We start from the raw sequence: 225,559 nt of genomic DNA, 5'->3' as shown, positions 1-225,559 counted from the left end.
TATAAATAAGATCTGATGAGACGAGAAATACGCCAAAAGGTTCACTCACTCACTTATTGCACTTCATTAAAAAATAGTTGTAAACTTTATAATTAGTCATTTAATGTCTTTGCCTAAAGGCTGAAACTCTGTTTATATTCGGGTTAAACTAATTTAAAAAGCATTAAATGGTGGAAAAGGCAATTGGCTTGGATGCAATTTTTTATTTTGTCACAATTATTACCACCAAAGATTCTTCCACTTATCGTGGGTTGGTTTGGGCCGTTCAAAGTGCTTTTTAGTTAAGTGCTCAAGTACAACTGATGGTCAGCAGGTTGCAGATGATCCTCTCAGTGGGGCGATGCAGATTTTTCAAATCCTTTCCTCAAGTCTCAAAAGCAGAGGCTTAAGTAAACTCGCTAAGTGCATCCCACTGAAGGACATCAACCAACCAGAATACTCTTTAACATTACATTAACTTGGTCGCAGGAGAAATTAAAGCTTCACACACATATTGCAGAAGGACTAAATTTAGGGGCTTGTCTCAATCTTGGAATTTGAGGCTGTGGGGCCTTAACGATCAACCCACCAAACAATGAGAGAATCGCATCAAGTAGACATAAGTAAACCCAAACAACACACAAATACAGACACACACACACACACCACTTTCTGAGCAGTTTACAAAAAACAGCACATCTCGTAGAATCCTTATTCTCCACAACATCCCCAGTACCCCTCCTCCTACTGGTTCTCTGAGACCTGGACTACCGTGAACAGTTACCAACCCTGAGGACCAGCCAGCCAGCTGGGCTAAAGGCCAGCTCGTCCGGGTAGTCCTGACCCTCGCCCACACGAAGTAGCAAGGGTCTCCAGGTCACACAAAGAACCTCTGGAATTCCAGCAAGGCCGAATTTGATTTCAGAAGCGAGGCGGGCTCGTTGTTGTTACGCCAAGCTCGTCTTTCGAAGGGAGCTGGAGGGAAATTGCATAGACATCTTGCTACTTGCATGTCTTCACAAACTCTACATTTGGCATAAGGGGGGGACCAAACACAACCATAAAACCAAAAAACATGACAGACAATCTCCACCCTTGTCCAATGTGTCAACATGTAAGAATAAACCCAGGATCATAATATAGGAGGGATGGGCTCGGAGGCCCCGCAGAGCCAGCCTGGAAACCCTCACTTTGTTTGTTGTGGTCTGCAAATGCAATTTGCTTGAGTTAGGGGTGTCATTATAGACCAAAATTACTTTCAGCTTTAACCAGTCAGAGCCGAAAACAAATACGGTGCTCAGTTTAAACTGTCATCATCATCATCTCAGACTCCATTTACACTTCGCTTCATGTGTCTTGGGCAGATCGGAAAGGTGCTGGATCTGAAAATGTGAATGCATCCAAGAAGCATTAAATATGGACTGAAGTCTGGCTGCTCAAACCAGCTCCAGCGTTCTAGCCAGATGTTGAAAAGGTGTAAATGCAAAAGTAATCTTTGCTCCTCCTCAGTGTAACTACGACAGTAAGATATCTATGGATGCTCTCTGCGCCTCCACAGCTCCTGATAGCTGTCATGATTGAAGCTAAAGTCTTGTTTCAATTAGCCGTTGTTCCATTTTTTAGCTAGCAAGCTTGCGTGTGTCTGACCGATGGAGACGCACATATGTGGCTTCAATCCCATCTGCATTTCATCAAGACACTTGACGAGTGTAAATGGGGTCTCGACTCGTCTAAACTGGTCCAGGTTTACGCTCAGTCCTCTTCCGGACGACCTTTTATCAAACACTGAGCTTGAGGGATTTTTCGGCTGGCTCCTGGGAGGCGTCGGGGTGGTGGACAAATGGGGGAATCCACTTTGGACTTTTCCAACTACGATGTGGGTGCGCTGCAGCCACGTGAGCTCACAATCATGTCAAATAATAACCTGCTAACGTTCTGTTCGCCTCTCCCACCTCCCGCTCGACCCGACATAACAACCTCGCCGCCCTCCTGAACTTCAGCTGCTGTGGCTGCTGGCGACACTCACACCGATAGTTTGGAGCGACTGGATCTGATTCCACAGATGAACACACACACACACACACAACTGTAGGCATTCATGTGTAGCGTGTCACACAGTGAGAATATGAGGGGTACGGATCTATCTCTTTGCAAACAAGAAGAGGCACTGGGTTTACGATTAATGTCACGGGGCACTTGATAATGGATCGGCATGCACATGTGAGAGAGTGCACACAAACGTACGAAGCGTTACACATGACTTTCTTCCCTCGAACGTGACAGCGGGATGGAGCGGTTAAATTTACTCTGCTGCGATAAATCTTGAGTGTTGTATGTTTTTGTATTTACATCCTTGGTTATGGCCAAAATAAAACGGAACGAAAATAAAATCAAAACAGAAAACATACAAAAATACATAACATAGTATTGCACCTTGCAGATGGGCAATATATATATTCTCAGTTTTGTTGGTTGTTTGTAACGTCTGTGTGACACCACTATCCTTTCTGCTGGTGTGTGGAAGTTAGGTTGTGGGTGCCGGGCTCAGGTCCAGCCCCCTCCTGTCAGCTACATTCAATACCATAAAACACTCAGCCATTACAAAAGTCTTAATCCCTCAGTCTCTGGGCCATTCACATTTTGAGTTGACTGTCTATAAACTGTGCCTTTTAGCTGGAGAAGTGCTCACATTAGCAGATGATCTCTAATGTCTTTCTCATGTTTGTGTTGCATCTCCCATCATCCGAGGACCAAATCGATAAGATAGAGAGCACAAAAGCTTGAGGGAAGAGTCCTTTTGTAACTTCTACTGATGCGTACACACAAGCACATATTATCTTAACATATACATTTTTTTTAAATCTATATATGCATCTCTGAACTTTCACATGTGCCTGCAGAATATGACTCCTCCCCAGTTCCTTTGAGTTTTGTGTTGTGTGAGGTATGACGAGATTGTTTCAGTTTTTTTTTTTCAGTTTTTTTCCTTTTTTTCTTTTTTTGTGTTTTCGGTTTCTGTTGCATTATTTTTCCTGTTAAGTTTTTATCTCCAAAGTTGTATTTCATAAAAAAGAAACAAAATATAAAAAAGAAATTCCTGTTTTTGTTGGTTGTAAATTCCTCCTGATAAAAGGGGACGGACAGCTGGACAGACACACAGACAAACAGATCAGTTGGCTTATCAACACAAACTATAGATGTGAAAAAGAAGTGAAATATTTTCTATGTTACACTGCACGCATGGTCAAAAAGTGACTACAGCTGTTTTTTTTTCCTTTTTTACACAGAGCAGTTTAAGCATCAAAAAACAAACAGAAAAATAAGAAAACAATGATAAAATGAAAAAAAAAAATCTCCAATCATTTTGTTCAGGAGTCTTTTTTTAAAGTCATCTCTTTTCATTTTGTTTTGTGGATTTATAATCATTTCATATATCTTTTTTCTTAATCTAAATCAGACTCAGAAGGTAAAGCAGCATTATGACCCCTTCTGTCACGCACACATACCCAGTCAGCTCACGAGAACAAAGGACATCAATAGGGTTTTTTCTTTTTCAGTTCTTTTACAAAGATGTGTTGGAATTCCAAACCTGCATCTCTGGAATAAGGGATCTCTTTCTGATCCTCGCCATGTGAAAGTTGGAGGGTATCCGTTTGGAGGGAGCTGAGGGGGGGCGGGGGGCATTTAGGGTGGTCAGCGGGCACGGGAGCGGGGGCTCATACGGGGTTGCTGTAGGAACTGAAGAGGAGACATATTCCTACATCGCCGTCTCCTCGTCCTCCGAGTGTTCGTTAACATCGTCTCTACAGCCGGCCATATCGCCCTCTCTTGCCCATGTCCGTGACGGCGGTGAGGGTCGAGGCCCTCAGCTCTGTGTCTCCTGTCCCACGCTTTCTTCCTCTCTCACATTCTCGCGCTCAAGTCTCTCGTTCCCATCGCTGCTGCTTTGCCGTTCACATTCATCCGGTGGTGCTCCGTAAAGGGCAGTTACGGCCAGCCTTGTCTGACAAGGGAGAGGCCTGGATCCCGTTTGATTTGTCAATGATTCTGGGTCAATCTCGGGGCGTCCCACTCAGCGGTGAGTGGGTGTGATAGCTAGGGTGCTCGGGGAAGAGGAGAGGGGGAGAGAGGGTGATAGTGGAAGGGGAGGCTCTGAATTTGAAATGTCACCGGCTGACTCTGCTACAGGAGGGATGATGAAAAGGAGTACTACAGGGAGAAGGAGTAAGTGCTACACAGCCCTCCGACCGTCCTGTGCAGGGATCTCTCTGCATCCCCGGTCGGGCCGGTTTCAGGTGAGGGACATGTGCTGTTGGTCTAATACTGACACGGGGACAGGTTTGGGACTGAGCCCACTGCGGCTGCCAGCCTCTGTTACACAGAGCAGCCAAAACTTGAAAACTGCCCTGTTCTGCACAGAGCAGCGGGGAAGCTAATTGGTAATCCAACAGGGGGTGGTAGTTAAAGTTGGATGAGTAAGGGGCCGACGAGAGGACTGCTGCAGTAGTGCAAAAAATTCCACTCCAACACCAGCCTGGCTGGGTGGGGGCTGTTATGGTGGTGACGGGGTGTAATTCAGTCAGAGCTAGGCTCCAGAAAGGGCACTGTCACGGGCTAGAGGAGGGCAGGGCAGGCGGTGGATTATGCTTGTGGAGGGGGATCTTCTGGGAGTCAGATCAGACCAAAGGCGGCGTTCCAGTCCCTCTCTCCTCCCTGCATCGCTCTGGATGTTGAAGAAGTGAGGCTTGGCCATCTGTGACGATTACCCACGATGCCTGCCGCACGTTGCTCTGCTTAGGTACTTCTGAGGGGTGCAGATCACCCATCCTGTACAGGTGCCCAGTATGAACTACTGCTTGGCATTGAGTATAAAACTGGTTTTCTGAGTCTTTCTTTTCGTGCATTCTCTTCTCGAGAGAGTGGTGAACCCAGTTAGACTCGGCCTGGCCCCAGAATTGGAATGAACAGAGCGGGCTTTTCTAATCAAATCAACATTCTCGAATGGTCATCTGGCTAGTACGCCACGATATCTGCCATGGATATCCGCAGTGAGATATTACTGCTATAGTGGTGAGCGGTGGTAAAGTGCATGACACTAAAAGAGCTCTTGGATCGCTTCATTTCAGTCGAGAACATTCCACCTTTTTACGTCTAATGCACCGTCCACGCGTGAAAGAAAGCTTATTTCCAACATCCAATGGCAGTCATCATGAGTGTACTGTGGAAGATTGCTATGATGCAGAAGGAAACTGCCCTTTCTGTGCATGCTAATTCAATGGACGTAGCCTCCGCGGGTTTTCACTTACTCTCTGTTATCTGTCCTCTCTCCGCACGCTTAGATGGGCGCAAGCGGGGCTGCACGTCCACACTGTCCTTCGTCTCTTCTGTGAGTCGACGTCTGTTTTGACAGAAACAGGTAAATCCAAATTTCAAAAGATGACACTTGGTCCCATATAACAAAAAGAGATAACCCGAATGTGATGGGTACCATTCCCTGGAGTCGGTGAAACCTTCCATGGGGATGGCTGGCCCTCCTGTCTTCAGTGGTATTTCATTTCAACCAAGTGATAGCACTGAGGGTGGGTGTGTGTGTGTGTGTGTGTGTGTGTGTGTGTGTGTGTTTGTGTGTGTATGCTGTGAGTGTTTTATCTTTCCATGACTACAGGTGTGCACCTATGCAAAAGTTATGCACATTTGTGTGTTAATCTAGACATGCGCCAACTTGAATGGTGTATGTCTGTGTGTAGGCTGTGGGCAGCTGCCCTGTGTCCACAGAGGTGAGGTAGTGCCTGACACCACAGGGGCAGTATGGCTGCCCCAGCCTGGGGGTGTGTCCACTTTGAGGTAAATGGTAGCCGACTTGGCATTTGCCTGCTCTCAGTGATGCCCATGGTAAAAAAAAGGCAAATGTGTATGGAAGCCTGGAGGGGCCACACTGAGCTGAGTCCGTGAGGAGGGGACTCTGAACAAACCCTGCAGGTTAGGGCTGTATATCAGCACTGCTGTGCAGCGCATACAGTAAAATGAGGCATTCACGTTACTTTGAGGTGATGTGTGTTTTCATGTTTATGTGTTTGTGTGTGAGAGAGACATAGATATATATATATATATATATATACTGTATATAGAGAGAGGTGTGTGTGTGTAAGACGAGCTTTGCTGTCTCGTTGGTGGTTGCTGCTATTCAAAACCTCCTCGGCGGCTCCACGTGGGACATTTACTTCTGAGCCCTGGCTCTGAATCTACAGTCCACCTATTAAAATCTAGTTTCTCTCTATCTCTGCTCCTCCCATCTCTCCTCTTTCAAGTAACTCTCTTCCTCGTCTCCCATCGTTCTTTCTTTCCTTTGCAGTAAGTCCTTGGGGAGAGAGGGGCTTAATTGTCATTCATAAGACGGCACACTGCTGGCACAAGCAGCACGGGCAATGACAAGGCAAGTCTGCTCATGTGTTTGTGTTTGTGTCTGTGTGTGTGTGTGTGTGTGTGTGTGTGTGTGCACTGTATGTCACAGGAGCCGGTCCAATGACACAAATGAAGGTAGATATGGAGCTATGGTCTGCATGTTTTCCAAAGGTAGACAACACAATTTCATAAAACTGGAGTAGCCTTGTATAAATATAGCACCGGTTTCACTGGGATCTAAGAAGAAGAAGCTCCAAAAACAGCTGTAACGGCTCAGATTGAGTTGAGGAGTTGATAATGAACTAGGTCTGGTAGCTCTGCTTTACTACAGCCATTATTCACCGGAGCAATGCTAGAAGCATCTGCTGAAATTTCAACGTGCAGTGTTTGCTGATTGTGTGTTCCTGCATGACTGAGAGCATTAATACGTCACTGATGTCCATATTTTCTCAATTACTGCAGTAATTCAGAAGTAATACTGAGAGGTGCTGGCCAGCACGAGAGCTGGAAACATGGGCTTCAAAACGTGTAAATCTGTGACCGCTAAAAAGAACCAGAGAGGGGGAACAGACCCCTGCAAAGAGCGCTGCTCTGAAGAACTGAGGTGGAACAGGCTGTGGCTGTGTGTGTGTGTGTGTGTGTGTGTGTGTGCGTGGTGTGTGTATTGTGTGTATCTGTGTTCGTGTCTTGGCAAATGGCTACAACTCTTACTAGATAAGACATCATGCTTAGACAGAAGGGCCCCCATACGGATTTTTAAAGAGGGGTGAGTAAAAGGAGGAGAAAGAGGTGGAGGAGAGGGTGTTCAAAAAACAAAATCCTCTGTTTGCTCGACTCTCCTGTTGCTGGTGTGTTGTTGCTGTTACCGTTGGTTCCAGTTTTTAAACCACAGACTGTAAATGCGATGTCGGAGGAATGCAGATTCCCGCAGAGAGGACTCTCCCTCCAGCCTTCCCCTAGAAAAATGATGGCCCTTCCCATCTCCCAGTTTGCCCCAACTTCCTCTTCCCTTTGCGTGGTGGCAGCTTCGTTTCACACCTCCTGGTCCTCGAAGACCTCCAGGAAGAGCGGAGGGAAGAGTTCGTTGGGACACTCCACCTTCATGTGAAGGAAGCGGCTGGCGTGGCACGCCCCGATCATACGCAGGTCCGTCACCTTCATCAGGAGCTTCGGCCAGAAGTGGGGAATGTTGTGCTTGCGGTAGTTGATGTAGTGCTCAAACGCCAGCAGGTAGGTCTCCTGGCACTTCTCGATCTTGTCCATGCAGGTCAGTCCAGAGCGGTCTGGTGACAGGAAGGAAGGAGGGAGGGAAATGTAGGAGGACGAGGAAAATGAGCAAAGGACGGAGGGAACGGGGGAAGGAGGAAGAGAGAGGAAGAAGAGAGGAAGAGCATTTGAGAATGAGTGACTGATCATCATCACAGTGTAATTAGGACTAAATGTCAACATCCTGGCAGGAAGCTCAGTGAAGCCTTTCATGTGTTACTACAGACAGCGACCACTGTGGAGCACTGCGCGAGCCCCCACGACAAGCTGGGACACGGCAGCATTTTCTAAATACCAAATATTTCAGTCTATTATCAAATCTGTTCAGCTTTCATCGTTTCTTCATTAACAAATGTTACACGTGTTCTAAATGATTCATTATAGAGGATTTAACACAGATCTGAGATCAGTTTGTGACAGCTGAAACACTATTTCTGATGTTCACACAACAACCTAAAAATCCCTGATGGCACCAGAAAGTGTCACAGCGAAACTCTCGCACGCCTGCTAACAGCCAGTCAGCTAGCTCGTTAGCTCATTTGCTAACAGGAAAATAAGTTCAGGCCGCTTTTTCAAAGGAGGCATTTGTACCATCGACTCTAATAACTGTCAGTTTTTACTTCTGCACAGGCGGTTAAATAACAGTGAAGGGTGCTAAGCTAAAAAGCTACGATAGCTTCCTCCATTTGGACTCAAAGATGATGTTAACTAAAAGTATTGTGTTAAATTACTGAAATGACAAAGATATTATGATTAGTTCATTACAAATCTGACTAGCTATTAAATAGAAATTAATCTTGATTCATTCTTAATTTTTGCACATCTGATCGAGTATTTTTTTCTTATTTTCTAATCGCTGGAGAATTATTACTCTGACTCTTTATCCAGGAAGGATTCTACACGTCTTCTCTTTATTCGCATCACTTCAAAGCACTCAGCACATTATGTGACATGTGTCCTAAAACCAAAATGTGTGAGAGTTTGAACAATGAGCGAACCAGGAATGAAGGCTTTTAATCGCATTTAGTACGAGGTTCAGATTTCCTCCCTTCAACGCTGAATATGAGAGTGGACTTTTATCTCCTCGCCATGATTACATTTTGATTCACAGTATATACTGTGCAAAGCAGGGTAATGAGCAGGAATGTGGACTATGTGGTGGAAGCATGTCGCATGTCGGCTGAAAATTGACATTCACATTGCATTAAGCTCGTTTCCAGTGTCACATGCAGTGCAGAACGAAGGCATCGTGACGCAGCTTTAAGTTTCAGAGAAGGAGTTCTGAAATCAACAAGCACCTGAGCTCATGAGCAGCACGGCCTGCAGCAGCGCCACCTCCGTGTCGTCCAGGTTGAACTGCGCCAGACTCTTGCCCAGATCGAAGATGGCGTCCGACACGACGCCCAGCCCGCCGTTCTTCAGCTGCTCCCGCTTCACGGCCATCTCCCCGCTCAGCGTCAGCGTCTCGCTCTCTGGGTCGTAGCGCATGGCGGCTCGCAGCGACATGATCTCCATGCAGCAGCCCTTCAACAGGATGATCTGGTCTTCACAAGGTAGCTGGTGGAAAGAAAGGGTCTTAGTGTTTAACGCAAGGGTATTTATCTCTTAGCTACTAGCATTTCTTCAGTTTTAGACAAAATTATTGCACATTGTGTCTGATTCTTGTACTCTAATTTTAGTAATTTAACAGAAATCCAATCAAAACGAGCAAATGTTGCTTAAATTTTTGAAAAATCAGTAAAATAAAAACAGTCACAAAGCAAACTTAAGGAATAAATAGATATTAAAATACGCTGAAAACAAAAAAACACTTTTATTTCCGGTAGATTTTGCGTTCCTTAAGCAGCAGTTTGTAATATTAATGTTGACAAGCAGAAAATATTTCCTTCTATCTTATCATTCATGTGGATGTTTAGAGTTTTTAGAGTTTTCTCCGTTCAGGTCGTTTCAGACATAATCATTTTCCACAAAAGCCAAAATGAGACGTGTCCTCAAAACAGCACTCACACGATCCCTCCAGAGAGAAAGAATAACGCTCTTCTATTCATCAACGGAACATCTGCCATTTTCACACTCGACTTTTCCTGAGACGGATGTCTAAAATCAGGCGACTCTGCAGCGTTATGATGACGACTGGGGGCTGAAAATGACGCATTCAACGCTGTATCTTACAGCAAAGACTTGAGATATTCCTCCTCCTTTATTTTTCGGTGAACTTGTCAGCGCTCGCCCGCTTCATCACACTGTAAACACGACTCAGGGAAAAAAAATGTCTCAGTTTTCACATATTTGGAGAAGCAGCTCCTGACGCCAAACCTTAAAAAGATAATTCCACTTTATTACAACCCAGCGGATCAGCTGACTGTTTACTGGAACGTTGGACTTCTGTTTTAGTCGCGCTGCCATATTCGGTAAAAGCAAACGCTGAGAGGGAGGAATCGGAAGCGGAGAGAGGCGCAGAGGAAGTGACAGGAGGGAAACGTGAAAGGAGGCAGACATGTTTTTCCACTGATGAACACAGATTATGACTAATACACGCTGATTTACATGCATATTAGAATCTCTGGGTTGAAACCCGTTTGATTAAACCTACTGACTCTGATGTGCTGAATTAAATCTCACCTTAATGTTAGCTTGTTTCTTGTGTGGCTGCTCTTGACTGCTGAGTGCATTAATTGGCATTCATTGGCTTGATCTGTCTTGTAAATTTGCACCTGGGAGGTATGCTTAATTTTTAGAGGCTTTGTCTCACCGCAGTGAGCAGACCTCATGTAGGCGAAGCTCTGCCTCCACCTCTGTCATCACATTAAAAAGGCTTCTTTCATAATATAATCTATTATTTTGTGACTAACAGATAACACATTAAACAGGACTGATTATCTGCGTCTGGAATACTAAAACTCTGTGTCCTTATCTGCCACTGTTCAGTTTCCTCATCTCTAAAATTAACAGAATATCCAGCAGCAGACGACCCTGCTTTCAAAAGTAAAAAAACAGAAGAGTAATGGATTACAGTTACAACCTTTACTCTCCTGTAACTCATTACAGACACGCAGCTATTCATTCTTTCTAACACACACACACACACACACATACACACACACTGCAGCTGTCCCTCTAGACAGTAACTCAGCACTGTGATAATTAGCCAATCACACAAGGTCTCATTACAAGCAGCACAGACAAAAAACATGATTATATGTTGCTAATTAAGGCGGAGCAGACAGGAGCCGAAGTGCTCCTCTGATTGTCATCACGAACAAAAGCTGCTCCTGGGTTTATTTTCCGAGCCAGACAAACATTGTGAGCAAAGTGTGAACGATCAGCATATTAACCTGCGCCTTGTATTTTTCTATTAAACGACACAAAGACTGAGAGAGACGGAGCGCGTCGTTAGCCTGTAAACAGTGGTCATAACTCAGGCAGACGAACTCACAGACAAATTCACCTCTTAAATCACACATTTGCTCAGCGAACACGCGGCGGCGTCTGCTGCGTGCGGGAGGTCTTTGTCGCTGTCAGACTCCCGCGCTCGCCCTCTGATCCTCCACACCGTTAAGCAGCACTCACCTCGGAGAACATGGGCAGTTTTTTGGCAAAGTCGACGACACGGGTGATGGCAGGAGTGATGATCTTGGTGAACTCGCTGAAGGCCTCCAGGTCCACCTTGTCTCCGTCTGACGTGGGCGCCACCGGGGACTGGCCGATTTTCTCTGGCTACGTGGAGATATAAACACAGGCGGGTGATTAGAGCACAGTTGAACCTCACATTGGACACGAGCAAAGGAGTCAGTCAAATGTCAAGAAAAGCCCAAAACCAACAATGAACTGATAAAAAATATTCTATGAATGCTCCACTGTAGCCCAAAATCTGTTCCTTCATCACAGCTACTACAGTTGATTTTGAGTCAAAGACTGCTGTAAAAACTCACTCACAGCAAATGTGTATTAATCTGCAGCTGAAAATAGTCCCCGACAAATGTGCTCTTTCCTCCTGTTTGAGTTATGTGCGCAAAAAAGTACAGCGCCCACCTGTTTTAGATTACTGAGCCGTTTTAAGCATTAATGTCTTCAGTCGGTGTGTATAAGCTTGGTGCTGAGAGCCACAGCGAGGGATGGAAGATGTAAATTATTCAAGCGCGGACTAACACGTTGGTTTTGGTCTTTTCAGGGGATTTGTTGACAATAAGGAAAATTCGGAGTACTTGCAGCCTTATCATTTAAATAGAACATGAATGTGAATATGCCGTGACAGAAGAGGAGAGCGCCTTTGAGCCGAAACACGAGAAGAAAAAGAGGAGAACAAAGATGTGATGGGGCAATGATGGGGCACAAAAAAATAAGAGAAGATTATAGAGGAATCGATAAGAGTGGTGTCGGGCTTAAAGTAAAATATGGCAGAGGAAACAACAGTTTTAAATGGTTTTAGAGCCTTTTTGCTCCTCTCTACAAAGTGCCCACTTGCCTCAGGAGATAAATTAGAACCAATTACTCAGATAAGGACAGCAGATCGTGCTCTGTGAAGGCAGAGGGACACGTCACCCGACAGACACTGGTAACTCAGAGGAGGACGGCAGCGGGGAAACTGCACATCAGTAATACAGATGTTTACAGAGCTGTGTGAATCGAGGCTGTGACTATGAAAAATACTGTTTCACGCTCGACTGACTAAAGCGAGTGTCAGGGCCAAAGTCATTTATTCAGACTGGGCTTCAACAATAAATGGGATGAGATAAAAGTATTGAAATAATCACCTCCCACAAGGAACCATCCATCATGATCCAGAGGGAGAAGGATTGCATAAATCAGCGTGAACTTAGCCAATCCTCCGCTGAGAGCTGAGCAATTATGGGAGATTTAAATAATGGTAATAATATCTTTGATGGACTGCAACGCTTGTCGTGCGAGAGCCAAAACAAAGCATTGGTTTCACTGGTGGAGGTCAGTGGCATTTTTTATTTCAGAGTTGACGAAATGTCTCTCCGGAGAGACGGCGAGGCTGAACGGACGCCACAAACGCAAGACAAAGGTTCAGATACGTGTCACAGCTGACACTATGACAGAAACAAACCTCCAGCTCAGATCTGCTAGCTGGGTCGCTTTAACCAGTGAAACGTGTTCTCTCTCTTACCCCCAGTGACGCTGAGCCATGAGGGCACGAACTGAAAAACTGCATTGGAAAGAATTTAACGGCAGCATGTCTTCACAGAAGCTCGCCATGATCCACCGGCGTCATCATCAACACAAGCTTTTAGAGGAGCTGCTCAGAAACTGCTCGCAGAGAAGTCTGTGGATTATCTGCATTCATGGGGACAGATGTTGCGGCGAACAAAATTCCACTCGCTTGCATTGAACTGACGTGGCGGCACAGATCTCAGACAGATATCTGAAAACCTGGCCAAGAAAGAACAAAACCATCTGCATGGCAACATACCATGAGGGCCCTGCTGTTTGTAACGTGGCTGAAATGACACTTTAAATACACGATTACAAACCACCCTGAAGAGAGTTCAACCGTTGAAACTACAAGTGCTGCCGGAGCTCTGATGCTTCCACAGTTCACTGACTGCACAGAGAAGGACGGGAACGTGTGATTGTGCTGTGCACGGGTGTAAATCAGGCCTGTGGGGCTTCATATGGACTAATGTGATTTTTCTGCAACTGTTAATGTTTGTTCATTAACTGCATGGCCATCTGGGTGGCACTGAGGGAAAACACTTGGCTGCAGCAGAACCGCAGAGCTGGAGAGGGTTTTGTCTTCGGCGTCCCAAAAGAGGCACAAGATATTTGGACTTTGACATGAATCCTGGTACGCAGTGGGAAACGGCTGAGAGGAGAAAAGGGGGGAGAAACTTTTTACTGCAGTCTCATCAGTTATGTGGTGAGCCTCAACTCTTGACCTTTTATCAGATGGATTAGAGCTGGAAAGTTTGTTCCAGTGGAGCCGGAGAAGAGAAATGAGATCCAATACGTTTTAATCTGGCTGATGGATGGTTTTGCCACGGTGCTGTGAATCGTACGCCTGGTTCATGCTTTATGTGATTAAGACACATTTTTAATTAATAAAGTTACTGTATTTTGGGTGTTTAGCACAAAACATTGTTCAGCAGCTTGTTGTGAGGAAACTACGGTTCTTCCTGTCCCATAACGTACAATGTTCAATACTGTAAAGTGATATCGGGGGATCGACTGAGACGTCTGAACCTCAGCATGCACTGATATTAATCATCTGGAAATAATATGTTCAAACACCCTGCTCAGAACAGTGCACTGAGTGAAAGGTGATCGGATCCCCTCAGAGCTGCAGCTCTGCAGGTAAGCAGCTAAAAAATGCTGATGTTTTCGAACATCTACCTCTGGATGCCTGCGTTCAACCAAAACCACATGTCCCCGTGCAGACAGCTGAGCAGAACGTTTCAAAGCGGCCGGCTGAGCTGTCCAATTCGCCCGATGTCGCCGAGTCCAACAGCAAATGACTTCAGATAAAGTTAATGAGTTCACAACCTACTGAAAACAGGAGATCTGTGTGATTCGAAAGGCTGCCAGCAGGGTTCATGCTTCACTTGGCCTGGAAAACCAAATAAAAGACCTGGAGCGTAAAGTGTGGCCTGACCTTTATGAGCAAGACAGTGGGAACTAATGAATAATTACAAAGCATTCTGCGTATGAGTAAATATGAGTGAATGAACAATTCATACTTGATGATTTGAGGAAATGTATTCCTCTGAGAAAATGTTATGTACATGTGCATATTTTGGATTTTTTTAATCATTCATATTATTTTTAGTATCTATCCATCGCACACAGCGTGCTGTAGTTTCTTATTTTAGAGGCTTGTTGCGTTAAAAACATGCTAATCCCCAAGAATTTTCACGAATTTCTTTAATAAAAAAGGCTCTCGAATGATTAGAGGACAACACGTACACACAGCTGTGTGAACTGAATCTCTTGTAAAAGCTATTTCCAGATGCCTGACCACAGAGTGTGAGAGAGAACACTGTGTGACTGTAACTCAAACAGTGTGTGTGTGTGTGTGTGTGTGTGTGTGTGTGTGTGTGTGTGTGTGTGTGTGTGTGTGTGTGTGTGTGTGTGTGTGTGTAGGCTCGGTTGCACTCGGCCAAATAATACAGTGGGCACGACACAGGAGTGAAGCAGGTTTCAGTGCTGTGCTGCTGTTGGTCTAAACGGAACAAACTGCAGTCGCTGCTGATCAGGTTCGCTCAGTCGTCTCCGGCTGACAGTTTCAACTGGACGCTTGCAGAGAATGTGTCACGTCATGAGACAGAAATAAATGTCCAACCTGATGGTGGAGAGACTCGAGTGTTCTGCCCGCGTCTGAGTCTAATCTATGTATTTAACTGTGATGTTTTACTGTTTGCATGGACAACAGTTGTTGCATTCTCTCAACACTTGCAGTTAAAAAAAATCTTCCTAACTGAGGAAGAGCACGAAGAGCCGCCTTCATCGACTGCACTTATTTTATTAATGAATGTATGCAAATGACCGTTTTTCCTTAACCAGGAGAACCAGCTGAAGTCTGACATATTTAAATCCTTACATCATCCTGTCCGGGGAGAATAATTCGATATGAAAGCATTCTGGCTCGACGGGCTGTTTTCCCCGGCTGCTTCTCTGATGTCTGCCATCTCTCTCGCTCCTCTCCGAATTCGCGGAATTAAGAGTTTATTTCCACCAAACCAGAGTTGGTGGTGCTTGTTGGAACAGCGGACCAAGAGGGTTTTAGAGAGTTTATTTTGTTTCTGTTCAGATTGAATGAAGTGATAAAGTTACTCCTTCTGTAAATGGAGTCTTGTGGCTTTGGCAGGAGTCATTCAGCGCCTGTTTCTGGTTAAATAAAAAGGATCTAACTCTTCGACAACAAGGGATCCTTTCCATGCTGTTGTCATACGCTCCGAATAACAATCTGAGCCTGTCAGTGGCGAAAACAAGCACTTAGTGGAGCAGTTTCAAAAAAATGTTGTCTCCCATTAGTCACTTGGACACAAACACACATGAAGATAGGGTCCATAAAGTCGGGACGCTGAAATCTTCCAGGACACGGTGCAAAGCTCCACACATTTCAGCGGCATTTAAAATGTGATCTGGTCATTAAACGATGTGATTAATGATTTGTAATGGCTCTTAGATATATGCGATATTTTGTGAGACAATGTTAGACTTTGTAGATTAAACTTTGACTGTTCTCCGAGCGTTTTCTTACTTTTAGACTAGTCGACTCGGCTGAGTTAGACTCGCTCAACAACGTTGATCTGAGCAAATTTGAGACACTTTATCTGCATTTCTTTGCTTCTCGGCTCCATCTTTCTTCTCCCCTTTGCCAAAAGACTGCGGTCCTTTGCTTGACTTGATGCTGAGCTTTGCTGTAATCACTGCATCATTCACCAAAGTCACCCTTGACTAAGTAGTCACTTGAGAGCTAAAGTACGGTGTGCGTATGAGGAGCGGTGTCACTGCTGCCCTTTCATAGCTGCCGTCCCCACAGAACTGAAAAGGCTCATCCTGGTCGGCTTAGCATGTAAATTTAGATATTCAGGGTTCGGCGGCTACAGCCTCCAGAGCCCCGTTAGTGGGTGAAGCCTGTGTGAAATAGAACTATTTATCCTCTGAGATAAACCGAGCTCAGGGCTTATACACAGTATTTCAAAGTGGCATGGGTTACTGTGCTAATCAGTGTTTTAAATCCTCTAGAGACGGGCTTCCTACAACTTACTCTAGGTTAAATACAGTAAAACAATATGCTTCTTCATACTAACCCAAGCCTACGCGCTCCAATTTCTAATCCTACATGTGTGTCTCGAGTCATGTGGAAGTGAGGACCGGCGATAATGATCTACTTCACACAAAAACAAACCAGGCTTCAAATTCATCTTTTCTCTTCAAGGAAATTCTTACACTTCTTCTCCGCTTGAAGCTTCATACGTCCTCACCTACGCTATCCCCACATGGCCCCCTTCCCATCACACCGGGCCACATCCTTCTTGTTGCCTAGCAACTCCCTCCACAATACTTGCATTACGCCACAAGTGCTTTCAACCCCTGTCCAGATGAACCCCTACACCCCACCTCCACATTTCTCACATCTAACACCCACCTACACCTCACAGATACTTGCTTTTTAAATGAAGCCCCTCGAGTTGGCCGTGAGCTCTGGTTGAAGGCTGCTGTGAAATTGTTAATGAGTGCTTAAAACTGGGTAAGAGCCTCAGATAATCCCGGGCCAAAGCATGAGGTCAGCATCTGTCTGTGTGAGACAGAGGAGGACCGATACCAGGCAGGGACTCCCTGACAGGGCTGTCCAGGATAAATCTGAACACGAGCAGCAGGAAGACAGTTTGAGAGAGAGAAGCTCTGACTGCCAGCATGCCTGCCAACATGCAGATGAGTGCTCATGACTGAGGATTTGCGCTGGCTGAGATAAGGAGGAAGCTCACAGAAAACAGACGGGAAAAAACAGAGAGAAAGTAAGTGTAGTCACTGAGGGACAGCGAGAGAGGAAACAAAGAACTGAAGACGGCAAAGAGATTAAAGCAAAAAAAAAAAAAGGAGTCGAGGTGTGAATGAAAACTATGAAGGGAATTAGGACTGGTTAAGAGCCCAGAAGGATTAGGATGAATAAACCCCCCAAATGCTGGAGAGAACTGAGGAATAAAGACACAGACAGAGAGAGACAGAAACAGAAAGAGACAGCAGGGAACACAGAGTGATAAAGTCATAAAGAGCTGCTCTGACAGTCGGGCATGTGAGGAATCAGCTCACCCAGATAAAATGAAACTCCATCATTTCTGATTTTAGCACGCGTGTTTGAGTCAGGACGTAATCCATACTGTCCTGCTGTTTAGCTCTGATGGGTTTAAAGCAGAAAAATGGAAGCACAAACACCACAGCAGTTTACAGTTTGAAATGACTCCTGTGCAGGTGCTTGTTGAGTGTTTTCACACTAAAAAATGGGAAAACTGAAAGTCAACTCATCCTGAGTGCTTGAACAAACTGTTACTGCTGTTCTGTAAAACAGGGACATGCAGAATAAACTTCATGCCACGTTTGTTAAATCCTCTCATCTCTTTTTGTCTGTGCGAGCATCTTATTAAACCCCATATTTTTTATAGTTTATATAGCTTATTGCTCAGTGGCACCCTCTAGTGGCCATTATAACTACGAATGGAGGAAAAGAGGAAGTCAAGTGACGAAGTATAAAGAGAAGCAAAGTCGGTGTAGAACTTTCACCCGGCAGACCGTTGTTCGTGTTCAACGCTGTTCAAGAAGCCAAAAGTCAACTCTGACTTCTTTAAACGTACGTTACGTTCTTAACTTACATTATGTACGTGAGTAACTTACGTAAAAAAGTTATGTAACAAAGGTGCTTATTTTAACAGAAACCATTTCCTGAACTAACCTAAACCAACAGCAACTGTTTCACAATGTTAAGCAGTAGTTACTGGATGTAACTCCAGTTCTACGAGTATGTACGCCTTTCACTCGTACTCTCCAGTGGTCATATACATCATTTTGGGAGTAACTGGCAAACGACCTATTCTGTTGTTTACATATGAGGATGTTCTGGTCGTATGTCAAGAACGTAAATGATCACTGAGATTTGTTACAGCTCGGATCTTATTTTCTTAGTTCTGGCGAGGGTTTCTGCCAGGTGTGATAATGTTGTACACGCCAGATTAATAGCCCAGATCTGGGAGTTACAGGATAAGAAACATGCACAGTTGTTTGTACAGAGTTTTCTCATGCAATGAGGAATTCCAACATCATGAAATTTCACATTTTCAATTATTGTTTAACATTTTATGACCCCAAAAAAAGTGGTTTAGATGTCTGGCTAAAATGTTGGAGTGCTCCTTTAAAATTCAACGTTCAAACTAGGACTGCTTTCTGTAGACATGCTGCATTTGATGGGTCATTTTCTGGCTCACTACATCTCTCCACCTCTTCTTACCAGGAATTTGCGCTTCTGTTTCCACTGGGCGCCCTGAGCGTTGGTGTGGCGGTGGGCCTCCGTCACCAGGTGGATCAGGTCCCACTCGTCTCCGGTGGGCTCTGGACGGTTCTGGAGAGTTTTCACCATTTCTTCCTTCTTGCGTCGCTCCCTGTTCTCCTCAATCAGGCGCCGTTTAGCCACCCGCTTTGAGTCATCCAGCACCACTGGGAGGAGATGATGGAAGAGGAGGAAAAAGACCATTAAAAAGAGAGAGCACCAGCGAAAACAAAGCAAACTGATGTCATTAGTTTGCCTGTTGCAGAAAGTTTAATCATAAAGTTTCTATAGTTACCTCACATCATTACCGCTGCACCACCACATCTGAGATGTGTAATTTTAAAATCATCATTCATTAAAAGCAGCAAAAAGCGAGACATATGACTGCATTAAGGTACGTTCTCTTTGTCCTCTATTTTTTCTATCTCCTAGTGTGAGCTCATTTGTCTGTTTGGTGCATAAATACGAAGGTGCAACACTCACAGTCCATGGCCATGCCCACTGCAATGCACTTCTTGAAGCGGCACAGCTGACACTGGTTGCGGGTAATCTTGTCGATGATGCAGCAGCCATCGTACTTACAGGAGTAGGAGGGGTGGAGGTTCTTTTGAATGGTCCTACGGAAGAAACCCTGGAGACACACAGTGAGGGAGAGGTGGATGAATGGATGGTTTGTCGACAAAGGAAAGGAATGCAGAGAGAGGGGGACATATAAAGAAGATAAAAGGGCAAGGTGAAAGTGAGAGGGGGTATGAGAGCAACGACAGGAGACAAAGTGAAAGGAGTGACAAGAAGGAATAAAAAACATGGAGTCTACGGCAGCACAGGGAGACATTTTCTCCAACAGAAACAAGAGTCTTAATCTAAAACTTGTTCTAATTTGGTCTGAACCTGACTGCCATTGTCAGAGCTGTTAGCACCCAAGCATTGTAAATGCATGAAGGCATTAGTGTAGGAGTGAGATGAACAAACTGTGGTTGGAAACAATAAGCCTCAGTCTGACAACTGTAATATGAAATTAAACTTATTATTCTGCTGAGAGAAGAAATCTCTGCATTACTGGCACACATGTATTGATAAGTCAAATTATTAGCATGATGTCTTTAATTGACGGCCCGATCAATCATATGTCAAATGCGTCATTGCCCACTAAGCTTAACCAGAGTCCCTTCAGCGGCGCCTCAGATATCACATGTTACTGAAGAGCAAACATGAGGAGAAGGAACAGAAGCAGGCCGATCACACGGCTGACTGACAGCCAGGAAGACAAAGACAGAGAGCTGACGTGACAGACTGACAGGTTTTCAACAAACATGTCGACGGATCATCTTTGTGTGGTTGTACGTAACGAGTCTGCGACCTTGGGAGGCGTTCGTGCACATGTTGTCACTCACTTTGACTGTTTGAGAGAGAGTGTGTGAGAGTGTGTGTGTGTGTGTGTGTGTGTGTGTGTGTGTGTGTGTGTGTGCAGAAGGCCTCATACCAGGTTTTCTGATATTATGTGTCTAAAATTGGTGTTGTGTATTACTCATGTTGTGAAGACATTTATCTGTTTAGACAGCCACATTGCTTCCTAATGTGGACATAATGCAAAGCCTCATAATGCAAACCACTAAAACTCAGGGTGAAGACTTGGGTAAAGGTTTGGGTTAGGGTGAGGAAATGAATGCATGATGAGGTGTGGTGTGTGTGTGTGTGTGTGTGTGTGTATGTGTGTGTGTGTGTGTGTGTGTGTGTGTGTGTGTGTGTGTGTGTGTGTGTGTGTGTGTGTGTGTGTGTGTGTGTGTGTGCGTGCGAGTACCTTGCAGCCCTCGCAGGTAATGCAGCGGTAGTGGTAACCTGTGGCCTTGTCGCCACACACCACACATGGCTCATCCTTTTCGAGGTAGCTGGGGATGTACCCTGAGAGAGAAGCAGAGGCAAAGTGAGATGACATCATTCCAGATTTCCCTCAAGCCTCCTGCGTCTATTACACCAACACTGACATCCGATCAGTCTCACAGGACAGCTGCTTCGGAACAACAGCACCCAACACCACTGCAGCAGATCTGGAGACAGCTAGAAGAACGAGCTGATGAATAAGAACTCTCTCCGGTCATTTTCAGTGGTTTACGTGACTGTATTCATTTTCTTGGGCCAAGAAGAAGCTTCCAGATAACATGCATTATGTGAATTTTCTGAAGTAGGACAGAAAAAGAGTATATAGTGAGCTTGAGGTGGTTCCCTTTTCTTTGTATCTTGCAGGTGCATGAGGACGTGGGCGCCATGATGCACATTCTTGCTGATGGTTTCGCAATATTCTGCTGAACAACAGTAGGTGGCAGTAATGTGGCAAGAAATGTCATCAGCAGAGGCAGTGAAGAAGACTGCTGGCAAATGCATGATTTCAAATACTCTAAAAATCGGCCCACAAGGAGGAAAATGCTTTCAACACATTTGTCAGACACCGAGGATTCACACAATTTGCTCTGGGTGAGAAACACTGAATGCAAACACAAGTTTTGCTTGTTTACGAGAGAAAGCCAGACGGCACCTTTAAAGCTCCACAGCTCCTACAACTTATACAATAACAGACCATTCAGAAATATTCCTGACATGTAATAAACTCCCACACAAAGGCTCCGTGTGGCATCACTGCTCACAAACATCCATCAGATCAATTTGGTGACAACATTACAAACTGAGTCTTTAACGCTATTATATTTGATTTTACAGTTTCATTTGGTTCAAGTGTACAGGTTACATAGGCTTCAGTGATTTCTCTCTCTCTCTGTGTACTCCTCTTCCTCGCTCTGCAGCCTTTCTTCTGCACTAAACTCGGGAATAGGACGCTCTGTTCTTTTTCCATACTGCCTGCAAGACCAGTGAGACTGAGCGAGGGAGCGCAGAGACACAGGAAATAGCAGATTTCTAGCCATTTCATGTGATATACAGCTCATAAACTGGGAGGGGGAGGAGATGGTACACTGCAAGACACAAATAAATACACAAATGTGGGTATCTGAGTCACACACACACACATGCACACACACACACACAGCTACTGGCAGAGCTTTACACTGCACATACACGCTCTTATGACATATATACTTGTGTGTGTATACCAAGGCGTGGCGAGAGCTGTGACTGGCAGTGTCAGTTGGGCTCTGCCTTTTGGCTTTGTTACAGATTTTAGAGGAGGAGGGGGAGGGCAACAAGAGGATGGTGGGAAAGAGAGAAAAAAAAAAAGGAGGAGAAGGGGAGACGGGAGCGACGGGGCACAAGTGGCATTTTGGCCAAATTGGTTTTCATATACCGTTGAAGAGCTTTCTGCTGATAAGAAAAATCCATTTGGAATCTAAATATTAATTTAGATGGAGAGAAAGAAGCAAAGCGCTCGAGTGAAAACTAGTGTGTAATATGGAGAAGAAAGAAAAGGAGTGAAACTGAATCCTTCAGAGGGGTGAAAAGAAAACAGTGAGACCAGAAGACAACAGGAAAATAATCCAAACTAAACGAGGAGGAGAGGTGGAAAAGGGGGAGAAAGAGGGAGGAGGAGAGAAGCAGGCCAAAGGAAAGATAGGTGGGACATCAGACAGCGATCATATAGGAAAAATGTCAGCTCCAGTGTGTTGGCAGGACAAGCAGCGGCAGCCGGATCTCCGAGCCAGCCTGCTGTGGCTGTGTTTGGAAGCCAAGCCCAAAATCAATAACACTGCAGCTCTCCGCCTTTGGATACCCACCCCTCCCACAACGGGCCCTGCAATACCTCCACCGACAAACCCAGGAAAGGGAAGGAGAGGCCGAGTCAAGATAAATATTTTGTCTTCACATGTTTCCCAACATAACATCTGCCGTTCGCTTTTATCAAAGTGCGTGGGTCAGGGTGGTATGAATCAGGTCCCCGGAGGAGGATTGTTTCTCGAGGTCTTTACATGACAACAGCACGGTGAGGTGACATCTGAGACCGTAAACGCTGAGGACGACATCGGGAGACAAGAAACTATACACTAGTGTTGGAGTTGGATCGGCAGCTGTTATGTAAAATCTCGCGTGCCCACTGCTGCTGTGATTATGACTGAGAACAGACCAGGGCTGAAACTTATGTTCCATTTTCAATCAATCTATGTTTTTCTCATTAATCGATTCATTGCTGAATCGTCACGTTTCCTCATTTTGACTGAACAACAGACCAAATGATAAAGTATTTACAGTACAAATGTGTGAATCCTCACAGTGGAGGAAGTACAAAATAAACAAATTCACTAATTATTTAACCAAAAGCTGACTGTCAATACATGTTTTGCCAATAGGTGGCAGCAGAACAAGCTAAAGCAAAGCATTTAAACTTGTTTAAGCCAATGTTTTAGCAAACAGTTGCCTGTTTAGACAACCAGCAGACACAGCACAACATTAGCGTTCATTAAAATCATGTTTGTGGCCGCCTAACAAATCTAATATTCACTCTCCTTATAACTCTGCCTTGGTCTCCACCAGCTCCTGGTGCCGTTCGACTGAACCACAACAGTAAAAGCTGAGGGCTGCAAAACCAAAACAATGAACTGAACGCTCAAGGAAGAGTCAGGGGATAATTCTCTGTGGGTGTGTCACTTCACATTTCACATTAGCAGTCGATCCACTGTTTACTAAAAACACAGACTGAACAGTTCACTACCTTTTCTATCATCATTTAACATACACCTGTAGTGATTTGAAACACTCTGTGTAGCTTCCTCTCACTTTGTTAAAACAGAATGGGCTCTTTAGATTAAGGAAACTTTCATTCCAGAGCATGTGTGTGTACTAACTGTGGATCATGAGCGGTGAATGTGCCTTAACTCCTTGACTATGGCTCCACATCCGGCTGAGCGTGTTGACAGATCAGGTCGAAAACACTGGCCGATATCAATGCACGTGTTAAACAAACACTCTTCAGTGTCCTGAATCCCTGCTGAAGTGTCCAAAGTCTGTTTGAGGGTCCACCCTCCCGCAGGAAAACACTGACGTCATTACAGTGAAGGTAATTCGATCTCAGACAAGCATGCCCCTCAGGCAGACATATTGTTATACCTTCCCAGTTCAAATGAACCATGGCAGGCAGAGTATGGTACAAGACTCCAGCAGAGATGCAGAGAGGCAGGCAGCAAGCCTGCTGGGAGGGGAAACGTGAAAAGGACGAGCCTGGGAGATATATTCTAAATGCCAAATCAACCGTCCTATAGAATCAGATTTTTGAACTGCTGTTCCTCCCACTTTATCTCTTTCAATCTCTCTCCCTTCTCTTCTTCGCCGGCTTCTTTAAGCTTGGGGGATTTGGAGCTGTCACTCAAACAACATGCTGCGTCCGACAAGAGAGCAGAGGGAGCAGAATGCTTTCGTTTATTGATCACAGACGCCAAGATGTTTTATTTTTTCTCTTTGGAGGTGACAAATCGAAAGCGTAATGTGCACAAGGCAGCCATGAATCATGTACCACCAGCTTCTGTGCAGTCACTCAACTGCCTGCGCTCGCTGTGGTGAGACTGACAGCTACAATTTTCCAAAATGCATCAAACGTAGCTGAACCAAACACTGGGAAAGCGATTTTCAAAATGACTGGTTCCCCTATTCTCCAAAGGACAGGTGTGTTTCTGAAGCGGCTTAAAAACTCAGGTGGAGGCAGAGAGTCTCCTCGACAAAGCACCAGCCATCACGTACTCACCAGTCATACTCTTCACCGAACATTGGCTGTTCTTCCTCTTCCTTTTTGGGCCATTGAGCCACCTGAGAGAGAACAAAGGGGACAAAGAGAAAAGCAGAGAAATAAGTTAAGTATACGCAAACATAAAACACCTTCCTGTATCTGGATCCATCTCAGTCCGAACTGGATCGGCCGGACCACATCTGGAACAGTTCTGGCTCGCAATGTTATCGGATCTCGGCCAGGTGTGAAAGCAGCTTGGCCACGCTTGTGAAAAAAATAAAATAAAATATTGCCCAAAAATTTGAAAGGTCATCTTGTTCCATCTCCTCCTGTTACAGACATACGCTTCTTCTTCTTCTGCAGAGAACAGCAGTTTCCATAAAGCAGCACGGGAGGGGACACGCCATGTTTCCATCAGCGCCAAAATCAAGCTAATGGGAATGCTTATTAATACCAGTAAGTACAAAGGCGCCTGATTAGATGCCATGATACTCTAATTAGGTTAAAAAACAGGAGCATGGTTTGCAGCCACTTTAATTTCTCAGAGAGGAGTAATGGAGCTCCCTGGACCAATGAGCAAAGGCTTACTCATAAGCACTTTGTCAAAGAAGAAGGTTGTATAGTTGCTTTTGGCAGAAAAAGCTCTTTTCTCCGGGGCTCTGGTATACTGAATCCAAGCGGCAGGAAAGCGATTTTCGTGGGAATATAATTAATCCCAAAAAACAACTCTAATTATTAGAGTACACACAGGAAAGGCCCGCAATAGCAGACCAAGCACAAACAATCCGAATCAAGGAAAGCATCACGCATGCTCCACGAGCATGTGCACTGAGAAACACACCTGCAACCACGCTGACACATGTGAAAGGCATGTAAAGCACAGATGGGAACTGGCTGCTCTGAAGGGAATTATGAAAGCGCAGAGATGGAGAGGAGAGAGAGTTAAGTAGAGGGGGAAAAAACATTTCTGAAAAGAGAGTACGGGAGAGAGTCAGTGAGTGCTTCTTGTCAGCGCTGGATGTGTTTAGAATCCCAAGAGTTGAGCTCTCTGCTCTCAGAGAATCCTGATCGCCTGCAGCTCTCCTCCCACACCAGGGCCCTTTAATACCAGCTCCAGGAGAGGGAGCAGGACTCCATTAGCACCATAAATAAAACGCAGCGCCGCTCTGTGAAGATGCACTGCTCAGGCCTATAGGTTACATCTTCTCGGTGAGGCTGTTTAACTGTATGTTCTTTATTATGGGAGGAAGTCATCCATCTCTGCTGCTCGGCCTGATGTCTTACCTTTTGTCTCATTAATGGTTTTCTTGTGGTTGTCTGAATCAGAGCTCTGCAGAAAGCTTTATATATAAATATAAAGCTCTGAACAAGCTGTATAATACATAAAAATCCCATTAAGGCTTTTAGTTTACATGAAATTTAAGTTCTGTGACAGGGTGAAAAATCCTGTAAATCTCTGTCTCAATTCCAAACTCCACCTTTCCGCCCTCTAAATGATAGAATATAAATCCAAACAGAGCCCATTTAAATCTAAGGCGACATATAGAAACCGAATTAAATCAGGTGTACCCTCCAAACACGGACGCTGCCTCTGAAGCTCGCTCTGCTGCGCCTGCCTCTCTTGTCACAGAGAGTTTACTCTACGAGGTGAACGTGGCCGTCGTTCAGTCGATCCATTTCAACTCTGGAAAAACTACGTTTGAAAGCACTTTGGGGGAAAAAGTGAAACTCTGCGCTCCTTCATTTCTGATCTAATCTGCATGATGGGATGCATAACTCGTTTTCCGTACGCATATCTGATTATGTTCTAACTCATCACTTTGGAATATGGAATAACATGTAATATAATAATAATGTAAATAGAGCAGAATTAAATTTGAATGTATGATACAATCTGAATATGATGGATTTTTTCTCCTGAACTTTTGAATCCTGAGATGAAAACTATGTCCTTGGCGGGGTAAATATCGCCTCACTTGGCTTTGTGATGAAGCATTCTTTACCTCCACCTTGTATTATTTTCACATTCAAGGAAAGCTCTCAGTCTGTTATTTGCAGACATGTGCAGACACGACCTGACAGACGGATTTTATGAAAAGTGACGCCTCTGTTCGCCAAGAATGACCAACAACAACTTGTAATCCAGAATATTTTTCTACATTTCACACCAGCGAGCCACATTTGCCCCTCAGAAACAGAATAACTTCACCGCCTCTGAAGCTCAGGACTTGCTGTAATTGAGCGTAAATACCATCTTAAACTGCCAGTCACATTTCACCTTGGCTTCAGTTATGTCTCTGTCTTGTTTTCAGTTATGGTTCCCTTTGTCCTTTTCAGAATACATCAGGTGGTTTAAGAGGGCATTAAATTAAGATTTAAATAACCGGCTGAGTCGAAGCTTGATTTATGGTGATCGCTGTGCCTATAGCAGCTTATTAGAAAAGGGTGTGATGTTCCTGCCGGGGTGGGAGGAGAGTGGAGGACTGTCTCACAGCTGGAGGAGCGAGGATGCTCACCTGGGAGGAGACTCCTCTTGGCATGCAACATCAGCAAAGGTGGCACGGTGCATATTTCACAATGCGCTGGAGCTTTCCGAACGTGGCTGAAGTTTTTGATTAATTTCTGGGGCAAAATGTTACGAGACAGCAGGCTGGGAAAAAGGATTTGAAGGCGTCACAGCAGCAAAAAGACGGGAGGAGTTTTCATTGCCACTGAAATGTAAATGTCACTTCTTCTGCCAGTTGGCTTCCACATCACTCCATACAGCTGCTGGAGGCTACAGCCATCAAATTGTCAGCTATGAGACAGTTCACTCCTCCCATGTGACAGCATGTTGTTACAGATGGAAACACAGTGGAACTGGATAAAAACAGATACTCTTCATCCAGGTCTCTGTCACCCCTTCAACAACGAGGCCTTCTCTGCATGTCTGCGCTGACATCTCGCACCCCAACAAGCCCCTCGTAACCTAAGTTGCCACAACCTGCCACATGTTAATCCTGGTTTTCCCTGGGCTGAGCTGCACGGCGTTCTGTTTTTTCAAGCACATATTTTTCATGAAACAACAGCCAGAGCACCGATACAATAATGAAATGATAATATAAATCAGCTCTCTGAAAGAGCTCCAGCTCTAACCCTCTATTAAGATCCGATCGAGCCCAAAATAGCATTAATGAAAATATTATCAGCCTCGCAGCTAAAAAAAGAGCATAGCACTCCTGGCGGAGCCTCAGAAGTGCTTTTCAGTGCTCGGAGAGCTCTGAGTGGAAATATTTAGAGAGAAACGGTGTCAAGTGTCCCAAAGAAGCACAAGGAAAACAACACAAAAACAAAAGCGCGCAGAAACACAATAAGCGCGATGTTTCAGTGTGAAAGCTTCACGTCTGGTCAGATGAACTGCAGGAGGCGGAGTTTTAATGATCAACCTTTCGCCTCGCAGGACGCTCTGAAGCGCTGCTCTAAACAAACCACAGGGAAATCTGATGTGGGTGCTCATGCAAAGAAGCAGAGCCAGCGAACGCGTGAGCAAACACGAGCACATCGCTTCACGGATAAAAACATTGACTGATTGAATATTTTTTGATGGAATGTGAGTGATTGCAGGTTGGGGCACGATGCCGTGTGGAGGCGAACCACAGAGCGCTTTTCAATTTCCAACTCCTAAACTCTGATGGGATGTGGATTGCAACATACCTCTGAATATGCAAGGTCCCTCACACTGTGCCTCTCAGCAACCTGAGCCAAGCCCACAGAAACAAGCACACTGTACTTTCTCCAGCACACACACACACACACACACACACACACACACACACACACACACACACACACACACACACACACACACACACACACACACACACAACCACACAGAGGATAAAACTTACAACCCTGAACCGAATAAAGTTGGGACGCTGTGTAAAACATGAATAAAAACAAATCAACTGTGTTTAACTTCAGCAGTTTTACGAAGTGTTCTGAGTTCATACAGTCATCTCCTTCATCCAGTCATGTGTTCACAAAGCAGTGAACTTCGCTCCATCCTCTATGAACTTTCCAGGATGCCCCTTTCATGCCCAATCAAGACACTATCAGCTGTCACCGATGAATCTGTTTACCTGTGGAACGATCCAAACAGGTGTTTTTGGAGCGTTCCACATCTTTCCCAGTCTGTGAAACGTGTTGCTGCATCAAATTTAGAATAGCAGATATTTCTAAAAACCAATGAAGCTGATAAACATTAAATATATTGTCTTTGTGCTGTTTTCAGTTGAGTTTATGTCAAGACGGATTAGCAAATGATCACATGCTGTTTTTTTAAGCTTTACGCGACGTGCCAGCTTTCTTGGAATCGGGGCTTTAAGCTAAAGTTTAAGAGCCGCAGTTTGATTCCTGTGAGCCAATAGCTGTGCGGAACATGCACACATGTTGCACAACTAAACGCACACACAGCCCAAAACAAACACAGAGCGGAGAATCTACAAAACAAGCCAAAAGGATGACATGAAAAGGACTTACAGCGCTGACCTGATGACGCAGTGGGACTGTAAAATATGCATGGCAGAGCAGTGCTTCTAGCTGAAGTTGCAGATGTACCTGACTTGCTGCTGCACAGCCCTCATGCGTGGACTAGTCTATCTGTGTTTCTCACTCTCCTACACCCTGATGTCTCTAGCAGTTGTGCTATCTTTAGCCTGCTGACCCACTCAAATATATTCTCCCTCTCCCTCCCTCCCTCTTCTCCAATCTGTGAGACTTTCTTGCTCTGCTGGTAGTACCACCCAGTCTACCCTGATTGGAGGGCAGCCAGCGTCTCCACCTGTGACTTTGACAGCGACTGTGGGGCACGTCAAACAGGTAACTGCCGGCTGTCAGGTGACTGAGACGTATTGATGATCTGAGTACAGCGCCGCTTTCATAAAAGCTAAAGCAGCACACATGACTGCAAAAGATAGCAGAGTGCAAAACAAACCAGCCCCAGTCACAAGAACAGCGTGTCCTCACAGATAATTCCCCTTAAGTTGGCACACTTAAAGGATAAGGTCGGAGTTATTCTTTGGTCTTTCTTGTTGTCAACAAATCCCATGTAAAGGTCAAAACCAACATGCATTAGTCCGTCCTTTTTTAATTCAGTGAGACGAAGCGTAGCAAGTGAGACAAGGCACAACATGATGTATGAGATGATTTGACAAGGTTGGCACAAAGAGGCAAAACACGTATTTAGAACATGCAAACGGCAAAAAGCAGTTAGGATTAGATATGACCTAAAAGTGGCGAAGGTACAGTAGCTGTTACGATGTGAGACGTGTATTAATGAGGACGCAGGGAAGTCTGCTGAGTAGACTTCTAAGTGTGTGTGCAAATGTAGAGAAGCAGCAGGGGGGGCGTGCTTAAAAAAGACTCGAGAAAGAAGGTGGAGGAGAGAGAAAATAAAGAAAAGGAGGTGCTTTTTTAACCATGTGCCATTTTACAATATTTTCTCTGTTTCATCTCTAAACTCTTTATCTTTCAGACCCTTCAGCTCAACTCTCATTGGTTCCTACTCCACAAATAAATAACAAAAAAAACCCTTTTTAAAAAAAGTCAATTAATTCTCACAACAGCTGTAGTTTTCAGCAAATGTCACTCAGCAACAGGAGCAAATCTACTGCGGACTATTTTCAGCGGCGGATTAATCCGCATTGTTGCTGTTGTGTGTGGTAGTGCACGTAGTGCAAAACTACAGTGAGTGTGTTCATGGTAATGAAGGAACATGCCGGCCAGCGCAACAGTGTGGCTCATTGACGTGTTTTAACAGTTTTTAGACGACAATGGAGCTCTGTGGCACAGAGGAAGACCATGTATCAGACACACGCACGCACGCACGCACGCACGCACGCACGCACGCACGCACGCACGCACGCACGCACGTTCGATTCGTCATTGGTTTTGGTCTTCTTACAGGGTTTGAAACTTTCTTCGCAGCACGGGAACCATAAAAGATAAGTGAACTGAAATTGCATACAAATATAAAACACAGAGGTCAGAAAATATGTCTTCTGTTCTTTCAGCCAGTTGTGGACGACTGAGGAGCACCTGCTTTGAAGCGCATGCTCCTTAAACAGACAGGACAACACAAAGACTCTCACAACAGTCCAGACAATTATATCCATAACGCTGTCTGAATGAGACTCCCTGTCCGATGCTTAATGGGCCACAGTAGCCTATTGTTCAGCGTGCATGCTGCAGGCCTACAGCTGTGTCTGTCCTGTCCTATACATCCAGCGCTAATGGACACTTTGTTCCCTCATGTGTCCCGCCACCGTCTAAATTACAGGCTGAGCGAGAGGGGGTTATAGCATGCCACTGAGTGAAAGCAAGACAACTCCCTCTGCTCAAACACACCAGTGTACAGCAACCCACACATAACTAATAATAAACACGGAGCTTGATCCTCAAACGTATGCAGCTCGTTACATCCTGTAGTACGGAGCTCAAAAAAAGATTTTATAGACTAAATTACTACATTTAGCCTGTATTTAGCTCCTCAACTGCGTGCATTTTGCATCCGTACAGTCTATTCTATACTTTTCTAAAATAATCCAGCGATAATCAAACCATATGCACGCCCTCGAGTGAATATTTCATTAAAAACAAATCCCTAAAACTGAACAACCGCTGAATTATTTACAAGTTAGTGCACAAAAGGGAAGAAGGCAACACAGTAACAAGATTAATTTTTAAAAAGACCTCACATTCATGTGCAGAAACACACATAAAAAAAATATTTGTCGTTTTGACAATGCAAATGATGTGAATTATTCAGAAAAGGGCGAGAGAGTTTACAGAGTTGATTTTAGAGAGTTTCTGTTGAATGAAAATGAACGCAGGTCCGCCCAGCTTCGCTCTCTCTCTCTTTAAATGCTGTCACAGCTGTTGAGAGTCCTGCTGGAGAACACTGAAATCACTCTGATTAGCAGAGGTGAGCGCTGGCTGATCACTGACTGGCACCCACACACACAAACGCTGTCAGTTAATGTAAAGATGGCTGCTTCTCTTTCACATGTGTGACACGTTTAACTGGGGATCAGCACATTCACTGAGGTCGCAGAGATCTGACGCAGGTGAAGATCAAACTGTGTGAAGATCATCACAATTTACCTTCCAGCTAATAACGGCATTTAAACCTGCAGGTATTTATGTCACTGTGCTCAAACCAGCAGGTTTAAGTACGCACCAGCACATTAGGGCGGCGCGAGTCCGATTAAAACGATTCATGTGCTGTTTTCTGTTTCACAGCGATGCTCTTGTTCTGTCGTGTTATAAATCCAACTTACTGGATTTATCTACTGGTGCTATTACAGTAACGGTCCTTGGAGTTGCATTTCAGAGGTCTTTTCTAACATTTCATATACCAAAGAAGACTTTCAGATTAAGTTTTTGTCAATGAACAATCGTGTTAAATAATCATGATGTAAGTATTGACTAAATAGAATAAATATAACATATAAAACCATATAACTACAGAATACTCATAGTGATTATGATTATTGTTAGACTCCAGCAGCCTTAGAGCACATACAGTACAGGCACACCCACACATGCCATAGAGAACATATGAAGTAATTACCTTCATTAACTGGCAGACACACCGCTATGTACAGTAACTCCCTTTCTGTTCAACCTGATGGCATTCATTGAGTTTCAAAGCTTGGTATCTAAATCCCCACCAGACAAAGCACCAGTAATGTAATGAGTCATAAAATCCATAGCAAGAGTGCAATTAACAATGTCTTTAAGGCGGGCATGACAGGACATCCCATCCATACGTACTGCAGTGTAGCATGGCGGGGCAGGGAATCTGATCACCACAGACACAAGAGCTGTGGTCGACATTACCATCAGTAAGAAGGAAAACACACAGAGGGTCGAGACAGCAAAGACATTTTAGATAAATACATGGCTTGAAAAAGAACCATAATATCTCCCTTTGTGCCTGGATGCAATGCTTTTTATAGTTCTGTCCCTATTTTTCCTACTTATGTCTGCAGTAGGTTGAGCCTCCTCTCTCTGGAAGCAGAGAAAGGTATGAGTGTGTTCCCTGACGCAGGTACTTGGAGTTATTATGACCCATCTGATGCAATTTATAGCTGAGCGATGCAGCTCAAACCTGTGGTGAATCTGAAAGTCTGATTAGCGCTGATCGCCCGTCTGAAAGGTTAAAAGATGGAAATGGAAGCGGAGAAATAACATTATGTACAAATGCAGCAAGTCATTCAAATCACTTCATGTCATTGGGTTTATCTTCATAGCACCAACAGGACTGCCGCCCCGAGCAGAGCGGAGCACTGTGATCTGATCAAAGATTCCTGGATGCAGCGAACCACGCGCCGCACTATGGCGCAAGCCTTTGCCACTGTTCATGCAACACGGTGCAAGCAGCCTTGCATCAGCTGCAGTGACATGTTAGTGCAAGTGACGCAAACTGCGACGACACATCTGAGTTTGACCTGAACTCCTACAACAATCCACGCATCTTAATGAGCCGAAGAATACGAAGCAAATATGGCATCAAACTTTTGTGGTTTTAGGGAAAACAGAGTGCCCTGAATGAAAATCAGACTGCAAAGGAAAACATTATCTTAATATTTCACTGTCAAAGAATCTGTCATGTTTATGTAAAAGCTGAAAAATCCACATCAAACGATCTTCAGTCCGCAGGTACAGGTGCTCTATTCTCTGCCTGCATGCTGGTAACCATAGCATCTCTTCAAAGAGCCCGACCAGTTCAAAACAACAGCCTGTCAACATGAAGGGAGGGGCAGAAGTTTAATGGAATCCACCGTCATGTCGAACACAGAGCTGCTATCTGACTCGCAACCCGTCCAGTCTGAAGCCTCCAGAGCTTCATTCCTCGTGCTTTTAATTATCCGGGAGGTGCCGAGCGCTGCAGCCAGCACCTGGTGCACGTGTTGCAACATACGCACAATATTTACATCCAAACATGTCAAGTGAAACAGGAAGGCCAGCGCACAGGCTCCTGCATCCATGACCACACCAACTGTCCCCGTCCCCCGGCAGCAGAGCTGTTAATCTCCTGACAGGTGTCTGTGTTAGCTGAGGAATCCATCCAGGCTCCGCTGGATTGACTTTCTTAGCGCGAGCTTGTAATACGGCACATGGAGACACAGAGAGGGGAATCTAATGCCGTGCTCTGGACAGCCAGCGCGTCCCTCCACATGGTCATAGTAACACAGACTCATGCTGCTCCTCCTGTCTACTTCTTCCTCACCCGAAAATAGTAAATACAAAACAAAAACAATCTCACTTCATGTTTTAATCATTTCAGCAGCAAACAGGTCACTTGTCACAGCGGTGTCGGTCGGCTTCTGGTGAAAGGCTGCTCGGACTGTTTACTTCCTCAACAACCTCCTCAGACGCTCAATAAAGATTAAACAAAGTGAGAACACGGTGTGAGTAAACAGAAGCTGCTGTGATCTTCCTACACAAACACTCTAACAGAAATAATGTCGCCTAAAATGATCGCAGACGGCTGGAATACGTTCACATTAAGTTCACATAACCACCATGGATGAGCTGCTTGTTGCCGTGCATATTATACATATATCTTCATAATGTCGTATTAGGAAGTTGTTGTAGATGAATCATAATCTTAATAAACTAACTCTTAATGACTCTAACTGCCAGAATGAGGCAATATGCTACAAGCAAGCACGCTAACAAACAACTGGTTAATGTGAATGTGTGCACCTTATATGAAGTGTGACTGTTTGTGCATGAGCTGAACTCAAAGCCAGAGCAGATTTGTCTTGACTGTTGAGCCCCCTCCCCTTTACCAGAGGCCTATTCCACACAGAGGGCCCCTTCCTCTCGCAACAGCACTATGAGAGAGGCTCCATTCCACTAATATTATGTTTTCATTAATGACAAGGGGCTTAAACAGTGGTGTGTTTGTTTGTGTTCAGCCGGTCTGAAGGCTGTGCTCCTCAAGAAATGCAGGAGGGAGGGGGGGGTGGGGGGTGGGGGGCAAGCGTCGGGGTCAGATGTAGCTATAGGGCTAGTTCTCTGAAAACAATTCAGAAGAGAGGAAGAGAGTGGTGGTGGGGGGGTTTCGTTGTTTAGCTTGTCTGTAAAAATGGCCCAGAGACGTAAAAACAGAGAGCACCATGAGAGATTTAGACGATAAAAGAGACTGAAAAACAAAGATTCCCTGTTGGATGTCCTCAGAAAACCTCCTCCGTACCTAACGACATTACACGATAACAGCAAGCCAACTGTGCCTCATTTCAGGGATATATTCACCTCAGTAAAGGACCAGTCCGTGGATGGCTTTCAATAAGAGGGAGAGAGGAATTTGATTGTGATTTTGATTTGGTCTGCTATGAAAAGAGGAAGAAAACGGCGTCCCACTCACCGTTTCTCTTCTCCCTCTGATGGGTTAGGGTCCTGCTCCTTGGGAACGTGTTCCATTCACCTTAATTCCATCCAGCAGCCAATCATGAGAGACTGAGGCAAGCCCCACCCTCGGATGCACACTTGTCATTCGCCAGTCGGGAGGGGTCAGTCAGTGGAACATGACAGGGTCCCGTCCCTGGAGTTTTGGGAGGAAGGCGGGGGGGACTGGGGGGGGTCTCCAGATGGAGTCGACCCCCTGCGAGGTTGGTGCGGTGCGGCTCGGTGTCAAACTGCAAGGTGTGGACGATGTCGTAGGTCCTGCTGGGCTAAGTCTGCAGGCAGGGGGCCGGGGCTGGAGGTGGATGTCAGTCTCAGGGGTGGGGAGGGTGGAGAGGGATCCAGTCTGGAAGAGAATAAAGGAAACAGTCAGAATACACCACCTCTACAGCTGAGACCATTCCATTACCGGCAGAAAATTAATTGGCAGCTACCTAACAGTTTAGTTACGTCGTTTCTTTCAGGAAAACAGCCAAAAATTCACTGGTTCCAACTCTGAATATTTGCTGGTTTTCTCAGTCCTTTCTGACAGTAAACTGAACATGTCGGGATGAGACACTGGGAGGCTGTAATGAGCGTTTTTTACGGTGTAATTGAGAAAATAATCAGCACATTAATGAAAATCACGACTTGCAGCCTGAACCGCCTCTCTCATCACACAGCAATGCTGCTGCTTCCCTTCATACACCACAAATCTCTTTCATCAGGCATTTATAAAGGTCTCGTCAACAAAAATGAAAGCAAAATAGAACCTAATGAGGTCCAGCATCCTGAAGACCCTCTACACATTGCACCACCTTGCGCTGCGTTCATCCCAGCACACCGGTCGACGCACTTTCTCTGAGCCTTTGTGAGGTTCATCTTTCTTAGCGAGTCAAAGTTTCACATGCTGAGTGTTCAGTTAGATTAAGACGTTTCTGCTTTAGCATCACAGACTCTCATGCTTTTGTCCCTGTGATACAAAGTCTGGCAGCTACCTGTCTGGTAATCTGACAGGTAGCTCCAGATCTGAGACCCAAACCTGACCCGATCCCCGAGTTGTTGCTTTATTTCATCCTTTACTGAGCACTAGCTCGACAGGCTAATTCAAGGAAGATTCCACTGGACATTGTTTATCTACTCACAACACATGACATGCATGGATGCAGACAACTGGCGCAGTAAAGGACAGAAAGAGACATTCCTCACACACCAACTTAAGACTGGATACAATGGCCTGGAAACTCTGTCACCCTAAACTGTGCTGCTACAACCGGATAGTTCCTGGAAAACTGCTTACGGAATGTCACCTCTTATGCAAGGTTAAGCAGCATTACGACGAGCAGCTGAATCTGCATGAAAGGCTGTATGTTTGTGTGTGTGTGTGTGTGCATGTGTGTGTGAGAGTCTGAGTGAGGACTCGAAGGGTCTTGATCCATTAGCCCCTGCCTCCCTCCTCTGTTGTCCAAGGAAGGCTTTATTCCTCCCTCCGCTAATCCCTGGCTCAATGGCTTTCTAATCCGGAACAGTGGGATAGGGCATGAGAATGTCTTTAGACATGACTGATATTATTATTGCTTTTACTGCTAATAGAGAGATTACAGGCCACATTCAAAACAACCTTTCTCTGCAGGCAAATGAGTGTTTCATCACCTACACACACGCTGCAGCAGGAGGAGTCTAATTCCCACCCAAAAACCCTCTGACTGACGCTGATGGCATCTCAGAAAATAATAATCGTCTCAATAAAATTTACCACACCGCGTATTTACAGTGTTTAGACTTTGATTGATGCATTAACAGCTTTCAGACAACAGCTTTGATAGCTGTTAAGGCAATTTTGTAAGCAATCATGACAAACTTTAGCTGGTCAAATGTGAGGATTTGCTGGTTTTCTATGTTTTCTGTCATTATGCAATGAATCTCTTTGCAGTTTAAAGCAAGCTAATTCAAGATTGAGCTCTGAGGCATCCTAATGATGAATTTCTTTTGTTACTTTATATTTTTTTATTTGATCATTTCTAGCAGATTAATGTATAATTAAAATAATCCAAATGTAAAATTAATTGGTTGCAGCCCTACAATTAAACTCTTTTCACTGACAGAACATTTTTGATTCATAAAAGAAACTGCACATGTATTTGAGAACTTGAAAGGTAATTGAACAGAATTCATTGGTTCAGAGGAGTGGAGACCTTAAAGCACTGACACCTGCTTAAATTGCTGAATTTATGATTAAATGGTGCCACTTTCTAGTGACTGAATCTGCAAGTGTAAAAACACGCCGACTGAAATCACACTCAGGTTCATCAAGTGCTGCAACCTTCATAGTGTTGAAAAGCTTTGTATAAGCTTAGAAAGCTTTGCATTTATGCCTCATCAAAAGATTGAGACGAAAAGTGCAACCAAGGGACATCGAGGATGATGAGGGGGTGACCGGCTTTTCACTCATCGCTGCACGTTGTACAACCAACATCAGCCAAGGACCATCTCGGACATCATAAACAGCCATCTCTGAGATCTTATAGCCATTTATTATGTGTCCATTGACAGGAGCTTATTCACTGTAAACAAACACGGTTTCTCAAGCGTGCACTTGAGCACACTCACACATACAATGTGCACACAAACAAGCGGCTGCCGCTGAACGTGGAGCGGTGATGATATTAACCCAGAGGCATACCGTGAATGGACTGCGCTTTATGAACGATCTTCTCTCTATCATATTGACTGATGCTACGAGTGACACTAGCTTCAGTGCTGCTGTTCGTGTTCGTAACACAAACACTTGGTTGTTTCTCACGCTGGGGCAGAGAGGACGGGTGCGAAAAGCGGGCCCATTGTTTGTTTAGCAACTGAAATTAGCTCCAAGTATTAGCAAATAAATGAACTCGTGTCCCACCTCATTTGAAGAAACATGGAAATATTAGCGAGAAAAACATCTTTTACGACCCGGAGGTTGACCTCTTCCTCTTCATTATCTCCCGTGAAAGCAGAAATAGCCGGGCTGTGCGGTCACAACGGGCTGAGGTAGGCCTACATTTCTCTTCCTCACTTTTTGTGTGAGGAAACATAAACCGTCACGATGCCGCAGCTGCTGTGCATATTTTTCCTTTTTTAAAAGAGGCTAAAACAGTTTATGGACATATTTGTGGAAACAGCATCTAAGCTTCAAGCCTCTGTGTGGGTTGTTTCCCGTGGGAGCAGTTTACTGACCTCCGAGGGCCGGCGTTGGTGGGAGACATGCTGTTGGTTTCCGCAATGCGCCACTGACTGGACCGTGTCATAGTCCTGTACAGATGAACGCTGATAACAGGTGTTTCTGAACAGCCTCACATAGTATTGGTTGTGTTCAGTCTCGTTGCAGTATTCAACATTTAGGAAGACCAGACTGTAAAGCTTGTATTCCACACATAAAGTGGAAGCTAGCTGCTTTCCAAGCGGAGGCTAGTTAGCCTAGCTTGCGAACATCAGCGTGGACTCCACCTGCTGGGTCATCAGCAGCTTCTCTAGCTCGTGTTTGCAGCCTTTCTTCAAAGTTGTGGAGAAGAAAAATAACCAGGATGTCAAATCTCATAACAAAGTCATGAAACATGTAACACTGCGTCACATTACTTCCAGAAAAAGAACAAAGCAGTTAAATCTTCTTAGAAAACATCGCTCTTTTCTGAATTACTGTGTCCTTGTATGTACTCATTTGCCTGTGCTCCCGCCCAGGATGTTATGCCCCTATAAATATCCTCTATATCCAAGGTCAGGGCATGAAAACACAGTGGTCTGGGGCATCTGAGTACATAGCATACTTGAGCTGAGGGAAGGCGGTGAGAAAGAGAGGAGATGAAGAGAAAGTAAGACGCACAGAAAGAAAGTGAGATTGAGATAATATGTAGAGCACTTTGTGGAGCGGGACACTGAGGTAAAGCCGATGAAAGGTAAAAGAAAGACTTGATTTAGGTCCCTGTTGGAACGGAGACAAAATAAACTCACTTATCAGAGCTCGAAGACAAATAACAGGAAGAGAACAGGGAGTGTCAAAAGGCAGATTTAGGGCGTTCAGCCTGTTTTGAGCTCCAATGTGCATATATAGATAAATGTCTGAGATTGTACACGTACAGTATCAGCTTCAGATTTATTACAGAGCCATTTATGGTCTGTGCACATCAGTGAGCAATAAAATGTGAACATGCAGCTCACGCTGAGATCCTATAAGGAAATCATGTATAATAACGTGTGATTCCTTCATTTAAATAGGTGATGAACTGCTTTAATGGAATATGCTCTTGGGTAACCTTCCAATGGAGGCTTTTGTTTGATAGCGGAAGGCAGAGGAGCAGACAGGAAATGTGGGACAGAGAGGGATGACATGCAGCAAAGATCCCCGGCTGGATTCAATCGAGCCTTTTCACGGTTCGACTCGTCAAAGCAGAAAAGCACAGGTGGAAACGCTAATGATGCCTGCATTCCATTCAGGTGAGCCCGTACCAGGGCTCCCACATCGTGCATGCTCACTCACTAACACGGCTTACTGGGACACTTAATGGAACGGAGCCATCATTACTGTTAAGATTCACACTTGTGCTTTTCCTACTCTGACAAGTGAAAATGTGTGCAGCTGCAAAAGGGTCTCTGCGAGGACATCCGTGCTGTTACACAGCATGAGCCTGTGTTTCAAACATTAGTCCACTTTATGCTTTAAAGGTGGCCCTGAAAGCATCCAGTTTCCTCATTTGCCACAGGGAGGGCAACAGCACCAAGCAGAATTTAGCCATATTTTAATATAACAAGGATAATGTGACTGGAAAGGCTGTAAGGACCAATCACCAAAGCCAAGGTATCACTCCCACAAATAAGCAGTACAGTATGTTGTGCATTTGCATATAGACAGTTTCAGTTCTTATCAACTTGAATGCACAAATATAAGAGTACAGACACAGAGGAGTATAGACTTTTCTGCATATGCGCTGTAACATTCATCATTTTCAATGTGCAAGACAACATCTGAAAAGCTGCGGCGGCACACTCAAGAACTTGCTCAGAGCAGGAATCAAATTAGTGGTTTGCAATCAAATGTGGACTTGAAAAGTACGACATTTTCTGTGAAAATGCATTCCAACATGTAAGTTCTCAGAGTCTTTACAATAATGTCTCCACACACACGCACCTTGAATCTCTCCCCATCCAAGACAGCTTCCAAATTTTAATTGGGCCTGCAAAAACTGGCATTTTCCCTCGAGCAGGGTTCACCTTTAATTGCACGCTCTGAAATACGGCCTTTAAAATGCATCAAAAGAATAACTAGTGAATGCATGTTGATGCCTGGAGAAGCTCAGAATTAATTAAACATGACCTGCTTTCTTTCTCCTCTGTTCCAGGCCAGAGAGATCGATGTCCCTCTGTTCTTCAGAAAGTGAGGACAAAAAAGAGCTGGGTGAATTCTTTAGTATAAAGCAGGCCACTGTGAAATGTAACTCTGCAATGGGAAGAAATGATTAAGTCCAAGGATGTCTGGATTGTGCTTTGATAGAGAAAAATCACTTGAAAGTATCATCAAAGCAAAAGGGGAACTGAAACAATATTTAGGAACGGAGCTCATGATAGCGAGCTCAATATTTAGGAACTCATGAGGGAAGAGGCGCTTTGATAGTTGGTGAGCTGTAATACTGACACCATTAGCAGAAACAGCATGGGGAGTGAAGAGCACCTATGAAGGGCAGGTTTTCGGATTTGTTGCCTTGGACGTGTGCTGCATAACCGATCCAAAGTTTGGAAGGACTGTTTGAAAACCAACCTGCAAGAGTGACTTCCCCCTTCAAACAGTTCAAGAATCAAATCCAGTTCTGGGCTTAGGAATGTGGGCCAAGTGTGAGTGAGTCACTGCTCCTATACACACAAGAAGGCATCAACATCCCAGTCGAATAACAACTGGGAAACTTTCTAAAGCAGAGCTGCCAAACCAAGCCAGCGCAGATGCCACCCGACAGCCCAAGTCTGTTAATTGGTTTAGTCTGTAATTAAACCCAGATCCACTTGCTGTAGTGTTATACCGTCAATGCAGCGGATTTCTTATCCTTCACGACCAACAGCGCAGTTACACAACCATCACAAGACGGGAACCTTTCCCATCTCGAGCCTCCAGTCCATATGGTGTGAAGAGGAGTTGCTCTCAGTGAGTCTTCACGGGATAAAAAAAAAAAATGAGTGGTTTAAGAAATTTCCATAACAACTGCTATAGCATGAGCCACCCACAAGCGGGCTCAAATCAAACATGATTCATGATCCGGTTCACCAAGACAGATGGAGATGGTACAGTTAATGAGACGAAGCGACACGTTAGCCAGAGCTGACGACAGTTTATCTACGGAAATGTCTGTAAAACAAGATGCACAAAACTTACTTGAGACTTGACTTTATTTGCTAATTGCTTCAGTGCCGAAAGAACGAGAAGAACGCTCAGCTGATTCCCGCCACTTTGGCTCTTTCAGTTCATTTAAGAATCAGTCGCACACTAACTACTGAAAACTTTCAGCTCACTGACCAATTATTTCAATCATCAACTTTAAGGGGGGCAGTCAAGTCCACGAGATGCCTCTCAGGGCTACAACATGCTTCTTGCAGCTGCTGGCGAGTTCCGGCACGCAGCGGATCACATGTCAGCTCAGACGTGTTAATTTCTTTTACACTGAACCACACTTTGCTGCTCTTTTCATTTAAAATACACCAAGAGTTAATCTACAAAACCCACATAAGAATTCGAAAGAGGAAGGAATATTTCTTTCCCCATGAAAGGTATAATGTAACTGCTGCGTTAGTGCATTAGAAGAAAGTGCACGCGTGCTCGGCTGCAGCGAGCAAAGTTCAGCCCCTAAGCTTCTCAGGAGAACCCTTGTTAGAATTCACACCATGACAGCAGACGTAGGGTCAGTGCTCCTGACTCCCAAGGGTGGCCTGAGCAATTAGTGGTTAAGTAATGGAACAGGGCCAGGCCGAGTTGTTGATGTGGTGCACGCAGTCTGATCATGGAAGAAATGGAGGTGGAAGGGGGGAGGTGGGTGTTAGTACCCTCGGGTCGCAAGTACTCAAAGGCAAAGAGATTGTGTTTCATGCTACACCTCTGCTCGCTCCCTCGCCAGGCTAATTACTGTCAGGGGATTATTAATAGGTGGTAGTAGGTCACGGCAAAGCGGCTAAATGCTATCTATACGGCCACTTTTCCTAATGTGACCTTGTGGCTTTGAGTGTGCACAGACGTCTGCATACACAAAAAAATAATGTTCAGCTTACATGTGTATACAAAAGCGGTGAAATCAGCCTTCGTGTTTGTCGGGTGCTGGAGAAAATGACAAACTACTTAGTACCTGCATACATCCATTTATTTATGATGAAGGGAGCAGCAACACCTGACTCAGCAGCGAGCTGCGTCTGCTGCAGGAAACTGCTCAGGAAAGAAGCTCAGACATGGATCTCTGGTTTCAAACGGTTTGAACTTTGACCTACTTCGACACTGAGCCCATGAGCTTCGATCAGCAACGCTCAGCTCGCCTCAAATGTAGATGTCAAACAAGCAAACAACGGTTCCTTCAAATTCTGACACATTCTTCGGCTTGCATGTAACAGCAGGGTGTTTGTTACAACAACACATTTTTTCAAATAGCCCTCCTTTCTCTGTGTGTATCTATAAGCCTTCATATAGCACACACACTAAATCCCTCAGTGTTGCCGAGCTGAAAATGGGAACATAGTGTCCTACCCTGACTCCGCTGGTAACACTGTGTTTCTTATTCTGTTTGCATGCTCGGCATGTGTGTTTGGGTGTGTGTGTATATAGATACGTCTGCACCAGCCAAGGACAAATAGTACATAGTAGGTAGACAATGATTTTGTTGCCATTGCTGTTTCTCTTACTCTTTCAGCCTTATCTGTCCTTTTCATCAATTTTCTTTTCTCGTTTCTCTTTCTTTAACCCTGTTTCTGATCTTTCTGATGTATTTTACGTCATCACTTCTCCAGCTGTCTCCACCTCACAGTTTGGCTCTTGTAAACTCTCTGCTTGCCACTTTCAAAACTAATAATGATAAAGACGATAAGGCTTGTAAAACAAAACCCCTGAGAAAGCTGAAGACGGATCACTTACTTTTTCACCCTGATTAACATCATGCAAAAATTGCTCATGCTACATAAACAATGCAACTATGGATGGGACAGTTTTATTTATTTGCACAGTGAATGAGCAAATGGATGCAGATTTGCGTACTGGGAGACATAAACCTTTCTTTTTTTTAATTATCTAGTGGTTGCACAGCATCTAAATGAGCAGTGCTGATTGGAAAGTTTGATCAGTGTCAGTTGTAGGACAATGGCTGCACCATTTTATGTTCATAATGTGTCAAAAGAACATCTTAAAAGTAGCACTTGTTGGGCTTCATCATAGGAAATGACGTGCATCAACAAAATCAATCAAATGACTACATAAATAGACAAAACAACTCTATAAAGACACAGAGTGAACACAAAAAGATGCAAAGTGACCACAATGACACACAAAACAACAACAAAAAGATGCTAAACAACCACAAAGACACACAAAGCAACTACAAAAAGACGCAAAATGACCATGAAGAGGTGCCAAAAAAAACACAGAGGGACACAAAACGAAGACAGAGAGACACAAAACGACTATCAAAGAATGAAAAAAGACTATAAAGATATAAAAAATAACCACAGAGGGACGGAAAGCAACTACAAAGACACAGAAACGGCCACATACAGACACAAAAGCACTACTCTTTCGGTGAGGGCGTCTTACTCCTGTCTGTGGTAGGAGGGGTCTTTTAGACCTCTGTGCCCAGGGGCCCATTTTCTCATAATCCATCCATGATTGCAGCAAAGCCCAAAGATGTAGAAACAGGACAGCGAGTACAGACTGAGGAAAGCTGACGGATACGTACAGATGAGCTGCTCCGCTTACTAACAGCAGACTGGAACTCTTTCAAAAGCCTCTGTTTGTCCAGAAGAGGCCGTCTGAATGACACTCACACCAGTGTTCACCCAGTGACAGCACGGCGTTCAGACACCGAGCAGGGCCACACAGTTCGGACTTAGCCGCGTTGCTCATCACCAATTGCTGTCTAAGGGGAAAGCCAATGGCACATCTCGGCGGAGCTGACTGGCGCCTGGCACTGATGAGCAGTCAAAGACATAAATCTGCAAATGACATCTGCATACTTGAAGGGCCCTGCAACTAATGGTGCTGCCAGCTTCTCCATCTTCCCTCCCAGCATTACAAAGTCGCTCATTCTGAACGTTTTCTTTTCCCATCACGACAAACAAAATGTAAATGTTAACGAGTAGCATCATGACAGGCTGATATAAACAGATGTTGTGTTCACCCCATTTTTTCCATTTGTGCATTCTTTAATGTTGCATATAAACAATACAAAGGTTCTAGCTAATGATTATATTCATTTTCAGTTAATGTGTCAATTATTTTCTTTCGGTTATTAGATTTAATTTAGCCTTTAAAATGTCTGACACCAGTGAAAAATGGCCATCAGTTCCCAGAGCCCACGGCGACATCTTTAAATTGCTTGTTTTGTTCAACCAGCTGTCCAAAATGGAAATATATTTAGCTTACAACCATAGAAAAGTGGAAACATTTACATCCATACAACCATTAATCAGTTGACAAAATTGCTGCCTATTTGTTTCCTGTTAGTCAATTTAACAATTATTTAACAAATTGTTTTGATACTGGACAGTGTTTCACCATTTGTCCGACCGGAGAACCACATTCAAAGCTCTGTTATTGTGACTGTTTACAGGAATATTTCTGTATTGAAATGCAGAGCTGAATGCTTCTGCCCAGCACAATCTAACACAGATTCATCAGATGGCTGCGATCTGCAGTATGCTACTTTACAGCTATCATTTCTGGATTTTAAAAACCTTTTAAAAAACGATAGCCTAATGCAGACCATAGCAGCAATTTTCACATGCATTAAAGGCGACAGAGAAAAATAAAAGTATGCTGGATTGATTCATAAAGGCCCAGAGACAGTGGGCTGAAGACAGTGGAGTAATACCCCAGAACATTCTGTGACCGGTTTGTGTAATTCCTGAGACTAAACACAAGTTGGTACATTTGTCAGGAGGGGTTAAATGAGGCAATGTATACTTTCAGACCTCTGTACATGGAAAAAGATAACAAACCCTCATGTGCCTGCTTATGGCCAATGTGAGCCAAGGACAAAGATTAAAGTACATCTATAGATAATGTTAACATATTAACTTTTAATCTACTAAGGCAGTGAGCAAAAAGGGGAAAAAAGAAAAACAATCTGCTCTTTCTCTTTCTACCTCTCTCATCCCTCGTCTTCCCACCCTCCTTTGGCAAGGACAAGCTAAGGTGCTGCCAAGAATGTGACTGCATTTGGAAAACAAATCCAGCTCACTTCTCTTTTTTTCACTTCTTCTCTTTTCCCCCACTGGCAGTTTTGCTGGTTTCTTATTCTTCTTCTTAAGGTCGGCCAGTGAACGCCGCAGAGCTCCATAGCTTTAGGTTAGTTTTTTTTAGACCAGTCTGTCTACCTGTGGGTCGCTGCCTCTCCTTCAGCTCCACGTGGATTTTTCAACCTCCGCTAACCCTGAACTCTTCTCACCAAACTCCAGCGAACACAGTCAGATGGCTCTCCCGCCTTGTTTCCTCGTCAGCCCACCTTAAGAAAAACTGCACTCTGTGTGAAAATGTTAGAGGCTGTGTGTGTGCGTGTGCATGTGTGTGTGTGTGTGTGTGTGTGTGTGTGTGTGTGTGTGTGTGCGTGCTTTCCCGATTGTTTTCCTGGAGATGTCCACTTCCCCACACTTGTTCATTTCCTCACAGCTAATGGAAGTGTCTAATTGTAACAAGATAACAAAGGACTATTTTGACTTCTGACTGCTTTGGAGGATAAAAAGTTACAGGGTCTTCCTAAGGAGGGGTTTCTACAGCATAACAACATATATGACATCAACCTCTTTAACAACGCTGGCTGTTTAAAAACAAAAAACAAGTCACACCTAACGGTAACACACGCAGGATCCACGTAAGAGCGAGCTGCTTTAAGCAGAAGATTTAAGTGGTTTAAAGGTCACAGAGTCTCTCAACCTGAAAGGATGCCCGAGCACACGCATGCAAGTTATGCTGCCTCGGAGACTGAATCCCCGTGTGGGCGCAAATGTTTGGAGGCAGCAGCGGCCATGCCACATTTCATTCTGAGAAAGAGGGAAAGGTGCGAGTGTGTGTCAGCCTGTGAAGCTGGTATAATTAGATGGGCTGGCAGAGCAGGGAATTCCACTTTCTGTGTGTGTGTGTGTGTGTGTGTGTGTGTGTGTGTGTGTGTGTGTGTGTGTGTGTGTGTGTGTGTGTGTGTGTATTTGTATTATATTGTTAATATGTGTGTGAGTGTGTACTTGCATGTGCATCCAACATTAGGGAGATTGAGCTGGCGATGCTAACACAACAGGTAAGAGGAAATGTGTGTTTGTGTGTGTGTGTGTGGGCCCTGAGCCTATCCTGCAGCATCACTATGTGTGTATGTGTGTGTGTGTGTGTGTGTGTGTGTGTGTGTGTTTGCTTGCATACGCACACACCTGCATGCATGCACGCACGCGCACACACAGCGACTGCATGGGTAACTTTGTCCAACTGTGCCAGCAATCTGGGCAATCACTGTGCTCTGCCCTCCTCCCTCCCTCCCTGACTTCATCTCCCTGCTGCACCCATACAGGTGCCGTTACCATGCCAACAGCCCGGGGAGAGGTCTCCTTCTCCCAGATTAGGGATGGAGCGACAGGGAAACCCCCGAGACAGGAACCATCGCTGCGTTTCCGACTGAACAAGGAAAAAGATGTAATTGTCGGTTGTCTCGCTACCAAACGTTTGTTTATGTTCTAGAAAAACCCACAAAAACAACTCTGGTGTTTCAAATGATGTCGCTCAGTGAAAAAAAAAAAATAAAAAAAAAATTAGCAGTTAAAAGAAACCATACGACTTTGAGAAGACGTGATATTCATTAATGGACTTCCTGAAAAACAACTTTCATTGACTGTTTCCGCTTTTATTTTAAAACATTTTGTTGCTTTCATCTGACTTTTTCCTGTTTCACATTTTCCTTATGTGTAAACTATTTTCTTCTGTTTTGTTTATCTTACACTTTGCACAAAAAAAACAACTAAATAAACACATCGACGCCCTCGCCGTTATGATGTGCTGACACACATAAGCATTGATTGAATTAAAAGAACATCTAGAATCGGATTCACAGATTCACATCTCCCAAAGCGGTTGTGAAACAGCAGCAATTGTTTGCATGTGTGTGCACGTGCATGTAGTGTTGCTGGCAGACAGCGTTGTGTGTGTGTGTGTGTGTGTGTGTGTGTGTGTGTGTGTGTGTGTGTGTGTTTCAGTGTGTGTCGTGCACTCAGTTTCTCAGTTTACTAACAGGGCTGGGATCCAGGCACCAGCCTCAGCTCAAATAAAACATGCCAGACTCGCGTCAGGCGCATAAACAAGGGCACAAATAAAATGATATAAATAAATATGTGCAAATTTATCAAGAAAAATAGCAAAGCCTCAACAAATTGGGACAGGTTTGTGTTTGAGATGGAGCCAGTCGAGCTCCGCGGGAGAGAAAGACGGCGCCCACAGCTCATCTGGTCTCTTTCCTGAAGCCGCTCTGTGCGTTTCTGTCATAAGGTCTTTATTAGTTGTTGATTATAAAGCTCAGCCAAGGAAACTATGAAACTGTGGACATGGCAGACGGATGTGACTTCAGCACCGGCTGCAGGTGGAGGTCCAGGATCCAGACGGGACCTGTGAGGATTTGTAGCCTCTTTATTAGGCCAGTAAGCATGTGCTGATTGGTGTACAGGCACAAACGTGACCACTGGCGAGAGAAAAAACAGTGAGTTTGAACTTTAAGTTGACCTTTTGATGTCATGCTGTTTAGCTTGTGCTCAGTACGGGGCAAAAGCATCAGCTGTCTGGCCTAGATACAGCAGGTCCAGGCTGTGCAATATACTACATGTGTCTAAACGCTGCCTACCGCATGCATGCACGATGCTAACTGGCCTCCTGTCACCATATATAAGATGACACCCAGTGACAACGCTGCGGCCATTCTGAACATATTTGAGGTCCCAGTACCAGCAGGTAGCTTGTCAAACGAGGACTGAGCTGCGTCAGGCAGTAATTCAGGTCATGTCTGTGCCAGACTCCCTCCCAGTTAAAGAGGACAGATGTACAGATGTATAGTCATGGGAGTACACATCAGGGTCTGGCTGATCCACCAGAGTGCCTCATTTGACCCGAGACTCCAGAGGAGGCATCGCGGGTGTCTATTAGATGTTTAAACAGCATTTTTTTTTCCATATTATTGCAAATGTTTGCAGTTATTTTAACTATTAAATAGAAAATCTGCATCTTCTGTCGTATTTCTCCCTGCCTTATTTGTCAATATTTAACTGAACTGCCAGCCCTGGTTCATATTTTCGCACTGCACTAAAGCCACAAGTAAAACCTTCCTGTATTATTTTAAAAAAAAAAACACTGCGGGACGAGCATGAAAACAGCAGCTTCCGTGCAGCCTTTGTATGGCACAGTCCACATGTCTGTGTTCTGGATTATAAAAACCGCATTAAAATGGTAAAATTGGAATTGCGCCCCAGTTCTTTTGTTGATTAATAGCTGATTTAAAATAACGTCCACCTCCACAGCAGCTAACCCAGACTGCACCACGCGCACGCTGCACTCAAATCCAGGTCTTCCAGTTTGTCAGCACGGTGCATTTAAGCACGGAGGAGAAATATGAAATTAACATTAAGAATCAATTTTTGGAATTCATGAATCTGCTGTGATTTTTAGAGTCTGACGTGACTCAAACTCTTCCTCACACACTCATCCCTGATTACCACGGAGGACGGGACGAACTGTTCCTTTAACTGCTCTTGTACCTTACAGTGTGTGAATGTGGCTAAGATGTTTTTAAGACACATGTGTGCACAAACCTGAAAACACACACACGCACTCCATGTCACCTTTTTCCGTGCACCCCCCCCACAAGCCTTTCCATTCATCTCCACATCTCTGTCACCTCTGTAATGAGCAGTAAAACACATACTGTAAAGAAATCACAGACACACTCACACAAAGGACCGACATGGTCATTTCTTACATGCCGCCCAGGGGTGTAATGAAGCCTACAAGGCCTGGTGAGGCCCCCGGGTGCCCCTGAGCCTCGACTACAACCCCCTCACACTACAATCTCAATCTTTTCCTGGATGACTGGATACAGCAGAATCTATGAAAGAGGAGAAGGTGGGAAAGGAGGAGGGGAGGGGGGTCCTCAAAATGTGGAGCCAACAGGCTGGAAGGTGATTTTCTTGGCAGAGAGTCTGGTTGGGGTACTGAGGACCATGGGCCCCGATCCCCAACGGCTCCCGCCGCAGTGCCTGTGTGGTCCTGGGTCTGATTAGCGCTGAGCTCTCCTCATACACAACAGACACACACAACAAGGTACAGCTGCCCACATGTGAGCGCTAACACAGGCTAGCATTTACAAACCATTTTACACACACACCCGATCAGCACCGTACACGTGCTGCACACATGCGGCGTGTCCGGGGCTGCAAACACACTCCTCACTGTTCAGACACCCACTTGTTATCTGAACAGTGTCAGAGCAGATCAAGAGGAGGAAAGGCAGTTTACACTTTTTCAACTCGTAAACACGAGACGGTGATAAGAAACAGAACACAATGGTAGAGCGGGAAGGAGAGGAGGAGCGGGCGAAAAAGAAGCAGTGGAAGAACGCGTCAAGAGCCAAGCCTGTCAGAGTTTAGAGCTCTCGCTGCAAACATCCCCGAGGAATAAAACGAAGCACTTACTCAATAATCTCATCTTTTCCATTATTTCTCCTTGTTTTCTTTTCGTTCCACACACAGTGATGGAGCACATACAGAATCCGTCCTAAGACAACAGAAGCGGCACTGTGTGTCCGCCACAGAGATGTTTTTCTCTGGAGTGTGTGAGTTCATCTGGAGTTTGCCGCCAGTGTGTATTTCTCTGGCGAACTTGAGGAAATCTGTGTCCATGTGGCAGTCTATACATAACGTGTCCAGGTTGTGTCAGCGATTAAGAGAGAAGCAGTAAAAGGAGCTAGAAATGTGTTTGAGGCTGGATGTCAGGGTGAATTTTCCTCTGCCTAAACATGCCTTTGAACGTTAGCAGGTCTTTGTCGGCATCACAGCTTAAAGTGACGTCTGGAGGGGTATACTCCTGTAGGATGTGTGTTCAGACAGGCTCCGGCTGTCAAGCTCCTCACTGTGAGGCTGATACGGTCGATAATTTATCATCTGTCATCACAGTAAATTACTTAAACGACATGATTTCATAAATTGAATGCGCTGTTTTACACACGGAGACTCGGTGGAGCGAGATGCAGAGAACTCCTCGACTCACTTTCACACGTTTAACACACATTAATTCCTGCGCTCACTATTTTCTTAATTGAGCGTGCAGCCACACGCCTCCAGAGACAAAATGAAATACTACGTGGTGCAAAGGTTGAAGAAACTGAGCCGCGCTGCATCCTCAGACGGAGGGAGGAGGGGCAAAGGGCAGGGCGAGCTGTCAGCGGCCCGTCACCGCCACCTCCGCTTTGTGTTTCTGCCTTGGTGGGTTGGAATCTGCGTAATGACCGAGTAGGCTCTATAAAATAAGCATTGAGGCTATATGGCAGTGTATCTGTGGTTGGTACAGTATTTGTGTGATCACTCAAGATCCACATTAGAACACGTAGAAGTCATGTGAACGGGCATGCTGCGTGTAGGTTTAGAGCATGTACTGTTGGACATGTGGGGCACAAAATACACCATAATGCTCTTATTAAAGATCCCCTGCAGACAGAGGAGGCAGAATAACACTCCTAATAATCAATTTTGCCATTTATGGTTTAGCTATGAAAAATATTTAACAACCAAGTTAAAACATCTTAAAAATCCAGTCCAGAATTTCTGAATAAGTAAAAACTTTTCATGTCAGAAATGTGACTGCTACACACCAGATGCCTTCCTACATAGGTGAGCACTTATGTTTCCCCTCCACGCGGCTCCTACGCTCACGTGTTGAACTCAGATTTAAGGTGAGAGCGGATAATTTCCCCCTTCAGCAGATGAAGGTGAGAACAGGTTTCAGGTGTCAAACGCTGCACATGCATCGCTCTGCACAGCGAAGGTCAAACAGCCAAGCGAAGCAACAATAAGCAAAACACACTTCAGAGCACAGGAGGACTTTAACACAGGAGCGTGTGTGTGTGTGTGTGTGTGTGTGTGTGTGTGTGTGTGTGTTCTCTGGCGCACATGTGTTCATAACTGCCCTCGGTGGGAGTGTCAATCCAGGATTTAACATGACATTCAACAGTCCACCAAGGCCCATTCCCCTTTTCATTACTTTACAGTGAAGGCGAAGTTTGAAAATACTAAAAAGCTTCAATCTGAAAGCCAAACACGACGAGCACCTCCCTGATTCACTGCTGTGATCAGACTGAAGCTACACTGTGGAAACTATGAGTAATGGCATGGATTGTTTATGTTTACACGACAGATTACAGAAAAAAACTGCCTCGGCTTCCTCTTTCTCCCCTCTGGTTGAAATGATTATTACAATAATAAGAATATTTTCCAGTATCAATGATGTATCACAGTATGGCGAGTGCATACAAAAATCAGCCATAATATAATCAAACTGATGAACTCCACATGCATTACGTTGTGTGTGCTAAACAAAAACTTGCTGTAAATTATTAAAGTGACTTCTGTTACTTTTGAAAGAGGAAACAATATGATCTTCCTCCTCCACAATAAAAGTTGAATTCATAAGCAATGAAACTCACCTCTGCCCAGTTCACTATGCTCAGCGGTTAGCCTGCTTTAGCCAGTCTTGGTCTGGTATGACTGGGAGGTTTTGGCGGCTAATGTTAGCAAACTTAATTTAAATGTTGCTGGATAACAGACTTTATGGAAATACTCTGCGACGCTCAGACGTGCCAACATCAAGAGCGATGCTATTACATTATCGTGTTTCGATTAAGTTTTTGTTATTACAGCCTGTTTTGTCATGTCATAAATATCGCTAACAGCACCCGCCTAGCATGTGTCTGACATGTCTGACCATACGAATGTGCAGCTTTTTGTTATTCGTCAGAGAAACTGTTACACTATAGCGATAACAACACTACGAGCATTCATGTGGCTGCCACACGTTATGTTTAGCTGCTTATTTCAGGATCCAAACCGCCCCCGAAATGAACACTAGCCACTTTATGCAGCCGATCCAGCTGTGCCAGCGTCATCAGAAATCGACCTCGCTTCACATGATGCCACAGAGGAAAGGACGTCTCACTGCTCTTTAAACACATTTCCTCTTTTCCTCTGCCTCTGCATGGCTTCACGGAGAAGACACTGAAACGTGGATGCAGCTGGAGACTTTGGACGTACCCACGATGTTTAAGCACTGACAATTATCTTGTCATTGTCAGTTCTGCTCAGCAGAGGTAGATATGTTTGTGAAATCTCAACTGACAGTCAAACTGAAACGTCTGAACAAAGAGCAGGAAAAGGTCATTCAACGTGGATTAATGTGAAAAAGAAATGCTGTAATGTGAAATGTTAACACTGTGCTGGAGATAAAAGAAAAGCTGGTACAAAACTGCAAACACGGCAAATCTCAGGATTGTACTTTAATGAACCTGGACGGTGGATGAAAAGCCTCTCGGACAAATGGAACATTTGTGGGGCTGAGTTACTTCTTGACTGAGTCCTTAATGCCCTCGAAGGGAAGCCGGCGCTGCACATGTGCTGCTCGCCACGAACAAGAACGAGGATGGACTGCAGCGGGACGGTCCTGTTCGACCAGATACAGGACAGCCGTTATGGAACACAGATGGCGGCGAGGCTCTGTCACACTTCACAGAATCTGTGTTCAAAATAGTGCACTATACACAAACATACCTTCAAACGTTCATATCAAACATACATAAAACCGAGCAGGCGCCCACACACGCTTTGAGCACAGACAGACTGGCTGAACACGCCTACGCGTACTGTATGGACGCATGCACACGGGAAGGTCAGAGGGGTTCAGCGAGCGCGAGTTCACTGCTCCACTGCAGGCTGTTTAAGGCCGCTGAAGAATCAAGTGTACCCGGCACACACTCCATCTTTGCCCCTCATACAGAAGAGCTGTTGAGCGCTGTACTATTGTGGCCCGCTGACCCCCGCGAGCTCAAACCCACAGGCTGCAGCGAATCAAAGGGAGGCGAGAGTCAACACAGGTTGGCTAAGTAAGGAACAGAGAGGAGACAAACAAAGAAGACGGAGATAGAGCGTCTGCATGGGCGACTGCACGCTGTGATCTGCATACGTTCGACTTACAGAGCATATGGGTGCACGCAGGCCTACGCACACACTCACAATGGAGGAAGGAATGCTGCCTGTGCTGTCGCAGCCGCACAAGAACACACCTGTCTGGATTAACAGGTGCAAATAATAATTCATCCCCACGCGGCCGTCTCTAGCTGACCGCCTTTTCTCCGTCACACATTTTTCTTCTAAATTTGTTTTTGTCAAACGAACAAGCAGCCACTTTAACTGCACCTCTGAGGAACAGTTCTTAAAGGTTATGAGCGCGGGTTCCAGGCGTATTTACGAGGGGATTGTGTTAGATTTAAGTCAAAAACACTGAGTCGGAAAAAGAAAACACATCAACATCTCCAGCGTGTCCGTAGATCTTTCCCTCGTTTGATTTAAGAGACCCCTGAAACTGCGCTAAACTGCCTTTTTCCACTTTGTGCTGGACTGTCGCATCATAAAAAAAGATTGAGCACCTTTTCCAAGAAACTTAAATAGCTCACATGGGAGGGAACACTCCAGTCAGCTGATTTATTGATTAGTCGATTGAAAACTACTCTAAAAATGATTTAATCATCATTAAAAGTCGTTCATCAAAGGCCTGACTGCAGCTTCTGAAAAGTGAGAACTAACAACTATTGTCTGTTTTATGTGACAGTAAACTGAATGTGTTGGGTTTTGGACTTCTCTGAAGGCTCCAATGAGGAAATCATTAGTTGCAGTGAGTCACTGCAGAGTAAAATTTGCTTTTTCAGGGAGAATAAAGAAGAAACACACTCCGCTGGTGTTTTCCAAACTCGTAAATGTGGAAGCGTGTCGGCTCTTTAAAGGGAAACTGAGGAAATTCTCAAAAGCAGTTTGTCGACACTTCCTCTCGTTCATGCAGGCCATTAAAGGACAAAATGCTTCCACTGTAGGAGAAATCAAGAGGAGGGCATCTTTCAACAAAGACAACAAAAAGAAGTCAGAGCTTCACGTTAACTTCAGACAAACTTCAAACGCTGAGAATGAAGAGTGTGGACGCTGTTCATCATCGCTTTCATTGGAAGCACATTATCAATGAATTTTTAATAGTTAACTGATTAGTAAGAAAATATAATCGTCCACTATTTTGATAATCAGTTCATTGTGTCTGCTGTTTTTCAAGCCAACAAAATCAAATTAACTGTAAGAATTTGCTGCTTTTCTTTGTCATTTCTGATAGTAAATGAAAAGTCTTTGGGTTTTGGACTGTTGGTGGGACACCTGAAGACGAAGGACATTTAACAGACTGAACAGACGATTCATCGTGAAAATAATTAGCAGATTTATCAATAATGAAAATAGATGCAGCCCTTGTTTCAGAGTGCGTATCTGCGTACGTGCACTGAATCTATCTGATCCATAATTACCCAGGATGGTCTGCTGAAATCAAAATCTTCCCGATGGCAACATCATCATGTTACACACAGCCAGCGCTCAAAGGAAAAACATTTACACACATTACAAACATGCCACGCATTACGAACATACCAACAGCAGATTCCCAGGCGTGTTTTACCCAAAGATAGCAGTGCAGAGCGCGGAGCGTGGGGCCGAGTGGAATTCTGCCATTATATACACGCTGCCATTGTCGAAATAATTCCTTCATTTATCAATTTGACCCGACCAAGACATCAAAGACAAACAGGCTGCTGCAACTCAAAGACAGTCAATTAACCACTCTAACTGGCTCTTCTAGGCCACACATTGTGTAATGGCGGATCCGGTATCTAGTGCGCAGCCAGCAGCGGCTCCCACAGCTCTCATTAGTCAAGTGGGACGCAGCCAACACCGGGGCCAACATAAAGACTTAAAAACCTGAGATCAAAAGTGGCCTTTGTTTCTCTGAAATGGTTAACTCATATCTGTGGGAATAAAGCTCAGAAGAGGGCTATTATTCTTCACTGTGTTACAGGAGAACCCAAGTGACATAAATAGTGAATAAGCTCTGCCTAGCCCCATTAAGCCCAGCGGTGGAATGTAGGGCTGCTGGGATCTATAGTCGAGATTTGACTGTGGCCTTTGCACAGCATCACAGACGGAGATATAATGGGTGATGATATGTTGCCATGGGACACTAAGCTACAGACGCGCATGTATGATTTGCTCCACTTAAGCTGAGCGAAGGGTAGCGTTAGATATTTTCCTGCAATGATCTTTGAAACAGAGCAGCAGGAGGAAGACAGACAGCACGGTGCTGAGGAGCCACATGTGTCTGTATCAGCTCCTGAGAGGCATGTGCACACCTAGCACCACCCCGAAAAGGTATGCATTTTCTATTTTGGCATGTTCGTGGCATCTTTACTTTTAGGGATGCACACGCCTGAACAAGCAGATACATCGACATGTTACAGAGTTTTGCTGTGGCTGATCGTGCGCGCTGTGCCCCAGGCCAAATTAAACATTTAGCAAATTAAACAGGATGTTTAAATCTGCCAATGTTCAAACAGCGAAGAAACGGTGATGGAGAAGCAAACCTTAGCTTGCATCGAAGGCATCTTCCTAAAAAATCCTGCGAAAAGTAATTGACTATATACCAATTTGACAGGCGGCTTCACTCTAGAAATCCATTTCTGAGCTGTGCTGCCGCAGCCCAAACAGCTGCTTCAGCATTCAGTGAAGTGACACATGAAAGATAGAGGAGGGACGCTGGCAAAGGACAGAACATCTTGAACATCTTGTGCTGCCATGCATTTAGCAGTGAATGTAAACGTGGCTTCTGATCACGTTGCATTAGTTTGCATGAAGTATCACTTCACAGACCTGGAAAAGCAAGACATTCTGGGTCATCCACTCTGTAACGCAAACAGTCACCTGATGAGTGCTCTGAGAATGTACAGTATGTGTGAGGAGGGGCAGCCTATCAGGACAGCGCCGCGATGGTGGCGTCTGATGGAAAGAGTTACCTGAGGACAGGCTGTTCAGGGGCCTGAGGGTCTACAGCGGATATCACGACTACAGTGTGACGTCATGTTATGCCTTTTATTAGGCAGCTGACAGTTGATAGATGACAGGAAATCACAGTTGGTGCCGTAACCTCTGGACCACCCTCACTTTTCACATTTTCATTTGTGAATATTAGATTTTCAGCCAACCAGGCGGCCGAATATCTAGAAATCTTAAGTTGGAGGCAACAGGGATTGCTGTTTTCTTTCTATGCTTTAATCCAGCTGCCTTGTTTGACTTATTATTTGACAAATAGCCTTTCAGCGTCTTTCAACTCTAAATTAAAAACTACATTCCAGTGCCTTTGTTTCCTCAATCTTTTATTTCTATTGTCAAATTTCCAACAATAAGTTGCTGGTTTTCTATCTATTTTGATTGTTGCTCTAACGTCTTCTTTTGCCTTAAGTAGAGCACATTGAGTTGTCTTTCTCTTTAAATGGTGCTACAAAAACAAAACTCGCCTTGCCTTTATTTTCCTTTTGATTACAGTCTTACACACAGAACAATCTCGCACTACACTGCAGCACTTCTACCATAAAAAGGCAATTTTTAAGAATTTTAAATGATCTACTATATCAGAATCTGCAGCCATTAGAAAAGCCATCAGAGCCCGTATAAAAGGATGCATCAAATAAAACACAAACACAAAGTGGGCTCACGTCTCTTGTTCGGGATCATGCTGCCGCCGTGTCGGTTCAGATGTAAATGCTAAAAGAAGCCATTATCTGCGGCCACAGCCCTCCTCCAACAGCTGCACCCGCGACATACAGGCCGCTTCAGTAGCCTTATCACAGACAGGAGGCCTACGCCAGCTGCCTGGAGCTCATGTGACCATGTCATTAGACTAATGGGCTGTCGATTAATGTTAACATGCCAGCAGAGCTCATATCTGTGAGATCTACAGGTTGGTGCAGAAGCATCAATAATATAATTGACTGCGGGTGGCCTTCTTTCATTTGTCATTGTCCTTTGAGTTTGCCATGACTACACTTGGTGGATAAAATAAGACAACCCAAGGTGGGAACGTGCACCTGTTCTCCTACTCTTGAACAGACCACCTTAAATTTCTGTTTTGTTTCATGCTACTGATTTGATTTACTGATTTACTGATGATCTGACTCTACTGAATCTTTGTGATTGTGTTGTGCTGATGAAGCAGAGCACTGTGCTTGTAAAATTAATGGAAGTCCAATCAGCCTCAGTTGTACTTAGCTAAAAGTTAGCATGCTAACATGCTAAACAGGCCAGATATATAATCCCTCCAATGTGCCCAGTCTAAAGTCTGTCCCAGTTGGGCATGCTGAGAAAAGAGCAGATTTCAGGTGCACAACTGGCTGCTTTCAGCATCAAGGATCAGTGTTTCCAGACTGAATGACTCAACTCTTCACCTTATCTCAAAGGGGAGTCAATCCACCTGTGTAAGACGCTCATTCCAGCTGCTTGTATCTGCGATCTCATTCTTCAGCCGCTACCCAAACCTCCTGAGCACAGTTGAGGTCTGCAGCAAAGATCGATCGACGACTTGAGAGCTTCTCCTTCAGGCACAGCTCCCTCTTCACCACGACAGTCCAGCACAAAGCCCGCATCAAGCCAGCGTCGCATTAATCCTCCTGTCACGCTCTGTTTTACTCGGACTCCTGAGAGATACTGCACTTGAACTTCTTCACTTCTTCAGTGTCCGATAATGTAACTCATTATAAAGTCTCAAACTTTTTCCCTGCATGTGGACACAATCTCCAAATAACAGGGGGTTAAAGCTGCAGAGCAGTCAACTGTTGGGACCGGCTGAGCAAAATGAGCGAGTGCTATCCTCAGCCCCTTTCACACAGAGTTCCCACTCGATTACTGGAATAACCTTTCAGGCACCCACTGGTTTTCACTACTCACGATCAGGAACATTCTGTTTTGCACCTTTTCACAATGACATGGCATGCTGGTGTGAATGGGGCAAGGGACAGTCCAGCAGATGGCAGTAATGCAACACTTATAGATGCCAACCACCACAAAACTCAACAGTAGAAGAAGAAGAAGATGAAGTAACACTGGATGTGTGTGTGTGTGTGTGTGTGTGTGTGTGTGTGTGTGTGTGTGTGTGTGTGTGTGTGTGTGTGTGCGTGTGTGTGCGTGTGCGTGTGCGTGTGCTTGTGCGTGTGTGTGTGCGTGTGCAGCAGAAGATGTCTCTTATTATTTTCTGGAACATGGCAGGCGGACTTCAGGGATAGACTGCGTGTGTCGAAGGGGCTTTGGATATCAGATGAAGGCTTCCCAAACCTCTGTTTGCTTGTCAACTTTATGCCAAAAACTGTACACAGTGGACATGCTGCACCAGTTAAACGCTGTTGAGATGCTTCTGCATGGGTGCAAGAGCTACCTGCTGTGGAAATATCCCCGCTAAGAGGATTGGGAATTCAAACCAGGCATTTTGTGTTGAATAAAATATCACAGCTGGAGGGGCCCTGTGCTGGTTGAATGCTTAGCTCTGCACATGGGTGGTGCTGGTGGTGGTGGTGGGGGGCCTGTGTGTGTGACACAGCTAAGAGGTATTACGCGCACCTTTTGATGTCACTGAGCAAAAGTGTTAGGTAGAAACGGTGCACTATCTGTGTGAATGGCGTGCTTAAGCTTTGCCTCTTTGTGTAGTTCGTCCTCTTTCCAGGTCAAAGGACAGAGCGTGAAAATGTGACAGCAACAGCTGAAGGATGAACAACAACGGCAGGTATGTTCTTCACAGGAGTGGAGCATCAGCACTGGGATTTCATCCTCTGCAAGAACTACAACAACTCAGACAAAATCTAGTTTACCACAGCGAGGTGACAAGCCACACAGGAGCGCTTGTTTTATCTCTGAGCAGTGTGCAGATGTTTGGGGAAAGTGTGAGGTGTGATTCCAACTGATGCTGTCAGACATCTGATAGCCAGTTTGAAGAATAACACCTTTTAAGTCGAGCTGAAGTGGTTTTGACTTTCAGTGAAGTGCATGCAGAGCACCCAGTGCATTTTCACAAGCACGACCTGGATCCGAGCGTAAAAACAGCTGCATGACGCCAGTTATTTTAAAGCAGGGCCGAGTCAACATTAAGTGTGCAAGAATCATGAGGCGAGGCTTGTTTGATTTGTTAAATTTGGGTTACGATGTCTGTGCCAACTTAAATTCACACAGACTGCACAGATATATTTCAATGTCAGGAAAAACATGGCAGAAAGCAGTGTTTTAACATCGCTGCCATTTCCTTCCCGTTTATTAGAAACAACCTTCTCCCTGTTCTGGTCATGACAATCAGTGTCCAGATTAATCAAAGTGAGACCTCAGCCGACCCACAACAGTGTTTCCACACCTCAAACGACCTCTCATTTCTGGAAAACAGTTCTGTTTATATCAACCTTCTGTTTATATCATTTTTCTTTACATAATAGATTAACAGCTATTTGAAACCTTTAAAATAATGACTTCAGTGTCCCGTCGAGCTTGAAGTGTTGCTCTGCTGCTGGCTTGCAACGATGGCCTACAAGTTACAATAACATGAAAATCGAGTTTGTGAGGGAACGTCTTTTTTCATACTGTGGATTTTGGGTGGGTGCATCTACAAATATGAAAACACCCAACGTGGGTACTAAGAAGTTAGAGGCTCATGTCCAAAGTGATGATTTCTCTAAAAGGGGCAGTTTTCAAACAAGTGCTGTACAAAAGTGAATAAGATCAAACAGCTTCCCTTGCAGGATCTGATACCTCTGAATACTCTGTAGCATAGTGAGCTATTGGAAGAAGCTTAAAAAATCAATGGGACTGAGCTACAGATTAAAAAGAAATTTCAAGAGCAGTTGGTAGGAGATGGGCTCTGATGGGCGCACACCAACACACACTCGCACCGACAGTCGTTCTTCAGACGGTGCATCGGGAAACTTGATTGGATTACTTTTAATCATCAGGCGACGCGCGGGCCAGTTGTTTTGGATCGATCGCATTCTGAGTGGAAACAGGCCGCTCGAGAGTTCGAGTGGAAGCGAGGCTCTCGAGGCAAACTCAGCCCGCTTGATTTGCCCCAAAACCGAATGTGACTGCTGTGCTGACACGGCCCTACAAACCAAACCTGGGGGTGAAATGCTGAAGGTTTGAAAGAACTGGTCTGAATGAGCAAGGTGTGACTTCAAGCAAATATGTATAACTGAAGATTGTTTGAGCAAGTAAATGAGGCAGCCCTTTGTCTCCTTCAACTTTTTCTTTTAAAACGTTCTCCTTTATGTTTGCACAACTCCTATTTCACATCCCAAGACTTTCTGAAAGAGTAAAGCATTTAAGTCTCCATGGATATGCAGCGCGAGTGAATAAATGATCGAGAAAGAGTGTGCTGAATAATTATTAATGAACTGCCAGGAGCAACATGACATATTTAGCTTATTTCCCTTTTAGATTAAAATCCAGTACCTGCAGTGGCAGCTGGTCCAGAATCGTTTTAAACAACAAGCTGAGTGATTGAGTGGATGTCATGAAAACCACTCCAATTATAAATCAACACAATCTGCCATGGTTTTGCTGCCTGCCATAGAAATGTTTTCTGTGGAAAGTTTTTATTGGGGAGTTTTTATCTTTGCTGTGTAATTGGCCTATAAAGCAAACGTGTGGTCTTTGAAGTTTGAGTCGGGGCTTTGAATGCTGCACCCCTACAGGGATGTTATTTACTGAGCGTTTGAACATCTATGCATTATTTGTGGAGCTGATATAATGATGGCAGAACCCTCTTGGTGCCTCTGTTGGCTAAGCAATGAACCATAACCCATTACTAGTATTAATACAGAGATTTAAAGGAAAAGTCAATAAACTGTGACTTTATGTAACTGACAAACAGCACCACAGATGAAACTGTTCAACTGCAATGTATTTACGAAGCCAAAATCCTGTATACACTCTAATCCCCTGAACAAAGAATATTTAGGACACCAGAGGATATACTAAGATTCCACATTAGGCACATTCTCCACGGCTGCCATGATGTGCGTAAAAAACATCTGGCAACAAGAGCTGATCAACATAAAAATTTTAACATCACTGTTCAGTATCACAAGCACCAAATCTACAAGTTGCAAGGTTGTGTGCAATCCTGCAAATCGATGCATCACGGCTGCTACGAATCATAACACAACACTTTTTATTATTCATTTCAGCCCCAAAAAGCCCCGAAAACAAGAAGACGATTCAGACCCAAGTGTGGTGACTCATAATCACGGGCCCCCGAGGCCTCTCTGCGACTAAACAAGCAGTCTAAATAGATAACCTAGATAGCACGCCGCATCCCCTCATCTGTCATGCTCAAACACACACCGTACACCATCACGCGAGGTAACACAGGAGACAGACTGGCTACAAGGGCTTCACTGCCGTTCACTAACAGAGCCAGACGTGCATGGCCGATGTCAGATGGGAAACATTAAAATAACATGGGACCTTAGGGGACCGGGAAAGAGGATTGGAGCCATCCTGCTTCCCTTCGCTAACGGTCCCTCAGCACTGGTGAAAGGAACACGTGTGTGTCCCCTCTGTAACCTCTATACGCTGCAACTAATCACATTGTATGTGGCTATATAATTACTCTGCTCATTAGTCAAAACCCCAGGGTTATCTTTATTAACTGCCACGCAGGGTATTTTGGAGAATGAGCACATGTCATTGTTGTGTCTATGTTTAATTAATTGCATTTGAATGGGCGCCGTCCAAGCCTGTTCGCTGCTTGTGAACGTCATAGTCTGTCACCTAATAGCCATGCAGGATAATCAATGTGAGGTCGTTTGCGGACTTGTTGTTGTTGTTTTTTTACAGTTGGAAAAATGTTGTTTATTATAATAAGTGATGCATTAGCTGAGCTCTCCGTGCTCTCTGCCTGCATGTTTCTGTGACCTCTGACAGCATGTGCAAGAATTAAGAAAAAAACAGTATTAGATCACATATTCAGCTTTTAAGAGTTCGCTTTGGACATGTTTCTGTGCACACATGACTTCATGGACATACATGCTACCATACATTTAGGATTATATTGCGAGTTGTTTTGAACACAAAATGTAAACCACCAGGACAAACAGACATCCCTGCACATCATCCCAAAACAAATACCAGCGTTTTTTAAGCAAATATGCTAAATTTCTACAGTTCTGGCTTCTAAAATGTGACTATTTGCTTGTTTTACTGTCTTCTACAATGTGATAATTTACTAAATACCTTTATTAGACTGTTGATTGAAAGACTGGGAATGAATGATGAGCGTTTCTCCCCATTTTCTGAAATATTGAGAACCAAACATATAACCAACTAAACAAATGAGAAGAAGAAAATAATCATTAGCTGCAGCTCTGTACATTTTGTGTGCTGTATTTCGAGCTGTGCTCTGTCCTTGCGAGGCCCCTGACCTGAGGGCTCACAATGTGACTCCCACCTGTCATGTATCTATGTGGAGCTGTAACAGTGCTGAAGGAGGCTCCCATAAAACTGAACGCTCACATAAACATTCCTCACATGCTGCAGATACACACCCTCTCCAGAGCTCCACATATACGACATAAGTGCCGCAACCTAAACACATGTTGGGTGTGTCGGGATAAAAAGCTGAAACTCTGCTCTTTTGTATCAGCAGATTGTCGTTTATCTCACTACTAACACCATAAAGCTGTAGATTTTTATTACATTTTGGAAATAGTTAGATAGTGAAAGTGACCTTTGCTCATGAGACCTGCCCAACAGGATTTTGACAGCAATACAGTGACTGCGATACAGTGCAGCATGTACCAAACTGTAACCAAGAAAAAAGTAATAATCATATGTTTGATACCAGCAGATCTATCTCACAATAGAAAGCACTCACACAGTAATGAATGCTCGACATTTAAGGTCTATTTAATGTTTACTGCTGTTTTTGGTTCACAGTTTTCTGTTAGTATTATCTTTTAGGGAAGTACTTTAGTGTGATACTCTTTATCTCATCTTTTTTCTGCTGTTTTTAAGCCCATGAGAACTTGGTTTCAAGTGTTAAGTATCTATACTTCATCCGGACCGTGTGGGCGTAGTTTCATGTTTGACTGACATAAGCAAACAGCCACACTGTGATCAGACTTTCATACAGGTGCTCCACATAAATCCTGATCTGTGTCCCGCCCACAGAAATACCTCATGAAATAACCAAATCTCTTGGCAGAAAAGAGGTTTTTAAACCCTGATGAAGGCCTAAAAGCTTGTTTTTTTATTGTCTTCTAAACAAACCATACATCTTACAAAGTGTTTTTTCTTGTAAATTTGAGTGCACAGTTTTTTTTCCAATGGCAATATTTTGTCTCAAGTTAATCCTCAGGATTTTCTCCTGAGGCGGTCGGATCACTCAGGATCAGCGAGGCGTCGACCCTTTCACAGCAAGTGAAGGTAATGGAGGATGTGGATTCTGGCTAACCCCACTGGGACTATAACGAACCAGTCATACCAACTAATGCGAGCCTGCTAAGAGACCAACACCGCTCTCTTTGGACTGCCACTGATGTACTGGAAATCAGAGCAGGTATTAACGTTTATGTCTGAAACTGGTCAAGCATCACTGATTTTTCCACTCGGCGCTGCCATGCAGTCGTACACTAAAACACCTGGAAGTTTGGAGGCAGTTAAGCAACACTGACAGTGAGCAGAGACACATCGGTTCTGTTTCTATGTACCAGCTTCAGTTAATTGAACGTCCTGCAGGGCCTGAGGCTGTATGTGTTGATTTACCGCAGCTATTGATCCCAGGTCTGCCTCTCTATTAAACCGTAGACATGCCTGTTATACAGTCTCCTACGAGCGTCCACACACTTACAAATACAAGCATAACAGCACAGACACCAAGAAAATAAAGGGAATTTGGTACAAACACAAACAAGTGAGAGCAGGCAAAAGAAAGAGAATAAGATAGAAGAAGCCTTTTGAGCCAATAAAACAGAGCCTTTAAATCAATTTCCTCTAATCTGGACAGGGCCATCCCAGAGCAGGAAATGCCAGCCCATAAGCTTCTCGAGGGAAAAGCAGCTATTGTGCCTGCACATAGAGCATAAACTGAAGATCTGATTGAATAAAATGGCTCTTTTCTCTGCTGGGGAAGGTGCCCGATCTCCTCTTTCATTCCTTTGTTAGCTGATTCCATCCATCTCTCCTTTTCTTTACCCACACTTCTTCAGACATGAGTCTGCAGCAAATCACACACCTCATTACCGAGAATAAGGTACCTGATTAATACAGTGATCAAATGAGCCTGACAGGTGAGGGAACGGGCATCAGGATTTCCACAACATGCATCATGCTGTATGCGAAACCCAATGTGTGCTGAACAGTAAGAAAGGCTTTGTGCTCCACAATGCAAAGAGCAGAGGAAGAGCATCAATTTAAAACATGCTGGCAAGGGAGCAGTCTGAGGGTTCGGCCATGTCTACATGGAGGAGTGATCGAGGGTCTGCATGTACTCATAGACGTGTTGTCACTAGTGAGATTTTACTCGCCAAACGGAAAATCGATCCACGTTTGGCCCTTGGTGTTAATTTTGGACGCTGTCTGTGTGGACCGGGGGGGTCGATGACTGCCAGCCATCGGGCCAGCCCTTGTCTGAAGATGTGAGGGAGCAGAGGAACAACAGGACAGTTTTACTCTACTTCAGACATCAGCACTTTGTTTAGAGTCAGGGTAACTGGCAGCAAATCAGAAGCCTGTTTGATACGGAGACATTTTTTTTTATCTGGTTTGGGTGGCTGTCGGACCGTATGAGGCCAAGAATAAAGGGGAAAAAGATGCTAAATAATTAAGGTATTACAACATTTTGTCACAAGGTGAAAGAGGATCTTTATTAATTAATCCAACCTGAAGTTCTTCTCCGAAAGCTGGTGCTGATGTCAGCGGTGGCGTCTGTTTGAGGAGGGTGACTTTCACTCACTGTTGCTGAAATCTCTCTGAAACTCATTCCCATGACTTGGACATCACGTTCCCTCCTGCTCATGCTGTTGTTTGGTGATGCTTTTGTTATGCTCTTTCTTCACAATGGAAACGCATCACTGTGCATCACCTGTAGTAACAGTGTGACACTATTTGTGCCAGATGATAATGGCTTATGTCATTTAATCTTCTCTCAGGATAACTGTGTGCGCTGGGGAGACTGTGACGCCTTTTGTGTGTTTGCTGATGTGTGTGTCTGAAGGGAATACGCCTTTATCCTGAGCTGGTCCATTAGCTGACAATGGAAGAGTGTGGGGAGAACATTACCGGAGAGACTGTTCAGCGTGCGACAATGCTCAGCTGTGGAAGGTGAGACATCCTCGCAGATCCGATCCTCTTTCCTTCCTCCTTCTATCCGTCTGCGGTGCATCTATGAGCAAACACTACAGCCCTCTGACGTTATCTCACATTCCTTCCTACGGTGCAGAAGTGTCTATTTCACATTATGTCACTGTATCTGTAAATGAACGAGTCTCGGCTGAACTGTAGAGGTTGCTCTCCTCGCTGAGGAGTAAATTCTCTTCCCCGTTCGTTATCCTTTCGGTTCCCTTGTTGCCGCAACAGCACGTGTTCCAAACCACAACTTCCTGGTGGAGCGGCGAGCCGATTGGCTAAAAGCGGCACATACCCCCGGACACACCCACTCTGAAATGCTCGCTGAGGCTCCTGGCACAAGTTACTGGCCTTTCCTGCCTGGTCAATTAGAGGTTTGCATCTCTGTTATGCGTCTGTACGCCCACCCACACACACACACACACACACACACACACACACACACACACACACACACACACACACACACACACACACACACACACACACACACACACACACACACACACACACACACACACACACACACAAACATCTCCCCATAGACATTAAGAATAATACACACATATGCACACTAGCGCTAGAGTCAGCACATTAGCAAACGTCAGACCAGGCTGTGCTGCGGAGGACAGCTGCCAAGTGTGACTGGCTGTGTCACAACACATCGCTCACACCTACTCACTCTGTTTTTATTCCACTTCTATTTCAGTGATGGGCTTTCTGTAAGGCCGAAAAGTTTCACAGATGTGATATTCACCGCGATAATGTACAGTAGGTCGAGAAAAATAAAGAGCACGAAATTAGAAGATTATTCCTGTGGGTCAAAGAAGTTTTTCTAGTCCTGAACTTGCAGTATTTTCACACTCTCTGCGGCTTTTCCACGAGCCCGCGCTCTCAACCACACACTTAGCCCATAGTAGGAACTTCATCTGTGAGCTTTCCGCACCGCTTAGCCACTGATGTATGACTGTGGAAGACAGATTGAATGACTGTCGACACAGAAAGAAGGAGAGATAGTAAAAGAAGTATTTCCTAATGATCTGCTAAAATTAGAAACCCAACAATCTGGTTTGGAGACACGATCCGGTTTGTTCTGCTTAGCTGTGTTTTATATGGGCTGAAATTAAATTAAGGAAATGTAAAAGTGCAGTTTTATATGATGAGTAAACAGAAGGCTGCAGCAGCACATGGCTAACAGAGGGGGAATTCCAGCCCTGCCCCTTTGGCAGTCAAACAACGTAAGCCTTGGAGTGAAATACAAGAAAAAGGAGTGAACCATATAAAAAATAAATGAACCTGCCCAAAGAAAATCTCTCATAAAGAATAAAAAAAGGTATCAAACGTACATCTTGGCACTCAGAGCCTCTGCCACGTTATTCTGACTCCCAATGGTAAGGAACACAATAGCCAGAGAAGCTGCTAAAGGCTCACTGTGTTTGTTTTCTTTGCGTTTAAGAGTAACTTGATATGGGTTAAAGTTGAAAGCTATAATGCACAGAGCGGATCTCCAGGCCCCGCTGCCAGGTAATGACCCTAATCATAGCGAGCAGGAACAGCTCCAGAGGTGGTAATGCATTTCCCCTGAGCCGGGGAGCATATGGGTGGTAGAACAGCAGAACGCAGCACTATGGCTAACACAGTAGCAAGGCCATCATCGATTATGGTAATTAACAGAGAGGGAGAGCGCCTCACTCTTTCTGCACCGGCGCAGAGGAGAAATGAAGGAGAGAGGCCGGGAAATACAAGAGGGGCAGATGTGACGGGAAAACATGAAAATGTAAATGAAAAGTCAAAGGTGAGAAAGAGATGGAAGGTAAAACAAGATGAGTAGATGGAGAGGTGGGCTGAGGGTGAATAATGGCTTTGAACTGCTAACATCAGCGTGCGGCTATGCTCACAGTGACAATGCTAACACACAGCAGCAGATAGAAAGAGAGCAAACATGTCTACTGGCATGTTCGGTGTTAGCATGTGAACATTAGCAAATTAGCAGGAGAACACACAGTACAGCTGAGGTTGTTGGAAATGCCATCAGTTTTGCAGAACCTTGTAGTGGTACTGCTGGAAAAACTGAAGGATTAACAAAGCTACAATAATTAGTAAGTCATTAGGATATCGTCCGGGGATCATGAACGTCTGTACATAATTTTGTCCGTCTGGGTGAAGTTGAGATATTACAGTGAACAAGTGAAAATTTTAACTTGAAGGTAAAGCTAAAGGGAAAGTCACAGGCTTTTCAAAGTCTTATGGGTTCATCCTCTGGGGATCATCAATGTCTGTACAAACCTTCATGGCGACCCATCCACTGACAGGCCACTGCTTTCCCACAGCGCTAACATGCTAACAAAATTTACATAGTTGGTAACTGCTCAATAATAGCTCGGTTGTTAAAATTCAGAGGGCGAGAGCAGCGCAACAGGATCAAGGTCAAAGCCTAAATACTTCAGGACTTATCTAAATAAAGCGTGTTTAAGCAGCAGCATTTAAATTAAGCGCCTGTAAATGCACAATTTCTGCCCATTCAAAGCCTGAGATTTCATATTTCACCTTCATCATGAAATATTCAGCTTAGTGCAGGGGCTAGCCATTGTCTGGAGTGCCATTTTACCACCTGATACGAATTTAACAAGTCTCAAGGTCACTTATCCATTTTTTTTTTTAGTTTCCAGACCTTGTTTCATTTCAGTAACTCACAAGCTGCCAAGGCTGCTCTGAGGACAGGAGCGAGGAAAAGAGGAGAAACTGAGGAAGAGGAGAGCCAAAGCCCAGTGGCTCGCTGCATACAAGCAGCATCTTGGATAGAGAGAGAGTGTGAGTGTGAGTGTGAGTGTGAGTGTGTGTGTGTGTGTGTGTGTGTGTGTGTGTGTGTGTGTGTGTGTGTGTGTGTGTGTGTGTGTGTGTCATGGTGGTAATTAGCTGATCAAACAGATAGACAGACTGGGGCTGTAGGTGGGGTCTAATAATCCGGGTCATTAGTTATGAGTCTATATGGTTTATGTGTGAATGTTGGATGAATGCGTCTGAGTATGTACAGATTTAGTCTGTGAAATCTGCTGTTAAGCTCCGGCAGCACTGCTGTATTCTCCACTAATCAGCTCTCTATGACTTTTTTTCCCTTAAACTGTCTGTGCTGCTGGAAAAAAAAAAAAAAAAAGCTTTTCCTGACAATAATCTCCCAACTACTCCCGTGGCAGTCAATGACTTCAGAGTGGAGACGAAATCTGGGAAAAAATACAAAGCAGATAAAGACCTCTGTTTCTGCTATGCAAGTATTTAGTATGTCATGCTTTGTCTCACTGTCACAGGGCGGCACTTCATCAGAAAGCAGCAAAAACAAAGAATTGAAAAAGCACAGCTGTAGAGGGGTTCAATGTTTAATGCATCGTGATGGTAGTGCGATCGGATCGGCCTGACCACATCTGGAGGGAGTCTGGCTCGCATTGTGTTTGGATCTTAGCTCGGTGTAAACACAGTCCTTCAACCTGCCGGCAGCCTTACACAACATAACAGACAGATAACTGTTAGCTAACATAAAATAAAGACTTTTGTTCAAATTTAGAGAGCGCACGAGCTAGAAGGCTGGAAGAAACACACCTCCAGTCACTGATTACACGCCTATTCTCTGTCAAAGCACCGAAAGATCGATATTCAGCAGAACTGTCTGAAAAATGAAAGCAAAGCGGGTGTGAAATAAATGACACACAGAGAGAAATGAGCGTGCAACACGTTGCATTCATCTGTGCAGCTGATCTACCGTTAACAGGCCATATAATTTATCTTGTCACAGAGTAGACCACACGCTGGCACAGCAGCACACCAGCACAAACTGACGTGTTTCTTATACAAAGGAATAAGAACGGAAAACCTTCATGTTTCACATTTGTTGATGTTTCTAATGACTGACCCAGTAATCATAACACAAATGCAGCAGGGAAGCAACACCGGCAAGTTATCAGCTCCTCATTATCTTTCCTTCTCCATCATACTAATGTTACATCCTCTTGAATTCAGATTGCAGACATTTAAACAAAACCTCACAAACACTGCCCCGCTGCCAGAAATCAACGCTTCCAACACCACATAGGAAACATAACTCAAGGCGTATCTATATGAACAAATGTTACCCGCCCAGTTCGGAACCAGTAACCGCTGAGTCTCCACCTCCTGCCGTGTCTCAACTTTACAGTGCAGAGAGGAACAACACATTTCCAAGTGTGGACTCCAAGTTCACACTTATCCTTGTGATGTGGGACTGACCAGACGCAGGCCTGCAAACCAAAGCAGGCCCCAACTGCTAGTTAAAGAAACCAGGCTCTAACTTCTATAACTGGCCCAGACCAGGAGTGAAGTTCTGCCACCCACTGTATCCCACTGTGCAGGATAAAAGTCCTCCCAACGTGTTTCATCTGTCCCCTCGCCGCCACGTCCCACTTCCTTCTAATGATATTTACGAGCTGACTGACGGGACAATGGCCAGGCTGCAGTGTGCGTTCACACGCGGCCGTTTGAGTGGCAAAGACCCGCCCTCCACGTGCTCTGATGTCATCAGGACCAGCTGAAAAAATACATGTTGACACATCTGAAAAACTCCTTGCTCCCTGCTTTAATGGAGGGAGAAAAACCTGTAACCTGATTTGGCAGCAAAACAAGGATTTCTTTATGCCAAATGTGAGTTTTTAAACACACGATATTTGTCCCTGACGGTGCAGAAGTCATTTTGGGATAAAATATGGTGTGTGAATATTTACATTCTGTCATACTTGAAATCCTGAGAGATTGCAACTTGTCGAAACACACACACACACACATACACACACACACACACACACACACACACACACACACACACACACACAAGCACATGCACATACACACACTTCAAACACACAGCAAACAGTCACTTTTCTGGGTTCCCTCAGAGCCTGGTGCCCATAATAAGCTGGCAATCTCGCTGAACGCCATCAGTGTGTTTCTGTTTGTGAAGAGGATGAAGGGCACGTGAGGAAGAGCGAGGCGAGCCGACAGATAAGCAGGGAAAGGATGCGGGCGAGTCATTACACTCGACACTGCCACAGCAGGAAAGAGGGAGGGAGGGAGGCTTATTTGTTCCACTTCATTATCTGATGTGATTGCACTCAGAGACATTTCTGATGACGGCTCGAGCCTCTGACCTCAGAGGGATTTTGTATGGAAAAGCAAAACAAATCAAACAATAATTACCGCCCCAGAAATGATCAGCGAGGATCCTGGCAGACAAAGGCTGGTATGTACGATCTTCAGGCACAACGAGGTGGAACACAGCGATACACTGTGTACGCTCCATACTCCGTACACAACAGACCAAAACCAACAATGAGTGTATCCTACTCACAAGTACTGCGTGCATCTTCCTCCTCTGAGCCATACAGCTCCACTGTTGTCCAAAAACCATGAAAAACATATCAATGAGTAACACTGTTGCACTGGATGACATGTTGCTTCATTTCCAAGAACACACACGCTGTTTATTTTGAGTCAATGCTACATACACTGTCCTGCTGCTATAAATACCCTCTGGAGCACCACTACTTACATTCACCACGAAATAGATGGCACAGCCGTTTGAGGAAAAAAAACACAACCTTGCTAAAGAAAAAGTAAGTTCAACTAATATATTGGATTCGATGCCTTTTCAGAGATTTATGTCTTCAGTATGGACCAATGTTCTCAGGGCTGAGTGTCACAGAGAGGTCGGAAAGTACGAGGTGAACTTGGATTGCTGCTTTTGGGATTTGTGGATAATAAAAATATAGAACACAACGAGCATTCCCCTTTAATGGTGGATGAAATACTGTAGCTGTCTCTCATAGGCTTTAGTGCAAAACTCCTGCTTGATGCTGCATATGTCCAGATTTCTTTTGCACATGGTGTAAAAATATAGTTTAGTTTCTTACATTTGTTTGTCTGGGATCATGTACAGTGCATAGCAGCAGTGCAGCGAGCAGCCAGCAAGCACATAAAATGTGGGACCTTGAGCCCAGCTGCATTTACCGTATGTATGTTGACATGACGCCAGAGAGAGGAATGATGCGGCCGTTAGTGGCTCATTAAGCTAACCAGGTCCAGGCGAAAAGACCCAAAAAAAGCATCTGAAAGTGGGGGCAGCACTGGGAGAGCTGACATCTACAAACACAAATCAAAATGCCACAGGAAAATGAATGAGTCTGGTCTTCAACCACCACAAAACTCACTTTTGTATGACAGCGCCAAATGCCCACACTCACTCAAAAACACCAGCAGCAGCAGTGAAGTGCGGCGGTCAGCGGCGGGGTCGGCGCTGTGTACTTTCCACGCTAATGTATTCGATCTCTCGTTCAGCTAACGCCTGTCAGGGTAAGAAAAAAACTGCTCACTTCAGTCACTGTGAGCACGCAGGTCGGCCACACAGAACACACTCTTTCCCCGGCCGGACCCACTCTGTTTGCCAGGAAACCATCCGCTCTGAGCTGCTAGCAAATAGCCCCCGAGCAGTGGGGGAGGCAGTGATCAATGAGCTGTGGGCAGGGCAGCAGCGAGCAGCCAGTTAGCTCAGCTGATAATGCTCCGGCAGAGAGGACAGTTTGAGGCTGATCAAGCCTGATCCCTGTGTGTGTCAATGGTTGTTACAGGACGGAGGACTGACGGTTTTAATGCACAGCAGCAGCACACACTGCGCCGCCGCCGCTGGCATCACACCCCCCCCCCCACTTCTCTGTGTTTATATAGGTTTCTCAGGGGTGTGTGTGAGTGTAAGTCTGAGTCTTTCTGTAACTCATTGTTCATCTTGGCGACGCTATAGATTTTATTTTTAGGCATTTCTATGTTTTTCTTTTAATTTTACATCAAGCTTAAGTCATATGAGGCACGAGTTTAAGTCCAATGTGTGACCTTCATTTTTGCCTGACCCTACTTTTGGTTTGTGGACCCTCAGGATTGCAGGTTAATGTGGACGTACTGTACACTAGTGGATTTTTTTAATTAAAAGCAACAAACAAGCTCTTCCTGCTTTAAGTAATCAGACACTGAAAATCTTTGATAACCAACACATTAATGAGATCAATGAGGGCCTAATATATTTGAGATCACAGTGAAAATAATCCACTATTATTATTTTAACAGGCTGACTTTATTCTGATCACAGAAGCCTTTTTATGTTGGTATTAAGTAAATAAATTATGAATAAAATATGATTTATCATGTGAATGTTTAGGATTATAAAAATGTCTATGATGCTGGTGTGTGTGTGTGTGTGTGTGTGTGTGTGTGTGTGTGTGTGTGTGTGAGAGAGAGAGAGACTCGCCATTACTGCACAAGCTTTCACAGGCATGTGAGTGTTTTGCACAGTCATGTGAAGAAGAGGACAGAGTGGCAGTAACACCATGTGCCGTCCTCTCAACACTTCAGTAACGAGCGAGTGAGATGAGGAAGGAAAGTGAGCGCGAACGTCTCAGCGTGCTCTGACGTTAGCTTCCCCACATGGTCACCTTTTAAAAAAATAATAAAAAACAGAGGAAATATCTGTGGGAGAACCTGGAGAACCAGTGGCAGCCTGCTGTTGGGAAAGTCTTTTTAGTGTGTGAGCAGCGTCTCTGTCGAAGGTGAACTGGATGAGCAAAATTAGAAGAATGTAAGGCTGCTGTCAGGGAGCCTCAGGCGGGCAGATTTCACCTTGAGTGGAGCTCACCTGTCATATTTTTCCACTGAACTTGGCCCTGTAGTCATTAAAGAAGAGTCTGTGCATGTGTGTGCTGAGTGAGCACATCAGTCATTACTACTTTCCTTGGATTAAGAAGACAACAGGTGCGTAGCGTGACCACTTTCAGAGAGAAAGTATGTTCGTTTTTATCATTTCCAAAATCTACACATTTCTACTCTGTGTTAGCGAGACGCTTTTGCACCTGAGGAAATGTTTACTGCGTCTGAAGTTAAACTAGGTAACCAATTCTTCCTTTGGCCCGGAGTCCTCCGCTGTTTTTTAAGGACATGCGTGCTTTCGCGTAAAAGCTTTGTAATAATTACACACACGCTGTGGTGTATATGCGTACACTTGAATTAACTCACCTGTGAAGCCGCAGACAGAAAAGTACACAAGTTCAGGGATTATGTGATGGACTCTGGATATACTGCATTCTTTCCTACACAGCAGTTCAATGTGCACACACAGTCTAAACAGCAGCACAGATAACAAACCAAGTGCCCTAATGCCACACGTCTAACTGCTGACTTCTGGCCGCGGCTGTATCACTGATTTGCTGCACATTTGTAAGGATTATTTGGGTAATTTGCTCCATTGTCAGCGATAGTGCATCTGGCTTTTTATCGGATAAGAAAATAAGAAAGAACAATAGAGATTAAGTGTTATTTCCCAGGAGCAAAGAGGCAGATTCTTATTTTTTCTTCTTTTACTGAAGCGTAAAATGCGTTGTTTTAGTGCTGTGCCGAGCCCCTGGGCTGCATTTCAAAACAGTTACACAACCAAAACAGGTGACAGCAGAAGCCATTTGTGGGAGGATAAATGAATGTGTGAATGATTTCATTTAATGGATGAAAAAAAATCTAAATGTTACAATCACTAACAATAAAGCTGAAGATCGTCGTCCATAAAATCAAACCAGTGCACCATGACGGCACGCGTGAACCACAGATCCTCTCGTGTTCTTGGACACCAACTGGCTCAGAGTCACAAAAATGCAAGCTGACAGACTGTCTCAGTAAACACGATATTAAAATCCAGTGAAAAACATTCAGAAACGGCCTGACAAAGAGCTACAGTTCTGTGGAGAGCATTATGCTAATGCTTTAGGCTGGGTCTGGACGCTGACTGACGCCTAATGTTAGCAAAAGAACTGAATCAGTGAGCAATAACGTAAAAGTTGCTGGATTGTGATGAGGCCCAGGACAAATCAGACGAGGGATTAGTCTTACTTGGGGTGCTATGCTGCCGAATTAATTCAATGGGCTGGATTCAGTGCATCTACAACACTGCCAAGATTAACTTCACTTTGTTTTATATATGTCAAAGGAAAGGATGGATGAAATTTGAGCATACACACAGATTATACATCACTTTATTTTTCCAATTTCGCTGCTGCTGTTGACATGACTGACTCTCAGGCTCCGGCTTCACTGCATGTGCGCAATAAAACATACTATATATACACATGGCTGCGTACAACACGCAGCCATTAAAAATGTGCATGCTACACAGTTTGTACATGTGTGTGTGAGTGTGCGCACTGCAGCAACTATGTCAGCAGTGGTCCTGTAGCACCAGGTGAGATTTATGAGGTGTTAAGAATGCTTGCCTCTAGCGCAGTGATGGGAGACTGATCCCACCTCCTCGCCTGCCTGTGCCCCTGCCTAACACCCCGCCTCGCTGCTAGACGCACACAAAAGTACAAACACACACACGTTCACATGCACACACGGCTGCTTATGCACGCACAGCGTCCTCCCGCGCACACACACGTGCACGTCAACCCTTTGACCTGAAAGTGTGAGTCTAATGTCTGCACCGCCCCCCATCCCCACTCTGAAAGACTCACTTCCTGGAGCTAAACACACCTTCTAAAATATCCCCCTTACCCAGTTCCACCGCTTCCAAGGATTTTCTCTGCCCATTCTGTCTGTCCTTCGTCTGTGGAAAAAAAATCACGCATGTTCTGGCCTTTGTCTTAGCGAGCAGCAGACGCTGTCCAGCGGGGACCGCTGCGATAGAAAAACTTGGCTTGAAAGCGGCTCGAAGGGTCACCGCTGGAGCCGGTGACAACTTGCGGAGCACGTTTCACAGCTTTTACAAGCATCATTAATCACCCACCATTCCTGCTATAATGGGCGACACTGAAGACGCTCTCCTTCCACACAGAAAGTATAGAGTTGCATTTTCTCCCGCAGCTGTAAGTGAGCGAGTAAACACACACATTTTATTTATATTTTGGACGCAGTGCCTGTACCGAGGGATGTCCCGATCAAGTGATCCATGTGACTCCTTAAATTGATGTATGACCCTTATTGTCCATAGTCCGCTGGAGGTTGTACAGTGGTGTTACAGAGTGGAGCTTCTTCCCTCAAAAACAATCTTTGGCTGAGTGCAGACACCACACAAACAGCCAAGTTTAGTTTTGGTCTGCTATCCAGTTACTGCTGGAATTAATGTTAATTAGTGACAGCTGTCGGACACATTTCTCATTTAAACTGGTGAAAGAGACGGTCAGCGCTGTAAAAATGAGAAGCTGCGGCGCTTCTTAGGAAGCACATTTTGTACGCTGCTCTCTGCGAGTATGAGAGATGGACGTTTAAGACGTCAATCAGCAGTGAGAACAAACTCTTTCCCATATGCGGCGTAATGTTCATCCAGCAGCGCTGCAGCAGGCTGAGGTGGACAACACCGGAAAGTACAGTAAAGAACGTATTTTAGCCAACATCGATGCATTAAAATGACCCATAATTTGGATCAGCTTGGGACACCTCAAACTGTTCCATGCTGTCATTATCAAAATAAATGACAGAGCACTTCTTGTACCACTGAATCTGCTATTTGCACATAACTGCTCAAGTACTTATTGGCATCCCAGGCCAAAAATTAGGTTTTTGAGTTTCTTCCATTCACATGCCCCTGAAAGCTCCTTCTTACTTACATACATGTAGGAATTTCAATTTCCCCCTTAAGTCGTCATATCAATAATCCAACAAATCAATGAAATGAGTGACTTATTATATAATGTACAACAATTGTGCCACAAAACTCTTTCCTCAAAGCAACTGTAAGTGCAGTCAGACTCGGTCACTAACTGTTCTTTCTTCATAGGGGTCAGGGGTCAACGCCATGGATGTCAATTATTGACATCAGCATCGTAACCAACAGACAGGCAAATATTTACAATAATAACAGAACCTCTTTCCACGCTGAGGTAGTGGGACACCACCAAATCTGATGGGCACACACTGCATTGTTCTCTTACAGCCACAGCAGCAATCACATAGGCTCACTTCAGCATCCCCAATGTCCAGTTTCCACAAGTAGCACTTCAACCTGTGACCGACACCAGCCCCCTTTGGTCCAGTGTGAGCTCTCTACCATTAAAACCTCTCTCACCAAGCATCTGTCCAAACAACCCTGGGGGTTATTCCGTCTCACTCTGCCTGAGCTGCTATGCATTATCTCCCTCTGCTGCTTCCCTAATGCTGGAAGGACTTAGAGCAGGATTAAACCACAATTATGCGCTTCCCATTCTCTCCAGAGGAGAGGAGAGGAGAGGAGAGGAGAGGAGAGGAGAGGAGAGGAGAGGAGAGGAGAGGAGGATACAGCAGCACCACTGGAGGCACCACTCAAAAAGATGCTTTGTGCAGTCACAGAAACAGAGTTTAAATTGAAGTTTAATTCTTTGAGTTCAACATCAGCATATGGCACTCCATCACCCCCGCCATCACATGGTTATTTCAACTCCCCGTCGTGCAGATTTCCACAGAGAAAAGTCTCTCACTTCAAGCCAGTTTTGTCATTCCTAACCATTAAAACCTTATTGGACATAATGACAAATGAGAGGCAACAGTGTCAAATACGCATCAGCTCAACTAGACAAATGAACAAATACTACAAGACTTTGGTCTGAATGAATGAACATTAAAATGAATGTGAGTGCCTCCTCCTGTTAGCTTCTCCTCCTCTACTGTTTGTAGATTAAAAGTGTAAAATATATATTTATATGCATTGTTGCAAACTGTGTCTGGCTGCTCTTTGGAGCTGATCAGGTAGTGTGCAGTGGGCTCTTAGAGCTAAAAACAGCAGCTTGCTGATCCAAAAATAACACTGAGTGTGATGAGAGGGAACCAAAACAGTCAAGTTGTGGGTCGGACAGCTAAACAAAGAGCTGAAACTCACTATAAAGCTTCGTGAAGCTGCAGATTCAGCTTTCAATTCACTGCAGGTTCATCACGACGAGCTACCACTAGCCACATTCTTTCATTACATACATTGCTATAATAAAAAATATACAGTAGATTATAGTTGCTTTAAGGTGCTGACTATGAATTACAAACCAGGTCCAAGTCCAGCTCGGGACATCATTCTCCCTGATTTCTTGTTATCTCTCTACTCTCACCTCTCCAGGCATAAAATGCTCTAAAATATTAGAAAACAAACCAAAACACCTGCTGACAAAGCATGTGGCCTTCTTTGGTCAAGAAGCTTGTGTGAAGTTTGTATTTTTGCAAGCGCACGGAAATGACTCGAGGTGGCCCAGATGAGCATGTCAACATTTTTATGAACCTGAGCTTCGTTCATCTAAACTGCAACAGCTGGACTATAGACGACACTGTTTCAGGGGAGTAAATCAAACTCAAACTTTAAAGGTTTCAAAATTGGATTTTGGGAAGTGTGGGGAATATGTCGCCCCTTTATCCAGTGGAAATCACACTTGTAGAGTACCTGCAACTCATCAGAGGGAGTCACTGAAGCCTCCTGGTTATAAGCTACAGACCTGTGAGTGTTTGAGATGAGACTACAGACAGAGTGTACGAGCAAACCGCACGTGACGAATGACTGTGCACAATCAGAGCATGAACACCGTAGAGGAGATAAAGATAATGAATGATTACACAAAGAGCACGGACTCCAAACCAGCTGCTTGCAGAGTGTGGGACGTGTAAACACATTTAATAGACATACATGAAGGAAACACATGGGGACATGCGCTGAGCGTAACCTACCAGTCATATTGTGTGTGTGTGCGTGCAGTTAATGATTTCCCCAGGCCTCCTGCGTTGTGTGGTCCGCCTTGTCTCCGCCCTGGAAGAAAGAAAAAGGGGATTGTTAGGGCGGGTGAGCAGCTGAGAAAGAGGGTGGAGGGTAGAGGGAGGAGGAAGGGAGGGAAATAGCATATAGAAAACAAACAAGGCCAAACAGTACAAAGGCCAGCAAGGACACCCACTCCTCCTCCTCCCCCCCATGAAACCCCCCTTTCCCTCAGCCCTCATGCTTCCTTTTCTTTCTCTTTCCTTCATCTTTCCTCTCTATTTCCTCTTAGTTTTAAGACCTTGTTTTTGTTCCCTCTTTCCTTCACTGTTTGGTCTGCCTTTCTCTTCCCTTCAGTCTGTATTCCTCTTCCTCTCCATCCTTTTCTTCCTTCGCTCCTCTCTCCACCCTCTCCCCCTGTGAAAATTTAACTCTGGCCTCAGAAGCCCCGGCCTGTTTACCTCACAGACAGACATGAAAGCCAAACATTTATCTATGGGTCTGCGTCACAGTCATGCTATAATAGGTGCAGAAACATCCTCCTACAGCGAGCATTACTGGTTTGAATGTCAGCTCTGGAACTGGAGACTCTGACTGAGACGTGCTACAGACTTCTGCTACCTTTAGGGTCAAACTTTGATGTTAACTGACCCGTTGTGTCAGATAAGGAGCTAGTGCAGCACTCTTGTGCTAAGCTAGCTGCTAAGAGCAGCCAGTTTTCCACATTGTTACAGAAGTAGTTCAGCTTTTTGGGAAATATACTAATTTGCCTTCTTTCTGAGAGTGAAATAAGGAAAATTATATGTGTGCTGACTGCAACTGGAAAATTGAATACAGCATTATCTAACTGTCCACTCAGTGGTGCCAACAAGAGACAATACAAATGTACTCATTAATTTCAACAGTTTGCAGCTTGAAAACAAGAGCTGACAGAGAGCGGAGTGACGGCTGCGAGGCTTCAGTGACTTGGCATCAGGAGAAAATGTGGAGTTCAGCTTTATGCAAAACAGCAGTGATTCTGTGCCATGATGGTTAACTGAGGGGAAGATATGTCACCATACGTTGTTCTGCTTCAATACGCCTTTTGACATTAGTTCCTACCTGTCAGTTCCTATTAATTGCACAGTGAAAAGCTGACTGTAGCCAAACTAGCTGTACTTTACAACACAGCTATTATCTGCTGAGGATTCTTCCAGACTTCAACTTCATATTAGAAAATGACATGGTAATGACAAAATATGTAAGCATTTATAGGCCATTTATCCTTTTTGGGTTTGTGTCTCAATAAAAGTTCCACATGAGCAGTAATGCCCACAAGCACCAGTAGACAGGCTGGCCACAACAAACTATTTGCTGCTTACCGCATAACAAAGAGAGAGAAAGAAACACAGTTGATGAGAGGAAAAAAGCCATTAATTGTGAGAAAATATGTGAGAAAATCTGTGAAAGTGAGAAAAATGCCTAAACTGGAAAGTGCTTCGACACAGGAAGGGAAGGAGGAAGCTGTTAATGTCTACAGAGTCCCATCGGACAGGAAGCCAGAAGTGATGCATGTGCGTGTGTGAGCATGTGTGTCTGACCTGGATGTGTGGATGTGTTATGAAATTATAAAGTGTCTCATCTGTCTAATACAGGTCGATTATGTACATTAATTCAAATGTCTGTGTGGTGTGGACACGGCTTGGGCGATATGATAGGTGTGACGGTGAGATGACAGAAGTTCATCAACCATCAGAAATGTCTCTGAACTGTTTATCCTGTGGTAGCCACCCACGTACCTCCAGCATGAGGTCATTGCAGGCAATGTTGTAAATCAACGAGCTTTATTGAAATCTTGGATTTCAATATGATTTTGCATCAGTGTGATGACATGACTTAACCTTCCAGGTATTTGACTGATTTGATGTCTTCGTTTATCCAACAAAAACTTAAATTCTGGTGATTTTCTAGATAAGGCAAACACTTCTTTGTCTCAATTTGACAAAAAAAAAATCCTAACTTCCACTTGCTATGTTTTTCAGAGCGCATGCTGTCTGTTGAGGACTACCTCAGGTAGTGGTTGAAATCTCTGGAAGCATGGAGGAGGAGCTTGACTTTTCAGGGATTTTATTCACAAGATTTTCAAAATCAGCAAATCCTGACGGCTTATTTTATTTCCAAACAGCTTCTCTACCATTAAAATCAGAACTCAACACACTAACTTTTTCCCAGAGCTTTCAACTGAGCAGACTCCATCTGCCGAGGAAGACTGCAAGATGTATTTAAATTCTTTCGGGTCAAATGCTGTTTCCGTGGCCAAGAATGAACTCTGCAATCAAGCGTCTTCACAGAGTGCACTATATCCCCACATGTACTGATACCATCATTTCACGTGATGGCATGCGTGGAAAATGTGATGAAAAGATGAGGGTGGGTTGCATTTTACACATGAGGGGAATTCCCCTCTCTCTGAATGCAATCCATTTTCCTGCAGAACTGCTGTAGAGAGGAGAAGGAGGTGAGATGGATGGATGGTTTGATGGATGGAAGTGCAAGATCGGGTTGGACAATATGTTTAAATTTTCCAACCGTCCACTGCCAGCCCAACAAACGCCAATTGGCAATACATTGGAGTAGGTGTTCTTAAATATATTTTCTTTATCAAACAAAAAAATACAACCACAAACCTTTCACGGAGCTAATGCAAGCCTAATTGCCTCATTAAATCATAAAACACACTTCATTCAGCTCAACACAAAATCTAACTCATCGAAAACATCTCTGTTAGTCACGCCACTGTTCACAATCGCCAGCTCTATTTGGTCGAAATAAACCCTTCATTCACAGTTTGAAGTAAATAATAAAGCTTAAACATGCTGTTTAATCGCACTGCCTCTCTCTGGCCTCTTTGTGTTACTGGGTTAGCTCACTGAGCAACAGCTTTCATTCGTTTCAGGCAGACATTAAATTTGCAAAACCAAAATTTGCCAAAAAACCCAACCAGCAATAGACCAAGCTAACTACCAATTAGGATTGGGCAGTAATCCGGTAATAAGGTATCCCGCGGTATCTAAAAATAGCAACGGTATCAGTTTCATTACCGTCATTAAAAAAAAATGCTGCGCATATAGGTCTATAGGGGTCGAACATAATTGTAGCATCGTCATAACAAAAATGAAGTTCACTCCGTTCAATGTATCTGGTTGAATTTTTACTCGAGAAAAAGGTGACAAAAGTGTGGAAAAGTACATGCTGCAAAAAAAGAACCTGAGCAGTTTTACAGGTGTTTAACACAGGTATGTCCAGGCGCTCACGTGGGCGCGTCTGGGCAGAGTACCGTTATCTCGTCCAAGCACACGGAGAAACTCCTCTGCTGAAAACGCTTTTTCAGCCTTTTTTCTGCTTGCTATTGTTCTTAGCTCTCATAACAGGACGAAATGCAAATAAAACAGTAAAATAACACTTTGGGCTGCTCAGCTGAGTCCTCTGTGAGCGCTCGGCTCGTTCATGAGACTGAGCGGTGAAACTAACTGCGTAGTTACGCCAGTCAATAGCTCAGTGACCCAACCACATTCACCGTAGAAACACCAATGACGATCCAGAAGGAAGTAAGCCCAGAGATAGGTTATTGCATGAAGAGCGCTCCCTCCACTGGAGAAACCTCCTCCTCTTTATGTAAACAAGCAGGACCTTTGTGATTGATCTCAAACTAATGCAGAGTCATAGGAGGCAACATGAACAGCATTTTTTCGGGCTGGAATGTAACTTTTGACCACAAAAAAGCAAAGGTGAAACATACTTTATAATTTAGCGAAGTTTTTTTTCTGCTACTCTTTGGCTGCTATGTAGCTCGCCGAGTTTTCGTCGCACAGGGAGACATCTTCGTAATCATCAGACTGTCTGCTTTCATATGATACCGGGCTTTTGTGGTTCGCGTGAAGTGGTGAAATCAGTAGATGCAGTGCCTTTGGCGTGCGCTATTTTCGTGCTTTCGTTACATGCACATATCATTTCGTGGGGTATGAATTAGGTTTCGTTTAGGTGGCAATGCTTGGTAGAGGCTTTTAACTGAGTTTCCCCCCGTCATTCTGGTATGCTACAAGTTAGGATTGGTACTTCTTCGCGTGAGCATTGACCGTCTGAACTGCGCGTATGTCACACTGCCCTGCAAAGTGATTTTTAATTAGTTATGGTAATACCGTATACCCCGGGAAAATGTGGGGGAAGTTTCTACTACCAATAGCCGATTTATTCGTCCAGCTGCCCAACCCTGGTTCAAGAGCTTCTCAACCACACTAGTTTTGCTAATAGATGAGGCCGAAGGTCACACACTGAGTTTCCAGAGGGGATCTCTGAGCTTGTACATGCATTCAGAGAGTGGATTAACAGTGAGGCAGTGAACTGTCTGAGCAGCGTATGGCTATTTGACATGAAAAGTGCATGGAAGGAGTCTGTGCAACAGAGACACCAGATCGAGCCACCGAAGACAGCATGTTAAGATGGGAGGTCAACTATTTAGCCGCTGTGCTGAAGGTCTGTGACAGGGGCCAACTCAGATCTACCCTCCCATACTGCAGGGAAACAGAAGATGATGGATGGCAAAACTGAAGTGAAGACAGCAGTGGGGGTGAATGGGGGCACTGAAGGCTGGGCAGCACAGTATTGAGCTCAGAGCTTGGGCGTCTTTGGAAGCCTTCAAAGTCAAGTCTCTTCATTTTGCTAACCCCTCTGAGCAATGCTATCAGTGCTGCCAGTGCGGCCTTTTCACCATCCTGCCGACATGAATAGCTCCCTTTGTCGCAGTGAAATTCCACTGGCAAGTCTCTAATTAGCTGGAGGGCTCCTCCACTGCAGACCTGCATGAGCAAAAAATGCAGGGCACAAGGAGAGGCAGCTCGGTGCGAAGGGAGCTGGGCAAACAATGCAGGGCCCGAACGGAGATGCAGTCATACGATGCCCTCCTGCTGGAGCTGAAACTAACTGAAGATACGATGTGAGTGCTCTGAGTAGGGGAGGAACCAGAGTTTGTGTGGGAGAATGGGTTTCTCAGTCTCCATGCCATGTTGGTTACAATGCAATCTGATGGTGGTTAACCAGCACTGGGTTGTCCAAAACCAATACGAATCGTCCAGTTGGTATCTATGTTGATTGCTGGGACGTAACTGATGTTCAAATAAGCAACAATTATTCTGCCAGGCAACAGCTGATGATTAGCTCCTGATCAGCTTCTTTAGGTAGAATTTAAAGGGAACACAAATAAAGGTCCGTTCAGCCATGACGAGGAGTATTATTCAGCCTGTTCAGTCTTCTGCAGATATGAAGGAATAAAATAAAACATATGAAGGATAAAAACAACCCTGACGACATCACTGTGATGTCATCAGGGTTATCTCGGGTTAGACTTGAGACTTCAAGCCTTCTTAGGCCCTGTAATAAAAGAGACTGAGCTGGATTATGGGAAATGTAGGATGCAGTGTACTTAAAGCCGACTCGTTCTGAGGACTACATGCCAGGATATCTCAGCCTCTGCTGCTTCGATTTTGACTTTTTTTTTTTTTTTTTTTTAAATCTGTCTTGCTTGAGTCCCAAACTTTATGGACATCCAATACTAAATTGCAGGAGCACGTTGATGGATGTCCTGCGTGTATGATGCATTAGCTTTGTGCAATATAAATGACTTCACAGTTGTCTCGTGTGTTGTGTACTATGTATGAAACTGTCGGCCTTGTGCACATGCTGATTGGTGTCCTGTGTCAAGCTGGATGTCAGCAGTGTTAGTACGGCATGTGATCACATGCTTGTGTGCTATATTTGCACTGACTGGATAGATATCTTATATAATGTATCTAATCTGATCCTGGTGCAATGTCACTTAATACAGGACACTATATGAGGCAGGTCTGAACCATGGATCGTACAGTGCATATGATCAAAAACCTTCATAAGTGATTGCATCTAACTGCGTATTTTTTCTATTTTTATCAGACTCAAACCTACAAAAATATCCTCGCAACAAAATCACCATCATTTGGTGAGTGTATTGCCCAAAAATCACCTGATACTCACATCTGAGGAGGCAGCTACATCAGATGCATCAACATTAAAGTCAGGGCGGAGAAAGATGTAAATAGGCAACTTCCTATTTCCTGTTAACAAAGCGACCACAGGTGCTGCGAGTAAACAATACGAGGTTTTGTGGTTGCAAAGGCTAATGCAAAGTGCAAGGCTGAACCTGAGGTTCTGTGAATAACATGCCTGGGAAGGAACACAACAGCACAGTGAAAAGATAATGTAGATGTAATTAGTCAAGAGAATATTGATCCATGGTTTAATTAAGAAAATGTATTGCTAATCTTTGCTTTGTGATCAAAATGCCCAGCCAAAGAGAGGGAGCATCTTAGCAGGAATATCTAATTATCTGATAGTTCTGAATCAGCCAAGAAATGTTCCAGGAAAAGAGGGACGAGGTGGGGGGTAGGGTGGAGAGGGGGGCTTTGATAAGAACCATCAAAGGCTGAGTCTCATGCTCACCATGACTGATTGTTTGATGACTATCTGACCAAGTTTGCCCTCCAGGTCCCAACACCACCAGTACATCTTGAAAAATTCAAAGAGACACTGTAAAACCTCCTTGTAAATACAGTTTTAGTAATGTGCCTGTAAACTCTGGTTTAAGCAAGTTATAGGATTGTCATTTAAGTGTTTGCAATACTATTTTTCAATCCAACAATGATGACGATCATTAGTTGGTGCAAATCAAGAGTAGGGTTGTTCTGCTTCTTGACACTGCAGCAAAGGCATGGCAGTAATAACCCTCGAGTCTGCTTTAAAGTTCTACATTTCCAAAGAAGTGACTTTGATGCACGCTGCAAGAGGAAAGCTGTTTTGCTTCCCCTGCTTCCTCTAACAAACGCCAAAGTGAAAGCATTACAAATATGCTCTCACCACATACAGTAAAATACCCACGGAGGACTTGAGGAAGTCTAAAACAGAAGCAGAAAAAGTCTTCCCACTTCAGAGGACATTCAACTGAAAACATCTTGAGGGTGAATTCTGTCAGTGGGCCCCAAGTTCACCACTACACCCCCTCTCTGGTGGCAAATGTGGGGCTTTGAACTAGAGGCTGGGAGGGGTGTGGGGAATTCACTGGCCTGTCAAGACTATGAATGATGGTGGATGGAAAAGATCAGATCCTGCCTTCAGGGAGACGATGATGCAGAGCATTCAAGTCGCAAAGAGCTCTGGCTCTGGGGGTGCAAAGTGTCATCTTAACATACAAAGGCCCCAATTACACCTGCGACTTCAGCAAAACAGATCATTATCAACCATAAGATTGGCAGGCAGTTGTAGACGCATGAGTTGCCTTCAGAAATACTTTGAGGTGCTCTCTTGACAACTCAATGTTTTAAAGAGGGATGGTCCTGTGAAGTCAGAGCAGAGGTTAATTATAAGTGAAGCGTACACTGTAATGGTTTTGATCGATGGAGGGAACATATTTCAGCAAAAATGGCCGCCAAGATTCCATTCTGCATCATTGATGGTCTTGTGGCTGGTCTGGGCTGAGGCCTACGATGATATACACTGAGATGACTGAAAAGCATTTATTTAAAAAAACCCATCATCTCTATATTATGCTTGTTTATGTCATTGTATTGCAAATCACACTTTTTATGGAAATATTTGCGTCATCTGGACGATGCTTTGCATTCTTCCACAATGACTCTCCACAACAAAAGGAGGAGGGGGAATACCTAAAAGAGGGGGAACTTTTGTTGCATGGACTTAGACAAGCCAGAACCAGAAAAAAATAAATACGGCAACATCCAAGTAGCCACGTAACGTGTTAATGCCAAATTCAACATGCTAACTAGCAAAATAAACAGCAAAGCAACATAAAAACATACAGGTTCTTAGTTTGAAGTTGGCCTCCATCCATCCAGCTTCAGTTTTGAGGTGAATCCTGGTTTGTGTTGGCCCTAAAAGCAGTCCAAAGTGAAATCATTGTTGTTGTAGGGACATTTCCATTAAGATAAGTTAATCTACTGGCTCTTCAATTCTCGTTGGGGGTAGAAGAAGACTTTTGTGTTGGCTCTTGCAGCCGACAACAGAGAAATAAGTGTGCATTACTCGTAATGTTAGCTTCCACATCTTAAGGTTGCTGAAGCTGGCGTTGTAGTGAGGGAAATAGTAGTTAGCGGGTGTAACTCCAGTTCTATGAGTATATGCGTAGCCCAAGGCTCCTTGGTGGCACTTCATTTCCTAATCCAACTCATCGCCACCTGCACAACATCTCCTGCTTCCACTGCACTTGACCTTAAACCACCTCACTTAGTCAAAGTAAGAAGTAAATTAGATCGAACATCCAGAGCCCTTTTTGATCGTCTTCTGGAAGCAGACAGACCACAGACGGCCTGCGTGAACCAGTGACACAATGAGAAAATAATGTGAAACAATTGCTGCGATTTATGAGCATCAGTGCCAGCAGCCTGAGGGATCGCTTGTCTGGCGTGAGAGGAAGACAGAGAGTGAGTAAGACAACGGGACAGAGATTGAATCAGAGTCTCCTCTGTAACTCGTGAACTTCTGGTTTGGACTAGAGCGCTGCACAATCTGTGTCATAAGGGTATTCTGTGTGTTTTTTAAAGTACATTTATTTTGTATTATTTGTGAGCACTGCCAAAAAAATGTCCAAGGCCAAAGCAGTGCTCTGGCTGAGCACTTCCAGTACAGACAGTGACGGAGGAGCGAGGCTGCAGCTGCTGACATGCTGCCTTTGCTGGGAAGCCAGTTTAAGAAGACTATAATCACAACAATTTACAGTGAGGAATAAACTGTAGTTCACATAAGAGAAAAGAGAAATGGTGGAGGAATCAAAATACTGCGACCGCCACAGCTTCTCAAACCGATTAAAAATACCAGGAATTACACAGTTTCTAAACAACCTAAACTAATGAACTCTGATGCAACTGAAAATCTAGCAAATCATTTCAAAGAACAGAACTGAACCTTCCCATTTAACAAACAGGAGGAACAAACTTGCAACTGCAGATCCTCTCAATTTACGTGATGTGGTTTCTACAAACGACCTGCAGGGCGGAGTTATTAATGACCTGGCTTTGTGGGCTAGATTTCAATGTTCATGTATCAGGATGAACTGATACATATTTAAACTGATACATATTTCAACTGATACTGATCCATTTTATAAAATATAAAAAAAAAAGGTGCCACAGTGGAGCAAGTGGTAACACTGTCGCCTCACAGCTAGAAGGTCCCGGTTCGAATCCGGCTGTGGGCACTGTGGCGTGTCCTCCACCATGCCTTCAGTGCCTGCCTGAAAGGGGCCTTTCTGTGTGGAGTTTGCATGTTCTCCTCATGTTCACCTGGGGTTTCCTCCTTAAAAAAAAACAACAAAAAACACTAAAAACATGCAAGAAGATCACCACCTGACCAGTGGTGACAAATAAAGAGGATTGTCCTTTTGATTCTTCTCCTTTCATTGCTGGTCAAGCTTGACCTTGTTAAGGTTTCACCACACTGACAGAAACCTCTGTTCAACCATGAACCGTATGGAATGAAGGGTAGCTGCTGTCCTCACTGACTGCCCGCTATGACGTGTGCCTGTGGTCTGCAAAAGCATGATCAGTAAAGACATGGTATGGTAGAACCACAACATGATGGCCATTGCATGACAGCAGTACACACGCGTAAAAATGTCTTTTCGGGAATCTGTATTGCCCATCTGGAACTGATGTGCGTTATGGAGACAAAAAAAAAAGTTGCTTCGTGCCATTTCAGCTGTTTCATGTCATTCAAAAACAAAAACATATTCTGGGGTTGGATGAATTCTTTCAGCTTTCCTATAAAGATTGAGATGCAGCCTATAACATCAGGAATCAATTCTTGAGCCATGTGCAGTGTGTGTAAATGAGGATAAAATAATTTCTTCACACATACATTAATGTGCATCCCCCCAGGCCCAAAGACACACACGCACGCACACACACACGCGCACACGCACACACACACACACACACACACACACACACACACACACACACACACACACACACACACACACACACACACACACACACACACACACACACACACACACACACACACACACACACACCACAGTAAATGTCCTTCAGGCCATCTGTGTGTCAATCTATTCAGGTTGGGGCAGGGGGGGGTGACAGCATGTTCATAGTGTCACTCCAAGGGCGGTCGTTTTGTCCCGGTGAAAGACTGGATTCACTATACTGGCTGTCATAAAACGCACAGCACTCAGGAGAAGATGACCAAAGAGAGATGAGGAGGAGGATGGCAATAAGGAGAGAGATGACGAAGATAGACAAAGAGACTGAAAGACGGGGGGACACAAGGCCTCGTTGATGAGGGGCTGCACAGCTGGATGGTTCAAGGAGACAGAAGGGTGGGGGAGTGAAGGCCACGGCTAACAGGGGGGAGACAATGTAACAGGGCTTGTCAAAATGAAAATTTACTGTCAGTCAAGCTGCAAATAGCTCTGCTCCATGCCCTCCACACTGCATTTGCATGAAGTATGTGCTGAGAAAGATGGAAAGGACCACGGCGAGAGAGGAAAAAAAGAAGGTGAAGCTCTAGAAATCCTCTTCTGTATTTGGGCATGAGAGGGAGTCAGACTGGTGTAAATACAGAGCTCGTATTACAAACATTTTGCGTTTTTTGCATTTGCTTTGCATCCACTGAAGCAAACAAACTGTATGGAACGTGTGTGTAATGTCCTCTGCGATGCAAAATGCTAAAACTTTTTTTACTGCTGATTGAAATCTGACAGATTTGTCTTTAAAAAAGACAGATGAGACGAGGCTTGAGAGGAGCGTAAAGTCATTCTGTTGGGTCTCAGAGATAATCACGCCATTACCACGCATGTCCCAAATGTGTTGCTGATCCACACGATCTGTTTCAGCACGCAGACGATGGAGGACCTGTTCCACACAGCCCCACAGGCGTTATGTAAAGCACTTTGAATTGCCACTGTTTATCAAATTTGCTATACAAATACACTTGCGTCACCATTCTTGAGACGCCGTTTATCCTCATCACACACTGGTTTGAGTGATTTTAATTTACCATTTCAGACATGCTGTTAACATTAGCAGCACTGCACTTGGTTTGTATATGTAAGGAACAGAACATTCTTTGTTGTAGTTTCTCCCCGATGGCTCGTCCCCATATTTCTAATGAAGAAGTCAGTTCAGTTGTGTTTTGAATTAGAGCTGTGACTTCTTGTATGTTCAGTATTAGCCCTTTCTTTTCAACAACCCACCGGCAGTTACACCGACAAGCCTCTGTTAGACATTAGCTGACTTAAAGCAGAATCAAAAACAATCAAAAACCCAACATGAGGCTAACTGCACTTAACAATTCACTTGCTTCTGTTGGAATTCTAGGATCTAAGTTAAAGCTTTAATTTCAGCTTATTACAACTTGGATCTGACAGTATTTTCATAGTTGTAGCCACTTCCTCATTTATGAACTCACAAAGTTAGTCATTGCTAAGATCAGCCAACATTGCGACATAGCTAAAAAGACATCATAGGTGAGTACAATGTTATGATAATTGACAGAAATGAGGAAAATAAGATGTTTTCGTTATTTCTGACCTACATTCCTACAAATATGCTATTGTTTATCTTCATTCAGCGATTGGCTGATTCCAGACTCGACTCTTCTCCTTCTCTGCAGACCATAAACATGTTCATGATACCACAATGAGCTTCCCTTCACAGGATCCAGGAAGGAAAAGGAAGGAAGAGATTCAACAGGTGCATGACAACAGCTGGGCCCCACCAAAGCTCAAGACATGCACCAAATCACCCCGGCCTCAGACCCACAGCCCGGCCCAGAACACAAGCTATCATCGTGGAGGCTAAATGCGATTAGTGTCCAGTGGTAATCTACGGCCTATTCATTCCTGCTTAGAGTAGGTGACACATTTGATTCAGAGGATTAGTTCACCTCTCCTCATGGTGCAGGGGAGGGGAAATCAAAGGGCCCACATTAGGGGTGCAGTGAAAAAAGGAAGGAACTGCATGGAAGAGGAGGAAGGAATATCAAAGAAACAGAAAGGGGAGCAGGAGCCATGAGCCCAACACTCTTCCATAATTAAAGCAGACAGTTCCTTTGTGTAGCCATGTCATTAACATAACCCAGCACACTGCAGGGGCCATGGGTGCACCGAGTTCTTTAGTTAGTGCCTTCAGAACATATGTGATGAGAGGCCGTAAGACACGAGGAGCCGCCTGATGTTGCAGATTCCACCGCATGATGAGTTTCACATTCGAAACTTCACGACCGCAATTTCACGAGTCTAATTAAGCGCCGAAACGAAGCTCGGCACACATCAATTTAAACAGATGCATTATCCCGAGCAAGAAAAACTCATCACGGCAATCATGTGCATGTCCATAAACAAGCCTGTGCAATTTAGTATGCAATCTTGCATGCACATACAAATATAAATACACACTGCCACCGTCTATTTAGCAGCTCCCCATTAAAACTGTGGTGTTTTATGACACAATAAGAGCCATTTAGGAGTTAGTGGCTGAGATTATCGACAGAGGCTGCCACACAAATTACTGAGGAGCCATGTGACCCACCACACTGTCACATGTGGCTATGGGTAGGTTATCTATGGCTCTCTATCTGTCTCTGGCCCATGTGCAACCACTTTTGCAACCCAAATTCTGCTTTTGTTTGAAATTGAACCTTTCCTTTCACACACACACACACACACACACACACACACACACACACACACACACACACACACACACACACACACACACACACACACACACACACACACACACACACACACACACACACACACACACACACACACACACACACACACACACACACACACACACACACACACACACGGATCTGACAGACTGAGAGCTATAACATAAGCCAGTGGAGCAAAAGTCACATGTGTGTGTCCACCTGGGTTCACACAAACGCTGGGCAAGGAGTGAAAGCATTAGCCCGTAATACCATTTCTGTTCATGATGCTATCCCCACACAGCTCATTCTCCAACATTTTGACATTCTGCAAGACACGTATGCTGCGTGAGTGCAGCCGAAGATAAGATCAACATAATGGCAAAACAACTGCAAAAGCAAGAACCATTCACACTGTATTTTGTTTTAATTTACTGAGGACGCAGAGCTGTGAGTTTAACAGAAGTTCACGGCGAAGCTGATGAAGCTGTTATCCAAAACACACACAGACTAAGCCTTAAAACACACTAAGCAGCATGAGCACTTCCGCACCATCATTTAAATGTCAAGCAGCCATTAAATAGCTAAATGTTTACCTGCCAGAACAACAACAGGAGTTCAAATGTCTGTAAGAGGAAAGAAGAGAACACCTCCGCTTCACCATCACAACAGAACGTACTGTGCTCTCAGCATATTGGTAAAGCATTCCAAGAGAACACATCACTGTGTTTAGCAATATTGATCATTTGTTCCACCCACAGAAACCAGAACAAACACACGGAGGGTTGCAACGCTTTCATTTTTAAATCTCAGCTATAAAGTAATAATAACGTTAAGAAGAGCTTACACGGGTTCACGTGTTCTTTCCACTTGCAGGACCAGGTTGGACCATAATAAAGACACACTGGTACGATGGCCAGAAGCTGGAGGAAATACTGGTAACAGTTTATCTCGCAAGTCCACTTTTTAGTCATGACCGACCTGTTTGGTTCAGCTTCATGTGCTGCATGCTCAGAGCCTCACGTTAACTTCACACTAAGGCTGTCCTTGAGAGACACTGAACGTCGTTTTCAATTTAAACTGAAAGTATGTCTCAATGATTTTACTCATTGATAAGGCCCTTGATGCTTTTTTCATACCCAAATGTGTCCAAAGCACTGAGTGTAAAAGTGGACAAGATGGCATCCCAGATGTGCAATCTTCTACTTACTCATGCATCTGATGTTGAGTTCCTAATGCAGGAAGTTCTTGTACAGCCGTACATTTAACATTTGAGACCTTTGGCAGCTTATATCAAATGAGGGGGAAAAAAAGGTTTTTAGAAAAACTCAAAGTACGGTCTGGAGAAAAGTTCTACATATAAACAAAAAGACAAGATGCTTTGAGTCACTGTACCGTGGGTACACAACGCTAAGAGACACTGCAAGAAAGCAATTCACAGAAACCATTCAGCACGCAAACCTTCATTTAACTGAAAATCTGAACGTCAGCAGTGGGTTGATACAGATATCACACTGTCATGGTAACCACACACACACATACAGACTTCGCAAAGCCCTTTCAAGCCTCCAACTACTTGTGTGTCCATGTGCCGTATCTTTATGTGTTTTTCTGGGCCCTGCTTATTCAATGCTTTCCTCTGTGGATTTTCCATTTTCTCTGCATGAAAGTGCACAGCGGTGGCATGTGCTGTCAGCCCTACGAGGTTTTTCTCTGTCACGTTTTGCATGTGCTGGCTTTGTTATGTGGTCTCCTCAGATATAAGTACACAGAGGCAGAGACAGGAAAGAGGGAGACTGAATTTAGAGTGTCAAAGAGAGACAGCTTGACAGAGAGTGAGTGAAGTTTAAGAAAGGCCGATGAAGGCAAAAAATGAGAAACTGCACCAGAGTGAGAAAGAAAGGTTAAAGACACACGGAGATGAGTGAAAGTCATTTCTCTCAAGATTTCTTTTCTTTGTCTTTATTAAAAATGGAAGTGTTCCTGGGGTTTGCGATGAACTGCTGCACTTGCAGTTGGATTTTCACCCTTTTGTGATTTCCAGAAAAATAAAATATTAATTTGTTAGCACTGAACTTGTTGTCTGAGCTCTTCCTGTCCTGCGACGGTTCCAGCCATGTCCGGACTCGCCCCCGCGACCGGACTGATGTCGTGCTAATGAGATTTAAGACGTTATCTTAGCTTAGAATAAATACCACTAACAGGGACACGGCTAGCCTGTCTGGCTCTGTCGACAGGTTAAGGAAATCTGCCCGCTAGCACCTCTAAAGCTCAGTAATAATCATATTGGTTTAAATTGTATGAAAAGTACAAAGTTGTGGAGCGCGCTGGATTATTTGTTGTCCTGGAGTCTCAGTGGCTGACTGGCACCACAGCATTTTGTTTTTTGCATAAACAAACAAGATATAACATGTTAATTAGTGAACTTTGGAGGTGCAGGTGTCTTGTCACCTCTGGACGGAGACAGGCTGTTCTTCTGCTGCCTTTTTGCTGCATTTCCCAATGCGTGGAACAGTTTCCTCTGAAGGCTGCTCATAGCTGAAATATGAAACTAAGACAGATATTATGTGGTTTTATAATAAAAGATGTTCACCATCCATGTCTAGACAAACGGAGTGATCTGCAGGATGAACTGCTGGTGATCATTCAGTCATTGGCATCCTTACTGATGTCCTTCTGAATGTTTTCGTACTTCTGCAGCTGAACCTGGATGCTCTGGTTTCCCCTCGGCTCTATAGGAGAAGAAGCTGCGTTACGCTTCTGGGTTGAGCCTCCACCACAGCTATGCCGTAGGCGCCTACAGCCAGCTCTCTCATCCACTGTCAAACAGATACAGAGCGGTGACAACAGTGGCACAGAGAGGGTCTGCAATAAAAACACTGTGCCAGGAAATGCGAGCGACCTAAAAAACCCATCGTAGTCATTGTGGTGTCTGCGCAGGCTGACTGGCCTCTGCATGAAGCCTTCAGAGAAGAAAGAAACGGGCTGAGATTATTTTAAGATGTTGCCAATACCACTGCATTTTGCTTCAGAAGTTTACAGCAACCTGCCTCAGCGGGTCTTGTTTCGAGACTGTGATGTTCATTCTTACAAACCCTGATACTGAAAAATGAGAGATGTCTAAAAACAGAACGTAATCACTAACAGACAAACTGTGTTCACCAACAGCAGTTTTACAAAGTCCTCCTAAACGCATGTAGTAATCTCCTTTATCCAATCATGTGTTCACAAAGTGGTGAACCTCATACGTGAAGGACTGAGCCTTTCCAGGAGGCCCCTTTCTTACCCAATCATGATATCATGATCACCTGCTACCAATCAACCTGTTTACCTGTGGAATGATCCAAACAGGTGTTTTTGGAGCGTTCCACATCTTTCCCAGTCTTTGAAACGTGTTGCTGCATCAGATTCAGAAAAAGCAGATATTTACAAAAATCAATGAAGCCGATAAGGAAAAGCATTAAATACACTGCTTTCAGTTGAGTTTATGTCAAAAAGGATTTAAATGATCACATTCTGCCAAGTCTAATGCTGCATCTCTTCCACATTTAATGAAGAATTTGCCTTTTTGCCTAAAAAGGACATTTTTTGCAGTGAATCCCGCAGTCATGCTGACACGATTCTGCTTATCAGTAATGTCATTTATTAAGCAAACATTTGCTTCTCAAACTAAACATTTCCTTCTTTTCTTTGTTTTATATCATTTTAATTGAATACCTTTGGGTTTTGACTGATCATTACACAAAACAAATATGAAGTCAATGCGAGAGGCATTTTCATTTTCTTCTGATATTACATAGACCAAACAGTTAATCCAAAGAAAGAAAGAAAAGCGTAATACATAATGCTCTATGGCCCTGCAGCTAAACTGCACAAACTATAAATCAGCGAGAGACTGACTGAGAAAACACTGCACAGTCAGCAGCTCTGCATCTCCACGAGTCGTTCCACCTTAAGAATATTACCCAAAGCACTCGATACATGTTGAAACCCTGCCTCAGTCCACAGATAAGATCTCCTACTGAACACCCCTGCTGTACGTTAGAGTAACAAAAACTGTTCTGCTGCAGGACAAATCCTTTCATTTCACCGTCATGTCATAAAAGCAGAATTGTGTGGCAGGACTTAGTGCAGACACACCCTTATTTGTCTGCTTGGCTCCAGCTTTTAATGCTGCTCTGCTGTGCACAGTAAAGCGTGTGCAACGTACAGTACATTATGTACTTAACCATGGCATTGCACTGGGCTGCAGTCCCAGGCTCAGTAATCCTCTCACTCTCTCACTCAGGACATAGATAGGCGAGGTGTCTGCCTCGCTGCCTATTCGTCTGGGAACACTGATGTCAGAGTGCATTGTCCCCGCTGGAGAGGTGACACCGGTGGATCTATACCATGAACACAGGGAGATCTTCATCAAGTGAGGACACGAGCATAGGTCTGTGTTCCAGCCGACTGTATATGAGATGCTGTTACAGCCCGCTGTTGCTTTCTAGTACTGTACGTCAAACAATATTATAAAGGTGGCAGCAGGGGGTTATTTGAGAGATGACAAACGCTCACATGAAATCAGAAAAGGGCCCTCTTTGACACTGTGGACATGTTAAAGAACAGGAGGCCGTCTTTGCCCTCATGACTGGAACGAAAGGAAAAAGTTTCCAGACGCACAGCGAGGGGGGAGGAAACAGGGAGAGAATGTCACTCTGAGCCATTTGACTTAAACGTCCAGCGTGAAGGATTGAGGGGGTCTATTGACAGAAATGGAATATAATAGTCTGAAATGTGCACTGCCAAGTTTCTACAGAAGCCCAGAACAGACAAATCAAACACTCAGTCTAGACAGAGAGTTTTCTGCAGCCACCGTGAGGAAAGATGAGGCGAGGGGTATTCACATGGCTGCAATCTGCAACCTCACCACTAGATGCCACTAAATCCTACGCACTGGTCCTTTAAAGGAATAGTTCATTTTGGGAAATGCATTTATTTGGTTTCCTCCCTTGAGTAACATTCCTTTGAACTAACTGAAGGTAAGCTGTGAAGCTTTGAACGACATCCCGTATATTAGCTTATCACAGATATACTGCATCAGTTGCAGCTTATACAGTAAGGAGATATGTGCGAGGTCATTTAGAAACTGTGTCTCTGTTACACAGTTAGTCCAACAGAGCACTGAAGGTTTGCTTTAAGTGTTGCTCACTGTCCTTTATTAACAAAATTTAAGGGAGATTTAACAATTTTTTTTTAAATCATGACATTATATTTAAAAAAAAAAGGGAATCTCGACGCTCAAATAGTGATATCAGACTCAAAACACTGCTTTGTTCGGACTGGAAGCAGAGGTAAACAGCTGGCCTGGCTCCCCTTAAATCACAGTGTTTACATCTCTGTCATGTCGGCTTTTAACAAATAAGATAAAACATGTTAATAAGTCAGTTTTAGACGTGTCTGTGGGCACATTTTTTCACTTTGGAACAAGCCAGACAAACAATTTCCTCCTGCCTCCAGTCTTTATGTTAAGCTGGTTCATAATACAACACTCACATGGCCATAAGCAGTAAACAACGAAAGCACTGCTGGTCACTCTGCAGCTCTTACTGGCAGCACAGAGATCCTTTCTTATATCACTTTAGATATAAGTGACTGGCATCAAATGTCTGATCAGATTTCTAATCTGGAAATTTCTTGGATCAGACAATTCCTTGATTATAATCTTGCCAATTTTAAACAATTCCTAGTATATTATTTTAACATCTGAGAACAGTGGCTTCTTTCAATAAGTTACAAAGGAAAACAAGTATCAGTACAGTAATGCACAGAATCATAGCAGCATGCAACATTTTCAAGCTACACGCAGGCCAACACATGAAACACTGCCGTCAATTCTTTCTTTTATAATCCTCAAGCCAGTACTGTGACACACAACTGAGTGCATAGTTCAGCTAATTGTTGTTAAAACAGGTGACTCATGGGAAACACTACCACTGAGATCAAACTCCGGAGCGTTTCCTGTCACATTTTAAACAGCAGTATTTTAATTTGTATTTAATACCCTACAAGATCTGAAAGGAATAAAAAAACAGCCAGTAAATAAACTGTAGTAAATAGACAGCAGTATTTTTTCCAGTTTCCCAACAGCTACTGTACAGCTGCTGAAAGACATTTAGGAGCTTAGCTGCAGCCTGATGAATGCAGAGCAGCCACGTTTTCCCAGTTGATCTGAACTAACTTTGACTTTGTCATAAGTCCAGGCCAATTCCCACCTCCCTCCTCTCCTTTCTCCTCGCCAGATAAGCACAACAACAGCAGGGCGGAGGACTGGCGGGGGAACATACGGCCGTCTGACAGGCAGCAAGAAAAAGCATCGGCACTGGCAGCCTCGCGCTAAGAGCGATGGCCCTGCCAAACTCTCTGACTGTGTACATGTGCTGCTGTTGCTTTTTTAAAAGCGGAGCAACAACAGCGCTGTCATGCATGGGGAAAGGTAGAACAGCGACTAACCAACAACTTCCTGTGGAGACGCAACACTCACTACTGTACATGTGCATTCTTAACCTGCAGCAGCCACAGCAGAGAAAACTAAGGTTCCCATGAGCATATGGATTAGTGTCATAATCCAGTTATTTCGGGAAAAGGTTTTTTATTATTATTATACAGTTAAAGTTAGGGGAAATCCACCATGAAGGGTCCCTTTTGATTCAGTTTCCTTGGTAAATGACTCATAATGTTTTACAGTTGTGCTTTGGAGAGCCAGTGGATCACATGACATATGTATGAAGTACAACTTTTGCTGCTGGACTCTGAACGCCACCATCCCACCGTAGGATATCAACTACAGAATGACCGCTGAGCATTAGGTGCCCCATCAGAGCCAAAATTGAAATAAAAAAGCTCTTCCATCACTGTGGACCTTCCCCTGATACCACGGACACGGTACATTATTGATGGCTCAACATATGAGCTAGTATGTTTTGGCTGGATCAGGTATCTGCAGCAGGGCGACACTATGTGGAGTAACTGTATGCTCACCTTTCGTGTTCAGAGAACTGGAGATGTGACAGCCAAATGATCTGTGATCAAATCTGTGATAATGTGGAATACAGCCTTACGTCTCTGAAAAGTTCTGGAGATGTCTTCTATAGGTAGAATAAGCAGCCACATAAATTGTAGAATATCAGATAGTTTCATCGTTGCCAGCTGAACAATATCAGAGCGAGGCAGGCCTGTGATGTCTTCCAAAGAATATGAGATGTTAAAACACAGCCTGTTATTCAAAGACAGAAGTCAACAACCACAACAGCCCCGGAGGACATTCTGTGGTAGTTGGCATGAATACATTACTGGTGAAATGTAAGGTCGGAGAACAGCTAAAAGACTTCCAACTGCCTGATGCAACCACTTCTACTGCAGTGTAAGGGGCCTTTCTGTTGCCTGATGATAAGGGGGAGCTGCCATTTTGTTTCATTTTACTCATTCAGTCTGACATTTTGTCCATGTTAGCCACTTTGTGTTTGAAAGGGCCATTATCTTTGTTTAGTTTTGTCCTAATCAATCATAAGTGACGTATCCGTCCCACTGAGGAACACGTTCATTCGCCTTATTGGGATCTCCAGCTGTGGTAACGCTTACCAAGACCAGCCAACGTAATGCTTTGATGATGATCCAAGAGATCTGATAGTTTGAGATATATTTCTGTAACAACCTGTCCAGCTGGGTCAAGCTCATCCCTGCTTGTCGCCCACTTTCTGGTCACTATTTTTCAAGGACAGACATTTAGCTAGCTAGCTATAGTTAGCGGAGAGCCAGCTAATCCTGCAACTCGCCACTGTGTCACCAAGCTGTACTCACGTTAGCCGATTTCTGTTTGGTAGAGGTTTTCTTGTTTTCTTTTTGGCACGTGACACATAAATTGTGCTAGCTTTCACTACGTTTGAAGAAAGATGTAGCTAAGTAGTAAGCAAACTATGTAGAAAGAGCCTGAAAAGCCATGAGTTGACACCTGTTTCTCTAACTGGGAGAAACAGCAGTCAATGAGCACATCTGACCTTTCTGAAGAGCAGACTAAGATGTACATGTGGGCGGTAGTTCAAAGGTCAGGAAACACTAGTTTTGCGTGTAACGCCCAGAAACAAACACACCGCTATCAGCAGCTCAGTAGGGCAGCTGATTATGAGACAGCAGATCAAAGACAACTTCTAACGTAATAATGACGGGGAAAAAATTTGATTCCTAAACAAGTTAGGAGAGAGCTGTTACTCGTGTGGTTTTCAAGATAGGCCACAATGGGCTTAGACTGGATAAACACACTACCGTTTACACTGACTGAAAACTGACTGGGAACAGAGGGGGCTGATGGATGGATTAGAGCAGCTTTACCAGTTGAAAACAGAAACCAGGATCACTTCACTTTAACAAAGGATGCACCCTCACAGAAAACTTGTGATGTCCAAAGCCCTTCAAGCCACACACGCACTTCTTCTCTTCCGTAACACTTTTCATTGCCATGCAGCCTAAATGTTTGATGCCTTTTTGAAACCCTAAATTAATGCACAGCCATAAAAAGCCATGTGTATTACCACAACTGACTTCCCACTGAAAATATGCTAATCGTAAGCTCCACGCTTTCCGTCCTTCTTTACTTTATTTGAGCGCCTGAGGATCATTTCTGATGTTATTTATGAATGCAAATGAGAGCAATAATCACTAGGCTGTATTTTAGGTATTTACAGGTACCGGCACAGGGCCATACTGCCATAACACAAAATATTAGTTTCTACTCATAAACTCATAAATAGTGAACGGAGCCACCGTGACATCACGCATTGGTCTGCGGACTACCGTTCTGAAGTTTGGCATTGTGGCCGTTGCTATCTAGGTTTTTTGGAGCCAGAAGTGATTTGATTGAAACCATCCAATCACAAGGTAGCCACGCCCTAAAGCACACCATGCTCTAACGATTTATATTTCACTCTAAAAAGGACCAGAATTTACAAAATGAATATCGTGTTCTGTTGAAGCAGACTTGAAACAAGGACTGGACTGAGACCATACACTCATCAGGAAAATGTTAACTGTAATGAACCAAGTGAGAAGTAGAGTCCTTTTCCCATAGACAGTCATACAATTGGACTTTAGCAACCAATGGAGTCGCCCCCTGCTGGCCAGTAGAAAGAGCAAGTTGTTTGCATATGGTGTCACATCACTCTTGTTGTGGCACCAACTGCAGACGGAGGGTCAGAAGTGATTTTCTGCATAGGAAGCATTATAACACACACTCAAAATACCGATGTTTTGCATCGTTTCACGGTTGCTCGGATCAATCACAGGACCTTTGCGAGTGGTGAACCGAGCAAACAACCATAATGTAAACGTCAACATTCAGCACCGCGGACTGAAAGTTTGCCGCTTGGTTAACCCACAGGACAATAAAAACGGTCATCCCGGAGCACCTTGGTACTGAGGCCGTGGACCCAACCGCTAACAAGAAAGTCGTTTGCCTCCACACTTCTGTCTGCTTTCATTAATTTCTCGAACAGACCGAAGTCTGAATGACCAGGTAGTTCTTATATCTGCTGCCTCAATGGCAGCAAAACTCTCAGTTCCTCTGAAAAATCGCTCCTCTTCATGACCTAAGGGTCTCTAAACTAGCACAGTAAGAACTTTCCTCCATCTAATCCTTTGCGGTTTTCACTTCCTGTGAATCCGTGTGAGACTGCAGACAACCTATACAGGTTTAAGACACTTCTGTGTTGGCCTCACTGTTCAGACCCGGAAGCTCTGCCTGCTCATTACACTGTCTATGGTTCTATTTTTCAACCTGACAGTGAGAACAGGCGGGCTGGGAGGGAGCCGGCTCTGCTGCCAACATGCAGGACAGCACATCGGCTCTGCACATGTGTTCCGCCTCCTTCAGAGGAGCCACCAAACTGGGAATCTGAACCAGACCAAATACAATGGACAACCATGGGCTTTCACTATAGAGGGATGAACGAGCGAGGGAGTCGAGGCAGGAGGGGCTGAGGTTGGCGCCGCCGTCGAACTCACTAAATCACTGGACTAATGCACAGCAGGCTTGTCATCTGAGCATCTCACACATGCACAAAAACACTTGAAAGCTGTCTTGAGAAGCTCCATACACGCTAAGTCTTATGTATATGAACCCACATAAAAGCAGAGCAGAGGGATCTATGTGTTGACAGAGCTTAGCAGATCTTAGCTTTACACCACACCAGTGCAATGAATCAATAAATGGCACTTTGTTAATCAGCAAGCACAAACCAGATGGACCTGAAGTACTGGAGACAAAAACAGAGATGGAGTAGATGAGCCAATGAGACAACAGGGTCATGCAGAGGTAGAGAGATGGCAGAGGAGTCATGGGGATGAAGAGAGGACGAGGAGGGAGAAAAGAAATACCCTATTCAACTGCGCTTCAGGCTCCAGGATAGACAACATCTGTAGAACAAATTTCTTTCCGCTGTAATTTTTTTTTTTCTCTCTTCTGAAAAAAAGGAAAAGGCAGAGCGGAGATGACCTCGGGAAGAAAAGGAGTCGAGAAAAGAGACAAAACTGGAGTTCGGCGCATACACACATACACAAAACCGAAGTTGTGCAGGCGCTTTCTTTGGGTTTTATGACCTAAAAATATTAAAGATCTTCTTCTTTTTTGCTGCTTGAAAGCAAAAATGATGTATAGCTCTAAAAAGAGGCTGTGGAATTGCCAAGCGGCCTTGATTTAGACAAGATAAAGTACATCACAAAAAAAAGAAGCTTGATCAGTTTTGGACAATTTGACACACTTTCTACAATTTTCCTCCTCTACAATAATGGTGAAGCACATAATTTGCAGCGGAGTATCTGAGAGTGTTGAGGCAACTGGAAGACGCTTTGATTATACTTTATTAGGGACTAGGGCGACTCATTTATATTGGGCTGCCTTTCTTTCCTCCCTTTGTTCTATCTTATGCTAATTTTCTTTCATTATCTTATCGAGAGGGATAGAGGGACTGTTTCTTCAACTCACTGTTATACTGTAATGCCGTAATTGTATTATTAGGTATAACTTGCGACCATATGTCCCTGATATACAGACGCACGTAAATTACAAAGTAGTGAGAGGAAAGTAGATTTTAAGAGGGGGCTACGCCATCAACCATCAGTGAAGGAGAGCAAGCGTGAAGTGGGTCACAAAGGTTAGTTAAACGCTGTTGGACAATTTATCAGGTCGTGACAAAAAGAGGATCAACTGGGAGTGAAAGAGTGAGAAAATGACAGACAGGGAGGACGAAAGAGGCGGCAGCAGAACTTTTCTGGGACAGGTTGACTGTCGGCCTCCTCTGCACATACACAAACACTCTCTGGGGTCAACATGTGGGGTGACAGACGTGGAGCGAAGGGGCCCGGGGTGCCGCGGCAGCCTGTGGTTGATTTAGGACTTTTGAACGTGGGCCAAAATTCCTGAAGAACACAGTAAGGGGGAGGGCAGCCATAAAAACCAGCCCAGGACTGGGGTATGAAAAAAGAGAGGAGAGAGGGGGGAAAGGGAATGTGGTGAGCATGGAGTGGTTGTGTGTGTGCGTGCGTGTGCGCGGACATGCTGATGTCGCTATGGTGAAACAAGATTCTGGGAATGTTGGAATGGGAGAATTCCAAACGCGAACATTGGGGCTGCAGTGTGTGCATGCAGCCATACAGATATCCGCTGGTTCGCATGAGTGCGTGTGTGTGTGTGTGAGTGTGTATCGCTGTGTGTTAGCACAGAGGCATCAAGGATATTTAAAGGAGCCCGATGGAGGCACAGCACAGGATAAGACAAAGAGGGAAGAGGGCAGGTCGGGGTCAAGGATGAGTGTGAGACGAAAGCAGGAGAAAGTGAGACTGAAAAGGCAGAAGAGACCAAAAGAAAAGAAAAACAGGGTCATAAAAAAAGGTTTCAGGGCCGTTTATGAGGGCTGGGTCTCAGCTGAGGATCCGGCCTCTTCGAGCCCTGAATGTGCAGCCGTTTGGAAACATGATGCACGCCACTGAAGAAGCAGACACGTACAGTCTTACGTGTTGATGCGCCCTCAAAGATGATCTAGACGAACTTAAATCACTGAGCTTCAAGGTCGTCACTCCATACACGTTTTCAAAATAAGATTTCTCTGAGGAGGCTGTTGAAGAAAAACTGGCAATAACACCAGCTTTTCATTCATTTTTTTACAAATTGAAGCGGTGCAACCTTGGCGCGAAATCTCTTATTAGCACCTTGGAGGAGTGCATGCTGTTCAGCGGGCAAAAAAAACACCATAACAGAGTTTTTGTGACATACAGTGCTGAAGGCCTCAAATCACACTGTGCTTTTTCTTGCTATAACAACACGAAAAAGTTCGCACATGTTCTATGTTCTGAGCTACAGTTCACCTCTCCCATCCATATGCATTTCACCTTTATCTGAGGCTAAGCAAACACTGTTCCCTGCCTCCATCCATCCATGTAAGCCCTATTATAGCCTGCTGGATCAGAGAGCAAACAGTTTGTTTGAGAACCTACAAACTCCTCTTCCTGAGAATGAGTCACCTACCACGGGGTTAAGGCTCCTCTCATTTCTCTTGCTCAGCCACCAGAAAACTTCAGAAAACAGCCTCCACCGATCTCTCAGCAGCCTCATTTAAAAAACGTTTATCGTGAAAAATGAAAGTCTGCATTGTACTCCTGCATTACCTACACTGATGATGAAGATCCTTGGTTATATTCTTTAAAATCCTTCCAAGGATAAAGGGTGTCATCAGCTGGTCGGCTGGTAACACCTTGTGAGACAAATCTGTGATCCTGGGCAGTAGAAATAAAAGCGGCTCGACTCAGCTCACAGCCTGATAGTGATCGCAGCCACCTGTGGTCAGAAAGCCGGCGCTGTCTGCGCAGCCAGGTGCAGCCTCAAACAGTGATGACAGCTGATGCACAGTTTAGAGCCCCTGTTTTCTGCTTTTTTCATTTTCAGTGTTTCTGACTTCTGTGCTTAATTTAAGCTCATTTCGGACCGAAAACGGACGTAGCTTTTTCTCTTTGTCTAACAGAATGATGTGACTCTGCACACGCAGCCGCGGAGTCTTCGACCAGCTCGCGCCTTGCATCTGCTGACATGGTTGCACTCTGAGAGTTTGTTGAAGTGATGAGCTCATGCTAGCGCGCCGCCTCGAGCGCTCTCTGAGAGCCTCTTTGGCATGTGTGTGAGCGTGTGTGTGTTTGACATCAAAACATAACAGTATAGCTTTTTTTCTCTGTTCATTCAGCTAAATAATGTTATGGAAAACCCTGATTTTCATAAACTGCATCCACATTTTGGCAGAATCCACGATATTCCACCTTTTATAGTTGGTTCTGTTTTTATAAACAAATTCCGTAATTCCATCTCCTGCCTCGCAGAAATCATGGGCTCTTAAATAACGCCAAATTATATGATGTTATAAAAACCCCTGATGATCTACTACTACTACTGTATTACTAATAGGCATTTAACAAAGACAGCAGCTCACTGACAGTCAGTGTTGCGAACCGTCTGTGGATCAGTCCAGTTTTTCAAAAATGAATTTATGCGTGTTGTGTTTGGAGTGAAGAGTCGCGGCTCGGGTTTCGCAATCTGCTACAGTTAACTTAAATTTGCAAAGAGACCAACCACGTCAGACCTTCTTCTTCCAAGTTTGCACACTGATGAATTAAACAGTCTTTAACATGTACCTCTGTTTCTCTGGACGCATTCATAAACGTCAGTCATATTTGTGGACGGACGATCCTCCGGTGCACCTCCATGACGGTGACAGATGTGGTTTCAGTGTGGTACACTTCACGTATGTGGCTGTACGTCGCTTCCCTAATGAAAATCATAAATACATCAAGTCTTGAAACCAAACCCCTTCCCCTGAAAATAAACACATAAATTGTGAGTGAATCTGAGCACAGTGCTCCTTAACTCTGCTCTTGGTTACAGGCTCTCATGCACCTCAGCGTTAGCCTCGACCTGCAGCGATCCGTTGGCCAGTTCCACTTTGAACCACACAGGAACCGACTTGGTGAATCTGCTTCACACTGAGCCCCCTTTTTATTTCCACTTCCTCTTTATCAGCACCTTCTATTTATAGCACCTTCACTGCAGCGGTGCAGCTTAGTACAGTATGTTCCATGAAACACACGCCTCTCCTGTCCACATCCCCCGGCATGCCTCTGCTGTCATCTCCCGCTGCTGCATGCATGAGCGTATGGACAGCAAGGAATCATCTAGACAGGAGGACACGCACACAATGACACACATACAAGCACTCACACACAGCCTTGGGCATGCGCACATAGACAAAGACACAGGGACACATTCAGAGACATCACACAAGGACGCACCATCACAGTTAGGGGTAAACAGACAAGGACACACTTATGGAGTCAAAGATAGAGAATAATACACATACTGAGATAAAAGGAGAGGCACAAAGCAGATAAATAAATACTACATTAAAGATGAAACCGTGGTATTCTAATGATTTTGGGCAGTAAAGCCACTGTCGCTATCAAAAATTCACTGCATCCAGCCTCTGAAATGGGAATATTTGACGGTTTCTTTGCCCTCTGTGATTGTAAATTGTATATCTTTAAGTCCTGGACTGTTAGTTGCACAAAACAAGCAATTTAGAGACGTCATCTCAGGTTCTGGGAACTTACTCACTATTTTGGACATTTCACAGGCTAAACACTAAACCCAAGACTTTCCGATAATGAAAATAATTGTTAGCTGCAGCACATACATTACACACACTTTTGTCCTGATCTGCGTCCATGCACAGGAGGAGCCACCCGCTCACACACTGAGCCTTATATATATATACTTACTTTCCTCCTGTGTTACTTATATTCTTAAGCACAATACTTAATTATTATTATCTTTTTACCATGTAAAATTCCATTAGCAATATAGTAATATTTAATTATACTCGACTTTTGTAGAAATATACATATATAGATATATATAGATTTTTTTATTTTGCATTTTTTATTCCTTTTATGTCCACTTTATTGCTTGCTGTCTGTAACACCCTTAAATATATTATAAAGTTATATCTTATCTAATCTTACACTTCCAGGACGACTGATAATTTCCTGAGTTTCTGACTCTCTGGGCTCGTAAATTTTATTTGGCATATGCCAAATGATTTTTAGTTAAATGCAGGACTGCTCATAGCATAGCACACACACACACACACACACACACACACACACACACACACACACACACACACACACACACACACACACACACACACACACACACACACACACACACACACACACACACACACACAGGTGTGTCAAACCACACTGGCACAATTTCAACTAATCTAACCTTGACAGACTTGGCCGAGCTTCCACACAAGAGGTGCTTTGCCAAAAGGCACGTGGGCAATTTAGATAAAACCTCAGCTGGCAGTGGAGAGCGAGATCAAACAAACAAAAAAAAGAAAGAAGGCGCAAAGCAACAATAATGCATTATTGCTAGCATTGCATTAAAATTGGAAATGAAAAGAGAGCGTGAGGCGTCTCCAGTCGTTTGGGGCTGATCTGTACCACAGTGTGAGTCATACATCTGGCTTCTGTATGGCTCTCATAATATTAATGATATCACTCATGCCGGCAGAGACTGAAGCCTACGCTCACTTAATGATCAACCAACTGTCTAGTAAAATCTGGAAAAGGTGTGTGTCGGATCAAACTTTATGAGTTGATGTGTAAAAGACTACCAGAGCTCTGCCAACAGGGACGGTGGGAAAACGTCCCAGTGTGGCTTCAGCGAGTCGTGGCACGCTGAAACCAGCCCGCTCGCTTATAGAATTGCATCTTTAATGAGAAGGTGCAGAACACGGTTCACTGAGCTGGAACTCGTCCAAATACAGTACAAAAGGTAGCCTGATGCATTCCTGCGCCCATCCCCTCTGTACCTGCTGGAGTGAGAGAACATTCATTCAAATATACTGTGCATGTTTGTGCATGCATGATATCACCTGTATGTCTGGGGTGGTGGTTTTTAAGTCGATGCATATCTGAAACATGGTTTAATAAATCCACTGTTAAAAGACTTATTTCTTCCCCTGTCTGTCTTTAATAGCGTCTATATAAAGAGACCAAAGCCCCGCCCAAACTCTTCCACATGCCTGCATAAAACTCAAACCAGACTGTACGAAGTGCCGCAGTAGAGCTAACAGTTGACACCACGTGGAGAGCTGCAGGAGCGTCCACTGTGGGTAGTGAGCCAACGTTCCTCACCCCAGGCGTTTTAAACTCTTCCCTCTTCTCCGCCTTTATTGGAGTCCTCAAAAGTTCACTTCATTTGTGTGGCAAAGGAGTAGGAGAGAGCAGGGAAGACTGGAATATTTGTGGCTTGCCAACAAAAGAGCTGGAATGTCCTTCTCTAAACTGGTTAATGCTGCCCACCACTCTCTCGCCATTTCTGCCTTCCTTTCCCTCAAGTCTGTCTCAAATGTTCCTGTTCTTCGTGTTTTTTTTCCTCGTTTTTCTCTCTGTGTCTTTGCCCCTCCAGGAACGGCGGTCTGGTCTTGATTATGGAAATGTTCACTGTATCCAGAGCTTTGTAACCATGTTTACAGCAATTTGGACATAATAAACATGCTGACTACAGATATACTGGCTTTTGTTTTGAGTCTCTCAGAGATGCCCATGGCCACAAAGACAGCCTCTCTTGGACAGAAGGGAGCTTTGAAATTAACACCAACTCTTTACACCCGCACCTCTGGACTGAGATTACTGCTCGCCAGAGTACACATTATCAGATCCTGCTCAACAAAGATATGTACACACTCCTATATACAGTCACAAACATCCACTATAGAACCATATGTGCCAGCATGTTCTTGCACGTCCAACCTCTAAGCCAGACAAGCTGGGACGCTATGCAAAACATAAATTAAAATGGAATGCAATCATTTGCAAACGAGCTGCGTTACAGCGTTCCCAAGCCTATGTAGCAAAAATATCCTTTATAGAATTATGTGTTTCACACAGTGGTGAGCCTCGCCCCACCCTGGCTTGTGTGAATAAGCGTATATTTACAAAAATCAATGAAGCTGATGACGTAAAACATAAATATATTGTCTATATACTGCTTTCAACTGAGTATATGTCAAGAAGGATTAGCAATGATTGCATCCTGTTTTATTTATGTTGAACACAGTGTCCCGACTTCTCTGGAGTCAGTGTACTCCCTCAGAGCATGTGCAATATGACCCACTTTCCCTCTAAACTAGACATACTGTACAGCCAACTTATCTGCACTGATGTGTTACTCATTAAACTTAAACCAGCAGATGCTCAGCTTTGGTGTCCTGAGCCAGAGGTAAAAGATACTGTGAGGTCTTACTTTGAGCCATACATGTTATCTTTGTCTATAATCCTACACAACTGAACCCTGACAGGGGGAGAGTGGGCGCAAACACAGCCAGGGAGTGTAAATGAGAAAAAGGCATCTGGTGTGGTCGAGTACCTTGGACCCGTTTTCTCTACCCACGTGAATGACGGCGCAGCGGCAGTCTGGACTGTATATTACATATTTAATGTGGCAGGGGAGCAACTGCTCGAGCAGGAACTTGTGTTCATATCACTCTCTGCTGCACCTGTTCGGCGCCTCAACTTGGGGTCTTGGGGTGAGATGAAGTTGGAGGGGGGAGATGCTTACAGGGAGGGAGCAAGGGACATAATGCGGTGCAGAAAAGGGGCCCTGATGACTATTAGGACTTGTGCATAAACACAGCTGTGATAAACATGAACACAACTGCTTCGGATCCGCTGTTGTTCTTCACAGCAGATCAGTGACATCAGTGTGATTTACCGAAGTGTGACCGGATTTAATTTAACAGAAAGAGGGATTCATCGGGCCGAGTCACATGACGAGCCACATAAAGTGACTACAGCACATTCTGTGTTCGCGGCTGTCAACACTTCGGGGTTTTCCAGCAACTAACAAACATTGAAAGTTGTGCACAACTTTCAATGTTCGTTTTGCAAATGTGTTTACTGATTCTTTTCATCTGCAGATTAAAGTTTAATAACCCGAGTGTGAGGATGTGTCAGGAATAACGTGGTAAAATAATCAGGTGAGTGTTCGATGAAAGCACGAGCCCACTTTAGTCCTTTAGTATATGGTAATTACAATGACAACAAAGGGCGGTTGTCCTCACCGAGAAGTTTGTTCAAATACTTCAAACAACAACGCATCTGGCTGAAAGACGCTCGTCACATCCCAACATCACCGACAGTCAGTGCTGTTCACTGTTGACAAGCTGTTTGCTCATTGGTGAATATTTATTCGTCAAATCATTCGTCTTTGCACTTTATGATTTCCTTGTAAAAAATATTCCAATAATAACAACACACTCGTTAAAAAAGAGCATGACGGGGATCTCTCTCTGTCTTTCCCACAACTCTTAACCACACATCATTAAACGCTCGTTTTTTGGGGGGTTTTTTGCACATATAATGTGCTGAAACAGGAATCGTGATCATAAAGCGCCCATATGGGTCGTTTTGGAAGGCGAAGGCAAAGCATCTGTTTTGTTGTTTAGGTTGAAGAACTTGTTGAACTACAGTATGAATTATACAGATGGACCCAGAACACAACAAAAGACAACAACAACAGCATTCAGATATACTATTAATTCATTGATAGTTTAGTCACATGTTCTGAAAGCCCAAGGAGATGTCAGCAAACCGTCCACAACTCAAAGATATGCAGCTCTCTAATGTGAACACAGAAAAAAGCAGGAAATCCTCACATCACATCATTAGATTTTTTTCTTGATGAATGATGTATTAATGCAGAGCTGCAATGAACAACCGTTATTATTGATTTTAATGATTGATTCTAATAAATTACTGTATGAAGCATCAAAATCTTCTCATTCAATTTACTAAACTGTAAGACAGAAACAGTGACAAATTCTCACGTTTGAGGAGCTGGAGATGGAGCCTTTTATTGCTGTCAGACCACATGAGACATGAGGCGGCGACAATGAAAGCTATAAATGTTCACTGGATTGGGACACAAGCACTCAAGCACAGATGCATAAAAATTAAATGGCTACCCTGACAGACACCCAGGACAGTTTTCCACGATGTGATTACCACAGAGGTCCTGCACACAGGTTTAATTTACACACCCCTCCACCATGTTTCATTAACGTCTGTATCAGATGTCCTATCACGCTCTGTAATTAGTAATTGGGACGTCACAGAATCCCCTGAGACCTCAGGAACATGTAACTGCCACCAAAGGTTGAAAACACTGCACAGACAGGTAACTGCTGCCTCCAAGAGCAGTTAACGGTTTGACGTCTCTGGGGCTTTAATGTACAATAACTTCAGTCTATGTAAACATCCTGCTATCTCGACTCAAGCTGTGGTAAAATACTCACAACACACTGGGCATTTGTACATCCACAGAGCTAAAAAGCTACAGGGTTGTAGAAAATTTTCCCGCTGTTCCAGTATGTACATGTATTCAAATACCAAAGTTATAAAATGTGTATTCCTGTCAAAGCAGTCGTCACTGCAGCGTCAGGAAACAGGAGCTCCCAGTGAAACTTGTGAACTTTGAACAATGTGTCCAGTCTGGTTTGCTAAAAGAAACCATTCATTGTTACTCTGAAACTGGACAACACTTGATACAATCATATCTGTTTCACACCATGATATCCAGTTGGCTGTCTGACAGGAGCTGCTGCAGCGGCCTGAAATTCAGAGAGCACGCAGCACGAATGCAGCCGGTCCAAGCTGTGATCACAGGCTACCAAACAGAGGTCAAAGGGTCGAGCCACTGCCATAGCAAAAAGCTTTATTTCAGCACGAGAGGTGTACTTTCAAAGAAGAAAGTGGGCTCTGTGGACAAGCAGCACAGTTGTGCACCCTGTCCTTTGAGCGGCTGAGGATTTAAAATGAATGTCAGCGCTGAAAGGGAACAACACTTCTTATTTTCGTTGTGTACTGAGACCCGAGCATGAATTTGTGATCTCTTTGAAGGCTGAACACGTCAGTCTTTTAGACTTAAAGGTTCCACGTGGGGTTTCTGAGCCAGACTGCAGCACCACCATGGCTGATATTATCAGACAACTGTAGCTCATAACAGATTGGTAAGAACTGGTGTGTCATGTTGTCAGACGAGTAACGGGAACTTGCAGTACGCACAGGCCGGTGATGTGTTTGAGGGAGTTTAGAAGAAGTGCTGCCTTTACATCATTATGTGCTGCTCTGTGGCCATAAAAGCAAAACATGTCCAAATAAACATTCTAAAAAGGATCCCGTAAAAATAAAGAGCAGCTGATTTATCTGAGTGTTTTGGCTCTCATCGACTGATTACAGCATCAGCCACAAAACTCAGCACTGGTCCCACCACAGGGGGCAGTGTGTAGCAGCATTTAGATGAGCACGTTTTGGTATCTTGTATTCGACAAAAGCACAAGGATGGACAGGTGCTTGCACGTACTTTGGTCAATTCATCAATCAGCTGATGGACAGTAAGTTAATCAATGGCCATTCTGTTCAAATGCCTCTCACCTCTCAGTCACTCCGGATGTGGATTACTCCCAGTACAAACAGGGAACACATCCAGCCGTTAGAAACATCATAAACTTACACTTTTGCTTAATGTTTGCACTCTGCGTTCACCTCCAATTAAATACAGCTTTGAGAGGTGAGGGACAATATTATCAAAGGTTACAGCACAAACCCTTTCAACTCTCTGCCAACTGTGGTTTGCACTTTTCAGCTTGAGCCTTCTTTCTGACCCCAAACAAAGCCCATCTTTAATCCACGCTCTGATCACATGAGAATGAATGAAATAACAGAGCATCAACACAGAGCTGCAAAAGAGGAACATTTTGTATTTTGCTGAGAGGAGTCAAAAACCACTTCCTTTCAGTGAATGAGAGAGCTGTCCAAGAAACCGCACAGTTTCATAAAATACCACCCACTCTATCTCTACAATGCTGCAACCTAACATTACAGCTGCATCTTGTTTATCCTGCACTGCAATAAAACCATATGGTGGAAAGCAGAGAGCCTCGTGCCCTTCACTAGCCCAATGCATTACAGCACCACGCCTCCACTGCTGCACTGACGCAGCCAAACCCCCAGGCCACCACGCAGGTAAAGCCACCTATCAGAGCATTAAGACAACCACAAATTAAGCCACACAAAGACAAACTAATTCAGCCCGGTATGAGCCAGCATCATTATTCGGTTATTGTTTCCTCAGTTCCTGGAAATGCCATTTAGGAGCATGCTAATTAATCCCTGGCTTCTATGCAGAGTAAAACAAAATTGCCAGTACTCTCTTCTGTCTAGACATCCAAGAGCCTCAAGGCTGGTTATTAAATTTGGTTATTGATTACCAAGAAAAATGCTTAAGTAAATGTCACAAACAGAAAAAGAGACAGCATTAATATAGCAACAGCTTGCACGCATATCTGTCTGACTATAATGGTTTCATTTCAAATGTCACCGTGTCTCTCTGCTGCACAGCATTAGCGGTCATAAAGCTTACTTCTTCCGGTTAGCGGCAGGCAGGGCCTGAATAGCCATCTGAGAAATTCAATTCACTCAAATTGAAATTGAGGTTTAGGACAGGAGCTGTCCAAAAGCGTGTGCTGGGATTACCCAGCCAGGTGGTGAGTCAAACTGTCAGAGAATAAAAGTAATTCAACCGCTGGCTCCAAGCCCACACACAGTGTGCCCATCCTGCTTTACGGATCCCCAGTGTTCCCTGCCTGCAGATAAATGTTCGCAGAGCTCAGAGATTATCTGTGTATAAATTCAAATGTGTGTGAGACTGTGTGTTTGTGTTTGTCTGTCTGCGAGCATGTGGATGTTTGTACATATTTGATTATGTGTGTGCATGTTTGTATTTGTGTCCGTGAATGTGTGCCCAGGTGGGGTGTGTGTGCTTGTTTGTGTTCGGGAGTGTATGCCAGAGCGGGAGAGTGATTCCCCTGATGGGCATGACAGCTGTGCGGGGAGCGGCTCGGCTCGGTGTGTCGGCGCAGCGTCCACGCTCACCTGTCATCCCTCTGACAGAAGCAACTCTGTTTTGATTCATGTACTCGCCTTCTACAAAGGTAGGCTAATTGTGAACATTAAGTTGCTCTGCACACAACGTAAAAATAAATCATAGATGCATGTTAACATCTATGCAGAGCGAGGGGTGCTTCGGGTAGTCGTAGGTCGCAGAGGCAGGTTCGAAACAGAAAAGAAAACTTGATTTTATGTAAGAAACAGCCACACGAATATCTAAAAACACCCCTGCACATTCACATACAGTATGTGAGCCTGGAGACACATTCCAAACCTAAAGTAACTTGCCAAAGGCCAAAATGAAACCCTGTGTTTCTGCAGTTCAATGAGTCTTCTGTGGTTAAAATCTCACGATCACGGCACGTCAGTTTTCTTCTGCTGGAATCTCCCAGTTCAACTTTCATCCAAATCAAATCCATCATTTATCTGCTCCTTAACTGCACAGTCCAGTGGAGCAATTAGCCCAAAAAAGCACAGTAGGCAGAAGTCAGTGACACTTGTTACTTCAGTGTGTTTGCAGGTGTTATGTCAATGCATCAGACACGTATTTAACTAACAGTTTGTCTCACTTTCAGGTTGTTTCAAAACTGCTTCTGCCTTCTTAGCCAACAAAAATGATTACAGATCTCAGAGTTTATTCTTTTTCAACTATAATGGTTTCAATATTACATTCAGAACCGCAATACCAAACCCCAACCCTGACAACAACTGCTGCACATCTATCAATGCAGCGTGCATTGACAGACCTTGGCTGCACATATAAAGCATAAAAATACAATATGAAGAGGATCATCAGTCAGCATGAACACTGCTGTGAAGCAAAGGTTCGACCTGTCAGCGAGGCACCACATTTTAGCCTGTGGATAACGGCAATGACAAACAGGAAAAAGTGCGAGTTCAACACTCTGCAAGATGCTCCTCAGGAAAGCAGCTGACTGTTGAGCACCAGGCTAATGCGAGTCTTTTTAGCCCTGAGCGAGACCTCAGTCCTCCACATGAAGTGCAGGGATGTGGACATGTTCATCCCTGCTGCACAAAGGTGAGGGAAGCTTCAGAGAACATAAGGCAGATCAGAAACTGAGTATTTTACAGAAGATTCAAAGCATGATTTGTTTGATTATCCATATTCAAAGATGTGTGGAAAGGTATGTAATTATAACAAGTTTTCTGACATGCAGTGTTTTAAATGAAGGTTGGTGCAGCTCATAAACCAGAAGCCGGAGGAAAAGCTCTTGAGAGAGACTCTTTGGAATATACTGCACTAATCCATGTTGCATTTTTGATCATTTTCCAATTTACCAGGCAGTTTTGACAGGCAAAGCGCATGGGAAGCTGACAAACATGTCAGTGAGCTGTACATAGGCTGTACAGCTCAGATACACTGTACATGCAGGATCCCCTACAAAACAAAATCTGATATCTGCACCTGTGGAAATGAGACACTGTGTTCCAGCATGGAAGAATAAAACCAACCCCACCCCCCCACCAGTCTTTTGACTATGTGACACTATCGGGGTATCACTGTAACTATACACTCAAAGACCCCAGTGAAGTAGGTTCACAGTTAATTAACTATGTGCAGGAGCAGGAATATTGAGTGACATAACAGCAAATACATCAAGCTCCAGAGGCGTGCACAAAGCTATGAAAACATTTCTTACCACGGTGGTCAGCTGTCTTCACTTCAGTGATGTTTCTTTACATTGGATCCCAGTCTTTTTCCCAACACAGGTCTCATTGAACTCTGTAATCAGAACAGACAATCTGTGATTCCTTCATGTCTTTGCCAACAAGAGAGAAACACAAACCAGGCCAAACACTCCGGAGAGTGAAAAGGCTTTAAGTGGGATCCTGCTAGACAGGAGTCAGCCAAATCCTACAGATAGCCGCCGCTCTGCACAAGGAAATCCACATGGCCACTGATGCATGCGTGTACTGCCAAGTCAGGGATGACATGGGAGGAGTTGCAGAGTTCAAGAGAGGAAAATCCCCGAAGGAGGTGCAAGGTTTTCTTGTCGATGCAAACCGATGTTAGATTTTCATGTGACCAGCTTACCACTAAAAGGCTTAGTAGTCTAATCCTTTAGCCAAATGAAGTGTCTAACTCAAGGCTTAGACTGGCCAGAAGAATCAAAGGAAGTTTACAGTACGGATCGTGCTGGACTTTGGAAAGGCCAGGAGTACACTTTCTGATCAGGAATGCATCGATGGAAAGGCATTCCTGCTTGGTGCAGGTACTCCCCATCTCTTCAGCTACTTAAGTCTGCATGTAACAAGGCTTATTACTCACACACAAGAGGTAGGACTACAATAAAAGAAAGGCTGCAGGCGATATTAATCAGACATCTTGGCTATCACTCACGCCTCATCCCAAGATGTCACAATCCTGGCAGAAAAAGTGAGTAATTAGCAGTTACACCTGAACAAATATCGTCAAGACGAAGATGAGAAATGCAGTTGTGAGTGTGTGAAGCTGCATAGTTGTTGTGAATATCAAGTAGATCATTGCTGAGAAAGAGCATGCATGCTTGGCATACCTGTGCAGAGAGCTGAAAGGGTTAGTTTAGGGGTCTGACGTGGGGTTATATGAGGTCCTTATCTACAGCCAGCGTATTACCTACAGGAGATGTGAGTGCGCTGAACGGTGCCCACTGTAGCTAACACACTGACCATGGACAAGCACCTCATGTAACCCCACTTCAAAAGGCCAAACGATGTCTTTAACTTCAAAACACATACAACAGTTCTTCTATTCTTCATAATAACTCTTTCCTTTTGAAGAAAATGATATTACATTGCACATCACATTCAATCTTAAACTGAACAGGACCAAACTCTGCCTCTTTGCATCAGATCAAATAAAGTGACCAGCGGAGGCAAATTGAATATCGCTTCACGTCTGTGGTTTCTCACACACAAACATTCTGTATACACGCATTAACATGAACGTAAGTATCAGCAAAGATAAAAACAATGAGATTAGGGACGCAACTATAACGACTTTAAACCTCTTCATGTCCTTTTCTTTTCAGTCCATTCATCAGTTAGGCGTGTAAAGATTGTCCACTACAAGAGTAAGCTAAATCTAAGCAGGAAATAAGGAAATAAACCAATACAGCTGTCAAAAAACAATCTCCTACTCTTCTGCTGGTTACTTCACTGTTATCCCCAGACAACAACCCGCTTCAAGTCACCCACAACACACCTACACTGACAGAGACGCTGGACGTCTGTGTACAACGGCTGCAGAGGTGCAGCGGCTTCACAGCAGACCACGGCATGAGCTGTCAAACCATGAAACAAAGCATTTATTCAACCAAAAAAACAAACATGACTTACTTAAATGGTAATTATAACTGAGACAACATTTAAAAACCAAAGACTCAAAACAGTAAGAGTAACTTTCTTTCAAAATGGAAGCTTCAAGGCTCCAAAAGAGAACAGCGGAGACGCACCCTGGGGTCACGTGAGAACGTGATAAACAGCCCTGCCGCCCAAATCATGTGACCTTACGAGGCAGCTGCACTGCTACATCGTGCTTCCATCCTGATTATACAGCAGAGACACAGAAGCCGTTTTCTCATATGAACACATAGGAACACAGTCCTTATGGGTACTGAGGCCACGTGCCCATACAGTGCTACTGTAAACACCAAGTGAAGAACGATGGCACTGACCCAGGAACAGAGGTAAACAAGAGCAACTCTGAAGTATTTTAATGAAAACACATCCTAAATAGGGACCAGCTGAAAAGCTAGCTAGCGCCATTGGATCACTGCTCATGTTTTTGAGGCAGAAGACATCATTTCAGTGTTAGAAATACAAATTATGAAAACAATGGCTTCATTTGAATCACTTTTAATCACACCTTTGAATCACAATACATCATTACAAATGAATGTAATGTAAAAAGCACAGTCACTGATGAAACACACAATATCATGACATAACAGTCATTGTGCGTCTGGCACATGAGATTAAGTTTTCCAGGTTGTATCATTACCTGATGACATTCAGCCAAGTCGCACCGCAACAATCTCACCTTCCACCCGACTTGGCAGACGGACACTTAAGGCCACTCCTATCTTACGCTGAGTAGATAATGAATTAATTCTTCTTGGATGCACATGAACGTGGCTGCTTGTTGGCGGCGTTATCAAAAGAAACATGGAATGGAATTAGTGGCCTTTTGGTATCATGCTTTGTCTCACAAATCAAAGAAGCTGTGCAGGTGCTGAGTTTCAGTGTTTTACAGAGTTTCTGCATTTGCCATTTAACACATTCAAAGGCTTTTTATCTTAAGGTGGGAAGAGACAACTTTTCAATGCGCCTTAGATGACCTTCCTCAGAGCTGCAACTACCAAAAGCACAGGATACACTGCATTTGTTTCCACATATCTGCAGAGAAACAATCAACAGCACTTTGGAAATAAGAGAGAAAAGGACGCATGTTTACTGAAGTGAAAATGTCAGAATTTCATACGGAGTAACAACACAGTTTGAGTACTGCTTTGCACAAAGAGGTAAGTACAGCAGAGGCTGGCATCGGGGTGGAGGGGGGATTAGAAGAAAACATTCAGGGAAGTTTATAATGTCTCTAATGGAGACATGAAAGCAGACAGAAGCCATGCCAGCCGGACTGGATCTTCCCTGGAGATCGTACCCGGTGGCAGACAAAACTGCAAAATCAAAGCGAGACTTTTTGGGAGCCAATCTGAAGTCTGACAATGTCATTCTATAGTAATTACACTGTGCAATCAACAACGTCATTCCGATACATTAAAGCAAAAACTCATTTGTTGCCAGTTAAGTATTTAGTAATGGTCTGCAATGTCATTAAATGTTTTCAAGTGCTCTCAAAGAGAAAACAAAGACAGCCTTCAGTGCTGAACGCAGTTCCACGTAAGCAGAAATCTATTCAATTTTTTAGGGGACATTGCATGAGTGTATGGTATGCTTCCATCACGTCCAAACACATTCCCATTTGCCTGAAAGAAGCAACCTTTTGATGAGTTTTTGGGACTTTGTAAAGCTGAAAGAGCTGCCTTTCAGTTCAGGGACAAATGCAAAGATTAGTACATATTGTACAACACGTGTTCCACTCCTGTCCCCAGAGGCTGCAAACAGCGTCACCTCGTATCCTCATACTATATCCAAATAACGCATGTAAATACTCAAATACGGCAAATATTGTACACCTCGTCTCACCTAAAGTAGCTTTACTACGATAGCTTCCAAAGTATATGCTACCTGACTTTTTCTGAGGCGCTGAAGCCTATATACACTGGAGAGGTCAAAGGGTTTCAGCACTCCCTTCCATAATGATTACTCAGCCTGAATCCACTCCACTAAGGGGATCTATATGATTTGTTAAAGGCGGTTGTGTACTTTAGAATCATTACCAACAGACTGAGACACAACTCCACAGCTGACTTCTTCCATAAGTCAGACCGAGTGCTCCGGTGAACTTCCCTTAAAGCAACACCAGTTTCGTTACCGGCTGTGGTGATTCGGTGTGGCCATGCATCTGATTCTCCGGCTAATCCATATGCTAAGCCAGCTCTCAGCCACTCGGGGAGGGATAAATATGCATCGGCACAGGCGGGACAGATAAGAGGGCCAGCTGCTTGGAGGCAGGGTTAAACCTGACAGCACTTAAACCCATCTACAGTATATGCTCTGTTTTATTTTAACCAGACAGAGAGAGATACGGGTTAGTGTTACAAGCAGGAAATGTGCAGCAATGATTCTGTCCTGTTCTGAAAAGCATCTTCTTCAGCACCATGTATCGCAGCATCAGCGCTTAAGTGGTACAGACCATAATGTGTCCAATGCAAGGACCAAAAGCTCCTGTCGGATGTCTGGACAGACTCATTTTGTTCACTTATTCTTTGATCAGATACATTCTGCTTTCAATAAAAACTTTGCTAGAATTAGAGTGTCTTATTCAGGCAAAGCTCTTGTCAGGCTGTTTGTATTTAACAACATTCAGGATTAAATATCAAATTAAGGTATAAGGGTACTTTTGGTATAAGTAGTACAAGTCATGTGTTTTATCTGCACTACTGTCAAACAGCTTCAAATGATACCCAGCCCTGCTCTGCACTCCACCTATCACAGCTGCATATATCACACCACATGTGCGTCTGGGGCCCTAAAATAACATCACAATATTTCAGGGTTTTTCTGCAATAATGTTAATCTTGTCGTTATGACAAAATATGGAGTAGAACTCGACAAAGACTCTGTGATGTGATGCTCAGCTGTTCGTTTGGCTGCTTGGTCTTGAGCTCACATCAGCTGTGGCTCCACTCACAGTCGACTTCTTCTGCTGGAGGAGGTGAAGTCAGTTTGATGTCTTGCTCCTTTTGTTGTTACAGTCTTCTTGCACTTCTTCCATGGTGTGTTGTGCATCTGATCTTTTTAATCAAACCACTTCCACACTACTGAAGTCACTCCTCTTGCTGGAACCAACTCCTCCACCGCGGAGTAATGTTACTTTTGCTTCAGCCAAACTTGTTGTTGTTGTGGGGAATGCCATGACATCTTTACGCCAACAAGTCAGATGATCGCCATTCAAGTCCTCAAGAAGACGAGCGATCACTCTGTGATTAAGACTCACCTCAGCCATTTGTTTGAGCAAATATAAGATGACATTTTCATTAATATTCCTGCCTTCGAGCAGTGATGTATGATCACTGACAGTCACCAAAAAATACAGGAAGTGGACAGACGGAGGAGCAGAAAACCAGAAACAACATTCCTCAACTTTGTCCTCCGACAGTCCAAAATAGAGATTTAACTACTTTATCTATGACATAACGTCTACACATGACCGTCAGTGACAAGCCTTAGAGCACAACAACAAATATCCACACCGGTAGGCTGACACATGATTTCCAGGTTCAGCAGATGGTCATACAGATTAAGGCACGGACCCTCCAGCGGGGTCTTAGAGGCATTAAAGAATATTCGTTGTTCCTTCAAGCCAATTTTGACTGTGAACACATTCTGAACGTAAGACATGAATCCACTTCAGCCAAGATGTTTTCTGCAAATTAAGTCACATGCTGAGGCAGTTACTTAAAGGAACAGTTTCAAATGTGGGAAATCCACTTGTTGGCTTTCTTTTGAGCGAGACACCTCGTTTCTGTTTGTCTGCTTTCTGTCCAAACAGTGAGACCATAACATCAATATCAAGCTCACGTTTGTGAAATACAAGGTAAGACACAGCTAGCCTAGCATGTTGTTTGTTTATTCTGTACACATTTGTTTTCTTGTTTGCATTTGTGTAAAGGACCATATACAAAAAAAAAACTCAAACAAAGAGAAGAGAGTCTTTGTACCAAATTTAGCTTCTGGCTAAGTTGCATCCACCAGACAGGCATAAACGCTAAAAAACACAAAAGAGAAATGTAAAAATAAACAGGGTTTGGTTTCAGGGGGAGTTATGCTCTGCAATTATTTCTGTTTGTGTACGAGTAAAAACCAGTGACATACATTGTTTTAATTAGTGAGCTTCAGACGTGTTAGAGGGATGCATATTTTTGCACTTTGGACAGAACCAGGCTAAACCAGTTTCCCTGCCTGTAGCCTTTATGCTAAGCTAGCCTAACTCTTACACCATTCCCACATTAAATAAACAGAAAGCAGATTATTATTAATCTTTTCATCTCACTGTCTCAAAGAAAGCAAATTAGTGTATTTTGAAAAATCATAAACGCTTAAAGAGAATGCCACAGTATTACTGGCTGCATTCTTGGACAGGCTACACAAAAGTTGAGATTTATGGTCTGCTCAAAGCAACCATGTGTTTCATTTTTACGAGAGAAAAGACTTGAAGGATGAGGACCAACAGCTGAGTCCACATCTATGCTCATTCTCTTTGAAATGCTTGAACTGAGAGCTATGAGCGGCCTGCAGCACCACTGTTCAACACCGCACCGTGTTTAAAGCTGATGACCACCGTGTTGTAACGGTGTATCTCTTAGTTTCTACAAGTCTAAAAAAAGGAAGGTTTTCTTATATTCAGGCCAGTATGGTATTTATATAAGCCTGCTCATCTGCTCTGAGAGACAGAACAGTTTCTGTAGGACTGCTGATCAAACGCATATTTGAGATACCTTTCTGTTTATTTCATCGAGAATAAAAAATCTCCTTTCATGCAAATCTGTTTTGTACTTAATGAAGCATCGTCACTTTGTTTCCCCGCGGCTTTGACAGAGGATGTCCAACACATTGCTATGCCCGTCCTGCAGACCAGCATTTTGGAGACAGGCTGGTGCTTAATCTTCACAATAAAAAAAAAAATGTAAAATGACAGCATCTCCCAAAACTCGACTGCAGCCATTGTTAATCTTATTAGAAAAATCTGACGTTTGGGACAGAGCTGTTTGACAAAAAGCTTCATATTATAAACAACGTCAAGCCTTTCCATTGTCAGATGAAAGTGAACCGTACTGTACGTTGAGAACCAAACTCCAGCTTTTAGTCCCTTTAGCATATTTCTACATGTCTTTCTCTTTCAGAGCTGCAGCGATCACTCGATTCATAGAAAATACATCTGCAGCTATTTTGATCACCGAACCATCATTTTAGTCATTTTTCTTAAGAAGAAATGCCACAAAATGCTGGTTTCAGCCTCTCCAGCGTCAGGCCTTTGTGTTTTCTCTGTTTTTTCTTTTTTCATTGTAAAATGAGTACCTTTGGGTTTTGGACTATTGGTCAGACGAAACAAGACATCTGAGGAGGTCACCTCAGGCAGTGGGAGCTTATAACAGCCATTTTTCACAAACAACTGAAAAACTATTGTCCCTAGTCTTTTTACAGCAAAATAATAATAATAATAAAAGAGGCTCTTGCTGTGGGAGGCTTCACTGATGAATGAATTATGTGGGGATCCTGCCTGCAGTCCGTTTCTGAGAGCTGCTGTCATACAACTACAACTAGGACTTTCTAATAGACGTGGGCTAAGGGCTCTCCATGCCAGGGAAGGCCTCAAACAGGAAATGTTGCAGGCTCACTGACGCTTTGCCAAACCACCCGCTGAATCACTTCCATCTGTTTGCATATTATGCAAATCACCCTGAGTTACTTAAGAGTAAATGAGAGTAGATGTGTGCTCATCTGTGTGTAAGAGAGCTCCTTTCCAAATCAGCTTACAATCTACCCTTAGACATTAACATCACACATGTCAGATATGCCACCTAAAGGACTCCATATTTCCATTCCAGGCACTCAGCTGATGCTCCCTGTCTGCATTTCCTTTATTTGGACTTTGTTACAGACGAGAGCAGCATGTATTCCATTAATGCTCATTTCAGTTCTAATCCAATTCATTGTTCCTCCACGGCTCTGTGTATGGAATAAGTCATTTCCACACAGGATTAATCCAGTGTGCCTTACTTCTAGAGCAATCTGCTGGTTTGCATACTTTAAGAGCTTAGATGTTACATGTGGTCTCAGACACACACACACACACAAACACAAACACACACACAAACACGCATGCACACACACAGTGCTGTAACTGAGCCAATGTGGAGATTGATCAGCTGGGCCGTGTCCAAATTAAAGCCCGTCCACTGCAGACATGCCAAGCATAATAACTCTCTCCTCTCTTTGCACTTTTCCTTGGCCGGGGAAAGTGGGGAGAGAAACAAAAAAACACGCAGGGAAGACAGAGAAGGCATGAAGAAGAAGAAGAAAAAGAGGCGCAATTGGATAATGTCTTGACACCTTTTGCAGAAAAATGAATGCCTGGCTCTCAGATGTCTGACCCATTTTCTGCTCTCGCTCTCTCACTCCCCTCCTTTCTCACTAATTTCCTTCCTTCCTCTAATCTACAGTAAAGAAGCCGTCTGACTCAGATTTATTGGAACTTCTATGAAACGCAGTGCCACAGAGCCAAACCTACACACTTAAAACACATGCACACAAACACCCACCTACCCAGCCTGATCTACAGTGTGGTACTGCAATGACTGGAAAGAGACAACGGACCACGCTGTGCTTGAACTGACAGCGCTTTTAAAGTCCCTGGGTGGGCTTTTACAGGACTTTGCGTGTTTGTGTGTGCACCCTAAGCGGGGCAGGCACATGTGCTGTATGTGTTCGACAGCATGCATGAGAGCCCTGTGCTCCAGCAGAGACAGTTCAATAATCAATTATTCACTCGCTGGAAATACACTGGCACTCGTTTCTAATAATAAAATCAGTTGGCATAATTGTCAAGACAAAAATGGGCCACGACAATGGATAAACTTAAGTGTAATTACATAAAATACAGAGGAGACATTTCCCCTGGTAGCATTGCTGCATATTAGCATTTTAGCATTATGTATAGTAGTCAATGCATTTTTATAATTGACTGTGTATCTGCATGTTTTAACTACATCTTCGCTGTGAGAGGTTACCTTTTATGTCTGCAAGTGCACTTTAAAGGAGCAGTTCATGCAAATTACACAAGACATTTTCCAGGTAGAGTGTCATTGCTGACCTAAAGCGTCATTTTGCAACATGATCTAAATTCCGTTCACCTCCATTGTTTCAGGTTGGAGGCGGAAGTCTGAAAAATGCATAGCAAGTCAAAACAAAGCCTTCTCTGTAACATAGCTTTGTCAACATAACTGATTGATAGTGTTGCAAATATGGAGGCCTTATCGGTTGTTTACTACATCTGTGATGTCATATTTCACTTTAAGATTCCAGTCCTGGGTGATCTGGCGCCACAAAGTTTTGGTTTCACACTGCACGTCTCAGGATTGTGAGGCGACCCCGGCTGTACACTTCTAACGAGAGGCAGCAGTGGTAATTGTTCGGTTTGCATGAGCAGTAACTTAATACAGCTCTGATGCAGCTGCAGGAGAGTGAACAGTGAGACATCAGTGAGATTAAATAACAGTAATGCTGGATTACATGCCGCACCGTTTCCTGTGAATACGCAATAACAACAACATACAAACATGCATCCTGCAACAATGAACAACGACTATTTGGGGGCGATCAGTGCATGTAAACACACTGAATGATTATTACTGAAAGAGTGTCAAACATGAACAGAAAGACCAGAGTTAGACTACATTAAAAAAACTAAACATAAACCGAAGACATGCTTCAGGAAATGATGAACAGGAATGTCAAGAACACATCATTTGTGTTTGATGGGCTAAGTCGAGCAACAATCTGTGGAAAAACAGGTGGAAAGACCTCGACAGGTAGAGGGTAGAGGAGCCCAGGGGTCACCTACGGGCAGCTAATCCCCCAATCCCCCCGTGTCAGATAAGGCTCTGCCGGCACACTTGTGCTTAGCACACTAACATGCCCCCCCCCCCCCCCCCACACACACACACACACACAGGAATGACAAGGGGAAGCAATGAACTGTAAACAATGTACTTTCACATGATAGCCACACAAATAGGCAGACAGAGAATACATTAACTCACAGTCAACACATGATCCATGTGCCCTCTCTCCCTGTGTGCTAGCTTCTCTCTCTCTCTCTCTCTCTCTCTCTCTCTCTCTCTCTCTCTCTCTCTCTCTCTCTCTCTCTCTCTCTCTCTCTCTCTCTCTCGATGCTCTCGCTCTCTCTCTCTGACACACCAGCAGGGTCAGCGCTGCCTGCTTTGGCACAGAAGAGGACTACAGATGTGAAAGTAGGGAGAGCTCGCTCTGGGGACCAGCTGGAGCGTGTCCAACCTGGACAAGGGTCAGGGACACAACTGAGAGAACACAAGCAGCATTTGGAGCCTCTTCTCAGGGGCCGGCCAGCTTGACACCCTCGTCAGTCACCCTGGGCCTCCATCCAGCCACTTCTATGAATGCTCCATAGACCAGTTTGATTATTTTGACTGTTCGCTTTCACACATTTGTAAAATTTCGTCATAGCAAAGAGAGCAAAAAAAAAAAACAAAAAAACCCCCACAAAAATACCACTAGTCAAAATGAAAGTGAAAATAATTGAAAAACATGTTGTTGTAATTAACTGACAGACTTGACAGATAATTGTTTTGATAGAGGAAGTAGCTCCAGTGATACAGGACTGCGGGCAGCTTAGTGCTTCACTCACTGTCAACTTCCATTAAACAAAATCACACAGTTGTTGTCGGGCACAGCGCACACACTCACTGGAGATGGTTCAGACAGAGCTGCACACACAGCGAGGCTGCTGGCTGCAGAATGGACTGAACGTCCCTCTGTGTGTCTTCCTATGGACAGAACTGAGCGAACCCTGAGTCTCTAATGCAGCATGTGTTCGTCACAGGGTAGTGGTTTGTAATAACTCGAGTGTCAACATTTTAGCTAAGAATAGCTGCCTGCATGTGTTCATGAACATGAATGTGTGTGATTGTGGGATGTGTGAATGCCTGTTTGTACATGCATGCATATCAATTGCATGAGTGGCGGTGCAAGTGTGCAACACTTGCATGCAAACTCCCTGAACCTCTGTGTCCAGTGCTGACGGGCCGGAGCTGCTGCAGGGCGGCAGTGTACACTAATCACAGAGTGATTGCTTCACACTTTGCCTATTGAGTTTCCTGCTAACCGGGCCAGCTATGTCGAAGGAAACCAGAGCCTGTCCTCTACCCCAAACACATGGAGACACTGCAGAAATACAGTGCTCACACAAACAACTCTCCATACACACACATAGATGCACACAGCAAGAATCGACGAGCAGCACCGCTTTCACCACATGCCAACACATGTACGTGTGTAAAAGAAGAGGTGTTACTTTCAATGTCAGCAAGAAACTGAATCAACTTCAACCAGAGTCTGCAGCATGCCAGATTTCACTGATTGGCTGCAGTTGAAACATCTCAGATGAGGAATGTGCACGCCTTCCAGATCAGCAAGTCTCTCAATGCTTTTAAAAAGACAAACACACGCACACCCACGCACCCACACTCACACACACACCTGCAGGGCATTTGGCATTAAGTTGGCATTCTGGACCTCCTAGTTCGTAGCTATCCATCTCTTGACTTGGCGAGCAGCATGAACAGGTAGAGATGAAACACATTCCCTGGCCCAGGTAAAACGCCAGACGAATCCTGGGATTAATGATGCATTCAAACTGAACAGTATCTAGTTTGTGTGTTGGCAACTTGGTGATCTTATAGTGTTACGTTAATGATTGTTTACATAACCTACATAAACTAGTACTTCGAGTTCTTAAAGGCTTAATTTGAGAGTGTTAATAACAGAGCGCCTTTGTGCCAGCACAAGAGTGGTTACTCTATTTGTTGTTTGATTATTTGTACGGCTGGAAGGAAATGCTTATCTCCTGATTCCATGCTATCACGATACTTTCAGATTTGATGTCATGCGACTCTACAAGTATTGCAACTCGATATTATGACTGACTGGAATTTTTGTTTGCTTTTCTGACCCATGAGAGAAAATAACCACTGACATTTGAATGACAAATCCTTTATCATACAGAATTAGCCATGATGATCACCCCTTTCAGTAGCTTTAGGTTGGAAAAATCAACTTATTACTCACCGACAGTATCATATAGTGAGGGCTTAAAACAATGATGATTCTCATTATCGATTAATCTGTTTTTTAAAAACCCCACCCCCCGTGTTGTGCTTAAACAAGCACAACACGGGGGGTGGGGGGGTGGGGGGGCGGGGGGGGGGAGCTTCGGCAAATGAGGCTTGCAGTGTTTCTTAGAATTAAAAAAAGGACACCTTTTTAACAAGATCCCGCAGGTGAACCTTGCCTCTAACCTGCTGTTGTGGATGGTGCTGTGGCTGCTTCTGACAAATTCTGTCAAAATATCTTGATATACAATCTATATAGCCAGAAAAATGGCACCGGCTGAAATAACGTGTGCCACTGTGTGAGTGTGCTGAACTTAAGATAACCATCATCAAACTTAAGATAACCATCATCAAACAAACTGTTGAAAAGGTTACCTGCACGGCCCTCCACCAACCACAGCCTACCCACCTGCAGGTTCTATAATGGCAGACAATTTCCACCATCGTCACTGCTCAATTATTTGATTTGGTTATTACTCACACAGTAAGTGACAAACTGCAGGGAAGGACCGCGTGTGTGTATCCTTCAACCAATGCACTGACTCAACAAGTGTCTGTTGACTTCACTTTCTCACAAAAAACACAATGCAGTGAAAATAATGGGAGGAAGGATTAAAGCTCCTGCCGCACAAATGATTCCAATGTAAGAAAAGTTTGGATGTGATGTCAGGAAAAGTTTCCTCAGACAGAAATGTGCGAGTGGGTCACTGTTAGTCACACTTCAAAGAAGCCCAGCTAAACTCTGAAGTGACCTTTGACCTCACAGACAGACATAACATAAACCAAAGTCTAATTCTTCAGCCAGGGCAATATCTTACAGACACATACACTCCCGGTGCACCCGTCAAACAGGGCTGTGTCTCGACCGCTGTGAGCCAGACATGTGACCAGAATCTAGGGCATTCACCATCTGAGGAGGCAGCCTGCTAAATTAGAGAGCTGTGTGCATAACAGCTAGAAAGAAGCAACCTGTCATAACTGAGCGAATTAAAACCTGAACAAGGAAAGCACAATCCAAATGCCTTTTTAATGACAAATCATAAAAAATCCTACCAGATACATCTTATTCAGACACTTGTCTTGTTACTTTATGGTGATACTGTAGATTGTGATTCCCATTCAGGGGTACTTGTCCCCTCTGCAGTTGACACGGGGTATGTGGACAGACTGTGCAGCATCTGAACTAAATCCAGAGAATTTACTAATCGACTAAAGAAGAATATTCACACGCTGAGCAACCTGAGTGATTAAGAGTGTGTGAGAAGCATATGGTCTACAGTAAACACAAGCTGAAACAGTTAGCTTAAGCTAATGGACAAACAGTTGAAATAATTGAGAAAATGATGGAAATAATTAGCTAAAAGTAATGCAGAAATGACTGAAACAGCTAAAAGTGATAAACTGTTAACAGTTATCTTAAATCCATGGATAAGTGGTTGAAATAGCTTAACTTCATGGATATATTCTGGAACATCCAGCTTCTGTCACTCTGAAAAGTAAGCAAATATACCGAAACGTTGAGAAAACAATTATATGAAAAAAAAAAAGAAAGAAAAAAGAAAAATATAGTACCTCTATGTCTATTTCCAGATTACTAATAGTTCAACTGGCCCATTTGAAATCAGTTCAAATGAACACATTTGGAGCACGGTGGGTGGTGTCGATCAGGGGTACTTGAGTTCATCTAATAGGGCTGTGGGGGTACGTCTGACAAGAAAAGGTTGCTGCTGTAGAACAAGTATAACAGCTCCATTCATTAATTGCACCACCAGTAACACCAGTAATTCCACACTGACTGGGGTGGAAAGTCACGGCCCTAATGAAAACCTACATGTTTCTATTCTGAAGGCCGACTGTAACTCAAGGTCTTCACTTTGGTTTTGTAATAATGCAGATATTTTGCAGCAAAAGTGCTGTAGGTGTCTGATACATGCGGTGGCCTTATTCCCAATCCCAATTTAAAAAAAAAAAAAACAATGACCAAGAGGTGGAGCCACATAGACGCTTGCCAAACCATTCGGCTCTGGAACAAGTCCATCCAAATTTCCTCAAGCATGACAGATTACAAAACAGGGAGCAATAAAACCCCAGCCTTTCTTCTGCATAGCCAACCATTTATCCAGCTCCTGATTCAAGGTTATTCGAGAGGAACTCGAGCAGCGGAGACTTTGTCAGAGATCTTTAAGATAATCTCAAACCCTTTTTTACTGAAAAATTAAATCCTGGTAAAGTTTTATGTGCAACAGCATGAAGGAAAGAGCATTAAACTCACTCTGATGGGATATTAAAAAGGGTCAAACTATTCTGTGCTCATGGCTTTTTTTCCTACAGTAATGAAATGCTGACCTATATACAGCACAGAACATGTTAGAAGAGCAGAATAGCCATAGTGGGACTTGGGTCGCAGCCAAATTTCTAATTGTGGGGTTTTATGAGTATCTCTTTGCACAGAGTTATTCATTACCTCAGCAGATATGTTGAAGAGTGGAAAATAGTGGAAGCAGTACAACAGACTTTTCTTCTGTTGCCTCTTATCACATTTTAACACCACATCTTCATCATTAAGCCATCAGCCGGGCCTTCATCTACCTTTGGGAGGCAGTAGTTTGTGTACTACTTACACACACAGTATAGCAAATATGCAATATAGCACATATCGTGTAGTATATAATATAGCTGAAACAATTATCAAAATATCAAAATAACAGAAAAAACAGCTGAAACCTTTTCTGGTTCCAGCATGAGAATTTGCTTCTTTTTTCTGTTTAATTCCATTATAAATTGAATATTTGGGGGTTTTGGACTGTTGGTTTGGATAAAAGCAAACAATTTAGCCTCTAAGAACTTGTGATGGGCTTTTTTTACTATCCTATTCCATTTTATAGATGAGGCAATGAATCGAGAAATGAATCTGTAGATAAATCGATTATTAAATTGTAATAGATAATTCACTTTACTGTATGCATACCACAAATAATCTAACAGTGAACCCGTCAGAGCAACAGTTAGCAATTTGGTTTACATGTTCAATTATCTTTTACTACTTTTATTTCCAATTCCACACACATTACATACACCCATTAATTCCTCTCGGGAACCCTGATTATAAACTGATTATCTTCTGCCCCAGGGGCACAGATACTGAAATTGTTATTGCCAGTTTAATCTGAAATCCACATGAAGGGAATCCCTCTGTATGCCGCAACGACTCAGTGTTTATGACGCAGTAGAAAAAAAGCAGCCACTTTATTGTCTTGGGAACTGGTTGTTTAATATGTCTGCAAATGTGTAGTGACTTAATTTCTATCCCACTGCATAAACTGAGGCAGCTCTCACAGAGAGACTGAAAGCAGTTCAGTGCCAGCAAATGTGGGATGGACTCCTCCTCGTAAAGTGCTCCGCTTCACCCTGGCAAAAATAAACCTCACGGGCCTCGGTGCCAAGTATTCCCGTTGATGAAAAGCCAGTTGTGAGTGGCCCCAGTTGTACCCGGGCAGAGCCAAGCTGACTGGTGTTAATAAGTGAGGAGTGCGGCTGTGTAAAACAGCCTCACTACTCTCTCTGGCCAATAAAGGCCATTTTACAAATTATTATTTTCCCCAGTGATTTGGAAGCTGCCGAAGCAGAGCCTGGCTGCCACAAAGACACAGAGAGCAGCAGAGAGCAACAAAGGTTCAGTGGTACAGAGAAGTGAAAGAGAAGGGGGAGCCTCTGGTAACCATCTGCATGGAAACCCCTGCTCAACAGAAACAAGTGAAAAAAACCAAAGTGAACCTACTCAGAGGAGAGCAAAGGGAGGGGCAACAAAAGCACAACAGCAACAGAAAGCCACAAACTCAGAGCGCGTTGGCTGACAGCTGACGTCACACTCTGCGAGTGTGTTTGTGTGTTAGGGGGATGGGATGTTCCAGCACCTCGAAGACAGCAGGACCCCCAGTGGTCTGTGTGCAGAACGCACTGATAATCTCTTGTCTTGTTCACCATGACAGTGTGCTTATCAGCAGCGGGGCTTCACCGGCCTCTCAATGCAACACAAGCCGGCCGCGACATCACACCGTAAGGTTAGCCTCATTCTTCTTGGCTAATGAGGTTTGAATCGCCAGCGAGGACACAGTCATTCCGCTGCATGCCAGATATAACAGCAGGAAACAGCATGGAATTTCCTTCATGCTACAGAGGACAGGGGATATACTGTGTGTGTGTGTACACATGTGTGTGCATATATGTGTATATGCAGATAGAGATCAGCTGACCTGGGCTACTTTTTAAAGAGTATAATAAGTGTACGCCAACAGATTTGATGTGATTACACAAGTCCTGCTTTGGATTAGAACTGAAATGATTATTTGACAGATAATGATCAACATTTCTGATTGTTAAATGAAAAAAAATTCAAACACTGGCTTGGCCCATCGTGTGAAGATTAGAAGCTAACCAGCGAGCTAACAATTTCCATTATGTTATTAGCACTAGCAGCTAATCACTGTACAGTGGAAGTATTAGTACAGGCGCGTTGTAATGTTTGAGAGGACGCAGTAAACTCACTCATTTTCTTTTTTTTTTTTTGTGTTGTACTTTGTATTGATTATTGGTGGTGGCTGATCAAGCTAATGTGATTTTCATGTTTCGTCATCTTGTCGTTACATCCATGTAATACGGTGTGCAGTATTACATTTCTTTTTTATCTAATGTGCAAAACACTGGACTTAAACCATGTGTAATTTTCATTTTGTATATTCCTAATACTATTGCAGCTGCCTGTAACACCCTAATTTCCCCTAAGGGGGATTGATAAAGTGTTATCTTATCTTATCTTATCTTAATCATCAGCTAATTGCACTCAGCTTCTAACAGCAGTATGCAGTAACTGGTCGCCCTTTGTGTTTTTAAACTACTTTGTTGAACATGATGTGTTTGATGATTATTAATGACTCCTGATGAAAGATGAAAGCTCAGAATCCTCTCCTGCCCTTTTTCTAAGCTTCTCTTTTATATCAACAATGATTCGCTGAGAAACAGCTGATATTTCTCTGAACAATATGGCCTTGAGTGCATTTAATGTTTTCTTGTGACTGCTCTTATGATCTCAGACTCAACTCGCTCAGATTAATCTTTATCACCCTTTTCCTATTTATAGACTTAATTTTATCATTAATATATAACAATAACAATATGAGTCATGAGTATGAGTTTTGTGGAAAAATCAAACATTCAGGTTACAGTTTTAACAAAGTCAGTCCTGTTTTTCAACACACTGACTCATAATTGTTGATTGAAAACTGTTTTGTCTTCATTATAATTATCATATATTGTTATTGCACCACTGATCTTGGTCTTTGCGCCCCACATTTGTAACAGGCTGACTGACGTGGAGGCCGACGCTGATATCAACATTGGGAAGTATAAAAAGAGATGCCTTGAATTTGCTTTCTGAAAGAATTCTAACCAGGAGACATACAAAGTAGGCTATTTTCCTGTTTGAATACCAACTTATCAGTGCTCTCTGGTGAGCAATCTATGTAAAGGTGACACTGTTTTTAAATTACATTAGACTTAGATTGGCATTTCTGTACTGCAATGTCTTATTACTCGTTCATCAGATCTGGATTTGATGGAACAAGAGGAGTTTGTGAGGAGCAGACGGCTCTAAGGCAGTGACCAGTGCTCCCACATCAGCAGGTCATCCTGATTTCATTTGTGCTTGGTCTCTATTAATAACATGCATAGTGACATATGGGCATATACAGACAAAGACGCCTAATGTTTGTCATCTGAACGTTCTTTTCATGCATAAAGAGGCCGATTCATTGACTGAAATTGAAATTAATGGATGTTTCTACACAAGTGCTCTTTGATAAAAAATGGCTTTCATGTTGGTAAACACAAGTTTAACTGTACAACACCAAAAAATTTATCATCCCAGTCCCAGTGCAGACACCCATGATGATCCACTGACATTTTGTGGTTGGCTGCATTCACACTGGCTGAATAGATCCAATGAACTCACTGACAAATCCATAGCATATGCGTGGTATAATCTAATTAGTCAATAGAGATAAACACAGACAACACGGTAAAGCGCCTTGGGGCCTGGCCTCTATAGGATGAGCAAGAGTCGTCTGAGGTCAAACAGAAAGTAAAGAGGAGAATAACAGGCGTCTCCCTGTGCATTAGCCTGGAATGTGCATTCATAGAGAAAAAGGCAACATCAAGCAAGTCACAAGTTACAAATATGTCACCATTGCTGGCCTGTAGTTATAACGTCCTCCTAGGTCCAGTAGTATGTCTGAAAATGCCGGAAAAATCTAAAGCAGGGTTACCAAGTCTTGAGGTATTCAGCTTGACATATGGGCAAACAATGCAGCAGCTCCCTCAGGAGCAGCCGTGCCGAGGACACTCCTCGTACGAGACGCATCGTTAACACAAGTTCCATTAAAGCTGGTGAATAAAACGAACATCTAATCAACTGTATCTCCATCACACAGGGACAAAAAGGGAGGAAGTGGAAGGCAAATCCTAGGATCACCCCACTCACCATGCTCAGTTCAGGAATAGCTCTTGACATATTGGCCTACCCAGCATGCCCTCTTCCTCTCTAGACAGCTCTGACATCATTATACAGCAGATACAGACCAGGACATCAGCTGCACAGCCAAGGTTATATAAGTGAACGCTCTATGTTTCTAAGCATTAAGCACTGCTGCCCTGCCATGGGGAATAGGAGGGGACGGGAGTAGACGGGGAGAGGGAGGGGGGAGAGTAAGGAGAAGGAAAAAGAGCGAAGAGGCCAGGAAGAGAGACAGACAGAAACAGGGTCACAAAAAGAGAGGCCCACTGGGGTGCTCGCTGGCTGCTGGGAGGGTCTGAAGAAGGTCACCTCTGGCCCCCTAAAGGAGCCCCAGCCAACAGGAAGAGAAGAAGAAGGAGGATATAGACCAGGTCACATGGGGCTACACCCATCCACCCTCTGTGAGCTCTCTCATGTACAACACTGTTACATCACTCAGGGGACAGCAAAGCCAGTATTTCCTATTTGCTTTCCTTCTATGCATGAAAAACTGTTTACTGTAAAAACAAAGGGAAGCGATAAAGCCAGAGTGAGAGAAAACATCGGCTAAACGTTTCTGTGAGTTTGTCCACGAGCTGCTTTGACCGCACAGGATTCTGACCTCTTCATAGCCCACCCTCTATTTAAAATCGTACCCTTGGAGAAAATCTTTATACTTGAAGGGTGGATTTGTCCAGGGCTAATAATTAACCCAGAGAGAGAACACAGCGATTTAAACTGATGGCTAATGATTAATGAACAGTGGGTATCTGAGGCCATACCAGCTGACCTGACATAAATTAGCTTTGTTTTAGCCTGTTTTTGTGTTAATTCCCAAGGCTCCGCAGTGGTTTAGCACCACATGCATTTACATAATAGTGACAGACATATTATTTATTAATAATAGTGTTTGCAAATTCCCAGACACCTTTGAATTTGAGCACTTTTGGAGGAATAAATAAAAAAGCTCCTTCATGTTCACCAAAACTTAAAGCTGAACATAACTGCATCTGCTCAAGCAGGTTCCTTTCTGGAAAGATGCTACAACAATAAAGGCTGCAAGAAAATGTCTGATTTACTGTCCTCATACTGTAAAATAAGACTGTGAGCTTTTAAAGGTGTGCAGATGCATCTAAAGTGCAATAATTTAGACATTCAAGAGTCAGAATTGGAACTGGAAATTTTTACCCGTTACCATACTGGTACATACACTCTGCCTTTCAAAATAAGCTTTCGTGTGCCGGAGGAAATGCTTCTGTTGCCAGCCTGATGGATTCAACTGCGAGAGCATACAGCTTTTAGGCTGTCACTTTCTATCAGCACAGCACAAGATACTACTGTGAAAACGAATGTGACGGAGAATCGAGACTCTGAAAGGGCTCTGAGCAGAGTGGTTACGTTGAGTGATTTAATTATTACGTTGCTGTAAAGTGGTGATGAAGACCTTCATACACAAACAGCTACAAACGCACAAAACAAACTGTCACCATCGCATTAATGATCTGCTCTGATCAATCGTGCACTGAGATTATTTTCACTGGAGATTTGCACATGGTCTGAATGAACGGCTAAGTGTCAGTGCTGTCTGTCAGCAGGCAGCTCGGGCTTTGGGCCATCAGGTTATATTATTAAAGTGATTCTTGGCGACATTAAGCATTTGAGTTTCTGTAAAATCATGTCAAGGCAACTTCCTGGGCAATGCTTTCTTTACAAAAGTACATCCTATTGTATTGAGCTGTACTGGGCATGTTTATCTAAAACACACCATTTTTTGTACTGAGCCACAGCATCTGTGGTAATTTAATACCCGACTCTGACAGTTTTAATGAAATGCACATTGTGCCTCTCTAGAACAGTCTGTTCTGATCCCGGCAATTTCTGATACATATCAACTGACAAGATCAGACACTTATCTGAGTTGCAGTCTGTAATAAAATCATGAAGCAAAAATAAAGATGGACCAATTAAGCCTAAATGCCAGCCTGTGAGCATCACGTGGACCATTACACACAATGATAGACTGTACTGCAGGAAGCATGCTTTATATAATGTTAATGACCTATCTTGACAGGCTGAACATGGTTGGGGAAGATGTATGACAGCCCAAAAAAACATAAACACATACAAGCTGACTCTGGTCTCTTTCCTGCAGACTATTAGTGAAATAATTATGTCTGTATGCACTGAAAACTCACTTCTGCAGACCCAAAGAGGGTCAAGTGTCTGAGCTGAGAGGCTCCCTGTTGGTCTATCATGGGTGCATGGAGAGCTTTATCGATCAGTCTATCTGCCTCTGTTTGTGTGCAAGTGTGCATGCGTGATTGGACCATGCGCGCGCCAGAGTGCAGCAAGCATAAATCCAAGTTCGGGCCTGTGTGCAGATCTCAGTACAGGCATGATACACCGAAACTGTACCGCCATGCAGTTCCATCCCGGCTGCGCTGCCGTTCAATTGACAACCACCACCAACCAAAGGGGAAGCGTCAACAATTGTGGCGGAATGGCTCCAGACCAACGAGGTTAGACCCTGCCTCCTGTACAGTAACTCCGTGTGTACCTTGGCTGCTGATCTGATCTGTCAAACCAGCACAGGCTACTGAAGCTAGCACCGCCAAACTGCATGCACACCACGCTGTGTGACCATCGGTTAAAAGCCCGATAACGACACTTACCGTCGGCTACCCCCACGCGGCCCGGACGCCACTTCGGGTTGGATATCGGGGCATTAGGCGGAAACGAAGCGGGAGAAAGTCAGCGCTCTCCTCCGGGTGTCTGCACAAGTGTCGCGGCGGCGCTGAGTGGCTCCACGTCCCCCTCACCCCGAGCCCGGTCCTCCGCCAAGCGCTGCGCCTCGCACTGTCAAATTATCTCCCTCCTCTCGCGGCTCCTCGACCTCCTTCCTACAAAGCTTTTTGCGTGGAAATGTGTAGTTTGTTTCCCCTTTTGCTGTCTTCCAGGAGCGTTTGGACGGGCTGCAACGACAGGAGGGAAAGAACCAAAAAAGAAATACTACACGGCTCGCTCCTCCCTCCGCTCCTGTACAGTACAGTACAGCGAGCTCGGCTCTGCGGCCACTTATTAAAACTATCTACCGCTCTCTACAGGACCACCGCTGCAAAGCACACACTGTACACACCGACACATGTCGGGACGCTCACATGTGAAATGCGGAACATCCCCTGCTTTCAGTCGCCTCCGCTTTCCTTATTTATTGACTTCATCCGTACGGTGCCCCCCCGCCCCCCTCTTCTTCCTCCTCCTCCTCCTCCTCCTCGCCTTGAGGTGAGATTAGTCCACCTTGTATCAGGTAGATAAGAAAATAGAGATGTGATGAAGGGACACGACTGGAGTATAAAATATCTGGTGGTTAATGCCACAGAAACAGGCGTTTGTCAGGAAAATATCAAAATAAAATGACTACAAGTGATAGAAATACATGAACATAACGTAATAAAGTAGAAATAATAATGATCATATCATCAGTCCTTACATTCAGTGTGGTCAAGCCCTTTTTTGAATGATAATATTAATTAGCGCTGAAATAAGCCAATAATATAATCTTTAATTGTATAGCAACTTTCACAAGTACTGGAGCTTTAAATGCTTTCCAACAAAGAAATGACAACAAGGTGGAGAATAAAACCCACGCTGTAGTAAAAATAACAATAAATGAGTCAATTGACGGGAAATTAACATCAATTTTGTTTATCGATTCATCATCAGCTAAACATTTCCTGGCTCTAGCGTCTCATTTGTATGGATTGTTTGGCTTTTTATCAGTGTGAATTTAATATTTTTAAGAACAAAACAAGCATTTTGAATTGTTGTTACAATAAGGCATGAAATGTCTAAATATAAAAAATGCATTAAAATCTGTTGTTAATTCCTTGAAGCCAAGGTGATTTAGCAAATTCTGTTTTATCCAACCATCAGGTGAAAACTGTCTGCAGGTAAAGAAATGTTTGAGATGAGATGAGAAATGATTGAAATGAGAGATAAATCAATCATTTAATCGACTAATCATTTCAGCTCTCCTAATATGTCAACACTGATTAGTGCGGAAATAATTAGCCAATTAATTGATTAGTCAATCATCAGGAAATGACTCACCAGTCTTGATTACTGATTAATCATTTATGATCTTCATCATTTATCAAGAAATTTGAATTTGAACCGACTGGCCGGAACGAGCAGTCTGAGGTATGGCTGCAGCGTTTTCAACTTCAATGAATCATCGATTATTTTTTAATCAGTTAATCATTTAGTGACTAAAACACAGAAGGTGATTCCCTCAGATTGTTCCCTTTGTCCAAAAACCCACAGATATTCCATTTACAATGGTGTACATCAGAGATTAGGAGCGGGTCGTTACATTCGAGAGGCTAGAACCAGTAGTTTGTTCATAATGACTTAATTTCCCCCGTGTGGGATCAATAAAGTCTTATCAGTTACCAAAGTTGTTGACAATTTAGTGATGGTCAAGCGATTGTTACAGCAGTTTTGCAGATTTTTGCAAATTTTGTAGACCAAACAATCCAAAAAAATACACAATCTGGGCAGTTTGTAGGCAGTATGACCTCCTTACTTTATAAATTAGATAAATTTCAAGTCTATATTTTGAGGTTGTGACAGTTAGCATACAGCACTGATCATGAATCCAATTTGTCAGTCCTATGGTGCAAAGTGGTGGTTGTTATCGCAGCATTAACACAGGCAGAGTGGATCAGAGCTCAGTGTGATCGTTCTCAATTAGCTCATTTTCAATAATCCCTGGCTTGCTGCTCATCAGTCCAGTTATCTGATGGCTCCCAACACATCCACGGATGCACAGATGGATGGACGGATAGATGGACAGAGAGAAGTGGATTATATTCTTCCTCATCATCATCATATCTGCGTTCCATTTAAACTCCAGAGATAACAGTCTCCATTTGTTTTGATCAAACAGCTGGAAAAATAGGACCTTCTTTTCCGCTGCAATTCACCATAATTGCAGCGAATAGGCCGCAAGCTGACAACGGCATCAGCATCCTGACGCCAGTGCACCCAAGGAATCGTCCAACATATGGAAAAGTTAGAACTTTTTTATCCATATACTGTCAGATCTTTTTTAGCGTGAAGTCCATCTTACTGCAGGCAGGGCTTATGAAATAACGTTCAATGGGATGGCTTCAGATTCTAAAGATTCCTCCCTCCCCTCCTCAGTCTCGGAGGAAATTCTGTGCTGAGCAAATGTATGCCGACTGAAGCCTCCGAACAGATTTTTCTGTCACTAATCTAACAGACAAATATGCAGGAAGTCACCATCTGTGAGTGACACAGTCATCTAGCACTGAATGCCCAGAAGTGTGACATTTACATTTGATGGTTTTCAATTGCAGAGCAGTGGAGGAGGTGGTGGAGAATAAAGGTTTATTTTAAGCGTAAATGTGTGTGACTGTGTGTGTGCGTGTGTGTCCACATGGATGTAGTAGAAATGTGTATATAATATCTGACTCTTTATACAGGAGGTTGCTATTTGATTTTATTTTGTGTGTATTTACTCTGTCTTAACTGCACCCTCGACATCACTGGAAAGGAGAGAGTGCCTTCAGTGGTTCTTTATGACTTAAATAAAGGTTGTATGAATGGTTGCACGCTGGTGTCATTCATGGCACCGTTTACTTCGATTTCCAGAAGGAGTCTCTCCTAGAAAAGCAAGCGGCACAAAACTGTTCCATCTGCTGACAGTCGGATCAAAACAAAGGACATATTCAGTACTTTCACATGCTAATGAGTTAACTCTGCATTTTATCGTGTTGAAGTGGCCGCTGCATGTGTGCATAATTTACAGCGTTGCATCTAGTTTGGAGTGCAAATGTCGTCTGTTTCAGTTGCTGGGACAACCAATTACTGAGGGACACACATGACCAAGTTCACCATAGTTTGTCAGGCTGCGAGAATCACGGCTCTTCAGCCAGATTCAGGACAGATGAGAGAGACTACATCTCCCAGCATGCAGGTGTGACTCAGATGTTGGTACACAGTTATGGAAGTCCAGGTCATGATCAGTAATTATGTTTTGAAAGTTCTGCAGGAAACTACAGCATGCTTAAGGTGCTCAAGGTTAAATCAAGGAAACTAAAACAATCAGGTTCACTAACGATCGTGCTCATGTTTAAAGAATAGGTTTGTAATCCTTTAAAGTCCGTTGTAATAAAATACTCACAGGCCGTCTGTTTGGTGAAAGACTTATTGCTCCCTTCTAACCATACTGGCCTTCAAGCAGTCCTTTCCCAGCGTGACTCCAAAATCCACAGTCCTCATTCAGTGAAAAAATGCATTCTTGAGCCAAATCAAATGGGTATATTCCAAAGATAGTCTTCTTGGTACAAAGTTCCTTTTTTGTGTTACCACAGACAGTGTTGTCTTGCTGAGCCATGGCAGAGGTCATGTCTTTATACAGGAGTAGCGTGTAAGGGGACATAAAAATATGTGCAATTGCCCAGACAAAGATACCCTCTTGGTTTGGCTGAACTCATCTTCAACAGGGCAGTCCCACAGCCACTAGGGACAGGCGACAAGTCTACAGCCATGCTAGAGGCTCTGTGAACCTGTACTAAGGCACAGCATTTGAGCTAAATGCTAACCTCAGCATGCTAACATGTTCATACTGACAGTGTTAGTAGGCTTAATTCACCATGTTGTCACACTAACATCTCCCAATCAGTGCTATAGATAAAGCACTGCTGAGCTTGCTGGGAATGTCATTAGGTTTGCACATATTTGATCATAAACTGAAAAAATTCAACCTGTTCATGAAACCTATCCTTTTTTTTAAATTTATATTTAACCAGGGGTGAGGTCTCACTGAGATTAATCATCTTTTCCATGAGTGTCCTGGCCAAGACAGGCAGCAGCCCAATTAAAGGGCTGCAGACATACAATAAGCATACAGACCAAAGATCAGGAGATGTCTGGACTTATTACAGGTCATACTGCGAGGAACATGAATGCTTTCAGCCAAATTTCATGGCAACCCATTCAACAGCTGTCATTGCATCTCACTCTAAGCCAAAAATGCCCAAAGTCATCAGGATACATTATCTGGGAACCATGAATTTCCTGACAGTCCATCCAAAGTTTGTCGTGGTGATTCAGTCTGGACTAAAGTGGTGAACAGACTGACTGACACTGCCATCTCTGAAGCCACACTGTGGTAATAAGTAATAAAACTCTGAACCCATCTTTTAAAGCTAGGTACAGTAAGTACAACGTGGTTAGGACAAGATCATCTTCACGGTTACATATTAAGAAACAAGCTGATGCTGCAAAGCCCGGGCTCAAGAGTCCCATCAAGCATATTAATTCTATGCCCATCCACCACCCCAGCCTTAGTTTTGGCTGCGTTTTGTTAATGTCACTCTAATTCCCACGCTGGCACTGAGCGCTGGCACTCGATGCAAGTCGTAAACTGCAGAATCGTCCAAGTGAGTGTTTTTCCTAGAGAGATTGGGCTGTAAAGGAGCTGGAGGACGTTTCCATGGAAAGGACATCTGGCCTCAAGAATGGGTGGACGTGGACGAGTGCAGGGATGGACAGATGGATAATGGCCCCTCTACATGAATATATTCCCATCACAGACTGTGGAAAAATATGGATGCAGCATCTGGGACCAGATTTGGGTTTGCCATTCATCGGCATCAGTGTAGCGTCAAACTTCTAATCTGGTCAAAGGAGAATATTAAAATCTGTCGTCAGTGTCACAGTATTGTGATTTCTTGATTTGGTATTGGTTTTTATTTTCTACTGGCAGCCTGCAAGGTTAGATGATAGATTTTGTGGAAAAGTGTTAACACAGCTATGCTAATAACGTGTTGCAATTATGTTAAAACAGACTATAAAGATTTATCCCCTCCTGTGATTTTAATTAGCCTTGTCTCATTGGAGTTTAATTGCATTTGATGGTTTGAATTATTTGTCAGTGCACCACGTATGAATGTGCATTTGCTTTTAATGATGTTTTCTGTGAAGCATAGTGTGTTATTCTTGGACTGAATGTGCTGTATAATTAAACTTTGCTCTGTTGCTTTGCTTGTAAATCATTGTCTGGCTATAGGAACATTCACAGACACACTAAAACCAGGCCAAAACACTCAAGTGAAAGCATTCATGAGCACACTGACACACACAGACACACATTAAGCTTTAAACCTTTAATATTCTACTACCATTCACATCTAGGTCCACCTTTAGTTCACAACGTGTCCTAAAAGCAGCCACGTTTGCTTAAGTACATACAGGGGTAAACTTGGGTTTAACCCTAAACCTCCTTATTTTGTTGTATTTCAAGGGTTGCACTTGTTATTCTGGATGTTGTAAGAGATTTGCTTCCATTTGGTAGCAGGATTTAAAACTGGATTAAAACAGTGAAAACACAATCTGCGTGTGATGATCTGGATTAAGCCTTATATTTCCTTTACCACTGATCCCACAGCAGCACTGCAGCGCCATGTCTGAGCTCACACTGTCAGGACTTCATAACTGCATGGCCTCTTTCACATTTATCCACAGTAATGTGCATCATTAGTTTGTTTCTGTATGTCGCTCCAAAATAACCTCACTGACGTCCTCCTTTGTTCCCGTCATAATTACTACAGCCACTAGAGGGCTTTGTCATTCCGAAGTAAACGTGTCATTTTGGGGCACTTCCCTCAAGAAGTGATGCTGTCGGTCTTCTTGAGAGGACAGTCTTCATTTATTTGTTTAGCAAAAAGTAAATAGGATGTTTTGGTGCCTATCCGCTAATAGTACTGCTCTCAATATGGGATAATTGATGTAAGTACCTGTCTTAAAAAACTAAGAGATTACATCTATTCAACGGCTTAGACAAAAAAAAGTGTAACTCTTGATTTCCAAACATGGCGAGTGTTTGCTAGTTTGCACGCTCAGGAAAGGCATGTTCCCACATCAACTGTGCAACAATAAATACTTAAATTTGAGTGCTCCTATCTAGATGATTTTTTTGTTTGTGAGGCACATGAACTGAGTGTATTGATTCATTAGAATTTTTATAGCAACTTCCAAATCAGACATCAGAAAACCAATAACTAAAAGGAAGTTCAATCTCTCGTTCAGGCCAGAGATAATCACTTGAGAGGACAGAAGGTTTGGAGTGGTCATTATTGACACTGGTCACACTTCTGCCCTCAGTTCACTTTAATTTCCTGATCCTTTGCATTTGTATTCTTGGCCCTTTCACTGATTGTGTGCATCTAAAGGGAAAACTACCTTTAATGGCGGGCTGCACCTGCGACATTTGCCAGCAGATCCTCCCAATGAAAAACTGACTACAAATGAGTAGCCTAAGCCTTTTTGAATATGAATGCAGAACCTTAGCAGCATCCACCATTTTAACTAAATCTCTAAATGAGATTTTTGTGTATAGGTTGAGATGTAACACTTTCCAAGTAGCCCATATGTTTTTTCACCATGATACCTCCTTTGTCCAAACGCAAACAAATCAGAGTTAATCTAACAAATGGCTGTCAAAGCCCGATACTGGGGAGGCGCTGCTCTGAATAATGGATCACTCCATCTGCAGCCTGTCCTCTGCCTTAATGGCACTCGTACCTAATCTAGTCCATGACAAAGTTCTCTGTTGACTGAAGTTAACATGTTGTTCTCTGTTTTAAACACTGTGTAAAAGGTTATGTGGTAATTCATTATTAATCACCCGTGAAACAAACCCTGATTTGTTTTTCAAGTTGTCAAGAGACTTTAACTTGTTAAGACGAGGGGCATAGTAAGATCTTCATGAAATCAAGCTGTTTTGATACTTTTAATGACCTTTTTTAGCACTTGCCATTCCATGTATTTGTAATTTGTACACGTAATTATCTTTGTATAAAGTAGTTTTCATCATTTGTGGTGGGGTCCGCCAGTCCCACACTAGATTCAAATTGCTGTCAGACACATTAGGGGTTCACAGGAAACTATGCATTATGTAATCCAGGGTTTCTGTTTCTGTTCTTTAATTATATGTCATTGATATCAGTCGCACTGCTATCTGTTCACTCTCCTGCAGCAATGTCTGTATCAGGTGACTGCTAATACAAGAATGTACAACTGCTGCTGCTTCACATTAAAAGCATTCAACTGATGAAACGCTGAGTGGCTCTCATTGTGAAGCTGTCATATGTATTTGTCACAGAGGTCAGCACTTAAACTTTACTATACACTGCTGCTGTGTGGAGAATAAGTCAAAACGTGAGTAATATTAATTGAAATTTCAGTTGCAATTATTTCTGACTGACTCAAAACAACATGAGTTGATGTGGCTGCACTGCAGACAGATCCACTTGTTGCTCCTCTGCTGTATTTCTGACAAAGTAGCTGCTCGTGAACTGTTTGTTGGAGCACATTATTATATATGTTATATTATTATACAACAAGTTATTGTCAATTTCTCAACTTCTGAGTAAGATAAACACAGTTCATGAGAACTGTGTTTCTCACGAGGAGTGCTCAGCGTGTAATTTCACTGACCTAAACTAAACATGAAACCGACGGTCTCTGAGACAACAGAAAGACAGCACACTGGGCTCATAAAAACAGATAAATATGTCCATTGATTGCAGACTGGTGGTGTGATGCTGCACAATTTGCTTTTCTTATAATAATATCTTATCATTTAAGGTTCCATTTATGCTCACAGCAGTGATCTCAGACGTCTCCGCACACACGTTTTTTTCCATTCTTAACAAGGTAATTAAAGCTATGGTCAAGACCTGCTCTATACGGACAGTGTCGTGAGACAACTTTCATTGCGATTCATTGTGAAATAAAGCTGAAAATTGAAACTGAAAACCTACACTGAACAAAGACAAATCATGAAACTGAAATGCCTGTTATTCTTCAGCTCGGAGGATTTTCTTTTACATGCAATCGTTCATGCAATTTTAACATGTCTGTTATGTAAAAATGTACTATTATTAGCATGTCATGTTTGTGTCACTCCCTCTCTCTCGCTGTGCAACAATATTGAAACCAGCATAACGTGACGTTTGTGTCTGTGCTCATCTGAAATCATGACATTTTCTAAATTCTTCCATCTCCTGATTCTCATTCACATTTATCATCTTCAACCTCTTTATCACTGCTGTCTTAGCCATCCGATGTGTCCCATGTAGCCATGAAATAAATCTATCCAGAACATCATTCATTTGTACAGCGTTACTTTTTTCGGTCTCCACTGTTGTCCACAAAATGTTTTCTTTTTACCAGGCCCTCAGGATTTTCATCTCACTGATACAATCAGTTATTATTTCTGAGACTTTCCTTTATTATTGTTGTTGTATTTTGTTCATTTGAGGGGGAAAAATCTGGACATTCTTTCACTTTACTGCAGTAAACAGATAGAGCTTCAAGGGAAAAGAAAAAGTTTTCTGAGACCAGGAGTGGAAAGGAGGCCAAATGATTTAACCCTGACCAACTCTCTAGACCCACCTGCAGGCTCCAGGCAGTAGTTCCTCACATTGTATTTTATTCCTCACACTAAACCAAATAATCATTCGCAAAAATGCCCTATCAATTTCAAGTGAAAATAGCTTAGATAGGAGCTTTCTTCTATGGCCCAGTGATGCCAGTACTAAAATAATAAAATACTGAATTTGCAGTATTACGAACTGAGTATCTGTGGCAACATTCCTGGAAAAAATGTGGTACTGAGTTACTGCAAAGGCAAACCGAACATTTCCTACTGCTGCAGCTTCACATTAAAAGCGTTGACCTCTGAGCTGAGCTGGTCCATGAAAAGCTGCAGGCGACAGGCAGCGCACCTCCAACCTTTCAGCAAAGTGACAAATGCTGCTCTTCACAGACTCAAGCTGAGTGCAGCAGAAAACCTGATTACAGTTACTCACAGAATGATGGAAAAAGGCCATTTATTGCCTGGCTTCTTTATTAACACAACAGGTTTTTTTGGCTGCACCGGAAACAAACATACCAGCTGCTCTTATGCTGTAGTTGTTTCTGACAAACCTCTAGTTTTAAACCGCACTTGCTGTTACCACCAGTAACCACAGATGTCGTCAAATCAACCAGGACTGAAACCTTACAGATTACAACTTTAAAATAAGATTAGTGCTGCTCTTGTTTCTAGGCACCAAAACTTCACACAGGTGATACCTGTATAGATCCTTGCTCAGTCAGGTTTTGAATCAAGAATCTTCATCATGCCAACTGACTCCTGGTGTCATCAGCTACTGGAGGCCTGAGCCTAAGCAAAGTGACCGTTTCACAATGTTAACCACATGTTAGAAAGGCTTTCTGGCAGGAAGCTTTACGTGTTGCACACAGATGCTCGAGGGTAACTTCTGAATCAGAAGCTGGGGAGAGCAACAAAGTGGTGTCAGTAATTGAGGACCTCAGATGAGTGAAATTTACTTGAATCAAGTCAAACAGCCTTACATAGTTAGCAATGGATAATCCAATCCATACTCTAAATACTAAACAAGTCACACCAGATTTAAAAGACCTCCTTTCCTCACTTTTCTCTACCATTTTGCTTCAGGCCAATGGTTTTTTGTTTTTGACTTTAGGAAAAGAGGCTTGAGCCCAATTTCTGAAACAAAGTATTTACACTGTCCATTTTCCAACAACTGTTACAGCACAAATGTGTCATAATGTTCCCATAAATGCTCTGCTTGTAATAACAATGAGAGCAGTCAAGCTTTATTCAAAGTACTATGAGGACGCATTACTCACACAGTCAGTGCAGTTTTTTATAGTGCTATTCATCTTCTGTATCTAATGTATTCAAATGTAAGCATATGTGGAAGCAAATGTATTGTGTAGAAGAAAAGATGGATCTCTTAAAGCCATGTAATTTACACCAAAAATAAACTGAAAAATATGAGTTGAAAACAAAGTCAGACAAAGTAAAATCTGTAGTACATTAGTAGGAATCAACCCTACCGGAAGCACAGTGGAAGCGTACTGGAAGGATGAGAGAAATATCTGAGCTTTTTTTAATGGCTTTCAAAGATGCTGCGTTTGTATGTAGACACAAAAATGTTGTGTCGGCCTCATTTGAAGATGTTGTGCATTGAGAGTCCAACTGAGTAATCTGTGAAAACATTTTTTGTTTTTTCCCCAGGTTTAAAGCTGCCCGGTGGAGTTTTCTTATAAACAAATGCAAGTTTTTGTTACGTTCAGTGTTACTCACCAAAACACTTCGTGTGTCCTTGAGCTCCTGCATTGAAAGCATTTCTTTCCTCACAAAACATTAGCAAAGCCGTTTTTGTTGAAAGCACTTTGTATCTGCCATTGTTTACATCCATGTTTACTAGCTTGCAGTCGTCCTCCCCTGCCTTTGTTGGTGCATTGCTGAATATCTTGGCATGTTATCGCACCTTTAGATTAGTGGAATAGTGTGAAACCATTGGCAGGACTGTGTAGCACACCATCTTGCACAACCCACTCATGGAAAAACAGCCTTTAACAAAAACTATTGAGTCCAAACATCTATTGTGTCTCTGAAATAATAGATATAATCCTTTTTTTTTTCCCCTCTCACCAAACTACAGCCCATCTTAATATCTCCTAATTCAACACTATGACCCAAAGAAATTCAGTGCTGCCCTGACAGTGGAGCTCAGGTGGAACTTGAGTCATCGTTATGTGACTGAAAATCCAGGTTGACCTCAAAGTTCGCTAACGAACCCTCTAATCCTGCTTGACGAGAAAATGAGGTGAGTGATCAGAATTGAAATCAGAAACCATTCATGCTCTTAAAAAGAGTGAATGACTCTGCTTGTGACACTCTTGTGCTTGTCCTGTTGGCTCATTTGTTGGCTTTATGTGTGTTTGGCTCTGTGTCTTGCTCTCCAGCAGTTTCATGGTAATACCTGTGAGTGTCAGCTCTTCAACTGGAGCCCCCTGCGGCCTTTTCATCACAATATGATTTATATCTGGATTCAGACACAAACAGCTTATCTTTGAAACATATCCACCAACTCGTTTTCCAAATTTCTCAGCGGTCCAAACTTGTTTCATCCCTTTGTGCCATGCTCCTGAGGAAGCTGACTCATGTTCATCATCACAGTGGGACATTTGCATTTCAGGCCTATTTTTCATCCGATCTATTTTTCCTTCTCAAAAGAGAAGCACTTTGATGTCCTTCAAATCTCATTATGGCTGGGGCTCAGCACCGGCAAAGAATGATTTCCTTTGGTTTTGCAGTGGAGGGGAGGAAATGAGAGAGGCAAAATCCCTGTGGAGCAAAATCTAAATGGATATGGCCGGTCACGAGGGGAACCCTTTGAAATGCACAGCGCCAAGAGCCTCATTCCATCATGGAGGCATACTGTACCTTGTTTAGTGGTGATTAGCACGACTCAGTGTGACACGGAGGTGCAGAAGTTAAAATCAGCTACACGACACATCGCCCTGTGAATCAGTGCACAAACACTTTTTTAGTCCATTCAATCTGCTGCCCTGCAACTGGCCTAAACAGAGGATTTCCATACAGCCACTTCTCATTAAGATCATTCATGAAACATGAAATCCATAGCAACAGGGTCAACCTTGCACTTTGCACAAAAGAAGTTGCTCTTAGTATCTTTGTGGATCTCAAGAGGAAACACATAGCTAGGAAGTAAAAGTGGCATTAAGGGCTCCCAGAGGCTAGATAAGATACTGGTGATTCCTGTGGTGAACCACTGGCAAATAAAATCATTACTGTAGCAATATAAGCCATGCAGGAGGCCTACAGCATATTTCTTCCACTTAGTAAATATATATAAATATTAGTGAAAAATATTGCGTTATTAACACAAATCAATTTTAACAGCGTCATTTTTTTTATCGCGATATTAATGCTCTTTATGACCTAGTGAACTTGTAGTTTTTTATAAGCTGTGGCCACTGCGAGTAACGTAAGAAAAACTACAGGATCCAGTTATAAACCGGAAACAAAACAATAGGCACGCCCCACGCACATGTTTGGTCTTGCCTGCTCGCTAGCTGTAAAAGAGTAGACTACCGGCTTGTGTGGATGTCAAGTTGCCAGATGGGTCGACTGACAAGACCAAAGTTATCTGTGTGTATTGTCGGTGTGAAATGAATTTTCACTGCAGCACATCCAGTCTGAAATACCACTTAATGGCCAAACACACGGTGAATGTGAATTCTCCGCCGCCTCCTTGTCAAAACCAGGCGACAATGGATGGCTTTCGACAGAGGCATATGGATGCTATTATGTTCAAAGGAAACTTAAGAAAGGAAAGTTTAAGCCATGATTTAACTGCACTATAGCCTGAGTCCTAGTTTACAATGATGTGCACTTTGTAACTTTATTTTGGATCACCCTGTTTTGATCCCTTAGAAAGGGCTGTTGAAGGGGCTTTTTTGTAACCAAGTATTTATTTTTTGTCATCTGTTTATTGTCAGTGTTAAATTGTGTGAGATTTGATTCATTCAAATGTGAATGACTGCTCAAAGTGAGAATGTTAGTGTGAAATATAACACTACACGTTGTTGTTGTTGTTTTCAATAAAAAACATTTGCAGAAAACAAGCCTATCGACTTTTCCATGTTGATAACAGTATTAAAATGATAATTCTAGGGACATTCAGAAAAGATAAAAATGTGCGATTAATCGCAAGTTAACCATGACATTCATGAGATTAATCGGGATTAAATATTTGAATCGATTGACAGCACTAATATATATACATAGATACAAAATATGATTTCATTCAATTTTCATTTATGAGCCCATTATTCATAACAATCAGCTTGCCTCTGACAGCAGCAGTAATTACACAGCATGTGTCGAATAGAGAAATGATTGCAGAAATATACTGAATGTGCGATCTGACTGTGGAAGGAAAATCTGTGTGTGTTCAAATGTTTGCACAGTGTGTTTATGTCCACCCAGCTGCCAAACCCGCTGATCGACCATGAAGTTTTGCTTATCACGTCAGGAACATCCACCAAGCGTGAACATCAGCGTTTATAAACAGGCAACATATGGATGCATATACATGAAGATATTGAGTGTTCCAGAACTGCAACGTTTGGAGATGCAGTCCAGCTGCTTCTCTGGGCCTTCTGGGCCGAGCTTGTCTAGAGATTTACAGTAAAGACATCAACTATTCAGTGTTGCCATTTTAATGGTGAGGACAGTCACGACTGATGGGAGAGGCCTGGTCATCATCATGTCTCAAAAATGTGTAGCTGAGCCCTAATGGCTGCAAAATAATGGGCATCTTCCATATTTTTGCCCATTCCTATTTGAATTCTCTTCTGCCAGAATATCCATTTATGTGTGCTCTCCTTCTCCATTTCACACAATCCCTGAGACTGTGTGTGTGCGCATCACATGTCCCTTTTCTATCTACAGCACACAAGGGGGGCTGTTCCTGTCCCTCATTCTTTTTCAGTATCCATACAAATGTCCCTGTATTGCAACATTTATGGTAAAAAAAAAAGACTTCTCAATCATTCCAATGCATTTTGAGACATTAGGGAAAATAAGACGGGCAAACAAAACAGGAAGAATGTTTACATTTTACAGTGAGCATCAGTGTCAGTGTTCAGCAGGTTGGACACATTGACACATGGACACACCAGCAGCTGCTGCACATGATGAGAGGCTGCTCACACAGAACCAGGACAGAACCGGTAAGAGAAAACGTTGAGGTTTCATGCAGCCACACTCAGGAAATAAACTGAGCTATTTGAGATTTCAGGTTTCAAAATAAAGTTTGTTGTGAGCTAAGCTACATGTCCATGTGAAGTCTATCCACAGCTACACATACCTAAACCATCACAACCACTGACCCTTACCCAAACTTTAACCCCGGTCTAATCCTAAAACCAAATCTTAACCCTCAAAAAGCAGCCTGGACCAATGAGGACCAAAATGGAGGTTCCCAGGTGGACAGGAGGTCCCCAGTGGGTTGGTGTACAATCAGTTTAAAGTCCCCACTGCTTCATATAAACAAACACACACATGTTTTGGCCCAACCACTTTGGAAATGAATCCAGCGCCCTTGATTGCACAGCAACCAATCTGAGGTACACACACAAACGCTCACAAAGTTTACATTCGATAGATTCTGGTCTGGACACGATCCCAGTGTGGATCGACCATGTTCGTTCAGGCTGACAGGATAATTTGCACGGAGGATCTGCAGCGTCGACACGTGTTCCAAGGTCACAAGGCCAGCACTTACATTGAGACGAGACACAAATACACGCACACATGCAAGCAACTCAGGGAAAACAGAAGAAGATGAGAAGTGAGAGGAGACTAAATGAAACAAAAGGAGAGAAAGATGTGCAAAAAAGACTCAACAGAGGAGGAGGCTTATGGGAAAATAATCATGAACAAAGGAATGAAGACATGTGGGGATCAACTGAAAGCACACAGAGAAGGTCTTCCACAGTGCAGTGTTTCAAAAGGAATGCTTTATTTCAAAGTGCTGTTGGCAGTGAAACTGAACAGCAGTCTGTGTCTGTGCATTTAGTTGATATTCCTAAACAATAATGAGCTTTGCCTTTTTCGTACAATACAGACAGCCTCTGGGCGGAGGATAAATATGTTAGGGCATTGTTTTTCCTTTAGTGCATGCTCCTGCTTTATTGAACCAATAAAGAGAGAAAAAACAAACCACTTGAAACAAAACATACCTTTGGGAGAGTTCTTACAACTAAGGACAAATTGTTCAGAACTGGATTAATTCAAATACAAGGCACATGAGATGAAGGAAAAACACATACATTTACAAAAGACAAAGCCTACAACCATGCCTTGACATCATCAACATCTGAGTCACTTAAGCCTAAAATGATATCTGAAAATAGAAAATAATCTTCACAGCTGAATCAGTCTGTGTCACCAGACACTGGACATAATCAACAAATTATCCTAAATGCATAGCCATCACTGCATGAGATCACCAAAAGTTCCCCTCCTATCATTCCCACGAGCACCAACAATCAGAGACAACCTTGGACATACAACCCACTCAACCTAATCACAGTTGGCTTCACTGATGCACTGATGTCAGGTTTTTCATCCGTCCACATACTGGTCAGAAGTTTCCAACAAAGAAATTCACAAATCGCAACACAGCATCAGTAATCTACAGGCTTACATGGCCCTGTGCACCAGCACAAACAAAGAGAGCACTCAAAAAACAAATCTCAGAACATAAAACAGCCATTTGCTCAGGAAAGATGGCGTATGTCACAGCAAAGCACCATCATGAAGCCAATGATGGCTCTCCAGTTGCTCTGCACTTTATTGGACTTGAGCATGTCACTCCTCCAACCAGAGGAGGTAATCTTCAAGAACTGCTCCCTCAGAGAGATGTGTGGATTTCAGCACTCGCCACAATGATAAGCGATGGACTGAATGATAATTTCAGTTTCAAATGCTTCCTCTGGACAAGTTTCAAGATACGGAAACATAGAATATATATCACAGAACCTTGACCTCACTGTTGACTTGTATGGGATTTACCATTTCACCTGATATCAATCATTATCCTATTGTCAAGAAAAGATGGACCTTACGAAGTCAATTACCATGTGACCCTTTCAGCCAATCATCTGCCAACTCCCTTACATAAATAACATGACTTCCATTTTCCTCCATGTTATGAAGAAGGCCAAAATAAATTGTCTGTAGCCTGTGGACTCCTTTTGTAATAAAAGGCTGTTGAACATACTGACAAACCATGTGCGTCTGAGCTGAGGGCAGGTAACACAAGGTGATATTTCTCCCAATAATCTTAATTTACAATATGTTTTGTGTGAAATGTTCTCATCGAGTACACACTGAAGTGAGTGAAATAAACACTGAGATGACGTATTGTCTCTTACCTGCCTGAAACCTACACATTTGTGCATGTTTTAATTGGCAGCTCTCACACATAAGAAAATATGTTTCAAACTGTTATTGCAGCAACAGATTTTTAAATAGAAGTGTGAAATCTCCGCTTGCAGACTTGGGGCCTGAACTGTGCAGTGCAACACCTCCGCTGTAAGACTGCTAGATTAGACACACTGTTAAGCTCAGACATTAGTCTGCTTCAGATTTCTTCGAACATGGTTCTACACCATCTTACGGTGCAATTGCAGTAATTCACGTGTTGACACAAAGCTGGTAATGGAACCATAATTGAAAAGCAGAGGAGAAGTGCAGTTCTGAAGATAATATTTCAGTCAGCATCAGTCTATAATCAAAATCCCTATCTGACACCTTGACTGAACAGCAGGAACAAAGATATCAAAGCCTGATTATAGAGAATGCAGCAGGACTTTTGTGTTGTGACTTCTGTACTGTGTTGCTTGCTCCCACCATTTAGTGATGCGTTCATGTGAAGTTGCGCATCCAAATAACAACAGCAATAGTCTGTCCACCATTTATCCTCATCATATCGAGGAGCAAGTCAGAGTATACAAATGTACAGCCACAGAGTTTTAATTCTTTGGAGAATCGATCATTGATAATGCCTCTTCAGCCTTCAGGGTGAAGGTCTGAAGCCATTGTTGGGCTCTGGACTTACAGTGAGCACTTCAGAATAACAGCATGTCTTTTTTTTTTTCCACCATGATGTCGGTGAAAGATTTGTTTGAGAGAGTTTCAGAGACATGACACATAAGCTCAGAGGGTCCCTCTGCACAGTACAGAAGGAGCCATTATTGGAAAATAGAAGCTGATGAAGGAGTTGGCACTGACAATGCATAAATATTTCAATTGTGGAAAATGTTTCCGGCAAGTCTCTTAAATTCAATTTAAATTTCCCTTCAAAAGCCTCTTTACAGCATCCCTTTATGTATCAAGGTGCTGTGTGAGGCCCTGTGCTGCACACTTCAGCTCACTGTAATCACACACACACTGCATGTACTGTGAGGGGTCATGCATAGCGTCTGTCAGTGTATGTGCACAAAGTGCTCACGTGACAGATCACACAGTGAGATACGATCACAAAGACTGCAGACCATGTTTTGTGTCGAGGGTCAGAGCACAGAAAAAAAGAAAAAACTGCAGTTAAAATTGAGCCATTATTTGTGTGAGTGCAGAGGCGTCAACAGTTCGCCTCTTCACTGATTATTTATTTACTACTGTCCTGTGATGGCAGCAATACTCAACCCTGACTGAGTACAGCAACTGTCCGTAAAGGGCCAGTCTCACAAAAATACAAAAGAAAAGAAAAAAAAGAAATCCTTGTAGTGTCTGAAAATCATTAAAATTTTAATGATTAGTTCACCCATTTTTAAGTCTTCAAGACAAAAAAAAAGGCATTACCTTTCCGCTAAAGAACAAATGCACATTAGGACTGTGCACAATGTTTGAATCAATATCACAAAATTAAGAGGAATATTTTTCTGATGCTGATTTGCAAAATGACAAAATAACCAAATTGTTATTGAATGCATTCTTCTGTTATGTAATATATAATGCATACCCTATGAATACAGACTAGACTGTGAAGACCCCTTAAACCAGAGGCTTGCTTGAGCACCCACTTAATGCTTTTCTAATCCTGTTAACCTAAACATTCTGTACATCATATATTAACTTTCATTCACCTCCATTAATTAAGGATGACATCAAAAAATCTCTGATTTGCAAAACATTACCACAGAAACACCAAACCTGGCTGCATGGCCACACAGCACGAGAAATAGAAAAATGTATCTTCAGATGAATCTGCTGCAGTTCCAGTTGGTTACTCTACATGTGGGTGATGCTGAAATGTCCCAAATGTTTAAAATATTACATGTAAATGTACTAAATAGCTTTTCAAGCCCAAAGGACACTTGGGGTCGTATCCCATCATACCTTTAAGTGGCCCTCATCTCTTTTCAAGCAGCGATAGAAGTGTCTTGATCGCCTGTGTTTTGGCTCCTGGGCTCCTCTGCATACTAATGCTGCTGTTTGATAGAATGTACAGCCTCCAGATTCCCTCTGCTATCACCTTTCTTCTTCTGCCAAGCAGGGCGCCATCTAATACACGGGCTGAGTGCACGAGTGTTTGAGTGACAAGTGGGGAGAGAGCCTGATAACAGATAATCACGAGAATGTGTGTCTGTATCTACAATATGTATGTGTGTGTGTGTGTGTGTATGCATGCATTTGTGTGTGTGTCTGAGCACAAAGGCATGTCCAAGGCTGGTTTCCCTCTGCAATGCGTCAGGACTGCACATCCAAACCCAGCTCCTGGCAGCACTTACAAGGCCTGTATGTTCTGCAAAAACGAGCTTCAAACACATGCCAGCCATTGTGCCTATGAGCTGGCATGAAGAAAATTCTGAATATCTCTGGTCCATGCGAGTGTGTGTGTGTGTGTGTGTGTGTGTGTGTGTGTGTGTGTGTGTGTGTGTGTGTGTGTGTGTGAGGGCGAGAAAGACAGAGTGTTGGCTGGGTAGTGTGGTGCTGTAGGGAAATCTCCCTGTGATGAGCCCACAAGGGAAAGAACACACTACTGACATATCGGCATGCACCCTGGAACACACACAGCTTTGTTTTACACAAGAAACTTCTTAGAAGGTATGCAAGCACACGCCACATGTGGTGGAACCCACGAGTGATTGAATGATTAGACAATTGATAACTGATATAAATGTTTTCAAATTATTTTCCATCATGCTCCTGCTAGGAAGCAAAAAAAAAATTCCACTGCGTAATTTAGTTTTTTTTTGTAAACAATTAGTAACAAAAAGAGAGTAGCTGAACGTTATTTCATGGAGATAAAATCATCAAAATAATGAACTGCATGATTTCTTTCGTCTTTACATGGCTTCATTTGTGCACATGAACAACCTCTGGCCATGTTAGCAGCTCTGTCAGTCTATACTTAGGCATAGTGGTGCTTTGAGCTAAATGCTAAGCATGTGAGCATGCTAACATCCTCACCACATCAGTGCTAACATGCTGACGTTGGGCAGATATAACATTTACCGTGTTGACATCAAAGATTAGCAGCTTAACATGCTAACCTTTACAAAATGAGTACTAAACATGAAGTGCAGCTGAGGCTGATGCCAGTGTCATTGTACTTGGTGATAAATAAAGTATGGGACAAATTCAAATGTCAACCTGTTAGGTAAAGTCAGAGGATCAACAAAGGAATTAAGATGCATCCTCTGGAGACTATGAATGTTTGTCAAATGTCACGGTAAGCCAGCTTATAGCAGCTGTCTGACATTGCTGTCCCCAGAGCAGCTAAATATGCTAAGAGGTTAAACTTTGCTCAAGAGTCTTAGACAAAAGACACAGTGCTCTTCCATCACACTGAAACTGAAGCCTACAGCAAGACAGTCTTCAAAATACTTTCTTGAGTTTGCTGCTTTTCTGTGTTGAACATCACTATATATTGATTATGTTTGGATTCTGGACTCTTGGTCAGACAAAACAAGACATTTCAAGACGTCACCTCGGGCTCTGGGAAATTATGATGGGCATTGCTTTCCAATTTTCTGACGTGATGTAGATCAAATGATTAATCTCTGAACTAAAACTAGCGGTTAACAGGTCAATGACCTCAAACATCACAACACACCTGTATACAATTGCTCCATAACCACTCAAACATACCCAAACACTATATATAGAGGTTGTAGAAGCTGCCAGCACACTATAATACATGTTTAAGCCTACAGCTCTCTATGATGAGCGTTAACTGTTTATATATTCAAAGCACAGATGGTACACTGACAAAAATGCCCCCTCACACACACACACAGTCTATGCAGTGAACGTAAATCACTGATCATATTCACACCAGCACTGCTAAAAACAAGGTCGCTAGCTGCGCTGTTTGACGGCACAGAGGATCAAAGCTCTGCTCCACCAGAGTCTCTTGGAGACTGGCGCTGCAGGTGCAGAGGATTTACCGCAGCAAGGAGGCCGATAAGTCCTGCTCAATATTCATGGCGAAGGAGAACAAAATGAGTACATGTCCTCCAAAAAAGACTTCCTGCTTCCATGTTCACAGCAGCAGGGAAATGAGTCAGAAAAATCCTCCCATTTTTGTCCTAAGCCGCCCCAGTGCTCATGTTTATGCACTCCGGGCCGATAGGCTCACTCCAGTGGGGAATCTGTTTGAATCCTTCAAATGTTTGTCTCCCTGACATGTTTGAAAAATCTCATTACGCAAAGTTGTTGAAGATTTTTGAGGATGACAAGTCACAACTTCTGGTGATGGGGATGGCTCAGTTTGCACCTGTTAACATGCCAGCTAACTCAGTGGTTCAGTGGAGCATCAGGACTGAAGCTGGGAGGAAAGAAATTTCAAGGAGGAAATATTCTGAGCAGAAAAAGTCAGTGTTAAGAGAATAAAGCTGTCATGAAAAAAGTCAACTTTACAACTGCAAACTGATTTTTGACAGCAATGTATTAATATTCAGACGTAAGGACATATTTTTACAAACATTATGACTTTCCTTTAAAAAAAAAAACCTTTTCCTCATTAAGACACAACTTCATTCGAGAACTTTTTTTTTTCCTCTCAAAAACTCAAAAACTATACCTTTATTGTAACATTTCAGCATATAACACTACAACTTTAGTCTCAACAAGTCAGGGTTTTATTTACAGGTAGGCCAAAGAGTGGCTCTAATACATCACAGAGTAGGTAATACATGTAAGTATTATTATTATTATTATTTTGCTTAGTATTAATTGCTAAAAATTAGATACATACATGCTGTAAAATACTCAGTTACAGAATGTATTGGGGAGTAAAAGTACAACATTTCGTTCTAAATATCGTATACTGTAGTAAAATTACAAGGTGGAATATGGAAATAACCACGTACAAGTACTTCAAAGCTGCACTGTGGTATGGTAAGTATATGTCCCGAGTTACTGCTGTACAGTATAACATTTCTTACCCTGTAGTAGCAATAAACACATATCAAGAAAGAATGATTAACTGTGGAAATGTTGCTGTGAAGAACAGAATGACTTGGAGGAACTTAAAGGACTTAGAAAGAGGAACCAGATGTTCCCCAACAGAATCATTTCTATGGACTGTGTAACTGCTTTGGAGACAGTTGCTTGTGGGGAGAGACTGTACAGTTTTTTATGTGAAGGCAACATATTTTTACTGATGTAGAGTTTTCATTTAAATTTCCATCAAACTATCTGGCCCTGTGTCAGTACGTATTCTGAAATGAGTGCTAATTTCATAATGAACTGTCACTGATAATGAACAATGTCTTTGTTGAAGATTCCAGCTCCTGTCTGTGGCTCACTTTGAGTTAAAGCCGGCCTCATGCAATCTAAGAAACCTGGACAACTGCACAAAAACGAAAAATTGATAATATATAACATCCTGCATGTGTAATGTACTGTATGAAGGAGTGGAGCAGAGCAGATAGGACATGACAAGCAGCCATGAATACAGACAGATTTTCTTTCTCTACAACACTCAGGTGATTTAGTACTTCGTGGAGTGTGTCAGTACCAGGTGAAAACAAGGTTCACTCTGCAATAATTTCTGCTTGTTATGGAGTCTCATCATAGCCAGAGTGCTGGAGCACTATCCATTGGAAGACGCTTTTATCCAAAACAACTTACATTCCTCACATAAAAATGCATTGGAAGCAATTTGGGGTTCAGTTTTTTTCCCGAGGACACTCAGGAGGAGGATCGATCAAGCAACCTTGCAATAAATGGCCAGCCTGCTCTACCCACTGATCTATAGCCGCCCTAACTAGTACTTTCTTACCCTTTTCACCTTAAATTATCTGGCGAGAGGGAAGTGCAGGCATCTTGCTGTGAGCTCTAAACATCGCTGCTTTTAATCTCATGTCAACACCACAACGAGATGACTACAACATAATCATCTTATTTCTGAGAGAAAGCCTGCGCTCTCAACAAATTGATGAAGCTGTTGTGTTACCATGATGTCTGTCTCTCACTCACTGAGACCTCAACAAGCCTTTGTGTTGAGGATAATGGAAGATCTGCTGGCTCGGTGATTGCTGAGGAGCTGAGTTGGACATAAAAGAGCCCTGGGAGCGATGGGTTAGTTTATACTGGAGTAGCCTTGATTGAAAAGTGTTCTCTGGGGCTGGAGGCATTATTCCTCGTTCGGTACAAAGTGTAATACATCTATTGATGTTGACAGTTGACAGTCTGTCAAGCAACTACACCACAAGTTACCGTGCACATAGACAAGAGGGACCTCATGAAATGCAATGACAAAAAAATATTAGTAAACTGCAATCCCAGTTCCTTTATTTCATGTGAAATGACAATGTTCTAGCCCTAGCTCATCCTCAGGTAATGGTATGAATCTGTCTAAATAATTCCAAACAAAAGATCTCATTTTTCTCCAATTAAGCACAGCAAAACACATATAAGGATAATATGTCCAATCTTCAGCTCATAAAGGTCAAACCAGCATTTATGACAGCATAACAAACATGTTCCTGGGTAATTACCATGTTACCAGTTAGCTTGCCATCTAGAGTAGTCTTCAAAGTTTTCCGAAGATGGCAGAGCGCTCTCAGACATTTACTGTACCATGTACTCTAGTTACAATGTCCCTGGTTGCAATCGAGGTGGGAACCTTTGTCACAAGCCATGCTTTAAAAGATTAAACAAAGGCTGCGATCCCGCTTCACACTCACATCTAAGGTCACACAGGTAAACTCTACTCACTCATCCCCTCCTCATCTTCTTGAATTCACGTGCCATCCATGTAGCCTACAGCTCAAAACGTGCTTTATCATGTTGCATGCCTGGAAGCATAGCTGTCAAAAACCTCATCTACGTCCTAAATCCAGTGCAAACACAGCCTCTGCTGCTCCATCCCCAGGTTTGCAGTGCACCCATTTCTCCCCAGATGTCTCTTATTCCACATGAGCCTGAGAAAACAAGACATTGAAAGGAGAGGAGGAAAAGCTGCAGAGGTATGCGAGCAGGAAGAGTGTGAGCTCTAATTTCTCATGTGTGCTGCTGCCAAACCAAATGTCTTTGTTGTTGGGAAGTGTTCCCTTGTTTAGCTCTCAGCGATTCCAACTGAGATTTAATTTATTATCATCAAATATATCGTGTAATATACACTTTGGGTAAAAATAAACATATAGGAGGGTGAATGCCAAACGCAAGAACTCTAAACCACAATGGCATGCATGTTCACTGGGATGGCACTGATGTATTTGTATGCCCGTCAGAACGCACACAGAGCGAGGACAGTGCATCAGCATCTAATATGGCTGGTTGTAGCCATATCTGCACATGATCTTACATGGCATACTGGTTATTAAAGAAACCAGAGGGAGAAAACTAGACATCAAACCATTGCTGCACTCATTAAATCCCAGTTTGCTCTGTGTGATGTGCATGTTTAGAAACAGAGGAAAACCCAGACAGTACAGTATGTAGTTTTTGAATTGGGTGACATTGAATTGACCTCAGACTGCCCCCTGGTGTGCACCACCTCCACGAATACAGGATCACCGAGTCAGAGCAGAGAGGGCCCACTGTGGTAACAGGTCAAGCCTGAGCACAGCGTGGCACAGTCGGGCCCTGTTGTGCTCTAACCCCCTTTTGCTCACTCAAGCATTTTTTTTTTTTTATTCACCCACTAAACCCAAACCCACAGCTCACTTAATTCTCCTTCTTCTTGTTCCACTCAACTTTTTTCCTTCCAAAGTGAAATATGTCCCATTTAAAATATTTGGCTGAATCCGAGCTTGCAATTTCACATAACGTAATGTGAGGAAGCAGACATGTCTTGCCGGCGTCGTCATGCCGCACAAAATAATCAGTTAAAGTGCTGGGAACACACTTTTGTGTGAAAGCGATATATTCTTATAATATTTTGTCATTGTACAGTTTTTGATAGAGACACAGTCTCATTTGGTAATGGTGTGGAAATTTACAGTTAATAGATAAAATTATATGTCTAATTCAGTGAATTAAATGGCTGAAAAATCATGTAAATCAATAAAGTAGTCATGGTCCTTAATTTGTAACACCAACCACAATGGCCTCATAGAAAACCAGATGTATTAAAAATGGATTCATACATTTTCTGACCTTTGTCAAATTTATACATCATCATATAGACCAACCCTGAACCTCAGGCAGGATTTTTCTTCCACTCTGGTTCCATCAGAGGAACATATACATATACAGAATGCTGCATATGCTGTGGATATGTTTCCTAGCCGGTATTGCTGCAGACTCTTGGCACAGCTTGAGTCTCCATCACATAATGTCCACAGCTGTACCCTGCTGCTGCATCTCTCTCCAATCACACCAATGAATCAGTCTGCCAAAGGAAAAATTCACCTCCCTCACATCTCTCCATTTCTCTTTCACCAGCTCTCGGTCTCTTCTGCAATGCAGACATTTTAAAAGGCTGGTAGCATGCAGGCTCTTCGCTCTGGAGCAGGTCCAGTAAGTGATTAGAGGAGGGACTGAGAGCATCCCCATAGCTGACTAATGTCCAACTGTAAATCATCTTAAAGAGAAAGAAAGGGAAGAGAGAGAAAAGGTCAAACAAAAAGGAGCAGATGATGGTTCTTAGGATGGTTAGTGAATAAGACAACATCAAGGCAGGTGCACAATTCTTCACCACCACTTTTTTCATTTTAGCTTTGTATTTCCTAAGAAAACACATGTAAATGACCCCTGCAGCAGTTCATCTGATTTGCATGAAGTACAGTAAAATAAGACCTGATGCTGGGCTGTCAAAGATGTGTGTTGTACATTCCCTCCTTCTCCATCTCTCCCTATCTGTATCAACACAGCCGTAGTGGAGCGTATATCAAGCCTCAGATTGCTTGGCGTCCACATCTCTGATGATTTTACCTGGTACCTGAACCCCTCTATCATGATCAAAAAGGCAAAACAGTGCCTTTACTTCCTGCAAAGCCTTAAGAAAGCTCAATTCTGTCCCAGGATACTGGTGGACTTATATGGCTGTACCATTGAAAGCATACTCTCTAACAGCGACTCAGTATGATATGGCAACTTCTCAGCATCAGGCTGTAAAACACTCCAGCGGGTGGTGAAAATTGTCCACAGAGGCACCGGCACCCAATTGTCCACCATCAAGTACATTAACCACAAACACCGCCTGGGCAAGGCAAAAAGCCTCATCAAGGATGCGCCCCACCCTAACCATGGACTTTCTACTCTCCTCCCATCGGGCAGGCGTCTCACATCAGCATGCATTGCTCAGGAGGAGGTTCATCCCTCAGCGTATGACCCTGCTGAACTCCACATCACAGTGCTAAGCATTACTGGACTCATTGCTGCACTGCCTCAGTCCTCTTCATATTTGCACTGCTCATTCTTGCACTTATTTGCAGTGTATTGCACTACCTGTACTATCTGCATATTCTGTCTACACTAACTTTTTTGGATATGAGTCAGTTAAGTTGCTTGTCACATTTCAGACATCCCACAGGTCAATGATAAATCAGAACTTATACCTGCTAAACATCAACACGTTTCCATTGCCATTGTGCGCATGTTAGCATGCTCGCATTAGCATTTAGCTCAACACACCACTGTACCTCACAGAGCTGCTAGCGTGGCTGTACACTCATATTCACCTCAAACCAAACATTTTAAAATGCACACTGACTGAGTCGAAGCACACATTTTTTTGCAGAGCAGCTTTTCTTCAGTTTTACCAGTGCGAAAACCTCTGTGCAGCCCTTAAGTCAACACAGAAAAGCATTATTTCACTGTTTAGAGCCTTGAAAGGCCTCCAATATCCCTTTAGTTTGTGCAGTGACTTATTGGCAGACATTTTTGGTGCATGCATGAGTCTGTTCTCACATATAAAGGCAAGACTCTGCATGTGATTTGTTGCATGTTGTTAAGAAAATGGATATTTGTACACATCCTCACTGTTAGTACCCTAAAATAAAGACCCTCATATGCCAAACAGCAGCAACCCCCAAAACAGACACAGCTATAGAGATTGCCAGCTGGTCCAAAATCAAAGACTCTGACAATTCATTAGAAGCAGTTCTATTCTCCTTGTCCTCCATCTTCAATATCTCTTCTTTCCTGAGCAAACCCCACGCTGATATTTCCAGCTGTCTTTTATTGGTTTTGTTGGCACTACAGGCTCTACGGATGATTCCGGGGAGGGCAACGTGAGAAAATCAAAGCTTCACTGATCTGCAGTTCCACACAGAAGAGTTCGTTTTTTATTGCCAAATATCACTGTGACCTTTGTCGGATATCAGGGTCAGTTTGTGTCTTCAGGTATTCTGTGTGTGTGGAGGGCTGAGGGGAAGGACCTCAAAGACGCAGAGCAACAGAAAGACTGTAAGAGTATTTAAAATAATAAAGGTCTTCATTTGCGTTAAGGTTATTTCCATTTTGCAAAATATATAAAAAACTGATTGGAAGTTATAGTGTTTTCCTTCAAGTATACTTAATCATAAATTCCTCAACAGAGAAGCACAGGTATCTCCTGGGCAAATTAACTGTAAGTTTATATTATGGTTGTTTAATTTAATTAAATTGTTTAAAAAATAAGTCATGTTTTTCCTTGATGGATGGCTCTAAATCAAAGGTGGGGAACCTTTTTCTCTATCAAGAAGGGCCATTTCAATTTTTATTACAGCCTTTGAGGCCAGACTCAGTGGCGCCCCCAGAAATTTTTCATGAGTGGCACACATGGGATGGGGGTGAGGTGCTCATGAGGGCAGGCCCCCCCTTGGCGTCGCCCCTGGCTGTACTAAATTATTTAGCACATTTATCAGGCCAACCTCTGTTTTGACCAGAACTGCTTTCCTGTAGCGAGGCGTCTGATGTCAGATGGCAGTGATAATGATGCTACTCGCAGCAGGATTTCCAAGTTTGGGTCTTGAGCAGAACCGAGTCTTTGCAAGAGTCGGTTTTGAAAAGAACTGCTCGGAGCAGTAGGTTGTTGCTTTGCAGCTTGATGATTTTGTGTTGCAGGTTGTCCAGCACATCAGCTGATTCCACGTTAAACAAAGTACATTCAGTTCCTTTTGTTTATTTTTCCAAGTCCTGAAACCTCATCAAATGCCTGAAGGAGTTTTCACACTGAGCAGCATATTCAGATGTCACAGCAGGCTTTTGTTCTGGCAGAGGAGGAACATGCAGTGTTAACTCTTTCCAGTTGCACTTGCCATACATTAGTTTCACTTCTGAAAGCAGAGAGCTGAGGATAATCTCTGAGAGGTTCTTGGTAATGTCCACCATGAAGGCAAAATCAGACACTTTCCATGACCAGTTTGATACCCAGTTATGGGTATCAAATGACATGATGCTCTAGCAACATGGATGGTGAGTTTCATGTTTCAGTTTCATGTGCATCCAACTGCCAGTCATCTACAGTAACACTGTCTACGCAGAAAAGGAACCCCGGAGACCGAAAAGGACCTGTCTCACATTTCAGCTCAAAAAATATCACACCAATAACTGTTCCTCACCAAAAGGTGTCTCCATGAAGAAAAATAAAGCAAAAAAGAATTTCAAAATGTATTGCTTCAAAGTCAGCGCTCATAAATTGTCTGTGGCGGTGAGCCAATGTGTTTTTATCTTCCCGTCTGTCCAATTTCAAATGTACATATGTGAACTTGACCACTGTGTTTGTGTGTATGCTTTGAAAGAAATGAACCTCGATAGCTGTTTAGTGGTAATTGAGTGGCTAAGTGGCTGAGGACATCCTGCCAACTCAGCAGCAGCTCAGGAAGAGGAAAGAGGTTTGGCTCTGGGGGGCCAGCGGCTACATTACCTCCTCCTGCATATTAAATATTAAACATCCATCCACATTATTGTCAACTGAGGACAAAAATGTGGACAAATTATAGGAATGGACAATAGATCAGGCAGCCAATGTCAGATCAATATAATCCATCTTTCCTGGGTTAGATAGCAGAGATTTATTGCATCAGTGCTCGTTTTCAAAATGTTCATTTGATAAACATGTTGAGGCAGATATGGAGCATTCATGACATCTTTTATTTATGTTGTAACACACAAATACCTCTATGTCCGCTTATCAGATATGCTGAATTACCATTCAGGCAGTGATCATATTCATTTGGGGATCTATAATTATCTATAATTAGCTATAATTTCTGTTCCCTGTAGTTTCCTGTTCATAGATGTCCATTTCGATGTGGCATTACATTCATCTGTTTCTCATGAATATCTAATGTCACATTAAAGTGAAGGAAATCCCTCAACAGTTTTACAACCAGAACCAAACACCGTGTGCAGCATTCTGAGTGAGCATCGATTAGACGGCTGATGTGTACTTATGTAGTGCATCATTTATGTCCGCCTACTCAGTCTGAAACTCACCATCTAAAAGGTCACACAGATAATGGCTAAGATTCACGAAGACAAACATGGAATCAATATGAAACAAAAAGTAAAAATAGGGAAACTTCTTAGGGGAGATACAGACAAACATCTCTGCATTACAGCTTTCAGATGTCACGTGTATTCTTCAAATCAACAGCTTGTGAATCACTACAACAGTACTGCACACAAAGGTGACTAGATTTGGTGGAACGTTTATGGAGGACAAACCAAAGCTATCAGAAATTCAGTAACAAACAACTGAAAGGCTGATCCTCTTAATCATTAGTTAATATACATATTATATTAATACATGTTTTATAGACAATAAAATATTCATCAGGACCTAATTTACACATTATATGATAGTGCATTTTGCATCTGGATTATTAAAAGGAAAATCTTATCCCACTCATTGTACTGTTAGCGTTAAGCATGGCATCTATGGTTTAAGATATACTCTCTGCTTCATTTCACTAATTCAAATTGAATTACAAATTGTCTCAGGACATTTTCCATGTGGAACAGGTCAGGACCATATTCTTCATCTAGAGACTCAACAATTATGAGCAAGCACTTACTCATAGGGGAAGTGCTTGCTCATGTTAGGCACGGTATTTTCACAGACCCAATGATACTATAACTATAAAACAGACTGTGATCTGATCTTTTTTTTTTTTTTTTAAAGATGGAGTCCATTTATTTCCACAGTAGGTTGCTAAAATGAACAAGTGTCTTTGATGAACGCACAGCAGCACTTGGAGGTAAACGGCCAAGTGTATAATTATGTTAATCAAAACAATTGTCCAGTGAAGTAGAGGTGGGCAGTGCACTAGTTTCCTCACCATTTCCTGTGTCACATTATGTCATTAAAGTGGCATACTCCCTAAAAGTACATTTTGGTGGCAAACACAGAGAAGATGCATGGAGATGCATGGTAATATTTGCTTGCCACATCAAGCAAATATTACCATTGAGGTATAAAATGTATATACCATGTTAAAATATGTCTGACTTGAAGGATGATTCAGGTTTATTATAACTTGAGTCTTATTTTTGAAGCGTTGGCCATAATTTCTATTTCTCATCATCATTTCTTTCAAATGAGCACAGAATGTCAAAATTGAACTTGAAGGATGTACGGTGGATAGCTTTACTAATTTCATGGTTCACATTTCTTTGCAACCTATCTGATCAGGGGCTTCCTGTTGGCCTATTGGTTAAGACGCATATTACACAACCGTTATCAATTTCCTGTCTGAATCTCTACTGTCACTATTACATAAAGGCAAAAAGGCATAAAAATATTGACTCTTCAGCAACGTTGCTGTGTTCTCAGATCTCAGCAGTTAGCCGTCAATTTTCTTGCAGAGTTTAACCAGGAGCTTTTTAGTTCTTTTATTTGAATGTATGAGTCATAAAAATGTACCTGGCCCTGAATGTTCAAACCAGCCTGCAGTAATTATGTTATTTTCAGCTGCTACCTAACAGCTTTGCAGTGTTACGCTGTGTTTTTCTGTAAAATGAGCTCAAGAGATATGTGTCTAAACATGTGTGCTCATCTGTGTCTGTGCTTAGACCTGTGTGTGGGTGTGGCTGTTAAAAGGTGATGAACACAATTTACATGACAGTATATTCCAATTATCTTCACACTGAGCAATGTTTTCCAGTACAGAAAAGTCTTATCAGGTTGGTTTGGATCCTCCTGTGGCAGTCATGAAATATTCTCTGACCTCAGGACAAAAATGCTGCTGCATCCAAGCTCAGGGTCTCAGGGTCTGAATTTCAAGGCGGAATACATTATAAAAAGCTGGCAAGGTCATTCTCTTTTCAACAGCTCCTCTGAATGCAGTATGAAAAACTTTAGAGGACAAAAACATTGTGGCCTTTGCAGCCCTCAGCATCCCATAACCCACTGCAGCCTGGTGAATTGTTAAATGTTGTCCTCGTACATCTATTTCCTGGGTGTTTGCTTTTATGTGGATCATCACTCTCAAACAAATCTGTAACATGATCTGATTCTACACCAGTAAAAAAAATATCCACTGCAAGATGAAAATTCGTGCAACCAGGCATAAACTACACTGGTTAGCAGCCTGGACATGGTGCTCTTCAGTGCTGTATATGAATATATATTTTTGATTAATCTAGCATACAGTTCAGGGGCCTTGAATTATTGCTGGTATGTTATACACGGCAAGTATCATTTGTATCCAATAAGTGTCAGAGCAGAGCTTTTCCCACTTCCACTGTGGTTGTGGTGCCCACTGATTTAAATCAGTGGGCATCTTGTATGATCTTGCATAAAATCTTGTATGATCAGACAGTTAGACATGTTTTCCACCATTAGATTAAATTAGATTGGATTTAGAAATTAACAAGTAAATGATTGTCTAAATATTCTGTAGAGGAACAGGGTGAATGGGGAGACAATAAAAAAAAAAAAAGAGCTGCACTTCCTGAAAGCTGTAAAGACAAAACAGGACACAAGTTTTTGTTTATGTCCAATATTACCAACATCTAACTATTTTCCTCAATGTTCCCATTAAATGAAACAAAGAGCCACAGTAAATCTAATGCTGTCTACTTCCACAGAAGCAAAATACATATTAGGAAATGATTACTTGGAAATAAATGACATTTATTTGCCGTGTCAACACATGCAGAAAAACATACAGCCAAGACGGCACGTTGCGTTGTGGGAACCTAGCAACTGTCCTCTTCGCTATCAGCATGTTATATGGCTGAATAAACATGATAACAAATGGTAGGAATGAGTGAACAAAAAGAAAATACAAATTTTTAGAACCTCTCTTTTAAACAAGACGGATGTTTGAAATTTGAACAGTTATGCCATGGAAAACATTAAACTAGTGCATCTCACCAGTCTCATGCCTAAAGAAGCAAGTCCTGTCTAACCCACATGTCCATGTAGTCTGTATGAGTTCATATTCTGTATTCCCAGCCCAACTCTGTTGATCTCTCTGAGTTATGACTGCTATTAACCTGCTGTATGCAGCTCCCTATATTTACACAGTAGCTACTGAATCGTAATGTATTGTTCCGAGGTTGACAGCACAGCAGATATGAAGATAAAGACACTCTGAGGTATCAGTTCATTTTGTAGGCTACACCTGCATGATCGAACAACATACTGCAATAAATCATAGTTTACTAAAGCACTGATTTACACCTCCTCTCAGGGCTGTGTTGACTGTATCAGTGTTGGAGTATAACTAAGTAACTTTGCCATTTGCATCTCAAGCACTGCACTTGCATTAGTGCTATTTTGAGGTAACAGTGTATAAGCCTATTCTATTGAAACAGCAATAATCAATATTTTTATATTAGAATAGGTTAAATGACTATCAAATGACCAGACAATTCACACCTGACTGCACTTTCCCCTCAGCAGAGCCTTTTAGCCTCTTTGAACTCACTGTTTTGGTTTTATAGCTGTAATGTACTGTTTTGGTTTAACTCAGCAATCTCATCAACACCATCTCCAGCATAAACAGTACACTTCCCGTCCAGAAAGTAGACCTTTCACTTGTAATTGTAATTGAGTATTTTCACATTTTTGCCTCACAAATAGCCAGAATACCTAAACACACGTGTGTGCATCTGAAGAGCTTTTCTGTACTGTATGTATTGTTTTGTAATTACATTTTTATTAGACTTCTCGAGTGAGACCCAGTGCTCTGGATCTCATTGATAAGCCGCAAACAAGCAGGCTAATCTATCTGCTATACCATTTATGCCTCCTTACGCTAAAGTATACACTATTATTTATACATTGTGTATTTCCTGTAGTACGACCACTGTGCTGAAAGGAGGTGCTGCTGCAAGTGGGGTCAATTTGTTCTAGTTGAATGAATGAGTGGTTAGAGCTTGGTATGCTATGGGTGACTGCGTGCCTCACCAGACCTCTAAGTCACCAGACAGCAGCTATTAGTGCACTGCCTAAGCCCTGAAGGGATGTTTCAGCTCTCATCAGGCAGTAATGAGGAGAGGGAGAGGGAGGAATACAGGGTCACGTCTTTGCTGCTGGTCTGCTCACTATTAATAATATATACTGTGAGATCTGCCTAAGATCGAAGGTAGGCATATTTGTAGTCCGCCTTGCAAGGCATTCGTTTACACATTTATTCATAGTTCTAAGAAAGATAGTAGGTTGTTAGATTGTGGGCCGTGAATGTTTACATACTAACAATTTGAATTAACTCCTTGTGGTTAAATTCCTCTGCCAGCCAGTCAAATTGCAGTTTACATCTGTGTCTCTTCAGTCTCATATACGGTGATTTTAATGAAGTCAGTGGTTTTTGTTGTTTTTTTTTGTTTTTTTTTGTTTTTTTTGGGGGGGGGGGGTTCTTCTTGGCAAAAGAGAAGTTACATGGTGCCACGACAATCACCTGAAGCTCAGCAGCAGCAAACCAATGAGCCTCTGGTGGACTACTGTACACCATAATGAGGTCCGCTCTACACATGTGACATCTACTGCATATCCGTCCATCCTAGGAGAGGGATCCTTCCCCATCACTCATCCTGACATTTCCTCCATTTTGCCTATTAGGGGACTTGTTGCTCATAAAAGTTGATGGTTTAAGAATAGAGGAAGTCATTTGCTGTACAGTTTGTAAAGCCCTGTGAGGCTAATTTTCCTTTTGAGATGTAGGGACCTATAAATAAAACTGATTTGACATGACTTTGTTAGGCTTTATTGTTCTTGCTCTGCTGTATGTCTATTTGTTTGTAAGAAAGCAGAGAAATAAAAAACAGACTCTATTCCTTATATGTCCTCACATGTCTACATGACAGTGGACAATGTTTCAAATATTGATGTTGCTGCCAAGAAGCTACAAACTGTAAAACGTGGACACTTCACACACATCTGCAGCACAGAAGCTCTAGACAATCACAGCAGTTTCAAGGAGGGCACCCAAGACTAGTGTCACCAGGCTCCTGTTCTTGCTTGATGGTGTTAAATAATCTCCAGAAAAATGTGCAGAACATTAAGATATGACAGTGAAGTTGACCTTCTGATCTTTTGAATATAAATGTCATCATTTTAGCCTATTGGACATTTGTGGCAAATTTTGTCATATCTGGCACATGAACTTGAAATATAGCCAAAATCAAAAATAACTTTGATTCTTTCTGCATCATCATACAGAAAAAGGTCACTTTAAAGGTCACTGCATCCTGTTACTTGTGTTTAGAATAATTAAATACTTGGTTAAAGTTGGGGAGAGATTGAGGTTTTGGTTAAATATTTTAAAAGGAAACTTGTTCCATCTCAAGCTTTAAGTAAGCATTTTCAATATTGAACGGAGTCAGTGATTCTCCCCAACATCAACCACATGGCCCTGACAGGCCTAAATATAACCACAAAAACTTTAAGAGAAGTTTGCAGATACATTTAATATACATTTCCCTCAGTACATGGAAATGAAATGTATTTGCTAATGCAACTTCGCTGTATATGAATGTCATTTTTAGGAGGCATGATAGCAATTGGTCGCGTTTTCCCTGAACTGTATGCTGCAAAATGTTTTGAGCAAATATTCTGAACAGCTCACCTCAATAATGTAAAATTTTCATGGCATCGATTTACACAACCACCTCTCTATATTTTCGACTTGCACATTTAGCAAAACAGAAACAGTACACACATAAACCTTTGCTTTTTTTTTCTACAGCTGCAAACCCACAAACTACATCCCAAAAACTGATAACTAATAACGCACTCTCCATTAGTTGCTTTGGTTTAGCTCGTACTGTAAGTAAATAGAGATGTACAAATACAGCTGTGTAGAATACTCAGCATCATAACACTGATGATTGAGTTAATGACTGAAAAACGGTGTTTCTGACCAAAAACGATTGCCGAATAAGTTGGAAGAGCTCTCACGCTCTGACCCCTGGCCTCTCAGCGATGACTCACAGCTTTGAGTCATGGCTTGGCTGAGATCTGTGAGGCACCAGGACTGAAATCAGAGTTGTGATGAAGGAGGCTGGGTTACACGGCAGGGCTTAGGTGTGTGTGTGTGTGTTAGGATTCATTACAAAGCTTGACTTATGTCAGTCAGGCTATCATGACACTATGTTTGTGCCGTGAGGTTGCTTCTCACAATGGTCTGGAACCACATGTGTGATGCATGTGCCAAAGAGGCTGATATTTATAAAAGAGACATACTGTGACAATATGTGAACTTCCACATGTGAGGCAGAAAGCATCAGCAGCAACATCAAAGCCGTCAAGTCTCAATAAATGTACAGACCATAACATTTGCGCACATGCACATTAACATCCTGTTTTAGAATGAGTGTGCTGAAGGTTCAGTAAATAGGTTTCTATAGTGTCAGATGCAAATCATACATGTAGGAGGATAATGAACACTGGATCAGAAATTTACATTCATTTTACTGTTCCCTTTCATTTAATTCTTAAAAATAAGTTTAACTCCTCCAGGTGTTTGTTTAAAACCTGTTCCTTGCCCCGTCTGCATGTTATTACCGATTACCACTTTTTGCTTCTTTAATAACTGAATTTTGTCTTTAGTCTGGAACTAAGCTCTTAGACTGCACTTGTACTTTGATGTTAATAAGCACACTTTAATGTATCTAATAATGCTAATGACCACCTGTGGAGGTAGTGCAAGATTAGATGTTGACACTGAGATTTAATGTGATTTTGCACTAATTAAAATCCAATAACCCAGCACGCCTGTGGATGAAAGGTGTAAATAGGGTTGGTGTTTGTTATTAAACAATTAGGAGGCCTAGAATAATGAGCTCTATATTGTAATGTCTCTGTGATTTACAAAGCTTTCTAGTTGTGCTAAGAGACTACAAGCACAGATAAAGACACCTGCAAGACAAGACAAATGAGCCAAAATGTAATAATAACATAAATGCCATATATAAATGCATATCAAGCACCTGCGGGCTGCTGGATTGGCGTGGTTCAGTTTGAAACACTCGTTTGTCAAATTCAAAAAGCTTTATTAGCATTCTCCCCATCTTTTTTCATCTCCCTCTTTCTCTTGGGAAACCAAACAGGCAGGGAAGATTGGAGAAAATCTGAAAAAAAAAAAAGACTAACCAGACTATCCACACGCCCTCTAGATGAAAACATAATTTACATCTCCTCTTAAAGCTGCCACCTGGAGGATTTGACACTTAATGACTTGTTTGATGACAGATATTTATCCCTTGGTGATGGTGCTTTGCGGTAGTTGACTTTCTGTGAATTAATGTAAATCTGAAGAAAAAAAAAAGCTCTGCACCATCCTTTCCCTGTATTTTTATGTTGTGTGAGCCATCGTCTGAGCCATCACTTCTGTGCTAAAAATTGACTTGCAGATTAACTGACAGACAGCTGCTCATTACCAGCTATCTGACTGATTTTGCATACTGCATTGCACTTTCCTCTCCTATCTCCATCATCACTCCCAGATTTGTATTTACATCCTACAGGGGAAAGTAACACACATGACAATACTTGAGTGCTACTGCAAAGCTTCTCCTCGGAGAAAAAAAGAGAAATCACTGCAGGACCATATCAAGCCACTCTTTTTGAATTGATTAATCAGAGATGGGGTGATGAATGGATGGAAAAATGGAAAGTAGAAGCCTAATATACAAACCACTTTAATCATGAGTCCTGCTAGGAAAATAGGATTTTTACAAGCTGCTGAGAATACTAGAGACTAAAAAAAAATGTAGTTCTGTGAATAGCCTCAGGGACACACACACACACACGCACGCACGCACGCACGCACGCACGCACGCACGCACGCACGCACGCACGCACGCACGCACACACGCACACACGCACGCACACACGCACACACACACACACACCATTAAATATTGTATTGTTATATTTTTTTTAAATATGGATTCATGTGATCTCTGTCTGGCAACTTCTTCATCTTGATTGTTGAAAGATTTTTTTTTCTGTTTCTACAAAGAGAGAGCACACTGAGTAAGACAAAATGTTAACATTACCTATATTCCCTGGTTTTCATGAAAGGGATAGTCTGATTGATGCTTATTAGCCTTCTTCCTCAGAGTGATATGTCAGCTAGAAACCATGCTCATGTCTGTACATGTCAGTAAATATGAGGCTTCAGCCGGCAGCCAGTCAGCGTAGCACAATGATGGAAAACAGGGGAAATGGCTAGCCTGGCTCTGTCCAAAGATAACAAAACAAGCACGTACCATGCTCACTAATGAGTTTGTTTTATCTCATGCAGCCAAGTTTGAATAATGAAGATAATCATACAGCAGAGAGACCCATGAGAACAGCTCAAGTCACCTGGTAAAAGGAGTCATTTACCTTGTGCTTGTCAAGACAATCTGAATACCAGGTAGGAAAGGCAGACTCCATCGCTAAATATGGCAGGTAATATATACAGGTAGTTACAAAATATAAATATATTCAGTGTCAACTCGACAAGAACTGTTGGATATAAATATCAAAATGGTGTTTGGCTGAGTGAAAATCTGCAGAATTATAAATCTAAGCTTGAAAATACCTTGATATTTCCCATCAGAAAGATTCATCCTCTTTCCCTTTTGACCTTTAGAACCTGTACTATCAATTTACTAATTATGTGATTAATATAAAAGAATAATTTTCATCTCCACAGAGTAGCTGTTTTGAAAAATATTCCAAATGTGGATGCAGAGCTCATTCTCCATCTGCCTCTTCTCTCCACATGTAAATCTGCATTCATACACAGATCCACTACTGCATGATCCATACTGACATCTACAGTACGTATCTTATCCTATCAAAAGAAGTCGCTCCTAGGCTGGTACATGTGGCTGCAGAGATGAGTCAGCCTCCATATGTCTCTGAGTTTCATACCTTCTCGAAGCTTGTGAATTGTTTTTCAGTCCTTCATTAGAGAACCTCTATATTTGTTTCCACTTAGGTGGGCAATCATATTGAAATAAGCCTCGAATTGACTTAATTACATTAGCTGGTTAGCGAGCCAATTACATCACACCAGTTAGTCTTGCATCAATTTGTAATGTTAATTCCTTTTGAGGTTGACAACAGACAGCAGAATGTAAATGGGTCAAGGTAGTAAGAAGAGACAGATTAAAACTAAGAACATAAAGTCTAGTATATATGAGGGGGATATGGGATATGACTTTATCTTTAAGTCATTGCTCATAGTGAGGCTTACAATGAGTCCTTTACATTGTAGCAGGGTTCTTGTGCATTTATATGAACTTGGCATCATGCCACAGTGATAACACAAGATGATCGACTCTGTTTACATACTGCACTGTTAAGGTGCAGGACACCGAGTAGTACATACACCCTGCAGGTAAGGCAGATGGGAGCGGGATCAGGTGTCAGTCAAGACATAGAGAGCATCAGCAAAGGTCCATCAGGACGACAACATTTCCCTGCACCTAATTAACCTCTGAATCATCGACTCTGTCCTTCATCTCCGAGATTGATGAGTTGCTACAGAGGGTTAAGTGTTGGGTAATTGACCAAGGCTGGTGCTGGTTTTCTGTTTTGCTATCTAATCATATGTATTCAGCTGGCATTCCAAGTGTAAATCAGCATTTGATTAGACAGCCAGCATGAAAACCAGCAGACTCTACAGTTTACACTGCCCCAGAGACAACGACTGAGATTGCCACAGCTGGTGCAAGAGCAGGAGACCAAGCCACAGGTTGTTTAAGAAGCTACTCTCTGTGTATTCTGCCTTATGAGAGAGCATTTACAGTATGTTGCAAGTATAATTTTGCAGTATACCATAATCCTGAGGTGCATGCTTTCTTTGCAAATGGCAATGTATTTACATTAAAGGGTCAGTTCACACAAGGGACAAAAAACACTTTTTACCTCTCATGGTATCTGTCTGTGATTTCTACTACTAATACAAACGAGGTGAAAGGAATTTTAATTATGTATTCATGGCACTGAAAAATTCAACAGCAGCATCTCTTTGAGAAATAGTGCCCCTGCTATGCTGGCTTATGGGGACAACAAAACCAACAAACCAAACCAAACACGTTACAAGGTGATTGTGCCACAGTGTCTTTCCACATGCCATAAGATTCATGAACTGTTAAATGAGTCCTAAAATTAATTCCTGTAAAAACAATACTGAATGATCTAACTTATTAACTTACTAACTTAGCCTATCTTATATATTACAGTGCAATATAAACAACACAGTGCAATAACATGTACATAACATTCCTTCATTGTCATCTGCAAGTCTAATCAGACTCTAAATACTATACATACACTCCAAACAACCTCTGTAAACAGTGTAATTTATAATTCATCCAATATTTACTCCAGCATTCTTTGTTACCTGCACTCTTGACCTACCTGTTGAACAACCGTTTACATACACTGCACAGTAGCAATGTGACCTGACCTGTCTTGCCTGAATGTAATAGCTATACTTTTTAATTGATTTAGCTTGTTATCTTTGTTAGGCTGTATATCGACCTGTATCGTACAAAAAGATTTAGCTTTTTCAAAGCACTGAGACATATACTGTTCAGGACATTTTACAGTTGAAAAATAAACTCCTGCTTTGTCTTTTATGTGCACACAGTTTCCTGGAAGACATTTCCAGCCAGATTGGGTTTACTGTATGTGCAGAGTTAAAAATTGCCCGTCTGACTCACATCTACTCAACAGAACACTGGGGTCTTCAGGGGTTACGCAACCTCCCCCATCCACACAACCACCTCCAAAAAAACTTTTTTAATCTGAGCTGCGTTTCTACACAATTCACAGGAAATTCTTACATCAAATGGTGTCTGTTGGTACATGTGTGAACACGCAGTGTGGAGAAGCACAGGGAGGTAAAGAACCAAAAACATGTGAATGCCGAGAGATGAAAGCAGCCGCAGGAAAGAAAGCGGCATCAAAGAGGAATACCACCGATTCTGACATGTGTGTCAGGAAAGACAGATATGTGTTAAAGCTGATTAGTGTTAAAATGATCTTACATAAGAGTTAACTGGTATGGTGTTCATTTTCATTATTTTCCATTTTATGTTAAGAGCAAAATTTAAATGGAAGCAATGTTTTCACTCAAAGGAACATCCAGTTGCTTTTTGTGCAAGTAGGAAATAATTATAAAAATGCTTTTAAAGTTATCTTTATCAATCTATTATTCAAAACTGCATTTTTTAAATGTTCCTTCATGCATTACTTAATCAGAATAACAAATTATGCAAACATCACATTGATTTGAAAAGGGGATGCTGAGTGCATGTTCTGCTTGGAATAACTTTTTATTGCTTTTTACCATAATTTTCCTTTCAGGGTCTTTCGACTCGGCAACACATTGTCAGCAGCAGAATTTTTGTCTGACATATAATCAAAGTGATATTTGGAGCATTTTGTCCTCTTATCACCACTGAAATCCAATCCCATGACCTTATTTGCACCCAGTTTCAGTTAAAGTTTCTTTTAACCTCAGTGTTTTGCAGCCAGTGCAAGTTACTGTAATGAGTTATTTCATTAAAAGTGTAACAGCAAAAAGATGTTGAAGAATAATAACTATTACAGTAACTTCAGATGACTGAACTTTCTGTTCTAACATGAGTGCATGTGGACTACAGACAGTTACCGACAAATCTTTATTACTGCAGTGGTAGCATGGCAAACTCCTCTAACACACTGTCATGCATAGTATGTGAAGAATTCAATTTTTAAGTGCCATTGCCAAGAAATCAGTTAAGCAGATCCTGTACAAGCAGCTATGTGTTGCAAACCCGGTCATTAAAATAAAGGTTATAATGTCTCAACATGAAACTTCATTGAAATTTAGTCCAGTTTTAAAAGACAGCAAAGACAATCACATCAGCTCCTCAATAAACTGAGACTTAGGCATCAGCTCCATGAAATCAATTTTAGTTTCATAAATCTCCATTAAATCTTCAAATTTCTATCACATCATGAGCAGCTTGCAGACAAAGGGCCAACCAAGAGCCGACTGAGCAGTCTGCCTTCACACAGCAAATGGTGAGATTTCACCCTGCATATCTCCTGCTAACTTGTTACTACATTTCTTGGAAGAAATTCCACTTTAGCTATATCATGTGTTTTTGATTTATATTAAATGTTGCCTTTCTTCTGATTACAATCATGGACTTGGATTATTTAAATCAAAAGCTCACAAGTAATTTCCGCTGGGTTAATCAACTCCACGCAGAACTTTCACATCAGACTGTGGAGGTCAAACAGGAGCGGTACATTTATGCTATTTTTTCCCAAAGCCTGTGTCACAAACAATATCAGACAAGTGCTTTGTGTCTTGAATAACTTTTGCATTCACACAGAATACCCTCATCTGTAGGAGGGTCGAGTGCAGACTGTGAAAAACCCAAACATCTCTGCTCCCACCGTCAGTAAAAATGTGTTCAGTTGCACTCTGTCACTGCAGTAATGGCAGCCGTGCTTGAGAGCACAACACATAAATCATCTACCGAATTCATCTGCAAAGGCCACAAAGATATACAATACTGCAGTACTTGCAAGTCAAAACTACTACAGTGTTGTTGCGCATCCTTTGAACATTAAGTAAATGAAGCGTGCAAGATACTTCAATCAATTTGAGTCTGCCGCTGCACTCACAGCATATCCTTGTCACTGCTTCACTAATGTGACATACTCCTCTACTTGTAACATACTGCACATATCCAACACATTCCTCAGGGAAAGTTAATGTCATCACTCCCTGCTGTGCTGAGCCTGGTGTTGCCTTGTGAAGAGTGACAAGCTTTGAACACAGTATTCTATACACCAGCAATAATCATGGTGCATGAGCTGTCTGACTTGATGATGACTGATGATGTACTTCTACTGTACGGGATTGCATAACGGCCTGATCTTATGATTATGATGATGATGATGATTATGAAGAGGAGTTTTTTTTTTCTCCAAATGTAAAACGTGTAAAATTACAAAAGAGGAACAATGAGAGTGTGGCTGACCTTCACGCTCGTTTTTTTGTAAGTCTCAGACTTCAAAGAGTTTATTAGAGTAGAGTGTAACACCCACGCTCATATGTACAGTTGTAGGTAGCACAATAAACAGCATTTCAGCTTAATTGTCATTTCTAAAAAATACAAAAATAGTGATTTGATTTGACAATAAAAAATGAATACAGGCTATGGGGCTTCATGTCCAGGTCAATAAGCTAGCAAGCTTATTTCCATTGTGGTCCTTGATGGAAGGGGGTAAATTGAGTTGTTCCAAGTTGTTTGGTCTCACAGAACTACTACTTCTGAAGCAGACAAACGATGGCATCTGTCTTTAGAGGAAAACACAAACGCACCATGTTAGACTCCATTAGTCAGAGTCAGATGTCTCATGTGTCTTCTTGACAGTGTTCTGCTAGAAATAAATGTTTTCAGTACTTTTTGCAGGACAACAAAGAAAATGAGAACTATATTTTTTCGCTGGAGCAGATCCTCTAAACCATAAAATATAATTCTCACACTGATAACAATGGCGGTTTGATCAATTATGATCATAGCCGGGAATCCTCCTTGACAGCCAGATGTTCATTTTTGCTGATCAGGCTGTAGCACAAAGACTGATTTAATAAATTCAAAGGAATGATGTGATCCATACCTGTGGATAAAATTTGGAAATATTGCCTCACAATGCTGACCATACAATATTTTTTGAACATGAAAATATTTCCCAGTAAATCCACCTTAATGAGTAAACTCATTAAGGTGGATATCACTTCACATCCTTCTCGAATGTAATCTTTTTTGTTTTCATGCATAGTATTATGTGCATCTGCACTGTGAACGTGTCTGTTAAGGTTTCTGCAAAGCCTTGTCTTAAATGAAATGCCTGTCTCTTCAGAGCGTGTCTCTCAGGGTTTTGTTTTTTTTTTAAATCAATCCACTTTCCCTTTCAGTCACAACAGCATTTTGAAATTCTTAATGCAAAACATACTGATATTGTGTACAGACATGTGGTCCAGTTCCTCAAATGAACAAAAGTGAGGGCTCTATTATTATATCAACAGTAGTTTTCATTCATATCTTCAACTTAGATTAATTGAAATTCATTTAACACCATAAGCAGACCAAGAACAAATCAATGACAATGATCCATAGTCCCGAAAGACTCAGTTAACATGCTCTATTTGCTTCAACTTATTGAGTGAAGACTGCATGGGCTTAGCTTCATCATCTCTCCTTCAGCAGGCAGCGCAGACTCCTAAATTGTGTTCGATACCATAATGAGGTCTGAAGCATCCCATTCATTAGCACATTTACCGCTCGAATTGAAAGTAGTCGTAACCATGCCATCAATAGAGAACATCAATATTTCGATTCTGATACCTCTAAGAAAAGTCTCTTGACCAATGAGGTGTTTTATATTTGTAAACAACCACACTGCAGCTTTTATTAGGTCTTGAACTGGAAGGCACTCACGGGCAGGCTGATGGTGTTTACCATCAAATCAATGCTACTTGCTCCAACACGAGTTGTTTGGCTGAACATCAGTTCAACAACCATTATGATACATATAAACCATAAACAACAAACACTGATTACATCATCTCACTCTCAACTGTTGTGAAAACAGCCAGTGTTGGTTTGTTTTGATCCATGTTAGCGGTGTGGCTACAGGGAAAGACAAACATTCATGGTCCCCACAGGATGTAGATTACTGACTGGTGATGTCCTGATTTTTCCTTGAGCGTCACAATGAGGTTGACATTGGATGATTTCAGCAAAATGTCTCAAGTATTGGATGGATTGCCTTGAAATTTGGTACAGACATTGATGAATTATATAAACTTTGGTGGTCCATGACCATTGACTAATGATATATAAGCAAATATTAGCACACTAAACTAAGATGACCTTTTTACCCGCTAATGATCAGCATATTGAATTTGTCATTGTGAGCATGTTAGCATGCTGATGTTAGCATTTAGCTTAAAACACTGCTGCATCTATACAGCCTCATAGGTCTGCTGGCATTGCTGTAGTGTTTGAAACATGTGTGTGTATGTTTCAATGTCGATTACTAAAAGCAGAAAATTATTAAGATCAATTTGGACAGAAAGTCTTTTACAAGTGTTCAGTTATATCTGCTTTTAACCACAGGACAATGAAAAAGGGAAAGGAACTGGCTTAGAGGTATTGCAAAACAAACATTACAGCCCCCCATTAAAGCTTTATTGAGGCTGAGCATTGTTTTCACATCTTTTGATCCTGGTTCTGATGCACTGTCTGAGTTTGTGTGTCGATACACATACAATTCTTACAAGAACGTACAAAAACATTGCTTAAGTAAGATATCGGCTGACAAAGGAGGAGGGGGAAATAAAAAACAGAAAATATCTGTGGAAAGATAACCAATCAAATAAGACATTCAAAGCTATGGGCACAAATTGAAAATCCCAGGCCAAACTGTGACGGGACACCGATTTCCAGAGCGTACCTAATTACTAATTGATTGAAAATGTTGTATTAAACTATGTAAGACCTATAGGACAAGGGTAGAAAATTAAAAGAAACCAGAGGGTAAACTAGATTACATTTGAGTGGGGAACAGGTGTCCTTTGCCTGATTTACTTTAAAATTATTATTTAATATAATATTTTGATTAAATACTGATTTGCTCAAGGCCAGTTTAGGATCGTGCTGGCTGATGACGTTCAATGCAATTTTTGTCTGTAACAGTTTGCCTCAGGCACACAATGAACAAGCAGAGGACAAAACAGTGAACCTGACTGTCTAGACACCTGGAGGAAACCTTATCAAAGCTTCACAGTCAGATGCCGACAGAAAATGATGAAAAATGGACCCAACTTTACCCAACTTGCTCTAAGTTATAGTAAAAAAGAGGGAAAAAGAGTGACCGTTCTTCTAGCCGCACTCTGTAACTGGATATTGGACTTCAACACCAAAGCCCCCCAGGGCTGCACGCTCAGCCCCCTCCTGTTCACGCTGTACACCCATGACTGCAATCCCGGACGTGGACAGAACTCTGGTGTGAAGTTTGCGGAGAACAACACCATCATCAGCCAGAGTTCAAAGAATGATGAGAATTCATATCGGGGGGAATTCGACAACAACCTACTGCTGAACATCAACAAATCCAGGAGGTGATTGTTGATTTTAGAAAAAAGAAGGCAAAGATGCACACACCTGTTTACATCAGTGGAGCTGAGGAAGAGTAGGGGAACAGTTTTAGGTTCCTGGGAATCAGCATGACAGAGGACCTGTCGTGGACATCACACATGTCCACCCTGGTAAAGAAAGCTCAGAAACTACTGTATATCTTGAGGAAACTTAAGAAGGCAAAATTCCTGTGCCAAGTCCTTGTTAACTTTTCTAGAGAAGCAACAGAGCATCCTGACTGGAAACACAAATTGGCATGGGATGAACACAACACAGGACAGGAAGGGATCTGCTGTGGGTGATTAAAACCACCCAGAGCATCACTGATACCCATCACCAAGCATCAGCGATACTGGCAATGTGAGGCGTCTGCAGAGAGTCAGAGGATACTAAAAGACAATGTCTACCCCAGCCACAGGCGGTTCACCCTGCTGCTGTCTGTCGAGCCATTCAGTAGTAACCGCTGCTGTACCCTGAGACCACTGAGCAGCGTCTTCCTTCAGGCTGTGAGACTCATCGATTCGTCCTCGGCACTCCACCATAAAAAATAGTTTATTTCTATGACTTGTTATTAATTCATGCATTTCTAGCATTTTTGTTTTGTGAGTAACACACAGGGACTACAACCTGCATTCATTATACAACCCTGTGCTTTAGAATGATAAAGAAATGAACCTTGTACCTTGTATTCTGTGGAGGTTGGGAGGATTAACGACTACAAGAAAATGAGAGGAGAAAGAGAGAGACTATGTGAACGAGCCCTTGCAGTGGGGCAGATTACTGACATCTATGGTGTTCACACAGATTTCATGAAGCTAATATCAAAGCAACAGCTGGAGGAAAAGGCAAGGCAGAGACACACGAGGACAGCAGCAGAAAAGGGAATGAGAAATGCAATCTACCTAATAGAAGAGGAGCACGGCAACAACTGTGAGTGCGTGTGTGTGTGTGTGTGTGTTTCCATGTATATATTAATACACAGCTCAGCATCCAACCACCCTCTGCCACTTTAACTTTAAAGGAAATTTTCCTGTGAAACTCAGTTGGCTAACTCTTCTGGGCTAATATTTTATACAGCAGCAAACTAAAACCTTGGGATGAATTCAGAAGCCCTCTGATTGAGAACATCTTAAAAAATGCAAACCCCATCAAAGAGCTCCACTTTGAATCCATATGAAGATGCAGCTGGCTCTCACTGAACCTTTTTTTTTTTTTTGGACAGCTACTTTCTTCTCTGGTCTTGATGTAAACCAGGGGTTCTCAAAGTTTTTATGACTGAGTGCCAATTTAGGAAGACAGTATATGACTGAGGGCCACACGGGAAAATCCATGAATTTGTCGTCAGACTGGCCTCATAATTACAGAGTCCTGGATTGGCCATGCAGAGAAAAAAATATATCAAGGCCACATTTTATTACATGGAGTGCTTGAAAGGCTACTGTATGCCCACAAGATACAGCTCATTGCCATACTTTTGGTTAATTTGTGGACACAACATACGAGTCCTTCCCACATTTTGGTTAATTTGTTCTCATGAAATAAATGTGTATATATAGACAGCCAGCACAGTGGTGGCAATAACAAAGCCTTTATGCTTGACTGAAACAGTTAACACGCAGTCCCTTCAGAATTAACTTTTCCCATTACTCACCTCTCTGATAAACCAAATGTGGCCTCTTGAAATTTATATATATATATATATTTTTTTTTTTTCTCTCTCTCTCTTTCTATATGGCCACCCCAGTGCTGAGTATGGTGTTAAGAAAATAAATCCTTGAGAACCAAAGTCACCTGTTTGCAGATAAGGCAGATCACTTTATCTGTCCCATTTCCACATTAAACTGCAGGCCTGTCCACCCAAATAAAGCAAATGAACTGATGAGAGAGTGTTGTTCGTGTGACAAACATGAGTTGCCATAAGTTTTCATGCAACACGTAGCTTTCTACAACTTGTCAGTCCTAAAGCTGGGCTCAGACTGCAGGAGCTTTGCACCTATTTATCCCTGATTCACTCATCCTGACAATCAGAGGAGAAATCTGGTCTGGGACCTCGGTCGATACCAATTATTATTACTGATTATTGCAAATGTTGTACCTAATAACGTGAATTATCTGTGAGTAGTTCATCTTAGCTGTGCATCTTAAGACAGTTTAATGCTGTAGCAGAATTAAGTTTCTGTGGTGCTATGCTAAAAATGCCTCAGAAGACAGTTTACATTCAGATTCACTTTTTGGTGCCCTTTTATAAACATAGAATATGTATTATAAACTTTAATACATCCGTGATGTTATGCACCACATCTTCAGCTCCAGCTCCAACATTCAGCACAGAAATTCACAGTGTGTTCTAACTATGGATCAGGACAATCTGTATCTATGAGCACAAACATCATTCACAAGAGGAAAAGCAATAACACAGGCTGTAGTAACAAAGCAGACTGAATTCTAGAGATGCTTCAATGACAAAAAAAATGGAGAAACGACTGAGTGAGTTGAAATCTGACATTCAAATGAGCTTCATAAAATCTCATTAGCAATTACCACTATTATGAATACATGTGTCAGCTATAATCAATAACCTCATTAATATAAACAGCAGATTTATTGTAAGCAAGCTGACCAAGACTTACTGTCTATCTGTCTGTCTGTCACAACTCATCTGAAATCAAAGCTGTGTCCTTGTTTGACAGCAGCGAGACCCCAAAAATGAACACACAGACAGAAACTAATTTCGTGCTGGGAACTGTACCTTAACTAAACAAAATGACATTCGCAGGTAAGTTTTTAAGCTGTTTAATTAGCTATCCAGCCAACAAACTGATGTCAGTGGTGCACTTCATCCAGCAAACAAATGTGCAGCACAAGACGTGTGTCTTTGTTTTTAAGTTAGATTACAACGAGACATTAGCAGCAGGGCTAACATGGGTTGTTGTCTGTGGCTTTTGTGTTGTGTAACAGGCTGCTGTTTGGCAGTTAGTCAGCATGACCGTCTGCCTGTGACAGGAAGGTACTTGATCACCTTCATGCAAATACAGTCTGAAGAAAAACGAGTTGAATTTACCTCTTCTGGGTGCTGATTTTTCTCTGAAGGACGAGCGCAGGATGTACAATTTACAGAGCAAATATGTGTGCTGTGGGGAAAAAAGAAAAACACATTTAATGTCAGTTGGACTTGATCGTTTTGAATATTGAACATATTGAACATTTCATATTATACGGTTGGACCTGCTGCAACATAACTGTAATGGTGAGACAGATTAAATCAAGGTTCAACTGGGAATCAGAGGCTAACTGGCTGCATATAAATTTGCACTCCTGCAAACCTTCACTGTTAATTTATGGGACTCTTTCAAGGTTCAATCTATAAAGAGCAATTTGTGCTGTAAAAAAGTAGCCATGAGTTGACAAGTGATGAAACCAGGCTAATTGGCTGCAAAGTTGGGCTGGGCTTTGGTAACCTAGCTTGAATCTTACTTCAGTCAGGAACACTCACTGTGAAGTCAAAGCCATTATTATTATCCTAACAGCTACGGTTGAATTTGGTGGTACAGGTGCTGCTCAGCGCTCTGCAGTGCTATGAGCTGTATGAGCAGCATACTGAAAATTCAGCAGGGAACAGAACAAAGCCAGCACACAGTCACATGAAAGATACAGAATTTCAAGGAAGGAAGAAATCATCACAGGTACTGTATATTAATTAACAGGGAGGGTGTTGGCAGTGGGGGAAACAGCTGATATCAACAGTACTATGACTGAACCACAGGTACCTATGTTACAAACACCTTGAATGGAGCAATAACGGCGGATGACACATGATTGATAATGTGTAATCTGCCTAAATTAACATTATTTTGATGCAACTTAAAGTAGTATTCTGTGTTTATCTGTATGCATACCAGCTGATGTCTTGTGGTGTCCCTCTACAACTTTCCCCGGTCAGCAACTTTGGTTACTCCATTCTGACACAATATTTGTTAGTTTTCTGTTATCATCACTGAAAGGAATGGTTGATCAATCGATGGATAGAAACTACTGTGATAATAAAGGAGACATTTGAAGACAACAACTTTGATTCAGGAAGCATGTCATGGACTGATGTCACTTTATAAACCAATTAAATTGATTCATCAATATAATAATGAACAAATTAATCAAGAATAGAAATATTCATTAATTGCAGCCAAACTGATGCTGGAATATTGATTTTAAAGATCAAAAAGAAAAAAATTGCACATAGCCATTGATAATTCTGCTTTAACATGAAGATTGATCATGTAACATCATTAACATATCAAAGTCCGGTGACCTGCATACAGTATGTGGTACTGAGAGGGACATAGCACAGTTAAATTCATACCTGTAGATTCATAGATCCAGAGGAAACTGTTCTACGACAAAGCAACACCCTAAAATGTCAATGTAATCTTATTGAATGGTCCCTGTCACCTTTATGAAGAATAACATTTAAGTTTTTTTGGCTTCAGTCGACTAGTAGGAGCTATACAAACATTTCAGAGGCGACCAGTTCTGCTCAAAGCACGGACACACAGTCAAGGTCATGCTCATGGATATTTTATGAACAACAGTGACGTGTCTTTCATGCTGTACAGGACACAGACATTACTTATTTATGTGTTTAGCCTGATGTAAGTTGAGTGTATCCACAGCCTGTATCATACGGTATGTTTTCCTTCCGATGCCTGACCACACATTTACACTAAATCAGCCTTTCAGGCTTTAAGACAAAGTCAGACATTCAGAAAACATAGGCACATATATGCACAGACAGTGTGTGGGCATGAATCCACCGAGCTGCCAGGCTCGTCTCCGAGTGTCAGCACTCTGGGTTAAAAGCCTTTAATATGAAAGATGGTGACTACAGCAGCACATGAAAAAATAACATACTAATAGGTTTTAGAGGACAGAATGACAGAGGAGATGTTGGAGGAAAGAGAAAAACTAGATGGAGAAAGCCTGGAAGGAAAAGGAAATCATGGGGGATGGGGAGATGGGACAAAAAAAGAAAGTCCTCCAGTACTAACTATCTATCTAGCAGATCTAGTCAGGCTGCAACTAGTGACTATTTTCATTATCAATTAATCTCCTGTGGCCTGTTGCACCAGCTATATGTAAGTTCTCTCTTAAGTTTTGGTCCAAACTAAACGATGCACTGAAGTTAGTTTAATCTTGCAGCTGTGTCCAAACAAAATTCCATCCTAAGTTAGAAATGAATCAGACTAGGTTACATTTGAACTTACACATAGCTGGTGCAATTACATAAAGTTGGGCTGCTTGTGAGAGACTAAACAATGAATGAAACTGAAGCAGCAGAGGCAGAGGTGTCCTCAATTTTAAAGCTGGTGTGGGTCAAAAACACTGGATACTACATTTCCCACAATACAAATAATACATTTTCTCAGAGTGACCAGCTCCTGCAGAGCCACAGAAGATATCATACAACTGGTCTCGTAGGCGGTCAGTATTCGCAGTGAAAAGTAAACTCATCTTTACAAGCACAAAGGGTGGAGTTGCCCTTTAATGAATAAAATTTGGAAACACTTTACATTTTGTAATACTGCCCATGATTTATAGTGCAATTTCATTGCATGAATCAGGACCTAATAAAATATTTACCATTTCCTACTGGCACTTAAAAATAGGTACAGTGGAAGATAATAAGACCATGGAGGGAAAGAGAGTAACAACTGAGCATTTTAGAAGAAATAAGAAATGAATTATTTTGTAACACACATTTTCTGCGTTCCTCAATAAGATAAGTTTCGAGAGATTTTCCTGACCCTTCTGTGCACCTGCTGTTTTGATAGCAGTTCAGAACTACACTACATCATAATTACTTTATAGGTTCTGCAGATCATCTGCACATAACTATTAACACCATTTTTCACCAGCTTCAGTTTTGTTTCTCAGCACTTTTCCCAACAGGTTTCCAAGTAAAAACTTTATATAATATTATGTTTTTCTCTTCTCCTCTAACAGTCCCATTTGTTACTCCCTTGTTCCTCAAAGTCTTATTAGCGTCCATTACACCTACATTTAAGTACGACTAGGAACCAGCACTATTTTATTGGTAACTACTACATTACACTGTAGATGGGTAAAGTGATATGATATACAATGATATGATGATTGCTGATTTATTCATACAATGATAGAAAAAGTGGGAAAATGCAGCAACTCTTCACATTAACAGCAAGAAGGTGGAACCAGAGAATATTTGACATGTTTGTTTTGTAAAAGGTTGCCGCTGAAATTGCTTTTGATTAATTTTCTGTCAATTGATAAACCAGTCAAACAGAGAGCAGAGGGCGACTGGAGTCGTCCACTGTTGTTTACAGTCACGCATCACTGCTGACTTTGTCTAGACGATGCATACAAGTCACATGCAACCTCTTTTCTCTCTTCCCCCTCTCTCTCTCTTCCTCTCACAACCACATAAAGATGGTTTTTCTCCTGCCTCACCTCCAGACTTGTCTGTCTCCTGGCCTTTCTTCCTCTCATGCTACTTACCGGTGTTGAAACGGTGATATTTTATTCAGCCAGAATTCTTGTATTAAAGCTCAATTAAACTGACAAAAAAGCAGTCCTAGGGATTACTTTGCTCAGAGCATCAGTACTCTGCGTATACGTATCGGCCTCAGCTGGAAAGAGAACATAACACTGCATTTCAAAGTCTTCTCTGAAACGGAGCCAACAAAGAAGGATTTCAGACACTCCTAGGAACACAGTGTCTCGACCTATATGGCCACTAAAACATTTATACGGTGGTAAAGATAATAACACTTGGCAAGGAAGCACCTTTTTGCCAGCCTACACTGTCTGTAATACATAAACCCATTCAGTTCTTATCACTCCATTTCTCATCAGATGCTTGGAAGTGGCTCTGAATCAAGAGTGTTTGAGCTAGAAGTGCAGACTTTTACGGTGCAGTGCAGGTAGACATTTTGCATCCATCTTACTGTAACCCCCATGTTAGTTCCGGTACATGTAATCTGCTGTATTAATGTGGGAAAATAACATGTCTTGTGAGTTGTGCCTGCATTCTGCCAACAGGGATCCCAGTGTCATTAAGCTGCAGGATACATGCACTGTCAAACCACAGTCAAAATCACCTGTCACCTCAGTCACACTGTGTAGCTGAGGATGTTGTATATGTTCCTCTGGGAAATCACACATTAAACAAAGTCTACAGAAATGACTGAAGGCAAAGATTAGTGGGCAGTGAAGCGCTAAAAAGAGGGCACGTGTTGAGACGCTGTACCCTGATGCAGATGACTGAACATTACCCACTGCCTGCCAGCCTCACCATGACCTAAACTATGTCCGCTTTGGGAGTCAAATGCAGGATGAAGATAAATAGTCTTTTCAGCATCAGCGAGAATGTGAGAGAACATTTATGCCTGACAGGTCTTACCTGACACACGTTTAGGGCTGTGTAATGGTCCTCAACACTTTTAATAACGACCGAAAATGTCAGTACCAAAAAGCTGGCATTGAATGTCTGGTCAGATTCTTAATCATTTACTTATCTTTTGTATGTTTCCTGATTTAACAATTGAAAATCTGCCAATTTTAGACTTTATGTAGGCATCTATTCTATGGGTGCTTGTGTTTAGAAAACATTTAACATTTGAGAGCTTTGGCTTTTTCTGGGTTTTATACAAAAACATTTTTCAAAAAGAAATATCAGCGACAAACTCAGGTTTCATATCAGCTTGAGCACTGAACCATTTTAAGCAATACCCAGCTCTTCTCAAGTCAGCCTTTTCTCTCTTTTTCATTGGGATTTGGTTTATAAGGACAGCTTTTCAATTTTGTCCCCTCTCATTCTCCTCCTGGGATCTGCTTTTTTAAACAAATGGCTAATCTCTGGGGAAATGTGCAAATGGCACAAAGTGAGACTGAGCAGATTGTGATAGTGGTGCAGTGTGTGGCTGTTCGTGTGGAATTTTAATAAGCAGCACACAATTCTGCATGCACACACATATTTCTCAGAACAAAATATCTCTATGCCCTGCCTGAAATGAATTCACTTTCCCACGTCAGCCAGAGGAAAATGTTATCTCCAGTGAACCAAAACCAATTTGGAATAGAATAAATGATATACCTGCCCAATTGACAGACAATAAAACCTCTGATCCCTTGTACGCTTCATTTCTTTCTTTTGACACCATGATAACTGATTGAACAGCAGGAACACTCTGTTAGTCTCATAGATAATCATTTCCCTGCAAATAAGCAGAGCAGATGGGTAGACAGCACACTTAACGAGCACTGAGATATAATGCCCCACAGCCGATCAATCAATAAACAACTTGTGGAAGTGACTCATCACCAGTGCGCTCACCCTCCTCACCCCTCAGGCGAAGTGCTGAGGCAACGTCCTCCCCACGACCGCTCCACAACAGACAAGGAGAGATGTGATGGCCGCACTCAGATACAAGTGGCCTGCTGGCAGCGAGTCCATCTTGTTTCATTGATCTGCTCAGCCTGGATCTAAGAAATATGACTGAGGGCTGATTCCCTAATGGGACCGCAAATGCAAGCAGTAGGGCCGCAGCCTGTCCGCATGATGTATGCCAGGCAGCCGGACAGGCCACTCGTCTTCCCATTGTCAGCTAATCGCCTCTCCGCCATGCCTCGTGTCTAGGTCAGCCCATGGCTAATAGCCGGCAGGCCGTGTCTTCCACTCTCACACCAAACTCCAACCCTGTTTCAGATCAATGACTTACATATATACATACATACATCGCCCCAACCCCACCCCTCTCTACTGAGTCCCACTCTGTCCACCCTCCCGTGGGGGACAGGGTGAGTGCTGTGTGGTTGCTGCTAAGTGTTTCAGCTGTGGCAATGCGCATACATCTATAATCGAACGTATGGCCCCTTTAAGGCAACAGCATCTTTTGTCTACAGTGCCATGATTCGTACTCAAGCACACACAGCCCACAACTTTAGATTATCTGCATTTGGACAGGCTTGTAGAATTTATTGACTTTAATAGTGAAAGCAATATTCGACTCAGTTGAATTATATAAAAAGTACCCAAAGAAAAAAGCCCTGCTCAGTCTACTGATGATATCTTTCCACAATATTGAAAAGGTCCCTGATAAGATCTGCCCAATCAATCATTTCGAAAGGTAATATTTTTTTTTCTGTACACAAATGCAAGCCAGTTAATCTTGGGATCAAATGTGAGAAACTATATTAAAATCAAGTTATTAAAGTAAACCTACATAATAAAGTGGTCTTTAATTCATTGGAAAAAGACAAGTACGGATCAGCTCCAATTTCTTTACCTTGCAGTTCACTGTAATTCATAATCATTATTAGGCCTGGGCGTTGAACCTCAATAGTTTCTAGTACCAAACAAACTATGTCTGTAGCATCACAGCATTGAAAACAGTCAAGTATAAAAGAGGGCAGATTCCTAAACTTGTTCAATTACTCTTTGATTTAAAACAAAAGTTAAGTACCTTTCAACCTTTCAATTTACGGTTTATATTTTTCAGCATCGTACTTCCAGACCCAACTCTAATAATCTTATATAGGATTTCTTAAAAAATAGGAGTTCTGTTGCAGCCTGCAGTGATATTACAGTTGTTTGAACATCAAGCTCTTGAATTTGAGTTATTGATATTGTGGATAGCTGGTTGGAATTCATCTTCACTGACTCAGAGAGTGTCACCTACAAACACAGGCTGAACCAATCTTTAACTCACTTGAGCCTCTCTGCCCATTGAATATTCCATATCTTAGGAGAGAAGTAAAATGAGTAATCCATACTCCGTATAACTCACGCAGATCAAGCAGAAAGGCAGACAGGCGTACAGACACTGGCATCGCAGCAGAGTGTGCACAGAGAAAAGACGTATGCTGTCTATACTGGCATTAAATAAGATTAATGTGAAGGAAAATGTTTGCTCATTGCATTTTGATGACTTTTAGATGTTTTTATGCTGAGTTGAATATGTCTCTTCTGCTGCACTGTGAACTGACAAAGCCAAGTTTCAAACAAGTTTTAACTCTCTACTTGCACAATGTAGTGTGACATATGTTTTATAAACCGTTTACCTCCTGTCAAGTCAACAGTAACGTTACCTTCCTCTCCAGCCTTAGTTACCACCTGACAGTGCTACGGATGGAGGGGAAGGTGATATTACTGTAGATTTGACAGGAAGTAAACAGACGTGCACTTCATGAAACAGACATACATCACAACACATTGTGCTTGTGGAGAAGAAAGGCAACTCAGCGCTAAACTAAATGCAACTCAGTAATACTGCATATACTCACAGGCCTACAATGCTTATAGTATCTTTTCATGAATGTTAACATTATTGACAAATACTCATACCTGACAAGAACAATAATATGTAACCTCCATAATTCATGTTTGGTTCAGTCAAAGCATCTAAAACTACTTGACTACTACGTCAGGGATAAAGTAAAAACCAAATTTCACAGTCTGAAGAGGACAGAAAGCAAACTGTTGACACTTTGTACAGCATCCTCCGCACTTTTGCCCCTATCAAACAAGAGTCATTATTCACACAGCCACAAGAGGTCATTTGTCAGGGAATCATAAATATGGGTCATTTTAGGCTTTTGAGTGCAGAAATCAGTATTATTTTTAACACCTGAACATGTCCTTCTCCCCATTGTTTCCAATGAGTAGCTAATCTCATTCCACAGTATAAAATACAGAATACTATGTTGAAGACATATGATGTTTACACTGAGTGACATTTTCAAATCAAAGACTACATGTTATTTAGAACTGCATCCGTCCACAAAACGGAAAAATCCTGGATGTCCTCTGAATCACTCTATGCACATTTCCCCAAAATTCAACCTGACATATTTGGTATATTTGGAAACAATCTTCAATCAAAACAAGGTCTGAACAGAGTTTGGATGCTTGTTAAAGGGGTTTACATTGAGTGAAGCAAATCAGACGAAGGCTGCCATTGACCACATCCTGACAAGTTAACTAAAAAATGATTCTTTATACAATGATTTAGACTATTTTATTTAGAAAAAGATCCTGTTCAGCTGCTTGAGTTTATACTTTATATAGCATTTAACCTTAAATAAAAAGGAGTTTGTACAAAAACTTTTTCTTTTCTTACGCTTATACAAAAAAAAGTTTGGGAATAAGTACAGAAACTCAGTTATCATATCACCACTAATATTGAAAAACTTGAAAATATACCCAGCCTTAACCCAGAGAGGGTAAATGTGCACAACATTATGTTAATATGTGATGTCACTCCAAATTATTATTTGGACTTGAATCTCGGCCAGGATATGTGCCAATAAATACACGTCTATCCATCTTTTTATGCACGTTCAATTTGTGCTTAAAAAGGGTCAAAAGGCCAGAAAATAAAAACAGAAATAGCACAAAAAATGTTTTCATGCTTGGCTGAAGTGGAAAAGTTGGTGCAATGACAAATGCAAAAGGCAGCAAAGTGCAGTGGAAACAGATTTAACAAATAAATCATGATGTACATGACGCATGTTAAACGTTCACTGAAGAGGGCAAAAATATCAGCAGAGAAATATCATCAGGTCTGTGTGGGCCAACAAAGAGAGTTAATGCTACTCAAAGTAATAGATGACATGTAACATAATGCCACATTTCCATCATATTAGGACAGCTGCTCTTTCAGTTAAGTCACCCTCTTCTCCTATCACCAAAGTGGAGAATTAGCACAAGCAGCTGCTTACCTTGACACACCCAACCCAAGCTCATTAATTCAGCTTCACTTTTGCAGATCTTTCTGGAACAATTTGTGCCACATTTGGATGAACTTGAGTAATGCCTGTGTCTGTGGCCTTGTCTAACTCAGCCTTTTACATCCTCACAGAGGAGGGGGAGCTAAAGTTACACTAACACTCCCCAAAGTGCTGCTTCTCAGAAAGCGACAGAAGACAAGTAACAATGACAACATGCAAACAACTGAAATGGGTTTAACAGCCACACACATTTCAAAGGTTGATGCCTGTGTTGCAGCGCATTTTCTCCAGGCCATGGAGGCAGGCTATTTTCCTACATGGATGTATGTGGGAGGTAATGGGGGAGATGTACTTGCAGCAGCAGCAGCCACTGTGGCTGACCTTGCTGCTCCTCACGAATCAGCCAAGCACTCAGCTCAAGCCCAGGCAGGGGAAAAATCACTGTGAATAATTTCTTAATGCTTTCACAGAGGAACAAAGAGGGGAGGGTGAAATAAAAGGGTCGGGGGAGGGGGGGGGGCAAAAGGAGGAGTACAGAGATATAGCGAAAAGTTGAAATGGATGATAGTGAGACGGAGAACAAATAAGAACTGGAGACAAAGAGAAAGAGGAGAGGAAGAGGAGCGTGATGATACATAAAGTCAGAGTAAAAAGGAGGAATGGATGAAAGATGGGCTGAATATGAAAGGGGGAGGAGGGACAGAGGGAGTGCTGTGTCCGGTGTCCTGGGATCCTGCTGCAGTCTACATTATTCATCGCAGCACCAGATTCATCCAGGGTGACTTACATCGCTCATCATTTACATGCTATCACCTATGAATTATTAAAATAATGAGTTGTGGGTCTGATGATCCATAAAGTATAGGGGCGAACTCCCTGAAGGGAAACATTGACTTAGAGGTCAGTCACAAGAAGCTCTGAATAAACATACGGGGTAGTCACATTTAAAGGCCAGAGGAAAAATGTGGCTTATACCATTCATTCTTTCAATCTTCTCCAAGAGAAAATATAACGGTTACTGGAAAAGCAGTGCAGTGCGTGACAACTAGCAGGAAAACATCCTAGCCTCCAGCGTCTGTGTGCATATTAAGGTTATGGTCGAGTGAGGGAATCAATACCGAATGCACTGATACAGCTGAGTCTTGTTTGGAGCATCAATACTTGTGTCAATAGGACTGAGACAAAATTAATCCATCACTCTCTTCTATCTAAACAAAGAGTGAGACCTCTCTCCAAACAAAGAGATATTTTCATCCCTTGATAAGTGTGTGATGTTAGATAATGTTCTGAACTGTTCCGAGCTCCTCTGCTGCCGATCAACTTGTTAGTTCAGAGAAAAGACACACAGTGCACTGAAGGCCGAATGCAGAATAATGGAAAAAGTATCTGCATTTCTGATTCTGGCCCCGGTAATACTTGGTAGCCGAAACTGTAGAGCTGAGCAATACTGCTAAAAAATCTTACTATTGGGATAATAGTGAGAAGATCAAGGCTTGATAAGGAGGGAAAGAACAGTGAGATCTGGAGCACACAGTTACATGGTAAGAACATTTTAAAAGGTGCTGTAATTAGGCTCTTATTATAACAGCATGCTCCAGATCTCAACATTCCAGGTACTAGTTTGAGCTCTGAGTTGGCTAATGGAGTCATTCATCACTGATTTCTCTCGTAAAAATGTAATTCACCAGTCTTCGCCAGGTGCAACACCAGGGCAACAAGAGTCCTCAGTTACTTTGGGATCAAGACGCCAGCCATGAATCACTGAGTCCCTGGTTCAACCATTGCTGCATCCCTCTCTCATTTTCTGTCATCTCTCAACTGGTAGTATTGAGTAAACATGCCCTCCCAAAGACTTATAAAACAAGTCTCACATTATTAGACGGGTGTTACTGTTTACCACAGACAGTGTATGTTTCTGATAAAATAACCCTGAAGATACAACACGTTCCTCTTGCCTCTACTGAAACTGTGACATAGCACGCTCTGGTGTAACAGTTCATTTCTTACCGCAGTGCTGTTTTCGTTATCATACTGGCACTGATGACGTCCAGTTTGCTGGACCACAGCAGCTTCCATTCATCTGTCCAAAACAGGAAAAACATGATTAGATAAGCATGAAAGTCACCACGTGTTAACAGCAATGCCTGGTGGCCTAAATACAGTGTCTCCAACAATATCATCAAGAGTATTGTAAGAATTTGCAATGATCATAATATCCACCCAACTTTAGTGTGAGAGACTGTGTAGCTACTGATATCAGGATGTTTTCCCAAGTGTCCTACTGAATCGAAATAAGCAAAAGCACTGGCGCTGATTTACTATCCACCCAGATCATCCCACAAACCTGAGTTCAATCCAGCCTGAAATCGTTCAACAACAGTCCATATAAGGTATTGTTAGCATTGTTCTGTATTTACGACTGTCGTGCAATGATAATGTATGCTGTAGCCCATATATAGTACATTTCATTAAAATATGGTTATACAATAGGTCATTACTATAAAGTAGATCCAGGTGTAAAATACAGACGCTATTAAAGCCTGGAGGTTTGGCAGAGTAGAGCTATACTTTAATCTCATTTTATGAACTATAATATCCTAATGTCCCTTCTCTCTGTCTCTGTTTTCCCTTTTTAAGTACAGTCTTCTTGCTGTGCACAAATTACTGTAGATGCTTCAAAACATATGTACTGTAATGTTCAAGTTGTGTAAAACATTTGAATCAAAGAAAAAGCCACAAACAACTCTTGCTGCCTTCCAGTAAGTGCACAACAGATTTGTGGTTTCTTTAAATATTTTGACATTGACTAAACGGTTTAGCCTTATAGTCCACATTTTATGATACTTACACGATGCAGAGAAGTAAAAGTGAAGGGGAAATGTCTCAAAATAAGTTGTTTGACTGTCATATATATTCAGAAATGTGTATGTATCAGCAGTGCAGTATTTTCATGTTTCTTGGAATTACATGTTGAGAGAACTACATACATGACAGTGAAAACTACAGTACTACGTGTCTAAATATCCAAATCAACTGTACTTAAATAAAAAGCATCCTTGAAGATAATGATTTAATTATTGGTTATTCAACAGTATTTTTCTGGTGAGAGCAGTGGACAGCCAACCAAAGAGTTAAACACCTTACTCTAGTAGGATTTAAGCTAGTTTATCGTTACCTGTACAGCTGCCATAGATTTGCTGTTCCGCCATTTTTGAAAAAAGCCCGCGCATTTTCGACTGAGGCCTGATGAGGGACTTCATCTTGGTTGACGTGTCCGAAACAGGAGTATTTTCTTCACAAATGTGTCACGAAGCGGCATGTCAGACTTTAAGGAGACGACTTACGTCATGAGTCGCGACATAAACGCAGCAGCCGAAGTTTCCAGAAGGTGGCAGCGGTTAAAAAAACGGAAACACCGGAGCAAGTGAGTGGGCGGGTCATCGGTAGTTTGTATAAAACCCCTGAATGAAAGGGTGCGTTTGATTTACACTGCAGCGGGTACCATCTGTCCTCCGTGAATGTAGCTGAGCAAAATTGCACACTAGAAACCGTTTGATTTTTGAATGTGCCGATTGTACACCTTTGCCCAAATGCCCAAAGGAAATGGACCGACTGTCCCCCGGAAGAAATGTAGAAATTGTGGTTCATTTCCGGGAAAAAAAAAAATGTTAAAACAGGAGAATTCATGAGGGAGAGAAAAAGTTCAGAAATAAAGATAAACAAATTTGAAAATTAATAAAACCTGTAAAAATACTGAAACAGATCTAACTTCCTCAGATAAGAAACAAGCACCCCAAAAAAGTTTGGTTGACATGTTTATAGTGTCATTTCCTCTTAGTACAAATGATAAAGCAGGTTTATTTCTTGCATACTAAACAGGAATGACAGAGCAAACAGCTGGTACTGACCAAAATTAAGATGTACTGTATGCTATTATCTTGCATGTAAATGGGTCACAGTATATCTTAAACAGACCTGTTTTAACATGCAGCAGACATTGACTTGTCGCAGCAGGAAAAGCACATGTGTAACTAATTACATTAATGAGGACTCCGTTTCCCAGTAATCCAGCAAGCACAGAAGTGGATCAGCTTTTTGGACCGCAGTGGTTATCAATGTTATTAATTACACCTGTGCTTCTCCTGCGATTACATGTTAAAATGTCTGATGAAATAAAGTCTATAATTGAGTTAACAGCTTCTCTGATTGATTGCGTACTGCTCAATGAAGGACAGACTTGTTCACTAAAAGTAATATTTACCACACTTTAAAAGACTCTTAAGCACTTAAAGCAGAGAAGAAACTCACTTTTTCTTCATGAACCCTGTTATAATTTCCTTCCTTGTGAGACAACAGAAGAAGTCCTCCTGTAAAAGCTGCACAGACAGGCCTTTACTTGGTCTTGAATGAACCTGCTTGTATGGTTGTCCCAGACATCTGATCACTTGTCCGTATGATTTTGCCAATAAAATAAAACAATGTTTATTTTAAAAGCTCAGCAACTCTTCTGGAACCTCTTTAAAAAAGTTTTTGGCTGCAACAACCGCCCAGAGTTCAGAGTAGAATCATCCCATCTAATTATTTTTCAGAACGAACTTGCCCTCCAGCAGCAGCTGTCAATGAGACTCTGTAATGACACAGGAGAAAGAGGCATTCAATTCGATGATAAATGAAAGAAATCTTGAGTAATAAAAAGTATCATATAGATTAAATCATTAAAAATCAACACAATTAACCACTGGAGGCATTTCTTTGCCAGTCAAGCTTTGCACTTTTGTGCACCAATGGTTACAGTCCAATTTAGAGCGCACTATTAAGAATAATCTAAGTTAAATAATTTACATTCAAGACCACAGTTTCATCTATTCTTTAGAGAGTATATCTCGCCTTTTAGATCACACTCTGAAATTCGGTGCTTGCAGTGATAAGCCAGAGTGAAACTCTGTGGGCAAAGCTGCAGTAAAGCCTTTCAAGCACAAGAAGATCCAGTGCAGTTTGGTGATCAAAGGCACACACATCATTTTGTATATCATAAAGCTGCAAATCATTAATTACTGTTAAGCATCAGACGACGTTGAAACGTTTCTTTAATCGTTGCACTCCCCTTTGAACTGTGCAGAAATCCACATTTTATGCAGGTGCAGATGCATTTTGAAATGATTGAATGACGTTAGCTGGAGGAAAGTTCTGTGATCTGATAAAATGTCCAATCAATGTGATGACGAAGACTTCAGTTCGAAACTTAAGAAGTGCATTGGTAGTGGGTCATTTGTCAGGTATTTTGATCCCCAGGAGCTCAACCCGGACACTTAAGGAGATTAAAAAGAAACTAAGGTCAGGAGGATCTGAGCCCGTCAGTCAGAGAGACATATGTAACACCCGTGTGTCATATGTCTTACTAACACCTCGGAAATGTCTTTGTGCCTGAGGAGAGGCTTTCAGTGCGAGCTTCCATCCTCGAACAGGCTCAGAGTGGTTGGTGAGTAATGTAATTGTGGTACACTTGATGAAATTACTGCATCCTTCAGAAGGTGCTCCTGATGAGAGCGAACGGTGAAGACAAGAGGAGCGTTCAGGAGTTCCAGCGATGCACACATTCCAGGGCTGTGATGAGATACTGATGTTACGAATCCCCGCTGCCCTCAACAAGAAAGACAAAATTCATTCAAATGTTCCAGAACATTTTCTGTTCATTCAACCATGGTAAGCAAATCCTTCATTATATATAATTCTATGAAGAAAAATACCAAATCCTTAATTTTCAGTTACTTTTTAAATACTACGCTAAATCCAGAAATACCTTGAAATATCACAAAAAAAGATCTTCTGCCTTGTTGAGGTTGAAATGTTGGTACAAAAACAAAATGCAAATGTTTCTGACCACTAACGCAGCACCAACATCCGCTGGGGTTGTTGGAGTGTAATTTAAACTTCAACCACAAAGCGGATGTGCTAGTTGTTCATGTGTGGTTTTCTGAACATAATCTGTACCCCATAAATTAATGTGGCTAGTTTAGGATGTGCCTCTCGGCCTTGTGATAGGCTAGTTAGCCTGACAGGCTAACGATTGCTGCCAGTGCAGATAAACACAGTGTTTAATCCATTCCTTACACCTTTCCTCCTTTAGTGCCAAAGTTTTGCTCTGCACACATTCATCAACCTGTCGACGAATCCAAAGCTTGACAGGCCTGCTGTGTGTATTTGCAGTTGCTCAGCTATAATTGGACAATCATTGATCGGGGGAGGTGTTTAATAACTTTTTTGACCAACGTTTTTCTTCAGGCCAAATTTCCAGACATGATAATGAAGACATTACCTCGGTGGTCTCCGCGCTGTACCCCGTCTCAGTCTCAGTCACCGGTCTAGCCCATTTTTTTGCCTTCCAGTCAGCTGCCAGTTCCCCACAGAGACCCGATATTCTTGAATATTGCATGAACTGCTCTGCACTGCTCTGTCATTTACAAGTGCACATCATGCTCATCTTCTATAGTGTGTCTTTGGTATCTAACAACCAAGAATTCTCATTTTAGACATGTAGCTTTATGCACAAGTGTGAAAAAGCATGCACGAATCATCGACTTAATAATGCATCATCATGACTTGATCTCAGACCCGGACTCGCAGACTCGAGGTAAGTGGTCTTCACTGCAGCCCTGATCCACACACACCGTTCCCCTCTCTTCTCCTCAGCATCATCTCCTTCCTTTGCTTCGTCTTCCTCCCCTTCTCCTTCTTGTCCCCTCCTGCACTCACACAAAGTAAGATAATTAAACACAGCAGAAGCTAACAACACACACACACACACACACACACACACACACACACACACACACACACACACACACACACACACACACACAGGCACTGTAGGAAAACAATAGGGATGACTGTCCTTGAAGAAGGGAAAATAAAACAAAAACTAACACAAAGCCAGCATAAAATGCTCAGTAAGCCCTTGGTAATTAATTAAGAATGTTCAGATTTAGTCATGGCTTAATACCCAGCAGTGCAGTGCTAAATTGCAGCGAAGTGAAAGCTAATTAGGCCTGTCTCTCAAGTCGTGATGTGTTTTATTTATGACTGCATTTCTGGAACGTTTTCTCAATATATGCGCCACTGCCATGGTGACCGGCAAATTTTACATTGCTGGTTTAAATTCTGGGTGTCACAGAGCATTCATAAATCTTATTATTGGGTGGAATGAGTCTGTTAATAATGTAAAACAAGAACAGTTTATGAATATTCATAGTCTCTATGATAGATCTGGGTAAGTCGTTACGAGTTGGCTTATGGCTCCGCCCTGGGCAGACAGCTCATTCTTAAAAGCTATTCATCATTTGAAGGCGTCACCATGGACCGTCTCATCTGTAAAAGCACTAAAGTGGCTTTCAGTCACAGCTTGGGCTCAGCGAGGCTCTTCTAAAGCTCTGCATCTGACACTGTTATCACAGTTTTGCACATTCTAATAATTGTTTGCTCGATGATTTGAAAGGGATGCTGCTCAACGAGCCGGCGTGAGCTCAGCACAGAGAGGCATTCTGGGAGAAATGAAGAGCCAGCAGTCACATTCGGAGGCTTCCAGATGTTTTGTTTTGTCTGGTTTGTAGTGGGCGGGGCTTCTTTGGAGAAAGGTGATGTCACATATGTGAGTCAGTCTATGTGAGGTCGTGCGTCTTTAAGCAGGACATTGTCTTCATGAGTTTTTGACTGTTAAACTCTTCATAAATAATTACAAACAATGTTTTTTGTCCACACCAAAACTCTGATTATTGCTTAAAGCAGCGACCATCAAAATGCTGATATCTGGCATTATGAGGTAATGGGCATCGGCCTGCACTCACAAGGCAGATTAAACAAAAAATAAAATAAAACAAAATGTCTGCAGGCACATCAGAGACAAGAACACACATTTTTCATTTTCAAATATATTTCTGAGTTCAAGTGAATAATACATTAGTGTTAAAAAAAAAAAAAGTTTACTGGGAGCAAAAACAAAGAAATGCTGCAGGGTGTAACTGAGTGCACCAACATTATTCTTTTTTATTTATCTGAGTTTACACAAGACAGTCTGAAATAAATGTTGCCATTAAGGGCATTAAAACTTCAGTTTTCATGTTCAAGTTTTCTTTAATTAAAGTTTAGTTTTTTGATTATTTAGCTGAAAGATTTTTTTTATTTAAGACAAATGCAGAGTGCAGATACTCTGAAGAAAACAGGGACAATGCAGGCAATAGCAGCAGTGTTAAATACTTGAATGCTAATTAAAGTTCTGCTATTGTGTCTCATTATTATTAAATAGCTGTGTGCGTGTGTAAAAGGTGTTATCATAACATGTTATCAGCATTATATATCGGCTGTTGGCCACCCTAACCTTCAGATCATGTGGAAATGGGTTGAAGGTTTTCCTGTGATTTTAAGTTTATAACAGGAACATATTACAGACCAGATGTTGATCCTTTAGCCCACATCAGCTTGTTTTAAGGTACATCTACAGTGGTGTGATCATATAGACTCAATGGGCAGTACAGTGGCTGCCACACAGGCTGCTACCCATAAACACTGTGAAGGAAAACCAACCAGCACTGTGCACCAGAGCTTTCTGGTTTAACCAGACCAGTTTCCTGTTTTCACAGTTGATTGCGTTTGATTAGACGACACAACGAATGCTTCCTAACATGCAATTTCCACCTCATAAAAGTTTTTATAGCCGAGACATTTCTAAAGTTCTATTGGTTAAATATCTGCACCGTACAAATTTCATTGTTTATATAGTTTCTAGCCTCATCAGCCTTTGGATATATTGTTTATTTGATATTTTTGCACTGCTTTACTTGTTCAGTATTTTTTTTTTCTGTGTAAGTTCATATTGAGTGCGATGTTTAAACTGGAGTCAAACTCCTTGTATGTGTGCACATACCTGACCAATAATTATTCTCCCTCAGACTTATTAACAGTATTACAAAGAGCTGGTGTGGATCAATCCAGATCTCAGCGAGACTCATTTTCAGAGCCATTTCCAAAACATTTGGTTTGTAATCATTGTGTTTGACTATGGAAAGCACAGTTTGTTACTTGTCAGTGGGAGAACCTCCACTCTTGTGCCTCCTCCACCTCTGAAATCAAACCTACATCCCAGTTTGTGAACTTGAACGCACTGCGCTGATCTGCTTCACACTGCATATATTTCTGCTCGTCAGCGTCTCCTGTGTTTAAGACTTAGTGCTGCACATGCGTATGATTTTACCATGTTTGACGGAGCAGCCATTAAACGGCAGGCTGGCCTTGGGAGAGTCTAGCAGTGCTCTCTGAAAGCCCCCCCAGTGCATTTCAGTGACAGCGGAGCAGCTTGAAGGGGACGCTGTCTCCTGTCGTCAGGCCTGCCCTTGGCTCTCTCTCAGTTAGTTCAAAGACACCGTGGGGTATCCACAGCTCATGATTAATTGATCCAATTCTTGTTTGGTTCTATTTATAGTTAACCACTTCCGTACAGTAACGCTTCCTTCTTCCCTCCTGCAAGGAACACACAACACTGGTGGTAGACACGTTATTATCAGGTCGAAGTGTGTCAATGTCACAGCAGGGCAGCAGAGAAACGAATCCACGGTTTGTCGTGTTTCAGCTCGTCGCTGTTGCTCTCGCATCCACCCAAAAACAGAGCGCAGGCGGTGGGAGCCTCACAGCGTGGAGCATGCATATTTCAAATGCTCAATCTGAGTAGCTGGCATCGCCACGTGCTCCCTCGGTTGCTAAGGGCTTGATGGGGCCACTGCCTCTCTGTGAGGGTCGTCATCCATATTGAATGATGTTTTTGGTTGTGTGGTGGCCATGTGACTTTTTTTTTTCCCCTCCAAGAAAGTAGACAAGCTGCTTCGCCAGTGTCAGCACAAACTTCTCATCCAGTTACAGTAGAAGTCGCGATGAAGGAAGATAAGATATGGAAAAAGGATCTGGGTTCGTTGGTATTTAGGATTTTTCTCGTTATTTCTCTTCTGAAGATTGAACAGCAGAGAGACGACGAAGGGACAAAAGGGTGATGTGATTATTAGACCCTCTCTGACCCCCCCCCCCCCCCCCCCACATACAGCGTAACACACACAGATGTTAGGACAGCTGTGTGATCGGCAGAAGAAGAAGTAATAATATCATGCACTTCAGTGAAAGTACCAGTACAACAATGTAAAAGTACTGTATTTTAAACCCTACCAAAATAAAAGTACTGAAGCTTTATCAGCAAAATTCTTTGGAAGTATCAAAGTCAAAGTATTTGGACGTGGCCCTTGTTGGCCAGTTGTGACGGAAGTGTTCCTTTTCGTATATATTAAAGTAAAAATACTCCATTGCAAGTAAAGGTCCTTCATTTAAATAGTTACCTCACTAAAAAAGTAAATATTATCAACAAAATGTAATGAAAATATCAAAAGTACAGATGCAGGAAAATGACCCCTGTGAGCGTTAAGCTACTATATGATAGTTTTGGATTATTATTGTATTTATTATATAAAACAGCTAATAAGATGTCCGATGAATGCAGTAGAGTAGAAGTATAATGTAACATTAAATGCAAATACCTCAAATGTGTACTTAAGTACTTGAGTGCATGTACTCTGCTATTTTCCACCACTGTTAGTGAGGCAATGAGTAGGTATTTAATTACGAGATCGTTTGCACTGATGCATCAGCATTTTAACTACTTTATATACAGTTCGGTAGTTTCATCCCAAGGTTCCCAACATGGGGTCCAGGCCCCTCCGAAGGGTCACCAGATAAATCTGAAGGGTCGTCAGATGATTCATGAGGTGGAAAAGAAGGAAAACAACCTTCCGCTCGGCACATTTGTACTCTTTCTACACTTATGAGATTATGAAAGGGTCACTGGATTATTACTGGATGAATTAACATATAAGCCTCTTTGTTTATGTTTAATCCTGATTTAATTATGGACTGGAACAGCAGCACATTATCCTGCATCACCAGCACCAAAAAGAGGGTACGAGTGAGTGTACAATACAGCGTACGCGACAGACTGTGCAGCAAATAAAGTGGAAATCATCGCGTCTTCTGCTACTCATCACTCTGATGCAGCTAATGCAGATTTATGAGCAGCCATTCTTCTGCACACATACTGTAAACGTCAACACTTCTCCTGCATGTTGCACAGATCCTACAGTACATATATCTGGACAAACATTAGCAATAAATCTGCTTCTTTTGCTTTACAGCATGCTTCTGACCGAACGGCACACTCGCTCCCTGTGCTTTTCATTTTAACACGCAGACGCCTGCTTTCATGTGAATCTTGTCTTTTATAGGTCATCAAGCATCTGCTGTCAGACAAATTTAAGACATTTCAGTGACAGCAGGGTAAAAAAAAAAAAAGAGGAAAGCATCCCATTTTCTCGAGACTGTACATCTGGATTTGCATAAATGAGTGAATGAGCAGAGAAGAGAAAACCTCTGGACAAAAAGTCAGGAGAAAATGACCAATAATCTCTCCCTCGCGGCATTCCTATTTATAGGGTTAGAATGTCGCTTCAGATTAAGGTCAATGGCAGCCGTTTGCTGCCCTCTGCTGGACAGACGCAGATTGACACCGCGCTCATCATTGTGCTCTATATGCCTCAAATCTTTACCACATGGCGCAGGATATAATTCAATTAATTGGACCATGAATTCACAAATCCCATCCCACATTCGCCCCAGGCGCGAGTCTCTTAAAGCTCCTGTGACATAAAAAGAATATGAAAATGCGAGGCTGTGAATGGAGGCTGTCGTATGCTGTACAGATTGGAAAGCCCCTTGAGGCAGATTTGTGATATTGGGCTGTAAAAATAAAACTGACTTGACTTGTGCACAGGCATCTCGAGGGGAAGGTTAATCAGACTTAAAATCTCCTAAATTTAATTAAAGTTACAGTTAATCCGAGTGGCCTCAGTAAGAATTAAGATTTGGTATTGTCAGAAAAAGAGGCTGATGTGGTTTCTTTGAATTCTGTGGAGGTTTCTGCTGCGTTATATATGTTTAGGCACTGCGATCGGGTTGTGAAGATGTGCCAAAACGCCTCATGTCTTAGAGGACAAAGAAGCTCATTCCAGTTGCACATCCTACATGTCTTTATGTCAGGTTTAACTCTTTTTCCTCTTTCTTGAAAAGCTGACCTTTTGAAGTAATTGCTGGTTGTCTAACAGCAGAAATGTCTAGTACTCACCTCACTGTGGAGCCTGAAAGGGGTTTTTATTGGGTACTGATCCAAGCCCGCAGGAAAGACTGGGAACACTGAGATGTGAGGCCTCAGTATGTACATGTAGGTGTAACACTGACAATAAACAACGCTGATACTACAGAGTACTGCAGTGCTGAACAGCAACAAACACTTCTAACACAGTTAGGTTTCGGTCTGTGATGCAGAGCTGCGATGTCAGCAACACACAGAATGATGTTTTGACTATTTGTATTAAATAATGAGTTAAATTGTTTGTTTCCTTCCTTTGGCTGCATATTGATGAACTGTATTTCCCTTCCTGGTCTCATACATGTAATGATGATTGCAGCCTTTCTGACATCATGTGTCATTCAGTCAAATAAGATAAAAATGTAGATCTACCTTAAAAAGCCAGTGAACTCAGGACTGTATATGAAGCCATAGTTAGACCTCTGTGGTAAAATAAAGACTCACTGTCCACAGACGGGGAGGTTTTGCCAAATCCTTCTGTTTCACAGCCATCACTCCAACATGATACCTGTTATTCACTCTAATACCTCATTACTTTCACTTAATCAATGTTTAACAAGCCTCCGGTGTTGTGTAACGGGGCGAACACTGTACAGCACCTGTATCAGCTTGCGACGTCGAAATAAAGACCATGGATTACATTTTGGATTTGAAGCACCAGTTTCCTGCCAGTGGAAACAAAGCAGCAAGGTTGAAGCTGCAGGGTCTCGGACAATCATGCAACTTTTATTAGTCTGGTGCTCTGCAGTGAAACGGCTGCTCTTAGAGGGCAATCGGCACGCTTTGTGCACGCTTCTATGAGATGAACTCATTTTTCAGTAAAAAAAAGTGAATGAAAACAACAAAACAAGTCAACTACACTGAGCTGTGAAACAGGGATCTAAAGCTCTGACTGCAGACATGTCGATTATGACTTATTAATACTTCAAGCCACAAAGAGGCAGCAGAGCCTGCAGGTTTCAGAGCCATTCACACACTCACGTGCACTCATTTCCTCACACGGCCGCTGTCTTAATAAATCCAACACACCTCAGAGATGATACTTGAAAAATACTGTATTTTGGGTCGAGCACTCTTACAGAAAATCACGTTGACATTTCCTTCAAAAAGCAAATACACGCTGATCAACAAACAGAAGCCATGTTTCACATTGACGTCAACATTCAGTTCAACCTCCTTTCAAAAACTGTCCAGTAAAAAACAGGAAACATGACAAACGCGCTCGTCGAGACGCCGCGGCACGTCCTCGGAGAGAAGCCCTTTACGGCGGCAGCAGCTCAGACACATCACGGCGCACCTATTTACAAATCCACCTTACTTTGGTTCTTTGGTCCATGTTTGTCATTGGTTGGATCGATGCATTAATTCAACACATCAGTCCGCTAAAAGAAGTAAATGAACAGGATTGTTTTGGGTTCAAACAAAGAAAACACTTTATATTAAAGTACACATGTTCACCTGTGAGTAACAGCTGATTAGCACGCACATCAGTAGCATACTGGCTGTTATTGGTCATTACAAAGCACTTATTGATGCCTTATTCTGGGGTTAGGACTATTAACGATTAATTCATGTACAACAACTTCTTCACTATCAATAAGAAGCAATTAGGAGGTTATTGAGGGAAAAGTCATAGTTTACGGCCTTGTAGTTGTAGAGTATGATTGTGTAGAATAAGTGCTTCATAATAACTAATAAAGAGCCAATATGCTACTAATATGTATGTTAATACGCAGGTAGTTAATGTCTAATAGGTGTACCTGAAAGCATGAATCTGTACAACTGAAACCTGCCCTGTAACAGGCGAAAATGCTTCTATCACTACTGCTGCCGCGGTCAGTAATATTCGTACTTAAGCTACTGTAGCTACTGCTATTACTACTGCAGAGCGATTACCTTCTGACCTTCACTGCAGCATAATGTTTACGCTAAGCTAATTCTGCTATTGTCACCATGTAGGAGAATTAAAGACTATACATACAGGTTTGGCTCATCGCGACTGAATCAAATTGTGGTTTCTTGAGTTGAATAAAGAGCGAGAATCCCCACATTCAAAAGGAATCAGACATCATTACTTCACTAATTCTAGATGAGAGGGTTCGCTTCAGCCCGCCTCCACTGGCAGGTGCAGTGATGACAGACACAGGTGCTTCAGATGAGCAGTTTGTACACTTTAAATTAACAGTGACTTTTGACCTTTTAGACATTCTTCCTCTAATGTGAAGCAGCTCTGTCTCATCTACAGAATAAGTGCCGTTTCCTCGGATCCTGAAAGGTTTGGACAGACAGGACAGGAGAAGCTCTGGATTTGGATCAGACTTTAAATCAGATATGCTGAAAAATCATCTGTGGTGCTCAGTGAACCCACACCTCTTTCCAATAGTTTAGTTTTGGGGAATAAGAATCTTAAAGCTGCACTGGAGTCAATATTTTCAATCAATACTGGATGGTGTGCAGGGTGAAGGCTTTCTCAGAGCGACAAGCCGGCAGAAAGTTAGCTTGATCTGCAGCTCTCACACACTCTCATCTCCTCCGCCTCGTCTCCAGCAGGCAGCTGTTTTCAGCCAAACGCTCCACAGACCAGCAGAGCGAAGCAGCTGAGGAGCCAGATGTTGCTCTCAGGAGCTGGTGGAGACCAAAACAGCAGTAAAAGGAGGGTGAATACTGGACTGAGAACCAGCAGGGGCCAAAAACACAAGTCCACCTGAATGCTAATGTTGCTCAGTGTCTCCTTGAACCGTAAACAAGCTGAAAAACTTACTTAGGTGATAATATGTCAGTGTTGCGTTTCAGGATTGTTTGGCGCCCCCATGTGGCTAAAAACAAAAATGAAGTAAAGCAGCTTTCGTATTATTTCTTTACACTTCCTGAATGTGTCTGTTGTTGTTTTGTTGCTTTAGTATAATAAACAAAACGTCAGAAACACGTTTGAATACTTCAGGCTTCGCTGTGAGGCTGCTTCGATTGCACAGGCGTACCGAACAAACATGTAGTGTAACTATGAAAGAAGTCAGGACAGAAATGCCTCTCAGCTCGTGTTGCAGAACTTTTGCTTTTGTTGGGTCGGTCTGGTGCTCTTGCACATACCGTCTGCACACAGGCCAGACGAGTGGACAGACAGGAGGACTGCTGTGACAAACCAGGACAAGAGGAGTCCAAATATGGAAATGGTCAGATAAAAATAAGAATTGCTTAACTTCCCAATCTTGGCCCTGAGTGGAGCAGCGAGGGCTAAATATAAAAGCTCGTGGTTTGTCGTGTCTCGCCTCTGCTGCAGTTCACAGGTCCCTCACCGTTTCATTAAAGCCCTGTTACTCTCCTCTAAGCCCAGAAACCTCGAGAAAGAGGAAGCTCCTCGTGGGAGCGAAGCTGAATAAATACAGCAGTGTATCATTACATAGAAAATAACTTTGATTGCTGCCTGGTGTGCCAGGGGGTGTGACATGGCACATGATATCTGCGCAACTGCACCGTCCTCTCCTCCCGACACCTCGCACATCAGAAACGTGTCATTCCCACAGAAACAGACATAATACTCGATTTCTTCCAAAGGCTCTTGAAGTGTCTCTGGACAGTCCTTCAGCACACTTTCCCTTTGTCCTCTCTGTAAAGTGTGTTTTGTCTCTTCCTGGGGTTTGGTACCATGGCAGCGTCCCCGCCAGGCCTCATTTAGAGCGCTGCTCAGCAGAGTCGAGAGCCAGAGGGCCACGGATCCTCGCGGATCTGCAGCCAAATCAGAGGCCTGATACTCTTTGTGCTCTCAGCAGTCTATGGGGGAAGGAGGTGTCCTCTTCTGCCCTGTCAGTACTTATTAATCCCAAAGATCCTCACACCGTGCAGCTGGGGCAGCTTGGGGATGAGCACGGTGAGCAAGGAGACGGTGTTGACCACAAAATGGGCCCGATCGTATTTGGTGTAGAAGCTGGTGAGTATATACCTGAAGCAGAGATAGAGAAGAGAGGAGAGAGTCACGGGAGGCTCTTTGAGGAGCACACCACGGTAAAGAAAGCTTCAACTTCAGACTAAAACCTTTCGCTTATTTCCCTCCTGATAATCACTGCAAGATGTTTCCTAACTCTGACGCACAGTGCCAACGCTCGAATCTGCGAGGCTGTTTCAACACGCTGAACGACGGGATTGCAACATCGGCGACTATTAACCAAACTAAAGCATGCACATATGATGCTGCAACGCATCTGAAGTCTGTGAAGCTCGTCTCAATGCGCAGCCGCAGAGAGCGACCAAGCAGCAAACCTTCAGAAACGCCTCTGGAGTGCAGCTTCCTGCATGAACCCTGAGCGTGTGCAGGCTGCATGCTGACAGATGAAGCGCAGATGTTTTTCCTGGTGAGACGTGATAAAAAACTATGCTCTAACATTTGGAATATTTACATTTTTAGATCTAACTGCTCACACCAGTACAGGATTTTTGTGAGCACAGAAAGAGGAATCGCACATCCTGTTCTCTGCTGAACAAGTGAGGACAAGCAATAAAAGGCTCTCCAGAGACTCCTGCAGATGTGAAGCTTTTCCATCTGGAGCCCAGAGACTGACCACCGGCCTCTTCCTGCTGGTCGGCCACCGAACAGAAAGACTGCGAGGCCTTCGCTGCGTTAAAGCGCACACCTGCAAAACTGCTATCACCACAGTGTTCAAGCTGAGCTGGCAAATCAAGGCCAGGGAAGCAGAGCGCTTCCTGTACGCTGAACTCTGCTGGGAAATAAGGGCAGAGAGGGGCATGAAAGCAGCACGAGGTACAGCTGCAGACACCAGGCCGCTTAACCGAGGGTGAGCTCGGCTAATGAGGGAGCAGCAGGGACGCCAATCAATCAGCAGTAAAGAGGACATCAGCCTGGGACGAAAAGACATTTTGTCTCAGATAATAAACACAAAGTAAAGTCATCGAAGGCACATCGTGGACGGGTTAAGACACAAGAGGTGCTGCTGGGTGGGAAGCCGGTGAGGGACCACGTCCTCGTCTGAGCACTGAGGAGACATTCTGGACAAGCTCTGGCTCTCCTTAAGGAACTATATCTGTCTCTCCTTCTCAGCGATCAGCCGCCTGCTACACGGCGCTCGCTTTGAAGGGCCACTTACAGGACGATGGGCGTGATGGTGAGGAACTTGCGCGATGCGGTGAACTGCACGCCGTAGTCCATCTGCTCCCAGTGCGTGAGGAGGCGAGCCTTGCCCTGATCCGGGGTCTCAAACGGCGTCCCTTTGACCGTGTGTAGCAGGAGGTACATGCACTGCAAGAGACAAGAGACAAGAGACGCCGTCAGAGACGAGGAGAAGAACGCTGCTGTAACGTAGAAACATGAAAATGTCTCCAGCTAAATTTAGAGTTAATAATGTGCTTTTCTTGGAAACTAAAGGCCGGACAGACAGTTAGGTAACCAGAGTTCATGATGCAGCTCTGCAGTGAAACGCTGGTTGATCTTTATTAACAGAACAGAACATGAGGATGAGCAGCGAAGCAGCGAAGCCGCGAAGCAGCGAAGCCGCGAGCAGATCCCTCCTGTCTTCTCAGAATACCTCCGTGCACAGATTTATCACCCTCTGACTCTTTTTTTAGGTTACTTTCAGTCACCACATCTCAAAGCAGCTCGCGAGGCTGCGCTGCACGTGTGCCGCTGCACTGACCAGGTTGTGAATGAGGTTGGTGAGGGTCCAGACGACGGGGACGCTGGCGAAGGGTATGCTGAGCAGGATGACGTGCAGGAGGCCGATGCCCAGGATGTACGACAGCCACATCCCTCTGCTGTTCATCACCCGGGTGTTGGGGTTCACCTCGCTGTGCGCCGTGCCCACATTCATGACGGCGGTGGTGCCGCTTCAACAGCACTCTGCCTGCTCCGCGATGCACCGGCGCGAAAGGGTCTTAGCTTGAGCCCAGCTGATGTGATGATCTGTCAGCTGTAAGATGAACAGAAAGACGACTGATCATTCGCATTCGCATCTGCAGGTTATCTGACATCATAATCCACTGAGTTTATACGACTGACGACTACGACAGCGGGAGGAGGATTTTAATTAAATGACCTGCTCGCTCCTAAATTTAATTGTACAGTTAATCACTTCCTTGGGGCTGCGCAAACCCGTGTTAGCATTTCCTAACTTTCAGTGGCACCACTTCATTTGTTTCCTGACGTAAATGTGTTTACAATTTTTAGGTGAAAATGGCGTCAAGCACATCGATGGTGGATGCTGCATGTGATACTTTTTGTCATGAAAACTGCAATTAAAAATTAAGAAAGTAGTAGTTGTACTTTTGTTGTTACACCTACGAAGTGTTTGTGTGACACAAGTGACGTCAGTAGAGGCTCGTGATGCTCTTAAAATCACCTAAAATAAGGATTTCCAATATCGTGCTGCATCAATGAACAAACTCTCATCAATATTCCTCATTATATTACAATCGTGATATTAATGAGGCCCCCCCCACACTTCCTGCCATTCACTCAGCTTCACATATTGTGCAATAAAGAACAATCGATGATGAATTTACCGGACACCTGCCAGCCAATCAGAAAGCAGCTTTTTCTGGGGCCAGGCTATAAGGAGTGAGTGAGGCTAAATCAGTAATAAAAAGTAAGAAAAGCCGCTGAGCAGCTCAGAACCTGCTGGATCAACAGTGACTGACTGATCAGTGAACGCAGCAGCAGGCGCTTGGTCATCCCAGCATGCTTTTCTCCAAGTTCTCACAGACTAAAAACGTCACCGGCTACATGGTTATCGGCAACGCAGCTACAAAGATCTACAAGTGGACAGTTCACCAATAAAAGCGCTTAAAGTGCACTCAAATACTCCCGGAGTAAATAAATCATATCGACTCACTGCAGAGAAAAATGGCTTCAACTCCGACCTGTATTAGCACCAGTCCGTTATCAGTTTCTGCCTTATCGATGCCTTCAGTTATGTAATTGATACTATCACCGGGGGACCGGCGCGGCTCCGCTCAGGCGATCAGTCAGCCGGTACCACCTCTCGGCTCCGGCCGGGCTGCTGCGTGCTGCGGTCGGCTCGCGGACTCACAATCGGTCGACACTCATCCACTTTTCCTTCGCCTTCCAGACAACAGCTGGTGACAACACAGCACGGCTCATCACGTAACGTCACCGCTGCTCGCTTCCACGGCCCCGCATTCCGCCTCGGTCCTCTCTCTTCGCATTCTGCTGCGATTGGCTACTAAGCGTCACATGGTCCGGAGCGGCCTATCACGGTGCAATGCGTTGAGAGAGCGTGGAATACGCCCCCTTTACGTCACAGCGGAGGAGGGATCCGGAAAAACGGGCATGATGGACTTTTTGATAACGGAGAAATAAAAACGTTTAATAATAATAATTTGTGACGTTAGATGGCCTTTTAAAAAATAATTAAAAATACTTCAAATTTTATTTTGTGTATTTTCTAAACATTTTTGTATGTGATATTTCTTTCTTTATTTCTATTTATTTCTTTCTTTCAACATAAGCAACTGGAAATTTGACACTAGAATACATATAAAAAAAAGAAAAAGTGGCTCTTACAGAGTCATTAAAAAAAATAAAAAATTCTTTTACAGCAAATTTATATAATATTATAAGCAAGCATATATTATCCAGCAGAAGCAATCTGACTCCCAAAGATGAAGCATGACAATGCTAGCAGTGTGAGCTGCACAGACGTGACTTGAGCTAAATGCTAACATTAGCATGTTAACATGCAACAATGCTAACGTGCTGATGTTTAGCAGGTATAATATTTACCAGGTTCACCTTCATCACAGTTTTTGGCTGTTAGCGTGCTAACATTTGCAGCTAAATGACAAAATACACTGAGGATGATGGGATGGATGATTGGTCATAAACCAAAGTGTTGGCTAAGAAAAGCTGTGAACTGACTGTGGCGCCAAAGGAAAAGTGAAGGGGACATGAATGTCTGTCCTCATGGCAGTCCATCCTATAACTGTTGAAATATTTCAGCCTGAGTCAAAGCTGCAGCTCGACCCCCAACAGACAGAACGACACACGCCTAGAAATAAAGCAGCTCTCACAGCTGTTGAGCTGACATAAAACAGCGGAGAAAGACCCCTGAAATAAGGCTGTGTGCGTGTTTCATGCATCTTAAGCCAGAAATTAAACTAATGTTTAAGTGTAATTGTTAGATCACACACATTCATACTGCAGTCACATATTTATACTGCAGTTCACTGTTGACCTAATTCAATATACAAAGCACATTCTTTCTGTAGATACTCTTTCCTACTGTAAATACTCATTTTATTATCTTTTTTTTTTTTTTTTTGCCTTGTCTATGTGTATACTTACAACAATTCTCCTCGGGGATCAATAAAGTAATTCTGATTCTGATTCTGAATGTCATGCAGAGTTAGTCATTTCTATTAAATCAAAATACACACTGCCTCTGACACCTCTGAGGTTAACACTTGATACCTAAGTACAAAAGGGGGCCCTTGACTACTTATGTACCCACGGTGAACGGAGACCTTGCTTCAGGCCACGAAAAATGACTGACAGGGCTGATACTCTGGTCCCAAAATCAAAGATCAACAGTGTCATGTTCTGGGTCCCAAGATAAGCTCTAATACTAATTTAGGCCCACAGCAGCCTGAGGCCAAATGGGTCAACTGTGTTCTGCTGGCATGCGATGTTACGTGACACCCGCTGTTTGTAAGGGTCCCCCCGTGATGAGCGGCGAGAAACAGGTTTGGCCGACTGACAGCGGACTCTCTCAGGCTCATAGCCCTGGGTGCTGTCGCTGTGTTCGCTGTGTAAACCTAGAGCTCTGTTCCAATGCGAACTATGGATGACAGTACTGTGAGATCACTGCTGGCACTGGAACAATGGCCAAATACATGACACTGATAAAACAGAGCTCAGGAGCGGGGTGGGGGGCAAACCATGACGCCTGCAGATGCAATCAACAAGTTGTCATCTGTATGTGACATTGAGACGCACTGTAGACTTTAAAGGGAGCCGGTGGATGTTTTTCTAGTCTTTTCTGGAACATGAATGATCCACTTGGAGTGTAAACGATGGTGAGATCTTTACCTCCAAGTGATGAAATAAAATTAGGCCGCAGAGTCGACTCCCACTTTAAAAAACAAGTCATTATTTTAAGGGTTTATTGAAGGATCTCTTAAACCATAAATACTGTGTGTTTCCATATCATCCGTAACAAATAGGCTTTTGTATTAGAAATTTTTATCTGTTCCTTTCATGTTTTATTGCACTACATGCATTTGAAATGCACACTCAGCCGAACAGGATCGAGTGTCTGATCTTCGCTGTAAGAAAACTTTGGCTATCGCTGAAGATGATGAAAATCAAAGGTTCAAAGTCCCGCCGTCGTATCCATTTCTCCACAGCCACATATTTTACAGATGTTTTTGTATGTTCCTCTGCGGACTACATTTCTCTACACTTTGACTAATGCCCGCAGGTCATCTGGCTGAGCCCCCCCAAACGTAATGTGATGCCGTTAGTGGGTTCACAGCAGTGACAGAAGCTTCAGTGATGAGACGCCGTTCATGCTGAATTTTGGTCGTATTTTCTGTGAACTAAATTGTTTATATGTCATTAGCCTTTATACCTTTAGGCCCTAACTGTCACTCACCCATTCAAAAACACTTCTTACGTTCGGATTACGATAAATGATTCATTACTTTTACATTATCCTGTGCTGCGACCGCTTTACTCCTCCAAAGATCCAGCACTGCAGGCTGAAGCTAATGGTTTACCAGTGAGTGCAGCTTGTATAATCTTCATTTTTTAGATTGCCGGAGAGAAAACATTCCCTTTACCCTCAGGTTACTGCAGCTTGCATTAGTCATTTAAAAGGTAAGATGAAAATATGAAATTCTTACGATATCATGTTGAATTCTGGTGAATTATGATGTGTGTTTCTCACCATTGTTGGCATTTTATTGAAAGATGAGTCAAAAACATAACTGTTAGTCGTGTCATGTCACAGTACAGACTCACGGCTTCATGCTCGCAGGACATTTCATGTATGCACTTGACAATAAAGAGCTCTGATTGGGTGCAACCAGCAGATGTCACCAGCAACACACTTTGAACGGAGCACTGCCGTCCTGGAGTCTGAGCTGAGATTCACCTTCAGTCCAGTAACTTTAACACAAACACTGTGATGCAGTCAAGGTTAAATGTATACGTGTTATAATAATTAACACATATTATTCTGTGTGTGTGTTAGTGCTTATCAACGCTGTTACCGGCAAAGAAACATCGTCTTCACACGAGGAACAGCAAAGTCGGTGTTCATGATGTGACAGTGTGTCTCTTCAACATGTAAAATAATGAGAATTCATCAGGATTCATGCACTGAAATGCACCGACGGTCTCGGCCTGGCTTTGTCCTCGTGCACGCGCAGCGCACAGATATCATCAGCTACACCTGGTCGAGGTCGACGCAGCACAAAGCAACACTTACGCAATAACTCGTCCCTTCATGAAAGTTAAAACGTGCAGTTTGTGTTGAAAATGTTTACGAGACGTTCTGATTTCACTTTACCGTCATTTTGCAGTTTGTGCTCACGTTGCTTCATCCTGAGAGGTATTTCTGACATTCTGTCCACCCCATTCATGACATTCAGGGTTACGTCCTCCATGTTGAAAAGGATTAAACTGACTATAGTTCACTAACACTCCAAATATGCAGTATAATCTACATTCAGCGTTCAGTTTGCTTCTTGTCATTTCATTTGAGAAATTTGCTGACGATGTGCGTTAAGCAGTGTTCTGTATTTCCAGAACTTTCCGCACTTCACGCCAGCATGAATATGCTTAGTGAACTCTGAACGGTGCACAGATGAACCAACATGCAGTGAAGGCGACAGGGGACTTTGTTCAAATGTACCAAAGCTGATAAAAATCATAAAAAAGGGAAGTAAAAATAATTCCCATCTTTAAACCTGAAGGTAATGTGTAACAGCTCCATCACCTGCTGCGGTGCTTCTACTTCACTGTCACTTGAAAGCACAGAAGCACGCCTGTCCATGGACATGAATGCGCTGTTCAGATGGTCGCGCTGGGGCTCGTACGGCCTGCAGATGAGCTGGATGTGACAGGAATGACACTGCTGGGGCAGCTCTCTCCAATGGGAGAGGTGGACTTGTGACCCAGGCAGGCTTGGATGATAGCCTCGCTGGAAAAGGCTGACGCAGGGAGTCCATTATTGCCCCTGGAGGAAGCTGAGGATTAGAACACCAAAGAATTTCAATAAAAGAAGTGTCTGTTTGGGGGTCGGGGAGGGGCAGAAGGATGGTGGTGGTGGTGGGGTGGGGGGGTTCCCCTCATTGTCCCAACAGTGATTGAGAGCAAGAGGAGGGGAGTGGGACGGCATTGTGTTTGCAGCTCCTCTGAAGAAGGTGGTTATTAGGGGGGATGGCTAAGGAGGGGTGAGGGATGGGGAGGCTGTTGACTCTTCATCTTGTGTGAACAAAGTCTCTGGCACATAGCCCTCTTCTGTCCCTCTGTCCTGGACTCCCTTGTTTACGAGTGCCATGAATTCTGTCCCTCTCGACGGGGACCCCCACCAACTCCAACCTGCACCGCCGCACATTGTGGGGCTTAAGTGCCCTTTAATTAGGCCGCCTCAGTGTCCGGCTGAAGACCGCTGAGGGTTTAGGCTCTTCTCTGTGAGACCTCGCTGAGCGGCTCACACTCACCAATAGAGCTTCCCTCACACAGCCGATGGATGGAGTGTTTGCTGCTCTAATGAAAAAGGTTTATTTGGGGGGGGGGGGCTCTTGTCGTCTTTGTCCCCCGTCTTAAAAAGTCCTGACAAAGGCGTTGATATTATCTTTAACACTCTCCCATTTCCAGGACACATTAGCGAGGACTCTGAGGTGAGGCAGCGGTCTCCGAGCACCAAGAGGCGCATGACTTCCAAATTTCCGCAGACAAATCATGACAGTAAACACGATGCACTTCCTGCACAGACAGAACACGCCGCACACCACGACTTCATTATTGCGATCTGGTGTTAATTAATCAGGCAATCACTTCACCGGAGGAGGCGAAAGAAAATCTGGTTGCGGTCATGAAATTCGAAGGGCCGATTTCCATTTTGCACATTCTGTAGAGGAGCGTGAATGCATGCAAAAATATGTAAAGGAGCGTGAATTCACATAAATTCACCCATCATCCACATACAGAGCCAAACACATGCACAGCTTTGTCATTGTGATGGAGCACATTTCATTATCATAACAGCAAAAAGCACAGGATCAAGAGTATAAAGGGGGAGGTGGGCAAGAGGCATCGGGAGTTTGCTGAACTGCTCCTGCAAAATGAGTAATTTCTGGATGCCCCATTGTGTGAAGAGCTTACAGGGCGAGGGCTCTGAAAGGAGGAGGCAAAGGACGGATATAAACACGGGAGCAAGTGAAATAAAGTGAACGATGGAAGGAGCGAGAGACGGAGGAGAACGATGAAAAGGAGTTTGTGAAGGGAGCAGGGCGGGATTGGGCGTGTTCAGAAACTTTTTCGCTACAGCCCAGTGTGTGTAGATACCCTCCTAATCCTGGTTTTATTGGCTGCCTGTGTCCAGCCATGCTGGTCGGATTGAGTAGGGAGGGTAGAGAGGTGGGGGGGCTGAACACATGTCCTTCTTTGTGGTAATACGCTGATTAGGCCTGAGAAAGAGCCGGACCTGGTTACGGCCTTTCTCAGGTCACCTTAGAAACCGGCCCGGTAGGGGTCCTCTGTGTGTGCCTCCCCCTCCTGCGCACCTACCGACGCAGCAGACACGCAAAGCGAGGCCTTCCTCCGCGCAGGTTTGTGCAAAGCGAGTGCTTCTGGGTCACAGTTCAGTCCAAGATCAGGCTCCGGCGCTCTTGACCTCAATCGCTGTTGCCTTTCCAGACAGTTCGCGTTGCACTTGTGGCCTCGACCTGGGAAACGTGGTTTCAATGTTGTTCAGATGCAGACCGCAGACTGATTCCTCTGCCTGCACTCATAAATTAAACCACTGTCACATTCCCCCCCAACCATCCCTGGCCCTATGCACCGTCTATAGCTCCTACAGAGCAACTGTCATCCAAATCCCAGAGCTGAGCTCGGCACATTTCTGACGATGCCGTAACACACAACAATATTCGTGATGGAAAACAGACCTGCCTCATTGTCAGCACCGCCGTGACATACCGCATCTTGACTGAGGCATTGAAAAGTCATCTTTATTGGTAGAATGTCGAAGACTCCCCACCACGACTGGCTGGAGAGCAGGCTTCATACAAGTTCCACAAAGATATCTATCAATTATTGTCACATTTAGAGAGTGAGAGGAGCCCCCCCCCCTCGCCTCTCAAACAGGGCGGTAGGTCGGTGCTGCTCAGTCACTGCCTGTTTCCCGACCTTCTTTGTTATGGAGGGATAAAACAGAAGGGGTGGGTGGAGGGGGGCACTCCACTGCTGACCTCCAGACTGTGGTCACTGGGCTCTCCCTCTGCGGTGGGCACTCAGCCTCCTCTCTGCAGGGTCCACGCTCCCAGCCCCTGCTGAGCGACCTTCCAGCCCCCTCAGCCCACCGAGCTCACTCACGCCCTGGAGGTCCTCAGCAGAAAGCCCGCGGGCCCCCAGGCAACACACATCAGAGGGAAGGACACCTCAGATACTCTGCATAAATACTGCTAGTACTCTTGAAACCACTTCAGAGTATCAGCATTCGTGTTACTTCCCATGACAAACTTTGCATGCAGCGACAGTGAAAGTGAAATATTCGAGTCACCTGTCGTTCCGGCAGCACCGTCCACTCTAATCCTCGACTAAGATACTTAAACTGCATCCACAAAAAATGTTTTCATTCAGGTTTTTTTGCTGCTTCAATATTAAATCAGGACGAAATCAATAAAACATCTCCTGCTATGTCACTGAACCTATTGTGACCTTTCTTACTTGGAAACAGATCTCCCAAAGGCTGCTTTCCATATGGCTCCACACTCTCAATCTGTTGTGAAATCTATCATGTAACCCATCTGCTCTAATGTCTTGTAAATGCATTTTTTATACGTTTTAACTGGCATCTTTTAATCACGTGTTCAGAAAGGCCTTCGAACGCAGCTCACTGGTAAGTCTGAATAAGGTGAGGTGTCGCTCGTGCTCAGGGCGGCCGTCTTAAGATTTGGCTTCTTTAACAGCTTTGAGTGCATTACATCAGCTGGGCATTATGGGTAAGGATACTCTGTGTTTGCAGTACATGGGTTCATGCACTGTGCTTTCTTTATTGCTTTCTCTTACATTTTTAACAATAAAAACTACAACAATCGAGGAAAAATGTCTGAAAAGCCCTTTATTTTTGCTTATTTACTGACTATCAATCACTTACGACGTGTTACACTGACAGCTTCAGTCTCTAAAGGGCATCGGCAGAAACCGAGCAGCAGATTAAAATAATCCCGATGTTTCAGAAACTTTTCTTAAAAACTTCTTCGTGAAGTTTACACCGATGAGCCGCTTCAGTAGTGCTTTCAAACGTCTCCTGCACGTCTTCGGTGGTCATTGTTTCCGCGCTGACCGGCTGATAATCCTTAACTCGACTGTCACCTCCACGTTTGTTTGATCTCTGCCGCCCGTCCTGTTCGCCCTCGTCCTGATCGCTTTCCTCGTATGCGAATCAAATGTAACTTCAGGCTGCGTCCATCACCAGTGTCCCACCCTCCTCCTTCACTCTCTATCTCTCTCTCTCCCTCTCTCTCTCCCTCCTCCCCCCGTCCCACGGCTGCTCGCCCCACAGCCCATCAGAATGACAATAGTATTGATGTAAAATGTGTCGCCTTTGGGCCGCTGAAGCATATAACCCCTGCATGCCTGGCCCAGCCACCGCCGCAGTTTATGGCTTTATTGTGTCCCCTTTTATGTCCTCCCCTGTTGGGGTGGGCGGACAACAATTTAGAAAATTCACTGTATATGTCCCCGCAAGTGGGACGGAGATCATGCGTGCGTGCGCTGTGTGTATATCCGGATCAATTAGTCAGGGCGCAACCCCTAAAAATCAACACGTACGTCATCCCGCATCCCTTCACCCACCTCCAGCCGCTCTGAGGAGCCATTTTTTTCAATGATCAGGGACAAAACAAGTTGAGTAACTCCTCTACCTTTTTCATGTGTCCCTCCCCATACCTCCCTCTCTCACTTCCCTCCCTCCCTCTTTTCACTCCTTCCTTTCTTTTCCACATTACCAGGGGGTGGCGTGTGATTGACAGATGGGAACGAATAATAATTTTTTTTTTTCGTAACCTAAGGCCATCTTCTGTGATTGGCTTGCCAGCTGACATCTCCAAACCTCATTCCCCCCGCCTCTCCCCCCCCTTTAATATTGGGCCTGTGGATGAGGCATCCTGAGGGAGAAAAAAGTAGAGAGAGAGAGAAAAAGATATCTACCTTAGGGAAGAACCTCAGAGAGAGGGAGGGAAGGAGAGGACGGGTAGGAGCGTGTGTGCATGTGTGTTAGAGACACTTATTCTCTTAACTACTAGGAGACAGACACACTTTCCTGGCCCGACTCAAAGAAGGGGGGAAAACAGGAGGAAGATTTTTTTTTTCTCAATATCATTTTAATCTTCCCCCTCATTCAACAATCAAGCTGCCCCAAAGCTTCTCTTCCTGGAAACTCTTCTTCGCTGCCTGCTGGAAGTTCTATGTATTGATCCATTCACCCTCTCACACACTGCAAGGCTTACCTCATGGATTTGTATCTGATTGGATATTTGATGTGTGTGTGGTTGTCCAGCTCACGGGTGCTTGGAGGCTATCCCATCTGGTGGTGAGTACAAATCCACAGTTTCAGCATCAGAGCCTATAGCCGCACGAAGGGAGAGAGTGTGTTTTTGGTCAAATGATCATTTCTGAGAGGGCAGAATGTGCACTTTCAGTTGACTGCGTGGAAAAATGTTCTCCGGCCCAGTCCAAAGAATCTTAACCTCAAATACTAGTGTAACGGAAAAGGCTCGCCGTTCTTTTCCCCTCCACACTCACGTCCATTTATCATATTGGAGCATGTTGTGATGCAAAGAGGGTGAATTTCTACTTTGGGAGGCGTTAAATGACTGGTTCTTTTTTGAATTTGAGACAAAACACAGCAGTGAGTGGATGCCATGTTGATCTGAATTGTCAGCAGCACTGTGAGGACTTGTGAGGCATTTCCACACACCAGCTGTAAGATCAGTCATTATTACACAAATTGTGGATTTCGCTCGAGGACAATGACAGCAGTGATGCTGCTCGTAAAAACTCAACAAAGCCTCCAAAAGGCTCCTGCTCACAAACCACTGAAATGCAACCATATCATCCAGCAGTCGTGACTTCTCAGATCAGCGTCATTTTGTTTTGTTTGCTATTGTGTGTCACTGTTCTACATTCAGGCCGCCGGCCCCCAAACATGCCGTGAACTGAATCTGAATTGTTTTTTTTTTTTTTGCTAGATGTATGACATTCACTGAACGCTAAATCTCCACCGCTGACAAAGTTACACACAATTTTTTAAATATTACAAATTTTGCGGTCTGCCACGGGGCATCAGCGGTAATTAAATGAATCTTTTCTTTTTGGGGAAAAAACAGTTAAGCATGTCATTTTGCTTTTCAGTTGCACCACAATTCACCCCCTCCACCACGGATTTGTCAGGAGACAATACGTTTAGGTGCCGCAGGGTTTTATTCTTTGTTAAATTATCCCAGATCGCTTTTGGCACCAGCAACTGAAATTTAGAGGTTTATCTCATTACAAATTCAGCTACATGCAGCTGACCTCATGGCTCCTGGTCTCCTTTTGTAACATAAAGCTTCTATTTTGGAGATATTTGCGTAGGCGTATGACAAAGCTCTTTTGGCTCACGACACAATACTTGTCAGAGCTACTGCACTTTTAGTAGCCCAACTAGCATGTGGTCCCACCATAGTGCTGTCCAAACCACGAGCATCTTCTGGTTTCATTTACAGAGCAGGCAGCTGCCAAGCACACAGGCCACAGGGCTGAAGTGTTAATGGCAAAGAGGACTTTACACCCACTCCTGGCTTCAGGAGGACCATCAGACAACAGTGACAAAGAGCCTGAGATTCTCTCTCTGTGAATTACCTGCAGCTGTTCTGTTCAAGGAGCTTACATGACACCGGTATAATGTTCGAACCTTAACAATGCGCACCACCTTTGATTTGGGTAACAAATTTTGAAGTGCAGGCTGGGCGAGGGGTTACTGGGAGGGTGGTGGGATGAAAAGCCGAGCCGTAGCTCCAGGTGACCGGGCAGGTGCTGAGGAATGGGTGTCAAACAGCGCTGTCAGCGGCATCGCCCCGCGGTGTCGAGCGCGTCCAAAAGGAGACAAAATGAGGTGGTGCGTCAAACACGAGGGTGCCGAGTTTCAGCGAGGGCCCAGCCGGCTCCTCTCAGCTTCTGTCTCAGGGGCGAGGACTTGGCCATAAATTCTCCAGCCAAGGTGGGACGGGTTGGAGGGAAGAGCAGTTTTGACTGCTTTATGCCTGGCAGCCTCGCTGTTACAAGATGGAGTGTTGAAAACAAAACAGAGCATAAATAACTCCAGTGATATGCACATATGCATGGCTGAGGATGAGGTGTAGAAGAAAGAAAAAGGCGTAGCAAACTAATGAGGTGGGTTTGGAAAGGCGAGACAGAGCAGTAAATTGCCTCCTTGAAATGCAAGAATGTTGAGGAAACCGTAGTTTTGGTGCAAAATGGCCAAAATCAAGGTTTGAGAGAATTCATGACAGCTTAAAGCTATGTGGTGACCACACATAATCCACAGGTCCTACAGCGTCTCCGTCCAATTATCTGACAGCGCCATCCCCTCTGTGTGGTTTGAAAATGAAAAATGTCTGCTCTTGGACTCATTGCTGTGTTCTGGTTTCACCTTTTAACCTACGTTTGATAACCGAGGAACACCAGCACGAGGACTTGGAGCGCTCTGAAACAATATCCTGTTTTATTAAACGCTGAGGGTTTTAATAAGAGTGTATTGAGCCCGCGTGGCTTAACTCATCAACCTTTTTCAGAGCAGCTTAAGCCACTCTGTCAGCCAGAAAGTGTTTGTGTTCCTTGCATAAACAACAGCGGTTGTAAGTGAATGATGACAGTCACTTTCAGCGAGGAATTACCTCAGCTGAATTCACGCCAACACCAGCCATCGAGCATCAGCGGCGATTATCGGTTTAACTCTGTCATATCACGCCGCACAGCCACGAGATGTTTAAATCCAATAACTGTTATTCTCTTAATCCTCTGTTATCATCACCTCTGTGAAATCTGCATGAGGCGCTGAACGCTCCATGTAAATTTCTCTGGGTGCTCGCTGTAATTTCAAGCGGCTCCATCTCATATGGACTCCGCTTTTCCACAAACACTTTTCAATGCTTGCGTTTTCTTGACATTTACACTGTCGTCGGTTTGATAAAATCAAACAGGGAAAAATAGTTAATAGCTTTGTAGCAATTGTCAGCATACCCTAAAATCATCCAGCGCTTTGATGAGCAGTCAGCGCAGCCCTGATTCACCAGTATTTCTTTCATTTAGACCACCTGACAGGGCTTTGTGTGACGTCCTTGCAGGGGAAGTTTTTTCATTCATGGTTAATATTCAGTCACTGCGACAAATGCAAGCAAAGGTTAAAGGTAACTCTTTATCATAGAGGGAAAAAAGAAATACCATTTGTCAAAAGGTATTTCACACATAAATACTAATCTATTCTTAGGGTCTGTGCATTATTAAAGCTTTCAGTGACTCATTTTTAACATCCTTTAATTAAAATTCGGACCATGCACAGGCCTAAAATATGACCTCCAGTTTAAAATTGTGTTTGCTGTTCGAAACATTACTTGTGGAAGTTTTGGGAGCCGCCGGACCTCAATAACGTCAGCATCATACCTCCGGAAAGATCTCACGCAAAGCTATCGAGCCCAGTCTGCACACAGACCTTTCCAGTTCAACCTGAGCGGCTTAAATGGGGCTCTAGAGTCCATCTCTGGGTCTCAGGAATGTCATTATCTGACTGTGACACCACCCCCCCACCCTCCACCTCCAATCTTCAATCCAATCTTCGACCCCAAAACCCCTACCACGGGCAAAAGGATCACTTAAATGATTCTTACTGCGGGAAAATCCTCCGTCTGCCACCTTGTGTGAAAAGATCAAGGATGTTTGGCTTTTATCCTCCACAGTGCAGTGGAAGGTGGAGAAAAGAGCAGGAAAGTCCAGAAGAATGTCATTCATAAGAAACTTTGGGGTTCCATTATGAATGGCTGAGGGCCGCCATAGGGCCAGGGTCAAAGGCAATTTTAGGCTAAAGCCCAAGAGAAATGTCTCCACAGGGAGCGCCATCCACAGGGATACAGGGAGTACGGGAGGAGGAAATTCCTCAAAAACATGGCTGACTATGTTGCATGTTCTAAAATTACCACAAATTCAGCCCTAAGCGGGGGCGTCGCTACGGTATGAAGCTCATAATGAGGCAATATCGCTCGAGGATCCGATCAAAACACTTTGATTTGATGAAACATCTCGTGACTCAGACGCATTTGTCTGGTCTTAAAGAATGATGCGTATCACAATGAGCAAAAAAACACAAGACTTGTACCGGCACAGCGAGAACAACCCTCACGCGCTGATCTTCACAAAACATTCAAAGGCCGCGTCGTGGGATGACATTATCCAGTCAAAGCCAAGCTAGGTGAGGGGTTCAAAGGAGAGTGGTATTTCAAAGCAGCGAAGGCGAGTCCTAATCTTCAGCCACCATCAAAGCACATGCAATGAGCTCTTGTAGGAAATGACAAAGTCCCCCAGTGCACAGCTATTAGCTGCACTAAAACACAGGCCGGGACAGTTCCTCAAAGGGAAAACGGCAACGGCCAGGGGCAAAGAGATCATTAGGGGACACGTGTGGAGGCACAAACACACAATATCTAAAGTCTTCATTACCTGGCTGATCTCACCTGTATGGCTTGTTACAGATGTTAATTATTGGCAGCAAGCAATTTCTCTGAGTCACAGGGTCAGTGACAGATGTGCTGATCACACCTGTGCAGCCTGTATTCAGTCAAAGCCTCAGGTCACTGACCAGGTCAAGCAAACGGCTAACAGAAGCAGTGTGAACAGGAAGAGATGAATATCCTTCAGTGGCTCTAAAGCAAAGTGCTGGGAAGAATTTGGAATAATGGACGTCTTTGCAATAACGAATCATCACCTGCAAAAATGAGCAACGATCACATGACGATAAAATGCAAAAAATTTGCCTTTAAACTGAGAAATACTAACATGAAGCCAAACAAAAGAAGCCAAACAAATGAAAACGTTAAGTGGTATCTAAACACAAGCAGCTGAACATGAACTTTGGAAATAAAAGAGTCTAAAATTGGCAAAAACTGTATTTAAATGAGGAGTTATCAGAGCAAAGAATACATTCACAACAACGCTGATCTGTCCAGATGCTCTGTAAATTCAGTCTACCTTAAAGGGCATTGATGTGCGACACCCAGTCCTACTGGGGGAAACAAAGGTAAAAGGGAAAGGCAAAACATGCAGGACAATGGCTTTCGTGAAGACAGGGACGGGCAGATCAATGGAAAAGGGAGTTAACAAGTGTGGGCCACAGGCGCTGACGCCTGTGAGTGAACTATCCGCAGACTGGCGAGCTTCGCTAACCAGGTAGATCTCCCACAATGTCGCTTCACATTCCACTTTTATTCAGAGGTTTCTTTCAAATCGACCAAAGTATGAGAAAGTCAACAGCAATTAGATTTTTAATTACTTTTAAAGACACCGTGCGGTGTTTGAAATTTCCACAAAGAAATTCCAGACATACAGCGGAAGATTCCAGACAATCCATTACGAGTTATGATTTGCATAGGATGCATTACTGCTGGCAATCCGAGCAGCAGCGCCAACGAGC

General features: G+C 43.0%; 3 protein-coding genes across 5 annotated transcripts in view; 1 reads left to right on the top strand and 2 right to left on the bottom strand.

Moving 5' to 3' along the window:
* Window positions 1-5,591: 5,591 nt before the first annotated feature.
* thrab (thyroid hormone receptor alpha b) lies at window positions 5,592-136,252 on the bottom strand. Of its 3 annotated transcripts, XM_070990343.1 has the most exons (11): window positions 135,843-136,252; window positions 114,732-114,814; window positions 78,198-78,276; window positions 34,729-35,112; window positions 24,333-24,394; window positions 20,454-20,554; window positions 19,136-19,283; window positions 18,614-18,819; window positions 11,218-11,364; window positions 8,946-9,204; window positions 5,592-7,664 (listed from the first exon to the last, which is right to left on the bottom strand). In XM_070990343.1, the coding sequence occupies exons 4-11, from the start codon at window positions 34,782-34,784 to the stop codon at window positions 7,414-7,416; spliced, it is 1,230 nt and encodes a 409-aa protein (XP_070846444.1). In that variant the 5' UTR covers window positions 34,785-35,112; window positions 78,198-78,276; window positions 114,732-114,814; window positions 135,843-136,252; the 3' UTR covers window positions 5,592-7,413. The 3 variants fall into 3 exon arrangements, with proteins under 3 accessions (XP_070846444.1, XP_070846445.1, XP_070846446.1); XM_070990344.1 differs by lacking the exon at window positions 114,732-114,814; XM_070990345.1 differs by lacking the exons at window positions 34,729-35,112; window positions 78,198-78,276; window positions 114,732-114,814; window positions 135,843-136,252 and adding an exon at window positions 28,833-28,920.
* Window positions 136,253-205,674: 69,422 nt separating this feature from the next.
* Window positions 205,675-211,800, bottom strand: ormdl3 (ORMDL sphingolipid biosynthesis regulator 3). Its single transcript, XM_070991293.1, has 4 exons — window positions 211,478-211,800; window positions 210,284-210,556; window positions 209,738-209,889; window positions 205,675-208,578 (listed from the first exon to the last, which is right to left on the bottom strand). The coding sequence occupies exons 2-4, from the start codon at window positions 210,455-210,457 to the stop codon at window positions 208,443-208,445; spliced, it is 462 nt and encodes a 153-aa protein (XP_070847394.1). The 5' UTR covers window positions 210,458-210,556; window positions 211,478-211,800; the 3' UTR covers window positions 205,675-208,442.
* An 8,268-nt stretch (window positions 211,801-220,068) lies between these two features.
* Window positions 220,069-225,559, top strand: part of wnt3 (wingless-type MMTV integration site family, member 3) — a 20,697-nt gene continuing 15,206 nt past the window's right edge. Inside the window, exon 1 of the mRNA XM_070990200.1 lies at window positions 220,069-220,429. Within this exon, the coding sequence (XP_070846301.1) occupies window positions 220,350-220,429 (80 nt within the window). The 5' untranslated portion in view covers window positions 220,069-220,349. The remainder of the gene's footprint in view (window positions 220,430-225,559) is intronic.

Source organism: Chaetodon trifascialis, chromosome 21 (genome assembly GCF_039877785.1).
Source record: "Chaetodon trifascialis isolate fChaTrf1 chromosome 21, fChaTrf1.hap1, whole genome shotgun sequence".
NCBI classification, from domain to species: domain Eukaryota; kingdom Metazoa; phylum Chordata; class Actinopteri; order Chaetodontiformes; family Chaetodontidae; genus Chaetodon; species Chaetodon trifascialis.
This window is presented reverse-complemented; position numbering and strand designations above follow the sequence as displayed.

What these genes read in the sequence shown, in the direction of transcription:
- thrab (XM_070990343.1), bottom strand. Translation starts at nt 34,784, where the DNA reads ATGGAACACGTTCCCAAGGAGCAGGACCCTAACCCATCAGAGGGAGAA. An exon ending in TTCGGTGAAGAGTATGACTG is followed by an intron (nt 20,555 to 24,332) that starts GTGAGTACGTGA and finishes CTTCTCTCTCAG; the next exon opens with GGTACATCCCCAGCTACCTC. An exon ending in AGTGGGCATGGCCATGGACT is followed by an intron (nt 18,820 to 19,135) that starts GTGAGTGTTGCA and finishes ATCTCCTCCCAG; the next exon opens with TGGTGCTGGATGACTCAAAG.
- ormdl3 (XM_070991293.1), bottom strand. Translation starts at nt 210,457, where the DNA reads ATGAATGTGGGCACGGCGCACAGCGAGGTGAACCCCAACACCCGGGTG. An exon ending in CCAACCTCATTCACAACCTG is followed by an intron (nt 209,890 to 210,283) that starts GTCAGTGCAGCG and finishes TGTCTCTTGCAG; the next exon opens with TGCATGTACCTCCTGCTACA. An exon ending in ACCATCACGCCCATCGTCCT is followed by an intron (nt 208,579 to 209,737) that starts GTAAGTGGCCCT and finishes TCTCTGCTTCAG; the next exon opens with GTATATACTCACCAGCTTCT.